The 277,837-nt window shown below is 31.0% G+C and overlaps 2 protein-coding genes across 9 annotated transcripts; one reads left to right on the forward strand and one right to left on the reverse strand.

The window, feature by feature from the left end:
* The first annotated feature begins 57,957 nt into the window (after positions 1 to 57,957).
* Positions 57,958 to 217,519, forward strand: LOC142326349 (polyamine-transporting ATPase 13A3-like). Of its 8 annotated transcripts, none has more exons than XM_075368802.1 (20): positions 57,958 to 58,008; positions 115,961 to 116,025; positions 154,128 to 154,213; positions 160,118 to 160,197; positions 165,545 to 165,712; positions 168,432 to 168,502; positions 171,283 to 171,377; positions 172,391 to 172,547; positions 179,621 to 179,825; positions 184,992 to 185,190; positions 189,135 to 189,436; positions 191,665 to 191,865; positions 195,460 to 195,645; positions 196,881 to 196,988; positions 198,565 to 198,712; positions 202,198 to 202,440; positions 202,769 to 202,929; positions 205,491 to 205,568; positions 213,811 to 214,030; positions 215,947 to 217,519. In XM_075368802.1, exons 1-20 carry the CDS (start codon positions 57,973 to 57,975, stop codon positions 217,029 to 217,031), a joined length of 3,894 nt encoding a protein of 1,297 aa, XP_075224917.1. In that variant the 5' UTR covers positions 57,958 to 57,972; the 3' UTR covers positions 217,032 to 217,519. The 8 variants fall into 8 exon arrangements, with proteins under 8 accessions (XP_075224917.1, XP_075224900.1, XP_075224909.1 ...); XM_075368785.1 differs by lacking the exon at positions 57,958 to 58,008 and adding an exon at positions 58,104 to 58,285; XM_075368844.1 differs by lacking the exon at positions 57,958 to 58,008 and adding an exon at positions 71,487 to 71,878.
* Positions 217,520 to 218,786: 1,267 nt separating this feature from the next.
* Positions 218,787 to 242,287, reverse strand: LOC142326384 (uncharacterized). Its single transcript, XM_075368858.1, has 4 exons — positions 242,081 to 242,287; positions 226,043 to 226,117; positions 222,895 to 223,035; positions 218,787 to 218,897 (listed from the first exon to the last, which is right to left on the reverse strand). Exons 1-4 carry the CDS (start codon positions 242,117 to 242,119, stop codon positions 218,850 to 218,852), a joined length of 303 nt encoding a protein of 100 aa, XP_075224973.1. The 5' UTR covers positions 242,120 to 242,287; the 3' UTR covers positions 218,787 to 218,849.
* Positions 242,288 to 277,837: the final 35,550 nt, after the last annotated feature.

Genomic DNA, 277,837 nt, shown 5'->3' on the forward strand with positions numbered 1-277,837 from the left:
CACGATTTTTAATCACACCACACCACACCACACCAAACATTAACTTTAGGCGAATCGCGTTGTTTATCAATAATTGCGTGTGGGTTTTCAGAGCCCCATATTCGTGAATTGTGACTGTTAACACATCCATTCACATGGAATGTAGCTTCGTCTGTAAAAATTATATCATCTAAAAATGATTCGTTTTCACTTATTCTGTCCAACATTTCAACAGCGAAATTGTAACGTTTTACACCATCATCGGGTTTCAATTCCTGCAGTATCTGGATTTTATAAGCGTGTAATTTCAGTTTTTTATGTAAAACTTTGTGAACTGTTGATTTTGGGATACCTAATTCGACGCTTCGACGGGAGATGGACTTCCCAGGACTTCTAATTGCCGATTGTCTAATTAGTTAAACCGTTTCGTCTGGTTCACTTGGTCTGCCGGTTGATTTCTGTTTCTTATTAACTGATCCAGTTTCTTCGAATTGTTTGAACCAACGTGTTATGTTATTTTTGTGTGGTGGATCTCTACCGAATTCACGTCGGAACGCACGTTGAATTAAAATTACGGATTTTAATTCAGATATCAATAAAACACACTTTGCTTTGTCTTTACCCGAGAACGTAGTAACTCACTAAACTCACCGCAACAACAATACAAGAACTGACGTTGTGGTTACAACTGCTGATAAACAAACTTTTGGCTTGGAGGCTTTCAGGGATACCATTATAACACCTAGAAATTTCCCTACAATCTTCCTATGAATTTCTGAAACCGCACCATTCTTTTATGATAACTCTGTATAACGAAGAAAAACCAATCTTCTAATTATGTAAACATCCGCCTGGTTTTTAACGCAACCCGAGTTGTTAGCCATGTTAACTTAGTGTAAATTATTAACACCAAAAACACTATTTTTATTTTGTTGATAATACTGTTAAAATGTTAATGCAATATCGTTAAAATGGCCTATAATTTATAAGGAAAACTAAATGATAAAATCGCTCCTTTTTTAGATGACAGTTCTTTTATAGTTCAGGTGACGAATAACTAAGAAAACATGAAACAGAGTTTGAACTCTTTAGCTGGTGTTTAAGAGACGATTTCTAGTCCTAGGACCTGTACAAATACAATATACGGCTTTAATTAAAAACAGTCAGGGAACACGGTCCATGAATTTGTTTGTAACAGTAAAAATTCTGTGTGTATTCTGGTCTGCATACCTGCTTAAGGACAAATAATACATTTTTATACATTATGGAGTACTGTTGGATTTGTCATTGAGCAGCACAAAAGTTAATTCAGTCTGTGATTAAAAAAAATTATTACATTATTCATAATTTTCTTTACATTTTTATAAAACAACCCTGTAACACTCTCAATTTGATAATTATTACTTTTTTTCTGAGTATACTAAATATCAGTTAATAGAACAATAGTTTAAGTTTTGAGTTAAATTTCTTTAAATTACTTCCTTGTGATAACTGATTACATGGTCTTCATTCTGGGGCAAATCCTAACTGATATTGTTGTGTTCATAATTACTGATGATAAAAAAAAAAATTGTATATTAATGCTCAAGTCCAGTGATTCCCAAACTGTGCGCCGCAGCGCCCTGGGGAGCCGAGGCCTTTTCACAGGGGTACCGCAAAATATTGCAAAAGCTTCATAATTAATTGAACCAAGACATTTATAATTATTAATTTAATAAAGTTAAAAAATAATGAAGATACACGAGTTTTATTTATTTTTCTCTCTTACTTACAAGTAGTCATACTTTTACTTATAGTAGGGGGGGCCATGGAAAAAGTTTAATTTGAAAAAGACCCCACGACTCGGAAAATTTTGGGAACCACTGCTCTAGTATAAACAAATGCAGCTGGAGTATTAGTGCAAATGTACCGTTGTAATTATAATTATCCTGAGTGTTTTCTTTTGGATTTCGTAATCAATTTAAGTTGCACTTATGAAGGTAATGGAAAATAAATTGTACAAAGCATTTTTAATCTTATAACTGTAGTTAAGTTTCTATTATTACAATTAGTTATGTAACTATAATTATTGTAAAGTGCATACTACATTTGAAAAATGTGCTAGATCTGGATTAAAGTTATTAATATTTTACAGAGAATTTTTTAATTCAATTTTATCAAATAAACCTTTTATAAGATACTAGTAGTATAAATAAAACATTTATTTTTAACTCAGTTTTTTTTCCAATAGCTAAGCAAGTTAGTTTTGTGTAATACTAGCTCTACTAAACTGAAATTACAATAATGAAAAGTAAATGGCTTAGAAGTTTAATCAGAAAAATTCAAAATAAAAATGCTGATCGGTCAAAAATATGAAAATATCATGAGAGGAAAAGGATTAATTATAATGGTATTAGATAGAAGGATTAGTAGAAGTTGTAAAGAAGAGAGCCAAAAGTTTAAAATGACAGGCTATTTAAAAGCAAATTGAAGCCAACAAGAAGTCAGAAGTTAAGGTGAAATTATAAAAGAGAACAAAGGTGGAAATAACGCAAAGAACCTAAATCAAGGTAGATAATCTTTTGGTGATTATGGTAACAATATTTAGTGCATTATTTTGATTAAAGGTATGCTTAAGCAATGATTTCTTGTTCTTATCACCAAATGTTTTATTATAATAATAATATAATCAAATTTATAAACGTGTTTTTATTATTTGCTTCGTAGATTTTTTGTATGAGTTTGCTTTGATTATTCCACATCGGTCCATTAGGGGGAGTTGATAAAGTTTCCAAAATGGATGGAATCCCTTCTCTCTCTTTGCTGCTTGCTGTTTATTGGGAAGCATCCATACACTTCATTGAATACTGTTAATTACTTCAAACGCTTATTCAAACACCTTTTTCATCGTGTTCACAGGAGTACCAGGTTCATCAGGATGGTGGTCATATACTTTCATCAATATAAGAACCATAAATATTGTTTCCAAAAAAAATTAGAAGAAAAAGTCAAATAGATAAAAATACAACTACAATGTATAAGAGAAATTATTTGCTAATTTCAAGAAGGAGGAAGCCGACTCACAAATATTTAAACAATAGAAAATATTTCAATCATTTTATATGAGTAATTTTCCGTAATGAGTAATTTTATTAACACTGACACTATTGTAACATGATGAAAAAAATTAAATGATAGAAATAATAAAATATGAATTCTGATGGACTTGTCTGCATCAGGTTCTTTCAACAGAGACTTCTTTTTGTAAGACTTGAAAATACTATAATAATGAAAATATGTAGACAAAAATTTAATTTTATATATTTAGATTTTTTTAAAATATTTATTCTTTCAAATATTTATGTTATGTTAATTGTGAACCATCTTAGTTACCTAATTGAGGAAATAGAAGAACCAAGGAGGGTCTAGGCCTGATGGATGCCATTGAGTATTTTACATACTCCAAAAATAAAGCTGGAAAATATCTCAATGAATGGGTAAAATATAAAAATATTCAAATTTTCATTATTTGAAGGAGGGAAATAATCAGTTTGAATATCACAATAATACCTTTTTTCATAGATTAAGGAAATTGGGAATGGAGTCCCAGGAACTAAGGAATCCCAAACCTCTTGACAAATATTATTTATTTTTTTAGTAAAACTCATATAAAAACAAACACATACTGTAGCGAATATTGCAATAATTCAGTTTTTGATAATTTACAAAAGCTTGAGGTAGAGGCTCATGGATAGAAAGGTGGCCTAAAAAGCTTTCATATACTGATTAATTTTCATTTTCTTTATCAGGATGAAAATTTTTTTCTGAAGGGAGATTGCATTTTGAAAAAGAGAATTTTGATATAGCACTATTTAAATGTTTTACCAGAATAAAATCAGGGGGTATGAAGAAAGTTACCAAAGTTTAAAGTTATCTTTTTATTCTTGTGATAATATATTTCTAATCCCATAGAATCAGATTCCAAAGTTTGGTAGATGTGTGAATAACAATTTTAACCCAACAGACTTTATTTTTTATGTGTATATTACTGATATACAAATACTACCATAAAAGGATACCAAGGAGAACACAACTAGAGATAAATACAGGTATTACGTGATCTCTCTATATAATCTGCGACACTCAGGAAAAAGTCTTAAAATTGCATAGGAATTTTTCATACAGGTTCAGTGTTTTTTTAAAATTAGGCCAGCCAAGTAGACAAACAAAACTCTGAGTTTATGTATAAGCATAAGCATAGATGTTAAAATAAAATTCCTGATTTAAAAAAAAAATTACAATAGACTTTGCTTAATTAATAATTTACTGCTTGTTTATTTATCTTTCAATAAGCATCTTATTTAATAAAATAACTGGAATAGGAGGCCTATTACTCTTCTGTGGTACAAAACACCGGAGAAAGATACAATACTTTGACACAAGTTTCTACCGAACAAACATAACTAGTCTCGGTTGATCTAACATTTCCACTGACCTGGACTTCATTCATTTCTAACAATGTCTTTATCTGTTTATTATTAATGTGATGTTCATTTGCAAATTATTATTAATCAACTTCTAACTTACAACTTACTCTAATGGAAGTTAAATTACATTTTTAGAACACTACATGAGTACGTATAGAATGCTTTTCCTACTATGCCAATCAAGACCAATGATTTGCATTTTTATCTTTAAGTAGTTCATCTTAGCTTTAATAATGTGCGTTATCTTTGAATCAAGTTATAACTATGAACAGAAAATTGGTTTGAAATATTCGTATATCAATTTGCAGGATTAGGTTTTGTTTGGTGTTAAATAATCTCAGTGAAAAAAAAATTGTTATCACCTCTAAATTCTCTTTTATATTTTTCATCACTTTCTGGGCTAAATTATTTTTAATTTTATTTATAAATATTAACTGTCCATACCACACTCTATTTTTGTGTACTTAATTGCTTAAGGTCCTCTTTACATATGCAAATTTGATATTCCTAGAATATATTTATCTGAACTGGGCACTCCAAAGGAAGATATTCTAGGATATAGAACAAAATTATTTGTCATTAAATAAAATAGTTCACTTGAGAAAAGAGTGTTTTAATTTATAAATGTATGATATATACAAACCTAAAAAAAGGAAATTTTACATATTTATTTCCGAATGAATATTCAAAGAAATTAAGAAGGAATTTAGATTACCTTAAGTTTAGAAATTAAATTAATTAGAGATTGAAAAGGGTGCTGAGAATGAAAGAATTGAAATTTCTAAATTAGACATGTGTGTTCCCTTTAAATAGAAAAGAGTAGAGTTTTCCTCACGCACTGTTTGGAGGGGGAAAAAAGGTAATCCTTCTAGTCAAACCCTGGGAAAGTTAAAAAAAGGAGGCTTTAAAATCATTGTTAATGATAACATGAATATTCTATATAATATATCTCAGAATTTTCCTTTGAACCATCTATATAAGGGTAAATCTGGATTTAAGGATGTCTTTTTTAGTTTCTGTATATTTTGTGATCCAGTTATAATAAAAACTTGAATTCAACAGTTAGCGTAATTTCATATCAGTAAAACCTTTTGGGTTACTCTTTTTAAGCAATCTTAAAAGGGTTGTTTGTTAATCCATATCCAATAAAACCAATTCTTATTATTAATTATATAATTAATAAGTTTGTTTATTAAGGGTTTAAGGCCCTAAAAATTACAATCATTTCTAGTTATACAGTAGTGCAGATTAAGATATACCGTGAAAAGTTTATAGGTTTATTTATAGCCCTACAGCCAGTTGCAAGACATGCCTCTTGTGTTAGGAAAGAGAAGTTGACCCAAATATTTGTAGATAACTTGAAATTACTTTATACGTAAACCTAGATTCAGGAATTTTAAAGGACACACAGGTAAATTCTATAATATGGTTTTCAAACAGTGAAAGCAGCTTAAAGGTGTAGAAAACTTTATACATGATTAATTAAATATAAGCAGTAAGTGTAAAGAGTAGCACAATAATGATCATGTTGTACAGAAAACATGTTATCTTAAAATAACTGGGTAGTGTACGTGAAGCTAACTTTAAAAGAATCTATGCTTAATACTCACAAAGAGTAGTAGAAGGATGTTACATATAAGAAGAAGAAATACTGGGAGATGGGCAAACAAACTGAGAATTAAAGTTGTGCCCAATTATTCAGCGTTCAACACAAAGCCAGTATAAAAAAAGGATAAGCATGGATTCCTAACTCCTGTGGTTATTTTATTAAAGTTAAAGAGAATGTTAACAGTTAACTCAGATACCAAAAATAAAATTTTTCAAAAATAGTTTTACGTAACTTTCCTTTAAAACTTACTGGAGAGGATAAGATTGGGGCAAAGTTTGGTACTTCCAGTTTTTATCCAAAAGCACTAGATACTTTAAGAAGCATCATGTGAAGAACAAAACCTTTCAGTCAGTCACTTTTTCATACATTCCCTTCACATATCGATTTTCAAACTGACTTGAATAGAGAACCTGCTTATTGATTTATAGGTATAGAATATTTCCTTGAGCTAGAAAGAGAAAAGAAATTCAAATGAGCAACTACAGAAGAAACCCATATAATGTAAACCCTTACATATTATCATGTAAGCTGGTTCCGCCATTGCCAAGTAGAAGACTCCCTCTCATTGTTAAGACTCACCTCTCATCTATTCCAGATGGAAAAAACGAATTGTGTTCGGAGTACAACTTAAAAACTGTTCTTCTGAAGAAGGTGAAAACAACAGAATTACAATCTTGTTGAGATCTAACAAAAGTTCATCAGGGTTTCAGCATGCATGTTTGAACTGCACCTCAGCTACAATTTCTAATGCAAATAGTATCTCTATGAAATAGGTAAAATGTAGAAATAAATTTTTATCTGTAAATTGCAAGCATTGAATTTTGAATTCCCTTATTTAGTCAATCATGCTATATGATCACCAAATAAGTTCTAAAAGGGCTTAATGTTGGAAGTGGAACTAAAAATAGAGAATGATGTCATAGTTCAACAGCCCCAGAGTAAGAGGGTTAAGAACTGGCCCGCGTGTGTTGTTTAATTTGTTCTAATTCTTCTGAGTGCTTCAGTAACATTTTCAAAGTACATGTTTAGGTCCTGGTAATATTCATTGATAAAACCACTTCAAGTGAAGATAGATCCAGAAATGCTTAAAGTTTCATGAATGACTAATGGTCCGTGAAGCCCTTTGATGATCTCTGAGACCATCATACTCAGCAAGCATCATTACTCCAGCAAGGAAGGAATAGATGTTTCAATTTATCAAATAGCGTGAAGATAGATTTACTAGCAACATAACAATTCTTCAGGCTCTGTTCAAGCTTGTCAATTTAGTCCAGTATTTGAAGAGACTCAGGCCATCTGATGAATCTTGTTCTGTAGGGATGCCCAGTCAAAAGAGCACTTAATGCTTGACTTCTCTGATCTTAGGGTTATCATCCTGAAATTTCAATATCGGAGGAATACTGGCACATTAATAACTGTACTATAAACATTAATATAACCAAACTATATACACTATGGTCATATTTCAGCAGTCCGGCTCGTGCCATACTGCTGATCAATTGTCATCAACAAACAATTTATGCTTCGACTATTGTCACTGGTAAAGCCAGTTCTTCTACAAAAAAAGGAATCTGTCACTTTTTACTTTAATGTTGACTAAACATGCTGACATGCTGTTTAAAAACAACATTCAATTCAACAGAAACATAAAACTGGCATATTACTCACTCTATTTGTATATGAAATATATAAACTGATATAGTTCATTAACTGATAAATTATAGAGGAAGTTTTTTATTTTACCTTCATTAGCTTATGTTTGAATTTATTATATATAAATAAAAATAATAATATAACAATGTATATATATATATATATATATATATATATGGGAATAGGCTATGGACCGTTCTCATTCAGTTTGTCTCTTAACAAACAGTTTGTTAACATTAACTTAAATTCAAAACAGGTGATTATTAATAGATTAAGATTTCATTAAAAAACTTACAAATTTTTTAATCAATTAATTTATAATAAAATCGAAAACTTTGCAAACATGAAATTATCACTAAAATATTATAAATTAAATTAAATTGAAAATTAATATTATAAATTTATTAACCTTTCCTTTTCTTCAAAGCTTTATTTATTTATATATTGTTTATTTGTTAATTTTTACATTTCTAAAAATATTCACATTTTAAAGTTTTGTCAGAATTACTCAGTTACATAATAAGCAAGTTATCCGTAGGACTTGCCTTTATCTACAATAAGTGAAACAGCTATCACAACTATTTTTGAAGTACCCTTGAATAAAGCTTATAGGATAATGAAGCTAAGCAACACTTGCATAAACAGTTAGGATTAGAAACTAAAGTGATAAGAACAGAATCTTATTATACCACCAGAATGAACCAGCCAAGAATCATTAACATTTATTTGGCTAAATGATTTCTCAGATGCAACTCATCCAAGCCATCTAAAGAGGGGAATTTATCCGTGACTTATTTTATATGTAATTTTTTTTATGAGATAATAAATATAGTTTTTAGTTAGGACATGAGTGTGATGAGCTCACCTGAATCCAGTAGGGAATTAATTAAAGAAATTCCAGTTACCAAACTATCAGTTACCAGCAACATCTAGTTAAAAAAACTGAGTAATGTGAATCTGCGCCACCAGGTCTAAAATTTTATAGTTGTATCATTAATCCAAAATCATTTTGTCTATACTTGTCTGGCTCAGTTTACATCCAGACAGTCACTAGCAAAGTAATTACAATTTTTATTGATTTATTTACCCTCTTGTCGAAGATGTGTCTCCATCAATCATATTCTTAATAAATTATTAATTTAAATCATAATTTATTGTTTCAGTAGTATTAACATAATAAAAATCATATAACGTTTTTATAATTTTTAAACTTAGAAGTGTATACATTGAAGACCAATGAGTTGATCCATTTCTTGCTTCACTGATAATTGGTTCTTTAGTGTTTATATCTACAAATTCTCTCTTTCTTATATCCGCAATTCTCTCTTTATGTACTATTTAAGAAGAATTTGGTTGTTTCCCGTGAATTCATCTGAGGTTTTTCAATCTTATCTTTGCATGGCTTTAAACATTTAAGCAGAAAGAAGCTTTGGGTTTGAGAATTACAGTTCTTTCCACTAGTTTTTTCATATTATCGAAGTGTGTTATTTGAATCAGTCTGATGTATTTATTTATTGTAGAGGGTGCATGTTTTTTCTAAAGTACTTTAGTTATTAGGCTTATTGTGCACTCCAAGAAGTCAACATAATGCAGCTCCAGTCTCTTACTAACTTTTTCAACCATGTCAGAGATATTCGCACCTCGTAAAAGTCCACCTCTAATGATTTAGACTCATTTCCTCTCATGGATCTCTTATCCAAGAATGATTTTTTCTCAATAACCTGATAAGAAACTCTATATGGAATATCATCCCAGAGAATTAGTAGTATCTGGAATAGTTCATATCTACGAGTAGTAATAAACAAATAGGGTCTTTCTCAACATACTTCTACCTAATCGGATAAGGAAATTCAAGAGGTCCTAATAGGTCTACAGTTGTTAGTGTACTTATTTATAGGTCCACTTAAAACTGCAGCTAGAATTTATAGCTGCAGTAGAATTTACTCAAAGAGTATAAAACTCAGATATTACACATGGAGAAGAGGTTTTTTCTTCACAAATACATCTGTTCTATAATTACTTTTTGTACTTTAATATTCTGGTACTTAGTTATACCCACCTTATTATGGACAAAGAGAATAAGTAAAGCCTGATAGTTCTTTCCCGTATTTTCAAAATTAAAATGATGTATTATATGAATCTCAAGTGCTATCTGACAGTCAGTGGTTGAAAATTTGCTTGTTACTGTAGCCCATTTTAGTACATCAGTTTCACACCATTTTATGGTCTAAAGACAGTCTGAAAAACTATTAAATCTTCTGAGACTTAACTGTTGCTGAGCTCTTGGATTGGTGCCATATAATCCAACCCCTGCTGGTTCATTGACTCTGGAACCACCTGCATAAAGCAGAATATATTTCCTAGCCAGTTGAAATATCTCTCGATTTCTCTCTGAATCTGATTTAAAAATCATGAGGCTTCTGTTATTTTATAAGTCCTATAAAACAGGCATTAGCTGATTAGTCATTCAACTAATGACTGATTATAGCAGAACATTCGGCACTGGTTACGCCTTTCCCATTATTTACAATTAATAATAATTTTTTGATGTGTTCTTATTAGGTAGGTACTCCAAAAGCAGCTCATTTTGGAGGATAACCACAGTTCATGTGGGCATTAGCATCACAACTCACTAGTAATTCCTTCTTTTGCAGGGAGATGATGGTCATCACTTTGTATAGCTCTCTGGTAAGGAGTACATCACAATGCCTTTCTTTGATTAAAGTATAAATTCCAATATCATTAACTGCATTACTTTAGGTTACCTTACCTGTAGAAATTCAATGCTCATTATTGGTCCATTGTTCTTCAATCAGAACAAGGTCATATCCTCCTTGGATGATTATATGAATTAGAGAAGCTGAAGCCATTCTTCTGTGATGGAGATTAATTTAGAAAATCTTTATGCTACTTGTAACAACCCCAGACAGTAAAGCTGTCTTTGTATGTTTTCATAGCATGAAGGAATCCCTTGTCAACCGGCACCCAAGAGACTGACCATAGATGAACTCTTATCGATGTTGATAATCCTCCACAAAAGTAGAATTTTGTTTACTCAAGAGGTCCATGAACTTCTGAGGGTCTGATCTAACAAAGAGCGCAAGGTCTTAAAGATGAGCATAGCATCAGTCTCTTGTCATCATATTTAGGCTAGTGCCTTCTGGAGTTTTGGATCAATCTGCTCCAACAAGTTATTAGTCTTCATAGTAATCATATGCGTCAGGATTAATCCATCCTTCTTCATGTGAATGTAGGCAAAATATGGGAGGAGTCCATTTTTGAACACTGAAAAGACCTTAACAAGATTTAATTATTTTATTATAAATGATCATATTTTTATGTTTTATTTTGAAATAGTTTTATTCCTGTTCATCCTATTGTTTACTTCAATTTTAAATGATTTCATTGATTTTTTTTATTACAGAATTTTATTATTGTGTAATAATTGCTGTCATTCACATTAGGAAAAACTGCCATTTAAGATTTAAAAAATTTTTGTAAAATATATTTATAAAGTTTTTGCAGTAAAACATGGATGTTTGATTATTCAATGGTTATTTTGCAGTGTAATTTTGAATCTTTACTTTATTAATCTTTACGTTATTATTAATATTTTTAGCAAAAGAGGATGCTTAAAACTCTTGTGGAAGATATTTATTTGTCATTTGATTAAAATTATAAGAAAAAGAAAGTAACCTAAATGAAAATTTATTTATGATTTGTACATTACATAATAAGTTACTCATTAAAATTATTTATCTGTATTAAATGACTTGCCATTAACTTATTCTCTTATATTAAATAAAGTCACGGCCTTTAATTCATTACTACCTTTAAATTAAACAAACAGAGATTATTTCAACCAGCTGTTACACCTGGAAAGGTTCCAATAATAGAATATATGCATATATCAATCACTGTACAGTATTCTATGTTCCTGTCAATTGTTTTACGTTTATTTCTGAAAGGTTTATGTTGAAACCTAAAAAATTGGATGGAAATTTTCCGGATGTTAATGTTTGTATGTATGTATGTGTGTTCGGTGTTGGCCTGTAAATCACCTTATATCTCCAGAACTACTACACCGATTTTGATCAAACTTGGTCAAATTACTTCTATATATAGGGCATTGATGCCATTTAATTTTTAACTTAAAAGATCAAGAGGGTGAGGCTGTAGAGCACGGTCATCCCTAATATTCTCAATATTTCGCCTAATTAAGGCCATATTCTTCTTAGGCACATTTGTAACAATTAAAAAATAACGATATTTGCAAAAAAAATTTTGCAAAATCGAACCCTACCTCAAAAATGCTGTTGTAGTTGTCGCAGTTGCTATGTTGTGACGTCACAGAATAAGAACAGGTGATCAGTAGAATTAAAGAAATGAATAATTTTTCAAGTGTAAAAAAGTAACTCGGTCTCGCTGGGTGTCGAACTAGATCGACCGGTTGACTTGGTACCTGGTGCGTTAAGCCTCTCGGCTACACCAGTATGCTGACCGTACAAGGAAAATTTTTTCTGAGTAAGTTGTGAAATTATATTAGTTTAGTTAGTGCCAACCGTCCCGCTAGTACAGCTACATCCTCGCGAATTAAATGCGGTATGCGCGCGTGCTTTAGTTAGAATCATTGAATTAAATTAACGAAAAAATATTATATTTAAATAAAATGATAAATATTTTTAATTAAGTTGTGTATGTATACGTAAACCGTGCATCAGAAACAATCCACAGTTGTAGGACTTTCCGGAATGGGGCTTTAGCCGCTTGACGAGAAAGTCCTATTTTATGTTAAAAGAGTGATCTTTTAAATACTTATTTTGTAAGAAATTACGAAAAAATAAAAGTAACTATAGACAACTGTGATTTTAACAATAACATGAAAACGTTTCAAGCATGATTTATGTAAAATCGATAAATATAAGACAGAACTTCCCACTTTTTGCAAAGGTAATACTACTTTTTTCCTCAATTAGGTAATAATTCTCGATTTATTTGAAAAGTTGTTCGCCACATTTTTCTGTTGAAATTATATCTGATTTGTGATAAAGAACATACTTCTCCAGAAGCATTTTATGCCCTAATCATAGTAGTCCAAAGTAAGATTATTATAAAGATTCAGTAGGCAATTATATTGCCGTATGACTTCACATTAAACATAATAAAGATTTCGTTGTTTACTGAGAAAATTCAATTTTTTCTTGCGTTACTATAAGTGGATTATAAAATAGGAGTTACCGAATTAACTGTCGTCACATTATTGTTTTCAGATCAGGCAAAGGTATCACTTGGATTTGGTGACAATATGTCGTCTGGGAAAGGATGAACAAGTGCTTTCTTGCAGTAAAGAATGTTAATTTATTATTTTCCACCCAATACGCTTTTTAAATACGCTATTTACGCCATTTAAATTAATTGATCCCTAAAGCGGAAACATAAAGTAGAAAGGGCAGCAAAGAGGGTGAATGTTTGATTTAAAATTTATAAATAATTATATAATGGTTTTATTTAAAAATGAACTTACTGTCAGAACAAAGGAGCTCGCATTTTGAAGTTGGAGTGCTGCCTGTAAATATTGAGTTTGTTCATATAGTTAGAGCATTTTGTTTTGGTTGAAAGTTTGAAGTGTGTAAGTTTTGAGCAATTTAGTCAAATTGCAAAATTTGGTGAATTTTAGGCGATTTTTTATAGAGCGAAATAATTTAAGAATTTTAATAGAATATGTATGGTTTTATAGAAAAACCGAAAAAGTACTATAAAATGTGTGGTTTAGTGAGTATTTCATTTATCTATCTCTGTTGCACTTACAAGGTCACCTTACTGGTTGTTTTCAAAGATATAAAATATGAACTGTTTATATAATAACCGAGGTAAAATTAAATATTGTAACTTTATTATTTATGTAATGGTCTATTAATATTTTAATTAACTGATAAAATTTACTACGCTAATTGGGTTTTCTCTTTTACGTCTTACTAGTGATCGAATTAAAGATAAATAAGTATTCATTTATAAATATAGTGAGTATCCAGGTTAAATGAATAAAAGTAATAGTTATTATAAGTAACGATAAATACATATCGGAAGATAAAGTAAAATATAATTTGGACAAAACTTCAATTATTGTAAACTTTAAATTATAAAAAAAGGTTGAATTGATTCGAAGTTTGGGGGTGGCTTTTAAGTAAAGTGGTGGATGAATTGAATGCTAAGTATGATAAGAATAGTTTATTGTTGGATGAAATGACCAGAAAGCTCAAAATCTATTGTTCTATCTGCGAGAACTATAGATCTACGTGAGAGATCCAATCTAGATAGGATCTATTGCTCTATCTACGGTACGATTATAATAATGATGATAAGAGGCTAAATGAGAACAACCCAATACAGTAAAGGGGAATTCAATCTGATTAAGAAATTATATTATGAAAAATAGATATTTATAATAAAACCAACTAACTTGATGTAAAAAATGGATAAATATAAAAATAAATGAAGATCTGCCACTTAAGGTAAGGTTAATTAGGACATTTTAATTATTTTATGCTTTATAAAGGACTGAGATAAGGTTACCTTCAAACACTAAGTTTTACACTTCTGTGTCCTGGGTGGTATCTTCGATGCACTTAAGTAAAAAGGCATTTCCTCATACCATCGTAGGATATTACAGAGATAACTACAAGACAGAAAAGTCATATATGAGCTAGGTGAACATAAGATTCCGTTCGATGTGCAGTTCGGGGTTCCACAGAGTTCGGTGGTTGGACCTACCCTGTGGAACCTTGTCTATGACGGGGTACTTAGCCTACAGTATCCTGAGGGTGTTTCTGACATAGCTTCGCGGGCGATCTGGCGCTTATCGTCGTCGCCAGGGACGAGGCGGAAATAATCTCAAAGGCAAACCGATCTATTGCCTTGGTAGAACAGTGACTGTCAGGGCCCACCTGAAAATCAGGGCAGTTGTACTGGCCGGTAGGAGGCGGAAGCCTATTCGTTTCATGATCAACGGACACGCTGGGCTTCTGGCTTGACCGGCGTCGCTCGTTTACTGCGCACGTCGGTCAAGTCACAATGCAGGAGTAGAGGACAGCTCGAGCCCTGAGTAGGTTGCTCGTCAATGTTAGACGGCCTAAATCCTCAAAGTGTAGCGTGTCATCGCTTCATTCCTCCTCTATGGGATCCCCGTCTGGCAGAAGGCTATGAACGCGCCGAGAAAAGACATAGGTTAGAAAGAGTCCAGACGCATGGCGCTACTAGTCTGTTCGGCGTATAGGACAGTCTCTGCAGAGGCAGTCTTCGTCTTGGTGGGCACACCATCTATCGAACTGCTTGCAATACAACGGTTCGAGACATAATCGGGTATGATCCAGAAGGAAGTATATGACCTTCTTCTGGAACGATGGCAAGAGCTTTGGATTGCTTTGACTGGAGCGTGGACTAGTCGGTTGATTAGGGAGGTCAGGCCGAGGATCCTGAGGGGATTTATTGAGCTCGGCTCAATAAACTCTGTTCCTGCTCGGCACTCTGTTCCTGATGGGCCACGGCTCTTTCCGGAGCTACTTGTACCAACGCAAAAGGGCCGATGAAAACGCATGTGAGTACTGCGGGGATTGTGATGATTTATAACACACGGTCTTTCACTGCCCGAGATGGGAGGAATAAAGGAATACACTACGCCACCTGGGTGCATTAATACCAGATATGGGACTCAATTTTCCTTAGGTCAAGAGCAGACCGGTGAGTGAGGGGAGATGAATAGCCCTCTGTGGAGCTGTGGTTCGTCTGCACTTGTGCGGATAGGTCACGGTGATGATGCATAGGGACTCCTGATCCCCTGAGCCCCCTGGAGCTGAGTAAGCTTAATTTTGGGTCCGGCCCCAGGGAGGGGAGGCGTAAGGTGGAGGTTTAGTCGGTAGGGGCGCAGGCACACATACGCACACTTGTAACACCTTGCGGAACCTGTTGCAAGTCCAACACTCAGCGCATAAATGGCATTCCTCAACTCACGTTGGTACTAATTACCGATTATCTTTATTTTTTTAGAGGATAGATGATCAAACGAGGGTTATAATAATTTAAATAAACAACAGAGTGAGGAAGACTTTCCTTGTATACCAAGGGTTGAGTGGAAAGCGGGTAAAATAAGAAGATAAGAAGAAATAATTAATTTTGAGAAGTGATCAAGAAGTAACAGAAACGTTTTCGCTTACGAATGGAATGAATTGATGGGGAGGGGAAATTAATAACAGATATACCTCATCACAGCACTGGGAAAATATTAATGGGTGGAGCTAGGGTTACGCAGGAAAGTACAGGGTTCTCGGTTTGATAATGGAAGGTGGAATATGGAAATAGAAATTTTAACATACAGTTGAGAAATGATGCAAAAACAAATGTAGAATAAGTAGAAGCTTTTGAATCGATGTACGTAAAATGATAAAACACTACTAGTGAAAGATAGGTGGTTGGAATTGGATTATGATTTAAAGGAAATTAAGAGGAGTGTGGAGGTTTTAGTGATAATCAGAAGGACGTTTAGACTTGGGATATCACTCTAACATACTGGATCAGGAAAAGAGCAATATTGAATAGGATTTACTATGAACAATAAACGTAAAGGGTGCATTTTGGAATTTAAAGATGTTAATTCGGGGATAGAGATACTAAGAATCATGTTAACAGAAAACATGCGTTTGTTCATGTACATGTCCCAAAGCGTTTTCGGATTGCCTGGACGAGGTGACTATTTCCAGTCGGAGAATTGGAACGGGAGAGTGGGTCAGAGGGAATAGGTGAAGAATTGATGAATTGATGTAGAGATAGTGTAACTGTGGCATTAGGAATTAAGAAGGCGAAATATTAATACTTCTTTAATACCGTCAACAACTGAAATTTCTAAATTAATTTTTTACAGCAAAGTAGGAAAACAAGTGGTCTTGGATGGCAGAAATAAATAAGAAATATTACAATAGATGGCCTTCGATATTTAGGTAGATTTCATAAGAAAACGACCTATTGTAATTGTTAACATGATTCGACTTCCGGAAAATTTCAACATATCTTCGCGTTTCAAATCTCCCGGACCCTAAAACCACCGTCAGTTCAAACGTTTATATATACATTTTTCACTTTCTGGTGGACACTGATAACTGCCGTAATTTTGCGCCAATCACTTTGATTGATAAATAAATTATTACAACCCAAACTCTCGGTCGAGTTCTTATAATGGGAAAAATCAGACCATCGGGATGGAAATGTGGGGGAACTTTTTCGAAAAAACAAAATATCGCTATAACTTTCTTATTAAGTAAAATATAGAATTCCTTTAAAGTTCCTACTATTCTTTAGATAAGGACCTAAAACTTATCTAGGTAAAGTTTTTTGATATCACCAACCATTGGCTCAGGGGGTGGGAAGAATGGGGTTTTGAAGACAAAAAAAATCATACCTCCCTTAACAGGCACAGTATTGAATCCGGTAATGTATTCGTTAGACCTCTAAACATTATCTAAAACTTTTGTCTGAAACAGTTTTTGATATGACCAACTCTTACGGCAAGGGATGACCAAAATATTGCTGGAATTGTAAGATGGGACTTGTCGTATGGTAAACATGTGAAACTTTTTTCACATGCAACCATTGTCGTATTGGGTAAATTTGAAATTTTTGTTAACTTTAAGGTGGAAATCTTTTTTATCACTTACTTAGCACCGGTGAAATCTCCCTCCGCCTTACGGCGTGCGGAAAGGGATTTTTTAGTAAAGTGATTTAACTAGATTTAATTTAAATGATTACTTTATGAATCGAATTTCTTTAAATGTAGAAAATATGAAAAAGAAAGATTTATATCGAAGTCAGGGAACAGTTATGAATTAAATGGGGAGAGGACAAACAAATCCTTCATCTTTATTGAGGTGATTGAACGATTGTGAAAGAATAGCTCAGGAATAGTATCAAAGCATGTTATCAAATAATTAGAATTTAGGTTCTTGCTTTGCTTTAGTTAATAATGGAATAATTATGAAAGTAGAAAATTTAACAATGGAGCAAGCGGGTTTTAAGAAAAGCTTTTCGACAATAGGTGATTTTTTTACTATGTAGGTTAAACCAACTAATGCAAAAAACTAAAAAAAAAAAATAAAGGTTTAAGCTCTATTTAACATTTTTTGATTTTAGGAAAGCATTTTGTAGCTTTTTACACATTAATATTTTCTTGCCTAGCCTTAATATATCTCGAAAGGAATTGTGTAAATGTAATACAAAGGAAATACAACTTTTACTGAAAGCGATGTTATAAGTTATCCGTTTTACTTGCCGGAGTAAGGCAAGGAGACCTACTTTTCCCAAACCTTTTTTGACCAAGAGATGGTCTTTATCATCATTTCTATCATAAGAAGTTTAAGTGGAATGGCGAGTGGAACATATTTAAATAATCTGAAGCTTGTGGTTGATGTCATTTATTCTAATAGTCGCAACAGAAAACCATTTGTATAAAATGTTAAATGATTTAGAGCTAGCAGAGTGGGAGCAATTTTAAAGATCAGTCTGTCTCAATTTAAATTATTTCAAGATATAATTATTACTAACAATAAACTAAGTCGAGTTAAACAGCACCATTCTAATATAACGTTGTTGATAAACGGATTTATTTAGGGCGGACAGCGTGTTTTCAAGTAAGTTTTCCCCCAAAAAATAATCAGAGATGCATTACCCTCTCCTAGAATATCTATTGGCTGTTAAAGAATGAATATATAAAAACAAATATAGACATTAAGTGGAAACGCCTTAATCTTAATAGTACTTTATTGGCAGTTTCAATTTCTGGCTATCAAACTTGATATATTAACATTAAAAACGAAGATTCAAACACGGCGAAGAAGTATTAAAACAAGCATGCTGATCATAGGAACAGTTTTCAGAATTTTTAAAAACTTGTTTTTTACTGTTTAGTCTTACTTTAATGAAATTATTATCACACATTGCATGAGTTTAATTAGTAGGTTAATTTGGATTTCAAAAGATAACATTATATATTGAAATTTCTAATGTATTTATAAAATATCAAAAAATTGTCAGTCAAACATTTAATATACAAAGTAATGAAATAGTGAAGTCTTTATTTCATTTACTTAATTAAATTATTAATTAAGGAGTTGTATATCAACACAGTCCCGCCAAAAATCATCTATGTGTATATATATATATATGAGTGATGACGAAATGTTGTTAAATTCGAAACCAAAAAATTCCCGTATCAAGTTTTTGTTATTTTTTTGTGTCAAACGGCTATCGGATTTGTTATCTATGACCTCAAGACCCCCACATATCCGTTTTGCAGATTTTGCAATTTTTTATTGCAAACATCCCGTACGGGGGGATGTTTGCAAAAGCAATGGTGGAATATTGTATTGTCAGCCGACCTTAGTCACTGTGCAAAATCTCATCAATCGGCAATGTCAGGAAGTATGTTAAATTAAGGATGCAAGATTTGAGGACAAACATGAAAAAACATTGTAAGTTAAAGAAAAGCAAGTAATGAAGGTACAGGACTAGTAGGTGGACTGTCAAGATTTTGCAGGATTTTGTGGTAAATTAAAATAGTAACGGGTGGATCATTCAATTAGGATGGATAAATATCGACGGGCTAGGTTTGTCACGGAGTAGACACTGTTATGAAGGAAGTGAAGGGGGCAGTTTAAAGATGGTCGGATAAAATTAGGAAAGAAGGGGCTACATAGATTAAATAAAGCGGAAAATAGAATATACTATGAAAAAATGGAAAGGAAATCGGCAAGCTCATAACATAAGGTAAGGCTGGTTTCCGGGAATCACTAAAACTCCGAGAGGGAAGTAAGTCCTGCAAATCTTTTACAGTATCTGGTGATTTTTACTCTTGTGGAAAGGATGAAGAATTTTAGTTGTAATTAATGATCGTTTTGGTTTTTTATTTTGTAAACGTATTTATTTGTATTAAAAATATATAAATAAAAACTTTATTCTCTCAGAAAAAAGAGCTGCAAATAGAGAAAGTATTTTCTTCTAGAGAAAAACGCCATCACATTCGTTTCACAATTGAAACGATAAATAATGAAGATCACTGAGTCTAATTTATACATTATATTTCTGTACATAATTATTTTATCTATCTTTCAGCTAATCTGCCATTGATAAAATTATATGGTGGGCTTTAATACTAACCTTTGCAAATGATTCAAAAAAGAATTCTTTTGTATTTGTTATTTTTTATATAATGTGCACTATGTCTTAGATATAATAACCAGACGGTTGTAGGCAACCTGACACGAAAACAGGTTTCTACAAAAAAATTATAGCCATTTTGAAGAGCAACAAGCATGTCATACAAGGATTACTAGGGAAGAGGAGTTGTTTTCTATTGCCTTTTTCATGAAATTCAGAGTTCACCGAAATCCACTGTTTGTTCTCCGCATGAACTAGTTCATTGCTCTCAGATAAAACAATTGTTATTGTGAATTTATTCATATAAATAAATCATTTGAATGCTCTATCATTATTTTTTTAATTCTAGCTTTTATAATTTTTTTTTTCCATTGATGACTTTCAGCCAATAAATTTTTTTGAATAATTAATAGTTATAATTAAATTAGAGACTATCTTAAAGGTATGTTATTTATTGTTAAATTTAAATTATTTGTTGAGATAAATATAAGTAGATTATGTAACAGAGACCTACGGTGTTGGTCTAGTGGTGAACGCGTCTTCGCAAATCAGCTGATTTCGAAGTCGAGAGTTCCAACGTTCAAATCCTAGTAAAAGAAGTTACTTTTATTCGGATTTGAATACTAGATCGTGGATACTGGTGTTCTTTGTTGGTTGGGTTTCAATTAATCACACATCTCAAAAATGGTCGATCTGAGACTGTACAAGACTACACTTCACTTACACTCAAACATATCATCCTCATTCATCCTCTGAAGTAATTCCTCTGAAGTCATTCTCTGACGGTGATTCTCGGAGGCTAAACAGGGGAAAAAAGATTACGTAACAGAAGTTAGCACATCAACTTTTATCGTTTAATTTTTTTTTTTTTTTTTGAGCAGTCAATGGTACATTGAAGAGGATTCTTATGTTAATTTTTTTGTTATATTGAACCGTGTAAGTAAAATTTATTGAAAAAATAGGCCTAATAAGCAGAATGCTAGATTCAGTATTGGTATAATATTTACAGTAGGAAACTACGGACGTTCATAACAAAATTAAAAGCTATAAATTTTAATTGTCAAATAATTTATAAATGTTGGTGTTACATTTTTTTAAGGAACTGTATCTCAAATTAATATTGGAGTAAAAATGTAAAAATTTTGCTACTAAAAAATTGTATGTTAGCGTTGAATAAAATCTTTCCTAATTTTTACGAGTTGTTACGAGAACTCGTTGAGATTGATCTTCGAAAATGTAACAAAATTTAAATGATCGGTAAGAAAATCCTAGTTTGTAAGCAATTTCGATACTAATAGAGAAGCTTCTAGGAGCTTCTCTATTAGTTACATAAAAGACCACTATTGGATCCATTTAATTACTTTTTCTAAAAAAAATTTGAACTGAACTTACAATCCTTCTTGATTGAATAATACAGGATTTTTTTTAAAGAAATAGTAATAATACTTTTTCTAGTAGCACTAAATAATTTCATTTATACAGTATTTAGTATAGTAATTAAACAGTAATATCTAACTGGAGAATTCTTTATTTCCAGAACATTAATTGATACAAAAGTTACTAGGTTCTACAGCGATATTTTATGAGAGTGATTATTAAATGAATTAGTCATTTAAGTAAGGTAACATGCAAATATTACGTAAAGGAATAAGAAGTAATATTTTATTTTATAGCACGGTGGAATGATGGTGCTATTAAGGACATCAATAGTTCTCAATCTAAATAAAGTTACTTTACTGTGTATTCACTGCTGCTTTTTTAACAAATTATTTTCTTCTGTATTGTGTTTGCTTTGCAACAAAACATTGAGTGCAAACACTTAGCTCTGTAGCTAAAGTATAAGAAATGAGCGTAGCACAAAAGAAATGCCGTGCAATAGATTTGCTGGCTTTTTTCTTTCAAGGACACTTCTAACAAAACTGGAAAAACACTCTGACTTTATGCTATTATAATGAAGCTATTTTAAATTAACAACCACAGATAAGTTAGAGCGATGATTATCACGTGATTATTATTATTTTTTTGCAACCATTATGTTTGTTATTCCCTTATGATTAATAGCTGCGAATTTTACTCACTGTGAATTTTTAAACGGTGAGAGTTTTTCAAGGACAAAAAGTCTTTAAATAAGTATTTACTAATTATTTAAAAACGTTATTACAGAAAATTAGGGATATGCTGCAAATAACGGGCTATTCATAAATCCGTGAAAAATTTTAAATAATTATCGGTTAATTATGTAACAGACTCTAAATTTTATTACATATTTACTGTGAGGTAATCATAGTGAAGATGAGGCAGATATCTAAATTATGCCTCGTTTCAATCCATACGCTAGTGAGAATGTTACGGTCCACGGGTGTGTAATAGCGGTAACATAGTTCCAAGAGGTCCACAGATAGCGAGGATAAAACAATGTATCCTTCATGAATTCCTATAAAAAATATCAGAATACTTCGGTGATCGAGACAGTCATCACGATCTGCACGTCCTATCAAACCTTGTAACAAGCTTGCATTGAGATTGTCACACTTCGTTGTACTAGTGTAAACTACCCAAAATCAAATTTTTGTTCATTCCTTTCTTAAAACTAGCCTAGTTAATTAAACTTAAGTATGAACCATTTTCCAACATATCCAACTTATAGTTTCCGTGAGAGATTGACGAGAAAAAAAATGCCTTCATCTTTGAATTAGAGCAAAATACGTTAAAATTTAGCGAGTCACAAACCTTCAGTACTTTAGACCCCTCTCCATACATACAAGAAATGGCCACTTGTAGTCCCATACACATGCAAACTTGCTTCAGTTCTAAAAAGAGGAGATCCGCGTAACAGTTAACTTCTTCAGCATTTTGAGAGAAAAATTTGTCACGCTTAGAGTCTGGAACCAGCTGAAACTTCTGGCGAGATTCTCTCTTACCAGTTTCTTATAAAAAATTCTTCAAACCATTGATTGCCAGTACTTAGTTTTAAGATTGCTCGTGTAGTGAGTTTGCAAGGGTCACGCTTACAGTCTGTCTAAAACGTTTATATCTTTAGTTGGGCCTAGGCGTTCCGGTCGAGAATTGGTTCACACGTAACTTTTATTCCAAAACAATTTTTTACTATTTCATACATTTATACATGGACTGATGTAAAATCTTAGTGCTTAACTCATTCTTAATGCTTTGCGTATTTAACACAAACAACGTAGCAATGACTGATTTTTACTACTACTGCCATCCAGCGGAAAACCATGGCAACTATATGTAGGTTGATTTCTCAACAGCTATTTGAAAATTTACCTTCATTTTATCGTAATAAAAGTTAATATTTGTATACTTATTAATTATACTAAACTCTTGGATTACTTATTATACTAAATAAATTGTTAATTATTTAGAATGGTTCACGGTTTAATGAAAAACAGATATTTTAGTTGTCAAAGAAATTCTTTTCTTCATGCAGCTAAATTCAAAACTAGTCCGTGATATAATGCGCTTTTAAATATCTCATTCTTTCAGATGACTAACTTCCACTCAAAACTTTCTCTCGAAAATGTTGTTGCGAAGACACGTGATCGTTTGAGTGCACAAATTCTAACAACATTTTGTAACGGGGTGATAAATCTGAAAGTGTTACCGGAGTAATAACTTTATTAGTAGTCAATAATTGTTAAATATACTGATTATTTTTGTAACTTGTCTAACGTCTAAACCCAATATTACTATTTCCAAAAATTAGTTTTGGTATTTGAAAATACCAGAATTTAGGGTTACTACGGGTAAGCACGTTTTACATTATGAGAAAAATAATAACAATAATGATAACGGTAATATTAATAAATAATAATAAAAAAGAAAAAAAATTCGCCGGCCTCCGTGGCGCGAGTGATAGCGTCTCGACCTTTCATCCAGAGGTCTCGGGTTCAAAACCCGGTCAGGCATGGCATTTTCACACGCTGCAAGAGTTATCATTCGTTTCATCCTCTGAAGTTTATACCTAACGGTGGCCCCGAAGGTAAAAAAAAAAATAAATTTCTAGGAACCGAATTTCGTAATCGATATAACACAATTAGTATTATTAATATTTACAATTACAATACATTATTTATATTATTATATTTACAATACAATTAATATTAGTATTATTAATGCCGTTAAGTGAATTTAATTGTGGGCCACATTAAGCTTCACTCGTAATTGTATAAATTGGGTGATCAAAATAATTTTGATTTGTTTACATTTGCTCTTAGTTCAATGTTTAGGAATAATTTATTTTTATAATTCTCTTGTAATTGGATAATTTCACTATTATGTGTATTATACCGCACATGTCACCCACCAAAACACAAAAATAGAAATAATCCCGGAAGATATTGCTAAGCTATACATGTAGATATAAAATTTACTATTTTTTTTTTTTTTTAATTATTTTTAATCAAATGTAATTATACTCTGCCTAGGAGTTTATAGAGTCTTTGACGCATACACGACAAGAGAATGGGAAGGAGTTAATATCGACGAAGTCATCTAGAATGCTTGCACTTCGATCTTGAAGAGAAGAGAGGTGCAGTCGCGTCCAATCCAGATATATTGGTGGTCGGACGAGATTCCCGATCTGCAGAGGAATTCCGTTCGCAAAAGGCGCATTCTGACGAGATTAAGAAGACGAGAGGATCGACAGGTGACAGAGAAAGCCATGGCAGAATGAAATGATTCTGCAAGGAGCCTCCGAAGAGCCATCAACAAATTGGTAACAAAGAGGAAGATCACTCCAGGCTTCCTGAGGTACAACTCCGGTAAACAATGTTCACCCTGTTTCTGAGAGATGAGATGCCGAGATGGAGGGAGTTGGGGGCCACAGTGATACCGCGTGTCACTTTGGAGGAGCTGTTTTATGCGGTCTCTCGACTCCGTCCTAGAAAGAGCCCAAGGGTGGATGGAATACCTGCGAAGGCGATGAGGGCGTTGGTAGAGGCCTCCACGATCACTTTTTTTGGAATTATTTAATCAATGCCTGTTTAAGGAGAGATTACCAACACCATGGAAGATGGGAAGAGTGGTTATCCTCCCTAAAGGGGCGGAGAGGGCGGCCTAATGAGTTACAGGCCGGTTTGTCTAATTGGTAGCCTGGGAAGTTATTCCGGCAAACAGGTTGCAGGAGGAGTTAGAGAGAACTGAGGGATTCTAGGACAAGAAATATGGCTTCCGTAAAAGAAGAAGCGCAGTGGATACTGATAAAAAAGTGACAGAGATGGTGGAGGCGGTGGCCAGGGCGTCTAGGATCGTGAGGAAGATTCCCCTGGTTGTTTTCCTGGATGTCGCTAATGCATTCAATGCGGTGAGGGGGAGGCCATATTGCGGCAGTTGGAGAAGCGAGGCATTTCGCCTTACTTGTTGAGGATGATGCAGTTGTACCTCAGTAGAAGAAACTTGGGTATCACTTTTGAGGATGGGGCGGAGGTTTTCGTGCCCATGGAGCGTAGGTTTTACAGGAGTCAATCTTGGAGCCCATCTTGTGGGATGTGGTGTAAGACTCCAAGAGTGGCCGCCGGAAGTACAATTAGTGGCATACGCCAATGATTTAGCGGTAGTAGTGGCGGCGAAGGAACTGCAGAAGGTGGTGGGGATAGCTACGAGGACCGTTGAGAAGATCAAGCCACGGCTTCAGATGCAGGGGCTGCAACAGTCAGCTAAGAACACTGAAATTGTAGCAATGACGGGGAGGCGGCGAATATCCCCTTTTGCTGTCCAAGTCGATTGAGAAATGATTGCTCCGAAGGAAGCGGCAAAATACTTGGGAGTGTGGCTCCGTAAGTCAAGTGGTCTCTCACTTCACGTGCAGAAAGTGGCCAAGGAGACGGAAAGGATGTCGTCGGCATTGCTGAAGCTTATGGCCAATACCAGTGGTCCTAGGACATTCAAGGGCGGAATGCTGACGTCTACCGCGGTGTCGATGATATTGTATGCGCCACCGGTATGGTTGAAGGCCTTTGGAGTGGGAAGAAATGCCCACAGATTGAATTGCATATATAGGAGGCTGGCGATAAGGGTGACGCAGCTCTACCGGACGGTATCATTGGATGCCTCACTGGTGGTGGCTGGTATGCCGCCGTTGGACCTGCTGGGTAAAGAGAAAAGAGATAGAGCCACAGATGGTAGAGAGGCCGCATACCTGCTGATTGGCAGGAGAGGAGAGTGTGTGCATGGAGAGGTGGGCTTCTACCTCTATAGGATCAGAACCCGGACGAAGCCTACAGCAAAGGCAGAAGCTGAGTTTAAAAATCACCGATGTAAATGTCTACCGAAGCATTTACATCGGTAGCATCCCAACGAGGCCTGGCTTATTACTATGATATGTAAAAAGTTAGAGGGCGAAAGACGACTCCTGTTAAAGCCCATCAGAGCTAGGAACGGGAAGGGTGGTGTGGTGGCTGGAAGTCACAAGGCGGGTGTCTTCCCCTACGATGTTGGGATGTAGGATCGGAAAGAGGCGCACCAAACTGGCACAGTATTATGATAACGTGGATACGGTGGAATACACGTTCTTTTTGAGCCCCAGATGGGGGCAGGAGATACCACGTGCGATTTGAACTCGCCGGGGGGAGTCATGCGGTTAATGCTCTCTTTCCATTGACGCGTGGCACACGCAATCACCGGATTGCGTGTGCCCGGTGTTTAAAAGTGTGCTACAGCAAAAACTAATGGAGGAGGACCGCGAGGCGGACAACGGAGGACAGTGATGGGCACCAGCCTTCGGGGGCGATTGGCGGGGGTGCCTCGGCATTGTCCTCACCAATGACTTCCGCGGGACGCGTTCCTGTTGTCTGAGGCCGGCATAGCTATAGTGTAAATTTTTAGCTGTATATATTATTAATTGAAAAAACTGGAGTGTAAATAGTGTCTGAATGTGTTATGTAAATATTGGCGTGAGTGAGAAGAGTGAGTGAAAAAAAAAAAGAAGTTAATTCGGGTTTACACTAATGCTTTTTAACACAGACGTTTAACTTTCAGAAATATCTAGTGATTAAGCTTTATTAAGTAATTCAAGGTATCAAACAAGTAGTACGGAATACTGACGAACCAGCTACAATTCATATCTTCTTGTTAAAGGTATTTTTGACTCGGTTACTATTTAGGAATATGACAAATAAAATAGCTGAAAAGCTTAACTGGCTTCGCTCGTGTTTTTAATAAAATTATATACGCTAAATAATCTTCTGAAATGATTTAATTCATAGCCATTCCGGCTCAGATACCAAGACACAGTAATCCCTAACTGAACATGATCAAATTTCTAGTATCTCTATAACGATAACACTACCCTCAAACAGAGAACTTGTAGGATATATGCACTAGAGTTAATAAATACGGTTAATTATTATTGGAAAAATGTTATCATAAACTGGATCTTGATTAAGAAAATACTATTAATCTTATCTAGTTTTCTCAAAAATATTTGAATGAAACTATTTCCTTTGCCTTTTTTTACAGACCTAAATATTAAATTGTATATCTGCGTTCTAAACCCTTCAAAATGCAGTGATATTTACCCTTAAAGCCATACTTTCACTCTGTTCACTACAGGGCTGACTATATCATGAAAATCAATTAGTAATAAGAAAAACAATAAAACAGGGAAAAAAGAATTGCAAGTAGATTGTACCACTAATTCTTTTCATACATTGCCACTAAATGAATGACTAGGAAAGATAGAGTAGAGTAAAAAATTAATGTACCGCTTTTCGAGGGAACAATCCCCAGAGCAGAAGGTTGTTTTTTAATCTGCTTCTATTCTGTAATTTGGGATTTATTAAAATACAATATTTTACCGAGTAATTTATTATAAATATTAAAGCGTGTCTAGATAATCTATTTAAACTAATGGACAGTGTTTTGGAGTAAAGTTTCTCCTTTTAATGTGAAAAATTTCACGTGAAAATATATTATTAGAAAAATAAATCCAAATCATAAAACAACAATGACTGTTGGAAATAAAAGAAGCAGCAGTCTTTGAAATAAATAATACAGCAGACGTCTATTAAGGTCAATAAAAAAAATTAAAGAAACATAAAAATTAATTATGGAAAAATTATATTTAATTTAAATAAATTATGCAATAATTTACCTAGAAATAAAAAGTCACATTAATTAATGGAAAATAATTCGTATATCTAAGAGTAATAAAACATTCTCAGAACAAACACAGACATAAAGCAAAATAAAAAATGTTTTGCAATAAATTAGCAAAAGAAATCATTTATTCACTATGGTAATTCTGATTTAAAAAAACAAAATATTTTACACATCAGGTGTTTAATATTGTTTTTCTTTGTATACCGAAAGCTACTTACATGAAAGTGTTAAATTGTGTTTATCGCTTACATTCAAATATATGTGTACCACATTAATTGAACATTTTACTCACGCGACTGTATGTGCGCACTTTGTGGGTCACACATTCTCTCAGGACAGGGTACAGTGTTGTTTTCTGAGGTGTTGGCATGTTGTGTGATGAGTTCATTTCCACATTTTAATTTTCCTAAAATTCAGCTCTGATATTAATGTATATTCATTGTCTGATATGATTTTAATGATAAAGCTTGACTTACTCGGTATTGAATACTGAACAATGAACTAACAGAAATTATTACCTCAATAACAGTAGTTATTGAGGTAATGCTTCCTTATTCCTCCTCTTTTTTCAATTAATCATTTCGGTGTCTCACTGGCTAATATAATCTTCCAATCGGTTTTCACGAGAAAAATAATTTATCAGAGAACATGAGGAGAATCTTGATACTGATCTCAGAGTTGCAGCATGAATTGGAAGAAGTGTAAACAAGGATTCTAACGTAGTAAATTTGACAATTTTATAAGGAAAATGAATAAATTAAGTTTACCTGTAATGAAAGTTAGAGATACGATGAAAAGATTTGAAAACTTTTGATCAGAATATTTACCAGTTCATATGGGATAATTAAGCTGAGATCAGATAATCGAATTGCAGTTATAGGATTTATGAAAAAAATGAATATAAAACAACGAATTGGTAGAGAAATACCATAACGAGGGAATAAATTATTCAAGCAAAATCTAAACCGATCACCATAATCTTCTTCCAACTAGGCTACTAGTTTGTATACACATCTTCAAAAATAGAATGAAAACATCTATTTAAGGAAATGGACGATTTTATCCTGATAAAAGGTAGTGATGGCCTTTTCATTTGACCATTCAAGATGTTGCTCAAGTAAGATAATGCAATTCTTTCAGGGACAAAATATTCTCGAAGTTTGCATAGAAAATTTTGTCTTTAAAACCGGATTGGAATTTTCCTTTCAGCTGATTGCTAAGAAATGGGAATTTATGACTGGTAAAATCAGAATTAATTCAACTTCTTTGATGGAGTGGTGATAATTATTAAAACAAAGAACTCTTTTATTTAACCGGATGATAACTTACTTGATCCGTAGCAGTAGTGGAGACGGCTGACTGCGACTGAAACTGCGAGTGAGTAGACTGTCAGGTAGAGGATATTTATGGCAAAATACGAACATCTATCCAGAGCAGAGTATTTTGGTATTTGTTGTGGGATATCAATTTGATGAACTTTCGTGGACACAATAACCTTTCCCTATGTAAAGTCGATTAGTCGATGTAAATGATAGAATTGCGCAGATACACGATATAATATACCAGAAGGCAACACATTTTATCGATATTACGTAATGACAGACCTTTAGAAACTAATAAGAAAGAAAGTCTTTGGGGACTAATAAGACAAATCGACTGCAAAAATTTTTCAAATAAATTTAAATTAGCATGTGCAAGATGCGTTTTTTTATGTAATATGCCTCTTTATTGCAAAGGTCTGATCTTTGCAATAAAACACGTTCTGGTTTCCATAATGTCCGTGGGCAAATTGATTTTACATTAAGGTCAGACATTCAGTGGTTAATTATGACCGAATTTGCTTAGCACTTCGAGATTTCTAAGTCCTTTATTTCGCTCTCATTTTGGCCGAAAACAGATAGATGATTAGGTTCCCCAGACAACAACAGGATAAATTTATTGGAGGCCTTCAAGTATATTTTTTCAGTAAAAGTATTAGTAGAGCCGTCGCGTTGTCAGACTTCTCACTGTTTTTCTATTCTACCTTTGATATATCCGATTCTTCCTTCTGTATAATTCAACACATTGGACGCTACATGTGCGCATTCTATGTATGTATGTATCTGATCAAAATTGGTCTATGATCTTTCGATAGATATTAAAACTTTGGGTTACTAAACAAGTGGTTAGATAAAGAAGTAACCAAAGAAGTTACTTTATATTACTCCATGTAACAATGAATGAAAGAAATGTTGAACCTTTGTTGATAATATGGAGATCTTAAATCTTGTTTTAGGTTTTATCTATTATGTTACATGACTGAGTACATGACCAGTTCCTCAGAAGACTTGACCGCTGTAAAATTCGTTTGTTCATAAGATGACGGAACCTGGTAAAATAGATTCCTGATGTCTTTTTGACGAGAATAAAAATTTGGATGTACACTAAAACTTTGCAATCTAAAAGAAATGTAACGTGGGTAACACAGAAGGGAAATTAAGAGAAAAGTATAATAAATGTTTTAAAATAAAATTGGCGTGAATGATGGTAGTGGAACATCTGGATCATATATTTTAATCCATATTGGAATCACAATCATCTTTCTGTATTTTGGATACAACTGAAATGTCTGAGTGAAACTTTCATCTAGACCCTCAGAATGCCTTATAGTGAGGTATTTCCTGTATTTCCGTTGAGTGACAGATGATATTTTATTCTTCGAGGAAAATTTTAAAAATAACTTCAGTTTTGTAAGCCAAGAATTCAAGGGATGTGGGGAACACCGAACCTTTATAATCCCGGTTTGATAATAGGGTAATCCGTATCTCCACGTCCAGGTTGGAAGCAGCGTGTTCATTCCTCTTCTTTTCGTCTGTTCAGCTTAGTTTTTTCAAGTCCTTGAGATTAAAAGGAGCAACAAGGACTTAGCTTAAAAAAGAGCACTGGAAACGACACACAATCCGCTTTTATTTTGAATGAGAACTGTTAGTACCGAAAAGTTCAAATTAGAGTCGATATTTTGTATAGATATGATTTAGATTTTGTGTAGATTGATTTCAACTAATCTTGTAATGGAAATACATCCTTACTGATTAGTTATAAGGGGCTTCAATAATTACTCGGTCGTTTCTAATAGCCTTTAGGATAAGGGATACCAAATTATGATATTGGTCTTACTTTGAACGTCAGTTGAATGAACACAGCTTCTGAAATTTTCTAGATACTTCTTCAAAAACCCGATTCAATATTCCTATTAATTATGTAACGTAGTTATTGCTATAGAATTTGTTTCCTTCACATAAGAAATGGCTAGAAATGAAGGTAATTTTTCTCCTTAACTGCTTGCCAGAATTTAAATAATTCGATCACAGATTATAGCAGTACTTCTTTCATTTAAATATTTGTTTCAATTACTCGTATTTTGGATTAACACTATTAATTCTCCTGAGTTTTTTCCAAAGAGCATTATTCATCTTACCAGGCTCACTCTGTTTCCAGAGGAAATCATTAAATTCTTTAGAGCTGCCCATTTCAGAACGATAGTACACATCTTCAGTTAAAACACATCGGTTCAAAACACATTGCAAAGCGTGTAATGTAATTATGTGCGTCTGAAAAAGTGTTAAACGCTATGTAGTATACATGTTTATGTATTACACACAGTAGTATTATACATGCAGAGTAGATGTTTAGTGTGAATTGATTGTGCACAATGAAATTGCGACTACGAACAGCCAAAGCCCGTGGATTTGCTATTCACCTTAATATCACAAATATAAAGTGGAAGAGCTTCTATGGGTCATTGTAACGGAAAAAGAAGTGCTACTTCATTGCATATGAAATTAATATTGGGTGATGGTTACAAGTATTATATTTCGCACTTATTTAATTTGAAAAGTATTGCTTTGCGGATAATTTTAGATATGACATCATTTCAACAGCTAATTTTTATGGGAGGAGAAACATCATCGAATTTCAATCGACTTCAGTAATTTTATAATAAATTAATTCGCATAAATTTTAATTAGGGAAAACTCTTCGAAAAATACAATGGGAAAATCCTGAAATTACAGGTAATTACAGATAATAAGGTTCATCAGCGTGTATTGTACGTAATTGATTTGACCAAAGCGATTCTGCATTTTATAATACCGAATGTTACAATGAAGAGCTCGATAAGTAGTCTAAAATCTCGTCTCTTGAATTTTCAGAAAAATATCAAATTAATATTTTATGTTTTTCAGAATAAAAAAAAACAAATAAAATAAAAAACAAATAAAAAACAAAGTTTATATTTATGTATTTCTTTCAAGGGAAAATACTTATGATTTATTTTTTCTGAAATTTTCAAAACGTATATGCTTATTATCATCGCATTGTTTTGATATTATTCAAACATATCTGGATTTATTAAAGAATTTTAAATTGGTTTTTATCAAAAGATTTCTACTAAATTATTGAATCTGGAGTCTAGTCCCTCGTCGATAAATTTGGAGAATATTACACCTTGATCTGAATTAAACCTAACCATAGCCATGCGAATAAGAACGGTATTTGAAGGTGAGATAATGGCTCAAGGAGAATTACGTAAGTCCCAGATTCCTGAAATACGAAGATAACAGTCTTAAAAAAAAACTAGTAAACAGTAATATATTACTAGTACTGGATCAACATAGAAAGTACAAAATAAAATCCTAGATGACGAAAACAGAAGAATTGTATCGCCGTATAATTTATAAGAAAATAAATTAATAAAAACTATAAATAATAATAAATTAAAATTTTTGAAGGAGAGCTAGAACGGTGCAGAAAAGAAAATACCTAATGGAAACTACGTGTAGTGTACTATATAAAAATAAAATAAAATTTTAGGAAAGTTAAATCAAAATGTAATGTTAACAAAGATTTAGATTGAATACTGTACCAGCGTTACGAAAAGACTAATAAGCTGCAGGAATACAGAGGGCTATACTCAAACTGTACGTTGCGGTTCTCCAAATGTCTAACTTTGAAGTGGATGAGAAAAGCCACCACTAAATTACAGTCTACCGGCTACGCGGCGTTAGTATACTTGGCTAGTGTTCTCGGTCGGGTACATGACCTGTCTGCAATAAATGTAAGATGAAACAAGCCGGTTTATCTTCTCTACTGCGCAACAGATTGGTTCTGCTGCCTGTACAAAATTGCCCCTTCAATAAGATCAGGCTTGATTCACTAAATTGCAACGTCTTCAGTCGAAAGTGGTAAATGACAATAACTGCAATATTAACTATGACAACTAGGGTATCCATCACTGTTTTCACTAACTTGAACAATCAGACTCTATTAGTTAGATTTGGATGCAGTTTTCCAACAGTGCCGATTATTTATTTCATCATGTACTCCACTTAAATTAAAATCGTAAAACGGTTAATAGTGAAAATAGAAATAAAAAATAAAACATTTTGGGGAGATACGGTGCGACTGTGCGAGGTGGGGTCATTTTTTCAAAGAATCGGGATCAGGATAATCATAAAAAGTTGATATTAGCTGAAATTGAAATATGCACCTACATATGACAACAAAAATGGCTGTCATCTAATTATTTAAATTCGAGTTTAATACACGTAGTGGATAATTTGTGGTTTTACCACATTCATTTTAAAAACCCTTAGATTCGATATGTACCCTTGTTTCTATCATAACTTTTAAAACAATTTTAAATGCAGATTTTAATTTTTTTTAAATTACATCATTATGTAATTTATACCAAATATAAACTTTTATAAAAAAAATTATGATATTTTAAAATTTAATAAGTCATACGAATCACAAAAAAAATTTTTAAATTGCAAAATTCGATAATCAAATTAAAAATAGTTTATAACACATACATGCATACACTCACCTTTTCTGTCTCATTATGTATACTTAACGCTTAATTTTTATTATTTCACTTAATTATTTCAATTACTAAACTTAAATATTTTAATTAGTCTGTAATTATTTAAATTTCAACTGTGAAGTCGAAATTGAAATAATTACAAATTACAGTTGCAAAAGTAAAGTGGATATATTAAATTCAAATATTTAAAAATGGTTCTTATTAAATACCTCCCACCAATCTCTTACGTATTTTTGTAATGTATTTTCAAATTAACCGGCCAAGAGTACAGGCTGGACCAGTTTCTAGAGAGTCTGCAGCAAGTATTTTGGCAAAAGGATTCATAAATCGTAATTACAGCTATGAAACATCGTAATTCTTATAGTTTATTCAGATGAACTTTTATCGTGTATTTAATTAGACGTGCGTGCAAACGTCAGAATTCAGACAGATACAAAGCTATCGTTTTTAATTTTAAGTTAAAAAGAATAACGTAACATAACGCAGGATAATTATTTATTTTTAAAATTGTTTTTAATATTTTTACCTTTTTTACATATTAGGTTTACATTATTATTATATCCTTTATTTTTACATTTTTTCTAACTGAAAGGTAAGAAAATAATTTATTGAGTTACGTATAACTTATCACGTACATCGCATTTTCTATATCAATAAAAACCAATTCCAAAATTCAACAGAACAAGCATACATATCTTTTACGTTATATATAATAATCGATCATAATCGTAAATTTAAAATTCAGAAAAACTCATATTAATGTTACCGACATCAGAGTAACAAGTAATTATATTCCCCCAATTAAAAAGAGGTTTATAATAAAATGAATTTGAAACCTATGACAAATTCCAAGTCTAATCAGGATTCCAATCTAGCCTAGACTCTTTCGAATGAAAGGTACTGACGTTACTGTAGACCTGCTGACTTCCTTGAGGTGGCCCGCTGACCTCAAGGAGGTCAGCGGACTACCTTGCTTTATCTCATAAAAAAAGTTTTTTTTTTAAGAAAGGTTATTTATAAGATAAACTCTCCTGCAAACACAAAAAAATAAGAAAATTCATCATCTAAGACGTAAACATGTCAACATGATTGTACCGAAAAATTAACGAAAAATAGAAAAGACAAGAAATATATTAAATCTATTTAATTAATAATAACTTTTTGTGCACAGAAATTAAAAGTTATGTGCTATTATGAGTTTATAAGGTCAAAAACATATTTTAAACAGGTGGAAAACGAAAAGGTTTAGTCTCTATGGTTATAAGATAAAATTTATTTACATTTATGAAAGGGATCAACCAATATTAATATATGTATATTACAAATACATTCTTGATGTAAAAAATTCTTCAAATAAAATGCTATAACAATACAATATCATTTACAGAAAAACTTTAAACTGAACTATCTCTAATTCAAAAACCTGTAATGTTTACTTAGCTCCCAATGAATAGCGTTCTTGTGTAAAAAAAAATACCATCTATAAACTTTAAAATGCTTCTTTAAACAGCGAAATATTCTTTCAAAGTCACTTTCCTTTTATCGGTGAAAAAAGGTTTTGAAGAAACAATACAGTGAAATTTATCAGAAATCATAGAACTGAGTGAGCAAAAGACTTAACATTACATTTAAAACAAAATTTTGCAAAAAAGGACATTTGAAAATGATAGCAGCAATAAAAATTACATAAAGATACAAAAACCTTTGATTGATAGTTAAAAAAATTTTTTTTCAGTTGACGAACATCCAAAAACAAAGACAAAAAACATTTAGCAAAAATGCAACAAAACTATCTACAAGAATTCTTTTTACTTCATTGTACGAAGTAAAGGAAGTATTGTGATCGCGATAAATTTCGGTTTTGATATTTCAACAAAAATATCCATTTTGACCATCCCTGAATCCATTTTGGCTAGTTTTGGTGTGACGTCTGTACGTACGTATGTATGTAACTCGCATAACTAAAAAACGATTAGTCGTAGGATGTTGAAATTTTGGGTTTAGGATTGTTGTACCATCTAGTTGAAGACCTCCCCTTTTGAATGCAATTGACTGAAGCAAAAGTGTCCAAAAAAAGCTAAAATCCAATCCAAAAAATTTAATTTTGGACTTTTTCTTAACTGTAGTAGTAAGCCCTCATTGAACATTTTTTTCAACGATGTATCATAAGTAGTACATATTTTCATTGGGTCCAGAGTTATAGCCAAATAAAATTTTAATTAATGAAATATATGGGTCTTACAAGGGGAAGGTTCATCAGACTCTATCAGACTTTATCTCCTTTTTTTAATTTAAATAGATAGATTTATTAATAATTATTAACCTTTAATTATAAAATAAAATTTCTGGTAAATAATAATTCAATAATAACAATAAAGAAAAATTAAAAAATATCACAAGTTATTAATAAAATAAAATTTTACGTACTTTTCATTTAAAAAGAATGTGTATATGTAATTTAATAGGCGTACAAGGAAGTCATGTGGTTCCCACATCAGATTTTTGTAAATTAATAGAGTGCAAAGCACAGTTTACAATATATCTGCAATTCATTCAATGTTCTTCTTGTAAAAATAATTGCCTTTTTAAGTCAAATAAATTATATTAATATAATAATTAAATAAATAAACTCATTATTTGTCTGAAGTAGAAATTAACTATTGTTCTAGCCAGCTTAACCGACTGCAATTCAGCCCGTCAAAGCGTGGACGAACCGATTAGTAAAATTTAATCGTGTAACTTTAAATAATTTTCCGAAAATTTATTTAATAAAAATTTTTAGCGATATCACTATTGATACTTTAAATTTTATTTACAAACACGAGTTAATTACGATTACAGCAAACAGCAATTCATAGTTGACCGTACTTTACCGTTTTATCGTACAACTGAGAAAAGCAATTGTAGTGAAATTTCGTACAAATGTAAGATTAAATGAATTTGTAATCTTAACGTTAAATACTCGTCTAGTTGTAGTTTACAACTAGACTTTTGCTTTAATGGCAAAGAGATCTTAACTTGAAATTGTATTCTTTATTTACCTCTGATACGGGTTTAATTTAAGTATTGAATAACCCTTAATTTCGTCTTATCACCACCTTATAAATAAGATTATAATAAGGTTTATCAGGCTTATAATGAGGTTGATAAGGTTTGTCCATCATTACCCAGTTCAAGTGATACTGTAAGTATTATATTAACGTAATAAAATTCGGGATTTTTTAATAAATTATGTAATTTTGTTATTATGACTATGAACTCTTCTCTCGTGGTTTCCTTGCTGATCCCATACTGTCTAATTGATTTGTAGTGACAAAAATGTTTCTAAATATCTGTATTGACCAATTTTTCTAGAACGGAACAGTATAAAATTGAAAACTTTTCATGAATCTAATTGTCTTAACACAGGTTTTACTGTACGAGTATATAACCTGAAAAAATCTTATATTTCATAGAATACACAAACACATACGTATGTATATGTATAAATATATATCTATATATAAAATACATAGAACGTATATTATTTTGTGCAAACAAAGTTGCAGAATTCCAAAATTCAGAAACAGAAGAAGAGTATGAAGAATTCTATACATAATCTTAAAATATTAATTCTTTTCTCATTTATTTCTTTTCGTTGTACCTTAAGTACAATAAGCCTACTCCATCTGAAACAGTAGTGGAACGTTGATTAGCTTGTTAACCCATTAAATTTAAAAAAAATTGTAGAAAGTTTAGCCTGGATAATTCTTTGTAAAAGTGAAGGGATGTGTTTAAGTGATCTTAAACTATTTTATTAGCGAAAAAAATTTTTAATGTTACGCCATTTAATATTTTTTGATCAGTAAAATTAATAATTTATTGAAGTCTGGAATATTCAGTGTAAATTGTTTCTTTTGGAACAGATTATATTTTTTTAATTTATATATCCTAAACAATTCTCACACAATTTCCTTGACAAATTTTGTTTTTAATTAAAGTTACTGTTAGTGTAGAATTCATAAATTTTATAATTGCTTAATTTAATCTTGTTAAAAGTGAAACAATAATGCCTTGATGACTAGAACAATACACAACATGATGGCTTTGTCTCGCCCTTCAGAATTTTCATTGCACTTTATGTTACAAGGTCAGATATAATTACATCACATATATATAGGCATAATACTGCACGCTACGACTGAACCATTTATTTATTATTTCTTTCTGATTTGAAGTACACAATTTGTTACTTAAATTGTTGTATTATTATCAGGTTCTGTATGATAAGATTTTAATGGTTTAATTATTCATTTAAAAGAGCTTTTTAATAAATTCTAATGTTTAGAGTGCCATTAAAAAAACTACTTATGACTAAACAATGGAGTGTGATGTATTTTTTCTTTCGTACTACTACGACAAGCTAAAGAGAGATAAAGAGGAAAATTGCGTCATAAAAGTTTAAGTTGGGGAATTCAGAATTTTGAAGTTACAGAGAATAACAGGAAAATAACCACAAAGTCGACCTTGATTTTAGAGAAAAATTTATTTCACCTAAAGGAATGGTCAACGATAAATATTTTATAAGATTTCTTGATCGTGAAAAGAAATGAGAATACGTTTTTAGATTTTTTTAAATCTATAATAATTTTTATGCTTTATATTTTAAAAATTGAACAATTAATATATCGCATATTTTAAAACTGTTTTAAGTTTTCGGGCTTTAAGGTATAATATAAAAATCCTAAACTTAATTTTAAATAATTGGAAACGAAATAAAAATAAATTTCTATTGCAATTTTCATTAAATACCAATAGAACTTTCTTTACAAGTTTTTTCAATTTTATTTTCCCAGGATTACTTGTCCTGCTACATGAAATCATTTTAAACTAATTTTAATGTAAATTCCTCATTTCGATTGATGTACTTGTAAAGAAAAGGAATGTATGGGTATATAAATATATTCGAGTAGACGCATGATCTTTAACATTAGTATACAGAATATATCATGTACATATATAAGGTAATTCTTTTTTTTTAATTTTATTTTTTACTAATTATCTTTATAATAATGATGATATTTATTTATCTTTAATGTAATTATATATTTTTGTTTGTATATAAATAGTATATATAATCATTAATCACAACAAAACAAAAAATTAAGAAGAGATAAGTTTAATCGTTCCTTTTTTGATCTTTATAAACATATACTAAAGTTATCTTAGCGTGTTTTCGGACAATCAGCGATTAGCAGAAGCGTAATTTCAAAATATATTTTAAAAATAAATTGGAGGACAACGATCCTCTTCAAGAGGTATGTTAAAACGCACAAATTGCAAAATTATACAGTAATAACCGAACAATGACTGCTCTTAAGTCATTGTTCGAAATAATTTACAAGTTTCTAACACTTCTTTTAAAATAATAACATAAATAAATGATTACTTTATTGAAATAAATAAATTTGAATCTGAATGGAGTAATAAATGTAGCACTTTTTAAACGAATAGTAATGGAAAAATGTTTCCTGCTGTGTTTTAAATTAATCATCTCAAAACAATTAATTGTTTTGGACTAGTAGTTTGCTCCTTCGTTCGAAGCATCTTCAGCTCGGCTTCTTCCTTGTTGTAAAGTTATAAAAAACTTCTTCTTTTGGTAGTAATTTAATTGTGGGCAGTAATATATCGTTGTTTCTTCACTATCTATTTTGATTGCTTTGTGCGAGTTCTGAGAGTTTTGCTTGTTTTTGTCTATATAAGATTTCGTGCGTATTTGTTAGTGTAAAGCTTGTAACTGCGTGTATTACAAGTATATGCAATAGAAATGTAGAATGTAAATTTGAATTAGTATATCTGTTTTTTATTTTTTTAATTTACTATTTATTTATTATTAATTTATTTTATGTCATAACTTTCCCAAATGTATATATTTCCACTAACTTTCATAAATATTTTATTAATTTTACTCATTTACTTTCCAGATTCTGCTCAATTTTATTTAACACGTAGTTGCTCTTTCAATCTGTAACTGGGAATGTGATTTTTTCTTTAGTTAAAATGTATTCTATTAATACAATTTCAATACGGTTTGTTGTTCAGCAGATTTATTTTTTATCACGTACATTGTATCTGATAACGTTGTTTAGATGATGCTGATTTTGTGTTTTTATTTTATTTATTCAAAAAAATTTATATGTAACTGTTTGTTTTAATCACTGCTATTATATTGAAATTTTTTTAAATTTATTTCTGTTAGTTTATTTTGTCATCAGTAAACGTACATCTATTTTTAATTTTGCGTCTAGTATTCACTTCTAATAACCTGTTGTTAATTAGGTGTCTGAATGCAACCATTGTTAACTTGTGTAAATGTTTGATTGACTGGACATTGTGATGTCTGAGTTGGTTTTCGGTGGATTTTATATTTTATTTATAAATCTTATTATTATTTTTATTTGTTTTTTAATTACAGTTAAGTAAAAACGTACATATATTGAATTATTTATTATTTTTCTGCTGAAAACTATCTCTATCTTTATACTACTTTTTGCGTTTATTATTTTTATCGTATCTACATTTATTTTGTTTTTATTAATACTATAAGTGATATATCGTCAACAATTCTAGTCCATATTGTTTCGGCATCTACTTTATTTATTATGTTTGCGTAAAACTATGTAACTTCCCACTTTCCTGGTAAGAGATCTAATTATTCTTGTGAATAGGTGTGGCGTTTTTCAGTAGCGGGTTGTGACTCACATCAGGTCACCTTTCCGCCTTTCATTTTACTAACTAAACAAAAACGACAGAATTAACGACATTGCCCAGGAGTGCTCGGTCTGAATTCGGACAAAACGGATTATCTTAATGTAATTAAGCCAATAGCATGAACTTTACAAAAATCTTAGATTAAAACATATATAAATTCTCTGTTTGAGTTAAAGAATGGAAAATAAGTTTTATAAGGAGTTAAATTAAAACGTTAGAAATTAATTTTGAATAAAAGAACTTAGAAACTAAATGTTCTTACTAGCCTATTTTTTTATTATAAATCAATATAATTATTTACTTCAAGATTGTCAAATTAGAAGCCGTTATAAGTAAGACCATTCTGTAAAGATATAGTAAGTTATATTTTATTAGATTATATCTACAGTTCCCTATTTTCTAAACATGATTCATTATATACTTTTTTAACTAAAAAGAAAAAACTTGGTGGAAATTAGTAATCATTGATCTTGTTGGAAGATGAACCCTATTGTCCACAATGTTTCTAAAATAACAAAATTACGACGTAGCGAATTAAGTGCGTATACATATAAATTACTTAATTATTTCACAATGAATAGGAAAATTTAGACTACTTAAAAATATTTTCTAAAGATATACCTTTCAATCTTAAGGAAATGAAAAGTTAAAGTAAAATTACAGAAATAAAATACAAAAACATTCAAAGATATATTTTCAGTATCTTAAATTAATCATCTTAAAACAAAAAAAAATCTTAGCTTTTTTAATCATATTCTAACAGATTTATACACTTATTTAGGCTTGTTAATTTCTTTGTATTTAAATTTTAATCTTTGTACCTAATTTTTACATTCAGCTTACAAGAATATTACATTTTTCCAAATAGTAATCATAATTTAAGCAATTTAAGGTGTTTTTTTCTTGGGATTACTCTAAATCCTCCTCACCTCCGGTGTATAGCTTTTGTTTATTAATTAATTGTAGTAGAATAATTTGTTGAATTGATAAATCTAATCAAGTTTCACACAATGTTATTCATCTACCTAATATTTTGTATTAATAACAAAAATACACATAAATTCTTGGTGTGTAGTCAGTCGTTAATTACTAGTTAAATTGTAAAGAAAATGCTTGGTATAGAATTATACGCTTTAATGTTTGTAGTTCAGGGTTGAAGTAGTTATCAATAAAACGTTCTACAAAAAAAAAAAAAACTTTGTATAATAATTTATTCATTTAAGTTTTTCAAGACGATTATGCCCTCATTATTTATACTGTATTAGATGAATAATTGAAATCAGCCGATTAGCTAGCATCAGCTAAGTGATAAGTATAGCTTAAGAAAACGGTAGGCACTGTGTTGTTTGTTTGTAAATTACAGCCGATTATCATGTAAACAACTGTATTAGAAACAAGTTGTCATTTACACAGGTACCAAAACACTATTTTAAATATATCATTAGAAATTGTTAAATAATTATATAGCGTTAATTACCATCAGCCATTAATTCTAAAATCATAAACTGCGTCTATTCTAAAGTAGTGATGGTACGATTAATAAAAATATATGCTGCTGTAAGAAGGAACATTTTGTTTTTTTTTGTACGAATGTTCAAGTAATAATTTATAATAACGAATTGAGTGTCTTACCTACAATTCAGCTATAAGTTATAATACGATTAAACTTAATAACTAAGATTACTCGTATTTGTTACAGTAAAATTATAACTGCTTAATCTAATATTTGTTACTTGAAAAAAGAAATTCATTGCAAAACTAAACAATCACAATAAATGTGACAACCTCTCATTTAATGTATTTTCTTCCAAACTTTCCTTATTCGATCTATGTGCATTTTCATGAACCGGTTCATTCTGGTTCACAAGAACCGGTCGCTGAAATCAGCTTATTGTATTCCTTCTTGAAAATGATATGTTTTATGTTTTACAGGACGGCTATTAAAATCTTAGTATTTGATCGTTTGTACTGTTAAACAGATGATACTCCTACTGGTAGAAAATAAGTGTCCCGAGTCGGATACCGGTTTTACTACGTTTAATTTTAAATTTTCCAAATAATTCTACGAAAACAGGAAATTTACTTTTTAGTTTTGTTTTCCCCCTTTTTATGTACATTATAGTCGTAAGACAGAGATTTATTTTTCAAACCAACGACGCATATTAAAGTAGATATTCCGGTAAGCCGTTAGAATTTAATGTAAAATTTATCTTTGTGGATATACTTCTCACTGTACTTATAGTGACATCTGAGTTTATATATTTACTTAAAAATATATAATTACTGCACTGCTGGTAAATCTAGTACTAATCTACTCGTATTTAGATTTAGCTGCTGCTTACACCAAGAGAAATGTAACGTGTTTGTGTCTGTCTAGTAACAGATGTTGGCACATTTTTAATGTAATGTGAATTAAACTCTTGTCTTAATTGAAAAAGTGATACGGATATAACATGAGGATTAAAAAATATAAAGACACAATTTTTTTAAATAATTTCTTGAAAGTTCGTCAAACAGGGAACATAAAAGATTATAGCGATTTAAAAGACGATTTCAAATTATTATATTACTTAATTATTGAATATTAAACGATTTGCTTTTTAAATTATGGAAAAGTTTCTTCAAAAGGACTTATATAATTATCAATAACTTCTTCAGACATCGGTAGCGGTCAGCGGTGCCGGTGAAAGAAAGTCCCGGTACTTTGAAAACGAATTTCAACTACGGGAATTCAGAAATATAACCCCTATTAAATATTGAAATACGGAATATATAATATTAGGAGTTATTTATTGTAAATAACGTTACGGAACAGATTAATTATACTACTTAATAAATTATTTATAGCGTAAAAAATTAACAAAACTAAATGAGAATAATTAAGTAAATATACTGAATAATATATTAAATACCGAACGTAGTGTAGGTTTGATGTCAAGTTTGTTATTATTTTAACATCATTCTATTTTTATTGATTTTTACTTTTTTGATTATTTTTTTACAGATTGTTTCTTTAGCAGATAAAAGCTAGCCATAAACAGGTAATAAATAATATAAGGTTATAAAAAATTTATGTGAATACATTTTATAGATCTGAATTGTTACTGCGTTGTAACTTATAAGCTATGCGGTTATTACGAGCTATTACACGTTAACTGATAATAAATACCTCCTTTTTAACAAAATGTCAACCGTGTTTACTTTAACCTTAACGCAAAAGTTAATTGTAAATTTATCAAAAAACCTATTATAAATGTTGGTAAATTTAAGTACTTAATGAAATATATTTTGAATTTTTTTTTCTGTTTTCAAGAACTTTACACTGTTTTTTGTTGTTTTTTTTTTTCAATTTACTGATATCATTTAGATAAAATTTAAAGGGGAAAGTCACCTCTCTAAATAACATACGGGTTAAAAAATAATGTAAATCGTTCTGTAAAGTGTACAGAATTCTTATATTTCAATATGGTTGAAGTATTTCCTTTCGAAGGTCAGAATTCTCAGAAATTAAGTGAAATTGTAAATTACAGGAAACAACATAAGTGAATACTTAAGTTTAAAGTTCAATAAAAAATTAAATATAATACCTTCTCTAAATAATTTCAATCATTTCATCTTTCCAAAAGTTGTATCAGTTATAATAATAATAATAATAATAATAATAATAATAATAATAATAATAATAATAATAATAATAATAATAATAATAATAATAATAATAATAATAATAATAATAATAATAATAATAATAATAATAATAATAATAATAATAATAATAATAATAATAATAATAATAATAATAATAATAATAATAATAATAATAATAATAATAATAATAATAATAATAATAATAATAATAATAATAATAATAATAATAATAATAATAATAATAATAATAATAATAATAATAATAATAATAATAATAATAATAATAATAATAATAATAATAATAATAATAATAATAATAATAATAATAATAATAATAATAATAATAATAATAATAATAATAATAATAATAATAATAATAATAATAATAATAATAATAATAATAATAATAATAATAATAATAATAATAATAATAATAATAATAATAATAATAATAATAATAATAATAATAATAATAATAATAATAATAATAATAATAATAAATAATAATAATAATAATAATCTCTTGCCGATTAGTCTAAATGAAATGTTTTAACCTATAAAGAACCACAACGATCATGAACCCAATAGTTATAAAATGCAATCGTAGAAGGTTTTATATTCCTCTTATTTAATTTCCAGTTTTATCACAAAACAGGAAGTTATTCTAAGTATAAGAACTTTGATAACTATTAATCAAAAGAATTTACAACTTAAGCCAAGGTTTAGTCTTTTCTAACCGACTTTTTTTTTTACTCTTACCTTCACGATACTGTTACATTGCTCCAGCAAGAAACTAATTTTATTTTCTATTCTACCCGTTTGATGTTTGACTTAGGTTATTGAAAGTAAAATAATTCAGAATAATAGTACAAATAATGATAGTAATGCTAAATTTAACTGATTGAGGAAAAAATAAAAAGAGTATAGATAGAATTAACGGGTTTGAAGAGATAATGGAGGAAGTAGGTAGTAAGATCAGAAATGCTATACCGATATATGATGATTATATAATATACATTTAATAATTAATAAAAGATTCATGTTAAAATTAATAAGTAAATAAAACATAAATAAATAATGTGAACGAAAGGGTTTGCGAAATAATTTGAAACCGGGAAGTCTAGAAAAAGTGTAAATGATAAGAAGAAGCTAAGATTAAAACTGAAGAAGTAGAATAGTGCTGTAAGATTGCCTTTGAATGCCAGAAAATCGAGGGTAAACTAATAGAAAATTTTAAAGCAGATGTGGTATCAGTGAGAAAATTGAAGTCATTGATGAGATTAAGTATTGAAATAAATAAAGATATATAATGTTACACAATATATAAATAATTTTAGCAGTAAGAAATAGAATAATTTGTTTTAAATTTAATAATCTCTAGCAATTAAGAAATCTATCAAAATTAACCAGACGAGGTAAATTCGTGTTATTTCCAATACAATTTGAACATTAAAATATATTTTTACGGCTTTCTACAAAAACCTTTCTCAAAATTTATTTTTCTAAAAATAATAGATGAAAAAGGTTTTTTGTTGAGATACGTGATTTTATTTATAAACTAATTTATATTTTTAAAAATGATAACGGATTTGTACCGTTATACTACTATAATTATAATAGAATTATGTTATAACTTTCAAATTTTGAAAGATTGAAAAGGAGTGACGATATTTTAAAAAGTATTTTAAATCATCAAATTTGTCGCAAATTCTTAAAACAAATTACGTAAGTTGAGAATGTATGTACCGATGTGGGTTTTTTTATTATACGCATTTACATAATTTTAACAGGTAAAACCAGATGTAAGTAGAATCAATCAAATAAAGGTTTATCGGTTAATAGTAACAAATAAAATGCAGTGATCGGTTTACGCTGTTTCGATAAAATCAAGGTCTTTTATATATAAATATAGGGTGTATATTTGGAAACTTACGGGTAGTAATGCGAGTTTTAACCCACCGGGTTAGTCTAGTGGTGAACTTGTCTTCTCAAATCAGTTGATTTGGAAGTCGAGCGTTCAAGCGTTCAAGTCCTAGTAAAAGCAGTTACTTTTATATGGATTTGAATACTAGATCGTGGATACCGGTGTTGTTTGGTGGTTGGGTTTCGCTTAACCACACATCTCAGGAATGGTCGAACTGAAACTGTACAAGACTACACTTCATTTACACTCATACATATCATCCTCACTCATCCTCTGAAGTAATGCCTCAACGGTAATTCCAGGAGGTTAAACAGGAAAAAGAAAAGTAATGCTAGTTTTGATGAGGTAGACTGTAGGACCGGAAAGAGGTCGATCGTCTTATCTATGCGGTAATTATTGATTTTCAGTACAAATTAATAATAGAATTGTTTTAAATGTAGTTAATTAAGGGAAGTGCAAAGTGAATAAATAAAAGTTAGTTATACGTATATTTTTGAAAGACAGTGTTAGTTTTTTTATTTGATATAAAGATTTAGCAAATGTGAATTTAAGTAAATAATCGTCTAAAGGAACTCATGTAATGCTTCCATTCAACTACTGTAAGACTACATACTGCAGCTGAAATTCGTACACTTCACAGCTTGACTCTGCAGACTTGTTACACAAAGCTTCAATCTTTTACCTAATGAATCACATCAGCACAGAAAGATCAATACAGCGAGAACAAGACGTAACAATTATAGTGAACCATCATCATGCATTTTCACATACGGCACAGTTAGATATCGATGTTTATTTTTTGTACATACGTCTTATAATCTGATTTCACCTAACTGAAGAGATTATCTCTGAAAGGAAAATAATCTCAATGTTTTTAACATTCAGAACCGCCTTCATCCCAGAAAAGACAGTACATCAACAACGGTTATCATCAAAAAAAGAGCAACACAGTACGATCGAACTATTTTATTCGTTTATTTAATTAATGTAAATACTTTTAATTTATTCAGCACTAAAACATTCTAGCATAATCATCAACCGGCATGGTTTTTTATTGACTGAATCTCCAACGTAATTCAAGTAATAACACTGTATTAGTTTGAAATATAAGCTGATGCCTTCCTTTTCATATTAATACTTTACAAGTAAAATAATTTCCCCTTCAGTAACATTTATTCAATGTATTAAATTGGCTAAGTAACACAATTATGGCTGTAAAATCCGATGGAATAATATGAAATGGAAATCAGACTTATTAGAATTACTTGAATTACTTTATTCATTATAATTTGGTAGTCCACTTTTTATTGTTAAAAAAAAATAAACATCGAGTTTTATTTCCAGTTATATTACTTGTATTTTTCAGTTTTCTTTTGAGTAAAACCAAAAAATCTTGAGGTCAGCTTTTAATTTTTGTTCTTCAGCTGTATATCGGAATATATAATTGTACATCTTATAACCGGTAAGGAAATTAAAATTTACTTAACCATTATCTGATTTTCTTTAGTTGGAACTATAAGTTTAACTTAAGTCGGAGTAAAAATTTATTAATCATTAATGTGTTTAATTAGACTGCCATAAAATTGTGACAGAATAGGGATTTAAGTTGAGCAGAAACTTATGTTCACACAAGTACCACAGAGAACATTAAGAGTGTGGCAAGACAGATGGAACTTGGGTGTCAAGGCTGGATGGACGAGGAGATGAATTCCCGATTTAAGAGTATGGTATAATAGAAGATTTGGTGAAACGAGTTTTTACCTGACGCAGATGTTATCTGGTCACGGTAATTTTGAAGTGTATTTGTATGGAATTGGGAGGAGGGAGTCGCCTGACTATGTATTGTTGGGAACGGAACTTGGTTGAGCACAACCTCTTAAAGTGTGAGGAATGGATTGAACAACGTAGTCGGGCTGGTATTGCAAATCTGGAGCCGGAGGATATAGTCCCGTATATGCTGACGGCCCAGATTAACTGGAGAAAGGTGGAGGAATACTCGAGGGAGGTGTTTCGATGCAAAGATACGGAAGGTAGAAGAAGAGGGTTTTAGTGTAGGGTTGGGTGGACAACCCCAATGGGGAGATCCGGCATGCCGAGCTGTGCCGGTTCCGATGACCGATTAACGACTCCATGAGAGACTAGGTTAGGGGATACAAACGGAAAAGACCCAATACCGGTGAGGGGAATCCAGTAATGGAGTACCCCCGTTAGATTGGGCAATAAAAAATGAAAAGATCCAACGGGGGAGCTGACCTGCCATGCCGGATTTACTGCCGGTAGATGGGGATTTTTACTTAACTACGTCCGGCCCGGGGGAGTAGGGAAAAAAAATTACCAAGGAGAGAATTTAATTAATCAACGAATTCCTCCGATCAGTAATCCTACGTAGTTACAAAAGAAATGTTGAATATAATTACTTTTCTCTGAATATAATTTAATAATAAGATAATCTGTTCAGGATTTAATCTTAAATGTTTATATTTTATTAGAAAGGAAGTAGTAAGAACGGTAAATTACAGTTGGTGTAGAGCTGGTTGTCAATTTGTTGGGTATTTTATATTATGATTATACTAATCAATAACAAGTAATTTAGTTATCGTAAGTAGTTATTTTTTTGATCCGAGTATTTATCATAAAATTTTTCAACATATATAGAAAATGTTTTTCGAATTATCGGCTCTGTGAAGTACCATTGCATTCATATTATTCATTTTTATATTGTATAACATCATTATCTTACTCGTATATAATTTTTCTACTTTGCATATTTTTACAACAGAAAATATTTCCATTAAGTTGCGAAAAATGTACTCATATATGTGCATATATAAAATACAATAATACGTATATTGTTTATAATTTCATATATATTTTATTCATTCAGGTTTTGCTTTTAAAATTTACTCCACGAACATACGAAAATGTCAACATCTATATGTTAGAAAAGGAAAAAAAATTAAACTGAAGTTTATAACTTTAAAAACAACACTGACTACAAAAAGACAAGAAGTAAGTGGAAGAGTTGTTTGAAAGCATAATTTATTCAAAATGTCTATAACAAGCAAGTCGAAACTAAAATTAAAATATATATTTTCTCTCTCTCTCTGTGTGTGTGTGTGTGTGTGTGTATGTATGTAGTTTGAACATATGTGAATATTTTTTGTTTTAATTACGTCTTCCAGGTCGACTAATCTTTATTAATAATATTCTGATAAACAATCCGTTTGCTAAAATTTGTCTGCTCATATTAATTACAAAGATTTTAATTACATTATTTTTTCACTAATAATTACACTCTTATAACTACTGCTTTATTATATATATATTACTTTTTTTAAATTTCTAATTATATTACAAAAATTAATATTTAATCAATAATCGAAACTATTACTTAATGATGAAAATATATTCCGTTTAACTTGCCCCACTTTACAAGGTGAACTAGACCAACTAGATGTTACGTATTTAAAAAATACTAATGCGTAGTGGAATATTTTCATAAAAAGAATTTCATCTATTTTGAAATTAAGTTCTAGTCGTGTTACAGGTTTTTGTGTTATTTATCATAGAGATTGCAGACAGTAACCCTTCTAATATCAGAATCTAATGAAGCTATCTTTATTCCATTTATTACAATGCTTTTATTAGCACTTTCATTGACATATGATATAATATACATAACAGCACGGCCAAACATTCACTATCATCCCGATTCTAGTCCGGTTAAAGTAGAAATTAAAATCAAATTTGGTTATAATAATTATCATTATAGCCGAACTCCACAGCAGAATGGTAACATCTTCGCCTTTCGTTTAGAAAGTTCTGGATTTGAATATCAGCCATACAATCTTTCACAGCCCTGTACTTAAGATTAATAAATAAAATTAGTATAAAATTTGAATTTAATCCCTACTTACGATTAACATATTCATTTTTTAAACATAAACTATTTGACTAAAAATGGACGGCTAAATTTGTTATCGATTTTTTAATCCTTATGCGAAGTAAAGAAAGTATTGCGATCGCGAAAAATTTCGGTTTTCAGATTTCAACTGAAATATCCATTTTGACTAGTTTCGACTTGACGTCTGTACGTAAGTATGTATCTCGCATAACTAAAACGATTAGCCGTAGGATATTGAAATTTTGGATTTAGGACTGTTGCAACATCTGGTTTTGTGCACCTCCCCTTTTAATTGCAATCAACTGGACCAAAAGTGTCCAAAAAAAGCCAAAAATCAAAAAGTTTCGATTTTGAGCTTTTTCTTAACTGCAGTAATAAGCCAATAAGCCCTCATTGAGAACTCTTCAATGATATATCATAAGTGGTACTTATTTTCATTGTTTCTAGAGATATATCCAAATAAAAGTTTAATTAATGAAATATTTGAATCTTACAAAGGTAGTCGAATCCGACTTCGTTTTTTAAACTTTTTTTTTAATTTAAATATATTGATTTATTATTATTAGCCTCTGATTGTGAAATAATTTTTACATGTATAATAATAATTCATTAACAAAAAAAAGAAAACATATCTGACGATTTTAATGAAGTAAAATTTTATGTACTTTTCATTTTAAAAAAATGTGTAATTGTAAATTTAACAGGCGTTCAAGGAGTCATGTGTTGTCCACATCAGATTTTTTAGATTGCAGTAACTCAATTTTATAAATAAATTTTCTATGACATCAGAAAATAAGAATAAATATAAATTTCTGATATACTACCTCGGGAATCCCCAGCCAGTAAAGGCTAATCAGATGCTGAAAAGTAAAAATGCAGTAAAATAAAAAACAGTCTTGTAGCTAAAGAAACCGGAATCATTTGAGAAATTTACTGCACTACCTCCCACTCAGAGTTGTTTGCGTTGAAGAAGGTAATATATTTAACCACAAGAGTATGTACAAACAGGTCTTCGGTATAACTGCAAGCAACTACGAGTACATACTAAAACAGAGAACTCACTGTGTAGTGTGATCACGTGTGTATTATTTATTGTGTATATATATATATATATATATACTTCAATTTGATAATTTCTATTTCATTCATTAGTTTATGTTTTATTTAATTCGATTATTAATCGATTAATTATGTATATTTATTAATTAAAAATAATTAAAATATTTACATTACCTTTATTGTTAAACAATTACGAAAAATGTCATAATAAGGCAAGCAATGAAAGATGTTTAAATTCTATAAAGTGTGGTAACACAAATGCTTTTAAGTGTCTGAATATTCTCCAAAATTTCTAGAGGTGAGTAAAGAGTCAATTTCTCTGAAAAGATAATCCTATAGTAGAGTAGAATTGATGAAAGAAGAAAAATTTTGGATAGTTCCAGCAAAAAAATACCAATAATTTTTTTAAGATGAATGTGTTATTACATTTATCAAAAAAGAATTTATCTAAAAACAGTTAATCATAGAGTATAGTCCCAAAGATTATCTTTATATACCTATCTTTCTTTAAAAGAAAACAAGGAAAATCTAGTAAATATCAGAGAAATTATTAACATATCGGTCGTAAAATCGTGAAATCATTTCATACAATATGCTAAGGAAAGACGACAGTTGTGCACTATTTATAAGATGATTTAATACAAATTAAATTAACGCCATACAAATTGCCAAGAATAAGTAAATTTATTGATATTTGGCAACACCAATCCGCTGCATTGTGAAAACCAGAATCGATGCCACTCTATTGATCTCTGTCTTTCGTCCACCATATCGGACATTCCCGAGAAGGTCAGATTTGTCTGGAACATTCTGGAGTTTTTGTCTTTGAAGAGTCTGCGCGATCGTCTGCGCAAACGTGTATTATGAATGCCTGCACCTCATTTTATTCCATCCAATCTCAGTCGAGTCGATCCTTCTATTGCTATCGAATCTATCGTGAATATGTATGTTATAGTTTGCGTGTTAATTGCAATTCAGGGTATTAAACATTCAAGGCAGTAAATTTATTCAGAATCATGGATAAATTTTTAAGTGGGCGTAAGCGAGCATTAGATGGTAGTAAAGCATCAACAAGTACTCAGACGAGTGTGGTTCCGGAAATAAAAATCAAGAAAATATTCTCAAGAATACTTACATTTTGGGTTTACCAGTTCTGAAGTACTACTCTTCTGCAAATCAATTGAACTTAAAGCAACGGCACTCACATTATTTACTATGTTAAATGATTTTATAAACGAGACAAACATAGAGTGGAAAAATTGCACTGGAATATGCACCGATGGTGGTCGTTCAATATCTGGAAGATTCCAAATATACAAGCACTTGTGAAACAAAAATCTCCACAGTGAGTCTTGACACATTGCATGATCCACAGAGAGACATCTCTGTCCACAGAGGTCTCTCTGTGGAAAAGACATGGGTGCAGCACATTCAGCGTTATTATTTTACTGCAAAGCAAGATGGTTGTCACGAGGGAAATTTTTTCAACGTGTTTATGAATTAAGAAATGAAATCGCAATTTTTCTAGAAGAGGAATACCGACCGGAAATCGAGAAGTTTCGAGATGGTTTATTTGTGATGGGATTGAGCTACTTGGTCAACATATTCGAGAGATTAAATACCATGAATCATCAATCTAAGAATCAAATACACATAGGTTAGATACGAGTGACAAAATTAATGCTTTTTGTAAAAAAATTGGAATTGTGGAACAGAAATTTAAAGAAAAACACATGGAAATATTTGAAAATGTGGATGAATGTGTTAAAACTTGCAAGGTTGAAGAACAACATGTGAAAGTGGTTTTTGTAGCCATTGAAAATCATTTAGTCATTGCCGGCAAAGAATTTGAAAACGTATTTTCTTGCTGACGACAACATGGTAGCAAGTTACGAGTAGGTTAGGAATCCATTTCAAAATACTCTCATTTCAAAAGAGCGTTTCATACACTATTACCAGTTTCAACATCCTACCTTTGCCAAACCGGATTTTCTGCGGTGGACTCTTTGAAGACTAAAAATAGAAAAACAACTCAGAGTGTCTATTTCTAATATTAATCCTTCCTTCAAAAAACTTTGCTTTGCGAAACAAGCCCAAAGGAGTCACTAACAATTATTAAACTTGTTTTTAATTTAGTATTTAAAAGTAATTATTAAATACATTGTGAAGTACTGATACGATCCTATTAATAAGTGTATATTATCAGTGTAGATATGTATTTTATTACTTGTTATGTTAGAGTATAATTTGTTTTGCTTTCCTTTCAGTAAAGTAATAAATTTTTTAATAATGTTTTCTTTTCGATATACTTGCGCATCCCATTTAGTGTTATCACGCCCTCCTAGGAACAGGTGGGCCGTGCCTCACTAGGGAACGCCCCACAGGTTGAGAAACACTGGATTACAGAGGTAAAAGAGACCTATTTTTTAATTAAAACCGTCTGCCCATATATATCATTCACTGTGAACAGGAGGCCTACAGTAAAATCCGTTAGATTACGACTGTTCATTTTTTGATAAAACTTAATGACTGAAAATACTAATATAAAATAACCCAATACATCTGAAAAACGGAGGAAATTCATCTCCGATATTTTTAAACGGTTTTGTTTGAAAATTGAAAGCGGTAGTTTCGAGTTTATCGTTTGAAAGGCTCTAGTATATTTTCAAGTCTTAGTACGTGAAGCGTTTATGTTTCGTTTAATTAATATACGTCGACCTAAAATTCAATTTTATTGAAAAAGTCTGCACTATATTACCGATGAATACGACTTTTTTTGCGCAGGTAGTTACATAATACAAAGAGATACTCAATTTTTTTTGTTTTCTTAACTCCAATATTAAGAAATTTCCAAAAGTAGAAAGTAAGTATGAATTGGATAAAAAACCATTGCAATTAATTATACGAGTAATAATATTATTTACTTCCTTCAGTTATATTTTTCCTCTCGGTTTATAGAGTAACGTGAATTTTATATTTATCTTTTCATAAAAATTACATATCTGTTTATTTGGACGAAAAAAAAAATATATATATATATTTAATACAAAAATTTTTTAAATATAAAATGAAACAAAAAAATGTCATCTTTGCATTATTTTCAGCTTTGTGATTATGATTGATGACAGTTACTGATCAGCTGCATTTAACAACAAAGAAAATTACGAACTCGTCATTCTCCTTAGATATTCAACTATTTCAAAAATATAATTATGGTTGTAGTTTTGATTACTTCAATTACATATTGAGGCTTCATACTCGTATAGAATTCTGTAGTCGTTGAACCAAACATTATGATTATAATGAAAATATCAATGCGAAGCAGATACGAATAAATGCATTATTAATTAATTAACGGGTATTCCCGAACGAAGATTCCACTCCTATAGACTGAATGCGATTCAGTTGTAATTTTATGCTGATTTTAAGTGACTTTAATCATAGAGTTTCGGATGAAAAACAAATTATATATTTGGATGTAAAGATACTCATTTACTGTGACAAAATATCATTAAATTTAATTAACTGATATAAAATTAGTATAGGATTTACGCCTATTCGGTTCTTCACTTTTCAGTAATGACTTTTACATATAAAGATAACGAACGCGATACTACTACACCGACTTGAGTAGATAATATTAACATGTAAATGATTTTGAGAACAAAATCGATTAACTATTTTTTTCATGCCACTTTTCTAAATTTTTCAAAGATTAGCTGTTAAAATATACTTACGAAGTAAAATGCAATTCGGTTTTATTAATACCTAATTTCTTGTTCATTGTAGAAAAATTGTAAGGAATGATAAATTTATTTATTATAAAGTATAAAACGACATTCGTCATTTAATATACATTTAAAAGTAATCCGTAGTAGAAATTTTTCAATTCTAAATAAAGCAATTTTATGCTATACTATTTTAATAAGAATGTTTGGATTATAATAACTTTGTTTGTGTTAAGGGGATTATGTTAAAATTAAATTTTTGATATTGTATATATTAAGTAAAAAAAAAAAGTTGTCCGGTGGCTTTTTTATTTTTCTGAAAGGCTTTAGTCGTCTGTTTCTTTAGTGAGATAAGCCTATTTTTATTACTTCACAGTCTCATTAGAATGAACACAACCGTTTTCCTCCTTTCAATATTCTTGTATCTAAAAAGAAAAAAAAATGTTTATAGCTTTTCCTTAAAGTTTGATTTTAAGTAAGTACCACTCATTCATAAAACACAACGACACAGATGTGAGTTGTAATTTTTATTTTCCTTCGTATTTATTCCCAAATGTACAGTGTCTCACAGAGAATGATTAAGCCGATAACTGTTCTAAACGAAAAATTGCCAGTTGTTACATTGTTATGATTAAAATCCTACCACCGTAAATCATGTCTATAATAGATTTTTGTTCTTCGTGGCCAGTAAAATTCTGAATATCGTAGAAATCTGGCATATCTGCCAATAAATCTGGCAATAGTTGAATTCTTCATCGCCCTCTACAATTCTGGAGAGAAATGGTTTTTCTTAACTCTATTCTCGGATGTCTCTTTAGTATGTGGAAGTAGAACAGTTCCGACACATATTTGAGCTGGTAAATATAAAAATCATCGAACAGTTGAACAGTTATATGATCCTTCCGACCTAGGTAGAGACATTCCGATCTCTTGAGGGATTGTTGGAGAAATAAATGCCCGTTGCCTGAGGGGGAGCTTGAAGAACTCGTTTTCGCTGGAGCCGTCTCGTTTGATGCAGCCTCTGTGGTTGTACCATCTTTATCCTTAAAGAAAAAAAAGGGGTGAATAATAGTTAGTTTTCACCCCTTTATTTATATTGATATCATATTCAAGGGTTCACTGTTTTCTATCTGGAGATTATAGTAAAATCCTTTGGACTAAGATGCTTATCAAGTAAAGCTGGCTCTCCTGGTCATTTATAATAGGTTAATCTATACTCTCTTAAACCAGAAGCAGATGTTATCGATTATATATTTTATAAAACTAAGTCTTAATGCGCATAACTTAATTAATGAAGTTCCAGCTATTAACCGAAATGGAAGTTGATAATGACTTTATTAGATAAATAAATTCTACTCCTGCTTATTTTGATAAACAATAATTTTTATAAAGGACTTTATTTTTCTTATTTATTTTATTTTTGTTTCCTCTCAATTAGAACTAAAAGCGAAAACTCGCATTTATATCAGTTATTATCTGTTATTACGTCATACCTTGTTCAAAGAATTTATATCACGATCGTGTAACAACGCTTACAGTACCAATTTTTAATAAATAATCGGACTATTTAAAGATTTTTTTACGAATTTATTTAAAGTGCACTTAAAATATTTTCTGTTGCAAAAAGAATATTATTCTATCGATGGATTTTTAAATAATACTAATTAAAGACAGTAAAAAACCCAGAATTTTTTTGTATCTCATTCAACATATACATAAATATATGTTCAAATAATTTTCATTAATGCCTTCTGAATTGTGATTTACTTCGTAGTTATTTTTTATATTTATCATCTTCATGTATTTATATTTTAAATAATTAATATGGAATTTAATCACATCTCTTTTTAATTTTATAATTACTGTCTGTTTAGCGATGTACTCTGATCAAGGTTTTACCATAATTTCCCTTGATCAATCCACGTAAGTGCTGAGGCACTTCTCTTTTTATCCGTGGAATAGCATATCTACCTGCTCTTGACATGTTTTATAATATGGCCATATTATAATAATGGTGATTTATAGCTGATTACTAATAATAATGATAATGACTACTATAATAATTACTATAATAAATGATAAAATTACTATAATAAATGATTACTAATAACAGGGCCGGTCCTAGGCAGTGGACAAGGTAGGCATCTGCCTGCGGTGGCAAAACCGCTTGAACTAGAGCGCAAAAAAAAAACAACCCCTAAAAATACATTTCGATTAGTTGAATTTAGAAAATAATATTATTTACTATTTATTAATACAATAATAATATTATTGTTTTAAAAGTATTTAAATTATCTCTGAAAATAGTAAGTACTAGTTTTAGTTTGTAAGTTCGTTGTCTTTAGCCCGTTAAAAATGTAAATTTTGTTTTTCAATAAAACAATTTTTCGTAAATCTGTATTAGTATTACTGCCTTAATTCAATTATGTATAATTTTTCTGGTTAACATGGTTCTTTTATAATTCTTTTTTTTTCAATTTTAAAGTTTTTTTGAAGCTTGGGGAGCGGCAATTTTTTAGTTTGCCTACGGCGGCAAAAACGCTAGGGCTGACCCTTCTAATAATAGTGATGGCTATTAGTGCCGATCAAAATAAAAACTGTATTTATTTAATCCTAGGTATGATACAGCGTGAGATGAGAGAAGTTAAAAATCGGTGTTATAAAAAAAGTAGCCTGTTTATCCATAAACCGTTCACAAGCCTTTTGACCAACCGTTACAGTTTCAAATATTTTTTACATAATATTCTCAATGATTTTTTACTTACCGCGTTTGTATGCAAACGGTTGTTATGTACCATATTGCAGTACAATATGGTTTAAATTTATCATGAGACTACATGATTCATTAACTGAATATCCATTTATAATATTCGCACATATCCATTTATAATAGTCGTTTGACGTAAAATCGTCATTATATATCTTGCTTTGTTTTTATTATTATTTTTTTAATGTTTATTATTATGACATTTAGATAAGATTATTTCAGTAGTGTTGCATAAATCTATCAATGTTGGTGTTATGAATCAGTTTATCTACACTGGTGTAAAGAGAATCTAATATTTTTGCAGGAATGATTTTAAGAAAGGACTATCTTCGTAGCTTACAGGTAAGATTTTGCAGAATGCAGAAAGCCGGTTCTTAGGATAGCGCAGCAGTCGGGCAGGTTATACTCGTATCACAGATGACAGTCGGCGAGGCAAACATACTGTATGGGAGGGAGGTACGTAGAGGTAGGAGGCTTAGACACTATTGCTTATGTTGTGCATGCTTACCTCACCTCAGTCCACCTCAACGTATTAAGTGTTCAGTACAGTATTTTACTAGCTTTGTCAGTGTCACTTAATGATTCCGACTGCTGCTGTTCCTCAGCCGGCCGCTTTAGTGTCAGTATCATTGAAAACATAAAGGTTTTTATAGATATTTTTAAATAACAAAATCTGATTTCCTTGTGTATTTTATATGAAAGAGAGGTTATATTCAAACACGTCTTTTTAGCAATATATGTAGTTACAGTGATTTTAAAAGCAACTTTATTTATTTACAATTAGTGCTGAAAATTCTGCTGTTATTAAAAAGTGTTCCTCAACATCTTACTACAAATGAAATCAAGGTAGAAATTCTCTCCATCTTTATTAGCTATGTAAATAATTATATAATAAAATGTATTATTAAGCATCATGAAATTGCCTAACAAGTTAATACAAAGAGAATAGTAGAATTTTATAACATACACGAATAAAATATTTGGTTTGATATAATCAATAAAATTTACATATTTTGTATGTGTATATATATATATATATATATATATATATATATATCATGCAGTAGAAATTACGTATGAATAAAAATAATTGTTTTAATGAAATTAGATAAGGGTAAAAAGTTAAAATTTAAGAACAAGATTAGGAAAACATACAAAAGAATTCAGCTCTTATTTTTAAATACATTTTTAATTAAAAAACTTTTTAATATACTCTGATTTTTACTACATTTTGTTAGTATTTCCACAAGTAAATCTGTCAAATTCAATCTGTTAGATTTACGTAAATAAGCTATAAATTTATACGATGTACACATTACATAGAGTAATTAATAATTAAGAGTAATAAAACGTTTTTTTTTTTTGGAAAAGAATTAGGTTTTGATTCAAAATAATAGTTTACTAGTTAATCGTTTGTCAACGATGTTTTTTTCTTCTTCCTTTAATTGTAGATACCAAACTACTGTAATTATTTATTTACTTTCCAAACAACTTTAAAAATACTCGCTTACCAATAACTATGAGAAATTAGTTTTGTGGGTATCCAAAGTCTGACGTTAATCTTAAAAAATAGTCTATTTTCTTTTAAATGTATTTATAAAAAATTTGTTTCGTATTCGAGTGTTTTCATTTTTAATAGATCTCTAAATATTATAGTTTAAACCTCATTCTACGATGGTCTGATGCCAAAGAATGGGCTAAAGTAAAAATAAAACTAGCCTAATCGATTAAAATTTTAATGCATTTTTCTTAAGGTACATTAGGAAATAACCGTGTATTAAGATACACAGACTATTTAGGTTTTTAGGATACTTTTGTGAATTAATTTATTTTTTTATAAACTATTTTTTTTTGTATTCAGAATACATGTCAACATAATATGCAACGTATCTAATGCACACATATATCTTACAATTTTAAAATATATTTGTTGATTTGAATGGTAGTTTATAGTTGTGTTTGGTTTAACACACGGACAGAATCAACAATACGTAATCAGGTTTAAAGAGATTTTTTCTGTTTTTTTTTGTGTTTTTTTTTTATCGAACGACTTCAACAAGGAAGTAGTCACTAATAATGAAACTACTGAAAGTTTATATCAGTAGATTGGCTCATTTTTAATGTACACAGAAAAAACATTGCTTTAAGTGCTATCTGTCATTGAATAAAACAAATATGTTTCGAAAACCTACTTAAATTACCTTCCGAGCCTACTGCACTGTTATACATATAAAAACTTAAGTTTTCTACTGAATCTATCATTTAATTTTTAACTTTGATGCAATCTCATTATCTTTCAGAATTTTAGGGCGAAGTTTTTGAAATTTAAAAAAAATAGAATACAAATATTTATACGAGATTTCATTGAACTGCCGATTTGTCAAACCGACATAAAATAATATTTATTTATTTAATCAATTTTCGTTTTTTTTCATATTGGTCCTCCGCATTTCACTTTTGTGTTGTAAAAATTATCAGTGGATTTTATAATTATTGCGGGGTTGCTTTTTTCTACGTACATCCAATCTGTCTTAATTATTAATGACAAATAAAATACAAATTAGTAATAGAAACAAATTATATTGTTTTACACTATGCAGAAAGGTTCTCTAAAAACTGACCTTTCTCGGACTGAATTGTAAAACTGAACTGTGTTTGAAAGTACATTTTGTAAATATGTACATTCTTGTGTATGTAATACAGAAGTACGTAAATTAGAATCAAAATGCAGCTCTATAATGGAAAAGATCCATCTCTTCTTGCGCAGAAAATGAAAAATAATAGCAGGAATGGAAAAAAAAATCTTGCCCAGAAAACGTACCATCTCTTATTTGAGTAAATTCTAATGAAACTGTATTTGGCTTCAAAGTGACCTTGTTATTTCAAAAGAGTAAACATTTTACTTTCCACAAAATAATGCATATTATAAATATGCATTTATAAACTGCGCGCGCGTGTGTGTGGTTAAATAGTAGTAATTAATTTTACGCCTATTAGTAATATACATTACAAATTATAAAAAAATTACTGTAACAATATTTGTATGTTAGTTAGTAGTCAGTGTCGTAAGAGTTTTTTTGCGCACTAAGTAAGCACATTAATAACAAGAAAAATGTAATTATATTTAGTTTGCTATATATACTTTTAGGCGTGATTTAAATACTGTTATTAAAAACAACCGTGGTAATACAGTTTTTCTCCTCTACAATTTATTTTAAATGTGCCCATTATTTTTTTTTAAATTTATGCTGCATGTAAAAAAATTATTTTTCACTAGTTTTTTTGCATTATTATATTGTAGTCAATACCCGATAGAGATAATTTTCCTGACAAATCTATGATTTGACAATATTAACGGTACAATTCTGCGCCTTTATTATTTATTTTATACAGAAATTTAATTTTAAAAGATAATTTTTTTATAAAATGAAAATAAAATTTCTATTACCATCGTAACAAATTTATAAATAAGTAGATTGTTTTTCAAAATATATAATTTTTTCATATTTAGATTACAAATATTGAATTATTTTGATTTATACTATGATTTAACGTATAAGATAATATTTTTACTACAATTACCTCGTAAAGGTAATTGCGAGAAAAGGTGTTGCGAGAATACAGATTTCAAGCTTACGTTGAAAGAGAATGAAAATAATAACGTTACTTCAAAAACATTAAAAGTAGAAACTTTTTACGTGTAGATCCACAAGTGATATTTCCTGTTGAAAATAAAATATCTGATAGGGCTGATCGGCTCTACTTTGTTATCATTTTAATACAGATCAATTAAAGGGCGTTTCTTCATTCAGTTATCGGGATTTTTTTGTGTTAAGCATATTTTTTTCTGCGAACTCGAAGTATCTTAAATTATTACTTTGTTGTATCTTATTTCAATGTTTATTTTCCGAATCGTTGAAAATGGATATCTAATTTTCCATTATGTATTGTCATTACTTTTGGTAATATAACAATAAAAATTTTTAGTTTTATTCGAACATCGAAAGATTGATTTTGATTGATCAGAAATAAAATTATTCTATTTTTTTCTTCTAAATATTACCTTTTCTTTAACAAATTTTAATAATTTCATAGTACTACTTTTACAAAAAGCTATTTTGTCAAGGACGCAAAATTCCATTTCTCTTGAAAAATTATCATTAATTTAAAAGTTTTAGAGTAAATAAATATTTTAAGAAACACCATCATAAAAGGAAAGGATTTATTAAAAAATAACCTTAAACGAATTATAATATTTTACATTTCCCTGCTGAAGTAATGTAGTGTATGAAATGCATTATTTCACACATTAGAACGGGATTCATTAATTTAAAATTTGCGCTAACCGTACCAGATTTCTTATGGGTGTGACGCATATAAGATTCGGTACTACAAACACCGGTCATAATCGCTCTCTGAGAGTAAGGTGTTCAATATATAGGCTGACACTGAGTTGATAGAGGGAAGATGTCACGTGCAGGGTTGAATATCACCTTCATTGCTCTGAGCTTGGTATTCCAATGTGCAATCGTATATTTTCATACGTGAAAAAAACAACGGAGAACCATTTCCTTACTCACTTTCCTTAGTATGCCTACCTTGTTATTCTTGAAAATAGTTATTTATTTTTTGGGAGCGATTTGTAACTTACATCAAGTCTCCTAAGGTAATTCTAGATGCTAAACAATATTTTTGAACTTTAAATAGATGAAAAATGAGTAGCGTTTTATAAAGAAGTATGATGCGTGAAACGGACTATAATGTTCAAAGTAATCTTATTTTTAATTGAAAGACTTTAACGAATTTAAATAGTTATCCAGAATAATGTTTAATTTCATTAAAATTTGCGTAAAAAATATTCCTTCACTGTCGCCTACATTTTTATAATATAAATCCGTAAAAATAAATAGTTGATTTAAGTTAGTTAATTAATAAAGTAGAGAATTTATTTTTATTTATTCATATATATATATTTTGTAATTCTAACTGTTCATAAATTTTCAAACGTGTTAAAAGTAAAGCAAAATGTGTCAATGATCAAAACAGAAGTATCAATAAAGCTTTTATTTTCTTTTTATCCATTTATTCGAAAACTAAAACAAAATACGTTGTTTTTATTAAATCTAATAGAATGTTACAAAGTAAAGAGTTGGCGCTCTTTACCTTGAGTCGGTTTCTGAGTCAAATTTAATGAAGGCTTCCCATTCATGATGAAAATGAAAAATGCTTTTATAAAATATTAATAACTAGATACATTTCGATACATGAAATAGAGGAAATGTGTTAGGCATAAGAAGTGTAATTGTGTAAATCTGTTTTACGTAATTATTGTTCACTTATTTATTGAAATTTGGCACTAATATTAAAACTACCTGGCGTTTGTTTTATTTACTTTTTTGTAGTAGTTAAAATATACGTATTATTTTTTTAGTAGGTTATAAGACTCGATCAAGTAATGATCTGAACTCATAGTCTGATTGAAGTTAGATATAGAAAGATTGTTTGCGTGAAACCTTCAGTATTAGAGAAAGGCGCGGGGATCGCGTTTCCGCGAATCGGTTAATTTGTTAATTGAGAGTTGTAAGTTAACGTAGGTGGTTGTTGTTGGAAGAGGCCATACAAAGGCGATAGTAAATTGTGTACACTGATGAAAATGTCTGCCGAGGCATTTACATCGGTAGCATCCTGACAGAGGCCAAACTGATGACTGTGTTGTGTTAGCTGGTTCAGTGTCTAAATATCCCTCCGGTAAAGACCTTAGGGTTATGAACCGAGGGGGTGGTGTAGCGACCGGGATCGTTACACAGCGGGTATCTTCCCCTATGGGGTCAGGATGTCACGAAAATTATTACGTTTAAAAATAGTTTTTAAAGACGTCTACAATTAACGGCTACAATTCATTATTGCTATTTCACAAATATCATCTAAGCATTTACTGTGGAAAGGTTATATAATTTTTCCACAGCAATTTTATATAAAATTTATATTAATTAATAGAACATAAATTTATTATTAATAGATAGAACTTCTTATGTAAGTTTTATCTTTGGATTTTTAAGAGGTTTATTGTAAGCGTATCTTACTTCTTAATTACTTTTTGCAGGTGTATGTGTGTATAGTTGTGTGTGTGGGTCGTGGCTTTTACAAAATAGAAAATCGTTAAAGTTTGAGGAAGACAGTTCTATTACTATTAATATGTATATTTTAAGAAACTATCACCAACGAACGAAACTCCAAGAAGCACAAACGTCATTAAAATAAGAGTACACAATTCACTTGGTAATTTAGGAAAATATTAAATTATTAAAATAGAAAACAGGAACTGTAAAAAGCTAAATGGCAGATTTATGGAGTACATGTAAACCATTATTTGATGGTTATTATTGGTTATTAATGGTTATGTAAACCATTACTTGATGGTAGCTCGTATTACCGAGCTAATACGAGTGTTTTATTATAAATATATTTGAAGTGTTTTTGGACGAATTCTCTGTGATGTGAAGTTTGTTGGGATAGATTCAGTTAAGGTCATATTAAATTAAAATAACTGTATTCTATCCCAATGAAAGCGTTTAACCGTATTTTTTTTTAATTTCAGTAAAGTTATTCATTAAAAAAATATTGTTTAGTTATGTTACTTCTTAAGAAAAAAATCCAATTGTTTGAAATTAATTTAAAAATTAAAATTGTGAAAATATATTAAATATATATTATGTAATACCTCTAATATACTATATTATAATATAGTATAATAGAAAAAATAGTAGTAAATGTTGTATACAGCATTTTTAATAAAATATAAAAACTCTAACACACAGGTCGTTGTAATTACGTAATACTCAATTTGAAAATTTTTTATATTAAAAACATTAACTTTCTCCTAACATTGGTATTTCAAGAAATTAATTTAATTGAAGTTCTCGGAATCTGTTGGTTAAATATCTCTACGTTTGACAAAGTGTTTTTTTTTTCATTAAGTTCAAATAACAACAGCGTCGTAAGCAAGACGTTACTTTTTAATTCGTTATCAAACGTTATTTCAATTTATATCAATGAGATATGCAATCCATTTTAATTTAAATCAATACCATTTAGTTTTAAACACAGTTCATTATTCGTACAGATTTTTAGTTATTATACTCTATACTTCTTTTTACTGCGCGCTTATTACCGGATTAAAAAGAACCCTTAAAGATAATGTTATCTGCTAATTGCTAATCATGAAGTGCTCGTTTTTATCTTATTCTAATTTTACACAAAAATACTAATAATCTATACTTATTTGATGCACTAACTCTCTTTCATTGTCTATTGGACAAATTTAATAGATTTGTTATAAAACACTCTTATTACTTTTTTAAAGAACATTAACAATATATATGAGAAAATACAAGAAATAATTAATAATTATTTAAATAAATATTAAAACGAAAAATTACATGCGTGTAACTTTTTCTTACATTGCTACGTATTAAAAATCGGCTTTTATTTTGTGAGGAGTAAATGTCAATATTTATGTTGTTTTGATGCCTTTTAATTAAGAGACACTCATTGACGTTCCTTGCAAGCTGTTCTATGATGGGTAAAATGTTTCGAAATTGTATTTATCTCTTTCAATAATTCTATCCGTTATCGGCGCTGTAGTCTACTTCATCTCTTTGTCATCATAATTTGAATTGTTTTATAATTTCAGTTAATGTTTTGCGAAAAAATCTACCAATTTCTTTACTCGAGATGTTAAAATACCGGTGGATAATATATTAAAAATATACGATCACTTTCAGTTTTTCACAATCACAGTGACTGTGCGAAGCACACAAATTGAAATTTTTGTCAGATTTCAATGTTTTAATTGCAAAGTAACCGACAGTTAAATTCATTACGTCTGAATCGGTTTCAGATCAGTGTTTCATATCAGAACTTTGTTTTAAACCAAGAGGTTTGATGATTTCTCTAAAATCCAACAAAGTTGTTGAAACTTATGATTTTGGTACTTGAAGTTTTGTACATAGCGATCGTTTAAGTCTGTCTGTCAAGATTTATTCCAAGATGTAACCGAATGTTCAGATTCGTATCTCAAGTATTATTCAGAGATATTTTTGCAAGTTTGATCTGGAAGGTTCAGCTTGGACATAAAGTTTTATTCAAGAGCGCTAAGCCCTACTTTACCGTGAATGCCTTACAATTTTTTATCGCCTACAAATATTGCTGTCATAATTCTGTCGGTGATGGGTAAATCAGAGATTTATAAATGGTATAAAATTTACTCGTTAAGGAGACTTTTACGCCAGACTTTGTGGAATAACTGATCATTGTTCAAAAACGTAACGCGGGATCCGTCCCGTTCTGGATGAAAATAAGTTTTACTTCTTCTTTTCCTCGGCTTTGTTTGCGTTGGTGTCTTGAAATAATCTGGTCTTCGGCCTTACTTAGCTGTTAGAGTGGATATGATGTCGGTATAACTTCGGGTGCATCATGAATCCTCCGATAATTTTGTTCGTTCTTTTTTTCTTTGTTACAACTATTCCAGCCTATGAAGTGGGATTTACTGACGTAATTTTATAAAACGTTAAGATGCTGTTATGATTTGGTACACCAAAATGTGCAGTAATCACTTTGGAATTGTCTAATTTGTCACGGAGAAACAGAATTCTCTTGAGTAAGCGAGGGCTTATTTCTTGTCGAGTTATACTCAGTATTTAGTAAGCCTCAAAAAAATGTATTTTTTGAAAGTCTTTAAATACGTAGCAAGAAACCGAATGTTCACCATCGCATAAGGCGTATTTAGGTGACGTTGATCGTTCTTTTCTGGGGCATTTAGACGTAAGATGCCCCTAAAATGTCGGATAGGTCGTGAAAGATAGATCGACAGGTTCCTTTGTAATTCGATGATCTTCATGCGTACGTCTTCATCTTGTTTGTTTTCATCAGTCGGTTTTCATTATTAGTTAAATTTATTTATTTTTTTTTTTTTTTGAGGTTTTTAGGGGCATCGACTACTTTGGTCATTAGCCCCATCCCACTTCAAATAAAAATAAAAAAAGGGTTCAATATTTCACATTTTCATGTGTCAAAAAATGATCAAAGTTTTACTTTTCTTATAACTTCTGATCCAATAAAATTACTTTCTAGGCTTTCCTTTCAGCCATCCTTTTTTACGTTTCTCCATTCTTCTGACAGCCTCAACCTCTGATGACAGCGTATCTGAGGCCTCAGACACGGCATCGTCTTCCTCTATTTCGCATGCCAGTGACGTTCTTCGGCTGACGTCAGTTGATGAAGCTTTCGCCGGTGCTGTTAGCATCTTTGCTAGCGAATCTAAACATATAAGCGATGATGTCTCCGCGGCGGATGAGCCGGACTCTGTCTCTAATGCAGTACTGGGTCCAGCTGAAATAGATGCTCTCACCGAAGCTGATCTGTGCGCTTTTGGAGGCTCTATTGGTACAGGTTTTATTTCATCTGCGTCTGGTGCTTTTCCTATAATAACTTGCACCTCCATTTCCGCAGATTCAGATTTTTTTGTCACAATTTCTTTAAACTTGTGACTAGGCGACGGAGTGATTCGTTTCTCTTTGCTGGATAAGTCAAGATTTTTAATTCCCACACAAGTTGGTGACTTTACAATCGCAGATTTAGTAGGTTTTTTAAACGGCGCTGGTGTGTCTTTCATGTCAACGGCGTCAGTCCGGGGATGAGCCTTCTCATCTTTACTTTGTTTTCTCTGATGAGTCGACTCAATCTTTGAATCAATGATTCTTTCAATCATTGTCGCAAGACTTGGTGCCATCGTGTTAAGCAACTGCTCCACATTAATTTTAGATGTGGAAGGGGCAGGCGCTGCTTCTGCGTAAGAAGTCGATGGTCGTGGTGTACGTTGATTGACTATTTTCTTCGCTTCAGGATAACTGACCTTCTGAAGCGTTTTAACTTCCTGAATCGCTGTTTCTAATTTATACGTAGGGCAGTTTCTTGAACGACAATTGTGATGCCCTTTACAGTTAACGCAGGTTGGAAGGTCTTTACATGGGTCACCCTCATGTGTTTTCTCTCCACATATACATATTTCCTGCGCTTCACATCTTGCTGCTGTGTGTCCGAATCGTTGACACTTAAAACATCTCATCGGCTGCGAGATGAAAGGTCGTACATCAAGCCGATGGATGCCAGCTCGTACCTTTTCAGGAAGATTCGGCCTATTAAATGTCAAAACATGTGAGGCCGAAGGAAGAATCTCACCATTTCTTCTCATAGTAAGTCTGCGACATTGAGTCACTCCCTGACTTGACATTTCTTGTACATTTTCTTCTTCTGTACAATTAAGAAGATCGCGACAAACAACAACTCCTCTGGATGAGTTCAGTGTGCTATGCGGTTGGACAGAAACCGCAAATTCACCGATCTTCTTCAACGCCAAAACTTTCTGGCTTTGCATGTCGTTGATGGTTTCGACATGCAATTCATTAAAAGTTTTACGAATTTCCTTGACAGGACCACCAGCACAATTAGTAATTTCTCTTGCGATTAGAAATGGACTAACTTTTTGAAAGTTTCCATTCTCCTTAGTAATAATTAAAAATCTTGGCTTAGGTGCGCTATAGCCAAATAGACTTTTCTTTAATTCTTTACTGATTCTATCAGCATCTTTCTTAATCTTATCAGATTCTTTACTTTTTTCCTCTTCGCTTGTGGCGAATCGGAGGTTTCTAAACGAGGGTGTTTACGTGCACCCTCTGCCACGTTAGTTTGTTCAAGAATGTTCATGAACGTATATCCCTTCTGTAGCAAGGCTAGCCGCCGGGGTACACCCCCACTCCAGAGCTACTAACCTTGGAGGTCCGATCCGGTACTCCGGTGGAACCGGCATATGTCCTGGCAGAGAGCGGATGCGCAGTCTCTGCACTGACTCCAGGCTCCTACTCACCGAAGCTTTCAGAGCTCCCATGCACCGACATACATGGTCACCATTGCTACATGCTTGCCATCGCAGGAGGCATGTGGACAACGGAAGGGTCTCCGTTACACCTGCAATAACATTGACCCTGGCCGCCACATCGCCAGCTCTAAGTTTGGTATGTGTCCACTTCCTAATCAATAAATTGTTCATATCCTGCAGGTAGGCGAAAAATCCAATCCGTCTGTTGACTTGAAGATGGAGACAGGTCAATAAAATAATACATCCGAGGAATTTGCTCGGAGCCCCGTTAGCCAGCTATATGTATTGTACATAAGTACAGCTGTTGCCGCCCTGGACGTGGAACGTAGATGTTGTGTTCCGGACGTGGGGATTACCTACCTCAGGGCAAAAAAATTTATTGTTTAAAAATTTATTTAAATTTATTGTTTGCGTTAAAATTCAATTTTTGAATCGTATGCTTGAAATAACATGAAAAATTGTTAGTGTTGAGTTTCACTTAAATATTTTATTAAAAATTATTACAATTAAGGTAAAAAAAATAATATTTTATAATAATACAAATAATATTATATTGGATGAATTTATTAAGCAAAATGAATGGATTTTTTCATAATTTTTGGTTAAATAGGGAATTTACATTTCTGAAACCGGTCTCGATAGATTTTTAAAAAACTGTTAGCTTTTGACGTAATGTAAATGAAACTGGTTTTGTAAACTGGTGCAAGTTGTCATGTACGTACGATGATGTTTATAATCTTTTCGAGATTACTCTTAATTTATTGACTGTATCTTTTATTTTATTCATGAAGTAATTTTTTCACCTATGAAACTAAAGTCCTTTCCTTCTATAGAAATTTTTTGTTTATTATTTCCTTAATATTGTGTGTTTTGATTTTCTTAATATTGTTTATTTTTTAGTATCAATCCTATTAAACTGAGTTGACTGAATGCTGACAATTCTTCAACTTATTTTATACTCGTATATCTAAAATCAATGTGCTCGCGCGCTTATTTTATTGAGGAGAATAAAAGATTATTTGCAACAATTAAAAGTACGATTTATTTACTGAGTGATACCGAGATAAGTTTTTGGACCCAGAATCCAATTTTCTTATTATGCTTAAAGAATTCCAACTTAGTATAAAATAAAACGACATTATCTAATACGGCGGTTAGGATCTTTTTCAAAACAAAAACTTTATAATTTTTTGTTAAACAATTTTCCACTCGACGACATTTTATTTATCGAATTTCCGAGTTTGCTCGGCTTTCTTCGATAGGGTTGGATATCACTAAAGGTTTTACTGTTATTTAATAATAAAAGCTGTTCATTATTTTACAGTAATGCTTACACTTTACGTTTGTTTGTAAGTGAACTTTTAAAAAAAAACTGTTACTTGATATATGTCTCTCAATCAACCGGAAAACTTCTGCTAATCGTATCAGAATTGTATTACTGTTAGTTACTATAGCTATGCATTATTGAAATATTTAATTTTTTCGTAATTTTGTTATAACACTCATGTAATTTTTTTTGTAAAACCATGAAGTACATCTGTATTTCTACTATCAGAAATTGTTTTGATCAGATTTTGCAAATCAGCTGTATGTGATTACGTGTTAGGTATTGTTATTTATTTCTTAATTTTTTAAAAGATCTAAATTCAGCGTTTTCACGAGTAAAGTATGAAAGTTTTATCTTTACCGTATAAAACTTGGCGAATAAAAGCCAATTTAAAAAAGAAAATTAATATTATCTATTCATGAAAATCTAGTCATCAATGCAGAGATCATGCCATCAAAATTCTCTAATTTGTTTCTGTCTTTTCTTATTAGGAAACGTTCCTCATAATCGGTTTGTTTTTAATTTTTTATATTTTACTTCTTATGACTGTGCTTTTGCTACATGCTACGTTACATATCTTCTTATTTCAAAAAATAAAAAATACAAGATTTAAATTAATATTTGTACTAAGTGAAACTGTGAAAAAACATACATACAACTAAACGCGCTCAAACGCAAAGAATAAGTGAGAAATAGATATGATTGATAACTTTGTGTATTTTCTGAATTAGGTTTTTGTTTTATTTGTTTTTACTTATTTTCACGTTGTGTCTGACGTCAGTATTTATCAGATAAAACAAAACCCTAATTTCTCGGTTCATTTATGAAATAACTTATGCTTGCTCAGCGATGACAGTTGAATTGTTCATGAAACAATAGACGATATCATTTGTGTTAGCTTATTTGCTATTTATAAAAAGCGATTACGTTGACAACTGTTGTTATGTTGACTCAGTGAATGACTTCAGAAAGTGTTATTGAAAAATTAGAGATTTTTAGATGATCAGTTAATTTTCTATCAATGAAAACAACGATTACAATATCATAATTCCTTTTAACGTACACATCGAAAGGGCCGCTGCAGCGCGTTGAGTTTCGACAAGGAGAGAGCAAAGTGTACAAAAATAAAAAAAATGGATTCCTTCAGGAAGGAGAATCATCGTTTCAGACTCCGAAAAAATACAACCGAATTTGATGAGCTGGGTAAGTGTGTATTGAGAAGAAAGTTCACAGTTTTTGTAATGCAAACTGCGCAGTAAATTTTATATTTTTACGCTCAAACTAATGGAATCGCTAGGTTTCTGTACTTTATATTTAGTAAAATAAACAAATATATACTGGAAAAATATTCGGGGAAACGAATAAATTGTTTAATAAATAGAAAAATTACAGAGATATGAATAGATCAGTTGTTTATTTATACGACTTTTATGTATTATCTATCATCTCATGTGACACAGAAAGGTCGAGTAGATTACTGTCTAAAAGTATTTGATATAGCCATACAGACAGGACAAAGGTCAGCTACATTTAATAAGCTGGTGGGGTTTGTATCGAATGCAGTTCTTATTTGCAAGGCTGGAAGTTCGCTACAAAAATTATTCATTGAATTCCGTGGTAGAAACTTACATCGCTCGGTATCGTTATATTGATTTAAATAAAATACCAAACTCCAAATAAAAATAGAAAGAATTCCGTGGTTATGCGAAAAGGGAATTGACGTGAGCATTAAAATATTTAAACCAGAGTTACTTTCCGTCATAAAATAATTAAAAAAACAGCACCAATTAGAAACTAGAATATATGGTTTTCAAACTGACTCAATATCATCCAGATTTAAGGTGAAGATGAAATTACGGAAGAGAATAATTGCGCGAATTTGGCCGGATTTATCATGGAAATTTGTTTTAATGTTTTAATGGAATCTGTTATTACTTATATTTCTACTGGTGAGTAAATAACGCTAGATTTAAATATAATACATTTAAATTTATTAATTTTAATTGAATTACTAAATTAAAATTCAAATTGAATTCATTTGTGTGAGTTTAGATACGTTTTTAATCTAAAAAAATAACGATCATTTTTTGCTAAACTGAAAAGACCTGTTTCTAAATCCAATGTTTAAATCCGTGTAATGCGTAATTGATCTGATTGACATCATGGAGGACTGAGGTTTTGTAAAACTAAGCAGGTTAAGCATAAGGTTCAAATATCATAAAATTTATTAACGAAACGGTTTAAAGAACTTAGGATTAAATGAATGAGCAACACGGTTCAAATATTTAGTAGTCTGTCAAGTTTTTACCGTGTCGCAAGTAACATGACACTTTACGAAAGAAGAGATCGAATATCCCAATATTTAAATTTTAAATTAAAGGAAGCAAGAGGTTGTTGGAGGCAAGGTGTATTTAATTTTTCTTCCTTGTTCGAAGTAAAGGAAGTATTGTGATCGCGAAAAATGTCGGTTTTCAGATTTCAACTGAAATATCCATTTTGACCGTGAATCCATTTTAACTAGTTTCGTTGTGACGTATGTACATTTCTATCTCTTATAACTCAAAAACGATTAGCCGTAGGATTTTTAAATTTTCGAATTAGGACTGTTGCAACATCTAGTTGTGCACTTTTCCTTTTGATTGCAATGGACTTGTCCAAAAATCCCAAAATCCAAAAATTTGCAATTTGGACTTTTCCTTAACTGCAGTAATAATCCTCATTGAAAGCTTTTCAACTGTATATGATAAGTGGTACTTATTTTCATTGGCTCCAAAGTTATAACCAAATAAAATCTGCTTTATACTTTTTAGCCATACTTTAATCAAATTATTATCATAGATTGCATGAGTTTAATTAGTAGGTTAATTTAGATTTCAAAAGTTTTTTTCACTTGCACCCATAATTTATCCCTTGCGGGGTGGATTGTTGCAAAAGTAATGGCGGAATATTGTATTATCACCCGACCTTAGTAACTGTGCAAAATTTCATGAGTCGGCAATATCAGGAAGTACGTTAAAATAAGGATGCAAGATTTGAGGACAAACCTGAAAAAAAACTAAAAAAACATTGTGAGTTAAAGAAAAGCAAGTAAAAAAAGGTCGGGCCTTTTATATTCTCTTTCTGGGATCTTTTGAAACCCCAGTGAAGTCTACCCTTACGTCTAGTCTTCACTGGGGTTCAAAAGATTTGGTCGTCTTTCACATTTATGTTTTTTTTTTATTAGTTGGAAAGTTGAATATATTTGGAGAAATAAGTAAAGCTTCTTATAATACAATATTTCAAGTTAGATCAGAACCTCTTTTTCACTCATCTAATAACTATTTGTTGACAAACATCGAAATTTTTCGATGTTTTAAATTGCTGTTGACTGACAAAAGGTTAAAGCCACGATCAGCATGGAGTGCAAGAAGGCCAGAACCTCTGGCTCTTCTAATTTTTTTCTGAAAGTAGAAGATGTTACAAAAATAACTACTATTTAAATATCACCAGTTTCAATTTTGTATTCAGTTATGTTTGAGGCGATTAGCGGCTCTTGGAGGCCAGAGAATTAGAACCTTTACTGCAATATTGTTTTTTAGTTATTTTCTAAATGTAAAACAACTTGAAAAAATTCGATATCGCAGCATTCAAGTTTTGTTTATTGAAGAGATCAGGAGGTATAAACCCTTTGAAAGGCAAATGAGTGATTTTTTTTTAGGCAAAACACAATTTCATCTTGATTCGGTGATTTTAAACGATTACCAGAATAAATACACTAACTTTGTGTCTGATAATAGAATATGTATACAGGTATATAAATTTATTCATTTAAGATAAATAAACAGTAAAATGTTTTGATTTTCTTGGTATACATTTTATTTTCACGTTATTAAATGAACATACAATTTTTTTCTATTTATAAAGTTTCTCGACAATTATTTTCATAATGAACGAAAAAAAAAATCATCGTAATTGGACGAGGGCAATGCGTAAAGAATAGGTTTTTTGACAATTAATATGCTCTAATTGTGGAATATATTTATGCGTTCTTCAAATGAATTTAAACTCGAATTAGGTTGAAAGATAGTAACAGCGGATATTATTTTTTTAGTTATCCTTCAGTTTTTGGAAGGTTTTTAGCAATGAAATGAAACGAAATTTGTAAAATAATACTAACAGTAAAGGGGATTATTAATCTCAAACCCCTCAGAAAATATGTAAGTCGACTAATATAATTGTATAATCTATTGCAGTCTTTTCTTTTAGATTGAAAACATAAAATAACTAATCTGTAATTAAGCGTATTAAACTGCTTGTTTTTTAACCGATTCTTTTTTAATATAATGATTATCTTCATTTTAATCATCTGTTAAACCTACCAATATTTTTTTGGTAACACGCTTTTTCTCATTTTTCAAATTTAGCTGTATTTACAATATATTTTGATAATAAAAAATACGATAGAAAAACGTTTTTATCATTCAGTGGTCGGTTTTTCTAATCGACTTTTAAATGTTCCAGATAGTTTAGCTTTGAACGCAATTAAGTATTTATCTACAAAGCGATTAAATGTAATTATACAATTATTTCACAGAGATTGCGTAAACAGTTCAGATTCATAGGGTTGACTTCTAGCTTCTATACGAATCTTACAAAAATAATTAAAATGACCTCGATTTTTTCCAACACTTAAAAAAGTTAGCTTTAGTCTCGGGTGTGCCTTGCTTAATAAGTTAAATGATTTTTTTTTATTTTATTTTAGATATTTAGAAAAGTACATCTTAAAAAAAGTGCAATCCAACTTATAAAATAATAATTTAATTCTAAAACTTTAGGTTGTCTAGAATCGCTTTTAAAAATATACAGATATTAACAACATATGAGAAATTGTAGAGATTAAATTAGTTATTTTAAGGAAACAGATGTAGCAGAAACTACATCTGTTTCTGCTGAGTTTCTGTTGAATTAGGACTTACGAGAAGTCTTCAAGCTTTCTACTAAAAAGAGGTTTGTTGATTGATTGATTGTTTAATACGTTTCATGAAAAAATTATATTCGCCTCTTTTTTTGCTTCATTTCTCACTGGATCAGTCTCGTTTTTATATTAGTTTTATATATCCCCATAACGGAGTTATATTTAAGTATGATTGTTATATATATATTAAACAGAACATAAATATTAATATATTTAGTATTTATATAATTTTCATATTAAATAAATTATTTTATGAGTTTTCATATGATGAAACTAGAAATGTAATTTACCGATGAGTTAACAATACTCTTAAAAAATTATAAAAGGATAAAGAAACCTACTTTAGACTTTATTTGAACCGGTATTCTCGATATCGGATAAAAATGGAAAAGAATAACTATAAAAATGTAACCTTTAAGTAGATTTTCTCCCGTTCTTCTCTTTAGGTTTATTTGAATCCTGGTTTATTTCCTACAAAATTTCCCTTTATTTAACAAATCATTTGTACCATATAATTATTATAAATTTAGTTTGACAACTTTCGTACGAACTACTAAAACGTTTTCTAGCGATTGAAGATTACGAGCTGACAAAATTCATAAGTTTGTAATTTTGTTTCTTAATCATTATAAAAGGCTTTAGGAGGTGTAAAGATATAAGGAAATGAATATTTCCATTATGTACATACATTGAATCTGTTTCAAGTGTTTTAGTCTACTTAGGGAGCACACGATACTAAACATACAGTCCATTTTGTACAGTCGCGTATTTCCACCTCTTTCTAATTATTTTTCCGGAAACAGATAGAGACAACAATGGTGACATGGACCTGACAACAGGCAGAATACCACATGATAATAATTAAATTATTACATGATATTGTGCACATATATTGCGGCTCAAAATTTGAAATTCAGAAATTTCTTCAAAGTGAGTATCAAATCGACCCGTTTAGCTGTACAGAAATTGTCACGGGACAATCGAGTTTCAGTTTTCCTGAAAAGCCGACATTTATATTCTTTGAAGTTTTTATTTTTGAGGTTTTGATTTAGTTTCAATGAAGTATTTACGAATGTGAAAAACGTTTATAAATAATGTTTATTTTCACAAATAAAACATCAAAATACCAATAAGCTGAACAAATTAAAATACCGAAAAAAATAAGTTGTATCAAATTAAAATAAGTTGTACATACCGAAAAAAGAAGGTTTGTTTAAGTGTCGATAGATTTTAATATATCCTGATTCTCGTCACAAAGGATCCGCTTTGTGACGATACTGGTCACCACACTACTCCTTCAGTTCCTAGCCCTGATGGGCTTTACCGGAGGTCGTCTTTTAGACCCTTTAAATTTGATAACATCAGTTTGGCCTCTGTCAATATGTCACCGATGCAAATGCCTCGGTAGACATTTCAGTCAGTGTACTTACATAAACTACTATCGCCTTCATATAGCCTCTTCCAACCACGACCACCTACCATAACTTACAACCTTGAACTATCAAATTAACCGATTCGAGGAAGCGCGATCCCCGCGCCTTCCTCTTATACCGAAGGTTTCACACTAAAACTCTTCCTATATCTAACTTCAATTGGACTATGCACTTAGATCATTACTTGATTGAGTCTTATAACATATAAAAAAGATAATAAATGTATTTTAATATTTTTGACTCTTTAAATACAAAAAATACTACCCTCATACCAATAAAATAAGTGTTGATCGCAACAACGAAAATTTTACCCTACAATTCAATATATTTTAATACACAATTGATTTTCAAGCAGGGCCGTTATTTAATCCATAAAACGAGGAAAACTGGGAAAATATTTTAGTCTATATTATTAAGCTATTAAGCAAGTTTGGTCGGAGTTTTACTGTTAAGTTTACGTTTTTCGTTATAGATTAATATTATCTTGTTGTTAGTGTAAAATATCTCGTGATATTAATATAATTGTGCGTATAGTATATTATCGATATACTTTTGAAATTTGTCTGTGCTTGCACAAATTTGTATTCTCTTGGAGTATGATCCAGACGAAAGTTAAGAAAAACAATGTAAAAATTAATTATAAAGTATCATCTAAATATAATTAAGATATCAAGTTTTTTTATTCTAGTGATGACCTGACTCTCGTGTGTAACATACGATATCAAATCGAGTTATTTGTTTTAAGTAATGTTTACTTTTTTAGGTACTTTTTATCCTTTTTTATCTTATAGCGTATTTTCGGTTCACTATTATTTAATTATTCAGTTGTTTCTCGATGTATTTTATCAGTAAGTTTTTCTACTGACATAAGGGATTTAATGTCAACGGATTGAAATTATTTTAATAAAGATTACGTCTAACGACCTCGGCTGAGTTTAATGAATCAGGAAACTAAAAGTGTGATTAAAATTTTGTTGTGTCGGAAGTTTTTGCATTTATTTCCTTATACTTCTTTTATTTATGTGAATATATTATAATATATTATTTATATATTATATATATTTATTAGTTCATAGGAATCGATATAACGGTAAATCTAACTATCTATCACAATTTGATTAGAATTGTTTACATTCCTAATTATTATCGAAAAATACTGAAAAAATTTAGCTAAATTTAATTGAATTTAAAAAAAACTCATTTAAATACGTTCTAGCTTTATTTTAAATGTATATTTTTTTTTAGTATTTATTTATTTTTTTTTTTTTTAGAAAATTAAATTATTATAACCGTAAATTGATGAAATAATTAGAAATAACAAGTGTTTCCATCATAAATCGTCAAGTTTAAACTCGCTGCATAAGCGCGTGTGAATAACACAATACAAAGTCAACGTAACCTCAAATAAAGGCTGAATTGTTTGTTGTAGACTTTAAATTGAGGATAACTGAAAACAGCTAAACCAATCATCGTCAGATTTTCACATGCACAACTTCAAATGACTGCTACAGCGTATCTAAATTTCAATAAAATTGATTAAATAGTTTTGAAAATTTTTAAGCCATAAGTTTTATACTTAATCATACGAGTATATACATAAAAAATATATATATATATAAGGAAATTACATTTTAAGAAAAATGTAATTACTTACAAAGTTTTGTAAAAAAATTTTTTTAGGAATTTTGTACTCCTCATTTCTCAAAATGTAAAGAAAGTTCAATTTCAACACCCCAATCCTACCGTGCGACCGAATATAATTCCGTTCGTTCTTTTCTTCGAAAAGTCGGTAAACATGTGTTTTTTTTTTCATTCTGTTAAAATATTAATTTTTATATCATATTTTCAGTTCGCATACTAAAAGTAATATTATATTGTGCTTCTTAATCCTTTAGGGATTTAATAGAAATTAAAATTGTTTTAACAGATTTTATTATACCGTAAATTTAACCGTAGTACCGTAAATTTAACAAAGTAGTAATAAAATGAACAATCATAAACCATTTTTTGAAAAATGGAAATGAAATTCTGAATTTTTGGCTAGAATTTGGACTTGCTGCCATATTCAGTACGCATGTGCATTTTCTTTTACTCCCTCAATAAGTAATTATAATTTAAAACAGAACGGCTGTCTATGTGACGTGTTAGTTGCACTATTTAAATGACCCATTTTCAATTTATTTTTATTTTATTAGTGACTGTATTTGCGTTTAAATTGGTCTTGGCGCTGGTAAGTACTAGACAATATTTAAAATAACGCGCTAGAGCATTAATATTCTATAATTGGGGTAACGCAGCCACATAGCCCTACATAACCTTCCAAGATTGACTGTTTTGACGTTCGGCCTAGCTGATCTTCGTAAACAGACATCTCAACTGCGCTGCTTCCTTTGAGTACAGCGGAATAGTTATGAGTGTGACCAAGATAAGATTTGTAAAAACGTTTGTGAGAAGACACCTGACAGAAGTGCACCACAGACAATCTTGAGTAAACATGGTGACCAACTGAATGAAGCTGATCACTCAGAGAATGACACCCGTCTTACGAAGAGACCAGGAAGAGACCACCGTGACCCTGAAACTGACTTACCCTAGCAAATCTCAAGCCATCGTACTGGATGCCATAGGAGATATTCCGATTAGTGCATATCATGGCCATTGGTAAACTGGTTACTCCTAAGAACATCTTATATGCATCTAAGTTCTCTATGAACCGGGTGTGTATCTGCTTGGCGAACAGTGATCTTGTTAAATCAATTACCGAGAAGCACAATAACGTTAATATTGGGAACCACATCCTGGAGATTCGCCCTTTGTTAACTAAATTCAAAAGAGTAGTCCTCTTTAATGTGGGGCCAGTTATCCCGAATGAGGTACTAGAGGAAGAACTTAAGCGTTCTGGTATCCGCTTTGGGTCGGCTATTACCTCCCTGCGTGTTGGTTTTCCAGAACCGGGCTACTAACATGTCCTGAGTTTTCGTTGCCAGGTATATGTACACCCTGAAGCTCTTATAAAGTTACCAAGCACCATGGACCTAACCTACGATGATTCACAGTACTGGATATATCTATCGGACGATTCTGTATTCTGCTTCCTCTGAAAACAACCAGGGTATGCAGCGAAAAACTGCAACCTACAAGAGGGAAACCCGTGCAGCTTAGGAACATCTCAAGGGAGTACAGACCAGATTTTAGAGACCGGTTTTCCTAACCTTTGCCAACGTCCAGGTGTTAGAGGACACTGTCTACCAACTCTAGCACATACGATCATCAGGGAGACATTGGAAATGCAATAGGGGCGCCGAACGATCTCCTAGCGAGAGACCTGTTAGCAAAACAAGATCCAAGAAGCCAAAAAAGGATGACGACAGGCTTGAAGCGGGCCTGGAACCCCCAGCAGAGATCTTACAAAGCCAAAGATAACCCTTATGTCTTGAGTTACGTAGACTTCATAAGCTTCTGGGAACACACATCTAATACGATGGAACTGATACGTATGCTTCGGGAAACATACCTGAAAGTGCCAGAAAGAAGTATTAAAAATAAGACCACCCGTGTAATAAATAAACAGGCGCGTCATGTCTCGAGTACTGAGTCAATTGAAGCTGTTGAAGCTACGAGCATGTCTGATGAGGATTGTAAACGACAGCATCGCCGAGTTACCTCTCGATGGTAGCCCGCTCGCTGATATTAGTGTTTAGTCGCCCTTGCGGAGAACTTCTTATATACAGATAAAATTCACAATCTCCGTCATCCAATCCTACAATGGAATATCAATGGACTCCAATCCCAGAGAGAAAATTTACAGTTTCTAATCAATCGACTCAGTCCTTCTCTGATATGCCTGCAAGAGACTAATTTTAAGTATAACCACTACGTAGTTCTGAAAGTTTACAATGTATGTCGTTCTCAAAAACAGGGTGGATGTCTCTCACGCCAGCGGTGGTGTAGCCATCTTCATTAGTGATCAACTAGCCTATAGAGAAATTCAACTGCATATTAGCGTTGAAGTTGTAGCTGTGACTTAGACGCTTGCTCCTCGAACGTTTACAGTATATAATATCTATCTCCCCAGCAGTCGGGACTTTACTGTAGATGAACTGAAGGACGTAGGTAGGCAACTGCCAAAACCACTTTCGTTGATGGGTGATTTTAATGCTCACAGCACCAGCTGGGGTTGCAATAAGTTGAGACGCTAGGGTTAAGTTAGTGGAAAGATTCCTTGAGAGGCCGGATCTTGTTTTCCTTAACCTGGACTAATATATACATTTCAGCAGCTCATATGGGACTTTTAGTGCCATTGACCTAACAATCTGTGATGCTTCCTCAGCCCACCTCTACGAATGCGGAGTCCTACAGGAATTATACGGCAGTAACCACTTCCCCATTGAAATAGCGATCAAACAATGCAGTGTAATCCGGTATTCCAAGAAGAGCGAACCCTAGGTGGCTACTGCAGCACGCTAACTGGGACAGATTTAAGGAACTGGTTACTGAAAACGTCGAAGATTTACATTTGACAGCTGACGGAGCTCAAATAAATGAATACGTTAAAGACTTTGCCGATCTTGTGATGCGTGCTGCTGAACTCAGTATACCCAAAACGTCTGAAATCATCGGTAAGAAACGTATTCCCTGGTGGAACAATGAATGCAAATTAGCGATGCAGGCGTCAAATAATGCTTTTAACAGATACAAACGACATCGAAATGAGACAACCTTTGTCGAATATAAAAAACAACGCACGAAGGCTAGAAGGACATATAAAGATAGTAAACGTCTAACGTGGTGCAATTCCTAGCCTCGCTTAATAGACACACTTCTTTGAGTGAAATATGGAACAAGATCAACAAAATCAAGGGAACGTATAAGACCAATCATGCACATGATCTGATTGAGTCGCGTAATTCACAACTCTTACGACATTGCGAATATTCTGGGTGACAGGTTTTCACGAATCTCGAGTGATTTGAACTTTGATATTTTTCTGAGAATTAAAAAAACAGCCCTGAATTCAGTTTAGAGGACATACTTCAACGGCATAACAACATCAACCAGGATCTAAACGCCCCTCTCACTTTGATTGAATTACGAGATGTTCTTGCACGTCTTAAGTCTTCTAGCCTTGTATCTGATGGAATACTGTATGCCTTCAAACGGGAGCTGTCTAATGAGATTCTTCAGCACCTTTTACACCTGTTCAACATTATCTTGGAGGAAGGAGTGTTTCCGGACGTCTGGAGAGAGGCTGTAGTTATCCCTGTGGTTAAGCCCAATTGTGACATCACTTCAGCAGAGAACTACCATCCGATTGCTCTAATGTGCACCCTTTGCAAGGTGATGGAGAAGATGATAAATAATAGGCTGAAATGGCATCTGGAGAGAATTAAATTCTTCTCCCAATACCAATACCGGTTCAAAGAAAAGAGATCTACCATGGACCACCTAGTATCTATACAGACAGATGTGTGTGAGGCATTCGCCTCCAAGGAACACTCCTAGTAACCTTAGACATTGAAAAGGCTTATGAAATGGCTTGGAGAGAGAGATGATAATTGCTACCTTGTTGAATAATGTTAACGGGAATATGTTGCCCTTTATAGCCAATTTTCTGGGTTCCTGGCCATTGTGGCATCCTCGGGAACGAACGGGCCGATGAGGCTGCCAAGAGAGCTGCAATAAATGGCATCTGAGTACAATCGACATGTGAGAGAGACTTCATGAGATCAGTCCGTGTAAAATTGAGGGCTCAGTGGAATAGATTCTGGCTGTTGGAGTCCTCCCACGGCATTACACAACATCCGGGAGAATGTGCTCGAGAAAAACCTCCATCCCCGAGCAACAGCAGAGACCAAGTCATCTTAACTCTGCTAAGGATTGGACACATCGGATTTACCCACCCTCACCTACTTGGCTCTCATCAGAAGATCTGTGAGGCTTGCAAGGTCAAATGGTCCGTGTACCACCTGCTTGTTGATTGCCCAATCTTTGGAACCATCCGATAAAACTTAGACCTGGGTTCGGATATGAAATTTCTATTAAACCAGAAAAAAGGTAAAAACGTCTGTTGCAGTTCCTCTCCTACAGTGAAATGAAAAATACGATTTAGTGATTTTTGTCTGATTTATGTATTTTATTTTGTATTTATTGTTGTCATTTGTTTATGTTTGTTATTTATTGTTCCTTTATTGCTTATTTTTGTTCTTTATGGTTTTCGTTGTTTTATATAATACTACATGATAGTGTTACTGTAGTCGCTTATGGGTATAATTGTTGATGCGACTATAAATAAAAGGATTAAAAAAAATAATTATAATTTCATTTATAAGACTTTTAATTCGGATAATCTAGCGACCTGAAAGAAATCACATCAGAGACCGAACGTTTTAATTCACGATTACTTATTCTAATCATAATATCCATTTATCAGTGATGCAAATATACGGTATTATAAAAATATATAAAATAGAACATTGTAACAAATATAGTATTCTAAAATCATAAAATATTTTATGTATTAATATATTATATGCATATGAATTAACGACTTATTATTTTATATTCGTATTATTTTTTAGTAGGTACAAAACAAAAGCTGACTTAACTTTTAATTTATAATATAAACTCTTAGAAGTAAAACAAATTAAATGAAATTCTTCGATAATCATAAATGAATTTAACTTAGAAATTATAGTAATGAACTACTCGTGCTAAGTGACAATAGTGTAATTTTTAGTTTAGTCTGCAATCAAAATTCGTGGTCAAAAAGTAAATATAATTTAGTAATATTATATATACAACAAAAGTCTTAATTTATACTACGTCATCAAAATTGTCTAATAACATGATAAAGTCGATAAAAGCCGCCTCGTTATCTAATTAATTAGCATTTGATAAGAGTATAGTTTGTCGGAAGAAGTTTCTCGGTTAGTACAGATTACAAATTACTAGTTAAATTAATCAAATTATTTTCATTAATTACGACCCAAAAAAGTGACATTCACAGAATACAAAAATTGAACAAAATAAAGTTATCATAATGGTAAATTCGTATCTGTGTGGACAACTCCTTACTTCAGATCCGTAAAAGGCAGAATTTAAATAAAGTTGGTACAAGAAATTAACGGCTAGACTTTTAATGATATTCTTTTTTAAATAATATTCGGAGATTACATTAGATGATGAAATAATTATCTTAAAGGTAATGTTTTTATTATTATTATTATATATGTAGAATATAGATGAATATAAATTAATGGTATTTAAAACTTAATACAGAAATTAAAATGGTTTGAATATTTGTAATGGCATGTTATCTTTTCGAGTTGTGTGTGTTTACTTTAACGATTTATACGATTTTAAGTATTCATTATTCAAATGTAAGTTTAAAAGTAATTTAAATGATCAAAATACTTGCGCCTGTGACAGGAAATACATTTTTTTTACGTTCATAAAATTTAATACGCAATTTGATATCCGGGAAAGTAACAGATAAAGCAGTGATGTTCTTTAACATCATAGAAAAAATGGCATAAATAAAATAGCTTGTTTTCATGCCTGATAGCGTAGTTATGTAGAAGTTAAACGTTCACTTTGTTCTTTCTCTCTCTGCGTTTGTGTCTGTGCGCACGCGCGTGTATGCAATAGCTTTTATATATTTATTTGTGTATACTTTATATATTCCTGCAAGTGAATAAGCCAGGAAAAGAAGAGGTTTTCAAGTCGCTACGGTTAAAAGTATATACCTTCTATCATATCCTTTAAATTATCGGTTACATCTAGAGACCTTCAACGTCAAGGTAATTTTTATAACTATTAAAAAAAATGTTTTTATTAAAAAAAAAACTTTCACATTGTGATCGATAAATACCGTCATTATAACGTAAATTTAATCGCGCATATTTATGGTGTTTACTTTTTTATACTTTTGATATACCTTTTTGTTTTTATCTTTTTTTTTGTTGAAAAATTATTAACTCAGGCCCGATGGTTGTCGTGTCATATAGTGTTAATTTTCAGATCTTTTACATATATTTTATAACATTAAAGCGGCCTTTGTATTTTATTATGTAAAAATAAATTGCAGCAGCTTATTATGTATTTAATAATAATACATAAACGTTTAGAGCAAATAGTCTTTCCAAGAAATAAACGTATCTCTCCTCGTAATATTTCATGACAAGTAGTAGAGTACTTTCCCAGTTGCTATAGCTACTTATTTGAATAGTAACTCCTTTGTTGGAGATCGTTATTTAATTCTGATACAAAATGATAGGAATCGTAAAAATTTACAGATTCATAATCTAAATTTATTCAAGATAGATATTCTCCCTAGTTCGAATATTTACAGTTTATCGGTAGCTTAACATTATCGACCTTCGGGTCGAGCAGGTTAAATCGGCTTAGACTTTGAATTTTTACGGCTGGAGATCTTCAATTAGATCCCAGGCCGTAACTACCATACGACTCAATAAACCATTAAATAAAAATATAATTTACTTACTTAAACATTTTAAATGTAATAGAATACATTTTTATCACTTTTGGATTTTTCTTTACCAGTTATAATATTATGTAAGAAAAGAAAAGTATTGTTAAAGTTAAAAAAGTAACATCCGCGGACACGTGTATTTCATAAAAATTATAAAGATCTCTGTTAAAAATTGTGTATAAACGAATATTCTCATCTTGAGTGCGTTGCAGTTATGTCATCTATTGTGCTTTACATTCCGGGAAAATTTAACCACTTACCAAGGAACTGTGTGATGAGCACTGATGTATTAAGGGGGATTGATTTATAATTTTTTTTTAGAATTGGTGTGGGTAATCAGCGATATACTGTAATCCATATCGCTAGCATACACTACCAGAAGGTTTAATGAAATAAAGCAGTTTTTTATACGCTAAAAAAACCATTTTCTGTTTTTATTTTGTGATTATTTTTTATTTTTATTTTTACTTCCTTGTACGAAATGAAGGAAGTATTGTGATCGCGAAACGTTTTCAGTTTTCAGATTTCAACGGAAATATCCATTTCGGCCATCCCTGAATCCATTTTGACTAGTTTCGGCGTGACGACTGTAACTACGTATTTGCAACTCCGGTCTCCTTAAGTGCGTCCAGAGTTCCTGTGTTTTGGTCTATTCTCAGTATTTTTTTGGATACTAGTCGTGTGTATAACTTTCAGCAGTATCAAGGGTTCGCTGATTATAAGACTGTGGACACAGTTAGCACTTGTTCATTTTAGGCTTATTATTTCTTACTTCTACGGAGGTAAAAAAAAGCGTTGTATTTATACGACGCGTACCCTCGCCTCATCGCGGCTGAAAGGTGGCAACGACTCCTGTTCGTAAGACCCTATAACAAGAAAGGGATTTTCCCTAGTCCTGCTTGCGCTCTTTTTCGGGAGGATCAGTTTTAGGCTTGTCTTCACGACTGGTAAGCGTGATGCCCCACGGTATCACGGTGTGTTTGAGTTAGGGGCTGGTTTCCATCAGAAGTTCGTGCGGAGGGACGAATCTTCGTTGACTTCGTACCCTGTCGCATCAAGGACTACCGTAACATGCAGCAATGCTTTAAGTGTTGTAGGTTTGGCCACAGGGCCAAGTTCTGTAAGTATACATCGGTCTGCGCGCATTGTGACGAGGAGGGCCATAAGCGTGACGACTGTCCGCAAAAGAAAGAGGCTCCATTTTGCGTTAACTACAAAAGGTTGCGCAAGAGTCATAGGCACTCAGTCAATAGAAACCTGGCAGATCACCCTTGACCACATACGGGTGCTGTAGAACATCGAGGCTCCGTTTCTCAAAAACCTCACCTAGTTCAATTTGGATTACATAGGCTTCCTGGGCAGTAAGTTGAGCGAACCTAACCATCAGCAGTGTGGTTGCTACATGAGAGCGTTTGAGATGTACTTCAACTCTCTCGATGATTAGATTCGGTCAACTTAATGCCTAGGGAGCCTCTGCAGTCCAAGTTGAGCTAGGTAAGGTTGTTGAGAAAGGAGCCTCGATGTTCTTCTTCTACAGCACCTGTATGAGGTTAAGGGTGATCTGCCAGGTTTTTCAGGCTGGATAATTTTTTCGTTGATGATAGCAAATCCGCCGTACTGTGCAGGAAATCGATAGGTAGTGTCTTCATACGGCAAACCTCAGACACGCATCATGTCGTTGTTAAGCTTGCCGTGAATGGTTTGGACCTGATCGAGTTAGTTCGTACTTTAAGTACAGTGGGATAGAATTGTTAGGTTGGAAGCGGGTCGTCCTATTTTTATAGGAGTTGAAGCGAACGCCAAATCGCTTCTTTGGCACAGTGGATCACGGACGATGGTGGCGAATTAATCGAAGGCTTCATCGCGCAGCATCAGTTTGATGTTTTCAATGTAGCCGGCGAGTTGACTACCTTCGCCGATGCAGTTGGTTTGCGGAGGGCCTTCCATGGTACCAACATTGATGTTACCATTGGTAAGGATATGCCCGGTAGGATTCTGAATTGGTCGGTGGTCGATGATTGCGAAAGCGATCACCGGATAATAGTTTTTGATTGGGCAGGTGGGCTGTGCGATATCTTTAGGGGTGACATTCCTGTTCAGCAGGGGCGCTTCTTACACAGGCAGGCGGATTGGCCAAAGTTTTCGAACATTCTTGCGGCCAGGCTAAAAGTTTTTCCTGGAAGTATGGACGAGGTCCGATTGGACGACCTGGCAGAGAATTTCTCTTTTCCGGTAGTTGAAGCCGCTGAACACTCTATTCCCAAACGTACGGGTCGAGAGAGAGTAGCTGGATGGTGGACTCTGTAATTGACTGCGATGAAGCGGACTGTGGGCCGGCTCAGGAGAGCTGCACAGCGTGCAGATGATCCTGATCGGCGTGCAGTCTTTATTGAGGATTATCGTCGGAACAGGACCGAGTATTTTCATAAGGTTAGGTCTTCTAAACGTGAATCCTGTCCCTCTTTTGTGCCAGGATGGTGTCCTCACTGATGGACGATCTGCTTCCAGATGATATCGAGGTTGGAGTCCTCGTATCATCGACGTGTCCGAAGAGAAGTTGTAAGTTTTCGCTCTGAGTCTTTGTCTTCTGAAATTACTGAGGCGGAAGTCCGTCAAGTAATTTGTAGCCTGGCTAGGAATAAAGCCCCAGATATTATGGTATCACAGTGAAGCTCCTTGTTCGCACATTGCCCGTGATATTTGGTCCTTTGACTAGGGTTTTTAATAGGTTGCTTTTTGCTGGGTACATCCCAGCGTGTTGGAAACGTGGTGTGTTGAAATTGCTCTTCAAAGGTGGCGACAAGGATCCCACTGTAAGTTCCTCTTACCGTCCTCTGACGCTCTTGCCTGTAGTAGGTAAGGTTTTCGAGAAGGTCTTGTACCTCCGCATTAATAGTAAGTTAACTTCTAACCATATGCTGATGGACGATCAGTATGGTTTTAGAGATAGTTTGGCTAGGTTTAAGTTGGTTGACTCCGGCTTGTGCTCGGAATGTAGGGTCGATGACACGGTGGACCATGTCCTGTATGTCTGTCCAAGCTACGAAGCTGAGAGTACCAGAGTTAGTAGATAACTTGAGAAGTGAGCTCCTTCTTAGATTTGCGGGTCAACTGGAGGATTCGCAGGGACTGGACAATTGTGGCTGGCTTCCTGAAATTCCTCGCCCAACGTAGGGCGGCCGAGGGAATTTAGCAGAGTAGGAACCCGGGTGGCTAGGGTCCGTTTTTACAGTATGATTGACCGAAGGTAGGCGCTTCGGCTGCGAGCCATGGTTAGTTAGATAAGAGGTGTCAATTTTAAATTGTTAAGCTGTCGGCGGAACGGCGACTGCACTGCCGATGGGCATGGGATGCCATGTAGCCGTGAGGTGTAGCGGCATCTCGACGACAGATTTTGGTGGTGAATGTCACGCGGGACTCTGTGATGGAGCTGAGTGGGAGTCGGTAATCAATCTGCCTCTCCCTTGTAGACCAGAGCGGAATCCGTAATTAACCTAAGTCAGGGGTTTATTTAAAAGCGTAAGCTGCGTTTACTAAGGGAACTTGGTCTAAATTTCGTTGTTGCGATCAACTTGTTTGGTGGTATGTTGTATTGTTTTGCCTCGAATTACGAGACTTTCACGAAATTGGCTCATAATAAGTAGAACTAGACGCGGGGTTCGTGCTTCCGCGAACTCGGTTAGGTCGTTTAGAGGGATACGATGCCTACAGCAAAGGCAAAAGCTGAGTTAATAAATCACCGATGCAAATGTCTACCGAGGCATTTACATCGGTTGCCAAATTTGTCCAAAAATGCCCAAACTCAAAAAAATTTAGATTTTGGACTTTTTCTTAACTGCAGCATTGAGCTCTCATTGACAACTTTTCAACGATATATCATAAGTTGTACTTATGATATTTCATTGGTTCCAGTGTTATAGCCATATAAAATTTTAATTAATGAAATATTTGGATCTTACAAGGGGAAGGCACATCGGTTCGAATCCGCCTTCATCTCTTTTTTTCTAACTTTTTTTTTTTAATTTAAATATATTGGTTTATTAATTTATTAACCTCTGATTGTAAAAAAAAAAAATAAGATAAGTAATAATTCAATAATAACATAAAAAATAATATGAAAAAATATCAGAAGTAATTAATTAATTAATGAAATAATATTTTATCTACTTTTCATTTAAAAAAAAAAAAAGTGTATATGTAATTTAATAGGCGTACAAAGAAGTTATGTGAAGTCCAAATCAGATTTTTTTGTTTTCATCTACCGTCTTGAAGTTTTTTTTAATTTTTTTCTAAATTAGGTATTATATGGGTGGAAATAAACCATTATTTAGAGACCAGTTTAGAGACATTTGGTTACATTTAGTTTATTTCCAGTATAATTTAAGTTAATTTCCTTATTCCACTGGAAGTAAATTTTTAAATGAAAAATAAGGTTTTTCTTGTTTTTTTAACGCAATGATAACTAACAATATACGATCACTGCAAAATAACGAATTATCGATTGTAAAATTCTATTAGTGTTTAACAAATTTTATGCTGAACTAGACAAGATCATTAAGTAATATTATTTAATTATTAGCTTAAATTTTCTTAATTTAGGCAATTTGCTTTATTTTTAAGCAGTTTTTTTTATATATTCTGTAAAAAAATGTCGGAAACTTCAATTTCTGATGTAGGAGATTACACTCAACAAATTAGCATGTTCTACCTTTCGATAGTTTTTTCGAATTTTGTATTAAGAATATAAAGAAAAGAAAGTAAGAAAAGAAGATCAGTTTTCTATTTGTATCATGAATTCAATATAAAATTTTATCGTTCGTTAAAACATTATATTACGAGTATATTATCTTTTATTGTGGAAGTTAGTGCTTTTTGTGCAGTTGGCACAAACAATTACAAGCTGTCTACTTTTACCCGTTAATTATTTATAATTATACTGTTATCGAATGAAAGCTATACTACTATTGTCATGATTATTATCAATTAAATAACGTATTGTTTAATTCGGAGATACATTCATATAAACCACAAGGAGAAATCTGTTGGCAACTGAATGAAGTTTATAATAGGCTAGACATTAGTCTGGATATGTCTGGATATATTTAATAGATTTCTTGCCACATACTTGTTACTATTATTGTAGTTGTTATCGGTGTGTATATTATTATTTGGATAATTTATCATTTTCATCATGTACTCTGTCATCTTTGCAGAATAAAAAGGTAAGGAGCAAATTCAGAATTTTGCTCAAGTAAAGCCATGTTTTTTAGAAAATGTATTAGTACAATCTGTTTAATCTGCTCTAATTGAATGTATTATAAAATCATTGCTATAAGAGGAATCAAGTTTCTTTTCGAATACGCAATAATCGTAAATGCTTGGTATTTTATATCAGAATGCGCATCTGCATTCGTTCATTGTACTGTATAGTTTTGTCAAAATTCCACTAATCTGACTTGCGTTTATTTATGTTCTTCGAATTTGCTGTCCATGAAATTAAATCTTAGAAATCTTACTTTACTCGTACCTCTGAGATTTTCAAGATTTTTATTTCGACGCATCATAATTTTTAATCCAGTCCCTTTTTAAATGTTGGCAATCTTGCTTCTCTAAACTTATCCTCTATTTTAACATACTACACATAGTTAATCATTGGTACCTCCTACAGTTTAAGTATTTCTTTGTTTTAGTGATCGAATACATTAGCATATTAACATCATACTTTCGTAAGGTATAATTTTTAATCTACTTTTTTCCAACAAACTATTCGTCAGGCTATTTTCAGCCAAAAAAAAAAAATCATTTATATCATTACTTTGTAGTCTTGTTTTTGTTATTAGATAATTTTTAAAAATTTCAAGAACGCCTCTTTCTTTTATAATCATATTTATATGAGACTGTTTTACAATTTTATCTTAATGTCAAATATTCAGCTTTCTAATTACAGTAAAAGAATATTTTTTTTGGAATTTATTATGACCGCTTTAAATTTAAACCTGATGGCTGTAACTACACACTTGTAATTGATAGTTATCGTACGGATAAAGTTGTGATGATCCACTAAAAAAAAAGGGAACTGATTTCAATAAGTCTAAATATTATTCAGACGCTATCAGTCGAAGTTTTTTTCTCTTCTTTGTGACAAACGTTTTTCTGATTTATTCTCTTACTCGGCGTTCATCTTAGAATAAAACCGTATTAGTAAACCCAGATATCTGTCTTTCATTTATAACGATCAAGCCTCGATATTAATTCTAGAAGAAAGATATTTGAGACAGCATGATCACTCCAAGAAAGGTACACCGACTGCTCACTTAAAAATTTTTACCCAACTTTGACCTAACTGACTTAACTTTCGTAATAAGTGATATTACTTACATAACGTTATTATTTATTTCTTGTATTTAAATCTTGTAAAGTTAAATGTATTCCCACGTATTATTTACACTTAACGGATGATAACTGCCTGCATGCCTATCGAAAGTTCTGGATTTGAATCTCGGTTCGGCCCGGCATTTTTCACTTATGGAATTTTTTTTCCATATAGTAAGAGCGGGTAAGCAGTTGTAACAGGACGTAAGTCTGTAGTTACCGGAATGAAATAAATAAATATTTGTAAAATTATCTGTCTTTAACGCAGGTGTAGCATCAACAGCAGAGAGTAGTGCTTCAGTTTTTAATCACTGGTGTTACATGTTAAAAATAGAATTGTGTTTACTAATATGTTTTGGAGTAATTCACCTAATACTTTTACAATAGGAGCAACAATATCTTACCGCCAAGTTTATCATTTCATTTGTCATCATCTATCGTATCTTTTACATCTCGCATAACTATCCATACTATTCGTACGCGCAATTGTACGAGCATTATTTAACCCTACATGCACGCACTGACACATACACATAAAAGTAGAAATTTAAATATATATCATTATAGCGTATAATGAATCGTTATATTGTATAATTTTCGTACTGTACAATACGAAAATTATTCAGTACGCAAGTATAATATTGAACAATCATTTAATCCCCTTTGTACATAATTAATATTTTTAAACAAATATTACCTGTTGTTATGTCATAAGTTGTTATGTCATAAACACATGATGAAAGGTTACAAAACCATAATTCAACTATTCAAACTGCGTCATCATGCAATATGTGCATGTTACATTATGTTCTGTATTACATTCATATAAATATATATATATATATATATATTTTAATAAACATTCATTTCTATTTTTGTTGATGTAAGCTAACAACTGTGTAAAATGATACCATAATGTAAAAAAACTGGTCGAGTGGAAAGACACCATTGGTTTCTATTTTATCAGTAATAGATTACTATCACCTCTATTTCTTTCACAAATATGTGAAAGAAAGCTATGAAAAGAATAAAACAACTGAATAGTGAACAAGAAAGTTAAACAATAAGTGCACGTTCATCCTTAACCTACTCGGTTATTCCTACTGTACGTCAGTCTAACTGCGCTATTATTAACAACTATAATTTATTATAATATAGTACAGTAAACGTAAATTTCACAGGCTAATTAATTTTTAATCGCAGTATTTTCTTTTTTGAATATATACGTGACAAATACTTTTTGATAAACTTTTTAAATTACATTTCGATCAGTTACCGAGAATGGGGAACAATAATTGGACGTGACTTCCGAGTAATATATTTAGTCCGTTTATAAAGAAAACGTTTTGTAAATTTTTTAATAATTAAATTCCAGGTTCATAATGGTTTTAGGTTTTATCTGAACAAAATAAATTTCATCTATGCTATTTACTAGAAGCCTATTGTAACGCAAAAGTGAGAAACTTTAACAATTTTACCGGTTAAAATATGACGATAATATAAAACGGTGGCCAGAGAAGTATTAATTTTGTTGGCTGATAGATTATTAACGTTAATGTTGAGTTAGTTATTTTGTATGACACTACTACTCGTGCTTTTGTCTAACCTTTCACATATTTTTTCCAAATCGAGAAATACCATTTTTTTCAGATAAAAAAAAATTACGTGTACATGTATTTTACTTCTAAACGAATGTAAAGATAATTATTTGATCCTCTTTAATTTTTTTATATCCTTTAATCGTCCTTTTTATTATACGAATAATAGTGATATAAAATAATTTTTTTTCCATATTAATTTAATGTAATAATTTATTGTTTGAAAGAAAATAACTTTGATTATTTCTGAAATGTTGAATTTTCTTTAAATTTTGGGAAACGATATTTGTTTAACACATTCACTGCTGAAAACTTGTAGGCGCGTGGTATATGAACAATGAATTTTGCTGACCATGCACAAACGCGTGGTAATACAGAGGCTTTTCTGACTACTGGTGAGGGTCGGCATGTTATTGTTGACTCGGTATTGTATGTTAGCGCATCAGAAACGTTTGTATGTTGTTATTTTTCCGTTCGTTCTTAGTTAAATTGAATCGTTTTTTTTTGGTGGAATTTTAAATTTGCGTGAACTTTCATCACTTTTGAAAGAGGATTTATTTATAATAAATAGATTTTTTTATTATAAATTATTTGTATTTCAATTAGTACTAAATAGAAAATTATGTTTTACTTTTATTTTGGAATTATATATTGATATTATTATTTCTATTTTAAATTAATACTTTTCGGCGATTTTATAATAAAATGTACGTTTCATATATATGTTAAATTTTATTATTAAACAAAACCGATAAAATATTAATGTATTATTATTTCATTATGTGTTTAAAAGTATTGTTATTTTGCTTGTTTGTCAAGTCTATTTTAAAACGATTAGAAGAACTTACGTAAAAATTAGTTTTTAGGTCGTAAACAAGTCAGATGATAGATGAAATCAGATGACAACAAATAAATTGTAAATTAATCTAACTGATGCAAAAGTAAAATAAAAAATTCTAACTCAATTATAGATATACGGAATAAACTGAGGATTTATTGCATGTAAATTTAACACAGACTTTTTATAAGTAAAATCCACAAACTTAGGTTTTTATTTTTCATAAAAGGAAGAAATAAATTACGTTTATCTAATTAAAAGACTAGAAGATTAATTAACATAAATTGCGAGCACGAACAATTAAGAAGATTACGAATTCGTTCAACCGCGCGCGGGTGAGTGTTCAGAACGGAAGGTATATACGTCCAGTGCTTTTCGTCTCCAATGCGCACCACGCGCTAGTACGTGGTCGTGTTTTTCGGGTTTTCCAAATGTTTTGTTGTTCCTAGATATATTTAAATGTTGATAACTAGTATATTTAAGTGAGTTAAAAACAAAAAAAATAATTCAGCAAGGAGGGTTAATACACCGATGAAAAACCAGCAGTGAATGTGTTAAAGCGAGCGCGCTAAGATATACTGTACTAAAAAAAGAATCACAAAAATTTAACGTAAGAGTTAAATAATCTGTAAATTTATATCGGGTTTCAAATTTAATTATTTCCAAAAGAAGAATCAAGATGAGTAACATTACCTTGAATTAAGCGCATTGACCCAGAAAATGACAACGTATGTAAAATTAATTCTCTCTGTATGAAAATCAAACCCGCTCTTTCAGATCATTACAACAATTTGTGTAAAGCTTCTGCAGGTGGTGCAACCAATCTTGATATTTTGTGCTATGGCAGCCACAACCGCAATTAAAATCATTCCTAGTATTCTATTAGCATATCATTTGCTTCATTACCTACCTAGCTGGGAGTGGGCCATTGTAAGATGTAATGTGGTATTGTATTGGTCGCAGAACAAAATTTTTTGAAATTTTAATCACCTCTATGTTTGGTTAATATTTTGAATATTCTTACATTTTTACACTTAATTTGATTTAATTATTTATAATTGCGTACGTATATGTCAAATTTAATTGCAAACAGATAACAAACAAAATAGCTATATAATTTCTTGATATGATTATACGTAAGGTGATTCATTCCCTGAGTTATAATACTTGGATTGTCTATGTTTATTTTTATGATAAATATTATCATGATAGATTATCAACTACTATTGATATATATATCAAACGAATACAATGTTAGTTAATATACTCATTAGCTGTTTATTTAGCGTTTGTTTGCTGACGTAATTATACTACTTGTGAATAGGTCTACATTTTTATAACATTTAAAAAATAATATAGCACAACATTTCTTTTTATGGCAAAATACTTAATCATTTATTAAGTACGAGTATAAACGGTAGAATTAGAAAATATTTAAAATTAATCCACAATACCATCCAGTAACATGAAACGATGTTATATTTGTAAGAAATCAATTTTCTTCTGCGCGTGAATACTAAACTGAATGTTTTCAGTTTCGATAGGCACCATACCAGCCGTCGTAGCTAAGATTCAAGCTTCATTGCGGCAACTATACATTAATAAATTGTTTGGAAACTAAACTACTTCTAGATTCTGAATGTACTCTATGGTTACGTTTAGTAATATAAGATTAATCACCAATGCGACAAAACCCATTCATTAAGAGAAAATATTTATAAAACCTACCGCATGTAAAAATTATTTCATTGCTCAACATTTTAACTGAACGAAATTTTTGCATGTGCTAAGTTCAGTTCTCGAAAAAAATATTACTATTTTCCCAAATAAAATAATAGTTATATTTAATTTAATAGTAATAATATAATTAAAATATAATAATAAAATAATAAATGATTTATATTTAATTTATAATAATACTTCTCCACTCATGCGATTTTTCGATTGTTGCACGTTTTGCAATTCACATTATTATATGTAGCAGTACCACGGTAATATTATTCCTTTTTATAATTTAACTGATTACTTTAAGTATTGTTTTCTAAGATGGGAAAATACTCTTAATTTAGTTTATGCTCATCATTTGTGTTAAACAATTAAAAACGTCAGTGATTTTATTCAGTCTAGCAATAACGTAAGAATTTTGAAAGCGGTTATTATTTATTTTTGTATTTGTTTATTTCATTGCAAGAAAAAACAATGGTTTTAGATTCTGAACCTGTTACTTAAAACTTGATAAGTAACGGGGGAGATTTTGAAAACCAAGATCATGGTCGATTTAAGTATGATGCTCAATTATTCAGAATTGAAATACCGTTTCCAAAGTTTGACTCCCATTTGCAAAGTTCGATTATATTAGTTACCTGAAACGTTTTTTAATGGTTACAATTTCAGCGGCATAAATCTAACAGGAGTGGTACCTTACAAAAAAACAATACATCAGATAAATTTTTTCTTTTGGAAAATAAGCTCCATTTTTAATCTTAATATTTTTTTTAGATATGTCTATAAAAAAACAAAAAAAACAATTAATAACGTGTTAGGATGATGTTGGACTGCAGTATAACCACTTAGCTAAATGTGCACGAAAGGAAATAACTCTTTTAAACTGCTGTATCTCCGGAATTCATTGTAGTAAAAATTTTAATTTGACTTTATTTTATATATAAAAATAACAAATTACAAGATAATCGCAAATATATTAATAAATATAAATATTTAGTAATGGACTTGCAATTGATGAGAATTACATTTTTTTGGCAACGTCAGCAAAGTCGAAATTTGAGCGCAGGTGGAGGAGAATAAATGATCGAAAAAATTACATCGAGTATATGATTTAAATAATACAGAATTTAGCATCATATAGAAAAACTACATCAGATGATTCGAAACTTAAAAAGTAAACAGTGAAGCTTATATTCAGGAAAGTTATAAACAATTCGAAAGATACGCTCATGAATCATTGTTTTAACATTCTGAAACATTCTGCATCAGCCTTTGTTAATGAAAACATGATCGATTACTACAATAAAACATTCTACATACCTACTCAATGATTTTTCTAAGTTTATTACCATTCAATTTACCGATAATAAAATTATTCTCGTCAAACATAATAATTTATTACAGAGTATTGGATTTCCTGAGGCAGGCGGACAGATCGACACGAGGTACGCCAAACGATTCAACTACCTAGATCTCAGCATATAGTAGAAATCTCGTATATTTAAATAATATACGAAGATTACTCCTCAGTAGGGGAATAATTTAGCTAGAAATTTCACTTGTGACTTTCTCAGAAACGACCTACTCTAAAGGTTGACTGAAAATTAGGAATTTTTTCCTGTACAGCTGTAAAGTTTTCAAATAACTTATATAAAGCATGTTAAGCAGGAGTAAATTCAAAAAAATAACAAACTTTAAAACAAGACACGGATTAGATATTTCTGTATTCGCACTGATAGACTGCTTGGTTCTAAACTCAGGTGTCTGGTTTCATCTTTCGTTGTTTAAAAAATACCAAGGATGCTCAACATAGGCCTGCAGGCCACTTGTAGTTCACACTCGGTTATAACAACAAACCCAAAGCTTTACAAAATAAATTTTGTAGCGTAATACTTCTCATTACCTCACTAGTTAAGAAGCCATCAACTAAAATCAAATTGGCCCAATCATCGATTAAGCAAGATAAACTTAAAAATGTCCCGCTTTTTGGCCACATGTTCCATAATATTTTAATTCATTATTTTTTTTTTTTTGGAAAGTGTAAACGGCTTTTTATTTATTTATTTTTCGTACAACACATTCAGTCACGTTCTGTTAAACCTAAAAAGTAAGAATAACAAGGTATTTGTTAAATATCTTTCTTTGCATAAGAATATAACGTTTAGAAACAATTTTCAAAGTAAAAATAAACCAATAGTAATTGGATGCCTGGAATATGAAACAACACTGAACTCGTTTTAAGGTGTTATACTTAGTAAATCGTTCATTCATGCTATCAAAGATTTATCAAGAGTATCAATATAAAAGTTTGAACCTAAAGCTACTAAAATTCAAGTCATCGTATTAACTTCGCAACATATTAACACATTATATTGAAATTGCTCACGACTTCTTTATAGACTGAATTATTTAATCCACCAGTCAAATGGATACATTTTTTCCACCCGTACTTATAAGGATAAATGCCGACGGTAATTTATTATGTTACAAAAGCTGATAAGTATTGTATCCAATCCTGCGTTAATAAGATAAATTTAAAATGAAATAAGATTAAATTTATGATGACAAAATTTAATTCGTAGTTTACGTACTCAGAAGACGGTATACTAAAGTTTTGTAATAGTTTATCAATTATTGACATTGTTTTCTCACTAGAAAGAGATAGAAGACCGTGACGGTTCGGTTTCGTCAATAAGCACGTACATGTTTTAGTGTAATATAATTTTATTTACATTTTGATTCATTTCTACGCACAATTCCGGCTATCTAACATAGCTACATTTATCACAGATAACAAATATTGCAACAACGAAAAAAGAAAGATAAATATTTACATTAAAGTTTACAAAGTAAAAATAAATAACGCAGTTAATAACAAATCTGTCTGAGTGCGAATTGTAAATGATATATTTCATTATTTGACATTTTTAACCAAAAAGAGAAATTGATTGATCTCTTTCAAGAGATGTTACAACTAAAAATAATCATGATAAAATTGTTTAACATTTATTTAATAAGGTAGGCTAACTGGAGAATAAACTCAGTAGCACACTGATAAATTAACCTTGCTTCAGGATCACCTAATTTATTAAAGCAAAATCTTAAACAATTTTTATCCAGGTCGTTAAGTTGCCCCTTGTTTTGTTTTTATTTTGTAAATATGCTTAATAATTACTAAACGGTTGTTAACAATTCTTTATTAACACCCAATATTGATTAAACAATATATTAATCAAACAGTATATTGTTCAATAATGAACAATATTGATTAAATCTAGTATTTTTTCTAAAATACTTGCTTTAATCAATATTTCTGATAGATCGATTTCTGATAGATCTCTGAGATCATGTAAAAGTTACCTTCTTTAGCCTCATGGAGTAGATGATTGTTTGTTACCATTACGCAATAAAACTGCTTTCATGCAAACTTTGGAAGAGAATAAAAAATACTCCATTCTTCAGGGATATGCTGAATTCCCAGCTCTTTCATTAGGTCATCGCACATCTGTAGAAACGCACATTGAATTTTTCATAGTAAAATAACTTAAAAGGGTTTTATTTCGTGTTCTAAACATAGTAGCTTTTGTTTTTTCTGCTAAAAGATTCTACTGTTACAGGCTAGACCCCAGAAGTTCAGCTTGCTTCTTTGATAACTTTAAATCGTTAACTAGCTCATTACGTTCGTGTTGTTGAATTAAATGAGAAGATTTCTCATCAGATACAAGAAGATTCTTCAACATTATGTACTTCATTTTGAGATTGTTCTTCTAGCAAATGCCGGATTAGATGGTGGTAAAGGTATTGGTAATTCCTCTCCACGTGGTACCGGCTTTAGAGCTGAGGATACTTCTGCATATTTTATGAACTTTCTATTTCTGAATGAAAATCCAAATGTATTTGTCGTACAAAAATAGCAGTCGATAAAGTGGCCCTAAGGTCTATGCCAAAACATTGGTACAGCAAACGGCATGACTCGCCGTTTCTCCTTCAGCCATTCAGTTAGAGGTTCTGAGCACGATATGCAAATAACTTGAGGCGCCCAGATTTTATCTTAATCCCCGAGTGTACAATCAAAATAAAATTTATAAACTGTTTTTATCGATTCAAAAATAGTCTTTCTTTGAGATTTGGATGTAAATTTATCACAGAAATAACAAAACTTATCTGAATGATTTGAACATCCACGAATTTTTGGAGAAGTCCCGTTGTAGCAAATAAAAACAGAAAAATCACTTTTGTATTATATAGAATTTATGAAAATATATCAAAGCACTAATAAATCTGTGAAACACAATACACAGTATAGACAAGTGAAGCTAGATTGAATAAGATTTTAAGCACTGTAGTAGGCAACAACAGATGTCTGTATGATGTCATCATACAGACGTTTGAATGTGTCTACCTCTCACGATACATCCTGACCCCGTAGGGGAAGACACCTACCATGTGACAGTTGCGGTCGCCACGCCACCCGCTCCGTACCTGACCCTTTCGGGCTTTACCGGAGGTTATCTTCAAAACCTCGACAAAAGGCATCTCTCAGCCTTGTTCTTGCGCCTCAGTCAGGATGCCAACGATGCTAATGCCACATGTAACATTCCCATCGGTGTACTACTATCCCTGAAAAAAATGAAAAAATCTCACGTTAGTTTTAAACAAGACTGAGTAAACAAAATATAGAAAAGGAAAGGAACTGAAATCCACTCACTACCTACCCGAAGGCAAAAGAGTGAGTCATGATACAGTGTATATGTCTATTTAATTATTATTATTTTTTTTTTTAAACGGTTTAAAGTAAAGTAAGTTTTTGAGCTCGTGGGTTAGAGCCGTATGTTACAAGAGTTTTTAATTTGCTGGTGTAATGTGTACTAGATTTACAGAATTTTTTTTTCTTTCATTTTCATATTAAAACAATCAAACTGCATTGTTTATTTTCCTTGAATTACTCAAGTGTGTATTATTGTATTAAATACCTAAGGAGATGTCAGCAATTAAATAATTGCGTTATTTAATTGAAATTGATTGCGTTTGTACAAGCGTTGCCTACTACTATCGGATTAATGCATTTGCCCACTTGCAGATTCTGCGCCCACTGATCAAAAATTAACACGGAGTTTATATCTCTTCCCGATTGCTCTTCATTATGAGTCACATAAGTATAAATAACTACGTAATAATTAATTAATGGTGTATTAATTTATTAGTAAACTAATTAATAATAATAATAATTTCAAACGTAATTATGAATGATGTATACTCGTTAGTGAATTAATTAAGATCTTCACGGTCACTTTTCTTTTTATTTACTTGCTTTGAAGATAGATTCTTACTCACACCGAATATAAACATGTTTGTTATTCCAAGAAACTGCTGTAATTTCTGAATCCCTTACACTAAAAACCCGAAACTGGTTAAAATATATACGGAGAGTATTCCCCTAAAGTAAAATTTTCTCCGTTGAAAATTCACAGTTTTTTGAACTGTTAGTCATATGACCCGTTAAATTCTGTTCTTCATTTTATTCTGTTCTAATATTTTTACCTTTACGTATTAACTTATTTAACTTCCTCTCGGTTATCTTTTTTAAACATTCTAATATTTTTCTTTCTCTACGTGTACGGCCCATACACTTCTCATGTACGAAACTAACTAAACCTGGAGTGTGTGAATGTATTCAACCGAACTAATTTATCTCTTTTAAACATTCTCCAAATTATTTTTTTCTTTTATCTTAATAGACTAAATTATCCTGTCCGATTTTCAATTTCCTCCTGCTGTAACATATTTCAATATTTTTACTCTTTTTCGGTTGATTTTTCTTTCGTCCATGTTTTGCTACTGTAAAACGCTACATTCCACACAAATATAATTAAGGATTTATTCCTACATGTATAATGTACTTGAAACTAAGAGGTTTCTTTCAGTTGAGGCTCTTCTTTCTTGTATCGTTCTGCTTTCTATACATTATTTAGTACTATCCTTTGTTATTTACAACCTAAATAACAATTTTTTTTAACTTCTGGAACATTATTTTCTTCTCTTTTTACCTTAGAACTCTCGACTTCGAAATCAGCTGATTTGCGATGACGAGTTTAAGTACTAGACCAACCTGGTGGGTTATTATTTTCTTCAGTCTTAATATCTACTTTCTCAATATTTTCCTTTCGGCCGTATTTCATTAGTTCTGTTTTATTTATCCGCCAATCGATCAGCACCGTTTAGTATTTTTCTTCTGACATTCTTTATTCGGCATAAGAACAGTACCGTAAGCGATTCTTATTCTTCTTTTCTTACTCCGCTATTAATTTCTTCCCCTCAATTTCTGTGTTGTTTTTGAGATAAAAACTGGAAAGAACGGAGACAAACTTACTTTATTTCGCTTATTGTCGAATTAAAGAAAACCTCTATTCATGCTACCAAGGGCTCCTGATTCAGGCATATTGTAAATAAATCAATTTTTACTTTCAATCCGATTTTTATAAAAAAAATATGAATATTTTATGCAATCCCGCACCACTAAACGTCTGCTCGATATCAACTAAACCCATGAAGATAATTATAATTTCCTTTAAACTAAACCCAGCGGTTAGCAGCTAATTTTAATTAAGCTCAAATTTATTCTATCCTTACAAAAAATTAATAAACGATATCCATTTAGTTTAATTAATTAACGGAGCAGTTAATTTTTATTATTTTTACTGTAAATTTAGATATTTCCTAATAAACAATAAGTTACAATTTTTTAATAGAATGTAGGCTAAGTCAGTTATTTTATTAATTAATCCTACGGTATTTAGGTCACGAATTAATGCATTAAAAAGATATAAACAAAACAATAAATAATAAATAAAATATGACTATTATGATATGATGCTAAACAAAATTACATAATATGAACATTTTACATTGTTTTATGAAATAATCATTTGTACAGTAATAGTTCAAAAAGTAATAACTAATAAATTCTGAAAATTATAGAATATATGAGAGATTCATATTAGAACATTCGTGTTAATTTCGTCTGATGATGCTTGCGATTAACTGGTTTAGAAATAACAGGTGTTTTATTGAGTTTGTTTTTTACGTTATTTATCATACTTATTTTTCTAATGTGTACGTTATAACCTGTTCCACATAGTGAACAATAAGCAATCCCCTACGGCCGGATGAGTTGAGAATGATATTTATGACATGCAAATAAGTTTTGTACAGACTCAGGCCGACCGTTCCTGACACCTGTGGTTAATTGAACCCGAATCACCAAAGTACACCAGTATCCAATGAATAATATTCAAATACATATAAAAGCAACTAAACTTTACTAGGATTTGAACCTCAGAACCATCGGCTTCGAAAATCAGCTGTTAAACAACTGATTTGCGACGACGGGTTAACCATTCGACCACTAGACTAGGTGGACTAATTCATGTTTGCTACACAAATCAACAACTTACCTACCTACCTCTGTTCCCTCCCGGAGCCGGACCCGCAAATTAAGCATACTTAGTTCCGGGAGGTGCCATCGGGTTCAGGGCATTCAGAGTCCCCGTGCCTCATCACCGTCGCCGATCCATGCAAACGCAGACCAACGACGGCTTTGCAGAAAGTTGTCTTCCACCCCTTCACCACAGCGTTGGAGATCTTATTCTAGGCATCTATGAACAAACGTAGGTCTTCCCTCTCCTGCTAACTCCCCTCTCCTTCGTCTGTATCCAGCGTATGCTCCTGTAAAAGGTGTATTCACAGGTATCTAGCTCTCTATATATAAGTACCTCATTTATTGTGCTCACACTCCCGGCTGCCCATTCTGTGACCGGCTTTGCCACACAGAACACACCTAGGTTTCTCCTTACAGTATGTCTCCGGCCTCTTGGTCTCAGCTTGGCACGACTGCCAAACAACGAGCATTCTTCCACTGGGCGTCAGCAGCCGTGCTTCAACTGGCGACAGAACCACCGTGTGGCGTTTTGAGTGCAACCGAACGCCGGTCTCAACGACGTAACCTTGGCCGAGGCAATGTCACTCAATGACTTCTTGACCGCGGCCATAACTCGTCCCTTGTCACCTTGGTATCCAGTTTTTTAATATGCACTGCGTCCTTAAAGCCCCTCTTTCAGCCACCGTCGCACTAGAAACAGAAGCCAGGATTTTGTCTTTCAAAGCCTGGAGCGCTCTACCTCCGTTCTTTAGCCTAACTTCTAGGTCTTCCTCCTGCCCTTTCTAATGGACAGAATATCCTGAGCTAAGGCCTCTCCAACCGACGTCTTAACATTCCTAAGAGGGTCGGCGCAGGTGACGTCCTGTTGGCGCACTATCATTGTTGCCGTCCTCTGAACCTCCCTCGGGATCAATCCGGGTCTTCATCCGCCAGGAAGAGTGTAGCCACTAAGTATCGTCTCCTGAGCCAATACTCCAGACTTCCTTCACTTCTTTCCGAACTTGCCCTTGGTGGTTGCAAACACCACATCATGTCCCTGACCTTCTCGTATTTTGTCCAGACTCTTTACTAAGTCAGTAATCACCTCACCGCCTGTACCCTCCACAACATTCACATAACTGTCTCGTCTAAGGATAAGATCGTCCTCCTCCCCGAGGATAGCGACTGCGAAGACCTCCCTGATAACTGCGCCTGGGGAAAGCTTGTCACCATTCATTTTCCTTCTCGCTCCAGATGCCACAGCACACACATGTCCGGGCAAACTGACTCCTCCTATAATTCTTGTAGTTTAGGATAAAGATCTTGGCTCTCTCTTCTTCCTCTAGCGGGTAGCCGCATTTCTCCAGTACTTTTTCATACAGCGAGCTGAGGCATCTCTTGTCTATCGCTACGGCAAGGTCCTCTAGTGAGCTCGAGCGTAGAAGCCTTTGCAGCAGTTCTAGACCAATCGTGGGCCTAGTGGCGGAATCCTCCGTCTGTGTAGCCTGTGTCACCTCACACGCTGCACCCGAAAGATCCCAGATTCTTCTCAGAACCCTTCAAAGTATGTTAACTGCTGTGCAAGTTCTGCCATCCAACTAACATCTCGACTAACTAACGGACATGCATGTCTCTGTGTATATGTTGTTCTTGTGAGAGTGTATTTTTCAGTCACTCTGTAGTTAACTTTAATGTAGATAAAACTAAACAGAAATTCCAGAATAAGTAAATAAAATTAAACAGAAATTGAACTAGAAAATCCAAAAATAATATGATTCTAAATTATAATTTTCAATTAATATTAAATAATCAGATGTTTCACCAAATCTATTACATATACACAAATATAATAATGCCTATTAAATTATATATACACATTTTTAAAAGTACATAAAATTTTATTTCACTAATAACTTTTGATTTTTTTTTATTGTTATCATTGAATAATTATTTACTGTAAAAAAATTTGTTATAATCACGGGTTAATAATTAATTATTAATAAATCAATATATTTAAATTAAAAAAAGAAAAAAAAAGAAAAGGAGATGAAGTCTGATTCGAACCGATGTCCCTTCCCTTGTAAGATCCAAATATTTCAATCATTACAATTTCATTTGGTTATAACTGTGGAACTAATGAAAGTAAGTACCACTTAGAGTATACCATTGAAAAGCTCTCAACGAGGGCTAAATCCAAACTTTCAAAAGCCTACGCCTAATCGTTTTTGAGTTACGCGAAATACATACGTACGTACAGACGTCACGCCGAAACTAGCCAAAATGGATTCAGGGATGGTCAAAATGGATATTTCCATTTTCACAATACTTCCTTTACTTCGTACAAGCAAGTTAAAAGTCTTCATTCCTTTGTTATACTTAATCTTTTTGTCTTTAAAACATAAGAATAATTCAAGAGAAATATGTATTTTATAATGATGTTATCTTACTTTTAAATTACATAATATGAGTATCCATTATCAGTAACAGTATAACAGTAACTTTTTTTTTAATTAACATTATGAAATACGCCTATGTTTCAAATAAAAGTATAAATAATATATAAAACAATGATAAAATGTTTATTTTCTTGTAATGCTATAATAGAATACCTTACTGTAAGTAATACGTGATTAAATGCGGCATTTGACTCGCATAAATTAAATGATGCAAAAAATATTTTTTATTTTATGAAATTTTAACCGATTCAAATAGCTTTACACATACACACTGAAATACTACTTTAATAATTATTTATTGCCATTATTTGTGACTCGAGATTACATCTAATCTCCGTATCTGATTATTATTGTAGTTGTTTATTCAAGGTATTATGTACATAATCTCAGCGAACACAATACAATTGTATAGTCGAACGTTCATGTTTTATCTCGAGGAGAGAATTTTTAAAGTTTCCAGTTCCATTAATTGAGGTAACGAATTAATAGCGAAAATAATTAACAAACTACTTGAACATCTGATGTGTACTAAAATTTAGTTCACAGTATCTTGCGACGTAGGTTGATACAAACCCCACAGGAAGGGCGTAATTCATAGTATTCAAATGTCAAGGTTGCACTTTCTGAAGCTCTCTGAGAGAGGTCATACGGTACTGAATAGGTAAATACTAATATAGGCATTATTAGTACGGTTTCCTACAAAATTGGCAGTGATTGCAGTGGTTATAAATGTATCAGTAGTGTGTATTAATTACATCATATTTCTAAATCTAAACACTATTATCGTATAAATAAAAAAGTTACGATTTTATAGCGCGATGTAGTTATTTATAGAGAAACGAATTGGTTTTACTAGTATTCGAGTTACCGAAGACAGTCTCAAGCAAGTAAATAAAATATGAATTTACTTTAAAATTAAAATCTTTCTTAAAATTTTAAACAGTTTCTTTGTTCTAAACAGCGGCGCTTCAATAACTCGTATTTTTACGTAAGCAGTTAGAATTATAGAGAGGATCTTATTAGAGCTTCTACAAATTACCAGAATTATGTAATTTTACAATTATGGTTGTGTGTTATCAATGCGAAGCTAATGACTCTGCTCCTGTACAATGAATTTTTATATTAAACCATAGTTTGAAAACAGAGTCGCATAATAGATATCACAAAACTTAATATATAGTTTAATACATGAATGGAATAGTAATTTCTATAAAGCTATTAAGAGTTGTAAAAAATTTTATCTCTACAATAAAAATAATTAAATGAAGAAATATAGTTAAACCTTTAATAAAATTATGATCTAAAACTGTCATCATCTTATATAAAAAGACTTTAATTTACCACCCAATTAATCTGTAACAAGACGCTATTTTACATAGTTTGTTTCTTATTATATTGTTTTATAAAATTATTTTCATGTAGCGATAAAATATTTATTGACAATTTTATACACATTAAACTTACAGTAAAATCATTATAATCTTTCCTTCTTTATGTTGAAAATAAGGAACAAACTAAAAAAGTTTTAAGAATGTAAAAAAGATGACTGCTTTATGATGAAATTGTAGGCTTATAATATAAATTATGCCTTATTATATTTTTTCTTAATTTTAAAATATTTTTTTCCGGCTTGAGACGTAAATTACTCTTTTAATTGCGTCCTTGATTTTATTGTGAAATAAAATAATTATTAATAGGAAAATAAAAAAAAGTTTAGCTAACTACTAAGAATATAGTTTTTTACAGGAATAGTGATTTTACAAATAAACTATATTTATTAATGGGAAAAATTGTTGAACGTAATTAACTATACTGTATTATAGTTAAAAATGATGTTAGGTTTCTTCAGGTATACTTTATTGTTGAAGAAGAACCATCTTACGTACGAATGTACGTTGAAGACAAAGCTTTGCTGCTCACATTTTTATTTGAAAAAGCACGTTCAAACCAGGTTTATCTAGTTTCGATCTTATGTGAGGACCTACGAAAGTATTTAACAGCTGAGTTGCTGCTATTTTAAGTTAAATATATCTTTCCTAAATACCTCTCTCTTTTTCTGTTTAGCCTTCGTAACCACCGTAACGTATTACTTCAGAGGATGACAGGTATGAATGTAAATAAAGTGTAGTCTTGTACAGTCTCAGGTCAACCATTCTTGAGATGTATGATTAATTGAAACCCAACCACCAAAGAACACCGGTTTCCACAAACCGGTGAATTGAAGCGTCTCATCAAGGATGACACCCAGATATTTCTGAACGGTGATATACCTAATAGGAAGGCCGTCCATCACAACTCGCGGATGACGGGTCACGACTAGACGACCTTTAAGAAGAACTATAGCGGTTTTCTCTGCACTGAAAACCATCTTCTACTCCACTCCACAACCTGAGAACCTTGCATGCCTGTATCGCCCTGAGCTCTATTTCGGCACGCAAGTTATCCTCGACCAGCAGCAACCCGTCGTCGGCATAAGCCACGATGCGATAGCCACTGATATCCGCAACCGCATGAGAGATTTTAACTCAACGACCCAGACGAGTGAACCTAAAACACTGCCCTGTGGACAACCTTTTGACAGGGGTTTTCCTATTTCCGAGCCGCCTTCGCGAAGGACGACGGTTCTGTCGCTGAAATAACTTGAGAGGGTCCAAATCTCATTTAGCGTGCACCAAGCTGCTGAAGTTGAGACAAGGCAGAGGGCCACCCCAAGTTATTGAAAGCCCCAGATATGTCCAAAAAGATGACGAGTATATTTGCACTCGCTGGATGAAGCCAAATCCATTACCCTAACAATTGCGTCCTCTGTGCCCTTGCCGGGGCTAAAATCATACTGGTCGTCCATCAGCACATGGTTAAAAGTCAGCCTACTATTAATGGGGAGGTACAAGTTGTTCTTGCAAATCTCACCTACTACAGGCAAGAGCCGGTAAGAAGAACTTACAGTGGGATCCTTGTCGCCACCTTTGAAGAGCAGTTTCAACACACCACGCTTCCAACACGCTGCGAAATATCCAGCAAAAAGCATCCTATTAAAACCACTAAGTACCAAGAATTACCGAATAATAACAAGGAATAACTACAAGAATAATAGCAAGGAGCTGCACTGTGATACCATCATATCCGGGGGCCTTATTCCTGGCCAGGCTACAAATTACTTGGCGGACTTCCGCCTCAGTAATCTCAGAAGACAAATTCTCAGAGCGAAAACCACAACTTCCCTCCGAACACGTCGATGATAAGAAGTTTCACCAACCTCAGTGTCATCTGGAACCAGATCGTTCATCAGAAAAGTGACGACACAATCTTTTTTTATTGCAACTCCATCCTAAGTCTAGAGAGCCGACAGAAGAATGTACCTTTTCTTCTTATGACCAAGAACTATAGACGACACGCCATGGTTCTTTATTTCCCTACTCTTTTAGAAAAGAGTGCCAGGAATCAGGCTTAGAAGACCTAACCTTATGAAAATACTCGATCCTTTTCCGACGATAGTCCGCAAGCAAAACTGCACGCCTATCAGGATCACCCTCACGCTATGCAGCTCTTCTGAGTGGGCCCACAGTCCGCTTCATCGCGGTCAAGTCCCGAATCCACCATCCAGCTACTCTCTCTCGACCCGTATCTCTGGGAATCGACTGGTCAGCGATTTCAACTACAGCAGAAGAAAGATTCTCTGCCAGGTCATCTAACGGGAGATCGTCAAAACTATGAGGAAAAACTCGAAGCTTGGCCCCAAGAATATTTGAAAACCTAGGCCAATCAGCCTTCCTGTGTTGGCAGTGTTCCTGCTGAATAGGGACGTACCCTCTATAGGCATCGCGCAGCCCGCCTACTGACTCAAAAACTATTAGTTGATGATCATTCGCGCAATCATCAACTACTGACCAGTTTTTAATTTTCTACTGGGGATATCGTTACCAATGGTAACTTCGATGTTGGTACCGTGGAAGGCCCTTCGCAACTCAACTGCACCGATGGAAGTAGGCAATTCGCCGGCTACATTAAAGACATCAAAATGATGCTGCGCGACGAAACCTTTTATTAACTCGCCCCCATCGTCCGTGATCCCACTGTACCAAAGAGGCGATTTGGCATTCGTATCAACACCTATAAGAATTGGACAATCCGCTACCAGCCTAACAATTCTATCCCATTTTTCCAAATGCTGTTCAGTGGGATCCCTGTACTGAAAGTACGAACTAACAACAACTAGGTCCAGACCATCCACAGCAAGCTTGACAACAACGTAATGCGTGTCAGAGGCTTGCCATATGAAGACACTATTTAAAGACTTCCTGCAGAGTACGGCGGACGTGCTGTCACCGACGACAAACTTCCTCCAGCCTAGGAAACCTGGCAGATCACCCTACACCACGTACGGGTGTTGCAAAGAACACAACAAGGCTCCATTTTTCTTCAACTTCACCTATCTCAACTTGAACTACATAGGCATCCTGGGCATTTAGCTGACCGAATCTAACCATCGAGAGAGTTGAAATAAATCTCAACTGCTCTCTTGTGACAACCGCATCTCTTACTATTCACGGAGAGCCTATCACTATTGCGCAACCTTTTACAGTTGACACAAGTCGGAGCCTCTCTTTTCTGCGGACAATCGTCACGCTTGTGGTCCTCTTCTTCACAATGCGCGCAGATCAACGCATACTTGCAGAATTTTGCCCTATCGCCGAAGCGACAACATTTGAAGCATCGCTGCACGTCAAGGTACTCCTTGACGCGGTAGGATGCAAAGTCCAGAAAGATTCTACCCTCCGACAAGAACTTCTGGAAGATACCAGCGCCTAACTCAAATACTCCATGATACCTTGGTGCATCACGCTTCCCTGTCTTAAATATCAGTCTGTATTCTTTCCTGAACGCAGCCTCGTCCAAGTAGGTGTTCTGATCCCTCATCAGGGTCAGAACTTCCTCATCAGAGAAGCTACGGTCTATGTCATAAACTATGATGCGGGACCTATGACCGCGCTTGGAGTCAACCTTGACCTAAAGCTTCTTGACAGCAGGAGAGTCCTGGATGACTCGGATCGTCTCCTTATTATTCGCAACGACAACTAGACCCTGTCTGATCTCTTTTATGTCCCTGATCTTTAGGCCATTTCGGCTGTCACGAAGGACAGCCTGAAAGTCCTTTTTAAGCTCCGTGCTGGTCTTTGGTGAATCCTCTGGCTTGTTTTCAAACAAGACTTCCGATTTCTTAGTCTGGCTGGCCTCTCTTTTGTCTCGAACGACTTCACCATAGCGCTTGGGCTGTGCTGGAACAGGAGCCGGTTTTTGAACCACTTTAACCTCCTTGGGTTTGGAGGCCAAAATCTCGTAGCCTTCTGCCACAGTAGAAAATGCTTCTTGAATTTTTAACAAGCGGGAAAAAATAATCTTCTTCGCACCTGAACGGACGCTGCTAGGGAGAAGAAGAAACTCCAGTCAGTAGTCTAGATCACCCTGAACTGCTGCAGCCAGCGGGGCAGAACTACCAAGTCTGCTCTTCGCTTACGGTGAAGTCTTAGCCCGGGTGGGTGTCCCTGCTACCTCCATATCCAAAACCTCATCTTCCGAGGAAGTCGTAGCCACCTGCAGCTTCCTCTTCCACCTGGGCTTATTAACTACCTCAGTAAACTCTTCCATGGCCGGAGATTCCCTATGCTTGACCTCTTCCTCCTACTGCTAAAATTTGCTAGCCCAAAAATGTGACGACTGCCCATAGCGAGAACGGGCAGATGGACACCTAAGATATTCTCCTGTCACTCTTCGTAACTCTTAGCCGCTTCTGGATCAGTTATAAAATAACTAAGAATCGCGGCCTTCGTTCTTAAAAGAAGGCGAGTAGAACTAAAGGGAGTATTCCCTTACTCGTGACGGGGACTTACGACTAGAAGTCGTTGCCACCTCTTCGTCTCGGTGAGGCGGATACAAGTTCGCAGAAACCTGTGCCATTTACACCGCAACTGAAGGGCAAATTGAGAGTCTAAATAGAGCTTAACTGCAGCTGCAGTATGCTTTCAGAAACGCCTCGAACTGTCGGAGGTACACATGCTACTGCCAGTTAAAACACCAACAGCAAACCAAATAGTCACAGAAATCTCTGGAAACGCATTCAAGGGACCAGAGATTTATTCTGTTTACCAGTAATTTTTCATCTAACCTTGTTTCATTCCTGAAATGTGTTGGTGCTCCATAAGTTGTTAGTGCATTTTAATTCATTCCAATGAGAAATTTTCAAGCTCTGTAAGAAATGCAATGTTTAAAATTTTCAGATAATTTCTCCTCCCGATACGTTGTTCTAATATGAAATGACCCATTAATTTGTTTTCTACCATGCCACACCAAACGTTCACCAAAAATATTTGGTGGAAATTTGATTCAAGTACAGCATGTGCGTTTTCTTATGTGATATTCCGTTGTGAATTCTGAGTGTTGTTTATGCCATTACGGGTAAAAGTAGTGTCGTACGAAAATAGTATGAACGGATTTAAGTAGTAGTTGTTGTTAACCCGTTGACAAAACTGCAGTCATCTGATATGGTCACCTGATGGTCATCTGTTATGGTGGTGATAAATTTTCTGAACGTAAGGACGCAGCCCGTGAGCATGTAATTTCCTCCATACTTTGTGGGATGTTGAGTCTTGTAGAAATTCTTCGCGTGCTCGTTGTAGGACTAAGCCATATCACATGAAGAATGTTTCCCTTTCATCACCATGTACCGGTTGACATTCAGATAAAACAAGGGTGGGAAGTGTACCATTCTCACGAAGGTTATTTAACTATGTGTCCAGAATGCCTTCATCGGCAATGTTCTGCCGTAGCTAGATCACTTCCATCGCAAAAGCCGTGAACAAAAATCATTTCATCAAATTCGGCATGAAAGAAGACGCGGTATTTTAGTAAAAAAAGAATTCAAAACGGAATTTCACTTCCTAAATTCAAATTCGATTGGAAAAATGCGGGTACAATTTAAAGTACAATAAACACAAAAACACAACGTAACTTGATTTACAATAAATAATTAAATACGATCAAGATTTTGTCAAAAATAACCAATCGCCTAACGTTTATTATCAACACGTAAACACAACTTTATGACGACAATTATTACTACTCAAATTAATCTCGAAACGTACAGTTAGTGTTGCTAACCTAATTTTTTATAACCCGACATCCTCCATGATGTACTTTGTGGAATGTTGAGTCGTGTTGAAATTCTTAGCGTGCTCGTTGTAGGACTAAGCTGTACCATCTGAAGAATTTTTTCACTTTCATCACCGTGTACCGTCGTCTAAATTTATTGTACTAAACACAGCTCTTTTTAATTTTTAGAATTCATATCATTTTTCTGTTAAGGTTTGTTCGGTTTGTTTTTAATAATAACTGTTGATTTTTTTCATAGACATTTTTATTACATAACATTTCTCAGAATTAATTCTCAACAAATTTTTATAACAAAATTTACGCATTTAGTAGTCATTTAACAAAGTTATTGTACTTCAAACTTGAAAAAAATCATGTTTTATGTCACCGAATTTTTCTATTTAACATTAGATTTCATGAATACTACGGAAGATACTGTTCTGGGACCTGTTTTATTAGATTTTTCAGGTCAAAAAACATAAGAAACCATTAAGGTTCTCTATATGTAATGCCTTAAAAATTTCAGTATGACCTCATATCTCCGGGGGTGCTGAAATCCGGGCGAAATTCTGTAGCTAGTGGTAACTTAATAGCTTTTTTCGGATATGTTTGTATGAACTTTTTTCTAGAAGTTTTTTTTCTAGAATCAGTTCCCAAATTATTTCTGTTTCCTCCAGAATCACTCTGTCTGTATATTACAATGCCTTCCTCTATGTTTAATACAGCTGTAGAATTAGTAAATAGAGTATTCTTTATAAAAGAACCAGCGATATGATTTCTCACGGATGAGCGTTGTAGACCGATGTTGGATGCGTGGACTTTATGAAGACAGAAAAGATTTAAGAATATTAAATAACGTTTTTCAATTTTTTTTAACCGATTGCAATAAAATAAAGAGGTTCTCAGTTTCAACAGTAAATTTTATTATATTTGTTTAATCTTACTCTTCATTGAACGGAACGATTTCGACGACTCGTTTTGATTTCGTAAAGAAATTCCTTCTTTGGCTTTTGTTGTAAGAATCTTCCACCAAGTTTAAGTGGAAGAGCTTTTTTAACAAAAAAGTACTTCAACTTCACTGATTTTAAGTTTTTTTTCCTTTTTTGCCCTCATCAGTTCTTACTACATTATAGAATAATCAGGTGACATCCTACATACGCTATGTTTATCAAAACTTAACGTCATTCTGGCATTCCAAGTATTTTCACGCAAGAATTTAAGAAAATTATTGCCTACCTTTAGATAGAAAAAAAAACAATTCTGGCATTCTGATAGCTTATTGTTGTTAATAGTCTCTTCACGACGTTCATTTGCATTCCTAGTCTTATTTTTATCAAAACGCACTAAGAAAAATAAAACATCTCCTGTATTACAGAGAGCCTTATTCATACTCCGTACCAGTCTCTTCACGTCATTTCTCTGCATTCCTTTTCTTATTGTTATAAGATCCGCTTTTTTGCTTTTGAACAAACAAAATTTTTTTCCGGATACCCAGTTTTCATTAAAAATTACTTCAAAATCTAAAATAAAATAATAAATTTTAAAAAGATGTACAACCGATTTAAAAAAACTTTGCACTACTTAAAAATTAAAAAAACACAATGCCCAAAAACCGTTGCTGACAAACATTGCTCGTTAATATAGGATAATTACTAATATATTCGTTGGATAATTAAAGAGCGTGCAGGTGACAATTTTGTATATAGTTTGTATATAATCTTTTTTTCGAATGTTTTTAAATTTATTTAAACATATACGTATGTATACGCATATTTATATACCCTACGATACTCCCGGTAACCTAAGCATTCCAACACGGGGTCATACATCTAAATCGGTTCAGCCGTTGAGTTGCTACGGTGGAACAAAGATACATACATTCACCCTAAATGCATTACATGCCTTTTTGGAAGTCATGTAATAAGTAAAAGTATATCTTACAATTTTTATTATTTTCTATTCGGCAATTACGTAGTTTTTTATATGCAAGATCAAGAGAAGAAATTCTTAAAGCACGATAAATTCTCTCTTATTAAATTTAATTAGATTACTGATGTTTATATTAATATTTCTGGAAATTCGTTTTTAGTGATTTTTTTCTTTTCGGTGTTTCTTATTAAAGTTCTTTTAAAAAATACTTCCAATGATTTATATAAATTGTTTTATATTTTCGTAGGGCTTACATTTAGTATTTCATTAAATTTTTTTAAAATTAATTTTTGAGCAATTTTTCTTCCATATATTTATTGCCATCAGAGCCAAGAGTCCTATACAGAGGAATGTGATATGTAATTATAACGTCTTAAGATAATTTAAACTACACTGAGATACAAAAAGTCTATTACCACATTGCAAGTTAATAAAACTGACGGTTACAAAGCAAGAAAACAGACATTTTTCGACTAATACATAATTTTACCTTAAAATTATTCTGGTTGTGTAATATTTTTATAAATCTGTAATGTAGATCTGAGGTCTATATACAGGCTATGCGTACATGCATAAGCTTGAATATAGATAATTTAAACTTCTTTTTTCAAGGAATTTTATTTGGTAGTCAACTCAAAGAATTTAACTGTATTTTGGTTATACGGTTTAAAAAACCTGGCGTCCATTTACCGTCAAAAAGTTTTATATAATTCGCTGTATGTTCGCCTAGTGTCACTCGAGCGATTCAGAACAATCAGTTTGATACATATTTAATAAACACAATCAACCTTTTAGGAATTACAATGCGAAAAATAATCTACGTACACAGTGACGCACAGAAAGTTCTATATCTCATAGCGAGACCCTAATTTATAGTTGAATAAAAATATTACCTTACTAATCAGTCGGGACATGACTGTGGGAGGTTACTGATTCAGACACAACCGAATGTTTGTAATATTAACCCAAGAATATTCGTTTACCAACCCAAATATTTTGCAGTTAGTCTCCTTTTCTGTTTCTCATCATATTTCACATTCTCATACTAATTCACATACCAATGACAAATCCGATTAACTTGCTGGGTAAAGTGGTTACGATGAACTTGGTTTAAACTTCGGATAAGTTTCATCACAAAAAATTTCCTTCTGTTTAAGTATAGAAAATGATCCAAACGAAACCGAATGTGTGCCAACGCATCTGTATGTGTATTTATTTGAATATGTGCTAATAATATAATAATAGTGTAGTTTTATTTACCAGTAAAAATGTGAAAAAATTCAATTTGATACAGAAGTTAAAAAAAGGTTTTATTCATCACGTAGAATTAAAATATATGTTGCGTAATGCTTGATTTCGAATCGCATTAAATCGGTTGGTTTAAATAAGTAATAACGTTTTTAATGAAATTGCACATCAGGGTCACAATATTTTCTTTTAATTTATTGCAATTGTAAATACCAGCTTAAAATTACATCGTATTTATGTTACAGTATCCGTTGAAAATTGTAACTGGTTACTCAGTGCACATATATTAAATTACTATCCTATCATTAATCAATAGTTTTAAACGTATTAATTACCGATTCTTAATTATTAGGTTTTTGATTTACCAATTTTATTTTACTGATTCTTATTTTAAGTAATGATTAATTTAAGATTTCTGTTACAGATAAAACTGGCTTGCCGAAAGATTTCTTCAAAACTTTTATATTATGTACTCGGAAAACCATACAGGTAAAATTAAAAAATATATTTCTTTTGTTTTAATTCCGTTAATTTTATATTTTGTCTACTGAAATTCTTTGTTTTAATTAGCAACTCTAAAATTAGCAAAGTTTTATTGTATTTTTTTTAATTTTTCTTGATGAGTCGGAGAAACCTCGTTTACGGTCAGAGTTTCGAGCTCGCGAACAGATTCCGCAAGATGTTACTAAGAGTGCGTATGTATGCCTTTCTTTCTCCTGTCTAGGCTCCGGTAATTACCGTTCAGATAATACTTCAGAGGATGAATGAGGATTATATGTATGAGTGTAAATGTGAAGTGTAGTCTTGTACAGTCTCAGTTCGACCGTTCCTGAGATGTGTGGTTAATTGAAACCCAACCACTAATGAACACCGGTATCCACGATCTAGTATTCAAATCCGTGTAAAAATAACCGACTTTACTAGGATTTGAACGCTGGAACTCTCGACTTTCAAATCAGCTGATTTGGGAAGACGCGTTCACCACTGGACCAACCCGGTGGGAGCGTATGTATGCCTGCGCCCTACCAACTAAATCTCCTATCTCACCGGACTCCCCTCCCGGGTTCGGACGCAATTAAGCGTTACTCAGCCTCGGAGGTGTCTCGAGCTCGGAGGATCAAGAGTTCCCGTACATCATCACCGTCGCTCATCCACACAAGCGCGGACGCGCGACGGCTCTGAAGGAGGCTGTCCTTCATCCCCTCGTTCACCCATCCTTATCTTCTCCGTTTTCGCCGGTTTTCATCTCTTTTTAGCCTCTGTATTGATCCACACCATGTAACCAACTCTCACTAGAGCCTCTCCAGCTAATATCTTCTTCTCTGCTCCTCGATATCCTTTGCCCGTACAGCATTACTCTTAAAATGTTGACTGGCCTTTGTATGATGTTACATTACTTGCATGATGTTACTGGGTCGGATGTTACATTAAGTTTTCTTTTATTCATACTTTCATAAACTGAAATTATATTGACCTCATTACTAATGTTATTCGTTGTTTAATATGTAACGATTCCGCAAACTAGGTCAACTGATTTTTAAGTCCACCGGGCTGGTCTAGAGGTGAACTCGTTATCGCAAATCGGCTGATTTCGAAGTCGAGAGTTCTGAGGTTCAAATCCTAGTAAAGGTAGGTACTTTAATACGGATTTGAAAACTAGATCGTGGATACCGGTGTTCATTAGCGGTTGGGTTTCAATTAACCACACTTCTCAGGAGTGGTCGACCTGAGCATGTACAAGACTACACCTCATTCACATTCATACATATTATCCTCATTCATCCTCTGAAGTAATACCTTACGGCGGTTCCGGAAGCGAAACAGAAAAAAGAGAGGTCAACCGATTTACAGCTCAAAAATCCTCATCTTATGGTCCAATGAAGTCATAATATTTTATGTGTTGGCTGCTATTAAAAGTAAATAGAACCTAAAATTTGCTGGTCGGTCTTTATCAAACAGTGCACAAAATAAGTCTCATCTAATTTGTTTACGGCTTTGTGTGTGCTCAACACATTAGGTAATGTATTTCTGTGTAAATATCAGTGAGAGACGGTCGCCGTCACGTTTCCGTTGTCGTTTGCAATTGGCAAACATCAGTTAACCCATGCATTGTTTATATAGCTTAGTATTGTTCCAGTTACATCTAGAAAATTGGCGTGGAACGGTTCGTTGTATCTTCTTACGTGCGTAATGCGGCATTACGCCAAACTTTAAACCAGCATTCAGAATTAATGGCATTATTGGTAATGATTTGGCCGAAACAACCGTCTCTTAAATATTTAAAGACTGTAAAACTAAAACCCACATTATAGTTCAATTCACTTTTGTAAACACAGAAGTTTTGTTACAACTGTGTTAATACTAAAATAACGAACTCTTCTTTATTCAAAAATCGGAATTCTGTATTAACATGTGTTTGCTGTAAAATTTATTTTTATGTTATTTTGGTGAAAAAGGTTTTTATATGTTTGTTAAAATTAATTTTTAAGATGTTAGACTAGGATTGCCACCTAAGGTAACAGCTCAACTCGCAGCTCCACTTCGGTTTATAGGATTCTAGCCTGTTGTAGAACACTATTACGTGGAACAGTATGTATAAATATTCATTAAATTCTTAACATAATTGTGTTACATGCGTAGAATTTCGTCAACAAAAAGAAAAAAATAAAATAAAATAGTTTATTACCTCGAAAATCTCTTCTCTTTGGTTAGATCACGCGAGATTCATTGTGTACTAAATTTTCAGGATCCATTTGCTTAACCGTCTTAAAGTTAAGTTTATCTTTTAACTTAAAAGAAGGATATTATTAAATAAAAGTTAAATAAAATAATGTAGAAATAACTAGGAAACATTTTCTGTTTAGAAAATTTTGAACAGGGATTCTTTCTTCATTAAACGATTTTTTTCCTTAGTATTCGCTTTTACGAAACAAAATCAAAGAATCTAAAGCAGATAAGATTAGAAACAACGTTTTTTAGAAATACTTTTGAAATTTGATTTTGGGATCTTCTTGTTGTAATACATTAAGTATGTTAACAGTAGGCATAATGGATGGGTAATTTTTGGAGTCTGAAATTAATATTATTTAAAAACGTTATTTATATTTACAATCTAGTGTAAATTTGTTCAGTCGGGTCCCATAGGCAGTTGTGTTACTTGTTCGTTTAATGAGCATGTACCTGTCTGTTGCCTGTTTTATCCGTGGATTGGCAGGTCCACGGATGAAACATAATTATGTTTTGTTAACGATAAAATGATGGCACGTAATTATCTTTTGTTAATGATAAAATAGTCATGTGTAAGAGTACTGTAATAGTATGTCGATTATCAATGACTCAAACGCGTAAGTAATACCTCTCACAGACAAAAACCTACACACATGACGATAAATATAGGAATTCTCTAAAAAAAAAACTGAAAATCTCATTTTCATGATCTACAACGTGGGAAAATATACTCTGTAGCTGAGTTCTGTCTTTTTGAAAATAAAATAATTACAGAGTAAATTCATAAACGACTGTAATATATTAATATGTATCATAATAGGCATTTCACGATTCATTTGTCTAAAAAAGGTAGTAAAAAAAGAAATTACCCTGTAAAAACTATCTTGTTTTTTAATTTCCTTAAAAAAAAATCTACAAATTTTTTCTAACTTATACGTACTTAACTGGAAGTATTTGATTGATTATACAAGAGTTCATTTGTAAGTTTATTTATTATTTATGTTGTTTAATTTTATTTTACCAAAAAATGCTCGATCTCAAATGTAACCGTTTTAAATCCACTTCGCCATCGAAACTGTTCAATGGAAATACCACCGACAATATTATACTGAGTGTATTACGGTCATATACCACTGGTATTATGGTTAAGTACATATATACGCAGGGTGTTTATAACTTTATCAGGTAATAAAACCTTATCAGTAATTTAACGGATGATGCACCTCATCGAAATAAAGAAAAAAAATCGATCAACATATGTTCGTTCAGAGATGCTTCGTTTACTGGTTATCCGCCATTTTGTATTTTGAACATAAAAATTTATTTATCAGGAACGGTTAATCATATAAAGTTGAAATTTCGTATACTGCTTTCGTACACTGTATCAAAATAATAAACCTGATCACACAATCCATTTCAAAATGGCGGCAATGTAAACTATTTAATTTCTAATATCTTTGCGACAACTTGTTTATTTAAATGTTATGTTATTAAGAAATATGTTAAGCATTTTATGAAAAAGAAAATAAGACCTTATTTATTCAAATTTGTTCATATGTAAATAGCAAACTTACGGCAAAACGTCTTGAAATGAATCACTCTATACATTAAAAACTAGTTTTCATTTCATCAACATAACATAACATTTCAACAACATAAAACAACTCGACACGATCTCAACTAAAATAATTTTATAAATTTTATCATATAATAAATTATAATGCTTTAATAATATTGAAAATATTAAAATAAAATTTTATTGAAATCACGAAAATATTATAATAAATAATATTTATATTGAAAAATAATTTGCATTACACCGTTTTTCATTTAATGAACAAACACTGGTTATTTGACAAACTGTTTTTTTTTTTAAATTGACATTTTAAGAACAATAAAGTACCGTATCAGATAATAAAACATTAACAAAAGAAAATGCAGTACCTGTTCAAAATGGGGACCCTCATTCTAAATGCATATAATCAGGCTTTTTTCACTTCCGGACTTTTCAAACATGCCAGGTGTCTGTCAATCCTCTCAATCCCATTTAGAATTCATGTACACAACTCTTTTACGGTATCAACTGGGGTATGGTATACAAGTTTCTTTAAATAGGCCTATAAGAAAAAGTGAAGAGGCTTGAGATCGGGAGGGAGAACTTGCAGGCCATTCTACTGAGCCCAGAGTCCGTCTGTTTGGATATGCTTCATTTAGGTGTTCTCGAATTTGTAATCTATAACAAGCCGGGGCCCCATCCGGCATAAATCACATTTTTTTGCGTGTGTTTAATGGCAAACTTCGAGTAAAAATGGAACATCAGCCGTCAAGTAATGCAAATATCTTTCACCTTTAAGCGTTTCAAGTAAAAAACAGATAAATAAGTGGTTGCCAAGAATACCGGCCCATACGTTTACAGAAAACTGATACTAGTTCTCCGTTCTGAAATGGCATGAGGGTTTTCAATTGATCATAAGTGCAGGTTAAGAATGGCCGATTTTATAAATTTCGCTTCATCAATAAAGAAAATATCCTTCAAAACATTCGGATTGTACATTTTTGGATAAGCCATTATTCATTGGCTAATTATATTTAGCTGAACATAGTGAGTATAACCAAGAGGTAAAATAGTTTGTACTCGCTGATAGCGATAGGCATGGAGTTGTTGCTTATGCAAAACCTTCCAAACTGTTGCATTATTAACACTGAACTTCAAGGTCGGCTCTAGTACTTTTTTCGGGATGGTTAGATATTTCATCTAACACACCCTCTTCGAATTCGGGTGAACATATTGAACGTGGTCGTCTTGATTTACCAAGTTCTTCAAGTTATTTCAACATTAATATTATTTATTATTTTAATGTTTTCATGATTTATATTTTCAATATTAGTAAATTATTATAATTTATTATATGATAACTTTTTAATTAACATCGTGTCGAGTTATTTAATTTTATTCGGAAGGAAATGAAAAACGGTTTTTTTGGGTTTTTTTTTTAATCTAGAGTGACTCACTTCAAGAAGTCTTGCCATAAGTTTGTTATTTATGAACGGATTTGAATAAATAAAATGCCATTTCTTTATCATAAAATGTTAAAATTTTTTTGTATAACTTAATATTTAAGTAAATCAGCGATTGAAAAAATATTAACAATTAAATAGTTTACATTGCCACCACTCTAAAACGAATTGAGAGATTAGGTCCATTATTTTTATACAAGTAAACTTTTAGGTACCCTGGCAGCTCGTTACGATCAATCATTTCTGAGAAATAAATTTTTATGTTATAAATACAAAATGACGGATAGCCAGAAAACTAAGAGTTTCCGGACATATGTTAATATTAAAGTTTTTTCTTTACTTCGATGGGGGGGACCATCCAACCCCGTAGAAGTAGACACTCGCCTTGTGACGCTTCCGGTCGCCACAACACTCCCCCCCCCCCGGTTCATAGCCTTGATGGTCTTTAACGGGAGTCGTCTTTCGCCCTCGAATTTTTTACATCTCTTAGTAATAAGCCAGACTTCGTTGGGATGCCTCTACGTAAATGCCTCGGTAGACATTTGCATCAGTGATTTATAACTCAACTTTTGCCTTCGCTGCAGGCCTCGTCCGGTTATCTTGAATGTCCTACATCATTGACCTCTGAAGTAGCTAACCGAGTTCGCGGAAACACGAACCCTGCGCCTAGTTCTACACTTTATAGAGCCAATTTCGTGTAAATGTCTCATCATTCGATGCAGATGAATAAATAACATACTACCAAAAATGTTGCTCGCAACAATGGAGTTTTATCCTAGTTCCCTTAGTGAAAACTTCAGTTTATACCCCTGACTTGGTTGTGGGGGACCATCCGCTGAATTATTAAAACGGTTTATAATGTATACCGTATATATATATATATATAATGCATACCATATATATATATATATATATATATATATATATATATATATACATAATGTATACCATATTTGCTCAAATTTAAGTCACCCCTTATTCTAATCCACATCACAAAATTTCAAAAGTCTTCTGTGAAAATATCTGATAAATATAAATAAGAGTAATAAAAATATCTTTCAAAAAAAAAATTTAACAAAAATAATAACAACAAGAATTACTTCAAAGGATTGTATTAAAAAAAAATTGACATGTAAATAATAAAAATTTTCAATACATAAAATTATTCCATATAGGTAATTTAAATTGAATAAATATTAATTTTAATCAGTTAAACACTTTCATTATGACTACTGTCTCTGGAAGCAGTCTCAACGTCATCATTATCCATTGTTAGAACATCTTCTGTTTCATCCTTGGCATTTGTGATGCTGCATTTTCAATGGAGTGAGATATTACGTAATTAGGTATCACAAACCCACCGGATTGGTCTAGTGGTGAACGCGTCTTCCCAAATCAGCTGATTTGGAAGTCGAGAGTTCCAGCGTTCAAATCCTAGTAAAGCCTATTTTTACACGGATGTGAGTACTAGATCGTGGATACTGGTTTTCTTTGGTTGTTGGGTTTCAATTAACCACACATCTCAGGAATGGTCGAACTGAGAATATACAAGACTATACTTCATTTACACTCATAATATCATCTTCATTCATCCTCTGAAGAATTATCTGAACGATAGTTACCGGAGGCTAAACAGGAAAAAGAAGTAAAGATATCGCCTGTGTTTTTATCACAGTCGATAGAAACACATTCCACTGTTGTTGAAGAAATTACCTTTTTTAATTTTCCGAAAGCAGTTGCTATACGTAACCAGTTGTAATGATGGTTTGCTGTATGTAACCAGTTTTTTATTTTTTCTTACGTGGTCTTTGAAAGACTTCATAATACAGACATTGGGTGGCTGGAGTTGGCTGGTCATACCGTCTATCACCAAGCCACAATTTTCTTTCCTTAATTTATTTTTCACTCAATTCGCTAAATTTTCTTAAATGCATCCATTACAATCATGTTTTAGGTTTTCAGAGAGTTCCTAGTCTTCTACTCCACACGAAATTTAGTCTTCCATTTTGAAAGTTATCAACCATTCTTGTGGACATGCACTATCACATCAGTGGAAAATTTCTCGTTTTTTCCTATTTCCTAGATCGATCAACTTTTATAAAGAGCAACATATCATCTACTTGGAGAAATCTCCGGAGAGAAACTTTTGAGAGAGGATGTTTTTATTTACAATGTTTAATCTTTTTAAAATGTTAATTTAAAATCGTAATACAAAACTTAAGGAGTTGTAACACACAGAATCTAAGAGGTTTTAAAAATCTATAATAAACTTTTTTCAAATAAAAAAAATATTTAGATCTAAGCCGCAATTTTTCGGATATTAAATAAAAAGAGGGGAAAAATATACCTTAGATTCGAGCAAATACGGTATGTACATTTATTTATTTAAAAAACAAAAAAAAATAATTTGTTATTTTTTAATATTTTGATTACATCTTATTTCAATTGTCTGCCGATCATTAATTTTATTCCAGACAGTTACGAAATTTAATATAGAAATTCTAGGATAATTATACCCGACTCATTGTACGAATGATTATTGTGTAGCTGACAGCTGTTAGATCGTTATTACTGCCATCATTTAAATTCAACAGCGAGTAAAAATGTGCAGAGTAATACTCACTAAAATGTTCAGGCATTAATCGGATGCTGAACATTCAATTTTAACTGACAATGGTAATGAGGAAATTTTAACTAAAGTTGAAAAGAAATCAAAAGTTTGTAAAAAATATGTTTTTACAACAATTGACAAGTTTTACACAATAGAATACGGATGAGCACATGAAACTATTGTCAATTACTCAGATTTTATTTATATTGTTTCTTTTTTGTTATTTTTTTAAATTGTGTATTGTCATTAAATATATAAAATAAATCTCAGCGGTTAAACTAAAAAAAAACTACCTATTTATCTACGAGAGCGTAATTTTCATAATACTCGGCAATTTTTCTAAACAATAGCATTGATATAATACTAAACTGCCTGTATGTTATGTAAACTAAGTTTTCCTTATATTTGTGAACATTTTTTGTGAATAAGGTAATAAAAACAAATTACGATGGATTGAAAAAAAAAATTTAAATCTATAATCCAACAATAAGCATTATTACTTGAAATATGAAAAAAATTGAAATTAAGACCTGCTACGCAAGATCAAAAGGCGACAACCTACAAAGCCCTTCAGACTAAAAACAATGGGCTGGTATGGCGAAGGTAATGGTTTTAAGGACGAATTTACAGAGAAAAAATTGTCTTACTTTTATGGTATTGCGATATTGAAATTACTGTCAATTAAATACGCTTTGAAATAAAAAATATTAATTTATGTGTATACCTAATCTTGTTTACAAGTTCTTTAATTTAATTAAAGAATTAAGTTTTTATCATAATATTCTTTATTTCTGTGTAGTTGTTATTTAATTTACCACATCTACTTATTATCTTTCTCAGTGATAAAGGAAGTTCATTAATTATTGTGTATGGATTACATAAGCTTCAATCACAAATAATATAATAATTTTGGCTAAATCACAGTTTAATCCAGATATTAGGAATAAGATGAACAGTGGGTGTTGTTTACCAGTTTATAAGGAGAAATTTATTTTGGCTTGCATAAACGGAAATCCCAAGTCTAGGACAGTAGTTCATTTAACTTTTCATCATATCACGACAAGGTATAAATGATATCTAAATAAACACATGAGGCTACTGAAAATGTTAGGGGTAAACCGGACTACCGAACTTAGTCATATGAGGAAAGTAACCAGGGATTAAATTTTAACAATATTAAGTGACTAGAATGCCAATGTAGGAAAAAAAGGAAAGAGATGATATTTTTGGATTACGATTAGGTCAAAGGAACGGAAAAAACAAACTTTCAGAACTATGTTATCGGCGGAAACTAAAAGATACCTACATTCCCTCTAAAAAGTATTAGAGAAAAATAAAAGCTAAGCCTAATAAATTATTAAATATAAAACAGTGACAGTTAAGCAGCGATTAATAGAAATTTAATTATAAAAATTAAAATGCATAGAGATATGAATTCTGTTTTTAATTTAGTCGTCGTTAAGAAACTGAAGTAGAAACCTCTCTTTCATCAAATGTTAAGATTTTATCTCTTTTGACATTGCAAACTGACATCAACTCCTTCTCATTTAAAGTCCGTTACTGAATATTAAATTTGGGGTTTATTTCCTGACTTTTTGCACATGGTTTGCTCACCTCAGACAATAACTGTAATTTTTAATTCAAATTGTTTATATTTTTCTTATGTCCATTATTGCAGTATTTTTTCTCAAACCTAGTTAATCCAGGCCAAAAAAATCTCGCTTCTTTATTTCTGTTATTATTTTAAGTGCTTATAATATATTCTTGTTTCGCTTTCATGAAAACGTAATGGAACAGACACTAGCTTTATCCTAAAATTTACACCCTTTTAAAAGTATTTTAAATAAAAGCGTATTATAGTTAAAGAGGTTTCATTAAAGAAAAGATGTCGAGAAAAAAATTACAAAATAGTTATATAAAAGGAAGATGAAGATCATACTTAAGAACATTTAGGATAATAAGAAGAACGAGAGCTAGAAAGTTTGCTACGTGGAGGCAGTTTAATTAGAATTAAACATGTGTACACGAGGTAAAATGTTAAACCTGAGATTAATTTCTGAAAGCAAGCTTAAGAAAATCGAAGCGATTATACGAAGTTGTTATAATTTAAAAAAACCTTTGTTAATGTAACGTTAACTCGAAAGATTATAATTTAAAGTAAAAATACACGTTTATCGGAGAGAAAGTAGTTATTTATAACTTTTGCAAGTAGGCACAAAAGATACTAGTTAAAGAAATACTTGAAGAACAAAAAAGGCAAGTGAATGTATAAAAATAAATTACACGAAAATATAGTATATCTAGAGAAATTAGAGGGACCAGCATATGAGGACCTGAAATGAGTTAAAAGAGAATAATGAGTTAAAAGAGAATAAAAATTAATTTCAAGACATTCTAGTGATCTAATTTTCTTAATCTCCAATTAATTTCAACAAAAGAAATTATTTATATGAATTCACTCCTACTACGAAATGAAGAGACTCGAAAAAAATTATGGAGAAGTTACGGCAAAATCTGAAAAAGAAGGTACGTAATTTGTAGGACAATTGTTAAGTCATCCAATGTTAATAAGTTCGTCTGCAGAAGATATACGTATGAGTAAAACCTGAGAAGAAGGAAAAAGTTGGAATTTATGAAACAAATAATTGAGAAAGTAGGATTTTTGCAGGAATGTTGCGGTTTAGGAATGTTAAACGATTAGCACAGAATAGAAAGGAATGGCTCAAATCAGTCAAAACAACTAATCTCAAAAAGAAAAGGTGGAAATACAAATTATAAATAAAAGATACCCTTTTGTAAATAAAAGAATACTTTAAGTGGATAATTATCAATCGTAAAACATCGGTTGAAAGGTACAAATTGCATCAGTAACTGGTTATGCAATAAAATCCAAGATCACTTAATTATTAAAGCAGTCCTTGTAGTTAATAACACGTTCCCTCTTAAAAAAAAAAGTTGTAAAAATTTACCCTTCACCTTTAGCCTTGTAAAATAAAAATATTAGGTAAGACGTGATGCACTTTTATGAAGTTGATACATTTTTTATGAGAAACGTATATGAGCCTTCGTGGTTAAAATTTTTTATTATTATTCGAAGAGCATATGAGCAAATGTGCAAACATTTGCACATTTTTTTATGTGCATTTAATAATTTTCTAGATAACCTACGAAAATATAATGTTTTTTGCAAAATTTAATTTTCGAAACCTTTGCTCTTGATATAATTAAGAAAACACGATTTGTCGAAATATTGTTTCTTTCACTGATAAATTCATTTTTTACGTAAATCCTTTTCAGCAAGTCATTTTTTCACATTCGGGAACAGGAAAATGTCAGATAGCACTAAACCTGGGAAATATAGTGAAAAAGGGAATAATATGTCACATAGATATGCAATTTTGCTGCTAAAATTGTTACTGGTGAATTGTTTAGAAAAAACTTTTTTTCTTTCAAACGGGTCGTTTTTACTCAATCTGTCTAATAACTCTGCATAAAATCCTCCTGTAGGTGGTTTACCTTTTCATGACAATCGTTTATTATGCCATATTCCCAAAAACACAATCACTGCAGTCTTTCCGATCATCCGACGAACTTTGTTTTCTTTAAAGTCCTTCCACCTTTTTTAACCACTGTTTTGACTTCTTTCGTTTCTAGTGTAGTGATGAAAATTGACATTTCATGAACGATTTTGGGTTAAAGCAGAAAGTCATTTGAATTCCGTTTAAATAGCTTTAAACGATGCTTATAAATGACAATTGGGTTTTTATTGATTGTGACCAATCACTAAACTCATCTTGCTAGAATTTTAATAAGAAAATGATGTACTTGTGATAATCCCAAATCAGTTATCTCGTTTACGTTTTATTTATTCAACGCTTTTCCAAGACGATAGCGTGAGTTATTTCAACAATTTCTGATGATCAGTATTGTTTTCATATGAGCTGGGGCAACCGCGTCTTGAATTCACCAAACCCAAAATATTAGATCGGATTTGTAAGTGCAGAGTCGCAGTAAAAGTCTTTGTGTTACACGATTATATCTAGAAATTTGTAGCTGTTCAAAAAAATCTAATCGCTGCACGGTACTCATTTTTTTCCATTCGAAAAAAATGAGTGGTTTTTTTACTTCGAATGGTTGTAAAAAATAACTCAGCCGATGAAATTTCATAATATTTTGACAAGTTATATAAAGATTGACGCTAGCCAATTATCATATCAGTTATTCATTTGTGCCGTTATCAGTTACGATTTCGAAAACATTCCGTATCTATTGTATAAAAATCTTGTTCTAAATTAAGTGGTACAAGAAGAACAGTTTATACAACTCTTAGCGTACCATTCTGAATTTTTTAGAATATATTTCTGAAAAGTCGTGAAGATACGTATTGTAACAAACTGGCAAAAGTAAATTATTCCCGTTAGTTTAAAGATTTTTTCGAAAATTGTTTAACTGATTTCATGAAACGAAAATCAGAAATTTAATTATAGATTGAAATAATGCCTATTTTATTCATTTGTTTTTACTTTAACTTATTCAAGAGGTCGATCTCTCTTTTGGCCGTATCATTTGATAATCTTCTCTATAATAATATCGATGGAAGGGGAGCTATTAAAACTTTTATCTAATATAACGACAAATTAGTTTATTATATTAAATTTATAAACAAAAAAAAGGGGATACCAATTTGATTAATATTATCCTTCAGTTCTGAAAGTTTCAGCAAAGAGACGGAAGGAATTTGATTTTCATTTTACAACTGTACCTCTGTACATATTGGAAGAATCCTTACATAAATTAAATTTATTTACTTATTCTATTATTTATTAATATATAATATATTATTATTTATTAATTTACTATTAGACTGATAATTAAGATTTATTTAAATATGATAAAAGTGAATGATATCGCTTGTTAACCAAGTCAATCCATGGTGGTCGGCGAGTTGTCTTTGTTAAAAGAAATGCGTAGAATTAAAAGAATACATGAATTTCTTTAAACAACTATTTTATTTAACGAATACTTTATCGTAAAAGAAAGAAATTTTCCGGTTTTCGCTATTTGAGTTTTAGGAGTAATTTTATTAATATTGAATTTTCCTTCTTTCGTGTTTATTATTAATATTTGTACTACGAATTTATTTTTCATATACTATAAACCAATATATAATTCCTAGTAGCGCCAGTGTGTTTTATAATTCTGTTCGAATTGCTGAATTAAGTTCAGAAGTTTTTATTCAACTAAGCCTCGCCATCTTAGAAGACTTTCGGAGAGAGGACTTCATGTGGCACATTTTCAAATGAAATTTATATTAAGTTATCATTATGTAGTTTCAGTCAGACATTTAAAATAAAAATTTAAAAAAATTATGTAGCACAGTTATTAATAACGTTGAATCAGTTACAACATTTGACTTAATAATTAAAAAGTAATGACCAAAAAGTAGACAAAAAGGAACATTAGATATTTTCAAAAGTATAAACTTGTAAACCGTACATTTTCTTCCAATCGAATGATTATTTTTTTAATCAGTATATTTCTGTGATGTAAATGTTTTTTATAAAAATATTTAATGGATTATAGAAAAATTACTTTAGCGATAGGTAATTCAAATTGTATTTTGAGTGAAATAAAATATAATTATAAAAGTAAGTAAACTCTCATTAATTATTTGTAACTTACAATTAATACAATTCAAATATTTCTATTGTGTTTATACAGTTTGTTATTTTATGAAGTAAGTAATAAAAATGGTAATAATAATAATAATAAGTTGTCTATACGTACAAAATGTTATTTACTGTTTAATTAGAGCAAATCAAACAGATAGAAAAAGAAAAAAACCTGTTTCTTTTTATCGGTTCGTGAAGCTTTAGGATTTGAAAAGAATACATTGTAATAAATTAAGCACTATTAATCACATAAACATTGTTGCATTTTATTACTTAACAAAACTAACTGTTTATCCAGGCGATATAGGTGAGCGATTCTGTTTGCATGTCGTACTGGTGAGAGAGCAGTGCAATCACTTGTACTGCATCTGTATTGACTATTTTTTTTTTTAATGATTAATATACATAGAAGTTTTCTAAAATTATCGGAATAAACAAAATAATTATATATATATATATATATATGTATACCTGGTGATATTAAAGTATGGAAACAACTTTATACTGTATATGTAAGAGATGAGAGGTAATTGGAGGCAGAAAGAAATGGGGTTCTACAAAGTTAAAAACAAAATCTGCATTATGGCGGGTTTTTGATTTTTTGCCGCCATCTTAGATCCGCCATATTAAATCAAACTTAATTTTTTTAAATATAATGGTGAACGTATGACACATGATTTCGATTTCAAAATTTACAAGAAAAACAATGGTGAGACCCATTTTTCTGTTAATGGCTTCGTTATCGAGTTATAAGCATTAAAATTTCCATTGACGGAAAAATCGTGTTAACAATAAAACGAGGTAAAACGCGCTGCATGAAAAATGTTATTGCATTTTATATTCTTAATCGTACAATAAAAAACTTTAAACAGTGCTATAATGTTGATAATAATAAACAACACAACAACAAATTAAAGGGCTACATCAACTGATATTATTTTCTAAATAAAAATTAAATTCCAGTGTTAATATCAGCTGACATTTGTTACTTATCAGCTATAATTTACAACAATGCAGTTTATTACGTTCTTATTTCACCTTTTTACTTCAAAACACGTGTAATAATAAAATTTTATAGTGCTAGTAAAAATTAATATAGTGGTTCAAATGTGTTATTTTGTAAAAGTTTTATTATTATTTTCCTTGTTCGTTTATTTCGTTTTATTAAATACTAGCAGACCCGGAAATACTTCGCTATTGCTAGATTTGAGTGTATATATATATATATATATATATATATATGCACTCAAATTATCAAATTAAGATTAAGAGATTAAGATAGATTAAATGAACAGTTGAAAGTTTGATAAAACATTAAAAAGTTGAACATTACGGAACTTCACAAAACTTAACCTTTCACTTTATAAAAGTCAGAATGTAAATAAATCCAATTGTCAAAACAGCACACTACCTATCGGATTTAATTCAAACCACTCACTAAACACCGACAGTAGTCGGTTCAAAATACCCCTAACTTTCTTTCTGCTGGTCAGATTAATAATTTCAATAGTTTGAAACCTTCTCCAGGCAACGCGGAACATCTTGCAAAAACCCGCGCGTAAATCGATCCAGTAGTCTATAGCGGACACAAACAATGGTGTCTAAACGAACATTTCCTTTTATATATATATATAAAAGAAGAAAGACCGTTTATACATTTTTTTGTTTGTTTCGTAAATATCTCGACACTGGCGCCACCTAGCGGGTATATTTTTTGAAAAAAGCTTTTTTTGTCACGTAACTAATATATATTCTGAATATGAGTCAAATCGGTCCATAAATACAATTTTTATAAATATCTCAACCCCAGACCCACTTATTGTGCCGATCTATTGCGGGGATTTTGATGATACCGAGCACGATATTTTCCATTGTAGCAGGTGGGAGATGGCTAGGCCGAATTGCACGGCAATCACGGGACGTATTGAGCCAGACAATGTGATTGAATGTATATTGATGGGCTCCAACAGAATCGCGGTGAGATAAGAGGTTAGTCGGTAGGGCGCAGGCGCACATGCGCACGCTTACTAACGTCTTGCAGAACCTGTTAGCGAGTCCAACACTTTGCCCAAAAATGGGGTTCCTCCGACTCACCTGGAAAAATAAACTTTCGCGGGCTTGCGCACAACTCACCAAAGTTTCATCGCAATCGGATGAATGGTATAGGAACGCATACGAGACAGAAAAACAAACATCCATTTTTATTTATGTAGATTAAATCTTCAAATAACAGTGCCTTCTTTAAGTGAAACCGAAAGAATAACTCTGTTGATGGTGTAAGGATAAGGTGACAGAGTTCGACCTTTACAAGAGGTATGATTTATCTAATAATAGATTTCCAAACACAGAACGAATAAGCAAATCAACTCTGATCAAGACAGTACAACGATATGAAGAAATCAGTACTGTAAAGAATCATCTTTGCACCAGTAAACTAAGAACTGTCACAACTGATGCAGCATATATATAATGCAAATATATATGTGTTACAAACCAGAAAATAATATCTATCAGTAGATATAGCCGTTTAATTTGTCATGTTGTTAATTATTAGTTATCGTTTATTATTGTCATCAGTATTAGAGCACTATTTAAGTTATTGTATGCGTTACAAATGTGAAATGCAATAAAATTGTTCATGCAGTGCGTTTTACTTTGTTTTATTGTTAACACGAGTTTTCCGTCATTGCAAATTTGAATGCTTATAACTCGATAACGAAGGCATTAACAGAAAAGGGGGTTTCACCATTGTTTTTCTTGCTCAATTTGAAATTAAAATCATGCGTCATACGTTCACCTTGCTATTTAAAAAAAATAAATTTGATTCAATATGGCGGTTCCAAGATGGTGGACAAAAATTAATAACCCACCATAATGCAGATTTTTTTTAACTATATAGAACTGATTTGTTTCTGCCTCCAAATACCTCTCAGATATAAAGCTGTTTACATACTTAAATATCATTCTGTATATACTCGTATATGCCACATTGAATTTTTATTTAATTCGATCAATGATTAACACACTGTAATATGTATAAAATATTTAAGCATTAACAAAATATTAAATTTATAATTATAACAACGTTAACAAAAAATACAGGAATAAAAGTACGATTTAAAACAAAGACGGTAGTAAAATTTATGCGTACAAATACATCATAAAAATCGTCTAAATTACACCTACCAGCATAGTATACGTTAAATGTATGACAGAAAGACACCGCTTACATACAATTCTGAATCTGTATATTTATCACAAAAATATATAGTACTAACGACGACAGAATGACGTAAATAAAACTATCTTTTTTTATAACTCCCGGTTTATCAGGTAAATTTTAAAAATAGAGAATAATAATAGTTCAAGTTTTTATAATTACTGTCTACCGTGATTTTAAGGAACTAACGGCAGTAATCATTCCTTTTCTAATTCTAAAGATGAAGTGTATTTAACGTTTCAGGAATCGGAGACTTTATTACCATTAATCATGCCATTAGTGAATTAACATTAAATAATAATATATTTACAACTTGATTTATCAATTGTTTTCTTATTTTACTATAATATAGTTAATATATTAAGGTGTTTATTTTTTTATTATGTAATCGTAATTACATTATTTTTTATTACATTACTAACAAAAAAATATTTTTATAAGGCTGTTATAACGTTCCTAATCTAATCTGGTCAAGCTGGGTTCTGATACGCTTTGAAAATTAAATCGATGAATAGCAATTCGCCTTAAATGAAATATACTTTCTGCAATAATGTACTTTTATGTAAGCTTAAGTAATTTCACTTTTACTGATGATATTTTTAATTTCTAAACTACCTATAAAAATAAGAATTCATAGGCAGTTTTATAAATTCCGTATAACCCCTGTTATGTTGTTAGAATGAAATTTTAATAAAAAAAAACAGGAAAATAAAAATAAAATTATTTTTTCTTTTTCTTTAACTTATCAGCATTGAAACATTGCTGTTAAGTTAAACAACGTAATTTAGTATGTTAAATTTCATTATAAACAAAAGTAACGCGTGTACTAGTCAAGAACTGAATTATCTTTCATTGCTGTTGAGTGAAGGGCATATGACAAGCGTTAAATACTTATGTTATGACCTTGGTCACGATAAACTTGAATTTCGCACCATCAAGTATAATTTTTCAATCTACCCTTGCTATAAAAATCAGCTTCTTAATCGCTGCTGAGTGTGTGTGTATTTGTCTGACGTCGTATGTAAATATTAAGAGTCGTTAAACTTGAATAATTCCAAAATATGGCAGTGAATGTTCTCTTTTGACTACTGAAACTGTTATGATATTGTTTCTATAGTCAAGAGAAAAATGAGTTACAGCCATTAGAAATATATCGTGTAATTATTTTATCGTATTTGATTTATGGAAATTCTGATCCCGACAAAAAAAGTTTATTTCTTAAAAAAATCCTTGACCGTTAAATCATTGAAATAAGACAAATCGACGGCTTAGTTTAATATCGACATTATTTTTCTGTTTAATATCAGAAAATTAAACTTAAAATGTAGAATTAGGATCTCGAACAATCAGTTCTCATTTATCCATATTTAAAATATTATCTGACAGGAAAATTTTTGAATTAATTGCGTTATAAAAGACTTTCACAATTATTTTCACATAAGATGTAAGCGTGGTAAAATGAGAACCGGTTTAATAAGAACGTATGTAACCTTTTGTTCTTTATTTTTAAGTTTTGCTTATTATTTATGAGCAGTAATCGCTGAGAAGTTCATAAAAAAAATAATAAAAATTTATTCTTTTCACGGTCAAAATTTTATTTTATATAATCTGCAGATTTTTTTAACTACTTCACTTTGTTGGGCTTAATCTCTTTTTACTGCTGTCTGTTTTGGGCTGATGACAGTTTACTTCGGCTTATTTATTGTAGCACTACGTTTTTCCAGGTTTAAAATGGGGGTGGAACAGTTGTTTAAATTTTACTTTTGAATAATGGTACATAAATATGCGGCTATGTTTCAGTCATATTTTAAATCGAAGGAATGATACGTTCTCAGAAACGATTAGTTCTGCGAAAGTGACCCAACCGAGATTATCAATTTTTTTACTGTTTAAACATCATCGTATTTAAAAAAACACAAGCACCCATTTTAAAGGGCACTAAATGTTTCAAAATATATTTTTTTAATTTTAATTTAAAGTTGTTTTTATTTTATTTAGAAATAAAATAGATTTTTTATCGCTTACTAAATATAGCGTTTTGATAAAACAATATCCCAAACTTAATATAATCAAATAAAATAGTAAGCTTGATTTACTAGTATTACTGAGCAGTGGCCTTCAAATTAGTAGAAAGTGTGCATCTTTTTATAGAATTGCATTCTGTTCATCCTTTTTTGTTCTTTGTCAATCGGTTTTTTTATCAACCCAATCATTAGAAACCGTAAAGTACATATGCAATGCCAAAATTATGGTATTCGAATAACGTTGAGCGTATATATTCCAAAATTATGATAATCTTTAAAATAAATATTTTTAATCTTTAAGATACATTTTTTGTCTAAACTGTGAACGTGAAAAGTAAAAACTGTGAAAAGTAATTAAATTTGGTAAGAATTTTAGGATTGCTATCGGTGTGAAGAAATTTTCTTTTTCTTAGATACACTCTATCTAAATAAAAAAAAATGTACTGCTCATATTTTAAATTAGAAGTGTAACTTTCTCGGGTTTTTTCTTGTTCTTTATTCAGTTTTTAACAGTTTATTAGAAATAAGCCTGTAAAATTTCTTATATTTCATTTATGTACGTATTACGGCAGTTCATAACTATTAAAATGCAGCTGTGATCGGAGAGGAAGAAATTATTTTTGTTCGATGTTTTAATGTTATTTTATTACTGTAAAATACAAAACTCCTCTACGGTAATTCCTACAAAATAATAACTTGTTTTTTTTTATTAAATGTATCTGTTTAAAAATGATAATTCATGTTAAATTAGTAAGTATGGTACATGAATATGGGGAATGATTATCAACAATTAGAATATAAGTGCATTCATACAATTAAAATAAGTAAACATTATTATTGATTATATGTTAAGTACGTAAGAGAATCGTTAATAATATTTATTATGGAGTAAATCAATTCAAGGTTGAGCAGTACTTCACGATTTCTCTGCTTACGTACTTTAATATTGTATCTTTTATTTTATTCATTATTGAATTCTTATCATTAAAAAAAGAAAATTTGTATATAAATATATACTAAAATGTTGCATAAAAAATACAAATTGTTTGTAAACCAGCTGCGCCATTCGTCTTCGCCCGCGCCATGCCATATTCTTCAAAAGAGGACATGAATCTTCGATAAAGTTTTCCGATAAAATAAGCCAACGTTTAAACTAGGGTACTGTAACCTCGCTAAAAAAAATTCGTTAATCGTTCGTTAACATTGAGTATCCCGTTCTTACGTGAAGAGAATATTAGTAGAATCAGTGAAACCGACAGACGGAATTATTTGTCACAATAAACATTTATTTCTACAGTTAAACTTACACATATTCGGTTCGGTAGACCGGTGTCCTTATAGTGGTAGCATCTCGATCGGTTGGTAGGAGCCTATTTTTAAAGTGTCTGTATCGTCTTCCATTCGCCGCACCAATGAAATAATCACCGCTCCTACTTATATTTGAGATTGATAGATAACAAACATCGTCAGTCACCGATGACGATGATTTCGGTCTTAATATTATAATCCGATTAAATAATGTCGCGTTTTATCGGATTGACAAAGAATTTCGAGAAATTAGACGCGTTAAAAGTCTTACGAATGCAATTTATTTACTCTCTAATATCTAACTGTTTACAAAATATGGATTTGATACAGTCACAAACTGTAATTCTGACATAGGTTCTATTATGAAGTTTGCAATAACTAATGAAAATTTACACAAAATTAAGAACTGATTATGGCATAGAGATTACAATTACGAAAATAAACTTTATACAAAAATTATCTACTTCTACTATCAGCAAAGGAACTCGCTTATACCTTTATCAGTGAATAATGATACCTTGTCCCTATTCACACCGAACTCGTCAAACAGGTTCTCATATTTAAGCGAAGAACAATACACAATCATACTTTGTCGCAGGAATATACTCGTGACAACCTCTTCGTTCTTACGTTCAATTATCATTTCACTTTCACTTCCAATATTGTCGCACACTCTCATCAAATGTTATCTCACACTGTTTCGCTCGGAACGGAACGCAAGGGATGTTTTATATCCTTAAAATCCCTTTCTGTTAAATCTTTATATTTATCTTGCGGTTAATGGCGGTTATATATTTTATTTTAATTTTTTGTTTTTAAAATGGGTGGAGTTTGGGATTGCGTTCCGATCGTAGGTGTAATAATATCTTATTTATTCCGTAGGAGATTACCAAACTATTTGCGTCCTTCTTTCGACCAATTCCCCTTCAGTCTGTCCACTGAAGGTCTTTCGGTCTAGCAGGAATGCGCCTAATGAGGCCCTAGTTTTGTGGAGGGTCCAGTCACTTCCTTCGCGGATGGAATCACATATGGTGGCTGTAGGCGGTGCCTGTCTAATTATTGTAAGATGAAGGAAGGATAGGGAATCTGGGTTAACCCACCGGGTTGGTCTAGTGGTGAACGCGTCTTCCCAAATCAGCTGATTTGGAAGTCGAGAGTTCCAGCGTTCAAGTCCTAGTAAAGCCAGTTATTTTTACACGGATTTGAATACTAGATCGTGGATACCGGTGTACTTTGGTGGTTGGGTTTCAATTAACCACACATCTCAGGAACGGTCGAACTGAGAATGTACAAGACGACTACACTTCATTTACACTCATACATATCATCCTCATTCATCCTCTGAAGAATTATATAAACGGTAGTTACCGGAGGCTAAACAGGAAAGAAAGAAGGGAATCTGGGTTGTGGAGATTTTTTTTTTCTTCTTCTGACGGTGTAAGCTGACTTGTCTTCGCTGACTTGGGATGACCTTCTTGCTTCTGACTCTCCGTGTTTAATGGTTACAAATATTTACATCCGGTAACGTTTTAAAGAAATGTGAGGCCTGAGGAGGGCGTCATAATGGAGAATACAGGTGGTATCTTCTTTCTCCGCGTTGGACGGCTGCTAGATTTCTTTTCGGTTTTTCTTCTGCTATCTTCTTATTTTTTTCTTTTTTAGGATGAAGGAATGTAGGAAAGTATTAAAATTCAATATTAGATTGAATTATTTTCGTATGAGAGGATGATAGAGATCGCATGTTGATGAATTTTCACAAAAATATTTCAAATGTTCTTCTAGACACACGTGTATCTACGAAGGGGTGGGGAGACCGCGAGAGTAAATAGGTGTCCTTGAGGATGTAGTCGTTGGTATCATGTCTTCAGTACCTACAACAGAACTGAAACAGAAGTAAGGAAGAGGGAGAGGGGGGTACCCTAGCCGACTGTTATTTTTTCTATACCTAAAAATGTGTTATGTTTACTTGAAATTTATTTTTGTATCTTTAAACTTTAATCAAAATTTTATTATTTTGTTTTTCTTTATTTGATGATGACGGCACTTCAGTCAGTTTTATAAAATGTATTTCCCGTTCTTATTTGACATAATTATGACCAAAAACATTAGCTGGTGGTGATTACGCAGTAGGGTAAAAACGGGCTAACAATGTCGATTACCACACAATCACTCGTACGTCTTAACTTGAAGTTTTCTGGTGTTTTCAAGATATGTGTTTCCTCGTACAACATTTAATAGGGGGGGAAATGGGGTCAGAACACTCTGCAGCAATGCTCCCAGTGTGGTTGAACTTATTTCGTGAGACTCTACAAATCATGGTGGTTCGTCAATCATGTCGTGAGATCTTTTCCTTAATTTCCTTTTCCTACTCCAATTTCTTCTTTTCCTTTCCATGTGGGATTAGGTCTTCTCTGCAGATATCTCTGAGATGGTGTCAGATGCGGCAGCTATCCTAAAGAGGTCTCGCTCGTTGTCAGTATTTGTAACTCTGTACTTAGGGCTTGTCCAGATGTAACAGCAGCCAATCTATCCTCTTGTTCATTCAAACGTAATATCTTCAGAACTTATATTGTTTGAATCTTCTACAACATTCTAGAAGTTCTTTCCGTTGTTGCTATTTGTTGTTGTATGGAATTTTTTACTTTTAATTTGTTTGTCAATTTAGATAATTAGTTTTTCTCTCTTACTTACCATCCTACTTTAAACTATTAGAAGTTTCTCTAAGCCTTAGAAAATTAATTGCAGCCGATTTAAGGATAAATATCTCGGAAATGGACGGTCACATACTTTGTAAATTTTACATAAAAATTTAGCTTATTTAGGTTTGCGTTTGTTGATTAGCTTCAACAATTTTCAGATGTTTTAATTTGAATTGGCTTTTAGATAAATCTTCAAAAAGAGCTTGTTTTAGATCTCTGATTTCAAAAACCGATAGTAACCCGGGGAATCCACGACTTTTTGTCATATTTTGAAGAATTTCAAAATAATATTTAAATTAAATATTAATTTAATATTAAAATTTAAATATTTGGAAGTAATTAAAATGGATCTACCAGATTTCAAATCGCTAACTTTTTATAATTTTTTATAGTATTTCGACGATATCTCTACAACTACAATCGTAGAAATATGATACACATTGTGTTGGCTTCGTTAAGTATTTATTGTTATAAATTAAGTAATAAATTGAAGTTATAATAAGGACATTTTTCATTACGATTTATTTTATTTATTACTAGCCTGTCAGGGCCCGACCATCGGGCGAGGCTCCAATCCCCAGACCCTCGGGGTCCAGTTCGGCCTAGGCGAACCCCAGAGCCGACCCATGGGCTCGTCAGGACTTATAGAGCCACGGGACTTATCCCAAGGTCACAGAGCTCCCTTCGTTCGCCATTCCCGTCTTGCCTAGGCTTCCTAGGGTGTTGTAGAGCTCGCTATTACCGTCTAGCCTAGCCGGTGGGCTCCGCCCCCGGACTCTTGCATTTTTCGTTACCCTCATGGTCTTGTGAATAATACTGATAAATAACAGTAAACGTATTCAGGATTTAAAGAAACGTGAAAAGATACTAAATTACAAGACACAATAATAGTAACTACGGCAACTGATGGACACAGATCTTTGACACCGAAAAATTCATAACTTATTTCTGTTACCTTCGTGACAGAAATATAACAATGAAGTTAAAGGATTAATCTTTTTTTTTCTTCAACGAATATCTTTAATTCACAAACTTCACTTCAACGGAGCTAGAATCTCGATCTGTTACTTAAAGCCTTCCCTGGAATAACAGGAATATACCCTGCAAATTTAAAGGTGATCGGTAAAAGATAAAAAAGGGTAAATACTTCTTTTCAATCGATTTACTGAGAATCTTCATCGTAAAACGGTAACAAAAGATACATGTAATAAATAAGCAAAATCTCTCTAACTTCAGTCTAAAGACTTCAGTATTTAGAAAAGATGATTAAAATTGTTAAACAGTTGCTATAAGTTGCTGTATAAGTTTGTTAGATCATAAAATTGGTCAAGGTCTCTTTTATAGGCTTTTTATTTTATCAATTAATCTTTTTTGTAAATAATTGTGATCTGTAATTTTCTAAATGTTATATCTTTTTTAGAGAATATTTACAATTGTTAAGTAGATTAGTTGAAACTTACTGTATTATAATTATTAAAAATTTATAGAAAATAATCCTTTCTTGTTTGTGAAAAGTGAAGCTGTAGTTATTACTGCACAGACTTTTTTCTAAAGTTTTAATAGAAGTTGTCACACATTCCTGGTCATATATCCTGTTTTAACCCTGTAAGATACAAGATGTCGTTCCGGTATAGTAGGTGATTTCTTCGATGCAATTGTTGGTGTGCTGGCATTGACGTTTAAAGATCTGAAATAATTCAGGTAAAAAAAATTGTCATCATCTACTGTAAAGGCTTACTTAAGTATGTTCCGTGGAGGGTTAAATGTAGCGGCAGCACTTCCACAGCTGCAGTAGACCAAATGTTACCAATTTGATATCATCATTATTGAAAGTGTTAGGAAACTTGGCCTGATTGTTAAGTAAACTGGGTCTTTTAAAGTATAAAGTATCGGCAAACTATACTAGTTCTAGAGCTAAGGGTAAATGTCCAGATCTTTAGCGAGCAACCGGACAACAGCTAATGCTCAAGTCGGTAAAGTGAGTCCCACGAATTAATATATACTAAAGTGTAACGATTAATATTGGATACTATCGATCAGAAGCAATCCGATGATTTTTAAATATGAATTGACAAGACTCTTTGAAAAGCAATACAGTTCGAAATAAAGTTCAACATCTTTAAAATCATTTCACCTCTTTCTCTTTAGACTTTAACTTAGCTACTTCAAACGTCTACTGTTAAGGATTAAACATCATTTATTATTCTACGTCGAAGAACAACTAATAAATTACCGGTATAAAGGGCATTCTTAAGTAATCCCACTCCACAATGAAAAATGTCTGGAAATCAAATCTAGGGTAGTCATTGTGAAGACCTTGTCTCCGGTTCTCTTACGAACTCTCCAAATCTTACACATTTTAAAACCAGGGGGACGGGCAGGCGTACTGTTCAGTCTAAATAAAAGATTCAGATCAGTAAAGGCGTTAAATTGTAGTTCTAAGCGTTAATCCGTCACATCTCTTCATTGAGCAAATCCTGATTTTTTTCCCATCACATCTACAACAAACTACAGTCCTGTGGCATCATGTAGATAAAGCAACAAATTAAGTTTTTGCATCGGTGTGTTTTTCAATTATTTCTCGAGGATTACAACTGCTCTAATAAGTCTACTTTTAACTCGATTGTCCACAGCTGTTGAAAAGTAACTCATCTGAAAAATAACACCAAAATTTAGGTCGTAGCACAATAGTTCTCTTTGCTTAAAAATTTGCACAATAGTTCTCTTTGGGGAAGCATTTCCGCGTAGATAAAAAGACCATTCCTATTTTGGTTTGTTGGAAGAGATGAGTTTAAAAATTTCTTTTCTTTCCGCTGTTTTTTAAGTTGGCCATTGGCGTAGCTATGATTTTCATGCGACAGTGCTTTTATGACATCAAACCATTAAAATACACACATCATTTTAATCTTAGAATAATTCAAAATCATACATATTTCACGTTTAAAACGTATAAATAACACTGTCGCTCCCAACTTTTAATAACAAAAATAAATTCTTTATCAATAATTTTTGTGTAAGTGAAATACTTATTATTTTTTTGTTCTGTTGAAATTTTAATTACCCATAAGCATATAAGTCATAAGAACCTACAGGACGTGCACTGTGTTTGTCATTCACCATTTAAAATAATAGTTTACTAAAATGTAATGCGAACTATATATAAATCCTTTCTAATTTCCCTTTCATATTAAAATAATATTCTGACAATGATATTATTAATTTATCTTAATGTTTTATTATTATTTGTAATATTACGGGTAATTTTGCTCATTACATCCGTCTTTATTATAAAACTAGTATAACTGAATTGAAATAATAAAAAAAAAAAAGACTGAAGAGAACAACAGTTAAAGTATACGCCAATTTCTTTTTTTAGTTATTTGCTAATCAAACCTATGGTATAATGGCAGATACAGAAATTTATTTTGTAAATTATACACCGCAGAGTTCTGCAGTGATGTTCCTGAAATTACTATTATTTTTGTGTTTGCATTAAAACTCCCAGATTACTAATTCTCTCTGACCGTACACAAATTGATTTTATGCCATCTAGCTGTTTTCTTTTAACAGTTTCTTTTTTTCTGTCTAGTTAGTTGAAATCGAGTCATTATCAGTTCATCTCAAATGAATGTCTTTATTTTTAGATAACATCAGGAAATCAATAGTTGGTAATGTTTACTATCAATTAATTCTCGAAAAAAAAATAACTATCCAAATAATTGATTTCTTTTTACCGATAAAGATTATTAGCAGTATATATGTTTGATAATTAAAAACTGTATTTATGTGTTATACAGTTAACTGTTAACAGTGTAAATCTCTATATTATTTGTTTTGTGGATTTTAATTTTGTTTTTTTCGGTCAGAGAAGTCTTTACCAACCTGTTAGTGTTTCGTTTCTTAATGTCTTTACATGCAAATGCCGCTACTTGCAGAAATGGTTTTGTGTTCTTTCACTTCTTCAGCATTTTATAACATGTAATAATTCTGTCACTATTTCTTAGTTTACCTGTAATGGGCATTCTACTGCTTGTTGGTTTAGAATGTATAACTTCTATATTTATTCGCCCAAAAAAAATTCATCAGCAGGTAAATTATCATCTAACGGCTAAACTGGTTACACGATATAACTGCTTTTATATAATTCGTGTCAAATTGTTAGTAAAAGTCTTAGTATCACAGCTTAAATTATAATCAAGTTGTGGCTTTAATGTTAAGTTGCTGCTGAAAATTAGCAGTAGCAGAAAATAAGATTTTGTTAACATCTATATATTAGTAAATTTATTATATTCTTTCTTGATAATTTAAATCTGTGTTGGTATTGATTTATATCAGTATTTTAAATTAACAGAACTAAAAAACTTAAATTGAAAATAAAAAACTAACTCATAATTTAGTAATGTGATCTGTATACAATTTCAGTTTTTGTTTACTTCTTTTAAAGCCGTCATTTCTTAACACCATACGACTATAGGGCTTAGACTATACATATCGTTATATTTGCATTATATTTCTTCACAATACCTCGTTTCCCTCTTCAAAGTTTAAAAGTCGGTTTGATTTTTTCTCTTTTGAAATATTGCTCTGTCCCCTTGTAACGGTTATTTTTAGTTAATAGCACATTTTCTTATTCGGTTCATTAAAACAAATAAAGAATTGTTTTTAAATTGAGAAAAACGTCATTCATAATTTAAACAGCTCTTTTGGTCATTTAACGAGATTAAATCTAGGTTGGTTCGGATACACAGAAAATGTTCAGATATGAGAAAAACTAGATATCAAGCGGCTGATAGGGACTTTTTCAAAATCCTTTATAGCCTTTCTCATCCACATACACGTGCGCGCGCGGCAAATCGAATTAGGTGAGAGATTTTAAACGTCAGTGTAGTTTGTTTAGTAAGTTAACTTCAGTTTTTGAAATTAAAACTTAATTAATAAAATTAAATTGCATTTTAATGAAAAATTGATCAGGAAAAAAGTAATTTCGCTCTTGGCTTTATAACAGCATAAAACGAATCATTATGTTTGAGATTCATCGTTAAGGACATAAATCACTACGGCAATGCATTCGTTGTAATATTTCAGTACGAAACATATGTAATCCATTCCATTAAATTAAGTAACCGTTTCAGAAAAAAAAGACCAGCCGCCGTGGCCGAAAGACAGAATATACATATAGTATATTTTCTGAAATAATCAGACGTGAACAGCAATAAAAAAATTAAGATAACAGACTCATAAAAGCAGTTTAAAATAATTCGTTATATTGATACACAGCATTAATGTTTATGTATAATTTAATAATACTAATATCTGTTAGGCTATACAATTTCATTGAAGTCAAGGGCACAAATCTCTCATAATTGATTAAGGGTTGTTTGTATCAGTTCTGAACATTAATGAAATAAAATTTATGTAGCTATTGCTTATTACTTATAATGAAATGGAACACCTAAAACTGACATCTTCTATTTGCATCTACAAAGCAAGAGTATTATTTTCATCAGTATTCTTTTGTAAATGTCATATTTACGTTATTTATTCTAATTCCTAGACTCATTTATTCTGTTTATTTCTTTTTATTTTATTTCCTCATCTGTATTCTGTTGGTTTTATTTCAAAAATTTCTCACTGATTTTTTTCGCTATTTTATATTAAAATTTTTATTTACTTGACACTCTCCTGTTTGACATTAAATCTAACACAAACGCACGCGCGCGCTCACACACACACACACCCACACATATACACAGCGCACATACACACGCACAAACGTGAAGTGTTTGTGTGTTTAATTTAACAGATTCTACTGAGAAAAATGTACACGTTATGTGAATGAGTTAGTTGAATGCGATTTAAATGTTAATTTCTTAAGTATATCTAATTTATGAATAACATAATAACCATCATTTGTTCAATTTAATACGTTGTTTTCATTTGTCTTGTCAAACCTCAGATAACGGCGTGAAGTTAGTTCTCAAAAACTCATACAATAAAAATATTACTTAAAAATTCGTTTCACTATGCCATTTAATTTAAAAAGATTTATATTCATAAATGTTTATCGACTTAAAACATTTCGTATACTTTTTAAAGCACTGTTTGTTATCTTCGTATGAAATCAGAGTATGAATGTATTTCTTGCTGGTTTTTCTTAGCTGATCAAAATGTCTTTTATTAGCATTCGTATTATTATACGAAATTTAACTGAAAACATATGAAGTAAAACTGAAAATCAGAGGAAAAATAAAATTGATATCGAACGATACCTCCCCCTTAACTATTTTGAAACGGTTGAAAATGTGTTCCGGGATTCTTAGGTAATTGTAAAAAACAGTAGATGAAAACAAAACTATACGGTTAAAAACATAAAACCACTTATTTTAATATCTACAACGATTTTCAAAGCTACCGAAGAAACGTAGACTGAAGATTTCACGCTAATAAGTCGGTGATCTTCTGGATAACCTTTACATCTCGTGACTTGGCTCGTGAGCCAAGTCCTCCGCTAGGAAGACTGGTTGTTTTACATAGAGCTTTCTTCCGTTGCTCTTTGAAGACTTTACGTGCAATCTAAAATATAATATCAGTTGTTAGTTTTGACCCATCTCTGACGTTTTATTTTACTAATATTACAATTTTTTTTTTTAAATTTAAAATTTAACGTTAGCTGGATGTAACACGACAGCTGGGCCAGACCTAATGAAACTAAAAGCACCAGTTTATAGACATACAAAATGTTTGAAGATGAATAACTAAAAAAACTACCAATTTTAGAAAAAAAGTCAAAACTGAAATTTTTAGTTTTTTTTTGCAAAGAATTCGATTCTGCAGTAAAAAATATAGGTTCTTATTTAAAACAATTAAGTTCACTTTGAAATGAGCTTTATTTGGTCTTATCAACGATACTATATGTTGTGAACTTACTTTCCCTTAAAATGGAAAAACTTTAACGGGAAACATTTTTTCCTAAAATGTGTGGTTTTTGAGATATAAATGTGTGTCAGTTTAAATGGACCACCTGGTATACTAGCAGACCCGGCAATGCTTCACTATTGCTAGATTTGAGTATGTGTAGATTAAATGAGCATGATTGAAAGTCTGATAAAACATTGAACAACTGAACAATAAGGAACTTCAAAAAATTTAACCTCTCAATTTTTCTCTTTTTCTCAATTTCCCTTTTCCCCTTTTTACCGAGCGTAATCGGTCCAGTAGTGTTTTAGTCTATAACGGATATACAAACATTGCCTTTTATATATAAAGAAGAAGAAAGTATGTTTGCATATTTGTTTGTTTCGTAAATATTTCGACACCGGCGTCACCTTGCAGGTATAGTTTTTTCAAAAATCTTTCTTTTCAGGTAGCAAATATATATTCTGAATATGAAACAAATCGGATCATAAATGATCCATGATATTTTTCCAAATAGTTCAACCCCCAGAACCATCTAGCAAGTCCATTTTTCGCGCAGGTATTACTTTCTATGTAAATAACACGTATTCTGAATGTCAGCCAAATCGGACCATAAATACAATTTTTCAGCGCCACCTAGCGGGTCAAAATTCAGCCACCTTTGCGGGTGTGCACCCAACAACTCACCAAACTTTCATCGCGATCGGATGAATGGTACAGGAACGAATACGGAACAAACAAACGTTAATTTTTACTTCCTTTACGAAGTAAAGTATTGTGATTGCAAAAAAATTCGGTTTTCAAATTTCAACGGAAATACCCATTTTGACCATCCCTGAATCCATTTTGACTAGTTTCGGCGTAACGTCTGTTCGTACGTATGCATCTCGCATAACTCAAAAATGATTAGCTGTAGTATATTGGAAGTTTGGATTTAGGACTCTTGTAACATCTAGTTGTGCACATCCCCTTTCGATTGCAATCGACTGAACCAGTGTGTCCAAAAAAGTTCAAATTCCAAAAAAAATTGGATTTTGGACTCTTTATTAATTGCAGTAATAAACGTTCATTGAGAGCTTTTCAACGATACATCATAAGTGGTATTTATTTTCATTGGTTCCATTACAGTCAAATAAAATTTTAATTAATGAAATAATTGGATCAAGTGGAAGGCAGATCGGTTCGAATCAGACTTCATCTCCTTTTCTTTTTTTAAATTAAATATATTGAGTTATTAATAACCTCTGATTTATTAGTAACCTCTGATTTTAAAAAAACTTTTACGATAAATAATAATTCAATAATAATAAAAAAAAATATGAAAAAATATCAGAAGTAATTAATAAAATAAATTTTTATGTACTTTTCACTTTAAAAAATTGTTTACATGTAATTTAATAGGCGTTCAAGGAAGTCATGTGGTACTTCCTTGTACTCCTATTAAATTACATATACATATTTTTTGCTGCACTTCGTTAAAATTTATTTCATTTGAAAGTGAGTTACGATCCTCCAATTCTTTAATAAAGTGGACAGTTTCCCAATTGCTGAAATATTAGTTTTCATTTACATCAAATATTTATACAATTATTAATTCAACACCTTTATGTAAGTATTAAGACGAAAAGTCCCTTTATTACTCGTATTACTAGATAAGTATTATACATATCTTCGTGAGTTGCTGATTAGCAAAGGTTTCAGATTTCTGGTGTGTCGTATAAATAAAACTTAATAGTAATTAAACTATTCTGTTTAATGAACTCCTGTCTACCGGATACAAATGTAATTTCGACCTTACGGTGTAAAATATTCAGTTTTTATTATTGGATTATTTGGTGAATAATCAAAAATGAAAAAAAAAAAACAATCTTAATAGAAAAACAAAGATAACGTGAAGAAACATATCTAAAAAAAACGACAGAAGATGAATATGAATAGGATGAAAATATTAAGACCAAGGAAAAAATAAAATGATTAAGAGAGGATGATAAATATAAAAAGGAGAAAATTTGAAAACTAGAGAACGTGTACACAAATTAAGATGAGAATAATTATATCAAACCAAAGAGAGATTAAATGACTGGCAACAAAAAACAAATAAATGAAATGATCAACTCCGACTTATGGAAAATATTGTCTGACAATTCCGAGGAGTAATGAACTAAAAGATAAGAATTTTTTGCAATTTATTAAAGTTCGGGCATTATGCTTCAGTGTATATGTTGTTCTTGTGAGGGTCTATTTTTCAGTCACTCTGTAGTTAACTTTAATGTATATAAAATTAAACAGAAATTCCAAAATAATTAAATAAAATTAAACTAGAAAATCCAAAAATAATACGATTCTAAAATAATATTTTCAATTAATATTAAATATTCAGATGTTTCACCAAATGTATTACTTATATATACATATGTAATAATGCCTATTAAATTACATAAACACATTTTTAAAAGTTCATAAAATTTTATTTCACTCATAACTTCTGATTTTTTTTCATATTTATTTTTTATTGTTAATATTGAATTATTATTTATTGCAAAGATATTTTTACAATCAAAGGTTAATAATTATTAATAAATCAATATATTTAAATTAAGAAAAAAAAGTTAAAAAAAAGGAGATGAAGTCCGATTTGAACCGATGTGCCTTCCACTTACAAGATCCAAATACGAGTATTTCATCAATTAAATTTCATTTGGCTATAACTCTGGAACCAATGAAAATAAATACCGCTTGTTACATCACTAAAAAGCTCTCAATGACGCTTATTACTGCAGTTAAGGAAAAGTCCACAATCCAAATTTTGTTTGGAATTTTGGGCTTTTTTTGACATTTTTGGTTCTACAGTCGATTGCAATCAAAAGGAGAGGTGCACAACTAGATGTTACAGCAGTCCTAAATCCAAAATTTCAACATCTTACGGCTAACCGTTTTTGAGTTATGCGAGATAAGTACATACGTACTTAGGTTACACCGAAACTAGTCAAAATAGATTCAGGGATGGTCAAAATGGATATTTTGGTTGAAATCTGTAAACCAAAATTTTTCGCAATCACATTACTTCCTTTACTTCGTACAAGGAAGTAATAAGATACATATAACACGCTTTTCATCAGCGATCGAAACGAGAAAAGTTATAGCTCATTGCAAACAGGAATAATAAGTCAAATAAATGAAAGTAGACTATTCAAATATATTTTATTTCCTTTTAGTTTAATAAATCGCGTTATAAAAATGATTCGCATGTTTATTCTCGCAGCAATATATACGGATAAAATAACCTTGTGAATCACTATAACAGGCCGATAATTACAACCGTACACGTTCGCTCGTTCTCCTTCACCATCTTTGATAGAAGTACATTTACACTGACGAACAGGCATGTACAGAAACTTCTTTTAATCATCTCAATATTACAACGTTCTTAATAAATTCATCTAGGTCTTGAGGGCATCGAACCTATTTTTGAAATGAGAGAAATTTTATACAATCTTTAAGAGCAGTAACCACAATCGTCTAAATATATTATGTCGTCTAAATTATTAAAATCGTCTAAAATTAATTTTTTTTATTACAATCGTCTAAATTACTGTTTAAGATCACCGATCGAGTTAAAAGGAAATCATAAAATACATAGGAATTACAGTCTCCGATGGCTCGATTACATCTATGTACTACTGGCGAAACTCTCTTAGCTAAGTAATCAGACAACTGCTGTATGTTGGTGGTAGTTGTGATATCTGCTTATTACGAATATTTTGAAAGAATCATGAGATACTGCGTTATGTTTCGGGGGGAATTACTTTGATTGTAAGAATTTTTTGACTATAAAAAAGAACAATCGTATGTATAGATGGAATTAGACGTATAGTGACTAGTTAAATTTTTCAGTCGCTAAACTTTTTCCCTCTTGCCTTCACAAATTTTGAAAGAGTATAATTTTTCCTTATTGCCACTCCAGTCGTTAGCTGAATCATGAATGTAACAACATAAACCATCAGTTACCCTTTCCGAGGCGGTTATGCAGAAGACCTTCCTTTACTGAGGAAGGTCTTCTCTATAACATTGTATAATTATATAATTACACACCGAGAGAAATGATGGATGGATTAAACAATTTTACTTTGTATAAAAGAACTTCATTTAAAAGAAATCCTTCTTTAGATTATTTACTTTCTGACAGTATTATCTTCCTACAATAATGAAGGATTTATTAAGTTAAATAAATGAAGAAACGCGAATTGTCAGCGGCAGTCTGCCGCTGACAATCTTACAATCTTATATTTGTAACCGAAGGTTCTGCTAAAAAATTTATGTAACGTAGTGCAGTGTGTATAATTTTATGTAATGTAATCTTACTCTTTGTAAAATTAATTTGCATTTATCGCATACGTATTGAATATTTCATGAAATAAGTTATTTATACGTAGAATATCCGTCAACAGAGACACCGTTAATTACTTTAAAAAGAAATAACATTTTAAAATATTTAATGTAAACAGCTTCAGTGTCTTTATTTAATAAATAGTTTATATCAAAAGAGTTTTAAAAGATAATTAAATACTCGTATTAACGGGCTCAATAAATAAATTTAAAAAAAGAAATAATAAAATTGGATTAAATAATAAAATAATATGATTAGTTATATTAAGGACTTATAACTCTAATTAGGACAATTGGACTGCAATTAAACTCGACCAGCACTAAAAAATCACTTTAAACTCAGAAAAATCTGAGAAGAAATAACAAAAAAAGATTCTACACATACAAAAATAGCATATGAAACCCTCGGGTAATTTTATTTTTAAATTAATGCTGAGCTGGCTGTCATCTAATAAGTAAACTTAAGCAGATGTTCTTTATGCCCTAGGTAATATATGTATATAACAGCGTTACAAGTAGATATTTCTCTATGAATTCACAGAACGATTATAATAAAAAAAAAGGCTAGTAGATACGTGCAGAATCTGTAGACCTCATGGCACTCAACAGGCTCCCTAGAACTTTTTAAAAATTTATTTTTGGTCGGTTTGAAACTGTTTAAAAAAAACTGGCCAGAAGTGGTTGCAGCTGTAAGTTGACTGTATTGGTTTATGGACTAAATGAAGGACTTTAATGACTGATGAAAACTGCCTATCAGCCAGTTCCTCATTGAATACAAAATATAAAGTAGAAATAAAGTGGAGCAGTGCTAAGATTCGCAAGAAAAAGATTATCTCTACTTCCACTACGTGGAAGGTTTTTAAGAATTCTGAATTCTGTTCAGACCGTGTACAAAACTATTGTACCTTAATCAAGTAAATGAAATATTGATATAATTTTACGTATCTTTCACAAGTTGACCTCTGCACGAAAGATCGATTTGTAACGTTCCAAAACGTTTCGCCGAAAGCTAAAGACAGGAGTTAGGCAATTACTGCCCTAAAAAATGAAATAAAGAAATTCAAACTGACATTTACTTTGTCAAGTAATTTTTATTTTAGCATTGCTTAATTATTATATTCTATTACATTATATTATACCATATTACGTTTAATTATAATCAATAGTTTAAAAAGATTATTAAAAAAACTTGCTTACTTATTAAAATTAATTCAAGATATAGTTTTACAAAATAGAATTTTAATACAATATACATTTACCGACCGTTCAACATTATGAACTTAATTGCATGCTCAAAATTAAACTCGTGGGCATTGCTCAGTCTAAACCTTCGACTGATTTAACAATAAAATTATACAAAGTTCTTTTCTTTTAATTTAAAGTAAATATTAAAAAATCAATAATAAGCAAGTAAATTAAACAGATTATTTTACAATACCTATGTTATTAAATTATAACTTACATCCTTTAAAATATTACGAATTATGAAGCACTACCAATCCGTGCTGGAAAATTACCCGTCCTTCCCACTGAAACAGAACTATACCGACCAACTAGCGTTTATAAAATACTCAGTAGAATAGAGAAGGCGTTGAAATTATTTAAAGCTGAAGCGTGAAATAACCTATAAAATAATTATATAAAAGAAACAAGGATACAAAATTATTGCAATGAAAGGTTCCTAACTTTTCCTTTACGGCTATTTGATATTAAATAAATCTCACCAAGAAACCTCCCAAGATCACCGACAAAGCTGTAAAACAGGAAAAATTAACTACTGCAAGCTATTTAAAAAGTAACAAAGAAATTAACTTACCGATTTATAGAATTAATACGACATAGTTTCAATCTTTTATATTTTAAATAATTTTTAATTTTATTTTATAATAGTTATTTATTTATTTATACACATCTATTCCTTTAACATGTATATTAAAAGATAATTAATGTATTATGCTGGAATTTTTTTGTTATGTAAATCAAGAAAAGTAAAATTTTAGTAAACCACGAAGAAAGAAAAATAAATTAATTGGTTCAGAGGAATTGAACGAAATGTCACATTAAAAAAGGGTGTATTTTTTAGATCAGAAATTTTTTGGTTTTGATACTCCTTGTCAAATTGAAAAAATAGTTAAAAAATTAAACTACAATTTAATTTTTAATAATAAATACTTTAATAATAAAAATAATTTTTTTTTTGTATAATAATTTACAAGAATCAGTTAAGTATTTAAAAATTTGAACTGATTGATTTTACTTTTGCCATTTTTCGTTCGTTTCCTTTTTTTTTTTTGATTTTGTTTCTTAAATAAAAAGAACAATTTTTTCAAAAAATAAAATAAATAAAAGAGTCTGCACGTAAAGATTTTCTATATCCTTATGAGATGATTACTGAATCATTAGATGATGTAAATAATTTGTTACTTCTCTCGGAAATGTAGGCTACTAATCTTCCAGTATTTTATTTTTATTATATTCCTTTTTTTTCACCTTCTCCTCCAGGCCGGATCCACGTGAAGCATAAGCACGATCCAGGGGAGTGTTCTTTTCCAACACAACTTGATTAAAACACTTTTCTTGTTAATAAGCTATTCCCTTATCTTTATACGTATATTTTCAAGAATTTGACAATAAATCTTTTTTAATAACGTTTCTTTAGAAAAACATAAGTTGTTTATTCGACAAGTAATATAGATAAGTTAGTCCTCAAAAACCGGAAATGGGAAATTAAAGTATGAAATCATACCCTGATTTATTACTTAATCAGGGTATGATTTCTTAATCGTATTTATTATTATTTATTTTTTTGTTCATTGTGATTAATTTATTGTGTTTTTTGTTAAGATATTAGTAGTGGGTTTCGTAATTTGGTTGACACTTACAAATTTGACGATTATTTCTTTTAAGTATATTGTTTGGAATCTCAATTAATATTTTTTTTTATATTTCCTTTCTTTTTTTTTCAACATGAGCTCTAAAACTAAATTTTATTGAAACGTAAAAGTACCTTTCATTCTACGTAATAATACTAAATTTTAAATTCTTACGACAACGCTAACGGGAAGTTGATATATTTTAGTTTATTTTAATAAAATATTCGTGTTCGTGATTTGAATTCTTTATTTGGAGAACTTACTTTAAATTATTTATTGTACACTGTATTGTTAAAAACAAATACCTGGTAGGCTTCAAGGTTAATTAAAAACAGTTTTGAATTATTAACAAGAGTTATATCACAACGAAATCCGTGACCGGCATTTCAAAGATCTAGGAAGCAGAAAAATTACGATATTTTCACGTCAAATTCCCTTTCGCTGGTAAAGAATAGCTAGAAAAATAAGATCTGTAAAAAACATAAAAACGGAATACCATAAAAATACTGTCGAGGTAATTGTTCATAATTCACAGCACTTACAACATACTTAAAATCATTTTTGAAATATGAGTACTACTAAATATATTAACACAAAATTTTTAAACATTTTGCCATAACCGATTCTATTTTTTGATATTCAGTTTTTCTTTTTAACAGATGTTTTCATTTAGTTACTTTTCTATTAAGTCTTCATTAGTTACTTCTTCCCTATTACGTCAGGAGAAGTATCAAACTGTTCGCTCTATCGACCGTTTGGGTCGATTAATGGCTGAAGAAAATAAAATAACGGCGATGGAGACGCAAGCTTTTCCATTCCGTAAAAGTAAAAGAGTTTGAAACTTCAGCTCTTTAGTGAGATATCACTTAAAATTTCTGTATCGGTTTAGAGTTTTTAACTAATCTCAGCGTTAAAAACGCGTTTTTTAAAATGTTTTTCTAAATAAAATTAGCGTACAATAAAAATTTTATTAAACACAGAGTTCGTGACATAAACGGAAAATAAAGAAAAAGGTTAATGCTTATTTATTTTTATTCTTTTCTTTTTAAATATTAGGTAGTTTATGAGACAAACAATTACAATAACTGAATTAATACTTCTGTCTAGAATTTCACATAATAAAATATTTATTTTAAAGGATTCTGTGGCAGTTTAAAAGACAAATCAACTGGATTCGGATATCTTCCAAGCCTTGCGAAAACAAAGTTCCAACTAAAAGTACAGGTAGGAATGAAAAAGGTGTTGTATTATTTTTTAAATGGTTGAAAAAAAGAAATTTACTCTTTAATAATCGTTTGATTAAACTATAAATTAAAACAGCTATTATGCATTAGTTAAAAAATAAAAATTAATTTCTTTGAAAAGATTTACTGTTGAACTACTAACTTTGTTTTATTCGAAGTAAAACATGAAAATTTCAATATTACTCCTTTTCTTAGAATCACACTTTTAGATGATATATTCGGACGTACGTCCAATTCCTTCATCGGTGGTATTGCAATGAAGAAGGAATTACTCAATAACTTTGAAAGGATCATCTGGAATCCTATTTATATTATTCTAGAAAGTTAGTATATTTTTAATTGAATATTTTTCATTAAATCCATTGCATGAATTCCGATCGCCGAATTTAATTCTATCCGTATAATTTCATCTCTTTAGCCTTTATTGATTTCAATCCAAGGAAATTTGATTTAATTTAGCATCTTTTGTTACTCTATTGTAGTATTTAATTAGAAAGGTTTCAAAGGATATTCGGGTGTACATAAACTCTAGGAAAAATATACTTTGTCACGCTATTTGTTTAATTACCGCTACATAAGCTTAAATCTTGTACGTGGAAATATGAAGTGGTCATTTTTTTAAAAATGCCGCCATGCTCGACAGAAATTCGAATCTGGACATCTATATGAAAGGCTGCGACATTACCACTCCGCTATGGTGGTCGGTGTTCTAGAAAATTTGTCTGATTGTGAGTTTCATTTTTGAGATACATGTATCTCAAAATACATTTACACATCGTAATTAAATTTCATTGATTGTTCGTTGGAATAATACGTTAATAAATAATGATCATCCATTGAAGCGATGAATTTTTGTTCTGCAGCAAGAAGAAAAGTATTCTACGAAAGATAAAATTTTAAATGTTTTAAAATAATTAAATGATAAAAATAATAAACTACAATAGAAGTGAAATAGTCAGTGTTCAAATAAATAACTTCCTGTCAACAAAAGATAGGGAATATCTCTATGATTTGGAAGCCGGAAATTCACCATCACTTTTGAATGTAGTTGAAATACTCTTTTTTCATCTTTTTAATAAATAGGAGCACATAAACTGATACTTTATTACATTTTTAGTTCAGGTCGTTAATGAAATAACTTGGAATAGAAAATTGTGTTATCGTTATACCATCTATTTCCTTAATAAACTCGTAGTAATTTCTTGTAATGAATTGCAGTTTTTAAGAATCTCGATAACCAAAATAGTTGCAGCCGAGATTTGTTAAGAATTTTGTTTTTACGGAAAATACATTTTAGCGTTGCTGCAGGGTAAAATTTATGAATAGAATAATATTACGAGAAAATTGCGATGAACTGAAACTTTTCACAACTTTCTAAGAATGATTCTCTGAAAAATTAAAAGTTCGTTCACTAACTTCGTTTTTCTCCTAATATAATTTGACGCAAGTCGCATCATTTTATCTCTGTGAATACTCTTGATACAGACCACTTTTATGCTCTCTCTCTCTTTTCCTGTATAGCCTCCGGTAATTACCTTTCAGATAATACTTCAGAGGATAGACAACTTTTATATTATTGACAATAAGGCGTACGTAATAACTCCAAAATATCTTAACAGCACATTTCCGAGCATTTAAAAAACGATAATTTTTTCTTTTGTAATTTGCATTTGTTATATCTTTATATCCATAATTGTATTGAATTTAATTTTTTAAATTAACGATATTTAATAATGTAATATTTCTACGTATAATGAATTTTGAAATAAAATAATATCAGACCCAAGATTCTTTAAATTAAAAATTTAATGGATATGCAATAAATTTCACCCGAGAAATTTCTAGAGTTAAATTTTTAAACGAGTAGTATCTGCAGTCTGATGTATACCAGATTACCCACTTTATAACCTCTTATGCCTCTAAATCACACAGAAAACAATTACCGGTAATTGCTGAAACCATCGAGATTATTACATCAAAAAATTACATCACAGATTTAATCAAAAAATTCTGTTAAATTTGTATAATCAAGTTTACGTCCTGTTTGTGAATTAACGTTATAAAACTCTTCTATTCTATGTGTGAAATTCTTCCAAAAATAATTTAATTATACAAGCTCAAACATTTATAAAAATACACTTCTCAAAAAACCACTATTTTGGCTTATAAGCAGCAATTATAGACGTAGTCTACAAGTAGACATAAAAGAAAACAAAAATTGAAAGTATGTATATTTTTTTTTTGGGGGGGGGGGGTGTTATATTTTTTTGTTTTATTCTGTTTCTATTTTATTTTATTTACTTTTTTTATTAAAAGAGCTCAATTTCCCTTTTTCTTTGGACTACCTGCTGTTATAGCAGCTTCTACTAATTTCTGCCTATATTTTTGACCTGTTATAAAAATAAATTTTGTTGGTTTAGTTTGAATATGAACAAAAACTATTTTCATTATTCCAGAATCTATGACATTCGTTTTACTTCTTTTTTTTAAGATTAGCGAAACTTTTTAATACTGATCGATGAGTATTTTTTTCTTATACTACTGAAAAATACAGATTGCATAAAAATGATTCATCCGATTTCAAAAGGCTTTAACTCCTTAACGGTTCATCGCTAACAAATGAACTTTGTAATATATAATAGAGGAAATTCAAGAGTTTCATTTGGTAACCTGTAGTGCTACCTTCTATCTCCATCAAAATAGCGACCCGCAAAACAAAGTATTCTGCTTCAACAATTGTGAATTTGTGATAGCCGTACCGCGTAATTTTCGTCGACAGTATCACGGCACTGCACCTCCTACTGCTCAGAGCATACAACGTTGGCACCAACGGTTTTAAAAAACAGGATGTTTTTAAGAAGAGAAATCCTCAGGTTGTCCCCTTGCGTCGGACGAAGACGTTGAACGCTCAGACAGAGTTTTGTATATAGTCCAGGAAAGTCCACTCGTCGTGCCAGCCGATATCTAGGCGTTCCTCATATAACTGTCTGGCGTATTTTGCGATTACGTTTGTAACTCAAACTATCAGGATTCAACTGATTCAAGCCCAAACCAATACTCAAACCGACAAACAACGACGTGTACAATTTTCTGAATTCTTCCTCGACAAGCAGGAAGAAAAGATACTTTTCACGCTTAGTGTTCGTTAACGGGGCACGTTTCATCTAAACGAAAAGGTAAACTACCACAACGTAAGGATATAGTAATCAGATCCACCACATACAGCAATCGAGCATCAGTAAGACTCTACAAAAGTCAACGTCTTCTTGCGCTGTTCCTCGAGAAAAGGTGTACGATCCGTATTTTTTTAATGCAAAACAGTATTATGGGAATTTCATATCTAAAAATGTTGCATAACTGTCTTTTCCATCAATTACAAGCAGATTATGATTAATTCGTTTTCCAGCAAGATGTAGTACCATAGCACTGGCATCCTTAAGTTTAATCATTTCTTTAACCGTGACTTTCAACGTTGGTTTGGCTGTAACGGGTTTGCTAAATTGACATTTCTCCATTGGCCACCAAGGTATCCCATTGCCTATGTTTTTTCTTGTATGGGTTGAAAGAGATTCCGTTTATGTGCCCCTCTTTGAATCCAGATCTGGCATGATATTTTTCACACTATATAAAATTTCCATTCCATATTCCCTCGTACATGACTAAGTTTATGAGGTGAATTAATTATAAAAAAAGGGATATGTTAAATTTAAGTTTGTTAAGAAATAAAATAACACCATCATTTATTTTCTGATAATAAATTGCATTGTGACTGCCTTGCAAAGATAATTATTTAAATTCTAAATAAACATGGCTATTAAAGTAGTATTTCAATGAGTTTAATATTAAGTTAACATATGAATTTATTTAATTTATCACCACACTGATGTTCACTACATTGATATTTGCAGGATTTGTGTTTTCTGATGTTAACATCTGATAGTAACTTTGATGAGGAAGAAGCAGAAGAAGGGAGAAAAGTTCTTGGGAAATCATTGTTTGAATGCAGCTACGTTGATAGTATTAATGCATATATTCATAGACTTTAAAAACTGAACTGTTGTATATATTTTAGAAGTCAAGTGATTTTATTTCGTTGGACTTATACGTAGAAACAATTGCACTGATTTTATCTATCTTGTGAGAGTATTACTTTCTGGTTTTTTTTCATATTATTTAAGTCAATTGACACGCTTTGGAAGCATTAATACTTCTAAGGAATGTAATAATATTGGAAGCCCATGAAACGGAGGAAATAAGGAGATATCAAAAATATAATTTTTGAGAAGATATCTTCAAAATGTAACACCTCCTCATCGTTGGCCATTATAGAAAGAAAATTCAAAATGAAGCAGAAAACACTATTATCCAGAAACTAGAAGGAAAGTTCAGACATTAGACTAAGCTATTTTTTTATTTTAGCACTGCTGTCGGTGTATTGAGTATGTAGTCTCAATTTCTGAATCTTTGAAACCATATCTGACATAAATTGAACGTGCAACCAATTGCCGTAGTTTCAAGCTATAATAACCCAGTTTCCACACCTCAAATACCTATTTAGAGTCGGTGACAACTTGTTCAGGAGAAATTAAAAATTCTTGCGTTTCACATTTCTGAACTAGAGATTTGACCAGCTGTTCAAGTACACCAAGCTCTTAAAAGTTACCACTATCCAGATAAGTGGAATGAAAATTTGAACTCTAAAAAGTTAGGTAAATTGCTTACATCAGTAGGTAAGGCTTCATCATGATAAATTATGAAGAGCACAATTCTCTCAAATTCCTTTCTATACAAAAATTACCATCCCTGATGATTTGTTATTCAGTAAAACCAGGTTTATACCATTGTGGCTCAATGTTAAATTTTAGGAGCACATTACATCACAACCTTCACATCTAGCACATTGTATACATAATATACTGTACATCAGCTAATATTTTTAACATAAGTGACACCTTGGACTGACTGAACAGCTAACTCCATACCTACCATATCAGTTTAACTTTATTGGTTTCTTGGAAATATCAATTGCCTTTTTTGACTTGGAATCAGAATTGAAAATGGAAATAATTCTTTAATCTAAATTAGAATATGTTGGTTGTTAGAATGAGCGTAATGATCAACGTATCTATCATCATGTCGGTGATTATGATCATTAAAATACCATTTTCGGTAGGATAAATTCAGAACCTTGGAAGATTATATTTCCTTGTCAAACCACTATCGTGGCTTTGAAACCATTAACAGTCTTCAAAGGTTTCTCATGTTTACTTATATACTTCTTCGTGAATTGAACTCGCAAAAAAATGGAATTAACAAATAAATGAAACTGAATGCTGGAATGGGACTGGAATTATAAATTTATAATAAATAAGTGTTTATTTATTATAAATTTATAATTTATATTAAATAAAGTTATTTGTCCTAGTTAACTATTAAATATAGATTTAATTATGTGCTAGAAATTTAGTCAGTAACCATCAGGACACAGGGATTCCTACAAACATACTATTTCAACCAGAATTAATTAGTCTTCTGTGCAACTAATAAGCAGCTTTGGGAGAAATCTGACAGTCAGTAAATTAGATTTTTATCACTGTTCAACCGATAAATATAAATGATTTAATATATTTATTCATATTCCTGATTTACAGTAATGCCAGTATTCTCTAGCTTACAGTAAATCAGTGATTTACTGTATATTCTGTGAAAACGGTATGTGATTTACAGTAATGCCAATATCCTCTGACTTACTGTAAATCACTGGTGATTTACACCACTTGGTCATTTTCATTTATTTAATGTATTCAAAAATTATTAATTTATTCTCTTATTTATTAATACAATAGATTGTAACTAGTTTTAAAAGAAGGTAATGGTGTTTCAGATGACAGCAAGAAGAAAAGTAACTGCAACTGGAGCCATGAAGAGTGCAACTTTATCAATTTGGGCGAAGAAGATGAAATGGTTCGTAGAAAATAAATTAAAAGTATTTGAATATGGCTTTGTTATTTGTTCACCGTTATTTTTCCTAGTTAACTATTAAATATAGATTTAATGATGTGCTAGAAATTTAGTCAGTAACTATCAGGACACAGGGATTCCTACAAACGTCCAAGGGAGAAAATAAATTTTCAATAACTGACAGGTTTCATAATTTCAGATGGAACCTTATTGTTGATTCCAGTCAGTTTGTCTATCACTACTGAGTACTTCTTAAAATGCACAAGGAAATAACTAAAAATTCATAGTCACTTTACAAAGAGACAGAGAACATATAGTACAGGTGTTTCATGTCCTCCTTATTAATGGTAAATAAACTATCATACTCTTTCTTCTTACTTATGTAAAGCATATAAATTTGTTATTCTATTTGATGAGCTCAACAGCTGGTTTTTTATGATATATTTTTTCTTTCTAATTGTATTGTTAGTCTAAATCAATCACTAAAAGATGTAACTTAAATATTAAACTAAGTATAAATACATGAATTATATAATATTTTTTTAAAATTAATATTTTATATGTTCACCATTTTAAACTGAACAATGTGAGATAATTTACTAATGATATAATATTTAAATAAGAAACAATGTATCTAAATGTGTTATAAATTAAGTGCAAATAAAACATATATTGATCAGACTAACAAGGACTCTATTTAAAGATATTAATGATCCAGTGGCATAAGTTCTGAATAATGAAAGGTACAGTTTAGCACAGTTATTCGAACCATAGGGTTTTCAATCATTTTTTTTTTTTTTATTACTGCAGGAGTAAAACAAGAATTATTTTCAAATAAATTCATGTTAAACAAAAATTTAAAAAGAATATTTTTTTACCCAGTACAAGATCAGTAGGGGACAAGAAATTCTCAAACAGATGTGAGGACAAGGCAGAACCAATTAGTTCCTTCACTCTTTCCAGGGTATAATCATCATCTTATATTTTAATATCATAAATGGTATAAAGTGTAATACCGACAACCAACCTTTTCTATTGCCCCAACATGGATTTAATTCATATCTTAACTCTTAACATCATAACTGTCTCTATCCATCTCAACAACATTTTTCAACAGTGTTATATTCATTATCCTTTTTTGTTAAAATTTCATATGTTCCAGATTTCCAGAGTCTCAGATTTTTAATTTTATTCTCAGATTTATCTTGGTATTGCAAGGAATTATTGTGGACTACTAAAATGGCCTGAATTTTTCTTTAAAAAAAAAATCATTACATTTTGTATCACAAATATGATGATTTTTAGAACTCCTCAAATAACTGTTTGGCAGCCTACTTAAAATTCTTATTGTAAATACTCCAAAATTTTATAAGCTTCTGTAAAATTTATTTTTTTGGCTATAGTTATTTATTTGACTATTTTAAATATATGCATGTTTAGTTGTAAAATTTTAATTACTGATAACAATTTATAAACAAAATTAAAAGCTTCAGATTTTAGAAAATAAAATTTTGTAATTTTAATAATCCCTTTTTTAGTTTGCTTTGGGAAAATTTATTTTTCTTAAAAAGAGATAACTTTAAACAAAGCTTTGTGAATGATATCTAACTTCTGCATATTCTCAATAAAATTTCTTTAATCTTAATTTCCTTGCACAGTGAATCAATATTTACAAAACTATTTTACATTTGAAAATTCCCTGCAGAATAGCAAACCATTCCACCTTCTTTCTTATTTTTTATAAACAAATAGCTATTTGGTTTTTGGAATATTGAAAGGCATATTCAAATGAATATTATTGAAAGGCATAGTTCCTCATTATGTATTTTTTTCAAGTGTATTGACTAAGATCACTAACCATAATAAGTGCCAACATTATGCACAGATCTGCACCTTGTAATCTTAACTTCATTGTCATACATAAATTTCTAGGATGGTACTTCTGGAAATATGCCAGTTGCAGATAGTTCACCACCTTTTTTATGGTAAATTATGTTTTACACCCAAACATTAAAATTGGAAATATTTCCTATTAATTGGTTGGATATTGTATTTTCTTGAATTGACTTGAAAGCAGTTTTGATTGGATTATTTTTAGCATAGCATATATATATATATATATATCAATCTTAATTATTTCTTTTGCCCAAGGAAACACTCTTGAACATTTTTTTTTTTTTTTAAATGAAAAAACTTTATTTATTTTCTATTTTCTATTGTTTATCTATTTATTTTATCGTAAACTGTATTCTCTTCTTAATTTTCATTCATCAGTTTTTTTAGTAATTTCTCTTTTTGTTTTTCAAGAATTATTTGAGTTGAACTGGTGAGAGAATTTCCACGATGAAATTCATAAAGTGGTGAAAGCTGTAGTAAAAATTCTTGCAAAGTTAACACATTTAGCACATGTAAATTAAATTCACATATTTCTAAGATGTGATAAATTATGTTAAGAACACTTGAAAGCCCTCCTCTATAACACGATATATCCTGACTTGAAATCCATGAAGACTTGATCAATGCACTTATTTTGGGTCTTTCTCCATTAAATAAATATGATAAATAAATTATGTAATGAATACTCCTTTGTAGAGCATTTAGCTGGACAATTAGATTCTTTTACATTTTTTCCTCTTGTATAAAAATAGGGATTGTTATATTATGTATTTAACGTTACATTTTACACCACTATAATCAGGTGTAGACAGATTTTAATAGAAATTTAGACCGTTATAATCACTTCATATGAAATGTAGCAAAGTAGGAAAATGGAAGTCCATAGAACAACTTATTTTTATAGGACCAAAGTTCATGAAGAAGTTACCATATGATTTTAGTGAAAAAAAAATCCTGTTGAGAGAAAAATGAAATAAAATGGCTAAAGCAGTTTTTTAATTAAAAAATGGTTTTACGTAATTGATGAATTAGTATTCCAGACCAATTATAAGTTAGGAAGTTTTTAAGGTAAGGTTTAGGTTTAAATATAACTTTTGACTAACGTTATATTTAATACTTTATCCCAGGAGATGGTGTATAAGAATAAATTAAATTTCAGCTACTACTTTTTTTCAACTATGACACCTTGTAATTTATTTATTTTTTTAATTTGGTTAAATTTCATATTTCTACTATGACTGGTTCTATAGAACACTTAACTGTACAATACCTTACCTAAGTTTAGTCAGTGAACTGAATATCAAACTACTTGTATTTAAAATTTATCTAAATCCTGTTTTTATTATTTTTATAACAAAAGAGAATATCTTCCGTAAGAAAAAATCCTTGAAACACTTCTTATTATCCTCTCATGAAGTTTAAAATCATGTTTCTCTACATTGCTTTGCTTGAAGTATTCTTTGCTATTGTTGAATTAAGTGTACTCTACTGACTTTCTTTTAATTTCTTTGGCTACCTCACTATTACTTACTAATAAACATTAAAGGTAAGATTATTTACTTTTAGTGCAGTTAATAGGGAATTTTTGGCTAAAAAATTAGTAAAGTTTATGGGGATATTAGAGAAGTACATTTACTTCTCTAATATCCCAATCCATAACCTAATCTACAACCTCATTAGGTTGTAGATTAGATTAAGTATAACTTGTTTATATGAGTGGGAAAAATTTTCTCCAGCTGGACAAAATGGCGGTTGTTCAAAGGTGGTGAGAATCGGTTTTACAATTTTGTAGGCTAAGGTAAACTTTCTAAGCTGTACTGTATAAGAGTTATGGGCATTTGCAGTACCCATAATTTAAACCCATAAATGTTGAATTTCGTTTACTAGTTGCTGCAAAAAAATCCGAAAAACCGTTAAAAATGGCGGTTTTTTGTAATATTTGCCAATATTTATTGCAAAAATAACTTGTTTTACTATTTTTTATTATTTTAAAAGTTAGTTCTTGGAATTTCAAATTTTATGAGTGGTTACACAAGGAAATTGGTTAACTCGTTGCTGTGATATTAAAATTTGTATATAAAAGCCTCTTCAGGCAACCGTAATTATTTTGGTTTTTAAGAAATTTTTCGTGTCCATTTCAAGTACAATTTCTTCTTTAAGACTTGAACTTTCAAATGGTGAAACGTTTTAGACCAAAAATTAATATAAAACTAATTTAAACTTCTTCGAAGAAATGAGCGAAAAGAAGAAAAAAAAAAATTCGCGCGGTAGTGGTGGAGGGGGTAGCGGTTCGCGGCAGTCGCATGCGGATAAAGCTGAACTCGTGACTTCAAATCGGCGGAATGCGATAAAATCGTTCTGTATCCATGAATTTTGGACGGATCAAGACCTTTTTTTTTTTTTTAATGTTTAAAATTTAATGAATTTTGTTAAAAATTACCTTTTTTTACAAAATTACGTACTTTGATGTTTCTATTTCATCACCAACTAATGATTGAAATCAGCAACTTCCCCTGTTCCTTAAATTTATGATATAATCTTTTTACCTCATATTTATCAATATAAATGCTGGTTTTATTTATTTTCCCCCATAAAACAATTAATATTTGGCTGAAGATTACACAAACTTTCAAGAGAATTACACCACTAACTTAAAGTCTTTTGAAGTGACAAGACTTTTTGCTACCATCATTGCTTGCTTGGGTTATATAGACTGTTAATCAGGGAAGTTTATTTAAGGAAGTATTTCTTTCTCTATCTTTACAAACTCATTGATAATAAACTTTCTCTAGTTTCTCAAAGAACTTTCATTTATTATAGCCATCTTTTCAGTATTTCCGGAGCAATTTAATTGTTTCTATTAATGGTCACTGAAACCATTAATCAATAAGTAAGTGATTAATAAAAAAATTTGAAAATTTCACAGCAATTTATATTTTTTTCAGTAACTAACTGTAATGATTTTTCATAACTGGTGTTATTTTTTTGTTGCCCAGAGCTGGTAAAATCATTTTAAAAGTTAAACAGTAACATCTAACAATATTGAAAGAGAAATTAATAGTGCTGAATATTGGAAACATTGCCTCTCTGTCACATCATAACCACCACCTTGGAATTCAGTTCCAGGTGATCAGTGTAACAGTTCTAACTATTTATTTCTGATGAAAAGTTCTGTAGGCAATTCAAATGATATGACATTCCATAACAAAAATATTATTAGGATAATCAAAGTTTGAGAAGGTACTCTGAGCAACACAAAATTGCAAGTTCTTAAATCCCTTATCACAGTTTTAAACTTAAGATTTTATAAAAATAACTTTTACAAAATGTATAGATTTCTATTTAATTATATGAATCATATTACCTGAAATACCAGATGACTTTTTATTGTTCTAGATTACATACAGAGTTGTTTAATATTTTAATTTGATTGTGTATACTGCATTTTTTGTAGGAAGTGTTTGGTTATCAGAAATCCGTACTCAGCACAACTTTGATGTGGGTTGGAATTATACTTACCCTAGGTTTATTTAGATTGTTGCTTCATTGGCGACCAGACTGGAAGCTTTACCTTTCTCATAAGAGATGTCCATTAAAATATGCTGATAAAGTTCTTGTAGTGGTGAGTTTTACTTTAATTCTGCTTATTATTTTGTTTTATATATTTTTATAAATTATACTGTATATAAAAGCTGTACAATAAATTATTTTGCATGATAAAGATACACATTCTGTAGGAGGAAATTCTAGAACTATAAATGAAATCATTTTTAATTGGAAATAATGGATCATAATTAAACAGACATTGTTGCACATAATCTTGCTTTAACAAACATATTTTTTGACAGTTTCTATTAAGGTTTCTAATAATCTGTAAAACTTGTAATTTGTAATCTCTAAAGTATGTAACCAACACCACACAGAAGCAGTAAATATTGTTCACACAAAAAATTAATATAAAACCAAATAAATAAAAATAAAATAGGTATTTTAATTTAGATTAAATAAATACAAAATAAAATTGATGCACTACAGTTATTCATTAAATGACTGAATAAATTTTGATTATTTTAGATATATAAATTGTTAAGTGTTCATTATTTTAGATATCTAATAACTTTATTCTGAAAAACTTTATTTATTCAGAATGTAAATAAGTGCAAAAGAGATCCTATTATCAAAATTAAAAAAAGTACTTCCTTTCAAAATATTGTTGCAGTTTCTTATTCTGCAGCTTTTGTGGTAAAAAGGCATAAATTATTGTTTATTATTTGGTCTTGTAGTCACCTTGGAAGTAAATGATTTTTTTTCGAAGTGTGATAGATTCTGTGATATTTCAATTTTTTTATTATATATTAAATTTAGTTATTTCATAAATTTTTACTTATCTTATGATAGAACACATTTTGGAAAAAAACTATAAATATTTTAATTTCAATATTTCACTTGAAAGGGCTTTAGTGCCTTGAGGCCAGCAAGAAGGCAATAACTCTGAGTCACTACCATTGAGTTTTTTTGAGGCAAACATTTTTTAAAAAATTTTCAATGTTACATTACTATACAATTTTTGTTAAATGAAGAAGACTAGCAGTGGTCATGAGGGACAAGGAGACACACTTTTTTTTTAATTTTATTGTATTTTATACTTTTCCTTGATATTCCAGGGATTCACAGGTTTGTTTTTAAACTTCTCATTAATCTTTAGGAGTATAATTTTAACAATATCTGAAACAGGTTGGTGTGAACTACAAAGTTTTAAACATACTTTCATGATGAAGAATCAAAACTGCTCAAGAATATTTTTTTCAACTTGGTTTTGATTTTAAGAGTCTCTACTCTCTGGATACCCATCTTCACTCCTACAAAATTTTGGATTATCCATTTTTGACAATAAATGTTGCATCAGCTACCATTGCCTCCCTAGACACAATGAAAATGGGATCAATGCTCTATTGCCTTTTGTAAAATTGATATAATTCACTGAAAGTAGTAAAATATAAAATCACATCTAGGTTCTTAAAATGTAGAAGCATGGTCATTATTGTATCATTTACCATTTAGGATATATATACACACCTGTACAGCTACAGTTAATTTGTGTCCTGCATCTTACATTACTGTGTAAAAGAGTATAATGACATACAAAGCCTGAATTTAAACCTCAAAGAGACTTACTTAATCAGTAAAAAAAAACTGCATGATTTAACTTTCACAAAAATCATATTTGAAACCACTCAATATTCACTTAGATTCTTTTGAGTAATACATCAGTAAAATTTTGACCTGCCTTCATTTCAGTTTAGGAGTTCAGTGGTTTAAATAAACAATGTTTTTTTCTGCTCCTTGATACTTAGCAAAATAAATGGTGACATCAAATGTGGGATAAAAAAAATGTAGAAGAAATTTCAGTGAACCTAATCAGTCTTCAGTAACTTAATGCAAAAAATAAACTGAAGAATAATACTTGGCGAATTGGTTCAGAATTACATTTACAGATGCAATCAAGTTCAAACATTCCATGTACAGTATTGTGATATTGCAGAACTGTGTAATTAATTTGTTAACAAAATTATTTTGCATACATTTGAACAACCAGAATTGATCTATCTTCTTTAAAAATTTTAAATAATATTTGTTAAAATCCTATATTTATACTGATGAAATATAAATATGCACAATCAATTAATTAACTAATTAAAGGCTATAACTAATTAATCGTTTGTAAGTATAACTTAAATTAAGTATTAATCTTGTTAGCATGTTTAAAATATTTACAAAAATCAATTATCAAAACGTTTGCTGTGTATTAAGTACTTTTAAAACCTGATAATACATCAACCCTCTGGCTAACTTTCTTGCTCCCTTTATGCAAAATTAAATAAAATCTGTGTCTCTTATTTCAGACATAATTTTAGAAAATCTTTATTGGCAGTTTTTTCAGATTTATAATTTATATCTAATTATACTGCTACAGGGCATGATTTACACATGATGCCAATGTTATCATTACTTTTAATTGGTTTTGACAATCATTGTAATAAATTCACTTTGAAGAATGTGTTAAGATTAACAGCATCTTTTAAATTGACAGCATTGCCAAAACGTTTTTAGCATAACGATTACTGAACAGCATCTTTTGCAGAAATGGCTTGCAGCATATTATCAGATAGTATCGTCTTAGAATTGTATAAATACATAGCCTATATGCTTAAAGTGAAATAAATTGTTAACATATATGTTAGTATTATGTTCATGAATTTAAAATCTAAATAATTTAATTTCATGAAAAATCAGTTTAACCCATTTTCTTAATTTTCATTTGATTATGGTTTTTATTCCAGGATACATATGAAAAAAGATTTAAATCGTTATTCATTAGGGATGTAAAATGGATTTCTCCACAAAAAGAGAGGTAATTTATATAATTAGGTTATACTACTTTCCTTTTAATTTCAGTTACGTTTATTAATTAAATAAATTATTTGTGAACAATGAATGGGCATGTGTATATATTTATGTGAATAATTTTTTTTTGTCATCAGTTATTTGACTGGTTTAATATAGTTCTCTATTTCTTTCATTCCTATACTAATATTTATGCAGTACATTTATAAACTAAATTAAATCTTTTAATTATTTTTTTGATGCATTCTAACATTATATCTTCCACTAAAGTTTTTTACCTTCTACACTTTTTACATTAAATAAGTATTTTTTTCATAATAATACTTAATTAAACTTTCTATAGAATATTTCAGGAATGAAGCCAGGTGAGCCATTCCAAAGATAGAAAAAATGTTTTTCCAACAGTACCAGAAGGTCTAATGGTTTGATAGGGATGAATGCTAAATATTTTTTTTTGCTGCAGTAATAGTTGATTAAATTTTAAATAAAGGGTATTTTTTAACAAGAATATATGTAATACATGAAAGTAACTATATGGAAAATTTACAGTGTTAAATTTACAAAATATCAGTGAAATTGACAATTATTTATAAGTGATAAACATGATCTGATAGCCAAATTTTTCTGAAAACTTGAAGCAGCCCCAAAATATATATTTTATTTCAGATGGGAATATATATGTAGGCATGATAAATATTTAATAATGATAACAAAATTAGTGTCTTATTAGGATGATTCAAGAAAAACATTATGGTTGCATTCAGAAGAAATCATTTTGATTATTCTATGAAAATTACCATCTAACAAGACACCAAAGAATTCAATACTACAGGCAACAGAAATACAGTTATGAGAACTATCACTAATGAATGGGATTACTATCCACATCATTAGCATCTCTTTTGCCTATATGGGAACAAAGCAGCAGTCTTTTCCATATTTAAAAAATTAAATAGTTACAATGCATCCACTAAATCATTTTTTTTAACTGCTAATATAGAATTTTCTAATCCTATTACTGTTTCCAACAGATAAAGATAAAGTGGTGTTAAAAATCAAGATTATTTCACTATGCGGAAGTTCTCTTTATTATTTATATTAAGACACATCAGGTCAATGCAAGGATCACTAGGTCATATAATACAGGTACCAGACTATCATGAATAATAATTAGTGATGCTCTGATATGAAGTTACATAATTCATCCATAACAGTCATCACATACTAATTAATTGTCTACAGTATACTGCACTGCAGCAAAGATTCAAACTAGCATGCAGTATTGGTGGAATGTTAAGCGATAAATGGATAAACCTTTTAAATTTGTTATTCTATTTTCTGTTTCTTTCAATTTTACAAGATGTCTATTTAACTACCATTAGGTTTCTATTACCCTTTCATCTAGAGGTCCCGGGTTCAAATCCCAGTCAGGCATGGTATTTTCCACATGCTACAAATCATTCACCTCATCCTCTGAAGCAGTACCTAATGGTGGTCCCAGAGGTTAAAAAAAGAAAAAAGGTTTCTACTACCCATTTTTCATAAAATATGAAACTTAATAACCCAACTTTAGTTAAAATTGTAATCAATGGTTTAGGATGATTGAAGAATATTACAGAATTTTAGAAAAGGTAACAACTTTATTAAAAAAAAATAAAATAAAAAAAACATTTCTCAACCAAAGAACTTGTTTTATTTTATTAAAGTACTAAAATTTGAAATACAGATATTTTTGTTGGATTTTCAAGAACATGACTCAGTTGATATTGTCTAAAAAACTTACTTCTCATAGCTTCAGCAAAACCTTTCTTTCCTGGTAACTAACTTATAATATTTGTTTTTTTCTCAGTTCCTGATTGTGTGACATTTTACCAGACTCCATCACAAAGATGGTAATATGTCTGGAGAGTACTATGTATGTTTCTGAACTTGTAATTCTAGAACAGGTGCATAAATTTTCATAAATGTAGTTCTATATCAAATTATTCAAGTGTTAAGTGAGAGTAGTAATTGTTTTGTTTTTTTTTTGTACATGAGTTTATAAAAATAGATTGCTAAATAGGTTAATACTATTTCTTCTGACCTGGAAAACCTAAATACTTGGAATTTATGAGATTGTATGTTAAATAAAAGAAAATGTTAAGTTAATTTTTAACAGTTTTCATAAATTTTTATGGATTGTGACCCTTGATAAAATTTTTTTAAAGTTTTTTTTGATTCTGTTTTTCATGTAATATTGTTTATCTGGGTTAAATACTGCATTTTAAAAAATTCTCCTAAATCTAAACCTTTAATAACCTGAATTCATTTTCAGTTCCTGTAATATAAATTTAATAGGTTCCTAATATATTTATCAACATAGTTATAATTCCCTTGATACATAAGATCAGTATATTCATAGCTGTCTATCAGTAGACAACTTTGTTCTTTTATGAGACTAACTTTTATTTATTTTTTTTCAGTTATAAAGTTACTGATTACCCTTAAAATGAATATATATAATATTATCATAAGAGAATATTTTTGTATGTTTATATACTTGTATTTAAAAAGTGAAATATTTTTCCTTTATTACTATTTTTTACTTATTTAAGTACTTGTAAGTACTTTAATTGAAGTACTTACATGAAAAGAAAACACAAAAAATAAATGAATATATATATTTACAGAAAAGTTGCCAAATAGTCACCCTGTCAACTTGTTTGAGTTCATTTTAGATGGAATTAATTTTGATAATTACATTATTTATTTCTTGAATTCTTTTATTTCTATTTTTTTGTTTTTTAGTGAAAAAAGTAATGAAATTACTGGATACAATAAAACCAGTGAAAAAACAGAAGAAAAGAAGCTAAAAATACACTTAAATAATGGCTCTTCTGCAGGTAAGTTTTTGGAGAAAAAGGTTAAATACATGTAATGAACAAAAGTTTATGTTCATAGGAATTATGTTATAGCACGCCAACTTATATTAACTTTTTTTTTATTACATCATATATGTCTGTCCATACTACAATGTCAGCACTAAAATTCAATAAAAATTTGTATTTCATAAATAAATTTATATTTAATTTTATATTTAAATTTTATTATATTTAAATTTATATCTTTTCACCTGTTTATTAACTTTTATTCAACTCGTAATAAAGTTCAATTAATCAAACTCTGTTATTTCAAATGTCAAATGAGAATTTGAAAAATTAGAAAAGTGTAGAAAAACACTGTATTAGAATTATGATTATTTTTCAAAATGAATTCATGGTTTGAGTTACTGATAATTTTTTTAATGGATCTGACATGTAACATGACAGTAGACATATTGTAACATTTATAGACACTTTTGTATTAACAAACAAATACTTCTTACAAAAATTTTTTTAGGTAATTTAGATTTTTAGGCAATTCTACTTAAGTGTCTAAATGAGAATAATAATTAATTTAGTATTCTTGTTGTTGCTCCTCCCTTCATTTTTATAATAATTGATAATTCAGTATTTAAATCAATTATTGGTAGTACTTTCATTTTGCTGAGAAGTGCAACAACTCTTGCTCTCTAAACACAGTTCAAATGTTTCCAAACAAGTTGGTTGACGCAATAACTATGTGACTTCTCATTGAGAATTCACAATTGTCTGCAATTCTCACTTTATTTAAGTCATATACCAAACTTTAGATTTTTTCTGAAATTTTTACACTAGATATTTATTTTCCACTATAGCTGACATAATGAAATTAGTATGGTTATTAGAAGTTTATTTTAACCTAAAATAATGTACTACCGTCTCAAGGATTTATATTTTTAGAGTTCTTTTTTCTTGTAAAAAGATATACTTCTATCAGTGAACATCAATATTTATTACTGGCTAATTGTACATCTTTAATTTTTACGTTATTGCAGAAGTAACTGATGTTCGAGCAGTTTGGATAAAAAAAATGTGTTATATTTGGGATGAAGAGAAACGAAGTTTCATTAAATTGGTAGGTTTAGATCGTGGTCAAACAAGATCTGAACTGCATAGTTACAAGGGATACTCTAAAGAAGAACAAGAAATAAGGTAACAACAATGTTATATAAGTATAATTTCCATAACATTTTAAAAATTTTGGCTAAAAAAATGAAAAATCTTTGTCTGCTCTTTTTTAAAACTATTATTTAAAAATAATTTGACAAAATCTTTGTGATAGTTTAATTAGTATTATTAAAATTCATTGGTCATAGCATAATACTGTAAGAAGAAATAAGTTTCCAAAGTCGTACACAGTACAAATCTATTCTCTTTTGGTAATGACTTGTCAAAGTTTATTTATATTAAGGCGCTGGGTTAATTGGTAGAAATAGACTCTCGTATGACAGGCAAACTTTAAAAATGTTATGAATTCTATTTTTTAGTAGAGTATAAAGGTTTTAGGCTGCAGTAACCTTAACTTCAATAATGCAGCAGCAGAAAGCCTACCTGGTTGTAAACGCTATACTCTGTACCAGTCCTGTAACCCCATAACTTTCTACTGAATAGTAACTTGTTTATAAGCTGCTCATGTCCTTCCTTTTGCTGACTTGCTATCTTGCAGTTTACAAAAAATAATCAATCTTTGATGTGCATTATTATTATTATGGTTATGCATGTCTCATTTCAGTAAGCGGTTTGGAATTTTTCTTTCTGAAGGAGTAGAATCTAACTTATTTACATGACTAAACCAAGAATATCAGAGTAAAATGAAGATAAAACTAAGAAAATGAATAGAAAATTATTTACTATAAATACAACAACAATGTTACATAACATTGTTGTTGTTATAACGTAATATACATTACATGTACATTATGTTACATTAATGTACATTATAACACAGTGTTATATAACATTGTTGTTGTTGTTGTGTATTGACACGTACAAATGTGATCTAGTGTAGCACACATTCATCAGAACGATGCCAGTTGTGCAATAGTAGTGAACCAGTTAACACATCATTGTGAGTGCCTTGTGTGTCTGAATTATTGTGAATTACATATTTACAACTTAATTTTTTTTTTATTAGTTGTCAGTTACAAAATGCCTAGAGTTTGTTTGAATCATCTTAACAATTTTTGTTATGTATGTGGTAAAGTGATGAAACCTTACTCCATTACTAAAAACATGCTATGAACTTTATTTTAGGTGTAAAGTCAGGGGCCAAACAAGGGCCTGGATCCCACATATCTGTTGTTTATCATGCTCCAGGCTTCTCACTGCATGGAAAAATGGCACACGCCACATGTCATTTGCTATCCCTATGATTTAGAGGTAACCCAAAGATCACTCTTCTGACTGTTATTTCTGTTTAACAAACATTAAAGGGATTACATGAAAATCAAAACATAGGTGTATCCTAACTTGCAATCAGTAATGAGACCAGTTCCTCACTGTGAAGAATTGCCCATACCAAAACCTCCAGAACATGTGACTTTATATGAAGAGAGCTCAGTCTGATGGAAGTAAGGAAGAAAAAGAAACAGATTCTGGTGATACAACTTTTGAACAAAGGAGTTCATCTGAGCCTCATTTACTGACTGAAAAAATCTTAACAGTCTCATACAAGATTTAAAGTTATCCAAAAAAAAGTCTAAAATGCTTGCTTCCCGGCTAAAAGGATGGAATCTTCTTCAAAATAATACAAAGATATGTACTTATTGTAATCGTCATTCTCAATTTAAAGACAATTTTTCTGAAAAAAATGATTAGTGTTTTGTAATGATATTTCTTCTTTTATGGAGACATAAAAGAAGAAATATCATACAAAACATGTAATGAACATAACCCAACATAACGGCGCTTATTCATTGATTCCTCTGAAGTTAGTTTAAAATATGTGCTTCTGCATGATGGCAATAAATTCCCATCAGTACCTGTGCCTCACTCTGCCAGTATGAAAGAAATATATGAAAACTATAAATTTATATTGGAAAAGCTTCAATATGGAGTACATGGATGAAATATTTGTGGTGATTTGAAGTTATCTGAACTTTTCTTGGTCTGTAACTTGGTTACACAAAGTACTGTTATTTTTTGTGTGAATGGGAAAATAGGGACAGAAAAAACCATTTCATTAGAAAAGAATGGACTAAACCCAAATCACTCATTCCTGAACAGAAAAACATTCTAGGATTGTGTAATCCTAAAAATGTGTATCTACCTCTGCTATGTATGAAACTAGAATTAATGAAGAATTTTGTCAAGGCCGTGGACAATACTCCTGGTTTTATGTACTTAATAGAGAAATTTCCTAACTTGGTGATGCAAAAATTAAAGAAGGAATATTTGTGGGTTCTTAAATACAATCATTAATGCATGAAGAAAAGTTTGAGGAACTATTGAGTCGACTGGAGAAAGCAGCTTGGCAAGCTATCAAAAATGTTACTCAGAGTTTTTTGGAAAATCGAAAGGTGGAAAATTACCATTATAACATCTTATAAAAATTTGGGTTGTAGTATGTCCTTTAAAGTACATTTCCCACACTTTCATCAGATTTCAGCTATGGAAAAGAGGTATCAAGGCAAATGGAATCCTAATATGCTGATCGATTATTGTTGGACCATCAAGAGGAATGCTCCATAGGCGAAATATAGCAGAAAATTGTCATTTCTTACTTTTTCAGTGAGTCAGATGTTTGAATATTGTGTAATTAAGAATGCAGAAAGTATTAAAATGTTTGAAATTATAAATGCCTTTCTCTCAGAAACCTTACATGAGTAACAACTAAAGTACTTTTACAGAGCCTCAAAACTAAAATGTGAATCAAAAATTATGGAAAATAAACTAAAATTATTGAAAACAATAAATGTAGATTTGGTTTCAATCCTCCTCTATGAATCATGAGACCTTGCCGTTGGTGAGGGGGCTTGAGTGCTCAGGGATACAGAGTAGCTGGACCGAAGGTGCAACCATATCGGAGAGGTATCTGTTGAGAGCCAGACTAAGGAATGATTCCTGAAAGAGGGCAGCAGCTCTTTCAGTAGTTGTTAGGGGCGTGAGTCAGGACGACTTAAACGGCCGTATCAACATCACTCAGTCCTCTGAGTACTGCGCAGCTGAAAGCAATGGAAAACTACAGCTGCTTTTTTTCCAAGAAAATGTGGCTCTGCATTTTCACATATACAATAATGGAGGCGCCTTCCTTGGTAAAATATTCCGGAGGTAAAATAGTCCCCCGTTCGGATCTCCGGGTGGGGACTACTAAGGAAGGGGTCACCAGAAAATTAAAAAATAACATTCTACGAGTCGGAGCGTGGAATGTTAGAAGCTTAAAAAAGGTTGGTAGGCTAGAGAATTTAAAAAGGGAAATGGATAGGGTAAACGTGGATATAGTAGGAATTAGTGAGGTTCGGTGGGAAGAGGAAGGCGACTTTTGGTCGGGTGACTTTAGAGTAATTAACTCAGCGTCAAATAATGGGCAGGCAGGAGTAGGTTTCGTGATGAACAAGAAAATAGGGAGGAGAGTGGAGTATTTCAAGACGCATAGCGATAGAGTCATTGTAATAAGGATAAATTCAAAACCTAAACCGACAACGATTGTTAACGTCTATATGCCTACAAGCGCCCATGATGATGATGAGGTAGAATGTGTATACGAAGAGATTGATGAAGCAATTAAACACGTAAAAGGAGATGAAAATTTAATAATAGTTGGAGATTGGAATGCAAGCATTGGAAAAGGCAAGGAAGGAAATATAGTGGGTGAATACGGGCTGGGCAAAAGGAATGAAAGAGGGGACCGACTTATAGAGTTTTGCACGAAGTATAATTTAGTAATTGCCAACACCCAATTTAAAAATCATAATAGAAGAATATACACTTGGAAAAAGCCAGGCGATACTGGAAGGTATCAGATAGATTATATCATGGTTAAGCAAAGATTTAGAAATCAACTCGTTGACTGCAAAACTTACCCTGGAGCAGACATTGATAGCGACCATAATTTGGTGATAATGAAATGTAGATTGGGGTTTAAAAACCTGAAGAAAAGGTGTCAGATGAATCGGTGGAATTTAGAGAAGCTTGAGGAAGAGGAGGTAAAGAAGATTTTTGAGGAGGACATCGCTAGAGGTCTGAGTAAAAAAGATAAGATAGAAAATGTAGAAGAAGAATGGGAGAATGTTAAAAAGGAAATTCTTAAATCAGCAGAAGCGAACTTAGGCGGAATAAAGAGAACTGGTAGAAAACCTTGGGTTTCAGACGATATATTGCAGCTGATGGATGAACGTAGAAAATATAAGAATGCTAGTGATGAAGAAAGTAAAAGGAACTATCGGCAATTAAGAAATGCTATAAACAGGAAGTGCAAACTGGCGAAAGAAGAGTGGATTAAAGAAAAGTGTTCAGAAGTGGAAAGAGAAATGAACATTGGTAAAATAGACGGAGCATACAGGAAAGTTAAGGAAAATTTTGGGGTACATAAATTAAAATCTAATAATGTGTTAAACAAAGATGGTACACCTATATATAATACGAAAGGTAAAGTCGATAGATGGGTGGAATATATTGAAGAGTTATACGGAGGAAATGAATTAGAAAATGGTTTTATAGAGGAAGAAGAGGAAGTTGAGGAGGATGAAATGGGAGAAACAATACTGAGATCTGAATTTAAGAGAGCATTAAAAGATTTAAATGGCAGGAAGGCTCCTGGAATAGACGGAATACCTGTAGAATTACTGCGCAGTGCAGGGGAGGAGGCGATTGATAGATTATACAAACTGGTGTGTAATATTTATGAAAAAGGGGAATTTCCGTCAGACTTCAAAAAAAGTGTTATAGTAATGATACCAAAGAAATCAGGAGCAGATAAATGTGAAGAATACAGAACAATTAGTTTAACTAGTCATGCATCAAAAATCTTAACTAGAATTCTATACAGAAGAATTGAGAGGAGAGTGGAGGAAGTGTTAGGAGAAGACCAATTTGGTTTCAGGAAAAGTATAGGGACACGGGAAGCAATTTTAGGCCTCAGATTAATAGTAGAAGGAAGATTAAAGAAAAACAAACCAACATACTTGGCGTTTATAGACCTAGAAAAGGCATTCGATAACGTAGACTGGAATAAAATGTTCAGCATTTTAAAAAACTTAGGGTTCAAATACAGAGATAGAAGAACAATTGCTAACATGTACAGGAACCAAACAGCAACAGTAGCAATTGAAGAACATAAGAAAGAAGCCATAATAAGAAAGGGAGTCCGACAAGGATGTTCTCTATCTCCGTTACTTTTTAATCTTTACATGGAACTAGCAGTTAATGATGTTAAAGAACAATTTAGATTCGGAGTAACAGTACAAGGTGAAAAGATAAAGATGCTACGATTTGCTGATGATATAGTAATTCTAGCCGAGAATAAAAAGGATTTAGAAGAAACAATGAACGGCATAGATGAAGTCCTACGCAAGAACTATCGCATGAAAATAAACAAGAACAAAACAAAAGTAATGAAATGTAGTAGAAATAACAAAGATGGACCACTGAATGTGAAAATAGGAGGAGAAAAGATTATGGAGGTAGAAGAATTTTGTTATTTGGGAAGTAGAATTACTAAAGATGGACGAAGCAGGAGCGATATAAAATGCCGAATAGCACAAGCTAAACGAGCCTTCAGTAAGAAATATAAGTTGTTTACATCAAAAATTAATTTAAATGTCAGGAAAAGATTTTTGAAAGTGTATGTTTGGAGTGTCGCTTTATATGGAAGTGAAACTTGGACAATCGGAGTATCTGAGAAGAAAAGGTTAGAAGCTTTTGAAATGTGGTGCTATAGGAGAATGTTAAAAATCAGATGGGTGGATAAAGTGACAAATGAGGAGGTATTGCGGCAAATAGATGAAGAAAGAAGCATTTGGAAAAATATAGTTAAAAGAAGAGACAGACTTATAGGCCACATACTAAGGCAGCCTGGAATAGTCGCTTTAATTTTGGAAGGACAGGTAGAAGGGAAAAATTGTGTAGGCAGGCCACGTTTGGAATATGTAAAACAAATTGTTAGGGATGTAGGATGTAGAGGGTATACTGAAATGAAACGACTAGCACTAGATAGGGAATCTTGGAGAGCTGCATCAAACCAGTCAAGTGACTGAAGACAAAAAAAAATTGGTTTCAATGAAAAATGAGAAATTTATTTTTCAAGAAATGTATTTGTGACATGAATGGTATGGAAACTAATTGGACACTCATGCACCTTAGAACAATAACCATCTATATTGTGTTAAGCATGAGTTGTATCAAATCATAATCATGCACTGAAATGCGTCATTTTGTACAAAAGGCATATATGAATGCAGTAATGTTTCACAACACTACAGGCATTCAACAGGAACAGGCTGTAAAAGTTGAAAAAGTGACTTTCAACATTAGACTTAGTGAATTAATGATTCATTAGTGAATTTCATCATTAGAATGTCTATTTGAAAAAACAAATTCATTCAATTATAATCATATTCATTTGCCACATTCAAAATTTATATTACAAGTCACTGAAGCTAAAGAAATTTAAATAAATGCTTTATTGAAATCATAACTCATATTGCAAAATTAAAGATTACTAAAAATATATAAAGAATCTATTTATTATCGTCAAAAGCTATCTCCATATTGCCAACATTTTTATTTTTAAATACCTTCAAAAGTTAGCACTGTTAGTGCTATCTATCAATTTTCTTTCCAGGAGTATAGCACTAGTGTGATTGGACTGGCATAATTTCAAGGTCTAAAGGATTATGTATCCTCAATCACCAATTATAACCTTAAAATTATTATTTCAGTTGTTTCCAAGGAGCTCGCTAGTCGAGTTAAGAAACTCATAAGTTAAATTGCTCCATGCCCTATTTAATAACATTTCATAAAATTCTAAATCCCCTTCCTCAGGTGTGTTACATTTTTGTAAACTACACCACTTTCATAAAGATATGCCATAAAATTATTTCCTAATGGGGCAAGATTTAACAAATAATTTGTAATAAGAAATTCACAGACTGATATATTTATGCATTGATGAAAATAAATCACTACAGAAAAGTAAATATTTAAATCTGCTGTACTAGCAGAAAAAGGATTTAATTTAAAAATTGAAAAATTTTTCCATTTAGTAAATGATATTTTTATACTTTCAGAAGGGTAATGTATGGAAGAAATGAAATATTAATAAAAGTACAAAGTATTGGCACTTTAATCATTCTTGAGGCATTGAATCCATTTTACATTTTTCAAGTTTTCACCATATGTGTTTGGCTTGCAGAAGCATACTACTATTACTGTTTTGCGATTGTTTTTATGTCTCTCTTTGGGATTTCTTCTGCTGTGTTACAGACACGCCAGGTAATTATCACTATTATATAACTTCTTAAAAACTTATTTACTTATTTTGCCCTAGATATACATTTTTGTCTGTTTTTTATTTTGTGAAATGTGTAAGTATAATATGTAGCTTGTAGGGAACATAAAAAATCCCTTAACATGAGAAATCCTGTAATTCCTGGTGTTAGTTTTGTACAGGTTCTTTCTAACAATATGCAAAAGAATTACAAATGTGCATCATCAGTGAACTAATAAAATTGGTGCAGGTTTTGTCAGACCAAGTACAATCCCTTAACTCTGCTACTACAGCATTAATTACTGGTAAGAAGAAGGATAGTTTCGGTGGAAAGACTGACAATGGTGTATTGAAATCAACTTCATTTAGTACACAACCAAATAAAACTCTTGCTGCACCAACAACGTATCAGACTACTAAGATCCACTGAAGGGATCTACAAAACATTCAATGCTTGTTGCGGTATCTCCAGTCACCCTGGCATCCAAATTCCCACTGCTATCTTGAGGTTCTCTTTGAGGATATGGAAGCGTATGAAGTGCCAGAAGAGGTTAAGCGCTTCCTGAAAGTTTTAAACATAGAAAAGGAAAATAAAAATAAAAATTTGTCAAAATTATTTGCCAAATAATTTAGTTGGCAACAGAACATACATATTTGGCCTCCCCAGCATTGCCAGTATTTTCATCACCAAGCTCTTTGCTATTAATAAGCCCTTAAATATAATTAACTCGCTGGCCTTCGTGGCGCAAGTGGTAGCGTCTCGGCTTTTCATCCGGAGGTCCCAGGTTCGAATCCCGGTCAGGCATGGCATTTTCACATGCTACAAAATTCATTCATCTTATCCTCTCCAGCAATACCTAACGGTAGTCCTGGAGGTTAAAAAAAATATATATATAATTAGCCCAACATTATATATAATAGGGTGGGTGGGGAATCACTACCATCTTTTTGGAAGCCAAGAAATTCAGAACGGCTAGCGATGTGCTAATTGATATTGTTTCTGGTCGCTGTTCAACAGTCTCGGTATGAATTTTGCAGCAATGCGTGTCATGTTCAAATTGTCCGACAAGATGCTTTGCACGGACCCATATGACATTTGTACGATTGCACAAACATCATGGATTGTTTGTCTACGATCTGCAACAATAGCCTCTCGCATTTTCACGATGTTTTCCGGTGTTGCGCTTGTTAATGGTTTTCCTCTGAACGCTCATTGTCATCGACTGTCGTTCGTCCATCTTTGAATCGTTTGTACCACAAAAAAGTTTTACTTTTATTCATAGCATTGTCACCAAATGCTTCCACAAGCATGCATGATGGTGATTTCTGCACCAGTTTTTATAAGGATGAAGCAAACTTTTATGCAGGTTCTTTGCTCTTTAAAATCTGCCGTTTAGAACTTCGCCAAAGCAGAAAAACACAACGTTACACAACCGCACGAAAGTCAACAATGCTGCCTCTCACCGTCACAGCTGTTGGAACACTGATTCACAAAGAATCACATCTAGCAGCCACATCTAGCAGCAGCCACATCTAGTTGGCCACATCTAGCAGCAGCCACATCTAGTTGGCCACATCTAGCAGCAGCAGGTCTTACCAGCAATGGTTCGTGCACAAAATTCAAATTCCCGGAACTTTTGGGTAGCACCTCGTATACTGAAGGAAATATCAGTATAAAATAGTATATAGGAGACTTATGTGAACAGTCACCTACAGAAATGATTAAGATGAAATTGAGTGGTCAACACCAATGGATTAACTAGTATTCTACTTCGAATAACACTGCTATGGCTATACTTCTATAGCTGATACCTTACTCACACTACATCTTTTTTGTTTTACTTTTCTTTTTTTCTTTTACATTTTGGCTCAAAAATAAGGAAATACAAAATATGTGGCTGATATATTTTGAATAAATTTCACTTTATATGGGATGAGATTTAGCTTCTTACAAATTACCTTGTATACTGTTGCCCTCGACATATAATCTTGTTTATATAGGTATATAGTTAGTTTTCGAACGCACTATATATTGCTTCAGGAACAGTTAGAAGATTTGCTACTTGTAGATACAGAAAGGAAATTCTGGAGCACTTGCTCAGAAGGATCAAGAAAAACTATGAAACACATTAAACAGAGTAGCATCACAAAATGCAGAATTAAGAAATTTAAAAAAAAAAAGAATAACAATAAATAGAATGTTAGAAAATAACAAAAATATATATATGAAATAAATGTAATCTATAATAAGGATCTTAGTGAGACTGACTGAAAATGTTGCTTAGAAACTAGACTAAGACAAAGTATGTGCTCATATGTTTGCAGTTTGTCAGTTAAGGTAACGATCCATAAGAAGATAAGGAAGAAAATAGAAAGTCAACAGGAGTTTGGTTATATGATAAATACACAGTTATTCTGAGAGAGGAGAAAGGTAGGTAGAGTTTTAAGAATCACTTTGCTGCATGGATGAAATATATAGGAAAGCAGATACAAACTAAATGTTTGTATTGAGATAGAAAGAGATAATAGATTGAATAGAGGACAATCTGAAGAAAGAGAATGGAGGTTTGGAATAGAGGTGAGCAAAGATTAAGTGGAAATCCATGATTGGCAGAGTGGCTTAATAAGAACCAGATAAAAGGGAAAGTTGATGATGATGGTGATGGTGGATGATAATGATGATGTTGATGAATATAGATGTAACTGCATACAATGTATAAATTAAATGAGGATGAATTTAAAAGTTCAGGCTAATTTTATTAGTATTGTTTAAAAAGCCATGACAAAGTGAAAGTTTTTTTTTATCAAAAAAAATGTTTTCATTTTATTTTAAATAAACAGGTCATAAGATCTTTGAGATACTTAAAAAGTTTATTAAAATTTTCAGTAGAAGATAATAATGCATTTTTTCTTAGGCTGAAGTAACAAAAATAATTCTATTGCCTGGTTTGATGAACGCTGCCATTATTTACTTTTTGGCCATTTGTAATTACATAATTTGTATTTTGACATGTTTGTAAATACAAAGTCGTGGAAAAGTTAGAATTTTTAAAATACTAAAACATATTTGTCTAAATGATTCTTATTAATTGAAAAGAAATAAAAATCTGTAACAACAGCCTGTTTTTTATAATCTAAAAACTTGTTTTTTTAAGGATTCCCAGGATGTACATTAAATTTTATATATGAGTATACAAAGCATAATCAATATTTAATAAAGATGACAACTTTAATTTTTCAATTTGGAATGTCCAGTTTTGATTATAAATATATAAGTGATATTGTGGACGCTTTAACAGTTCAAATTAAATTCTTCCTATTAAAATTTTAATAGGAATTTAAATTTAATTCTTCCAAATTAAATTCCTTATTATAAAAACATAATTAAACATTATACTGATTTTAAATTGAATTTAGTCGGCCTTAAAATAATTACTATTAAAATTTAGTAGGAATAGAATAAATTATTATTTGTTCTACTAGTGTCTGTATACTATACTGTTAGAACTTTTATATTAACATTGCATACTAATTCAAAAGTTAACAATTTTTTTACATTTTTTTTATCTTAAAAAAAAAATAGAATAAAATCAAAGTTACTTTCTTTAGAGTAAAGTAATTACAAATTATTTGTAGTTTTAATTAATTGCAGTGGTCATTGTTTATTGAAATCACAGATAGTGTTATCACTTTTTTAAAGACCCGATCGGATGAAGCTTGTTAATTGTAATCGCTTACTCAGGCTGTTGTTAACACTTAGCTCCAGGAATAAACTAAGAAGGTATAATTGTAAGAAGAATCCTTATAAGAAATTGTATAATCTCCAAACTACATAAAAGATAATTATGAAGTCTGGTTGCTGACAGATGAACATGTAGCGGCCAAACTCAATGATGAAGACCTTTGTACCTATCTCTACTAAATGTAGAGGTGTTTGCCTGTATATATAGTTCAGCACAAGAAGAATCGGGTGAAGAAAATAGAGATGTTTGTGAAGAAATTCTACCAGTAATTAAGTAGCATACAGCAAGCTTTACAAACTCTTTGGTAGTACGTCTAATACAAGAAAATAAGTGATAAAAGACAGCAGACAATCGACTGTAGATGAATTCCTTTTTAAAATAATTTAACTGCAGTACATTATTTTGTTTACATATTCAATATTTTTTGACATCACAAAGTTGCATTAGTTCAATTTTCTAACCTGTTTATTAATGTTTAAAAATAGATACAGTATTAATCAGCTTCTTTTTTACCATTTCAAGAATAGGCTTATTCAGCCCTTACTGGCGCCACCTTTTATTCGATCTTCCTTGATCTCTCCTTTCACAAGGACTATATTCAAAAACTTTGACTGATAGACATTCTGATGACGTTCTCTTTAAATGTTCACACCAGTCATCTGAATAATTTATAATTGTGTCTAAACGGCATAATATTGAGTTTTCATCTGATACCTTTATTATGTTCTTGTGTAGTCTGGTGTAATCTGTCGATGCTCTTACATATCTCATTTCCACAACTTGAATGATAGATCCTTCCTATTTCGATGTTACCCATGTTTCATCCCTTTAAAGTAGGATTGGAACAGCCAATGTTTTATAAATTTTTAGTTTAGTTTCCCTTTTAGCCTTATTTCAAGAGTAGTATGTATTGTTTCCCAGACAGTTCTAAATCTATTCAATTTATGTAAAACATCTTCATCCTTATAAAATGATATGTCACATCCTAAATACTTAAAGAGCAAGAAGACCTGCTCAAGAATAGTATTCATCTTTGTCCTAACTGGTAGTTTACCCAAGAAAGTATTAATGATGTTAAATAAAATATATTTTGAAACCAATATCTTAATTCTGTGCTACATATAATAATCCTTTAAAAATTCAGTTGTGGGTTTTTATTTCATTCACGCTGGCAATGAGCTTGTTTTGTTATAAAGTAAAACTAATAAAAATAGCTATAATAACTTGATAAGTTGAGTTGAATGAATATATGCATTTTTGGGTTTATATATATATATATATATATATATATATATATATATATATATAATTTTTGGTGATTGTTATAATGGCAATGTCCATAATAACTAACTAGCAGCCATTTTAGTTATTATTGTTTTGATTACTGTTACTTTTTTCACATATAAGTTTTTATGTTTTTTTTGACAGAATCAAAAAAATCTACACCGAACAGTTCATTCATCTGGAACAGTGACAATATGTAGAGGCGAGGGTATTTATGAAGAAATATCAACAGCTGATCTTGTTCCTGGAGATGTGATTGTGATTCCTGCACAAGGTTGCATTATGCATTGTGATGCAGCACTTCTTGTTGGGACATGTATAGTAAATGAAAGCATGTTAACTGGTAAATAAAAAAATTGTTAGTGGTCAAATTTAATATTACTATTTTAGCCAAATTGCACATCTATTCATAATTTATATTGTCTAGATAATACTGTTTGACTGTAACTACAAATGATATTGTCAAAGCTTTAATACCTCTTTAATTACCTCTCTAAAAGTACTAGGGAATCTACGGAATTCTTTTAATGTCTGAGATTTGGTGAAGGGTATATCTGGTAATCATCACCCTTTTGTGTAAAAGCGAGCAAAATTTGTATACAACAATTACTAATATAAACAAGCAAATATATTAAAGAATTCATAGCACTAGTTCATAGATAACAAATGAAGGGACTGAGTTACTCCCAATATAAGGATTTCCCTCCGTTACAAGTGCCAATGACTTCTCAGACGGCAGGTGAGCATTGGTGGGTACAAGGCATTTTATTGCTGTATGGGATGAGAAACTGCCCCGAAAGCACAGGAACTTCTTCAGGAAGTCAACGGATTTGAATACCAGGCACAGAAAATCACTGTATTAAATATCATAGTAATTATTCCTTGCATTATACCATGATACTGGATTTTTTAAATGTCCCAGAGTTAAAATAGCTTGTGACTCAGATTTCTGGGATTTCGTGTCAAAACTTTATAAAGTGGAAAGTTAGAGTAGCTAACTCTATCTTAATGAAGATGAATAAAATAGATATATTAGGGCTGAGTGAAGTAATGGGGGAAGGACAGGATGAAATGGGAGAGTAGATATGTTAAATATTCCATTCTGGAAGAAAGAAAGGAAAAATTGGAGTGGCATATTATGAGGAATGAAGTAGCAAAATGGGGGCAGAAAGTGTGTCACACAAATAATAGATTAATATTGTTAAGGACTGAGATGTTACTAAAGAAATGTATTTATAATACAAGTATGTATACCAACATCGAATAATGAAGAAGATAGGATAGATGTATGAGAGTAATGAAGATATAACAAAATCAGAAAAGAACTGATGTAAGGTACTGATGGGAGACTGCTGTGACGGAGAAGATGAAGAAGGAAGTGTGATAGTAAAAATCTGGCTTAGCAGTAAGGAATGGAAAGGGACAGATTAGAAAAACTTTGTGAAGAGAAAAAATGATTTAGCCAATCCTTGGCTAAATATCGTTTATATGTGAGTATTCCCTAAAGACAAAGTACACTATCAAATACACTATATCTTCGTAGATGAAATGCTGTTAAGTAAGCCAGGGAATTACCAGGTGCAGATTTCAATACTGATACTTGTTATGGAAATGAGAATAACTTTGAAGAAAGAAGAGAAAGCAAAGGTAGTTAAAAAATGGAACAATGGAAAATGGAAGAAGTTTGATGGGCAAACAATGGAGGAAAACTATTTAAGAAAATTAAAGAAAGCAAAAAAGGAAAATGAGAACACTGAGGCGACCTGGATGAGAATAAAAAATGCCATAGTAAAAACACCAGAGGAAAATGAATGATATGAGGGAAATAGAGCTAACAAACCATGGGCAATAAGAGAAATGCTAAGAAAATAGAAGAAAGAAAGCAGTATAAGAATAAGATAGGAGTAAATGAAAGAGCAATGTATTGCAAATTAAACAATGAATTAAGAAAGGAAACACAAGAAACTAGGGAAAGATGGTTGAAGGAGAAATGCAATTATATTGAAGATCTAGAAAAAAAAGGGCAGTATAATATGATATCTAGAAAGATAATGAACATTAAATGGGATAAGTGGAGAGGAAATGGTAAAATGAGAAATTGAGCATTAGGATGGTAAAATGGAACATGAGAAGAATGAAGTAAGTATGAAGGCCCTGTTTAAGGTAAATGAGAAACCTGAGGAACTAAACATAGAAAGGGAATGGGAACTAGTTGAAAAGACCATGTTCAAATGTCAAGTACAGAAAGCACTGGGGGAAATGAAGAATAAAAAAACGACTGGAATGTATATACTTCCTGTAGAGTTATATAAATGCTTAAAAGAGAAGGAGTGGAATTAGTAGTTGAACTGTGTAATAGGATATATCTTACAGGAGAATGGCCTCAAGACTATAAAAATAGTAATAATAGCAATTCTGAAGAAAAGTGGTACCAGAAAATGTATACAACACAGATCAATAAGTTTAATAGCCCATTCTGATATTCTTAAGAATCCTAAACCAGAGGATGATAATAATCAAAGAAAATGCACAAGAGAAACATTATGACTTCAGGAAAAGGAAAGGAACCAGAGATGCTATCAGGTTACATAGGATAGTTGGAGAGCGATATTTAGAGAGAGGAAAAGAAATTAATCTGTTTCATAGATTTAGAAAAGACATTACATAGAATCAAATGGGAGAAAATTATTTATATTCTTAAAAAGCAAATAATAGAATGGACTAGAATGAATAGAATGGAAAGACAGAAAGTTAATTAAAACATATAGATGAGATAAATAGTAAAATTGAAAGTAAATAAAAATATGAGTGATTGAGGAGTCTAGGGATGCTGCATCTCATTGAAACTGTTCAACATTTACATTGAAGATATGATATGGAATATGTTTGAAGAAAGAGAAGAAGAAATAAGTACAGGAGGACAAAAAATAAGATTATAAGGTTTGTTGATGATATGGTAATTCCAGCTGATGGTACACACTTGCTTCAAAGATTGTTAACAGCCCTGAAGAAAAGAATGAAAATAAAGATAGAAAAAATTAAAGTAATGAAAGTAAACAACAAGAAAGATTTAGTGGTAAGGACAAAGTGAAGAAAGAATAGAAAAAGTAAATAATTACAAATATTTGGTTACTGTAGTAATAGGGAACTTAAAGAGCACAATGAAGATAAAAGGAAGGAAAGCTTTCAGTAGGAAGAGGGAATAACCCACCGGGTTGGTCTAGTGGTGAACGCGTCTTTCCAAATCAGCTGATTTGGAAGTTGAGAGTTCCAGCGTTCAAGTCCTAGTAAAGTCAATTATTTTTACATGGATTTGAATAGTAGATCGTGGTTACCGGTGTTCTTTGGTGGTTGGGTTTCAATTAACCACACATCTCAGGAATGGTCGAACTGAGACTGTACAAAACTACTTCATTTACATTCATACATATCATCCTCATTCATCCTCTGAAACATTATCTGAAAGGTAATTACTGAAGGCTAAATAGGAAAAAAGAAAAAGTGGAAGAGGGATTAATATATAGTAAACGTCTGGACTTAACGTTAAAAAAGAGGTTAGCCAAATGCTATGAATGGAGTGTTTTGTATGAGAATGGGCATGGATGAAGAACATGAGATGATTAAAGAAGAAAGATCACTTATGAGAGAAGTTCATAAAAGAAAAGAAAACTGGTTAGGACATGTGGTTAGAGGAAGTGGAATCTTGACAGCTGCATTGGAAGGTTACTAGAAGGAGAAAGGAAGAAGAAGGATGGCATTAATGGATGAGGTGAAGATTGGAAACTATAAAGGAACAAAGGAGAAGGCATGGGACAAGTAGATGGAGACAGTGGTGGTGTAAGAGACCTGCTCCCAGGCAGAACACTGGCTGATGGTGAAATTAGATTAAGAGATTTTTCTAACCATAAAAAATAATTAAATATTATATTTTAAATAAAGTTCAGTCGTCCTTAAAATAATTATAATTAAACTATAGAAACAAATCATGATTTTTTTTTCTGTTACATATCAATTGCATTCTACAACACAATATGAGCTAACTTTAATTATTTACTAGACATTCTAAATGTTTAAGATAAAAGTAATTTGTATTATTCTTTTTCTGAATCTCTGTTTTTTTTTATTATATTTAAATACAAATGTATTATTCTCTTTTTAATATTAAAACTATAAAAACTTATCAAAGTATTAAGTTGGATTGCAATATCTAAATAGTAATTCATGTTACATTTTTTCATTAGTTTTCACATTGTTTCAACAAATTAAAAATTTTATGATTTTTAACAGGTGAAAGTGTTCCTGTGATGAAGACTGCATTACAAAATGAAAACAGCATGTACAAAGAAAGTGATGATTCTAATCACACACTATTTTGTGGAACCCATGTTCTTCAGACACGTTACTATGGCAGTGGTAAAGTTCATGCAGTTGTCTTACGTACAGGATTTCTTACTGCGAAAGGAAGCTTAGTGCGATCAATACTTTACCCACCTCCTGCTGACTTCCAATTTGATCATCAGACTTACAAATTTATTTGGATCCTTGCAGGAATTTCATTACTTGGATTGATATATACAGTTGTAACAAAGGTGAATTTGGTTTTCAATGCTTTATGTATATTTTATAATTTTCTTACTTTTGTTAAATAATTTTGTACAATGTATATACATATTTAGGAAATTAAACTTCAGTGACTCAGTTTCTTTTCTTTAATTTACTCTCAGGTTTCTAAAATCCAGAATCTGAGAAGTTAGTAACATTAACTTCTCTTATAACTAAAAACTGTGTCTCCACAATATGTCATATGTTTATAAATTCAAAGCACTCACACAAAAAAGCTCTTACCATTCAAGCTTGATAAGTTAATTATTTTCATATTGTTTTTTATAAGTCTGAGCAATGTTTAGTGTTATACATATATTATTGTTTTCCTTAATTTTAACTTTTTTAACTAATGTAAAAAAAATTAAATATATTGCTAAAAAATAAATTTTAAGTGATGGATTGATTTTCAAACACAAGAAAAATTTGCATTACAGAAATCTACAGCTGTATAAGAGGAGTGAGTTAGTTATTGATAAGATTTAAACTACTAAATTGGTGGTGAAATTTATGATTCACAAGTGTATGAAAATGATACAAATTCACTGAAGGAAAATGAAAAGTTTACGATGAGATTGTTTTGGATTAACCTTTCATAGCTGAGGGAATAAAACACTAAATTTACCATGAAATTTCAGATGATGCACTATTCTTGTTTTTATATAATTCATTTCATCAGATTTCAAGGTCTCTTTATTGAAATTTTTGATGTTCTCAGTTCAAAAAAACTTCCTATAAAAGGCGCTTAATTAATCTTTGTAGTAAACAAGAAAAGCAAATAAGAGTAGCTCTGATATTTTTTAGTCAACATGAAGAAGATGAATTTCTTAATCATATTTTTACTGGAAATAAAATATGGATATCTCATGAAAGTATTAAAAGTAAATGCCAGTTGGTTATTCAGTAACTTCTAAACAGAATTAATTTTAAATCTTCTGAGCACAGAAAGACTGATAAAGTGATAAAAAGTGACTTAATTTCAGGCCAAGAGAAACAGTGAATCACAGCTTACTGAGAAAAATTTTAACCAGGTCCATGACACTGTAAAGAATAAACAACATGGCCTGTTGTCAATAGTATTGCTTTGTTTTCCAATAATACTCACCTGTACTCAGTTGCTCAGTGAATAATTCAATACCCATCTAACAGCTGAGCTGTATAATGTACAATGCCTTGAATACTGACATCAGACAATAACCAACAAAATACCCTTTATTTATTGAAATCAAACATTAAATCATGAGCCTATATCAACAGATAAGCAGACCACATCAAGATATAGCATTTTCTCTGTGCATCCAAACAAATCCCCAAAGAAAATTAATAAATCTGTAAGTCATTAGCAAAAACATGAAAACAGTAAATTCTTCATCTTTCTAAGTTGCTATAAAGAAATCTTTGTTGTTATTATCAGATTAATATTTAAAAGTTATTATGTGTTAAATTTGTTACATACAAATGTCTATTACTTTCTCAGTAACCCATTTATAACAATGACTGGGTAACAAAAGGTAATCCTTCATTTTTATGGCAAAAAATCCATGTAATTATGTTTATAAACAAATTACGTTGTTGACAGTTAAAGAGTAGGAGTGCAATTAAGTAATTGTTAATTTAATTATACAAATATTTCATCAATGTGACTAATTTTCTAATTCAAAAGTATGTAGGATTTTGACAAACAAATTTTTGTTTGTAACTCTATTGTTGAAGCACACTAATTATAAAAACGTGAAAAGCAAGTAGATTTTTTATGATTTCTGTGGAGCACTGTTATTGCTATAAAGTTAAAAAAATTATGGTGTTATACATAGATTAAAATAATTGGTTATTTATATGAATACAGAGATTGCAAATTATAATAGAATACTTCAATTAAAGCAAAATGTATTCTGTTGTGTATTTATTGTAATGGTGTGAAACTATGAATTTTTATGTAAAAACATATATTGTAATATTGCGGAACAAAAAATTCATTTCAGTTGAATGCTTTTATTAAAACGAAAAATGACAGTAATAATCTTAATATTATTGTAACATTGAATATAAAGTACAACTAAAATTTTTAGGTAATAAAATTTAACAAATTTTTTCTTTTACCCAAGTATTTCATGATTTTATATATTTGAGGAACCTAAGAAAAATCTATTGACTTACAGTATAATTTTATTTATTTTACTGGGTAAGTCTTATACTAAATTAGATCTGATTTCAGAGTAGCCGTGGACTACAGCCTGTAGATATCATAATAAAAGCTTTGGACATTATAACAATTGTTATTCCTCCATCACTTCCAGCAGCTATGACAGTGGGTAAACTTTATGCACTTAGAAGGTTGCAGAATTACAAAATATCTTGCATTAACTCAAGGGTTATAAATGTTTCAGGATCCGTAAACTGTGTTTGTTTTGACAAGGTAACTAATAAAATTAATCTATTAATTATAATTAACTGGTGGTTTCATTAATTTTTTTCTATATAAATTCATTTATTAGATGTTTAATAACTATGTTCAGTAAAATTAGTAAAATAGTGTCATTTAGATTTTAATAAAAAACTAAAAAATTAACTTTTTTCACATATTTTAGTGCATACAATCTAAAGCACTGTGACTTTGAAAAGACATTCTGCAAATTATATATTTAATGTTGGTTTTATTGACAACATTGATTTTTACTCTTACCTTCAATAAATTTCACGTCGTTTCAAAAGACTGTTTGTTGCAAGGGATAATATTTTGGGCCTTTTTTAAACAAGAAAATAAAGTTTGTTTCCAGTCATTGTATAAAAAGTAGTTTTGAGTAGTTATAAAAAAATTTAAAATTTCCCCCTCTATAAATCGGGCAGCAGTTAAAAAAATAAAATGAAGTAATGAAAACAGAAATTTATTTTAGTGTTCTGTAAACCATTCTTTATGTTTTATTAATGCAGCCCACACTTGCAGAAATAAGTGTAGTCACTGCTCAATGATAAAAATATTAATAACTGATATTACTGTGAAAAATATCCTCTAGCAAAAATTAAAAAGAGAATTCATAATCTCATGTCTATTCATTTAGTACTGTATATCGTTGTTTATTTTTGTTTGTTAATTTATAATGTTCAATTCTTTTAAGATGCAGTCCTTTACATAGTCATTTATTGATTCTCCTTCTATATATCATTATTTTTAAATAATCATAGTTCTAATACCTACATAAATTTACTACAGTAAATAAACCTTTACACGTGAAAAAAATAATGAAATGTTGAAAGTGTAACAAAAATAATCAAGCTTATGACACAGCTTACAGAGATAATATTTCAGTTTTGCTAATAAAAGAAGGCATGTGAATTTGAAATAAAATTTTAACTAACTTTGAAGAATAAAGTTATATTTAGAAAGAGCTATAAGTAGCTAATGAAGGTAAAATTTCTCTTTCTTATCTCGCTTTACTAAGAGCTCATTTCTAATTTTAAAAATGTAATTTCCATTAGTTCTAAGAATATAATTTACTTAAATACCTATCTCACAAAATAAATTCCTTGTCTTTAATACTTTTATGTGCTACTTAATGAAGGATTAAGTTACTACAATTGTGAAAGGAATATTCATTGTTTCAAATAACTGATTACTATCTGAGACTACTGATGGTTTTAGTAGTATGCTGCATGTTTACAAATATATTAAGTACACTTTATTCTTTCCCCAAATGATAACTCTCAGTTTATCTTTTAAATAATCGTGATTATAATTTCATGGAAATCATAATTTTTAAATTTGTTTTAGTATTTACTCGTGTCAAAATATCATTCTGATATGATATCTGGAAACTGAGTTATTCATTTTTTAAAGTTGTCTCGTCATCAAAATTAACAATAGAATTCAATAAACCTGTATTGCCAGAAAATACTTAATCTACTGCAGTATGATTAATAAAGCCTTAAACTTTTGTAGATGATAATTTTGAGTTAAATGAATTATTTAAAGATACAAGTACCACCTGAAAATAATTTTAAAATTTTATCTGTGCTTTTAATTAATTTCTCATAAAAAGTTCTTTCTGAAGAAGTAGAGATCTCTGTAAAAGTATTCAGTGTTTATCATAAAAAATTGATAATTAAATTTAACAAAATAACTGTATTCTGTAAATACAATAAAATCTCAATTCATATTAGTGAGTATGTGCAAATGTAACAGGGACTTCAAGTTGCAAAGTTATGTCATGTAATTATATGAATAAATAGCATCTGTCATACAAAGAAATATACACAGATAGACTAAGTACCTCTTTATAACAGATCCAGTACTGACATGAGTGTAATCTGAAAAAGCATAATTTCTTGTCATGTATAAAAGTATCTGTCATCAATGAATAAACTAGAAAACATAAATATCTGAATAAAAAAGCATTCTACATAAAAGTTGAAGTGAGACCTGTAATACTATACAAGCAACTTTTTATAATCAGAGATTCTTAATGCATCTGTGGATATACCCATTCAGAATAAGCCCATAATAAAATAAATAAAAATATCAAAATTAGTCAATTTAGATAACATTTAAGTTTTCTCAAATACGTTGTTATGCTAATCAGCCACTACTGACTGATTCTCCTAGAGGCTATATTTGTTAATGTTTTTTAGTTAATATGAAGTTTATAATGTAAGTTTTTTTAAATGTGTTTAAATTTTGGTTAATTCAAGCTCAATTAAGAATCGACATTATTATATATTATTTGATTGAGAATCTAATCACAACAGATACTGACAAGTTTCATCGCTGAAGATGCAAAACATGCTTTCATAAAACTAAATTTTATAAAAACAAAAACACCAATTTACAAAACCTAGACTGTGAAATATATTAATAGTTACTTACTTCTACCTTAATTAGCTCACAGTGATCTCTGTTACTGAAATTACTAAAATTACTTTTAAATTATTCAAGTGCTATCTTCTCTTTTTAATTTGTCTCATATTTTTGCCATTTATGATTGCACGGGTATCATCTATATACTACCCAAAATCAGACATCCATCCATCAACAGATTAGAGTGCAAGTAACTTATAAAGATTAAAAATAAAAGATAATCTAATATTAATTTATAACAAATTAGCCCTTACATTGGCCCACCCAGAATCAGATTCAAATAATGAACTACTACAATTTTCTGAAATATGTCCCAAATATAAACAAAATCAGACCAAAGAGTTTTCATTAATTTAAAATTTCTTCAAGTTATCAAGCAGTAGCTTGTGAATCACACAATCTTGCCTTAGTCAAGTCAACAAGGACACCAAGAAATTTTATGTCTTCAACAAAACATTTTAAAACTCTGATAAAACTCATAAATTATATTTTCATTTATGAGTTTTATCAGAGTTGCTTCTGTTTAACTCTGTATGAAAATCAAATCAAATTTCATGTAATGTATTTTTTGTTTATGGAGAATCATAAAACTGTTTTCAAACAATTATTATTTCAAATATCTTAAAAATGATTGAGATTATTATTATGGGTGTAAGTGGCTACAGATTTGCAAGTTTGTTTTCCCTTCCTTTATTTATTTGGACCCGATTGCAGAGGTGGAGTGGCTGGGAACGGCATAGCTAGGCCTGGCTGCCCGCCCTTATGGTTAGAGACAGAGGCACTTCCCAAAGTTGTGTGATACTTTAATGCGTATCCAGCTCCAGGAAGCAAGGAGAAAAAAAAATTAGAGAAAATGTATTTAACCTAACCTACTCATTTTTTATTATATTCAAAAATAGAAGAAAGTAAAAGTTGAAACAGAAGACAAGACTCTGATAATCATCTGTGATTGAGATTTCAAACAAACTAAAGTTTTGAGTTTTTGTAGATAAATCTATAAGTATGTGTGCAAATATTTATAATGGTAATAAATATGCAATGTATTTATTAATAAGTAAAAATAAATAATTATATTAAGTAAAGTGCACCTAATATCAAAATATTAGGTGTGTTTCTGCTCTAAAGTTCTACATTTATTAATTTTTTTGTTCTTTTTAGACAGGAACACTTACAGAAGATGGATTAGACATGTGGGGAGTTGTACCTGTTAATGGTAAAAGTTTTACTTACTCACTTAATGACATATCTCAGCTTGATGAAGGAGGTCTTTTATATGGGATGGCTTCTTGTCATTCACTAACTGTCATAGACAATGTAATTTCTGGAGATCCTTTGGATGTCAAGGTAGTTTAAATATTATGAAATTTACTTGATTAATTTGAACCATACATTTATATTATTAATCTTATATTTGTATTATTTAAAATATTAAAAATATAATAGATTAGAACTCTGCACTTTTTGGAAAGTTTTACTACACTTCTTTAAAGTAATAAAAATATAACACTGGTGGCTTTAGATTTCACCAGTGATTATTAAATAGTTTTTTATATGCTTCTATTTAATTTAGTTACTACTAAAGCAGGATGTAAAAAGAAATTTTAATCCAGATTATACAAGAGCAGTTTTAAATTTAATATAAGTAATAAGTCAGATTTGAATCCCACATAAGTAAGTGGGGAATGTACAAAGAATTTTGACACATTTAGTTACAAATTCGAATGATAAACAATATCTACCTTATTCATCAAACCAAGCCCAAAATGTGTATGTTATATTGACATCTAATCTTATGTACTTATGTTTCATAGTCATACTACTTATAATCACACCAATTTGCAAATGGGATAATGTAAATTTAAAAAAATTACTATTAACATCTAGCATTACTTAAAATTATATAATTTAGAGATTTAATTTTAATAAGATGTGTGTAGAATTGTATGGAGCAGATGCTACTTCATCAGACATCACTGACACTATGGCAGAAACACAACCAATTTGATAGAGGGGTCTTTAATATAATTTATTACAATAGCTACGTTTTTTAATAAGTGAGGATATTTTCTTTAAACTGAATGCAGTATGTATACTTTTTAGTTACTTGCATACTAAAGCATATAATAAATAATTAACTGTAGTAATTTAATGACTCATTTTCAATTAATTTTTTTTTAAAGCAAATTTTTAGTCATTCTTAATATCATCAGTTTTTGTCATCCAGGTCAAAGAAACTAATTGAGAGCAAATACTGATCCAGTCTTAAAACATGGTCAAAACAAGCTTTAATTATAGTTCCTGTTTAAATAAATAATTTCTACTTAAGTATTCTATAAATTAGGATTGATGAAACCATCTAATCATATTTAAAGTCCTTTTTTTTTGTTACATGAATTATTTTTCTACCCTTCTATAATATTTTTCAAAATGTAAATAATTACATTTAATGTAATTTGTGATTAACCCATTCACCTCCAATTTTTAAGATTAATGTTAGCAGATTTGTTACTAGTATAATATGTTTCATAGTAAAAATATAAATGACAAATTACTCACTATAAATATAATTTTATTTACAGATGTTTGAATCAACAGGTTGGTTATTTGAAGAACATGATATACCAAATGAAACTAAGTACAATATGAGAGTGTCTGCAACTGTTAGGCCTTCAAAAAACAATCCTGAGGTAAAATGATTAAATTTACATGACAACTGATGTGTGTGCGCATGTGCATGTGTGTGTATGTACCTCTATCCAGAAAAAGTACTCTCTTCAAATTTTCTTCCTAATCAGTCTTTCTGTGAAATAGTTTCTGATATTTGGACATGAAAGAAATGTGTTGGCAGGAATTAAGTGGCTTACAGAAATTAATTTTTATCACATATATTACAGAGAAGTCACAATGATGATATGTAGATTTTTATACACCTTAGAAACAATTTTATTAGTGACCAGTCTCATATTTTTATACACCTTAAAATGCAACATTAAAATAATGTGCTGAACAAACAGTTTATTACATACAGATTTACCACAGAGCATAGAGTATGTGTTGATGTAATCTTTTGTTGAAAAAATTTGATGTGGACATCACATGACTTCCTTGTACGTCTATTAAATTATATATACACTTTTTTTTTTAATGAAAAGTACACAAAATTTGATTTCATTAATAGCTTCTGTTATTTTTTCATTTTTTTTTGTGTGTTTTGTTATTGAATTATTATTTATTTTAATTTTTTTTTTATAATCAGAGGTTAATAATTATTATTAAATCAATATATTTAAATTAAAAAAACAAAGTTAAAAAAAATGAGATTAATTCGGATTTGATCTGATTTGCCTTCCCCTTGTAAGATCCAAATATTTCAATAATTAATAAATTATTTGGCTATAACTCTGCAACTGGACTGGTTCGCAGAACTCCATTGAACCTACACAACTCACAGCCTCTCCTCGCAGAACTGTCCTTGCGGGACTGACGTCATAACTCCTCGCAGACTGGTTCTAATAGAAATCTAGCCTCTAATCAATCAGATAGAAATGTTAGCCTCTTTACCTGTTGGACTAGATCCAACTCAAAGCGTGAAAACAGTCAACTGAGGCTTTTGTTCCCATGAATTCTAAACCTGGTTTTATCTCACCGTACAACAAGTGTTCATTGTGTGTTAGCAGGGAGTATAACAAAAGACAATTGTAAAATGAACCTATTCTTTATAAAAAGGGTTCTCCTTTTTATTCTTTTCTGGATTTCTGCAGTAATTATATTTTATATTACTTTCATAATAATTGGTAGGAATCCGTTACTCAGGCCCACTATACCAGACTTATTACAATATAAAGACTAATTACTTATTCAAGTCGAAGTCTAAAGACAGCCACTATGCAAAGTTTAGAAACAGTATCTCTTATTATATATGCAGGTATAACAGTTATCCACAAAGATATATATATATATATATATATATACACACATGTATATTAAAATTTTACATTTTGTACTTTCTTCTTTGATATCAAAAGTTTGTGATAAAGCTATTAATATTGTGATGTTTTCTAATTTGGTGAATAAAATTGAACATAATAAGAAAAATATACATGTTTATTTTGAAACTGTAAATGTAAATTTAAATGCTTACTTATTGAAAAATATAAATGCTTACTTTGAGAAACAATTTTAAACATTATTTTAAATATTTTATTGGATTTTTTTCTAAATTGTATATATAAATTATTATTCATAAAACATTTTTATTTTCAGATGGAGATTGCAATAGTTCATCAGTTTCAATTTCTGTCTTCGTTGCAGAGAATGAGTGTTGTAACAAAGACATTAGGATCAGATAATTTTGTAGTTTATTGCAAAGGATCACCAGAAATGATACAGTCATTATCTGATCCTTGCACAGGTAATAGTTACTGCAATTATTACAAATCATTTTGCAGTATTAGCTGAAGTCATAATTGAACACAAATAAAAATTTATTGCAATTATTATTTGCAAGTTGATGCATGCCTATAATAGCTAGACCTACTTTCAGATTACTTCATCAGACTCTGTTTACAACAATGGTGAAAGATGAAGTCAGCATAGAGATGATGCAAGTTTTAATAATATATTGTGATATTACAAACTGAATATTGGAGTTAACAAGAAAATGTTTCAGTTGCAACTAAAGCATGGGTAAAATATTCTTGTTCATAAAGGCTATGTTGAAATATTATTGAATGTTTGTTGCGCTATGCACAATATTGATCTATACTATAATTATTTGGCTAAATGATTAAGCATTTTTAATCTGGTTTCATAGTAGTTGCTAACTGAGGTAGGTTAAATGTCTATCTTTCTGCAATAAAATATAAAAAATTAATGACTCCTTTTCTGTAGCAGTATTTGAATACAAACTACTATTTTATCGTTTTTTATGATAATGTAACTTTTTTTTTTGTGAAACTATAATCAAATAAATTATGAACAAGTGTTTAATGGAGGTAGTAGCTCTTATATATTTCAACAGAAAGAAACGGACTCAAAATAAACTCAAACATATTCAAAATTCATTTTGATTATTGACTCATATTCAAAATACTCAAAATAAATAATAAACCTTATTCAAAATAAATGAATGTACATGAAAGAAAGTGAAATGATATTCACTGAGAAACACTTATTGAATGTATTTGAACTGTTGTGGACCTATCAAAAAAAGCTATCCAACATGAGCTAAGCTGCATGTAGTTCAACATAAACAGGTCATAGATCACTGTTTGAATACTTAGATGGCCTAATTAATTTATGCATTTAAATATTCAAGTATTAAATATTAATACTGTGCGAGTAGAATTACAGTATTACTAGATATGTGTTAAATATTATAAATGTATAATAATTATGTATTTATGAATACAGTTAAGTCTAGATTAAACAAATTAATTTTGAAAACCTTTTAAGTACTGCAAATGACTTCATCACTGTAAAAAAGAAAATTCTTATATGACGACATGGTTAATAATTTTCTTAATGAGTTTCAGAAGGCTTTCTTTCTTGTTTGCCATGAGTAAAAAATGAACAGTTTAAACATAAAAAGAAAAATGTTTGGATTGCTAAAGTTATTGTAAAATCTAGCTCTTTGCTAAGAAATCTCCCTGAAATGTCTAAGTATAATTTGTCTGATAACTTCCAAAACTATTTGAAAAATTTCAAATAAATTTACACTAAATTTATTCGTAATGCTAGAAGATTATATTATAATTTAATATCTAATTCAAACAATATATCACAAATCATGCAGGCAGAAATTAAAAATAATACAGATTTGAAAATAAAACAGGTCAGATGTCACCAAAAATACAAAAGAACTCAGCTTCTGTTATTTCATCCCCTAATCAGTTAGTGGAGGAACTAGAATTTCAAACAATACTAATCCATTTCAAACATGGCCATTCACTTGAATAGTTTGTCAATGAATCAGTATTTTTATCCTTTTTTTTATACCCAGCTAGAAAGATTATGAAAATCAATGTCAACTTTTTTTTTAAAGTATACCTTATTAACAAAATTTTCCATCATTTTAGGAAAAAATTATGTTCTGACAGCCATTTTCCAGTTTTTGAAAATATTTTCAATTCTGTAGATACAAAAAAGATTACTTTTTCAATTTTTTGCAACCACAGTAAAGTATCTGATTTAGTCCACATTTTTTTACTGCTTAAAAAAATTAGTAGCTACGGTATCAGAAGAGCTGTGTACAGCTGGCTAAAATCATTTCTTACCAACCATAAACAAATATTTGAAATTTCATGTTTTGATAAGAATACAGTAAAGAATCTTTACATGAAGATGTAGAACATGGAGTCTAAAAAATATCCTTAGTCCCATTTTTTAATTCTTTCATTGGGTATTGTTTGTGTTCTTATTAATTTGCCTGCCTAAAAATCTCGAGTCATTCATTGCAACACTTTTCACAGATGACACAACTGTATCTATAGCTGAATATAATTATTTAAAAAGAATGGAAAATTGTACAATAGCAGCTCAAATACCTATTCAGTGGATGGACAGTAATCTTCTTAACTTTAAGTATGGATAAAATCATTTCACTATGCTTCTCAGGTAGATATTACACATTGCTGATTGGTTGGATAGAATTCCCATTAATGTTAACTACAATGTTTCTGTTGCCCACAAAGAAAAATTTCTGGGTGTTTTACTAGATTACAAGTTTTATGTGAAATGATCAAAAAGATTTCATTTGAAACAAAATCAAGCCGTACTGTTTTGCTCTGAAGCGCCTTAATTAAACTCAAAGCTTGTTACCATTATTAATCATTTATTAGGCATACATATATGCTCCTATAAAGTACAATCTCATTTCTTAGGACTCCTCAAAAAGTCTGAATAAGTTTTTAAGGTACAAAAATGGGTTATTAGATCATTATCTGGTGCCCATAAGTATAAATTGTGTAGACCTATATTAATAAAAATATTAGCATGTTTGTTTATTAAATATGCTAATCCTTGGATTTATACTTATGAGTGAAACTAGCAATAAGATGAAGGACTGGGACTGGAGATTGAAGGAAGAAAATCTTCCCTCCAATTTATTTAAAATGCAATTAAAATAGTTTCTTTTATGGGAACAATATTATTCTGTTGATGAGTTTTTAAATAATACTATTTAAAAACTAAACAAAAAATTACTTATCTGCATCCTGTTCAATGACTTGATAAATATGTGCAAAAAATAATTTTCAGTAACAGCTTCTAAGTTGTGAATTATTTTGTAGTAATTATTTATATTTGATGTACTTTTACTTCAATGATATTTCATGTGTTTTTATTTAAATAATTAATACATTTATATTACCATTATTAAATATTTATATTTAAACACATTTATATTTTATTTTATCTTATAGTTTGTTTTTGTGTTTATAATTTATCTTATATTGATGTGATTAACATATTGCATTTGATATAACGATCAAAATAAAGATTTATTTATTTATATTTTTTATTCATGTTTCTTCTTTTAGCGTTTATATTACTGTTTAGTTACCACAAGTAGCTAATTCAGTTTAAGTTCACAGTTATAGCAACTTTTGACTGAGCAAATTTATAAACCGGAACATTTCTTAAAACCTGAAAACAGATTTCTACTGCTGATTTTTTTCTAAAAAAAAAAAAAAAATAATAGTAATTGAGTACGTTTTGTGACTTAAGGTGACAGTGGTTTAGAGAATTTGTTTTTCTCATCTTATTTGGACTAAGATAAAAGAACTGTACAAGATGGAATAACTGGAATTATGACAAAATATCTTTAAAAAAATAGTATGTTATTTTTTATTTTTTTTTTAATTTATTTGGTTTTAATAGCTTGTTTTACTTTTTCAGTTCCAGAAAACATGACATCTATTTTACAGGATTATACAGAACAGGGCTACAGAGTTATTGCTTTAGGGTTCAGAGAATTGAATAGTTTAAAATATTCAGATCTACAAAAGATGAACAGGAATGAAATAGAAAGAGATCTTAAATTTTGTGGCCTTATAGTATTGGAAAATAGACTGAAACCACAAACCATTGGAGTTATTGATGTTTTGAAATTTGCTAAAATCAAAATTGTAATGGTTACTGGTAAGAAATATTGTCTTTAATATCAGGTTGTATTCATATTTAACTATACTTAAGACTAAAAGTAGAAGAAATTAAATTAATGTTTCCATGTCTTAGCTTTCTTAGTTGCTCTTTCTAACAAAACACTATCAAAGTTATATATAAAGTACTATTTATCACCAAATTTTATAGAAGTTATTGGCTCTACAAATCTTTATTTTTGTTAATATTATTTTAGTTTATTAGTTTAGTTTAATTTTAGTTTATAATTTTTGTTAATCTTTATTTTAATAAATTATATAGTTTACATTTTTCAGTTCTGATGAGTTAACGTTTCTGTTTATTTTAGGAGATAACATATTAACTGCTGTTAGTGTTGCTAAAGAGTGTGGAATCATTGGGCATGAGGAAAGGGTGGTGGAAGTAAATGCAGAAATGGGTTACATGAAATCAAAACCAACCATTTCTTATATTACTGGCAAAGTCTCATATGGTGTGCTAGAACCAAATGTAAGTTGAAATCATTTATCCAAATGTTATTATTTTATTTCTAAAGTACAATGAATCAATGATTGATAATCAGCATATTACCTGCTATTATTATAATAATTATTATAGTAATAATCAATACAGTAAAGTAGTGAAATCTCTGATTATGAAAATTTCAGATGACCAGGCACCTCTTAAAACCAGATAGTAAATATTAAAATTGATTACAAATTAAATCAAAAACAAAGTTTTATGTCATAAATAATGGATTTGAATAATAAATTTGAGGATTTGGTTTGCTACAATTTTCAAAAATTTAACTTTTATAGTTAATATTACTGTAATTATTCTACTTATAACCTTCATTGTTAATGTAAATGTTAATTAAGATTAATATTATCAGGCTTAACATTTGTTCTATATACATACAATGTGATTATGAAATAAATACTCAGCATTTATTTTAAATTCACTGTTTTATTTAACTGCGTTCATGAAGATGAATTTAAAAAAAATAATATTTGTATTTAACAAAATAAATATTTACTTAAACTAATGAAATTAATTAAAAATGTGAATGAACGACTAAGAAAAAAAAATATTATAGAAAATCAAGCAATAATTTTGTTGAGTAAATATTGTGCTACAGGTTATGCAAATATTTTTGTAGGTAAAATTATGCCTGGATAATGTTAGAGTTTGAGTACAAGATTAATTTCTAATTCCCATCTTTGATAAATCTGAATGTTCACAAGAGACAGATTGATATGTTATATTTTTAATTGCCCAGAAAACATGGTACAGAAATCGCTAATATTTAGTGAGAAGAGCTTTCTTAACATAAGAAAAATAGGCTGAAGAATAATTTTTGTTTAATGCTATGTTTTGTCTCAGTCATGGATATTATGGTTTTTAATTTTTAATGAAGTCTTAAATTTATTTTTGATGAGTTGCTTTTATAATTTTCTTAAGCTTAACTTGTGCAGAAATGCAGAAATATTCCTCTTTTCTCATTAAAATTTGTTCTTAATTTTCAATCAAATTATACTTAACTTGCTTCAACATGATCTATGTAAACTTGTATGTAAACTTACAAGGTGAGTCAAAAATTATCTACACTTTTCATTTTAGAATTTATTTATTCAAAGGTAGGGGTTCAACATGTACATCATCTTTCTACATAGTCACTCCCTTGTCATGCACTGGATCCAGTGGTCCACAAGCTTGTGTATTCCTTTCAAGAGAAGTTTTCAGTTGCAAAGCCACTTTTGAACTGCTTCCAGCACATCTAACTTTGTGGAAAATCAACAACCTCACAAAGCATCCTTGGAGTGGCTCAAGGATGAAAGTCAGAAGGAGCAATATCTGGATGAGGGTGTTCAAGTACCTCAAAATTCAGCATTAGCAGATGTCAACATGTTTCAGCTTGTGTTCTGCAGTATGCTGAGTTTGTACACAATGCCCAAATACTTTACGAAAGCCAAGTTTGTCATGGATGACTGGATGGGCAGAACCGTGATTGATGTTCAAAGAAGATGCTATCTCATCGATGATAACTCGCCTTTTAGGCAGAACCATCTTTCAAGCATGCTGAATCTTGTCATCCATAATGGAGGTTAATGGAAATCCTGCTCCCTCTTCGTGTATACACTTGCCTGACCACTTTTAAACTTTTTAATCCATAAAAAACACTTTTACATGATAAAGCATTGTCCCCGTATTGATAAAAGTCTACGATGAATTTTAGTCCCTTTCACACTCTCCAACCACAGAAATCAGATCACTGCTCATTGTTCCTCCTTGATGCAAACTGCTGGTGGAGCAGACATGTTTACAATGTAATAGCTGGAAGGCAAATGACACGGTCAGGATCAAATTTCACACACGTGACTGCAGTCATATCAACTCTAAGCGTGCATGCACAAAAGGCAGTACGACAACTTTGAAGGTGTATTATAATGAAAGTGTAGATAATTTTCAACTAGATCTCATAATAATATCACTGAATAAACAAATTTTACATTTTTAAATAAAAATGTCAAAAAATAATTTAGCTTTGGTAAAACCATTGTCTAGGTCTTTTTAATTTTTTAGGTCTTTCTCAACAGACTGAATCTCTGTTTCACTGCAATCTATTGAAAAATTTGCCTTGCATATTTATGACTTCACACAAATAATTCTAATAGTAAATGAACATAATCTGATAAATTAAATGATAGATTAGATTAAGAAACAAGGACATGTTTATTACTATCTCTACCAGATTAGAAATGTATAAAATGAAATTGCACAAAGAAGTTCATCTTCAGCATATTACATCAATTACTATAAACAAAATTTGTGCTTCAGTATGTAATTATGAGATTCAGGGTTTAATTAAGATTAATATCATACATATTTTTAAATTCACTTTAAAGAAGTTTCAGGAGTTCATCAATGAAGTTCAAAAGATGAGTGATGCACCTCCTTTATAATAGAATCTCTGAATTTATTTTACATATTCTGTTAAATTCTACTGATAACAGTTTTTCATTAAAAATACAATAAATAAGACTTGATCTTAGTCAGTGATCATTTTTCAGATTTTTACAGAAGCTTATTGGCGGATTCTGTCAGATGGAATTGACAAATTGAAACATCATACCTATCGATCTAAAGAGGTTAGGCCTTGCATCTGTAGTTTTACTTGGCTACATTGAATGTCTCATCATAATGCATGACGTACATACAATTTTTTTACGTTGAATTTTATTATATTAGAAAGAGAAAGATTTATTTTATTACTTTTTGGGGATGAACTTTTAATCATTATTTTTAATGGAGTTCAATTAAAAAGTTAAAATCATTTAACATGACTGGTTTTACACATGGATTTCCTTTAATAATTTAATTTACAAAAAGCTATGACTAACTGTTGTAATGTTATGTATAATTTAATACTTTTTCCATTTAAAATAAACAGTTCATTATTCATTGATAAATCGACATTCAATTACTATTGTAGTTTTAAAAATGTATTCATTACATTTTATTCACGCTACGTTTTTTGAGTATATTTAGGGGATATTTGGGTAAAATAGATCCAAGTGATAAAATGGGCTAACTGACTTTTATTTTTATTTATTTATATCAAACTCATATACATTTCATTTGCATGTGCCAAGTCAATACAATAGCTAAAATATAATTACTTCCAAAAAAAAATAAAAAAATATAAGCAATTATTTATAGTAATTTACAAAATCAAACGGTTATCTACAATATCAGTAAGCTTAAGTTTTGTAAGCATAGTATTCATTCAGGTTAGAATAAGTATTTTAGACACAAATAAAGGAGCTATACTTCCTCATCTATTTTCTCCCCTATTCTGTTTGGTGAAACAAAAACATGCTTTCAACTAAGTATGTTTATATATGTATATGGCGCACAGGTGTCCTGCAAGCAGAAAGGCATCCGCATCCTTTGTATTTCCTTTTCTTCCCCATGCTATATACTCTCACTACATCTGCTTCAACACCAACACATAGCCAGAAGCTAGTAATATGAACTTCTCCAAATCAATCAACTATGCTTACAAAACTTATTTAATTAAAATTGTACTCGCATTAAAAAATTTCAAACAAAAAAATATACTGAGCAAAAAGTTAATGAAGCTATTGGTTGAGATGTAAAAATTCTTCTGATAGATTGTAGAAAAAAATTACTAATGGATGAGGATACAACATATTGTATTCAATAATTTATTTACAGTTCCCACAATTTTTTACACCTCTCAACATATTTGCAATTGTGTAATGATCAATATTTTCACATTTTCAAATGATATTTAGAAAAATTCCTAAAAGAAATTCATATTTATCTAAAGAACCAATGATGGTTTCAATAAATTTTATTAGAGCACTCTAGGTTAACAACGTTTGACAGTTACTTTGATATTCTGCTATTACTAAATTATTTTCAATGTGATTCCATCATTTGATAATGAAATGCCAGGTCAGATAATGTTAAAAAGGTGACTATTATAATAATCGGCTTGTAATTCTCTATTGAAACTGTTTAAGAAAACTTTAATTAAAGTAGCAAAGACACCCTTTCTCAGTCAGTGAACTATTTATCATATTCAGAAGTGGATTTAAAATTATGGTACGCAAAATTGAATATTCTGTTATAGTTATCTAAAACAGATTATCTATTAAGTTTTTTAACCTTTTTTATTCTAATTTACTCCCATTTATAATCTTCAAATTTTTATTGTCAGTTAACTAAATTAATTTTTCATAAATTTTGCTATGTTGGATGAAATATCAGTATCTGAAGAATGTCTACCGGTTTTCAAATTTCCCCAACCACAAAAAAATTAATTGAATTTAACAACATAAGGATAGTGGTAAAAAAGTGTTTCATTTGAGGTTTTACCTGTTCAAAACTTATTTTACTTCACTGATTCACTAGTAAATTATTTACCATAAAGTTTTACTAATATTTTATTAGAATTAAAACTTTTATAAATAAATAATGTGATACGGCTAATTTAATTTAATTTTAAATTCTGTTTTCATAGGTTATATATTGACATTATTAAATCTGTACTCAATTCAGATTTATTGCATGTTTCTCATAGTGCTGGTTTCATAACATGATCCTCATAATTGGTTGCTTATTAACCCAACAACTTGTTATCAGTTTTATCATAGTTTTTAACAAGCATATAATTCATAAATAAAACTAAAAATAATCCAAATATTATTATATGTTTCTTCAGTATTTGGGGCAGTAAAAACTATTTGACTTTTTTTTTGTATAGAAATAGTTTCTATTCATTTTTGAATGTGTGTTGTTGATAAACAGTGCATGTAAATTAATTTGAACTCAGATGTTATTTAATAAAGAGTAACATTATTTTGAGAAAAAATCATACCAGTACAGTTTAAAAATATCTAGTAATTAATTTGTCCTCCTCTATTCTTAATCACTTCACATACATGATTTGGCATTGATTTAACAAGTTTACTACAAATTTTTCTGATTTCTTCATCTTGAAACCGTACCAATATTATTGTTTTAATGATGTCAATTATTGTGGTGGAACTCATTTTTTGACTACTACCCAAAGATTTTCAATTGGGTTTACATCTGGGCAGTTGTCAGGCCACAGGAGCACTTCAATGTTTCTTCCTCAAAACATTTTTCCACTTTTTTGACAGTATAAGAGTATCATGGAGACAAATCTTGTTGGAACACTCTGTTGCCTTGTGGAAATTTCTTTTGAAGCTGTGTCACAACCCTTTCCTTCAGAAACTTGTTTTATTTATCACTTTTAACATAATAATTTTTTCTGTTTAGCCTCTGGAACCACCACAAGGTATTATTTCAGAGGATGAATGCGGATTTTATGTATGAATGTAAATGAAGTGTAGTCTTGTAAAGTCTCAGGGCGATCGTTCCTGAGATATGTGGTTAATTGAAACCCAACCACCAAAAAACAACAATATCCATGATCTAGTATGCAAATCCATACAAAAGTAACTAACTGCCTTTAATAGGATTTAAACCTTAGAACTCTCGACTTTGAAATCAGCTGATTTGTGTTGACGAGTTCACCACCAGACCAACCCAGTGGGTTTAAGATACCACTTGTGGAAGTAATGAACAAGGGCCTTGAAATGTGAAACAACCCCAAAACATTTTTCTGGGATGTTTAACTGATTGTTGGATATAAGCTGCTGATGTATTTCTAACATGTAAAACCCTTTGCCAGTGAACATAAAAATGTGATTCATCAGAAAACAAAACATTTTTCTAGTCTCCTTGGTCCGTTTGCTTTGGGCCACAAGAGCCCTTTTTTTGCACATTGCTGGTGTTGAAAGCTGCTTTTTAGCTGGCTGATGAGCTTTCTGTCCAACTGCAAGAAGTCAGCGTCTAACAATTATCATGTGTAATCTGTTCCACTGCCTGCTAATTCTCAATTTAAGTATACAGCAGATAAATTTGGATCAAGTCTACTTTTTCTCACTAATAACAGATTCTGTGTTGGAGTTTTTATTTTGGCGCCACACACTTAGTTATGTCCATTATTATGTATTTAAGACAAGAACAAAAAATATGAAAATTGATTTTATAATAAAAAATGAAATAGACTTTCACAAAACAATATTCATAATATTAAAATCGCTAAAGAACCATCCATTACATAGACAACTTAAAGAATGGGTTTGTTCAAACAGTATAGCCAAAACATAGAAATAAACAAAAAATGTCCTGTGTTTGGATTAATTTGCACGCTACTGTATCATCATTTCCACACTGCTTGTGACTAAAGTTATGCTCTATAGTTGGATAAGCAAGACTCAATTATAGTCTTCTTTTGAATGACAATTTTAGTAAAAATATTATCAAAACAAGTAATATTACATTTTTAATTAAAAGTTTAAGATTACTCTACATTAAATAATTATTTTTCTAAAAAATTGAGTCTGCTTTTAATAAGTAAATTTATATTTTTTAAGTTTGTAACTTATTCAGTAGATGCAAGAAATAGTTTAAAAGATTTTTGGTGTCAAAAATTAAGCTTTTTGTAGACAACCAAAATCCCAGATCTGTAAGTTGTTATAAATCCTGTAATCTTTAATATTAAAACAAAATCTATGGCATAACACCTTTACCTGTGTTCAGTTATTAATATCCATATGTATTTTTTCTCTTAATAATTCCCAAATTTTAGTTTTATTGCATGTATTATGGTAAATCTAATTAACTGTTCTTTTTATAAACTAACTTTATTAACTATATACTTTCTAACTACTCTTTTACAAATGGCATCTGATATAAAAATTCCATTTTAAATAATATTTTATTTATTATTATGACCTCAGACACGTTACTCACTCAAATGTTTAACTAATGATTACAGTTGGAAATAATGATCAATCAGATTATAAAATCCAACATCCTAATCACTAACTGCCAGGTCAGTTTAACAATACTTGTGTACGAGTACATTGACATGCGAACATTTAAGCGGTGCGATAAGTATGACGTGAAATATATGATAATTACCTTATGTAATATTGTCTCCGTAATATAAAATCCATATTAGTGGTGAAAAATTATAATTGCGATATACAATATCACACTAGTAATACAGTGAAATCTGCCATGTGATAATTGCAATAGAAGTTTTTTCTCAGTTGTGCCTCACATGATTAGAATCGTGTAGATTAGAGATACAGTGTCGTAAACTACAAAATGAAGGATGACCAGGTGTTTATGATGGACCTACTTGAAAATTACGTTCCATTTCTTTGTAAACAAAAAAGGAAAATGTGCATATTTTACCTATTTATACAACTAACACAGCCGCCGCACTCTAAAAGGATTTAAATTATCCTTAACGGTACTATCAAAATTGCACATCAAAGATATACGAATGTTTTGTCTAGTTTAATGTAAAATATCATGGTTTTTAACACTTCTTTAGCTTTGTTTAATATATATAATGCATTTGGAATGTTATATTTTTTTATTTCATAGTGATAATTTTCCACTTTCATTCATTGCCTTCGTAAATTTCTCTCTTGAACACATACAATTTTGTATTTGTTGTCATCCTCTTCATGTAGTTGCAGTTTTCTTTCCAACAATTTTAAAATATAACCTGTATAAAAATATGTCTTGCGTCACAGCCAATTTGTCCTCTCTTGTTTGATTATCTTATTAAACACTTATATAGAACATCATAAACTATACATTTTTTTCATTAGGTTTGACTTTCATCCAACAATGTTTTAATTTGATCGTCCTTCGCTTCTGCTTGACAGTGGTCTTCAAATATATTTATTTCCATTTGTTGAATTGGTGAGTTTGCCTGTTCATCTTTATCTGAACAAATTTAAACAACAAGCGTAATGATCATCGATCGCATAATTACGACGTAAGTTCTACCGCAACCCAAGTCGGTCTTCAAACCCACCGGGTTGGCCTAGTGGTGAACGCGTCTTCCTAAATCGGCTGATTTGGAAGTCGAGAGTTCCAGCGTTCAAGTCCTCGTAAATTGTGTTACTTTAACACGGATTTGAATACTAAATCGTGTTCTTCGGTGGTGTTAGGTTTCAATTAACCACAAATCTCAGGAATTGCCAAACTGAGACTGTACAAGACTACACTTCATTTACACTCAAACAATCATCCTCTGAAGTATTATCTGAAAGGTAATTACCAGAGGCTAAACAGGAAAAAGAAAGAAAGAAAGTCAGTCTTCAAACAAACACGCCAGAAATCTATCAGGCCAAGGTAATTTATACTGACCAACAACATCGGTTAGTTAATAAAAGCCCCTGGTGCGGTTGTCAATTTTTCGATACGCTGACATTGTCTTCATGGGCCTATACCCTTTATTTCACCTTTCATTTTCGACTCTTGTTTTATGTTATCACTAACCGCGTAGCTGATCGTTTCTATCCCAGATATATCGAGTGACCAAAAACCTTTTTCGTAGATTTTTTTCGGGATTATAAATATTTAACAATCTAAATTGACAGTGCGTAACACGGAAAATTTGTTTTGAAAGTCATACTACCTGCACTTGTATAATGCGTAACAATAGTAAATCTTGATTGCAACAAACGTATTCACTTCTCTTGCGAAAAACTGCCTTTTGTGACTTAGGTCAGGCTAGTTGTCAGGAACAAAAATATAAATTTTTATATATTTTTTTTATAAATGTATGTTACTAAATAAATAAAAACGTTCATGATATATGTACTTGTCATTTTTTATTTTTTTTATAAAATAACGTTTTACCGCATTGTCATTAACGATTGTTCGGCTGCGGTAGTTGCCATTTTATAGTAAATATACCATTCTTTTCTAAATTTGAAAAATAGGATTAAAAAAAAAATTAAGGCTCTAAGGACATTATTTTTTCTATCTATAAGAATATGTCATTTATCTGCAAGCACCAATAATTACTTAGATATAATATTTAAGTACAATGTACATTTTTTTTTTAATTCTACAGATAAATGCAAAATCATTTACAGCTTTTCAAAGGTTTCACAGTGCAATGAGAAAAACTGATTAAATGGGTCTTCTGTTAATTAATTGCTAGTTCATTAGATGCTTTTGAATAATATGTACCAAAGGTCAAAAGTAAGCTAAGGTAATGTTTAAAATAAACTAATATTACTTTTTCTGTCTTGTATTGATTAAATTTATAAATGTTTCAACAGTTATGAACATAATAAAATTGATAGCTTCTAAACCAGTCTTTATGAGCTCAGTTGGGCTATAATTGCATTATAGCACTATTGTTTATTTGCTATAACTATTGCAAACTAACTAACTAACAAGTACATAAATAAAAATTATAAAGGCAGAAAATGCTATAGGTTTATTACTTGAAAAAGGGTATGTATGGAAATAAATGTAAAAATAAATTCATAACTAACTAACTAATGTAACTGATATTAAGGTAAGGCAATTTTATATCCTTATAGCAGTAATAACTTCAGCCACTTTCTGAAGACCTAAATGTGGAAGACTTGAAGCTTTCAAACTAGATTTAAATGTTTTTTTGTTTTAAAATATTGACCATTTTTCGTAATAGTTTCTCATTCACTTTTTTGTCATATAGGGACCACAGCTAACAATTCTATGTAGTATACACTGTAGCTCATAAATTAAGGCAACCATTAAATAAATCTTCAACCAATGAACATAGGAAACAAGAAAAATTAAATTTGAAAATGCTCCTACCTTGAAATAAACTATTTTTTGTATGAGACCACCACACCCCAAACATTCTTGGGGCCTTCAAGAGGAGTAACTCAAAAATGCTAAAAAATGTAGGATTGTGACATCGTACCCTTTCCTAGGATTGTGACAAATTATTTTAAAAAGCATTGAAAAACAAAATAGTGATGTAAAAAACTACTTCAGGCTATAACAACCTTAACCAAATTGGAAGCCATTTAATATGTGGCCACAAATAGCCTACAATACACGGAAAGTAATGGTCTCATACCAAAAAATATATTGTTTTGAGGTAGGAACATTTGTAATATTTTATGTTTCCAGTGTTTCACTATGAGTAGTTATTTAAGAGATAGTAAATTGATTCAAGGGATAGTGTAGCTCACTTTTGAACTAGCTACCAGTTGTGAAAAAAAAATCCCTGCCATTTTGATAAGGGTTGTTGTAGCCTCTAGTTTTTATACCAAAATGTTTGTTTTTCATTGCCCTTTAAAATGTTGTATCACAACCTGAAACTTTCAAGTTGACATTTTTTATATGTCCTCTTCATGAGGACCTCCTGGGGGCTTGGGATGTGAGGTCTCATACCAAAAAATAAATACTGTTGAGGTAGGAGCATTTTCTAAATTACTTTTTTATCTTTAAATGTTAAAAAGTTATTTAAGGGTTGCCGTATTTTATAAATGCTTGTATTAAACTTGTATTAAAGTTCACAAAGTAAATCTGAACCTATTATGTTAATGAACATTGTATACTTTTTACACAATTTTGTGTAAAAAATGTTATTAAATTCATTTTTTCTAAGTTACACATTAAAAAGGATGAACGATGTATTGCAGCACGGCAGTAAATTGATTAAATGTATTTTAAAAACTAAAAAGGGATACCATTTTACCCAAAACTTACTACATTAAAATTATTTCATTTTCTACTTTTTGGTATTTTCCTAAAATAAAAATTACTATAATTTCAAGGATTTGCAAGGGTTATTATCAAATGATGATAATCAATATTTTATAATTATCGTTAAACTAGATTCATGAAATATCAAAAAAGGCAGAAATTAAAAAAATTACTTACATTAAGAAAAATTGTTTTTTTCTAAAAATAATATAAATACTTAACAATATAATTTACTTTTTTTTTAAACAGGGAGAAAATTTTATCACTTCAGACTGTGAGGCTGGTAACAGCATCATTTCTCTCAATTCATATAGATTTGCAATTACTGGTAATTCTTGGGCAATTATTAGAGAGCACTGTCCTGAATTAATACCAAAATTATGTGTAAGAGGTGCGGTATTTGCTCGAATGAGCTCAGAACAGAAGCAGCAACTGATTCAGGATCTTCAGCAACTAGGATATTGTGTTGGTATGTGTTAGTCTTACTTAGATAGGGTTGACACACAATTATCTTTATGAGTACATGTTACACTCTGTATGTTATAAATAGAAATAGTTAGTTCGAGGCTCTAATCAGAGCATAATACTTCTATTTAAACAAAATATATATATATACATTTTTTTTAAAATCAAATATTTCATTGAGTTCTCTCAAGTAGTGTGCTACACATTAAAAAAAATTATAAAGGCAGAAAATTCTATAGGTTTATTACTTGAAAAAAGGGTATGTATGGAAATAAATGTAAAAATAAATTCATAATGTTGATATATCATTTAAATACCACTCTGCTGATCTATGTAGAGGAATGGTAATATTTCTGCGTTTTATCTGGAAGTTTCTGGATTTAAATCAAAATCAGGATTAGCATTTTTTATACTTTAAAATACCTTTCTCATCACCAAAAATAAATATAACTTGGGTAATTCCTGTAATTTCTTAAAAATAAATAATTAAGAGGGACATATAGGTTCTCATGTAATAAGTGTAATTTTATAATTTGGTAATTGTATCATTTATGTACTTGTCAACAGTTAATAGCAAATACAAAGTTTTGTTTATAGTCTACATAATAGACTTTATTTAACATTTGATAAAAGCTTTCTAATTTAGCCTTTTTACCCACATTCTAATGCAATTCTTGACTAATTAATTTTGAATATGGCTTGTTCAATTCTACATTTCATCACAACCACAAGAAGCATTTTATTTGTAAAATAAAAACTGGATTCAGTTTGTGTTTTTAAATTACAGCAATAACTGAGGTCTTGAATTTGTTAAAAAAATTGACTGATGTAACCAAAAAGCTGTAGCATACATGATGAAGCCAGGTAATAAAACTGAAAATGTTAGATTTTCAATTTTTGTATAATTTTTAGGATAATTACGGTATTCAATTTTTTTATTGAATACACCTAATTTTTTCTACTCTGTAAATATACATCTGCTGAATATGTAACAAAGTGTTTTGCTCAACTCTTTTCAAGATAATTAAATACATTATCTACAGTCATATTAATATTAATAAAAACAATAATTACATTACATACAACCCGTCATATATGATCCTGATGACTATTAACAGTTGATTAAAACATAATGGAGGTATGAAATCCAAAGTGTTATTTTTATCTAGCCAAGCACCATCAATGAAATTTGGTAGTAGAAAGGTACAGAATACTACCAAAGTTGGAAGTATTTACTTCTCAGGGGGAAAGGAAGTAGTCTATGTACCACAAATGTTTATCTAAAACTGCTAATACACAGTAATAGTTTTTCATTACTTCCTAAACTGAGTAGTAGCTGATATGTAAGAAAACCTTAACTAATTTTTAGGCTATTGGTCATACTTATGGAATGTACAGATATCTAACAGCTTATACATACTTTTCAATAACATGGTGGAAAGTTCAGAATCAACATTTCATGTTTGACTCTACCATGATAGAGCATATTCAATCATTGTAGCTAAATAAGTCATGTAAGGAAGAAGCTATACAAAAATCTTTTGGTGTTTTTTCAATAAAGATTTAATGCACAATATATAATTTTACAATATGTTTAGAAAGTGAGTGTAGTTAAATTTCCCTTATCAGTTTAAATTTAATTACATCTCTTGCTGCAAAAAAATTTATTAAATAATAAATAAACATGAATTTGCATTACGATTTCAGAACATAAAAACAGCATAGAATAGATAAGTGTATGAAATACATGCACTAAATCATTTTTTGTTCAATAAACTTTTTTTCAGTCCATACATTATTCAAAATACCTGCACCATCCTTATTCATCTCTCAGAGTCTTCCATGGTATAGTTATTTTATTTATTATTATTATTATTTTATATTTATTTATTTATTAATCATGTTTCTTTATATTTACAGCTATGTGTGGTGATGGAGCTAATGACTGTGGAGCACTGAAAGCTGCTCATACTGGAATTTCTTTGTCAGAAGCTGAATCATCTGTAGCATCACCATTTACTTCACAAATTGCAAATATTTCATGTGTCCCTCTTGTTATCAAAGAGTGTAGAGCAGCACTTGTTACATCATTTGGCGTTTTCAAATTCATGATTCTTTATAGTATAACGGAGTTTTTGTCAACTATTATTCTGTACAGTATTGACAGCAATTTGACCCCTAATGAATTCTTGTTCATAGATTTATGCCTGGGTCTAAATTTTGCCTTCTCATTTGGGCGCAATCACGCGTATAAAGGTCCTCTTGTGCCACAAGTACCATTGACAAGCATATTTTCTGTAATTGCTTTATCATCAATGATTTTTCAAGTCATAATCGTTTTCATTTTTCAGTGTCTTTCATATTATTTGATTCATCTGTTTCCATGGTTTAAACCATTTCATTATATTCTTCCAACTTATTACACTTGTTATGAGAACTATGCTGTGTTTTCAATATCACAGTTTCAGTATATAACTATTGCCTTTATATATTCTCAAGGAAAACCATATCGAGAACCGATGTATACAAATAGAGTTTTCTTTTTAAGTATTCTTTGCATGACTACAATCTGTACATACATTACCCTTTACCCTGCCGACTGGATTATTAGTTTCTTGGAGCTTCAAATACCTGAAAAATTTGATTTTCCACTTTTGGTTTTATGTCTTGCAGGAGTATATTTTATAGTCAGTGTATTTTTTGAAAGTTTTGTTGTTCAATACCTTATGTTCAAAAAGTTTAGACATTTAATCAATGATCCTAAAAAATCTAGAAATCAGTATTTGACCATTGAACATGATTTAGTCCAAAATAAAATGTGGCCTCCACTCTCTGAGAATCCATCTGATATTAATAATGATCAGTCGGTAGATATTGTAGATGAAACCACTCAAAAAATAATAACATCAGATCCATCAGCAGAGCATGCAGTTGTAGAAGGAGGACATGATAATTTAGGTTTTAGTCCAGACGATACTTCAGTAAATACCACCACAAAATTTTAGAATTTCAGAGAAAGAAAGAAATTGACATTTTGTAATATTATTTTGTACATATATTTTAAATAAAATACTTTAAAAAGTAATAAATAATCTGGTATTTCATCATTTTGTATAAGATGAAATTGAAAATAAAAAACTTTACTATTAATGTTTAAGGTAACATTGTCTTTTTTTTTCGGTAAAAGATTTCTGAGAATATTACACTCAGATTAAATGTTTCTTAGAATAAAAAAAAATATTTCTTATTAGGATAAGAAACTACCTTCTGCTTATTACTTGTGTTACCTTGTGCTTACTATTGTAAACATTTTTTAAAAGGTATCAATCAATCAGTAACAGCAAAGAGAATTAAGGTTGTATAAAAAAGTGTGTTAAATCATTATTAACTGTGATATTTTTTTTTTTTTTTAATAATTTACATATTCTAGGATATAAAACTATTATTTTTTTAATTTTGTTTCAGTAAATATTAAAATAATTATATTACTGGATTTAACATATGAAGTGATTAATTACCTATTATTGTTTTATAATATTGTTATTGTATTACTGTTTTTAATATTAGGGTTTTAATCATTTTTTCCTTACACTAAAAAATACTTATTCATTAAATAATGGTATAAAAAACAGCTTTAATTTATGTGACCATTTTAAAACTAAATATCAATTGAAAATGAATAAGCCATTAGCCTGAATCATACATTATTTTTATTCAGTGCTATAAAAATCACAATTAATTAAAAAATGAGAAATGATTATTTATTGAACTTATTTAATAAATGTTATTTTACAAAATATTTCAGTGTAGTATTTTAAAACATTATATATATATATATATATATATATATATATATATATGAATTTGCATTTTACTTAATTCCAGAATTGTGCTTCTTTTGTTATTGAAGTTTGTGTTTTCAATAAATGAGTCATTATTTATTATTTAAAAATAGTTTTCTAAATTTGTATTTTTCCCCTCAATTTACAGAATACTGAAACAGCAGCCATATATACACTTTTTGAATCAATAATGTGGAAGTATGTGTTCTACAGAAAATAAGAAAATAAAACAGACTAATCTCTCATGGCATTATTTGGAGGTTAATCTCATGCTTTGGCGTAGCACTTGCTTAGGTAAAATTGAGATAACACTTGGCTCATGTTTCATACATTTAATCACCTCATTTTTAAATAAGGTTATCTGTATAAATTTGTGAATTTGGTATTACTGAAAAAAGTACAGTAATTTTATTTATAATTTCACATTCTAAAGAAATAGAAGCATTATGATGCAATCAAAAATTGGAATTGATTTTAATTAGAATCGGTCTAAATCCTTTAAAAGTAACAATCAAGTGTATTTCTAACTGTATATGTACACAGATTTTAAAATTTGGACTATCTTATTAAATTCAAAAAGTTTTACCATCCAGGTTTTTGTAATTATTAAGCTTTCTTTGTATTAAAACAGCTTTTCATTTTTATGAATTTTTACTACCTGGTACAAATTTAAATACAATTATACAGTAAATGTATGTCCACAGTGCTACTTATACTACTAAAAAGTAAAAATATCTACATATTGCTTAAACCTTTTTTCTCAATTTCACATTGATAATTTTTACCTCTGAAAGAAATGTTATATTAGAACTGAAAGATTTATTTAAATTTCAAAAAAATAATTATAACAGACTTTTTATTTTCATATATTGTTACAAACCTATAAATACATTTATGGAATTACAAGAAATCAATATTGCTGACATGATATTTGAGCAGTTCAACAGCGTGTTTTATAAAGATGTCTGTTCTTAAGTAAAATCACTCCTCATCGTTTTCCAGTTCTAAAATTTTTTCTGGAGTTAATTTCTGAAAATATAAAAAAAAACTATTATTATAATCTACCTTACTTGAAGTTTACATGACTAGCTTTATGCTACTTCACTGAAATTGTTTTTTTCAATGTTGATCATTCTGTATAAAACAGGTATATATACTACATTCCTATAAACTTGAAAGTGCAGTACACATAATTATTCATACAATAAACAGTATATTCACCAGGCCACTTTCTCATGTTACTGCATTTTTAAAACTTGGCACACTTCAGACATAATCAGAGTAAAAACACAATTGTAATGTCAAGCCCTAGTGTGTATCGTCAAGTAAATAAAAATAGTTTAAAAAATAGAACAAAGAATGGAAGAAATGAATTGAAGACTTTTAGAAAGAAGGAAGTGTTGATTATATGTCTAGAAACACTATATTATTATCTATGCTGTTTGTAAAATATAGCAACCAGATTGTCACAGGCAACTAACACGAGACATAAGTTCTTCCAAAAACTATACAATCATTCTCAGAAATAGTTAATTACCCCCATACCAAACTTACAAATTTGAGAGCTGAAGTTAGTCTCTTCTTAAAAAGCTTTCTTTTCTGAGCTGAATAAGCTGCTGTGGCATGCAGTCAAACTCTGTGGTCTGTGCAGTCAAATAACTGTGGTTATGCCAAACTCACCAAGATATACATGGTATTCTACGCCTGAAGTGACCCTACACTATTCATTTCAAAAACTGACTGACAACTGGAGATCAAATCTGTCAGGGAAACCAACACTTACTGGTGCCTCTTATATTTTACATACTTTGCAAACATGACAGCTATAACAAAGATTTGTACAGTTAATATAAATTAATTAATTTATTTAGTGAAATATACATTATGTACAGACAGTGAATTCTACCTCGTCAGAACAGTGTGTAGACTGCTTCTATAAACTGTGTTACACAGTTTATAGACACAGCCATAAACTGTTTATGGCTGTTACACAGCCATAAACTGTGTGTGTTTTTTGATACAAAAAAAAATTATGTAACTAGTTATATTACTGAAAAAAAAATTGTATTGTAAATCACAAACCTGGCCATCACAATTTCATCTCTATTTTTTTTAATGGATTTAATGAAGAGCTATTTCAACCTTCTACTATCACCCATCATCTGTACATAGCCATACCATATCAACTGTTTCATTTCAATTCCCTTCATAATTGTTTCATCAACAACCCATCTCATTGAATTTTCCTCATTCCTGGCATTATCTGGTTCTGGATACTCTGAACACACAACATAAGTAATCCATTTCCAATAACTCCAATTTCTCTCTGGTTCTCCCATTTATCCGCCAACAATCTGAACCATAAGTTGTTATTGGTTCCAACACACCTCTATAATCTAAACTTGAGCTTCTTCCAATCTTGGATGACCAAAGCCATGAATTTAGTTCTTCCTTCTGTCTTCCAACCCTGCATCAACTGTGTCTAATGTTGTCATCACAGTTCCCACTGCTTGAATGTGAATCTAAGATACTTGCATTGTTTTGCAGACGTCTCTTCTTTCTCCTGCAATTAAAAATTTTCCTGGGGTCCATTGACTCCAAAGTATTCTATTTTGTTAAAATTCATTCTTAAATAAATCCAAGTATTTTTCCTTCAACTTTATAATTGTACTAGCATCTCCATCGCAGCTTTGCTCACGCTAAATGGTTACTTGCATTTCTTGTCACAGTCTGGGAATGTTTATCCAGTTAGGGCTCGCTTTGCTCGTCCTTCCCATTTAGCCAGAATCCCCGCTGTGCTTCATGATCCTCATGCTTGTGAGAATAATAATGATAAATAAAAATCAAAGCCTATTCTATTTACAAAAAATATCAGTGCATTGTAATTTCTTCAGAGCAGTTTGGTCAGTACAGGACCTGAGACTGAGTGATCTGATGAATGCGGGTTTCAAAATAGTCAGCCTACATCTTAAAAATTGTAATTACAGTTAGTTATCAGTATAATGTATTTTGTCTAGTTCTTAGTGTTACCGACAAATACCACTAGGAGGTAGTTTCCCATTTTTCTTTTTAATTTTTTTTATTTTATTTTTTTTATTCAAGTAACCGGAGGCAGGTGCAGCCAGTCACACATGCAGTGACAGTGGCATGGCTGTGCTGGTTCAGTCGCCAAGCTGTGCATGATTGCACCCTTTAAAAACCAAAATTCAAAAAAACTCAAAAATGGTTTTTAAATATTTATTCTGAAGAGATTTGTAAGCCCAAATGTAGAGAATATCTTGTTTAGTATAGTTGGAAATGAGGGAAATTTGCAATCATTTAAATTTTTTTTAACTTCTATAAGGTTGAATTTTGAAAAATCTATACATTGGTTTTTAAATATTCACTTCAAGATTACACACATCAAAAATCAAGTTGATATTTTCATTTACTAGCGAGAAATTTAAAAATAACAGGATTTCAAATAAAATTCAAAAATCCATTTTAACCCTGTAAACTTGCCATTTCAAAAAATCCTTTCTTAGTGTGCACTTACACAGTAAGAAAAATGTGTATACAAATTTTCATCAATTTATTTACTGTAGTTTTTGCTGGGAATTGATGAATCGGTCTGTCAGACAGTCTTAAATTAGTCAGGACAAGTTGCTTTATAGGTAAAGATATACTTAGTCTTCGATTACAGCAAGTATATTAACATTTGCAAACACCAAAGTATAAGGTAAGTATTCTCTGTTTCAATTCCATTTTTGCATCATTTTTCAACCCATCCTTTGGTGCTTAATTGAATTAGAAATTAATTGTTAATAAAAATTAATTAAGTGTTGGATATCAACAGAATCCTTGTTTCAAAATTTTTTTAGCAGGAAGAAATTTGATAAATCATTTCCTTGTTTAACTGAGCAATGGTAATCTTTTACATCATAATAATAGTGGCTCATACATACATATCATCTAAATTTGACCTCCACAAAACAAACAATACTTTAAGTTGCCACAGCATAAAAACTCGTTTTCCTGTTCTATTGATCACAAGTGTTTGTCAAAGTTCTGTGCTGTACTCTTTTTTAATAATTTGTAAGCTAAATATATTATCCAAACAAGACCTTCCTGCTCTGAAACCTTTTTGTTCTTCTAAATCATGTTAAATATTCTCTGTTCTTGGTTTCAGTATATTCACACAACCTCCCTAATGCGCTGGTTATTGTTTATCCTCTATAATATTCACAATGTCATTTATACCCTTTCTTATGAACAGCGGTAATACGAGTATATCAATGTTCCAATCTTCTAGTTAATCACTTCATCTAGTAAAGATTTATTAAAAATCTTTTTTAGTAATTTCCATAAAACAAGAGATCTTTATTTTATGTGGGAATATCTTCTGTTTTTCCATTTTCATGCTTTTAAAGGATTTTCAAACTCTACCATCAACTAATACCATCTATTTCAAAAACCTAATAAAATAAAACTCACAATAAAAAAGTAAAAAAAATAATTTAAAAAATACAACTTCATAAGAAATTCTTTGAGAAATTCTACACATACAATCTAGTAAGGAATAAATCCCATTAGATAATCAACCAGCAATCATAATAAAATAACGTGTAAATCTAGATCAACATAAAAAAATAAATTATAATCAATATCAGCAAAATTAAATGTAGAAGGAAATAACCTAGTAATAAAAAAGTCAATAATCCTAAAATAAGAATAAAAAATTAATAAATAAAGTAATTACCAAAAGAAATAAAATAATTTTTTCTGAATAATTGTAAAGCATCTTTGAAAGATTGTACTAAATTTAATACAACAACCTTATTAGGACCCTTATGAAAGTGAATACAACCCAAAATGATATGTGAAGAAAAAAGTTTATAAGAAAATAAGTCACCCCCAAAAATAAATTTTAAAAGATTTTTGATAATTGAATGTGCAAACTTTTTGTCAGGAGTTCACTAGCATTAAATCAGTAGCCAGTATCTTAGAAATAAAATTAAAAATGTCTAAAAAAAAAAATAAGTAATACCTTTAGAATTTCAAGTCTACGTAACATCCTGCATTGTATAAGCACTATGCGACATGCTTCAACAAATTTACAGAAACGCTTGAAACGGATATACCACATTCCAGTATTGTTTTCTTCAGTTACTGGTGCTGGATATTCTATCTGTTGTATGATAAACCAATTAAATATTACAAAATAAATAATAACTGGCAGTAACATAAAAAACTAAGTATTAATTAGCATTATTTAAATATGCAGTAAATATATAATTTATCGTTAAAAAAATGTAATTTTTGTATATAATATGCATTTTCACACGTTTAATCCAGCTATAACAGGAGATACAATAATAAAGTTGAAGAAGATAAAAAATTAAGAATATTTTTATGATATCCTGTTTCTTCATGGAAACAAATTAGTTCTTTACTAATTAAGTTAAACAACATAAAAGATATACAGTAATTTCTTCCTCTTCTATTGTTACAAATTCAGAGATTCTGCATATTCCAAAAGTTTTGTAACTGTTAGAACTTATTTCTTTTTAAACAATACTTATGATATTCTTTTATAATTCATAGCTAACAGAGAGTTGTATATTAATTGTGTAAAAAATTTCTTACTTTAAACATGTAAATCTTATTGCAAGTATGTATACCTCTTAACTTTTTAAAAACCCTTGTACTTCAGATGATTTTTCAATTACAATTAAAAAAAAGATCTTTTTTGACAGAAATAATTTTTTCCTTAGGGTTTTCTACGTAATTAAATGTATTAAAAAACATATGAAAAAAATTTAGTTTAATGTAATTTAATATATTAAAAAATCTGTAATCATCAACTTCTTTTTTCTTCTCTAGCACTTTTTTATCATACAATTTTTCTTCTTTACATAATCCTTTTATGTAGTCTTGCCAGCTCTCTCTTCTCTCTCTAACAGATATTTTCCATCTGGTTCTCTCACATTTATTTATGCTACATTTACTCAAAACCTTTTCTTATCTGCACCAACATTTTTTATAATTACTTAATCGTTATCATCACTTCTTTCCTTCCACTACTTGCCATTCATTTAATTTCTTATAGATTGATACAATTTTCTACCTTCATTGGCTTTCTTCCACTGATCAGTTCCAATGTATACCTCAGACAAATTTTACTAGTTATTACCTCTCAGCAAAAGTATTGTCTCCTTTTTTAATTACTTGATTTTTTTAAATTTATCCTTTTATTTACTCTATTGTATCTACTCCTGTAGTAAATTCTAGGCCTGAACCTATGTTTGGTTCAGATTTTAATTTCACAATTCTATATTTGCCTGTCTAAATCCCATCTTTGTTCTCAGTCTTACATTAGCGTGAAAACTATTTAGAAAAGGAATCTTACCTGTACAATTTGAGAATATCTAGTAATTAATATGTCCTTTATTTTTAATCTCTTCATATACATGATTTGGCATCGATTCAACTTATTTACTGCAAATTTTTTTGATTTCTTTCTCATCAAACCATATCAATATTATTGCTTTAATGAGGTTAATTTTTGTGCTACAGTTCATTTTTTTGACTACTACCCAAAGATTGAAAATCTTTGGGCAATCTGGGGTGTTGCCTGGCCATGGGAGCACTTTCATTATTTAAAACATTTTTCCATTTTTTTGGCAATATGTCATGGTGCCAAATCTTGTTGAAACACTCTGTTGCCTTGTGGAAATTTGTTTTGGAGTTGAATCACAACCCTTTCCTTCAGAATTCTGTTATATCTATCTCTTTTAACACACCAGTTTTGGAAGTATTGAATAATGACATTCAAATGTGAAACAAACCTAAAACCTTTTTTTTCTGCAGATGTTAACTGATTGTTGGATATGAGCCTCTGATGTATTTTCATGATGCTTTTCTAACATATGGAGCTCTTTGCCACTGAACATAAGAATATGATATCAGAAAATGTTTAGCCAGTCTTCTTTGGTCCAGTTAGCATGTGCTTGGACACATGCTATAATTGCACTTGTCCAGCTGTAAGAAGTCAATGTCTAACAATTGTCACGTGTAAATCTGTTCCACTGGCTGCTAATTCTCGATTTAAGTCTTCAGCAGATAGATTTTGATGAAGTTTATTTTTTTCACTAATAGCAGCAGATCCTGTGTTGGAGTAGTTTTTCTTTTACAGCCACATTTGCATTTCCTTTAAGCTGAAAAAAATTCTTTGCATTTCTTTAAATTGTTTTAAAATAGCATTCACAGTCCCTAGTCCAACACCTCACTCAGAAGCTATTTTCATCTATCATTGTGTGGTGTGGTCAGAAAGAGAAACAATTTTTGAACGCTTTCTTGGAATTATGTCCATTATTATATATTCAAGATACACAGAACAAAAAATACAACATTTCATAAAACTGACTTTCATAAAACATTATTTATAAAATTTAATTTCTAAATAACCAAAGAACAATAACCTCACATTACAGAGACAACTTAAAGAATGGTGTGGTCAAGCAGTGTAGCAACAAGATAGAAATTAACAAAAAATTTCCTGTGTTTGAATTAATTTGCAGGCTACTTTACTTGCTTTCTTAAATTTATATATATTTTTTTCTGTAGTATCTTAACTTACATTTCATTACTTCTAAGTGTCATTTTTTGTGGTCTGTGATTTTGTTTTATTTAATCATCATTCTGAGTATGAATACGGGGCTTTCTCTCAAAGTTTGTAGATGTCAAGAAAGAGACAATGGAGATATTAATATGAAGAATGGGATAGTTAAATACGTCATAACATGAGATGTGGAAGGTAAACAGTATAAAAATTAGACGTTTCTAATGAGAGTGGTGGAAAATGGGCAGCTACATTGATTATAATAGAAAAGAGAAAGAGGAATTGGATCTGACAGTAGATGTTAAACAGCTTTCTGCTACTTGGATTTCATAGAAGGGCCAGTAAAATAAAAGAAAGATAAAGGAAGAGAAAGATATACTGTAAAAAATGATAAGACAAAATAAAAGCGGTTGGAAATTATAAAAAAAGAAGACAACAGGCAGAACAAGATAGAAGGCAACCATGTGGTCGGTCATATGTATTTAGATAGATACACTAATGATTATTTGGTGGCATTATATTTGTAGTATTACAATATATTATGAATTTGATGTAAACTTTTTATAAATCGCACCTTTTCATATTTTCTGATAACTTTCTGGCGAATGTATACTGGGTATATGTCTTCATTAACAGGATTAAGACGTGCCTAAAAAAAAAAAAAATGAAATAATTTTTTTACGTATTCAAGATTTTAGACATATGAGAAAATTTTTTCTGTCTAACCTGTAACTTTAGATTTCTAATGTTAATTGAATGAGTAAAAAAAATGAAAAAAAAAAATCCGAATTTATTAATAGATATTCTTTATAAATACTAATTTATCTATATAAAAAAAAAATTGAATTTGTGTTCTTGAAATAAATTACCTTATTATGTACATTCAACTGTAGTGTTGTTAAGCTTATAAATAACATTTATAGTATGTGAGCTCTGTGATGAAAACAATTTTATATTTGAGCATATGTAAAAAAATAACTCTACTGTTTGAATGTATATCAGTCATGCAAGCATTACATACTTGTTTAAGTATTTAGAGCAAATAAACATAATTTGTTCTAAAACATGTATGTATTTATAGATAAGCTACTTGGTAATCATTTAAAATCAATCTAATAAAAGAAAGAGCTTTGCTACATAACATGAGTTTTTTTTTAGATTTTTTCTTTATTTAAAGAGCAAACTACTTGATAAGTTACTATCACCCCAAAAAAACAGTAATATTATAACTAGCTACATAAAACACAAAACATTTTGTGAAAAAGTTTATGTAAAGCAAGGCAAGACAAAAAACTTTTTAGATTATGGTACACACAAATGTAAATAACAATTAGGAACTGTAAATGTAATTTTAGTTTTGAATTTTTCAGTATTTTTTATTTTTTCATTAACTTGTAATATTTAATCTATTCTAATTAAGGTCTTTCCATGGTTTCCTTTTATCCATACAGGCAAATGCTGGGAGATTCTTTTTGTTATTAATAATAATTTTATTTTTCTGTCTGATTTTGTGGTGTTTATCAAAAGTGTTCTTCATCTGTAGCAACTTTCATCATCTCTAAATGCAATTGACAATTTTCAGGAAAATAGGTACTAATCTCCTAACATTACAGCAAGAATTTTCCTACTTGCTTTAGCAAGTGAATCCAGGTATTATGATTTATAGTGATGAATCAAAATCAGTTGGTTCAGTTAGTTCAACATTAGTGGTCAATTATAGCTACATGTTTGGTCTGCATCCAGATCAGTATACATATTGCTGAAAATTTTACATGCTGTTCATAGCATTAAATGATCACATCACAAATGATTACCACCACCATATTTTATTATCTTTGAGCAAGATAGTACTGTAAGAACTATCCAATGTATTTACTACACATCCACTAATTTGTCACAACAGCTTCCTCTGGATTCATAATCGTGTAAAACCCAGCAATGAACAAGCTTATTTGGCCATAACTGGACTTACTTCATAGTTCATTCATATTAATCCATTATACTAGTAATATGAATCTTTAATTGAAGACAGAATAACTTTTTATCAGAACTACAAGTTTTTTTAATACACCCAAAGTGTTTATGATATTCTTTTTATTGTGTAATATTTGTGAATAGTGTTAATATTGTTTTAAAATACACTTTTTGTTTAATAGTTTGGTGTAACTTCGGCTAACATTTACAAATGTTTGTTAGATTTATAGCATATTTTTAAATGGAAAAGTACAAAACAATAGGTGTGAAAAAGGAGGGATTATCATGATTTAATGTAAATAATAGTATCCAAATCTGTGGGTTGCAAACCAGGTAATACTAATAACAGAAATTAATGGCAAAAAACATTACATATTTGATTGAACAATTAATAAATACATTATTTAACTATTTTATACAATATATAAATTAATATTTGTTAAAAAAACCTCATCAGTAAAGAAATTCTTAATTTCCAGTGTGTAGAATTTCTTACACATTCGATTAAACAATTACTTCAACCAAATATCAAAAAATATGTTGTCAGTATCTTTATCATTAACATCCCATGATTGTAATTTGTATGTTTTTATACTATTATTTCCTATTTAAACACAACTTACCAACATGCATGTTTCATTCCTTAGATGATCTTGATTTGGATCATTAATTAAACATAGTTCAAAAAGTATTAATACTAAACTAAAAATTTCTTTAAAATTAAATCTGATCACAGATTAAGCATATGAAGTTTATTGTTTTGAGATCTAGGCTTTAAAAGGCAAATCTTTGTATACTTTAATAAAATGAAAAAATTGTTTATAAACTGGACATTTTATTTAAACTGATACAATAGTAATAGAAATTTAAAACTGTTATGTTGGCTGTACTTATTATACGTTTCAAACCTTATCTGAAAACATCAAACGTGCGTTCTTAATCTCATGCACAAGTGATCAAATAAAGATTTCTGTTAGTTCATTTTATCACCTATCATCATTCATGTAATAGTAATAAAATTAAAGAACAAAAGATTTTTTTTGTGTTTTAATTAAAAATCAAAACTGAATCTAAGAACCAAAAAAAATGTTTCCTAGGTTTAAGTCTGTTTAACTATTTTCATTACATTAGACGATTCAATTCATTAATGTTGATATTGATAACGAATAAAATAGAGCGGATACTTTCTTTGAATTTTACCTTCTTATTAATAAAAGTAAACCAGCTCTCCAAACTTTATAAACTTAATAACCACTATGTTTAGCAAAAATGAAAACAGACGAGTCAGTGTTTAAACATGTGAAACTGCCATTCATTGGGTTGAAGTACCAGGTTAACCCTAAAATACTAATGTACGTAAGTTTTACATGCGGAAGTAACTTTTCCGCCAGTTCTGGACTCTCGCCCTTTTCCCTGCCTTCTTCAGTCTTCTGCTATGCTTTAATCCGTCATTGCAGTTACATTACCTCAGAGAGTAGATGTGTAAACGAGTGCGTTTTTGTTTTAGAAGGACTTATTCTCATCAGTTGCGTAAATGTCTACGCTCATTTTACGTATCATTAGTATTTATAGAAAATAATTCATATATCAGTTTTACGTGTAATTAGTAATAAGCAATATTTAGAAGATAGTTTTATTAATTTTTGCTTAAAATATACAATAAAATATTTCTTTTTACGTATATTATTGATTACAGTGCCTGAAATAGGCTGTATTTTTTTATATAATACGGAAACTTGTATGCAAATTCCGTACAAATTCTAGCAGAACTGGCTAACAATGAGAGTGGCGAAGAAGATTGTTTAGAAAAAGATAACCGTGGGATTCTGACGATAGCAAAATTGTCCCAACGTTTATTTCATCTGAGGATAAAGTTGACTGCGATCCCAGTACCACGAGCGTCTTAAAAATTCAATCTAGTGAAAAGCTCATTGAAACCGTTCATAAGAAGAAGCGACAGAAAAATGGTTCTTCAGTAATTTCAGTTCCACAACGTAAAATGTATTCGAAGATTAGTCATTTATAGTCATCAGTTCTTCAGATAGAAAAACTGTGTTGGACAACCAATGAATAAATCCCAATTCATGCTAGATTTATATTAAAGACTTACTCGGCCTCGGCAAGTGCCAAGAATTAGTATTTCTCAGTTTAGTCGAGAATTAAAATTAGCAATCCGGAAGGTAACTAACTAACCGAAAAAGTCCAGAACCAACATTATCAAGCGAACGAAAAGGTCCACAAATGTATTACCATCTTTGCGACTACAAACTGAAAAGGATAACTTACTGCGCGAAATCTCAACAACGTGTATGCGGAGAACATCAAACAAAAATATGACCTAATTGTTAAAATTACTAACGTAAATATAATTATTTTGTTTGTAGGAATGCAAAGTTGACGGGAGTTTATTTCTCCCTACTTATCGCAGAACCTGGACACAGTCCGTTGCTTCTGGATGATTCTAATCGGGCTTGTTTTTTTTTTAAAAGGGTTATTTTATATAGCGGGTCTAATTTTTCAAGTTTTGTTTATTATTATTTAGTTAATTTAAGACGGATTTAGTTGCATTCCAATCCGTTGTTAAACCAGCGTTATCGAACTCATTTTATGGGCCGACCGCGGAAGGCTAGGCTTATGAAGCCTGTCCTCCCGACGTAATTCCCCTTCAGACCGTCTACTGAAGTCCTTTCGGTTTTGTTTGTAGTTAATCTACTTTTAAATAATCTTTGTTTTACTTTGTAGATACTGTTTATTAAAACATTTTAAGTTTTAATACAACTTAAACTGTAAAACTAACTACTAACTATAATAAAAAACTTAAAAATAAAACTTGTTGCTTTTGTAAGTACAAACATCATACCTCTCTCTCTCTATATATATATAGAATCATATGTACTACTAGAACCGGGTATATATATATTTATAAATCGTTACTGATTTCATACCATATGAAACAGTTATACTTAACGAAACGTACTCCGACGGTAAATTTTCACTATCGACTACGACTAATTTTCATGCGTAACATGTAATAATTGTTAAAAGTAAAGAACGATAACAGTGGGATTAGCGTATTTGAATATTAGATCGTGGATACCGGTGTTCTTTGGTGGTTGGGTTTCAATTAACCACACATCTCAGGAATGGTCGAACTGAGAATGTACAAGACTACACTTCATTTACACTCATACATATCATCCTCATTCATCCTCTGAAGAATTATCTAAACGGTAGTTACCGGAGGCTAAACAGGAAAAAGAAAGAAAAGAAAGGTAGTATTGGTAAATGCAGCGGCGGAAAGAAAACTGAATAAGTAACGGTTGAAGAACAGCACAACGAAATTTATATCTACGATCGGACGCTATACAAGAATCGTTCAGCGAAGGCGTCCGGGACAGCTTGATAGGTAGCGACGAGGAAACGCAGTCGTTACCGGATAGTACCAGCTAGCCGATCTGTCATATCCCGAACAAACGATATGAAGGATACACTTATATAATCATCAGTATGTACATGGAAGATTGATACGGAAATTGATATTGAATATAGTTTTGATTTGCTGTATAATAATAATATTATTATACAAATTTTGAAATTGATATTGAATATAGTTTTGATTTGCTGTATAATAATAATATTTACGGTACACCACAAGGTTAATGTCTTGGTGATAAATCGTTTAGTGAAACATTTTGTGATATACCATCACTTTTGGCTATATTTCCAAGTTCGACGGAGAAAATTTAATTACAGAAGATATGAAAAAATCAGCTAATTTTTCTTTTTTTTTTAGCGAAAAACGTTTTCACATTACCATGACCCGGAAAACAAAAACTTAAAATATTAAAAAACAAAATTATAAAATTAACAAAAACAAATAAAAAAACTTATAGCTACTATTACAGTTAACTAAAAAATTACTTATACCTATTGTCAAGAAAAAATCTTAAAAATAACTAATATTTAAAAAACTATATATAAAAATCTAAAAACAAATAAAGATAAATATAACGAAGCCCAAGTGGACTGTATAGGGCTCCTTCACGTATAACAGAAAGAATTGATTTAACATGAAATTTATAACAGTTATAAAACGAAAGCGGTTATAACATTAAGTGCTATGTAAATACTAAGACGTCGAAGAAATAAAAACACCCGGTGTAAAACTTCTTTGTCATTGTCCAGGATTCGACGAATGTTCCTAGGCAATTTAAATTTATGACCCATGGCTACATAACGCATGCAATCCACAAGGATGTCGCGCGCACAGTCAAGTGGCAGTTGCATCATATGCATATTGGTACGTTTACTGCTGACATCAGATACCCGTGAGTAGCTCTCGAATGTCTTATCCGCAATCGGCAGAGGACCACTTCCTCTCGGCGAATTTTCCTGTGGGGGGGTCCATGGCAACACAGTATCTTTGATACGTCGAAGTTGTTGTCTACTGTAGCAATCCAGTCATCTTGCCGCTTTGCGCGAAAAGTGAGTTTTACACAGTTCATAAGTCGAATGTAGTAACACGAGTAGTGAAAGATGGTTGCTACATGCGTCTTTAGCAGAGGAATCTGCAAGTTGATCACCCGGAATCCTCACGTGTGTGTTGCGATGGTTCAACTCGACGATTGCATTGTAAATTTCGGTGACGATAGGATGTCTGCAATAACATTTTTCTAAGGCTTGGAGAGCACTACACGAGTCGCTACAAATAAGGTTATGACGGTACTTAGGGTTAATGATATTCAAAGCCTTTTATAGCGTATATTATAGCAATAAAGACACTCATAATACCAGGTAGACCAGACGGGAATACAACTATTTCATCTTGTGCCTGTGTATTAGTGAACAATTTATTTCATTTATCTACTATAGTGAAAATTCACATAAAGGTATGGTAAAAAAAACTATAAAGTTAATTTTTATGTAATTTTAAAGTCAACAATTAATGTAAGTGGTATGAAGTCTAATCTTCGCTTAATATATATATCAGCTAAACGTAAAATAAAGAATGTTATTTTTGTTGTAAATAAAAACAAGTATTACATCAAATGTTTTTTCTTTATTAATTCCCGACGATATTACATTATACGTATTTCAATGTTTTAATACAAAACATCCTTATTGTTTAAAAAATAATTTATATAGTTTTTAAGAATTTTATAGTTAAGACTTTTCTCTGTCGTTTAGTACTGCAACATTCCTACCCCAACATATAAGATTACCAACTGTTGCTGGATTCGACCTTTTCATTGGCAGTGTCAGATATTGACAGGACCGCAATATGAACTTTTGCATTCTTATATTGAATGCAAGTTCATTCGGGAATACCGCTTATTCCGGAATAAAGCGGTATTCCCGAATGTATGAATGAATGCGGTGTAAATTCCATTCTGGGCAGATGGTTTTTCACCTGTACCACGACGACGTCTTCAGCTATAAACTGTTTTACGTCCTCACATTTTAATATGGATCCAGCCTGGTTTCATTCCATATATTAATTCGACGGGACAGGTTTCCCATGAACGGAAATTGTTCATTGCGACTGGGGCTTATTATATAGGCGGGATTTTTTAAAAAATGAGGCGAGTGCATTGAAAAAGTAATTTTTACCGGTATTAGATAGTCCATAAATACGCAATGCATTATTACACTTTTTATTTTCTCTATCGCATATCTTATACCAAACAGACAGAAAATAATGAGAATCTTTTATTAAAATCGCAATAAAATTTGAACATTAATATTCCGACTAGTACGTACCAGCTGTCAACAGAGTCATAATATATACGGCACATGCCGATGTCGTGTAACTTATTGTTAGTCCCTTCGTCACAATCATCTACAGGTTGATTTCTGAAGTTACAGAGGTAGACTATATGGAGGTACTCCCAGTTTGAGTCTGGTGTGACGTACCACACACGTATGGGATACTAGTATGAAAGAGTCGTCTGCGGGACGGAACGTCCTGATTCGGCCAACTCACCACTAATTCTATTATCTCTTCGAATCGGTACATGTCCGAGACGAGAAGTGGTCTGGGTGATCTATAGGTAAGTCGCTAAATTATTTTGTCCCAAGGAATACAGACCAGAGCGACTCCAATTCTCGAATGACTTGTTATATAACCTGACTCGTGGTCAGTGCCAGCGACTTCACAGTCCTACCAACACATTTTTGATCTTTGACAGTTGATTGAAATACAGTCTGAACAGTAAGTAAAAATATTGCTGTGGAGACTAGCTGTCGAGACGTCTTGGTATTGGCCGCCCGTCGTCGTCTTCTTGTTCTTCTTCCTATGATGATGTCTAAATCGATGCCGTAGACCGTTTTTGTACAGCTCTAGTGTCGATTTGTTTGGCAGCGGTTCTGTAGTCTCACAGAAGAGATGTACGGGAAGAGGTAAATAAAGTGTGGGAAGAGAGAACTTTTCCCAAACCCTCGTAGGGGAAGACGCCTTGTGACGATTCCGGTCATCACTCCCTCCGTTCCTAGCCCTGATGGGCTTTAACGGAGACCCTATAACTGGTTATATCTCACAGTAATTAGCGAGGCCTCGTTGGGATGTCACCGATGTAAATGCCTCGGCAGACATTTACATCAGTGAATTATGACTCACCCTTCTCCTTTGCTGTAGGCTTCTTTCGGACATCTTGACTGTCCTACTTCGTTGCCCTCTGAGCTAGCTAACCGAGTTCGCGGAAGCACGAACCCCGCGCCTAGTTCTACATTTAAGTAAGCTATTAGCGAGTAAATGTCTCATAATATTAAAGGCAAATTCAATAAATAAACATACCACAAGAAATGTTGTTCACAACAACGGAATTTTTACCTAGTTCTCTTAGTGAAAACTTAACCTGATAATTTAAACACTTAGTTTATTGCAACTATGGAATTCGGTCTGCTCTACCAGGGACAGGAGGTCAGACTCCTATTCCTACTCAGCTCCATCGCAGAGTCCCGCGTGACGTTTACTTATCACATAAAACTACCGCCGTCCAGATGACGTACACCTCACGGCTTGGGAAGAGAGAACTTTTATATCTCTTCTAAAAGCAGAACCTACCTACTGGTTACTTGTTCGGATCTTTCAGCATTTTCGGTAGAAAGAAACGGTAATCTTCCGAGCCGACTACCGCTCAGTTTCCGGAACACACGGGCTGAATATTCAGCCAAAGTAGACTTTCTTTCTTTTTCCTGTTTAGACCCCGGTAATTACCGTTCAGATAATACTTCAGAGGATGATACGTATGAGTATAAATGAAATGTACTCTTGTACAGTCTCAGTTCGACCATTCCCGAGATAAATTGTTAATTGAAACCCATCCACCAAAGAACACCGGTATCCTTGATCTAGTATTCAAATCCGTGTAAAAATCACTGACTTTACTAGGACTTGAACGCTGGAACTCTCGACTTCCAAATCAGCTGATTTGAGAAGACACATTCACTACTAGACCAACCCGGTGGATAGCCAAAGGAAACTTTTTTTTCCCCTCTACTCCCCTGGGCCGGACCGACTTGATGGTATTACGCCACCCAGGGGAGTGTCCGTTACTCTAATAGGTGGGGAGGGCTACTCCCCACCTACCGGCAACATACCGGCATGGCAGGTCGGGCTAACCGGTGGCTCTTTTGAGGTTTATTTCATTTTTGTCTTTTATGGCACCACACCAAACCTCAATGCCGTGGTGTGTCCCATGGATCTTTTGATATTTTTTATTCCTACCAAACACACACAAGCAGATCATTGAAACCAGCACACCTCAGCATGGTGGCTCTCACTGCTGAGGCTGTCCACCCCACCTAACAAACTAGTACCCCATATTTCTTTCATCTATGTTCTTTTGCTTTAAAACTGTTCTTATGTAATCAGCAACCTTTTTCCATTTTACCTCACTATCAAGCATGTAGTCAACTATTTCCTTCAGCGTTTTCCCTCTTATATCTGCATACTGCCTTAACTCCTACCATTTGTGGCACCTCAAAATGGTATGCTCAACATCATCTTGTTCTACACAGTACATACATGTAGGCTGATCTCTTTTGGCAATTTTATAAAGATATGAATTGAAACAACCATGACCTGTTAAAAATTGTGTAACATAATAATCCATTTCACTGTGACGCCTACTTGTCCATATTAATATGTCAGTTATTAATAATCTAGTCCAATTAGCTACACCTGCATCCAGCCATCTTTGCTGCCATAAGTTATATATCTCTTCTTTTACTTCATTATCTGTTCTGCCTAAGTATTTCTCAACTCTGTATTTAGCGATAAGATCTATAGGGAAAACTCCAGAAAGGACACAAAGTGCCTCATAAGAGATCGTTCTGTAGGCCGATACAACTCCTAAGAGTACCCCTCTGTGTATCTTCTTCATTCTATCTCTATTCCTTCCAATATTGAATGCTGACCACCATGCCGAAACGGCATACAACATTGCAGAAGTCACTGTCGACGCAAGAAGTCTTCTCTTCGAAGCCCTTGGTGCTCTCTTCTTTGACATTAATGCATTCAAACTTTTCATCATTCTTTCTGCACTATCACATATTTTTAAAACATGTTCTGTAGAACGACAGTTCTTCTGCAGTGTGACTCCCAAATATTTTAACATTTGTACTTCCTCTATTCTGTGACCATCGATGTGTATAACAACCGATTCTAGTACTCTATGTCCAGTGAACTTGACATATTTACACTTATTCACAGATAATTGTAACCCTCTTGTACGCAACCATCTAACTACTATTTCTAATGACAGGTTTGTCTTATCTTTAACTTCTTCCATTGTTTTAGCTTGTACGAGCACAGCTAAATCATCAGCATAAGCAATAAGCTGTACCCCTTCTGGATACCTTAAACTAAGTATGCCATCAAAGACCAGAACCCATAGTAATGGGCCCAGAACTGACACTTGTGGCACACCACCTGACATATTGAAGTGTACTTAATCTTCTTGTGTACTAATCTTACACCTTCTTTCATTGAGATATTCCTCAAAATTTGTCTCCGCAGGTACGAGCTGATTCTCTTCTCTTCCATGGCCATATTTATGTGTCTCCATGCTATTGTACCGAATGCATTCTTCACATCAAGTGATACCATTAATGGAATCTGTCTAGTTCGCCAAGTACCTCTTCTAGACACCTCGGCCCAATTAATCACCTTACTGATGGCCTGAATGGTGGATCTCTCCTTCCAGAAGCCATATTGATTTGGGCTTATGTCCAAGCCTTCCTCAACCTCGCTCACTATGCAGCCAGCCAGCATCTTTTCCACAAGCTTTCCCGTTGTGTTCAGGAGGCTCAATGGTCTGTACGTCATATTTTCTCTTTCAACTGTGCTCTTCGGTAATAACACAACTCTCGCCTCCTTCCAACACTCCGGGAAAGTTTTGTTTACTAGTCCATGGCTGACCACCTCTAGCATCTCACATGGAGCTTGATTGATAAGTTTCTTAATAATTGCCGCTTGGATATAATCCAGACCAGGACTTTTTTTTATAGCTAACATACATCCAGCACATAAGAGCTCACTCATTGCAAAACGTCTGCCCTCACATTCAGTGTGTCTTCTCTCATCGAGCATGAAATGCGGGAATAGGCTGGGAATTATCCTTTCTGTTTCTTCCTTTGTAATTACAGGGAGACACCTACCGAACCTTTTGGTAATTATTCTGTAAGCCATGCCCCAGGGATCTTTATCGAGTTCTTCACATAGCCTTGCCCAATGGTCTCTCTTTTCTTTTCTTATTGTTCTATTTAATGTTCTTCTTGCCTCTATGTATCTCATGTTGGCCTTTTCATATCTCAGTCCACCTGCTATTCTGAGCCTCTGCTTAATTCGTCTTTTATTTTACAGAATCTGGCTAAAATAAGCGATTTCTCCATTCCACCAATACACCATTCGTTTTCTAACTCCATTGTGCATCTCCCTATCCATCTCTTGTTTTATTATATTAGCAAGGGTTTCTGGCGTGAGTTCAATAGCCGCTAATCTGATGGCAACTTTACCTGTAATAGCCTCTATCTGTTCTGCAGTGAATCTAGGAACAGTTTCTCGATCATAACTAATAAAACCATTGTATGAGTACTAGTGTAACCATTGTATGATAGCAATGATTGTTTTGGTATAACTCATAATCTCTAACAGATTATTATTAAAAGTGTTGTTTCATTGTTACCTATTTGTGATTGTGTTTAAAAGTCTGTTTAATATGAGTGTTCCTTTGATTGCACTAAGGGAGAAATGCTAGCAGTGATATGTTTCCTTAGTTCAGAAGGGGTGAAACAGCAGAGGTTATTCGTCGAATACAGCAGTAATATGGAGAGAGTTGTTTGAGTGGAAGCAAAATCTACGAATGGATTGTTCGCTTTAAAAATGGTAGTATTTCTCTCTGTAATGAACAGCGGCAAGGTAATCTTTCGACATCAAAGACTAACGATAATATTGTAGCGGTTAAACAAATGATTCTCGGTAATCGACGAATTATAGTAGATGACATTGCATGTGAGTTTAATATAAGCCATGGCTCAGCATTTTCAATCATCCATAATTCTTTAAACTTTCGACAATCAGTGCCAATACAATAGTTTGCATATCTTAATCCACAGCGCATTTTACCGTGTAATATTAACCAATGAAAAAATAAGTATTAATCTTAAATTTTCTGTAAAACAGATATTATATAATATTTGCATTAATTGTTATAGAATATTGCATTTATATGTAATATTAATAATGTATTTTATTTTTAGCAAAATTCTTGTACTTTTAATAAAAATTTAATAACATTTACAGCAGTATTTTCTACTTAATTTCCATATTCTGTATTTTCGTATAGGTAAAATTGAATTGTTTTTAGAAAAAAAATAATCAAAATAATTTTTTCAAAAAGCTATATGTCGATTATTTTTCTTTTCTTTTGAGAGAATGCTGTAACACTAGATTAGAAATCAAAAAGAAAATTGGAAATAAGAGAACCTTTTATTTAATTCTACTTCAGGCTCACAATGTATTATTTTATAAATATTATAAAATTCAATTACTAGAGAGAAGTATGTACTTCAGTTGTATATAGGTAGCCACTTGATAAGTCTGTTGAAAAATATAGTTTATAGACTATCTATTGCATATATATAAACCTGTATGAACAGAGATAAGACATACTCACTGCACTGTGTATACGATATGATTTTCCTGGTCCATAAAACTAAAGCAATTTCTATCAAACAAAAAACTAAAAGCTTTAGTCTGACACTAAAAAAAACTACCTGATTAAATTTCACCGGACTATGCTTTTTGATTTAATGCATCCTAAACCTGCATTTCATCAACTTTTATTTAAAACCAAGCACAGACTTAATATTTACAGACACAATATGATATCACCAACAGTTGAACATAAAGAAGAAGAAGTTATTATGTGTTAAAGTCTAGATTTAGGATTAAGGAAATGATTAGACAAATGATAATATGTATGGAGTGTCTTATATGGAAGAAAAGAATACAGTATGCACTTCCTGCATAATTCCTGAGGGAGAGATGCTTTTGAGATGTGAATGTAGGAAGAAGCTTACAGAAAGTAAAATGGATGGTGGAGGAATGAGAAAGTATGAACAAGGATTAAAGAAGAAAGAGAACTTAAGCTGAAAATACAAAAAGGAAAAGGAAATTGGTTAGGACATGTGGATAGAGGGAGTGGAATCTTGGTAATCACATTGAAAGAGTAAGAAAAGAAAAAAGGAAGAGAGAAAAAAAGAAGAAGGATGAAATTAATAGTTCAAGTGAAGGAGATAGAGGTGAAGTTATACTGTAAAGGAACAAAGGAGAAGGCTTGGGTCAGAAATGGATGGAGAGAGCTGGTATAGGGGACAAGAACATCATGTGATGATGATTATGAAATTAACTGGATGGGATCAGTTGATGAAATTCTGTAATTAGTATTACATTCTAGAAATTCTGTCAACAGTAATTCTGTCTAGTTATGAAATTATTGCACTAGTAAGTTGAAACACAACTGTTCTCAAACAGGTATATTTCCCATATGCACTAAATCTTTTTGAAATAATTCCAGTTGACAAAAAGTCTGGTTCTGATCAGGAGAAAAGAAATTTCTTGATTATTATCACTTTTACCTTTACATAAAGTATGTTTAGGAAAATTACTGTTAAGAGTTAAAGAGGAGATTTCGTGTCCTTAACAATTTGATCTTAGAGATGGGCTTAACATTTGATCTGAACTTGTTGATTTTAAAATAAAGTATTAACAGTGTTGGATGAATGGTTAACTAGAACCAGTACTTTCTATCTAAAAGACTTTTCACTGTGAAGATCATATTTTACTGTTAAAAAATCTGACTTTTATGATTTCAGACATAACACTCAAATAACTGATTCTATTGGTTACCTTTTCCAAAGAACAATTAATTCCAAGGTGGTATAGTATACCAATTATTCCAGAATGGATCAAGTATGCCTCTAAATAGTGTCCAGTTAAACTCTGGGTCCTTCTAACTAACTTTAGATTGACTAATTTTTATAATTAAACAAAGGATTTCCCATCTATGTAATTTTGATCTTCTGTATGTTGATGATACTGTATTAAGTTCTATATTACACTTTCTTGTAAAAAAAATAAAAAATAAAAAAAAAAATAACAGAATCACAAAAAATAAATGAAAAAATGCTGTAATTAGTCTTCATTAAATGGTATTAAATCTTCAACTTCAAAAACATACTATCGTCCGAATTAAACTGAACAATTCTCTTACTTTTTTATGATGAAACACAATTTACATCTTGCTCAAAATTACAAATTTGTAGGTGTGACAACTGACAAAAAATTAAATTTCAACCACATTTCCTACCGCTAAGCAGGTTAAGTTTCACATCTTTCGCACTATAAATAATTTTCCAAACCACATTTACAAAATAGTTTATTATGCCTATGTTGAATCTATCCTAACTATGTCATCTGGGAAGCATGCTTCCCAGATGATAATAATCAATCACTTTTCTAATTCTAAACAAAAGTGTTATGTTAAGATATTGCAACAATATTATGTTAACAATATCTTATGTTTAAGATATTGCCGACTACAGAATCGATGCGCAATATATATATATATATATATATATATATATATAGTCCGCATCGATTCTGTTTATTTTTTATTACTCCGTCAAACGGTGGAGCGCTAGAGGGATCATACCTCAATAAAAATCTCTGAAGGTTTTTTTTAGTATTCCCTTTTTGATAAAAGTATTTCTCAGTTTGTAAAGTGTTGCTGATGCGCAGGGTGAGGCTAGATTATTAGACCGGCGATTGGATTTTTGGTTTAACGCAGTCATATCCAGTTCCCTTCCATTTTACTATATTATCAGTATCAACACACCCCAAGTAGAACTAAAGTTAATCTTCCCTCAACTTTGTCAAAACAAGAACATCTTAAGAGATAATTTTAGCTTATTGTTATGTAATTTTGACGCTGAATTCAAATATGACCTCTAATTTTCAGAAAGGGCTTCAACTGTCATTCTAAAAAAATTAAAAATTGTTAAAATGATTTATTTTTTCTATTAATAATTTTTGTAGACTGAATACCACTAAAGAAAGTGGCACTAAAATATGTTTTATGTTTTTTTTCATGTTAGACAGCAAGAATTTCATCACCTATTTTTTTACAAGATAATATAATGTACTGAATGATGAAAATTCTTTATTCGATTAGGGTAACATCACAATCCTGCAAAGTACAGATTGTTTACAGGTAACCCTAAAACAAGTTTATAAGCCATTTTCCTTAACAATGAAAATGAGAAACCATTAATCCCTCTTGTTTATGCGATACCAAATAAAGGCGACATGACGATGTGGGATTTTTACTGACGATGATGCAGTATGAAAAATGTTATTAGCACATACACGGAGGCCGAATTCATTTTATTAGGACTACAGCTCGGTTATACTGTTGTTGATTATGCGAATGGGACAGTAGACAGGAAAAGCCACTACACTAAAAAAAGCTGACAACACAATTGTAGAACTTTTACGTCAGGCTACTAAAGCCGCGTTCCGGGAAAGTCTTACAACTGTGGGATGTTTCTAATGAACTGCTTACTCACAATTTAATTAAAAATATTTATAATTTTATTTATGTTTTCGTTTATTTTATTCAATGATTGTAACTAAAACGCGTATACCGTATTTAATCACGCGGGTGTGGCGGTACTTGCGGCGACGACTGGCGTCAACTAAACTAATGTAGAACTAACTGCCTAACTAACTTACTTAACACTTCAATAATGTTCCAAAAGAATATTGTAAATAACAATAAAAATGATTTAAGTTTTTTAGAAATAATTAAAATTTACATAAATAACAACAAAAAATTAACTACTTTTAGTTTTAAAAAATTATATTTTTTACCTACTATTCTTGTTTAATTATTCAAGTTAGGTATAAGTAATTTAAGTAGAATTAAGTACAAAATATTTGTACTTAATCTACAAGTACTTAAAATAAGTCACCACTTTTATATATTTTTTACACATATGAAAACAAATAATTTGTTATTTCATTAATAGCAGATTAATTTAAAAATGTATATTTACATAGTCACTACATACATACCTCTCTTTTTTTCTGTTTAGCCTCTGGAACCACATACATAGCTACACACACGTTCGCACGCGCACACACACATAAGAAAAGGGACAGTAATTTGTTACTTTATTGTAACAGTCCAAATTTCAATTCATTTGTTAGTTTAAATATATGGAAAACACTTATGGAATAAGAGGCATCATTCATAGTTGCTTGCTCTTTGATATTAATGACTTCTAGAGTAAACTTGGCATCTGTTACTGATATTTAGAATAGAGGCAATCCCATATTTAGGAGTGACTGTGTCTGTTATCATTTCAGTTATGATACTAAACAGATATATACTAAAGAAGATAAAACATCACATGTCATGTTTTTGTCATTTTTTTTATTTCTACACTGTAAATAGCACAACTTCAGATCTACATACTGGAAAAATTTGATATTTGAATGACTTTGTATCTGTAGAAGTTCAAGTATGATGCTATATTATATATACACTTTTCAAAGGTGGCAGAATATGATAAGAAAAAAATCAAACAAATTTACAGTAATTTTTGCATGATTGCAATTGCTGATATATCTACATGTCATTGTAATAGCATCATCTGTCAGTGAATGGCACAACATGTTATGTTAATAAACTATAATATAATAAAACTGCATTTACATAATATGATGGTTGGAAGATATCAGATTGTATAATTATAATTTTTATAATACAAAGTTAATGGCAAAATGTATACTTACACACAGAGTAATCACTGAAGATGGCCACCACTGAAATCTCAGAAGCTACAAGTTTTATGAGAAACTTTAAATGAAGAACCTTCCCTAGATTCTCCCTACATTAAAAATACAGCATTACCATTTTTGAAATCGTTGTCCTTTTTCCAATATGGTGATTAACTTCAATGTTTCAAATGGAAACCTTATGTATTTATTCCATTTTTTTGGGTAGAAAATAGAATTTTATAACATCTTTATTCTTGGGTGTTTTTCTCTAAATGCAGTCATTATAGAGATACAGGTTGACAGTTGGTTTGCAATATACAACAAGGAAAGGACAAGTCACACTTACAAAAAAAATTGTGCCTTTGGAAATATGCTGCAGAAATAATTACAAAAGTCTTCATAGTTACTAAACAAGAAGAATTTTTTTGTGAATTTTTGAAAGAGGCTGCTATTGCAAAAAAAAAATTGAGTGTTATCAAAGAAAGCAGTTGAAAGAAAAGAAGATATCTGTTCATTATGGTAGTTTAAACAGAACCGTTATTGTTAAATATTTTGTTTCATGAACAGAAATGATAACCATTTCCAAGAATATACTCATTGCAGTTAATGATTTTACAAGCAGTAGTGGCACAATGTGCTTAAAAACTGTACCTTATTGTTGACTATGATAAAGTGTAGAATTAGATTATTATCCTGCTTCCAGCTATTCTATTTGATTCATTTTTTATTTTTTATTTTACAGAAAACTTTAACCATGGCTTTGAAAATTCCCAGAAAATAATTTTCTGGAGCAGCATCCCCACTAATTTTAGCTACGAGCTGCCACTGCTTACAAGGGATCAGGTTGATAATATTGTGTGCAAGAAAAAAGCCTCTAAAACAGGCATGATCTAACCTGATCAATGCAAAAAGCATGAACTGGATGTAAAAAATATGAGGAATTTTCTTTAAGATGAGAATTTATGCACATGTAACCAAAACGTCAAAGCAATTACATCAATTGTTAACAGGAAACATATCTCTCAAATCATCTGAATATTACACATGTTTAAACTATTTAAAAACACTAGACTAGATACTTTTATTCTGTGTTTCTTAAGATGTCTTCAAACAAATTGGATATAAATTTAAATCACCAAAACATAACTCTAAAATTTGTGATGAATACTTGTTAAAAATTAACAGTTGAGCAAAAAAGAAGAAAAAGATGTGTTTCAAAAAGAGTATGATAGTTGTAAAAGGTTCACTGATTCTGCCCATATTAAAATAGAGAAAAATAAAAAAAATGGCTTCACTTGAAAATCCAGAAAAAAAACCGTTTCCAGTCTTCAACAAGTTTTAAACACTTTATCTCTTACTACCAATGTAGCATATTTCAAATGTCCACTTTCAACATACAATTTCACTGTATGAGATACTTCAGGAGATTAAGTATAAAATGCCACAAGTAGCATTGACACTGTAGATAGCAGGGGATCTGACCAAATGCCAAGTTGCTTGTATGAATAAAAGAGGTCTGCTACAATGTGTAAGTCATGTGATTACATGTTCAAATAATTATGGCGGACAGAACTGCAATTCAAACATGGTGGCATACACATTTAAAATGTGACAGCAATCCTACTTGTATTTTTTTTCTTAAAAAAATGACTGGTTTGATGCAGCTCTCCAATATTCCCAATCTAGTGCCATTTCATTTTTGGTATACCCCCTACAAGAATGTAGGGGGTAAAATTAGACTGAAGTTCCTATAATTGTATCTCAAGATTGGTTTCAATTTACAGTTGGAAGGAATCACCTTTCTCTATTATTGAAATGGTAAGATATGATTTTAAAACAGTCAGCTAATTATATATGAATCAACTGGAAAAAAAATTAAGATGCATATAACAATAAAATTAAATCGTTTGTTATAAAATAGCTGAGATACGAAAAAGTATTTGGTGTAATAAAATATTCACTTTAGATGATGAACCATTTAAAATTAGGGATAAAATAAAAAGTAGAGGAAAGCCATCATTAGAAACAGTAACACTTTCATATGACTCAATACACAGCAAAAAGAAACAAAGGGCATAATTACTTTTATTTCCTTAACAAATAAAGTGCAGTGGACTTGATAAAAATCTAAGAAAATCTCATTCAGCTAAAGCAATGAACACTGAATAAGCAGACAGTGAATGAAATTACTGATATGATAGTCTGAATTTTTCAGAATATTCTTATTTAGCTTTAGCTTTCACTATTTTATTTTTATTCCTTACCAGTAAACTTTAGTTACATCTTTATGTTTTGTTATTACTTTTACTTTTAATCTAAATTTTATTTTTTATTCATATTCTAAAGAAATTGGATTGTTCTTATGTAAAATTATATTTTTAATCGTTTTATTGCTCAAAAGGGTTTTCAAATTACTGCAACTGACTTATTTTTTAGAATGTATGGATAAGTAGAGAAACAATTGTTAACAATGTTTTAAAAAGAGGGTAGCAAGTGTAATTATTTTCAGTTAATGACAGTTCATTTTGCATTAAGTTGATTTTTGTATAAAGGTAAAAACAGCTAATAAAAAAGATAATGATTTTAAGAGAGTATTATTTTTATAAAGTGATAAGTTCATTTCTTTTTTGTGGTACATTTGTATTGTGTAGTAAAATGTTTTTACCTGATATTCATCCCGCAAAGCTAAATTTTCATTAAAAATTTCATTTCGTAGTTCAGGAGGACAACCAATTGTAAATGTTCTTTCCATTTTGTCAACTAACCTTGCAATTTCATCATCTTGGCGGTATTGTTCCACAACTTCAAGGAACTTTTTGTAACTTTTCTCTTTTAATTTTTCGCTTTCATCCATATATATTCCATATGGTCCTTCATCAAATTAAAAATTAGTAGTTATTTCATATTAGTTATTATTAATTGTATTATATATTAGTTATCAGTTAATTAGTATACATTAGTAGTCATTTTCATATGTATCCTTGCATGCACATACATGTGTGTGTGTGTGTGTGTGTGTGTGTGTGCACATCATATGTATCTGAATTTTATTTTCAGAGATATCATACATTGTATATATCACTGGTATTGTACAATGCATAACAATATTTTGCTATGGTTTTGTCCATGACTGTCAGTGGCAAGAATTATTTAAAAATGTGAACTTTTGTTATGGTTAATCAAACCAAATTCTATAATAAATCATTTTTAATAATTTACTTTAAAACAAAGATAAATACTTGCAAAGATAACTGAAAAGTTTTTAAAGTTATTAAAATTATTTGATTGTAAAACTTGGTTCAGTTGATTTCTGAAGTTAATACTTTTAAAAAATTACAATATAAATACTCATTATTGCTCAGTTTATACATTTTCATTCAAAAGATAATATTTAGCATAAAACAATACAAAAAAGTATGTAACCAGTGTAAAACTATGAAGAAGATTGTGTACAATGCATCAATGATTTATTTTAAAGTATTAGCAGGAAGATCATCAATACCCACCGAGTAATTACTCTTTATATTTAAAATGTATGTTTTAACAAGCTAGATATCAACAGGAAATAAAACTAATGATTCATTAACTAAACTATTCAAAGTGAATGGCTTTGTTCAAAATGGATCAATATTATTGTTGTTTAAAATACTGGTTCCTTTGCTATCTGAGTAGTGAATGAAATAACAGAAGTCGAGTTATTTTGTATTTTTGGTGACATTATCTAACATTAATTCATTTATAATTTTTCAAATAATTTTGAAAGTTACCAGACAAATTATATTTACACATTTCATGGAGATTTCTTAGTGTAGAGCTAGATTTTATAATTCCTTTAGCAATCAAAGGTAAAATACCTTTACTGCAAAAATTACATATCACATAGTGCTGGGTGGAAATTTCAGTAATTTTATACACTTGAATATTTGTCAACCCAGTAGGGTGTTTACCAGAGGACATCCATATTGCTACTCACTGGTCTTGCTCTTCTTTTTTAATATTCTAATCAGGGTATTTAGTATTACGAGGGGGGGGATGAGAAGTTTCCGTCCTGATACATAGATTACACCAGCAGGTCTAATTCTTTAGTGGCATTCTATAGTACTATCCTTCCCTAGCCTGTATACCAAATTTCAGATTAGCAGCACTGTTAGTCTACTAGGTTTGACAGCCTATTAAAAAATACGCCTTTGTTATTTTCATGAAAATGGAGAAATTGGAAAAATATGCAGTAATAAAATACCTCTATTTGAAAGGTTTAACATCATTTGAGATCAAACAAGAAATGGATTCAGCACTAAAACACTCTTCTCCATCATATTCAATGATAAAAAAGTGAGTTTCTGAATAAAAAGAGTTTGCAAAAGTAAGTAGTCAATTTTTCCAATGACTAAAATCAACAAACTGAAGTTCCAATTGCTTACCAAACTACTTTATTCTTCAAATTTAGCACCCAGTGACTATGATCTATTTCATAACCACAAAAAATGTTTTGGTGGACAACAATTTGAGAGCATTGAGGAAGTCATTGATATTGTACATAGGTATTCTGCAGAGCTCAACAAATCGCATTATAAAGCTGGTATAACTGCATTAAAACACTATTATGGAAAGTGTATTAGTCTTTGTGAAGATTATGTTGAAAAATAAAAGCAAAAAATCTAAAAAACTGTTGTTTTCTTTGTCAGGTCAGAAACTTTTCAGCCCACCCTCGTAGACAGTATTTTACTTTATTCTCATCTTTTCTTTTCTTACTACTCTCTTACTTTCTTGATCATCTGTTATTAAAAATGTCTATTCACGTGGGATGTTTCTACTCTTTAATCTTTTACTTTTCTTTCATTTTTGCGGGTGGGAAGCAGGATTTTGAAGTACTTGGGGACAAGCTTAGCCATACTTCCACCTGCAATGCTTTACAAGAATGCTGATCATTTGCAATGGATGGAAATCCTAACCTCTCAAACTCTGTCTAAGGGCTTATCTTTGTGAGGACACAGTTTCTAGGGTAGAAAGCATGCAGACTTCTTGCTTTTGCCAACTACTGAATTGACAGATCTTATAGAAAATTAAAAAACAAAGTTATTTCTTTTTTCCTAAAAGATTTTACTTAATTCACTGAGATATTTTATCACACTCATACACTGTTTCATTCTGTGGAAGAGACCAACAAAAGATTGGAACTCTCATGTTGTAAGCTAAGAAACCTTGCAGGGGCTTCAAGAAACTTAGTAAGCTGTACTTGAGAAGCTGAAGGATAAAGATGGGCATTTCCTACAGGAAATGAAAGAAGACTGAAAACTTCCTCCACTGGATCCAGGTTAGTTCAAGGGAAACTGCTAAGTCAAGGAAATTGGTTAATGGCAGTTTTTCTTCTGGGAAAGTAAGATCCAATGGCAATCCTACTTGATTCAAAAAGGCCCAGATCTCTAGTTTCTGAAGGAAGTAATTAGAGCAAGACTATGATTATGGTCCACATGAACTCCTCCTGAACTTTACCAACATTGAAATGGAAAAAGGTGCAGTTATTATAATGTAATGAATATTGAAACCAAGATATAGTCGATTAAAGCTATTCAAAAACTTCACCCATTAAAAGGTGCTACTTTAAAGAAACAAGAGGAGAGAGAGTCATTCATTTTTTTCAAAAGTCATGTTCAAGACTAAAATTAAAACTCTGAACTTGCTAGGAAGATAAAGCAAGGGTTCTTTGAACATCTTAGTGGATATTTATCAAGTCTAGCAAGAATTCTTATGCTATGAATCAAAATCTTTTGATATGGGTTGATGATTGGTCTTATTCCTTCATAACTAAATTAACCTTCATCAGAGAAGGGCAAATTTGGCTATCGTAGCTCACTTGTTCACCCAAAGAGGGGATGATCTGAACCTGATATAGGAACCCTAGATGGAATGATCACATCACTGAAAACAGTATTGTAATAAGTATGATTCTTTATAAGCCTCAGTCAGTAATATTATGACATGTATAATAATAAAAATTAGGTTGACGTGCTTTCCTACAATTTGTTCTATTTCAGAGTTTTACTTCTGAATCTAGGACACCCAAAGAGCTAGGTGGAACATGAAGAAACATCCACTACACATTATCTGTTCCCCCTATTAGTTTTTCAGCTTGATCTATCTATCTATTCTCTCCCACACAAGAATTTTATGAACTGCATGCCTTCACCATCTGGAATGAGGAGGATCTATTGTTCATTAACACCATTACCAACGATAAACTGTTTGGGATCTGTGGAATCAAATACAGATTTGACTTGCTTTTCAGTTTAATCTTAATCTTGATATAGAGATTTTTTAAAACACTGAAAGTAAATCTATTTTCCAATATAGGAAAAAACTGATATCAGTGATTAGTTAATAACTGGATAGTGAGTGTTAAAACAACCTTCTATCTGTGGTAACATCTCTTTGAAATTAAAGAGAACTGGTTTAAGTTTTTATATAAGATTCCTTGGAAGGCATATTGGGACTCCTATCAGGGATAACTAGCCCATAAGCTAGTAAATTTGAATAAGAGGGTTTGCTTAATAAGATACCTTATTGACAACAATGCTTTGATTTCTTTACAAAGACTAGTTACTCTAAGAAGACACTTACCTCTTTAACTTGTCTTGTTGACTCTTAAAATCTTCCTGCTCAAAATAATAATGTGAGGATCTTGAGGATAAGTCTTTAAGAAATTGAACCATATTTGGCTTTATTTGGGATGGATATCATCAAATCCACAATAGAAAACCACTCAGTTCAATGTAGAAAGGTTTTGCTAGACCAAAAGACTCCTGGTGATCCTTGTATGGAATGTGAATTCGTTCCGTGCAGCATCAAAACTTCTTTCTCTTTATGCTTCCCCCACAATTGGTGTATTTGTTAGAGAGGTATGAAAATTAAATAATTCAGAAAGGCTGAAAACACTTCCCTGATTAGATTATATATTATAATTACAGTGCTTGACAGTGTCAATATTTCTAAGGTAAAATGTATGATTAATTTTACCCATTTCAGAGGTGACGAATAATAATAGCTTATTCATTCAGAATATGAATAAGTCAACATATTTTTTATTTCAGAGGATAAGAAAAAACCTAGTGAATTACAGTCACATTAAATGATCAGAAAATTATGTATTTGGAAGATGATCAATGGAAAAGTCAGTTCATAGTACGATGTAAAGAGTGTTATTTGATTGAAGAAGGTTAACTTTAACCACAGAGATAATTGTTAGCACAAAATATTATCATGAGTAGAGAGGATGGTGCTGCATAGTCAGTAATCTTTTCATATAAATAAGGAAGAAAATAATAAAAAGAAGTAAAGTACTGTATTTTGAGTTAGTTGTAATGAGTATGTTAAGATAATTGTTTCTGAAAGAGAAATGTTCAATGTTCTGTAAAAGCAAAATTTTAACATAAAGTAACTCTACTTATGTTACTATGTTCATATATCAGTACAACAAACAAGCATTAATATAATTTATGTATGCAGTTGAGAAAGAAACTAATATAAGAAATCTTAAATAGTAGAACTTACCTAACTGTTCTTCTGGATTTTGTTCTGGAATAGATTTTTTTATAAGAAAAATATTAACATCATGTTTTGTTAATGTCTTAACTCTGAGATCATGTTTATCACTGAAATATTCAGAACCGTTTTTCTTCTTGCTCTCAGATTTAACTCTTAGTCTTTCATGTTTTCTCATTACTAACTGATTGTCCGACTTAACTGAAATTGAAGATTTGAACTTGTTTTCATTTAATGACTCATGATCTCTTTTGACTTTCTTTATGCTATCTGGTGTAAACTTTCTGTCATGTGTTTGCTCAGATGACTGTCTCACATTATCTGTATATTTTTCACTCATTTTTTCAGTAGAATCAATAGTTTTTTTCTGGCTATCAAATTTTACACTTAGTCTTTCATTTTTGTACATTGATGATTCACTGTCAGACATTATTAAAGTTTGAAATGTAATGTCTGGTTTATCAAAGGATTCATGACTTCTTTTGACTTCTGATGTACTATTCATTATAATTGACTGCATTTCATACCTGGCCTCCGATGATTGTTGACTACTGCCTGTTTCTGCCAAACCAATATACGGTTTTTCTCTGTAAGAAATAAGGCTATGTGACAATATTGATCCATGAGGTACTTTTTTTTAATATAATTTATTGTGTTTCTAAAAATGGAGTTAAAAAGAATCAATTTTTTTAAAAAACATCATTTAACTACAAGACTGAAGATTAAATGCTCATTAATCCTTGTGGTATATTAAATACTGTGTTCATACATGAATGTTGTTCTTTATCGGTAGAACCATGAAGTCAGTTTGAATAGCCTTAGAATTTTGTCGGCCTTGGTGGATCAGCTAAAGCAAAAGTATTTTTACTTTTTTTTTATGAACAGTGATCATTCTTTTCTGTCAGAAACTCTATGCAAAGAAGCTAATTGGGTTGCCAATGAGGCATACAATTGACATGAAATGAATTCTGCAACCATTTTACAACTTGTGATCTCTCAACTCAATGCAGACATTATGAGCATATGCAATTAGAACCTACCAAATTATTTTTGTTGACTACATAAAATTACTTCAGCTCTTTATGCCAGCACATTATGCCACTATAATACAAATACTGGTTGTGGATGTGCTGTTTACCAGACTGATGCTATGTTTTCCCCGCCAATTTCATCTGATAAATTTCTTCTGAAAGTTGCAGCAGATGAAAGTTGCATCATCCAACAGCAAGAGTGAGGGATGAAAAAATTTCTTGATACTAGAAGGAATATTTTACTTACAACTGTTCAGTATAGAGTAATGATTCTGAAAACCCCTTTAATGCTCTAGTCACAATGCGTCAACCTACTTGGGAAGATAAATCAAGAATATAAGTTATCACAGTATGATAAAAGGCTCCCAACACCAAAGAGGAACCTCCTCAAAAAACCCTCATACTTTCGGCAAGTTACAAACCTTTCATTTCTCCCAGAACAATTGGTGATTAAGCACAAAAGAAATTTAGCCTTCTGAAGTGAACAGTTTTTAGCATCAATTTATTTTTAGTTTCCAGCTTACTAGAAGCAAGTTTGCTGAGTGACTATCAATAGGAATACATCTACTTGACTAAGATACAAAACACAATATTTTGAGATGAGGGGAGGTTAAGAAAACAAGACGCACCTTCTAGAAATTCTCAAACATCAGAAAAAACTAACTAGTAAATTGTTAACTATTTAACTATAGATAATTTAAGATATTAAATCAAACAGTTAACAGAAGAGAGATATCAAGTCATTTGGGATACCAGTTATCATTATTTCAATGAAAAGAAAACTCAAATATTGATTATTGCCACCTAAATAATACGACACCATATAAGATCTCAACTCATATTTTCTCAATCTATGAGATGATTAAGGAAATAAGAGGGGTGAAATTTTTTGGTACCATCAACCTTTACCTTATTTTATATATATATATATATAAATTAAATACTGAAAGAATTAAAGGGAGGTTTCAACTCAGCTGGTTTCTTAATTAAAGAGACCTAGAGACTGCAGCCATCCTGACATTGAAATCACACCAATGCAGGAAACAGTAGAGTACATCAGGAAGAGAAAAGAAAGTATCCTAACAGTTCACAGTTGGACATCCCAGCAATGAGATTGGATCAAACACTTTATATATTCTCGACAGAGAGTAGCACTTAACCAGCTAATTCAGAAAGGCGCACATACAAAATTTTGCGACAGATCAGCTACTTGAAGCAAATCTCAAGGGTACAGTTCTCGAAGTACATTTAACAGTAACAACGCTGTATTTCAAAAAGAAGCTGTAATCTTCAGAGCAAGAGCTCCTTCGAATACTCCTACAGCATAGAAGTAGAGGTAGAATCAATGTTAGCTTAAACCCCTGCTACAAAACAAAGAATGTAAACCTCTGCTACCTAACAACTGAGACTCATCAAGATCTTTCAATATTCTGTAAATGAGCACCTGCCAGTAGAAGAGTGGATGATTGACCAATGTACAGCTTACAATATACAGCTTCAACTTAAACCATTAACTTAACTCACCAGAAGATAAGATTTGTTGCAGCTGTCAGCTGACTTGAAGCAACCACGTGGGAGAATTATTTTTACTGATGGCATTCAGAGATCAAATCATATCAACCAGTTAAAAGTGATTGTTATTCTAATCGTATAGTACCCTGTACAGACAAGGGAGTCTCCTACCACTACAGTTATGAAATTATAATAATAATAATAATAATAATAATAAATAGCATACTATCACTGTCAGCTCAGAACGTTTCCCTCAAAACTAACCAATTTCATTACATCCAGTGTTGTCAAAGTTTTCAGACTTTTCCTCAAGTGTCTTCCAATGGTACCTGGGGCCAGAAATCCAGCCTGAAATATTTTAGTTCCAAAAGGGCCACTTGACGACTCTTCAGCTGGGAAGGCTAGTTGATAGCATAGTGAATGGCCTAAACAGGAAAATGGTAACCGTGGCCGATTTTCTCGATGTAACAGATGCCATCAACAATGTTTGGCATGATGGTCTACTGTATAAACTCCACTGGTCGCCCAAACCAGATTACCACATCAAATTTCTCCAATAGTACATGTTGGAAAGACAACAGGTACTATCAAAAACTCTAAGTGGGTAACTTGGAGTCTTCCCCCAAAGCATTAATTACCAGAATCCCCCAGAGAGCTGTGCTCTCACCCCTCCAATATACGCATATTCAACTCGCCGGGAGAAAGTTGAAATGGCCCTCTACACTGTACCTTTTGAACACCTCTATGATATTACTAGTCTCCGAACATGGAATCTAAGGTAACTAGACTCCCAAAGACATTTGAACACAGTGGAACCATTAATTGATAGATAGAGAACAGAATCAACAGAGAAAAATCTGTGGCCATGTTGTTCAAATGACGCACTTGGGCCAGACAGCTGGATATCTCTGGGAGGAAATTCCCTATGCAAGAACAACCAAGTGCCTGGAAGTAGTCCTGGACAAACGATTTACCTTCGTGGAACATGTAAATTATGTGACCACCAAGGCAACGGCAGCCAAGGCCTTCTTATACCCAGTGCTATGTAAGGCCCATCCCTTTGGTGATGAAAATCTAAGTTACCAGCTGTTGATGATGCCAATTCTTACCTATGCTTTTCCAGCTTGGGGGAATTGGTGTGTTCCACATTGCAGAAATAGCTAGAAGTCATCCACAACATCACCTGAGCATGATATTTGGTGCACCCTGGTTTGTCCTTCCTTCTTACAATTACTAGTCAGGTAACAACCTGACTATGTCAACCTACAGACATATCATATTCTATTCTGTCCACTTTAAAATCAAACTAAAAATAAATTTATAACTTTCATTGAAAAAATTAAGTATGCTACCCAGACAAACAGAAAGACCCAGCAGCAAGGGACTGAAGTTCAGTAAATTGGGGGATAAAATACCCCCAACATCCTTGCATCCTGTTTGGTCAGGTCAATGCACCATTGACAGAGACCCAAATGGCAACCCACTCAGATGATAAAAAATACACCCATCATAAAGGAATTTGCCCACTTCAGCACAACTAGCAATTCCGGTCAGGCTTCCTACTCAGCAGTCTGCAAAACCATTCTTTAACATAGCTAATATATAATAACAAAAAAATTATATTTAACATAAAATTATAATATAGATAAATTTAACAAATCTTGGTACACTTTTTGTCTCTCATCAGCTTATGGCTAGTCAAAACAGGTGTTTTAAAAACCATTTTGAAGTTAAAACTTCTGGGTTGGCCTACGCACTGACATTAACAACTCTGAGGGCTAACAGACAAAATGGATCTTTGCAGAGCCACCTGTTAAGGTGTACAGTTCTAGAAAGGAAACTTTGCTAAAAAAAAAGCAAGCTTAATTTAAAACCAAATGAGAAAATGAAAGTTTCTTATTGAAAGAAAGTATTAGAAAAAACTCTGAAAAAAGGAAAAACTTCTAAAACTTTGTTCTAAAAGCCAAGATACCTCACCGAACCAAAAAATAAAAATAAAAGGATAATACAGCAGAACAAATATAATCTATTTACAAAAATAAAAGGCTAGTAAAGCAAAAAAATATAAAATTTATTTAAAAAAAAAAAGCAACACCTTATTTTACTTTATAAACAAAATCATTATACCTGAATACTTGAATTTTTAACCATCTCAGAAGTAAATGCAGGCTGAAAGGTCAAGTTACCTGGTTGGCCAAATGATATTTCCATGTCAAGAGATAAATTTCTTAGGAAACAAATTCTCCCTTAGAAACTTAAAACATTGTGACTGCATTCTTGAAAAAATTCCCTCATTTTTTTGGATAAGTCAGTTCAGGAGCAAAAATATTTTTATGTAAACATAATAAAATGTTTTTATTCAAAAATATAAAATTCCAATCTTAACGAAAATGTAAATGTTCTAAACAGTAATTTTGGAACTATAAAGTGGTCATTTATGTAGATGACCAGTGGTCTCATGATGAACAAGTTTTGTTCATTAACAAAAAATGATCATCAACAAATTGTTTACCAGTTCTTGATTTTCATTAATCAAATTTAAAAATATCTGGCAAAACTTTATTCAGTTTTCAAGGCTTGTTCTAAACTTGATTTTTATTAGTAAGAAAAAATCTAATAAGAGCAATAAAAATAGATATGAAAACAGTCATGAACAAAATAAACTGTTATAAAAATATATATTTCATCCAGTGAACATTGTGTAATCTGTGAATAAATATCTGAATGTTTGTTATGTTAGAAATAATCTTTGTTAAAGGAATAAAAGCATGGACTGCAATTTTTTTCTTAGTTTTAGTATACATATGTGTTATTTTAATAATAATGTAATTATTATAGCTAGAATTAGTAAATCAAGGTTAATTGTAATATGCTACTTAAAATTATGTTACAGCATAAAATCATTGTTATGATATTACTAGAGAATACAATGTACAATAATAGTGAAGTTATATTATAGATACAATATGAAAGGTAATACTGTATGACATTATTACAAGTTCATTTCTAACAAATATTTTCTTAGATCATTTTGAACTTATTAAAATTGTGAATCAGGTTTTACATTATTATAACATAAAACCTGATAATGTGTTATTTTTTATATTGTGCCTTAGTGCCATTATAAAAAATAGATTTAGAATTTTTATTTATTATATTAATATGAAGATCATTTCTATTTCTTGTCAGATGTATATTTTCACTCTGTTCAACAGTTCAGAATAATATGGTGTTTTACCTATTATTATATTTTGTTTGGAACAAACAGAAGTTAAAACTTCGAACTGACATCCAATTCAATTTGTTTTTTAATAGTGAGGCACTATGGATTTTTCTGTAAAATCCATTCATAATAATTCCCATATACTTATTTTGAAGAACTTGTAATTTATCTCTATGCATTATATTTAATATTGATAATATACCATTGCAATAGTAAAAACTTTGTAGAACAATACTGTTAATATATAACAGTATTTAACATTTAAGTTATCAGCTATTCTTTAGAAAATTCTAACCTTGTTAATCTTGTTATCAGAATAAAGAAAATCTATCATCCCTCCAAGTATTCAAAAGTGTTTATTTCTTAAAATACATAATCATTAATGAATGATTACATATTTTAGTAAAGTGACAAATTCAATTATTTACTCTGTGGTTTTTTCTGTTTTTTTAATTGTTATTAGCAAATATTTAGTTTTCATACAATTCACTTTTAATCTATTTTTAACCAAGCAACCTTCCAGAAGTTTTAATTCAAGGTTCACGTCTTCAGAAAGAGATTATTACAGCTTACTAACATTTCAGGTATATGTGGGTCAGTGGTTTCATTAAAATGAAATCAATGATCTACAATAATTTTTCTTAATAATAACTTTGTTTTTAAATAGAAAGAAATTTATTCCTAGCATTTTTGTAACACTTCCAATTCTCTTCATTTTTATTCAAATAAAATCTACCATAAGCTGCAATTTTATAGCTACTAGCCATTTTTTCATTTTCATCCATCCACAGAACCAAATTTTGAGAATTAGTAATATTTTTCACCAGTCATTATCATGCAATTCATAATCTTTATAAACAACGGTAAATGGTGGATGGAATAACATCCTCATTAATAGGGAATGAGCTTTCAGGAACTTTTTTGGAGACTGTTATTAGTGTCAGATCACTGTCTTGAAAGTTCAGCTCTCAGTCCATTCAAAAGTGCTTAAAATATCTTACAATATTTTATTCAGGTCTTCAAAAGCATGAAATAGTATAGTATGTGGTAGGCTAAAAAAATTGCTTAACAGTTACTTATTTCCGTATGAGATTCGTAGCATTAAATCAAGAATAGTAAAGAAAGAAAATTAATTTCAAAACTATGTCCTTTTTTATATTTTTTTGTTTTTATAGGTAATCAACTTCATAAACAGGTAATGAAGTTTGATTGGAATTATTATCAAATGCCTTATTTTTAATATATGATAAATGGAGTCTGCAAAACTAATATTGATAAAATTACCTTGCAATAAATGGCTTTGTGTGAGCTTCAACTGTAAAGTAATATGGTATCATTGATATTGGTGGCATATAGAGCTGAACTGGAATTGAAACAGTTATGAAACTACTCGCACAGTAAGATATTTTAATTTCTACTGGTTCTTCATTTACTGTTCCTAGGAAAAAATAAGGAATTTTATAGTTGAATAGACAATCTTTCAAAAATAAATCTATTTTTACAGTTGCTATTTTTACAGTGGGCTTGGAGTGGCAATGATTACTACTAACATAAAACATGTTCCTCACTCTTAGTAATCCCCCTTACCAAATAATTTTTGTATTTTTAACAAATGAATGCAACAAACTTAAAATGAAATACAGACAAATTCTTTACTGCGCATTGTCAAATGTAGTAACGGATGATAAAATATTGTCTATTACTATTTACTCAGTAAATATTGCAGTAGATGGTTATTACTGACACTTTAATTACTGAAAAATGAATTATCTATTTAATGTTTCAGCTAGAATTCTCTCTTCACTGTCATCACTATCTTCAGAGTAATTGTCACTATTATCACTCTCACTATGTAAAGAGAAAATAAAAGATTCTGTTGTAGAATCCATTAACGATCCTTGGCTCCAATATTCACCTTTAATTTTTTAACCTTTTCACAGTAAGGTTTCCATTGTTCGTCGCTCATAAAATTAATTTTATCTTCACACAGTTACTGCACTTCTGACATCTTAAATGTTGTGTTGTGGCTCGCAACATGTAGTTTTCCCTTTGACCATACCATCTCGATTGGATTTAAATGAGGATGGTAAAGTGGAAGCCACAGAACTTGATGCCCACCTCTTTCCAACAATTTGTCAAATTGGTATAGTTTTCTGTTGCTTTTGTTCAACTTAATTAGTTCATACAACTGTGGTTTAAGCATTTGAGATGAAAATGGAATATGATGTTTTTTTGGCCAAACAGTTATTTCTTGTTTCTTGTTTGACAACATTGGAAGTTTTTCAGAAAGAATATTATGATATAAAGCATAGTCAGTAACTACTTCAGACTCAGGAGGAAGGTAAAAACTAATTTTTCTTCAAACAGTTTTTAGTATTCATACTGTCATGGTAATCACCACCTTTTGATTTGGTAGTCCAAGTTAACATTATTTTTGGAATAAAGTTTCTTCATGATAACACATACATTATTTACAATTTTGCACACCTGTCTTCGATGTTTTTTACCTTTCACTACAGACTTAAATTCAGCCATAACTATTCACACGTGAACAAACTACTTTAAAAAGTTTGAACCATAAACCAAGTTAATTTTTTACAAAATATAGTGTCGTACATTAATTGACTATGTAGCAAACTAAAAAAAGGCAGAACCACAAACTGAACTTTATATACATGGAAACCAAAAGAGAAACAAAAATAAAATAACAATAATTGTTTTGTATTTGAATCATGATGTCTCCTTTCTTAATACTGTAAACACACAAAAATACATTCCTTCATAAACAACAGTTGCATCATGTTTATGCTACTAAGAGATGACTAATCATTGTATGCCAATGATCCAGAGAGCAATAGTATAGCAGTGACGTACAGGTTGAACCCACAGGGTTGGTCTGTCAGTGAACTTGTCATTGTAGATCAGCTGATTTTGAAATCGAGAGTTCTAAGGTTCAAATCCTAGTAAAGGCAGTTACTTTTATATGGATTTAAATATTACATTGTGGATACCAGTTTTCTTTAGTGGTTGGGTTTCAATTAACCACACATCTCAGGAATGGTCGATCTGAGACTGTACAAGATTATACTTCATTTACATGAAGTATAATCTATTTACATGAAGTTCTGGAGACTAAACAGAAAAAGAAAGATGTACGAGTTGATCATCTAAGCTCACCATTACATGGTGACTACTGTATGTAAGTTAGGAAATAAAGCTACCGGGAGAGAAAAAAGTAGACTTCTATTTCTCCCTTAAACTTAAAACATTAAAAGTTAAAATAGCGACGTAAATAAAATAAAAATGTATGTTCTGCACAGAGAATTAACTGGTTAAAAGAATTTTAACTGGTTTAAAAGAGTTTTAACTGGTTAAAAGAATTACTAATTTATGTTCAGTCATTGATTATTCTATTTTATTGATTTTTTCTTTTACTGTGCTGACTGCTATTGGCTTCTAAATAAATACTGATCATTTTCAGTTATTAGACACTAAACACTGATAGCATACAAGCCATCAAAACAGAAGGAAAAAGTTGCCCACAAACTGTCATCTTTAGAAATTATGGAAGGAAGATTGTTTAATCTAATCTGGGAACCAGTCCAGTAAACTTGATTTTAGCAACTGTATCTCTGTATCACAGTGTTATTCTCTGAAATGTTCCAAATATGATGCTACCTTCAAGCTGTAAGAACATGCAGTTTAGTGGTTTTACCAGGACTACTTATTATTAAAGTATCATCACCACCATTACTATTACTTTATTCATTAAAAGTAGGATTAAAATAATTAACAGTCACGATTTTCCAAAGAATTAGATTAAAACAGGATAAGAATTTTTCTCTCAGTTTGTGTTTTAAAATTACCCAGACTAACAAATAATGGTATCTGAATTATGTTCTGTTTCAAAAGTTTTAACATTGTCTAAGCATTTATGCAAAATCAAATTAAATTTTATTAAAAATAAATTTCTTTCTTATTGACCACCTTTCTGCTAGATTCTGATTTTAATTTTTTTTTTAATTTACTTTATTTTTTTAAATAAACTTTAAAAAATTTACTATAATTATTAAACATTAATGAGAGCAAATAAACTCTATCAATGTTATTATCATTCTCCATAGATAACATATTATATTAAGCCATTTTCAGTATTTAACCCCAGTGAAGCTTATGCAACCTCCTAGTAGAATTTAAATTTTTAAATATTTCTTTTCTGGTAACCTATTTCACTATTTTTTCACAGGACTACCCTAACTCACTGCTCTAATTTAATTCTGTTTCAAAGAAAAACAGATCTTTTTCATACAATTACAAATTTTGTAATAGTAAAATTTAAAAAAAATAACTGATCAACAAAATTAAAGAAAACAGCTTAAAAACAGTAACATAAAATTAACACTATCCAACCATCTCATAAATTGAATCACAAATGCAGCAAACATTAACTATCATAACAAAGCCATACATTAATGAGTATATATTTTTAAATTTTGCATTTACAACAGATCACATCTTAACATACTTAATCAATGTCAAAATGATATTACACAAATATATTAGGTAAAAGACACAACTCAAATCAAATGCACTTAAGATCATGTCCAAAAAATGAAAGGCTTTAAAATAAGAAAAACTCCTGGCAATAATCTAGTTGGGAATTCAATGTAAAAATAACAATGTTTGTCACTGAAGAAAATTACCAGGTAGTGAGTAAAAAACATTCATTAAAACTTACATGTGATTTGGCTTCTCATCAAAATTACTTTTATACAAAGCAGATAACATGCTAGTGAATTGGTGAATTCAATTTAAATAAGTTTACTGTATGAAGATATACTCATTGCTTTATAGCTTAAATCGCTGTAACAGCTTTTTCTGCAAAAATGTAGAAGTGATTAATAAAGTATACCTGCTGATGGAATTATTTTGCATCCTGGAATGTCTGTAGCAATGACAAACATAAATCTGAATATTTTGCTTTGAATCGGTTGAAGGACCATTGTATATGCAGCCCTGAAATGAAAAAAATGCTGCATTATTAAAAACATATTTTAGACAAATATAGATCATCTTCAATTCTTACATGCTATTATAGGTCTTATTAACTCAAACTACATTTATTTGCTAAAATGTGCTTGAAAAATATGTATTATTAGACTAGCATTTAGGAATTCCAGTAGAAATGGTTACCAAGTGTAGGGCAACAAATAATCATTAAAGTTTTCAATTAGTAAATTGTCAATGTTGTTTTACATTAATCACGGTGAAAAATGTAGCTATTGTATAATATTCATAAAAGCCACAGATAAAGTATAGGATTAAAACACAAATATAAATTTTGAACTGTCATAAGATAAAATAATTATATTCATAAGATAAGATTAAAACAATGGAAATTACAGGAAGGAGGTTAATGTAATCAAATGCAAAAATACTTGTGAGATGTAAAATGATCATCCAGTGTCCATTTTTATCATTGAAAGAACTGATTTTTTTCATCAAGACAATAATGGATGATTAGTGTTAAAATTAGAGATAATAAATAAAAAATATGTTACATGACTTGAAAAGAAATTTTTAATATCTTCACTCCTATTTGCCAATTGAAGGTAAGGAAGTTAGATGACTCAACAGTCAGCTTAATAGATGGATGTAGTAAAGAATACATGTAAAAGCATACAATTTCATTGATGTAAACAGTGAAAAAGGAGTAGAATACATCCTATGATAATGTGAGTGAAAGATAAATAAAAATAAAATAGAGAAGGTACTCAAAGTGGTAAACTGAATAAGAAGTTACAAGGTACAATATGGAAGAAGTAATGGAGAAAAAATTTAAAATAGAGATAGAATATGAAAAATGAAGATGAAAAGCCGAATTCAGGAAGTAGAAAATGAAACAGTATGCCAAAGAGATTTTGATATAATGAAAAATTGGAACCTTTGTGAAAAGAAGTAAAGGTTCTATAAAAGTAATTCTAACTTGACATAAATGAAAGCATGTAAACTTATATGTAAATAAAACTATCTTGACCAGAGATCACTGAATTCCAAGCAAGAAAATGAAATGTTATACGATTAAAGAGTGCACTGTTAGAAAAGGCTAAAAAATATATGAATATAAATAATATTAAACAATTCTACTGAATAGTGTGATTTTTCAAAAGACTAATTATTACACATCCAACCTCAGAAAAAATCAAAGTTATAACAATAAAAAAGTTAATGAGATTTATATTTCTACTGATCAAAGAGAAAACATTGGAAAATAGAGAACTCTTCAAAAATCTAATAAAGGAAAAAATTAGAGAGTGAAAATGGCTTTTATGTGCAGGTCCTGAAGAAAGGAAAGAAGAATTTTTGTTTCATACTGAAGACATATGAATTTAGTACTGAATGTAAGTACTGAAGTCTCCCGTGATTTATTATGAATTGTAAAACTATGACTACCCCATCTTGAACACTGAGATCAAAAATTGACTTCTACTATTTCTTTGACTGGGCATTGTTATTGCTAAGGTACAAACGGTGCAAAGAAATGTGTTGTTTTGACTGAAACTCTACTTTGACAAAATGAACCATATAAATTTTTCTGTTCTTTTAAAATCTTTAGTTAAAATTGGTAAAATCTGCAATAAAGATTTTATGAAGCTGCTGCTTTAGATTTGCCACTTTTGTTAGAATAAGTTACTGCTTGTGTAGTTCTGTTACTTAAGTATAATACAATTATACTGATGTTTACTTACGTTTTAGGTTAATTTTTGGAGGACAAACTGTTCTTATGCCTGAAATTTTCTCATCGATTGGGTCATATTCTGTCGCTACTGAAACTCTGCTAAGCTATGACTTCTGATGATGTGCAGCTATACCATAGTGTTTCTTATTTCACCTTCTAGCACTCCCCTATAGCCTCTCGATGGTCTGTGTATGTGCAAAATTTTGCAAACCAATGAAATCGAACCTATAGTTCAGTTTGAAGAGATGGAACTTAACCTCATCTAATGAAACTCTAGCCAGCAATCCAAGTAAATAGTTGATCCATTTTCACATTGTGTTCTATCACTGGGTTACTGTAGGAACCTGTATGAGTTCCAAAAATGACTCTGTTTCATGACAAACTCCACCAAAACTCTATTGCTATTGAGAACACGCGTCCAACACAATTTTTACATCTGGTAAACAGGCTTTCGTCTACTTCCATAAAACATCCTTCACAGGGCAACCCTAACCACAGGACTAAATGGGCTATAGCCCCGGGGCGCAAGCCTTTTGGGGGCAGCAATTTTTATTGGTGTTATATTTTTTTGTTATTATTAGTTATTTTTATTCAAAATCTTTTCATAACAAAAATAACCAATCGGTTACCCCGCTCCTGCTAGCCATCCCGTGTATTTTTTTATGAAAAGGGAACCATTAATTTCAATATCCCATGGGCGCCAAATATCTTAGGACGGCCCTAATCCTTCACCACCAATCATAACAGCCGGATGTTTCTTGAATAATTAAATGCATACTTCACCCATCTGGATATTGAAGTTGATCACAGTTGGAGAAAAGAGTTCAAGTTGACGTTCACATCATTTCACTGTCATTCCTTCACTCCTATCAAAAATGAAACAAACAGCCGTAATGAGTAGCATATTGCAATTTTCTAATCGATTACAAACTCGCATGTTTATTTTCGTACTGCAGCTATGTAAATTACAACAACACTGAACCCTCTCACCAAAGCAAAGTTAGTTTCATTTCATGGTTATTACGACATACTCTCTTGCCTTGCAAAACCCCTTCTGAAGAAAGGGAGCCTACAGTACAGTAGCCTTAAAAAAAATCTACTGTAGTCTTCTCAGTTATTGGCAAATCCCAAAATATCATATTTTTTTACAGGATCCTATTTTAAAATGGTAAATTAATCGCAATGATAGCGAACACAAGACAGACGTGACATTTCGACCGCTTTTTAAAATTGTAGTGATTATCACCAAAGCAAAAGGTAGGATAAGGCTCGACTTCCACTGGTAACAGAAACATAATATGACCGGTAAATATGAATAAATACTAGATTAGGTTATAAACGGGACAAAACAAAAATCAATCTAACAAAAAACAATTCCCCTCTATCTGTAAATTACTTTACAGATAGCTTTATACAGATAACTACAGATAACTTTAGTACTGCATAATAAATAACTTTTTATATTAATTTCAATTTCTTTTGGTAGGGTAATATGATTATACATCTTAGTTCATAAATGTATTTAATATATTTTAGTATATGTATCATTATTATTAGTAAATATTAAGTTTTACTGTTTACCTATAAAATTATGAAGGCTTACAAAAAAGTTTTTTCTAGAACTTTATAAATAAAAATATTGTTGAATTTTAAAAAACAAGAAACAGTTTTATACTGTGTTCTTAAATTACTCATAGATAACTATGAAAGTTATAAAATATGATAAACATTAATCATTAAATACAAACAGATATATCACAAATAAAAAGCACTTAACTTCTAAATACATTAAAATATATTTATGCAGGATCTGCATCAGGACAGTAGAGCTAGGACAAAAAATGTCCTAAAGCATATAAGGAAATGAGTCTTTTTAAAATTTACAATAAAAATATTTAAGTCACAGTTCATCATGCTGGTCAATGAAAGTAACATTTTTATGTTACCATTTTTGATAAAAATCTCAAATATTTTCTGACAATATTCATCTTATTTTAAAATCTATTTCCCATTTGTTAGTAACTAGAAATTCTGCCCCATTACATAATTTTGAATCTCCATATTTAGAACCCAAATATGTTCAGAAAAGCATTGTTTAAATGATTAATTATTTTTTACCTATTAGTAATAGACTAATCGTCGCATTAGTATATCCTGTTCAGGTTATCTTTCTGAGTATTTTTCTATTGTTAAAATACTTCATTGTACTTTTATTTGGTTATTTATTATTCTTCCTTATCATATATATATATATATATATATATATATATATATATATATATATATATCGATACTTTTATTTATAATATTTTTGTGTGATTATACATTATGTAACATATGTATTTTATTTCTTTTACTAAAGAGTTAAATTTGTTCTGATAATATTTTTGATCATAAATTCATTATGTAAGTTTTACTGCATTGAAACATACAGTGTATTCAGGCAGCTGATGAAGAATTTGATCAGCTAATACAAGAATTAGATTTTTAATTTAATAAAATGAGAATGCTATAAATTGTTTTTTTTCTAAATTATTTTGTTTATAATACCTTAAGTTAATTTTTCACAATTTTTTCAGCATAATTTTTCTATATTCCCATTACTTAGGTATAAATTATGTTTATTGGCAACATAGTTTACATATTACATTCAAAATTTGTTTTACAAGATTTAACTCAAACATTTTTTAAAATTTTATTTTGAAGTAATTTATGTTAGTTACTCTTTTCATAAAAGTGTGAAAAATAATTTTTTCCTCACTTTAAGTTTCAACTGATATTGTTTCAAAAAGAATTCAATATCTAACGTTGGGACTGGTTTATTTTAAATTATTTATAAAATATATTACATCTAAAATCTTCCTTTATTATTTGCATTTAATAATGTAATGTTCATTACATTTCTGAGGCAAAATGAGGGAAATAATTGTGATTGGTCCATGATCCAAGTTTAACTTGATAGTAGAAAAGAGAAAAAATTGTCTACTTAGTATGGCAGAAACCTCCAAAAAGACTAATATAATAGATCCATTATTATTGCAACTGTCTCTTGATTCTGCAGGGCTCAAGTTCATGTCAATTGAATATAAGCCATGTTGTGGTTGCTGGGTTCAATTAGTGGTATTGACCAGGAACAGTAGCCTGAGTGTGACAGGATCAGTGATTCAACTGAAACACTGACTTTAATAATAACTTTAACTTAATAAATTTAATAAAGTTATTAAGATTTAAAAATTTAGTTTTCCTTGTTCTCAAGATTATTTTGATAATGCCTTTTATAATTACAAAAAAGCAAAAAAAAAAAAAAAATTAGCTTAACTTACGTATGACCTACAGGTACAAAACCAAAATTTATTTTTTGTGGAATATTTGGTAAATTAATGTGTTCTGGAAGAGCTCTTATTATAACCATTAAATTACAGTCTGAACTACAAATAACTCGAAACCACTCATTATAATGCCGAGAGCAAGTAGGCTGAAATGTAACTTTAATTATTTGTGACATGCCTGACACTAACCATTTCTGAAAAAAGCAAAGCAACAAAGTAAAAATTAAGATACAAAAATGATTAAAAGATTTCAAGATTCATTAAAATTAATTAAGACTTTTTACGTACTATTACAGCATGAAAGATAATTTTAGAAATTAAAATCATTTATATGGAGTTTTGTTTTAAAATGCAACCCAAAAATAGCTACCCAATTTAAAGAAAAATAATGTGCTATATTTAATGTGATTAGTTAAATATCACATTTGTGCAAAGCAATATTGAAAATAAATTGTTTTATAACAACTGTTGAAAGTGTCCACCCTTTTCATTTATGCAAGCCTTTACCCTTTTTTTATATTTCGTTCAACCTTTCAAAGTGTCTCGTCCAATTTCTCATAATTCTTTAGTTATGTTGGCTATCAGTTCTTAGTGGTGTGTGGATTATTTTTGAGTACACAACCTTTTATATATCCCAGAGAAAAAATAACCAGGAGAAAGATCAAGTGACCTATCTGGCCATATGCCAGTCAGTATTACTCTTTCACAAAAGAAATTCCTCAAAAGGTCCATTGTTACTTTTGCCATATGGCATGGGGCCCCATCTTATTGAAACCACCAATGTTTTTCATTTAAATGTAAATTTGCAATAAATTTTATTATAATTTCTTAGTAGAGGTCTGCATTAAGAGTATTTTCAAAGAATATGGGATCAGTTATTCTTTGCCTGGAAATTGCACACCACACACCAATTTTCCATAGATGTAGAGGTGTGAATGGATGGTGTGAGGATTATTGGAGGTCCAGTAGTGATCATTGCAACTATTAATGTAACCACTCAAATGAAACCAAGCCTCATCTATAAAAAATTAATTATCCAACACTCTAATCCTCTCCAAAACAAACTGGTTAAACCCTTCAACAGTAGTGAAACCATTAGCGTAATCAACTCAGTGTAATTCATGTGGTACATTAATTTGATATGGCTTTAAGTTAATTAGCTGGGTAGCTTTAAAGGCACTAAACAGAGATATTCTTTTTTTTGCACAAGTTTTCATAATGGTTTGTTAGGCGAGTTTTAAAAGCTTACTCTAACATGTTCCAATGTTTTGTCATTTAGTACTGAACATTTCTGGTTATGTCTCTGATTGCAAACAGAACCAGTCCCTCTCTATTCCTTTATCAAATGATGAATTGAAGATTTATTTGATAAATTCTTAACCAGAAACTGCAATTGAAAAGCTTCTTGCACAAAATGAAAGATCTAGTTGTTATTAATTTTCCACAGTAAAAAACCTTTCTTCCATGTTCAAAATCATTTCTTTTTAATATAAAACACAGATAAGAAAAAATAACTAACTGGGCCAGCGCAGGATGGCAGGCAAGATAGGTGACTTCCTACGGCAGCGACAAAATTTAGGAGAGACAAAACCGCCTGAACTAAAGCACAAAAAAAATTAACACAACCCACAAAAATATACTTTGATTACTGGAATATAGAAAATAATACTTAATATTTATTAGTACAATAATATTATTGCTATACTTGTTTTGTTTATTGTTTTAAAATTATATTGAAAATAGCAGGTACACTAGTTTTAGTTTGTAAGTTTGTTGTCATTAGTTCGTTAAATATGTAAATATTATTTTTCAAAAAAAAATTTTCATAAACCTGTATTATAGTATTATTATCATAATTCAATTATGCCATTTTTCTGGTTAACACAATTCTTTTATATCTGTATGTTTTTTAAATTTTAAAGATTTTTTGAAGCTTGGAGGGCCGCATTTTTTGGGTTTGCCTACAGCGGCAAAAATTTTAGCGCTGGCCCTGCAACTAACTGGTTACAAAAAAAAAAATAGAAAATTATACTAGCTGATTACAAAACAACAATAGGTAGTGCTGCCAACCTCTTCATCTGAAATTATTGTATTAACTTTTTAAAGTATTTTGATTGGGTTGCGTTTTAAAACAATCACCCAGTATCTATTACTGTTCATTCATTGGCCCTCTTCTCTTCTATTCACAATTATATCTTTGCATATTAACTTGAATTAAGATGTTATTGGTTAATATGTTTTTGTTTTCCTACAATTAAAGTCTTTTCTATCAATAACAAACAGATTTAATTATAGAAACTAATTTTAAAGAGTTGTATGTACATATAATAATAATAATAAAATACTTTTAACAATTTTTTCTTGGTTATCTAGCTGTTTATTTTCAATCATTTTGACTTTATAGCCATTTTTTGTCTTTCTTTCTATCCTTGGCAGTTCAAAAAATTTAAGTAGGGATAAGTTAAAAAGTATCTCTACAATGCTACAGTTATTATTTGATAAACACACTCTAATTCTTCTTTTGGTTGATAGCATATCTGGTAAATAAAATAATTTGTAGGATTACCTGCATTAAATACTGAAAAACATTAGCACTGTAGCCTAGTGAAATTAATTTTCAATCTGTGCTTCCAAATAAGAATAGAATAATGGCTTACTAATTCACAAATTCTTATTGGGATTATCGAATGTGTTCATCTCAACAAGAGTAACTTAGAAAGTACTACCAGACTTGGCAATGCTTCGCTACTACTAGATTTGAGTATAATTTAATTTATGTATATATAAATTAAATGAACCAAATTAAAATTTTTATAATATAATACACTAAAAAAATAAACATTACAGAAATTCGCAGAATTAACCTTTCATTTTATTCTTTTTCCCTTCTTCTCTTTTTCCCTTTTTCTCTTCTTCTCTTTTTCACTATCTCCCTTTTTCTCTTTTTCCATACTTCCCATTTCCCCATTCCCTTTCCCCTTCCCCATTTCCCTTTTTTGATTCCCATTATTTCCCATTTCTCTCTTTTTTCCCACGCGTAAATCGGTCCAGTAGTTTTTTTAGTCTATAGCGGACAGACATACGAACATTGCCTTATATATATATATTTTTTTTTTTTCGTAAATATTTCGACATCGGCGCCACCAAGTGGATATAGTTTTTGCAAAAAAAATTTCTTTCCACGTAACTAATATGTATTCTAAATATGAGCCAAATCGGTTAATAAATATTTTTTTTCTAACTATATCAATCCCAGCGTCACCTAGCCGCTCCATTTTTCGCAAAAATATTTCTTTTCACTTAACTAATATATATGGTAAATATGAGCGAAATCGGACCATAAATGCAATTTTTTTCAAATATCTCAACCCCAGCGCCATCTAGCGGGTCCATTTTTTCAGAGGTATTTCTTTCCATGTAAGTAACATATTCTGAATATGAACCAAATCGGACCATAAATACAATTTTTCGAAATATCTTGACCAAGCGCCTTGGTCAATTCTTCAAAGAGCGGTCCAAACTAATTCGACCAAGGCGGTAACCTTGGCGGGCGGGAGGGCGTGCGCACAACTCACCAAAGTTTCATCACAATCGGATGAGTTTTTACATTTAAAAAAAGGAAAATTATATTTTTAAAGTTTAATAGAAAATCCATTACAAGATGAATAAAATAAATTAAAAAAATATTTCTTGTTTACCAGAATGACAAAATATTTTTTTAAAACTACAAACATTATAGATTACACAAGTTAATTTCTCAGAAACAATGACATTAACATGAAAATTTCATAGATGCCATTTAAAAGCCAGGAACTTAAAGTACATTCAAGAAATATGGATTTTGTAAACTCAATAAATTTGACAAAAACAACACATTAAATGTATGTACACATCATAAATCAAGTTTAAAATATGGCCTCATAATGTTTATATATATCTACAGAGTGATTCAAAACTACAGTATACAGCAATCTCTCGGGAGCTAATTCTATTGCTAAAAATTGGAAAAAAGTTCATATAAACATAAGCCCGAAAATGCTCCGTTAGCGAGTCGCGGCTAGCGAAAGATTTCACCCGGATTTCGGTTCCCCGGGGAAATGAAGATGTCTTGAAATTCTGGGAAAATAAATTAAGAATCGAATTTAGTTGTTTCTATGGTTTATGACTTTTTTGTTTAGAGGTGGAGGAACCCCATTTACGGGCGCCGAACAAGTTCCGCAAGCTATTACAGAAAATGAGTATGTATTTCTGCGCACTACCGACTAAACCTCCACTCCTGGCGATCCCACCGCCTGGGAAACCGCTAATAAAGCACTACTTCAGGAGGGGGTAAGCCCCCCCACACACACATTCGGTCTCCACAAGCAAACATCATCCATACCAGAACACTACACGCGCACACTGCACACCAAAAATACCTAAAGAAGGAAAACATCCAGAAAAATAGCACACCTAACAGAAACTTATGCGATTCCTTAGTTCCTCTTTGTTAATCTGTTTTGAGTAAACAATTGACTTCATTCAACCCCACACAAAAAAGTCTGATGGCGTGAGGTCGGGAAATCGTGGTGGCCATTTCACTAGTCCGTTCCGATCAATCCATTCTATGTAATATTTAAGTACGCATCTCCTGTAAGCCCCTTGGTAAGAAAAATGGACCAATCTAATTATCACCTACAACACCCAACCATACATCAGTTGAAAATATATGCTTAAAATGTCTACCGCAGCCTCATGTGGGTTTTCATCCTCCCAAATATGGGTGTTACCAAAATTTACTATTTCATTTCTTGTGAAGTACGATTCATCAGTTACCGGAATACGACGGAAATTGCGATTTCATACCGATGTTTTAGTTAACCATCGGCAAAATACCTTCCTTTATTATGATCTTGTAGATCATAATTACGGAATGTGAAGATAGCACGTGCGCTGAAGAAAGAAATGCATAAACTGCAAAGCTTCACATTCGGCAAAGTCTCGGGAATGCCCCTGTTATAAGGGAAAAAAGCCGTATTAAAGATCTTTACTGAGCAGAAGTTGTCCTTTCTGGTGACACGTCAGGAATACAGAAAATCCGGCGGCATGAGGAATCCCGTACAACCTGTTATTAATTTCGTAATCATTCCTCTCAAACAATGTACAAAAAGAGAAAGAATGGGCATCGTGACAAGAGCTGACCAAATTGTTAAAATCTTTGTCAGATCAAGTAAAGTCCCTTACGTCTACTATTTCAGCATTAAGTACTAGCAAGAAGGTAATTTCTGCCAGAAAAACCGATGGTGGTCAACCTAAACCCACATCAATCATTACAACAACACATAAAGTTTCTGCTGCACCTACCGTAACGCAGCAAACAACTAAGATCGTTGTGAAGGGATCTATTAAAACACCATCGCTTAGAAGGGCATCCAAATCCTCATAGGCTTCCAAATCCCCCTCCCCAAATCGAAATTTCTACGAGGACATGGTGGCGGATGAAGTGCCCGAAGAAGCAGAGCACTTATTAAAGTCAAAAAATCCAAAAAGAAAAACCGCATAGTATTTGATAAGTAATTTTTACACAGAATTTTTATGTATAACAAAAAAAAGCATTACTTACGGCTGCAAATATTATTCTGTGGAATATTTGCGGTCTCCGTTTCCTACTGTAAGGCTACTGAAATCCTAATAAACGAAGAGAACCCAGTGCTGCTTACGATGTTTGTATCCAGAAGGGATAGGCAGAACTTAGATCTCTGCTTATTGAACGATGGTCGTACACGTTTGTATCATCTTCATCAGGTACATCTTAGTGCATCAATCTGTCGTTGTGTTCAGCATCCCAATTTCCACATCTTAACTTGCGCGCTTCCAAAAACCTTTTTGTAAGTGATCACAGACCGGTTGTTAGCTCGGTCGGTAATAGTGATTTGCCTGAGAGTCAGCTACGCAGACGGGTGATTGTGAAGACAAACTGGATTGGGTACAAAGATTCATTTAGCCAATATGATGAAAGTGAAGTTGCGATCCAATCCACCAACTTTTCATGTTTGCACACCTTATACTTGATAGTGCAAGTGAATATATCCCCTTAACATCTGGAAAACCAAGAAGGCCTGCTGTTCCTTGGTGGAACGAAGAATGCAGGAGGGCATTACGGGATCGTCACAGGTCTTTGCGTAATTTCAATCGTAGGCTTACCACAAAAATTCTCTGGGCCTACTGTAATGCGAAGGCTGTATGCCGTCGAGTGTTTTGGTGTGCTTATTGGAAATTAAGGCTAAACTATGTTTTATCACTTCTCGACGACTTCCATAGTCAGTTGTTTGGAGAAAGGTTCGGGCCATGTGTGGATCAGGACGATCTCCACCGCTGATTGTACTAGAAATCTGCGGCATTCTCTTTACCGCATTAATTGATGTGGCAAACACTTTGGTTACTCATTAAGGTCAGTTTCACTAACATCACCTACTGTCCTGAGCTTATGAGGTATAAATTGCAGGTAGAAAGTGGCCTTTTACTGTCAGAGATTCGCAAAACGAATTAAAAATTCCTTTTTCTTTTTATGAAATAAGGTATGTGTTGAAAAATTATCATGACACTTCCCCTGGAAATGTTTCAGGTTCAGTATGTTATATTATTCCTGAATAGTGCATTACAATATCTTTTGTCTATTTATAGTAAAATATTCTCCGACCAGGTATTTCCAGATTCCTGGTCAGAAGCATTAATCATCTCTGTACTAAAATCTGGTAAAGATAAGCATGCCCTTCCAGTTATCGTCCTATATCCTTGACCAGTACCCTGTGCAAGTTGATGGAAGGTATGATAAACTGTTGTCTAGACTGGTACCTAAATGAAACACTCTAATTGTAACTGAACAATGAGGTTTCTGCCAAGATAGATCGGCAAGCCATCATGTGGGTGACCTGGAATCTTATTCAAAATGTCTTTCTACTATTCCAATGCCTAGTTGCGGTATTTTTTTATGTGCAAAAGATGTAAAACACAGCTCAGAGAAGAGGAATCCTAAATAAACTGTTTTGTTTTTTTAATAAAGTTAACTTCAGTATCCTATATTCAATTTTTTCTTAAGTAATTTACATGAATCTTTTCAGAATTAAATTTTCAACATACTAATTGAAAAAAAAAATAATAAACTTAATTAACCGTTAAACCCAAAAAGGTGTTATTTTTTGCCTCCAATTTTTGTGCTTATGTCAGATATCTTTAAAATTAAGTGTTACAGTTCTGAGACCATTTTTTTTAAAATATTTTCAGGTAAAACACTACAAAAAAAAAACTAAATTTGCCCCTTAATTTACCTTCCCAGAATTTCAGGAAGTTTTAATTTCTCCAGGGAAACCAAAATCTAGGCGAAATCTTTTGCTATACGTAACACGCTAACGAAGTGTTTTCAGGTCTATGTTTATATGAACTTTTTTCCTAGTTTTTGCTATAGAATCAGCTCCCGAGAGATTACCGTACAGTTTTGAATCACCCTTATATAAACAGGGGTCCCTCAAAGAAATGGAGAAACTTTCAGAACATGTTCTACTGGTGAAAATAATGATAAAAGTTCACATATGAGTAAACATAGGTATGGAAACGCTTTGTTTTCGAGTTACGGCTAGTGAGAGATTTCCCCCAGATTTCAGCTCTTCTAATAAAACGATGCTCCACTGTATTTTCTAGACCCCAAATTATAATGTACTACTGCTGCTACTCCAACAATAATATAACGTAATATATTACTACTTTACCACTCCAACAAAATCAAATCTGAAGTATTCTGTCTGAGGTGGCAAAACCAATATTTTTACTGGATGTGATGATATGTTTAATATTTTTATTTCCTTACGTAAAACTATGCACTCTCTAGAATCTATATAGAATATGAAATTCAAAATACTTGGCGTAATTCTGATGAGAGAATTTTCATTTTTTACTTCAAATTTTTCTGGAATAAAAGAAAAGTAGGGTCAAAAGTAATGAAGGCAGTGGTAAACCTTTTTCTTTTTTTTATTCTAACATAAAATTGCATCTTACCAGTCATAACAATTTTTGAATCTTTGCTGAGACAGTAAACTGCAACCATTCAATCAAATACTTCTGCAACATTGAAGATATTTCAGGGCTTAACATCCTAGAAATTATGAATTTGTATCATGTAAGGTAAATGACGCACAGGTTTAAAACCACCTTTATTAATCTGACTTTCATAGATAACTATAATAATACAAGTCCACTTTATTGCAGATTGTAATAACTAATGAGAGAAACCATTGATGGCATTTAAAAAATAATGGTTTTAGATTTCCATGTGATTATTACTTTTTTAGGATTTTTCTACTTTTTACATGAAGTGGTAAGCATAATTAAAATATGGCAGTATTCTCATAGACTCAGGGTGATCAGTACATTAGTTACATGGAAATTAATTTATATGTAAATAAAAGTACTATGTGTCATATATTTAAGCTGAGTTGTCACAGAACTGATATAGCAATTACTGATAAGGAATAATTCTTAACTAACAATCTATCAAATTGTTCAATCTTGCAAATTCATGTACTCTATATTTTTTAATTTAAAACTATTCATAAAAAACTGAATATGAAAAATGAATTTTACAATCTATGGAGGATCATAAATCATGGTACTTTACTTCTTTATGGATCTTTGTTTTATGCTGGTGTGTGAACTTGCCATAGTAATAATAACTCAGGAGTGTTATTATGGAGGAATGTTTTTATTAGGCAGAGTTTTTCACATGTAGGGAAGTAGAAAAAGAAGAAAATGGGTTGTTTCTGGAGAGAGATTATTTTTTAATGTTAATTACCTTCAAGTGCTCTAAATTTTTACATGCATGTTAATTTCAGAAAAAACAAATTTTACCTATGATCCCATAATTTAAAAAATTTCCTAAATATTTTCATAATTGGAAATCAGTAGAAATTACTGGATGCATGGCATTTTTCATATGCTACAAAAATTTCATTTCCATATCCCACACACAAGCTTCAAGCTTAAGTGGTGATATCAAGAAAAACAAATTTTACAAAATAATATTACAGCTTATAATACAATTATACTTACTAATTAGCATTCTAATATCTCCCAGAATTAAATCCAGTATAGGAAAATATAACTGCAGTAATTGATTCATTCATAAGAATAACTGTAGAATCATTAAATAAAAAATGATTTATAGCAGCAGTTAAAAAGGTTATTCTGGGTTAGTAGCTTGTAATATTAGTGTCTGTTATATTGAATAAAACTTACTTTTACTTTAAGTGTCTTTTTATATTGTTGCTGCTTCTTTGCACTCTCTTTTTACTTTTGTCTAACTTCACAATTTTCTACTTTTATTCCTTTCATTGTCTTTCCTGCTTCATGGCCTTGGGCATTCTTTTCTTCTCTTTTGTGCAGGTAATCACAAAATCTTTTAAGGAAACCTTGAACCATCTACTTATATAACCACCATAACAGCTTTTGCTAAACATCACATGTCATCTCTAATCATGGGTATACTACTTCACATTTTATTATCTATGAAGTCCAGTTTTTTCTTATACATACTTTTTTGAAATAAAATCTTTTTTCATTGTTAAAAATGTTGAGTGAGTACTTCCATTTCATATTCCACAAGAATCTTCTACTCCATACATCATTACACTCTTAACAATGTGGTTCTGGAAAATATTTTTTGTCTTCTTCTTTTGTTGTTACACAAAAGATCTGCTGGTAGAAATGGGTCCTACCATTAGTTATTTAAAATAATTTTGTGTAACTATTCCATTCCTCTAAATAGCTCTTCCAAATACTTTGTTTTATACTTAGTATTGCTTCTCCCTCATGCAAGTTATTTATCAATCTTTAACCTACACCTAGGTATTCAACTTTTCTCTAAACAAATTTTTATAAAAAAAAAAATTAAACTTAATTAATTAAGAAGTTATTTAAGTATTAATAATAAATTGGACAATATTTTTAAATTTACTGATGCAATAAAATTAGGTATGATATAATTGCGCATATTGTACAGTGTATAATGGTGTTTTATAGTACAAACTGAATTTGTAAACATGTTTATCTGCTCATTTAAAAAATTTCATGAAAAAATTTCAGTTGAGCCAAATCATTGTGTATTAGAAAGTTATGCAATAGAAAGTGTTTAAGATTTACAAGAGGTATTTAAGATTTATATAAGTATATAAATTATCAAAATTAATAACAATAAAAGATCATTTGTTTCATGATACTTATAGTTTGAGCATAATTACTTTAAACATAGATGTAAAAATTTGGTATGGACTTATTAAAAATTTAAAAAAATTATTAATTTAAACTTCAGTCACTTTCTTTGATAATGACCAATGATATCATAACAGTGTGTAATAAATTCTGACTTAGCCTACATCATACAACAAGATATCCATTTCATGTATGCTTAGATGTTATTTAGATAAAGGTACATTTAAAATTTATTGCTACATGACCATAATAGTCAAAGATGAGTTTATGACTAATCTTTTTTTATATAGCAAATTTTAATAAATGAAAAAGGTTTTAGTTAGTACTTTTTAGTTTTTCAAATACACACACAAACATAATATCTAATAATATGATTAATAGTATTTGTGTATTAGAGTAACATACTGTAAATCCTAGTATATAAGTTGCCAGCACAATGCTGAACTTCATTTAGGATATTTAGAAAGGTTAAACAAAATAGATCCATAACACAAGGTAAGTTTTTAATTATTACAATGACTGTGGACTTTTCAGTATGTTAGTAGCAGCACCAAGCTCAACCCAATCGTACAAACACACAATATGTATTCTTTGGAGAATTGTCATTGTTTTATTGACTTTGTATATCAGTGTCACAATTAAAATTTTATTTAATTCACTCATTTCTTAAGAGAAGTGTTTTTATGATAGATAAAGTGTTTTATAATAAATTTTAACAGGGTTGTAAAAATATGTGAATAATATTTCATGTAACTGAAGAGTAGAGATTTTCCAAAAAAAGATACAGACTGTAAAGGAACCAGAAACTAGGTTGTTAATGGGACACTTGTTCCTGAGTAGCAGAGAAATGGAGATGATATTTAATAAAATTACTTCACAGCATTAGCTTATTTCTCCTCTGGCATTAAAATAAACAAGAGATTTCCTCTTACTTGTCAGCAGTATTATACATATTACCTTGGTTGTTGTGACATTATTGTATTAATTATCATTATTCATTTTTTTTTTTAAATAATATTTACTATATTTATGAAAGTTTCTATGATTTCATCCATAATGATTGGAGATGAAATTATTAAAAACTATGCAGTTGACAAACTAAACTCATTTGTTATATTTATTAAATTGGATTCAAATCTCATTTCTGAGTTAAAGATTTAAATTAACGTTAATTTTTAACAAAAAATTATTTGTACTAAAAGTAATATTTTTTTTACATAATCTGAACACTTAATTCTACCCTCAGCATATAAAAACGATTTCTGTTTTTTTTTTGGCAAGAATTCTGTATTTTTACATTGTCATTGTCAATAAAATATTTAGAACATATATAATTAGAGAAGGAAACAGGACAGTTGTTTTGCTTAACATAATTTTGACTGCTATAACTACTTTATTATTACATTACATATATTTTATTAAATAGGTTATTTATAA

This window comes from Lycorma delicatula, chromosome 1 (assembly GCF_047948215.1).
Source record: "Lycorma delicatula isolate Av1 chromosome 1, ASM4794821v1, whole genome shotgun sequence".
NCBI lineage: Eukaryota > Metazoa > Arthropoda > Insecta > Hemiptera > Fulgoridae > Lycorma > Lycorma delicatula.

Bases quoted from the DNA above. Each gene is read 5' to 3' on its own strand.
- LOC142326349 (XM_075368785.1), top strand. From the start codon at position 58,112: ATGGGAGGGAGGTACGTAGAGGTAGGAGGCTTAGACACTATTGCTTAT. The intron at 116,026-154,127 runs GTAAAATTAAAA...TTTATTTTAAAG, and splicing joins GTACTCGGAAAACCATACAG to GATTCTGTGGCAGTTTAAAA. The intron at 198,713-202,197 runs GTAATAGTTACT...TTACTTTTTCAG, and splicing joins ATTATCTGATCCTTGCACAG to TTCCAGAAAACATGACATCT.
- LOC142326384 (XM_075368858.1), bottom strand. From the start codon at position 242,119: ATGTATGTGGTTCCAGAGGCTAAACAGAAAAAAAGAGAG. The intron at 226,118-242,080 runs GTATGTATGTAG...TTTTTTTTTTAG, and splicing joins CTAAACAGAAAAAAAGAGAG to GCACGTCTTAATCCTGTTAA. The intron at 223,036-226,042 runs GTGCGATTTATA...ATCATACAACAG, and splicing joins TTATCAGAAAATATGAAAAG to ATAGAATATCCAGCACCAGT.